This window comes from Magallana gigas, chromosome 7 (genome assembly GCF_963853765.1).
Source record: "Magallana gigas chromosome 7, xbMagGiga1.1, whole genome shotgun sequence".
In the NCBI taxonomy this organism is placed as follows: Eukaryota; Metazoa; Mollusca; class Bivalvia; order Ostreida; family Ostreidae; genus Magallana; species Magallana gigas.
The window spans coordinates 1714819-1991337 of NC_088859.1; the positions used below are offsets into that span (position 1 = coordinate 1714819).

Genomic DNA, 276519 nt, shown 5'->3' on the forward strand with positions numbered 1-276519 from the left:
AAATTTTGAATCTATCAAAATAGTTTTTAAAAAAGTGAATAAAATTAATTTTTAAAACGGGTGAGTTACCAGATCAGATCCGAATAGATATAGAGGAGTAACCTTAATTAGTTGTTTTGCAAAAAGCTCTTAATGCAAGATACACTGTAGTTATGATGGAACAAGAGATATAATATCATCATTGCTGCTCAGTTTGGTTTTAATTCAGGTGTAAGTGGATGCGGTGTCGGTACTTCACAAAAAATGGAGAATATTTAAAAAAAAGATTGTACTCTTCCTTTGAGGTTTATATTTAGGCAATTGACTTTTCTTATGGGACAAACTACAAGTGGAGGGTTCACAAGGAGAAATTAAAGAATTATTTAGTTTCTATAAAAATGTTTAGCCTGTCCAAATTACCAGTGAATATCTACAGATATATTTAATATTTCAGTAGGTATCCTGCAAAGTGAAATATTGCCTCCATGTGCCTGAATGATTTTGAAAGACATTTTATGAAAAGCACTCCATGCTATTTCAGTGGAGTTTTTAAATGTATGCAGAAACAAAACCCCACACATTAACGTTTCCCTGGGAGTTTAGCTCTTTTCTCGATGAAGCGACAGTTTCGTTTTTTTTATATAAATATTTGGTTTAAAACTTTCATCAATAAAATACATGGATGGTCCCAGGAGGCCATTAAGATTGATAATTAATGTTTACTGAAGATTTTTTCTCGATTATTAATAAAAGGAAAGTTAGAGTCTTAGGTCTCCGAAGTTTTACGTTCATGACTTGTTGTAGCTTATTGTAAAGCCAATGATTTATAACTGATTGCAAAGTCAAAATAGGATAGTAGTGTATTCCTTGGGAAAGATAAAATAAAGTTTGAATATAGCATTCTGTCCAATTCTTTGTAAAGCATAGAATTATGAATTTGAAATTTATTTGAAGAACAAAGCTATCGCTCTTTTAAAAAATCGAAAGATATAATACTAGATCTAAATTTTTTCATCCACAAATTACAATTCCAATATCTAAAAGAAGAAAAAATGGCTTCTTGAATACCGATATTCAAGCCAAGAATGCAAATAAATATTCACAGCAAATCCCTAATATATGCTTTCAATCTTCATGGTTTTAGTCCAAATCACATGTACAATTTCAATGTTACGTACATTTATTGCCATTGATCCGGTCGGTTTCTTATTATAGATATTGCGCTTCAATGAACATTTAATTCCGTGTATCAACATTACACTAAAATCCATAAAAATTGGCAATTTAAAACATTTGACTCATAAAATTGAGTTCTAAATCCTTTTATTTGTCTCAACTACTATTTTATTTATTTGATAAATATGAAAGATATTTTTCCCTTTATCACAAAGCTTAATGAAAAAACACTAAATGGTTATTACAGAATGTTGCAAAAATCCTCTGCAGATGTTTATGATATTTTGAATAGATACTTAACATGTGTTATGAATGCAGATAAATTATTAAATTTTACTTTCGAAGATACTATACAAGTCATATTGTAATAACAAAGCATGTTATCAACCAGCAGGCATGTTCACGAAACTTTCTTAAGTTATGATTTAAGTGTGTTCCTAAGATATGACTTAGAAAAAAGTTAGGAACATCCTTACATTAACTTAAGACACGTCTGAAGATATAGCTCGACGTAACTACATGTAAGGAATATCTTAAGTCAGGATGTCCTAACCTTCTGCAGCCATTCTTACTTTTCACATTTATTCGTACAGATCGAATGTTAGATACTTTTGTAGTGATTAATCATTCAACATTTTGCCAGAGAAAAATGTACACAATAGGCCTACAACCAGTAATTTTAATGTTGTCATTTTAAACAAAAATTACATTTACCTAAATAATAGAACCCCCCCCCCCCCAACAAAAAAAACCAAAAAAAAAAACAAACAAACTCCCTCCCCCAGATATCCAAATGACTACTATTTTTTAAAAGAAAATTTTTATCAGGACAGAATCGGCTTACAAGCGAATAATTATTTAAATAACACGTGTGCATTCTTTGAGTGTAAACTAAACATTTGATAATCTTGTCTTTCAAGCACCTGTTAACGTTACATGTAGAAACACACACACGTACAAACACAACAATTAATTTCCCTTTAATCTGCAACATATTGAATACACGAACATGTTTAAAAATAAGAAATAAGTTGTAACATATTTCGAAAATACATAAATACAGTGAATTAAACATTAAGAATTTTTTACAGATTATTTTTTTTGGAATTAAGTAATAGAAATTAAGAATAATCACGCATGACTTATATAAACCGATGTAAATTTACTTTTTAGCCAAGGACATTTGAATAATTTCCTAAAATAATCAAAACAATGAAATTCAATGTAACCCACTTAGTGTAAAATGTGGATATAAATCAAAGTACTGAAGAACTGACGGGAGTTGATTTTGTCGATGTTTATTTATTTTAAAATCAATGATACGTTATTTTGCATGACAAGTACATGTGGTTTCTAATTTGTATTTGAATTACGCACTTTTTTATGATATGAATTTTTGGACTTTTTCGACAAGAATGTCGAGAAACCCCCATATGAATCATGTTAAATAATATTTAAAGATAAAATTAATTCAATCAAACTATGTTTCAGTAATAGAAATATTTCCAAACGCTCGGCTGACACCGTTAATCTCCGACAAGCAAGAGAGACTCTCTGCTTGTCGGATATTTACGAATACAGCCGAGCGTCGAGTTGAACGAGACAATATTGAACACTGGCGTAGGAATACATACGACTACAAAAATATCTAAATTGTTCGTACCATTTAAAATCTGACTATTTTCAAGGTATTAATAAATAAGTTTCCTTGAAAAACAATGCGTTAGCATACATTACATCGAATTTATCAATTATTTTCAAGAACTAAGTCTTGTCAGCAGCGATGATTTGTGCTGAGGTCCAAACACCGTTTCACTTTCGGTTTCTCTAAGTAACTGCATAGGAGAGTTGATTAAAATCAACTCCCAAAAATAAGAGAATTATTTTCATTCGCTAATCAGAGACAGTGTTTGCGGAAAAAATTGCTTAATTTTTCAGCTTCCAGACCGGCTTGTATTAACGGAGAAGCTAGTGAAAGTTCGGGGTCCATCTTCAAATTATTTTATTAATGATAGAATAAATGACTATGCCCCCCCCCCCCTCCCTCGGATTTTGTTGGAAATGTTAGAACTGTAAAAAATATTGCTTAATTCTACCGGTCTTAAGAAAAACCTTCACAGCATTCCCAATATCCCCAAAAACGTGATTTTACAGCCTAAGGATGGTCTTAGGACAAGGTAAGCGATGTTCTAAAGTAAGGAAAAAGTTATGGCGGTTCCTAAATTTTAGGAGAGCTTTGAGAAACACACTTAAGACTAAGACGTATCCTAAGGTGTACTTAGGACACACCATAGTCCTAGATAGCTTCGTGAACATGCCTGCAGACATGTTACAAAATACATGCCTTTTTAACCAATTTACTAGTTCACATTCTTATTCCCTTCTCTCTCTCTCTCTCTCTCTCTCTCTCTCTCTCTCTCTCTCTCTCTCTCTCTCTCTCTCTCCTGCAGGCATGTTCACGAAAGTTTCCTAAGATATGACCTAAGTGTGTTCCTAAGATATGACTTAGGAAAAAAGTTAGGAACATCCTAAGATCAAATTGGGACACGTCTTAAGATTTAGCTCGACGGTAGCTTACTAGGAACATCTTAAGTTAGGATATCCTAACCTTCTACAACCATTCTTATTTTTCACATTTATTCATAAAATCGAATGTGAGAGACTTGTGCAGTGATAAATCATCAAACATGTTGCCAGAGAAAATTGTACGTGGCGGTAGTTACATGATGTAGCACAAAAGGCCTAAAACTAGTAATTTTAACGTTTACATTTACTTAAATATATATCAGTGAACAATAACAACTTATAAATAGTTTAAATTACCAAAAAACAAAAACAAAAACAAACAAACAAACAATCCAAAAAGAAAATAAAACAAAAACAAAAAAATAAAAAAAATAAAAAAATTAAACAGCACCCCCAGAAATCCAAATTACTGCTTTTTTCGATGAAAATATGTAGCAAGACAGAATTGACTTAAAAGCAAATAATTAATTAAATAACACGTGTCCATTCTTTGAGTGTAAATTAACATTTGATAATATTGCCATTCAAGTATATGTTATAAATAAACATGCGCTTTTCATAGAATTTAACGTTACATGTAGAAACACAACCAATTTCCCTTTAATATGCTATATATAGAATACACGATGGTCAATAAAAAATAAGTTGTAATATATCAAGAAAATTCATAAATACAGTTTATTTAACATTTCGATTTTTTCAGAATGAAGTGAGAAAAATTCGAACGATCACGCATGGCTTATATAATCCGATGTTTTACTTTTTAGCCAAGGATATTTGAATAATCTTATCCAGAAGTAATCAAAACAATGAATGTAACTTACTTAGTGTACATTGTATATATATCAAAAATAAGTTAATAATAAGGATGTAGCAACGGGGAAGTTGGGGGGGGGGGTTCAGGGTCCCTCTCCAATTTATATTGATAAAATGAACGTACATGATAGAATAAATGACTATGCCCCCCCCCCCCCCCGGGATTAGGAATTAGATGTGTGTTGGAAATACTTGAACTGTAGAAAATATTGCTTTATTCTATTGGTCTTAGGAAAAAGCTTCACAACAGCCCCAGTATCCCCCAAAACGTTATTATACAGCCTAAGGATGGTCTTAGGACAAGGTAAGCGATGTCCTAAAGTTAGGAAAAAGTTATGGCGTTCCCTAAATTTAGGAGAGCTTCGAGAAACAGACTGAAGACTAAGACGTATCCTAAGATGTACTTAGGACGCACCTTGGTCCTAAGATAGCTTCGTGAACATGTCTGCTGTTTTCTTTTAAACTTTGTTGGCATTACCCCAATCACCCCCCTCTGGATCCGCCCCTAACATAATACTTAAAGAATGGTTCTTTATTCTGTAAATATCAACATTGTTAATCCGATTTATTTCAGAAAACTATATGATTACATGTGATTCGAAAAACTAACAATTTGAAATGCAATACTAATGCATTTTAAGCAATGAAATAGTAAAAATAAAATTTGACCAAGTTCTTGACCCTTTAAAACCGGACGTATTCTATATTATCACCTGTTGTTCGGAATGATAAACAATTTATTCCATGAACGTTAACACTCGGATTGATTTATGAATATTTATTCCCTCAGAAAAACTGCTTTCCAAAAGGCGCTGCCTCGGAAAATATGATTTTTTTTAAAAATCTTTATATCTCTCTCACTATCATGCAATAAATGCTTACAATCTTTGAAGAAATTATCATTGTGCACTTTTAAATCCTAAGATCTAAATAGATATATGTTAATATTTTAAGGCCGGAAGTTTTGTCGTATTATGGCGAGCTTGAGATTTTATCGCATTTGTGACATTACTTTTTGGTCAACTCTCGTATTTTATCTTTATTTATTTTTCATGAATAAGAAATATGGCATTTCAAAAGCATTAAATAGATATTTGTATAGGATAGATGGATCTAAAAATATTTTATGAAGAAGAAAATATGACATTTTAAAAGCAATAAAGTAGGATTTGTATAGCTAGCTGAACATATTTTGTAATGCACAAAACGTAATTGGATTGGACAGCGAACGTTGCCCTCCCAAAACGGGTAATGTAAATAAGTAAGTAATTATAGTAACTAAATAGTTTATCATAGTGACATGCATATATCACCAGGGATCAATTCTCTTCCTTTCGCTTATATTTCATCATGACATCCGGCATGACGTACTCATAAGTTACTTTTAAACTATTAAGTAATAAATGAAGTATGCACGTGTTAAAAGTTACACAGCTTTTTCAAGTATTTTTGTCTCTTATTGTAAGATTCATTAATAAAATAGCCAATAATGCACTTTGGCATGGTTAATTACATTAAATAATATACACATAACAGCAATGAATAGAGAACTTAATTAAGTTTACTTTGACTTAAGGTTGAAATATGTCCAATTTTGTGAAATGAAGAATTTCTATTAAAGAATGGACAATGTGATTAAAATACTTTCCAGTTTCAATTTCAATCAAGTCACATAATTACCGTATTCCGTCATTGTAATGTGAACGGAAATGCAACTTTTAAACTAGCATATGTTTTGATAATTCCAAATTTAATACATAATTCATGTAGTATTATATATTAAAGATACCAGAAGGATTAAACTTGCATTTTTTAAAAAGAATTTTAATTACCTTGGATTTATAATGAACTCTCATGATGTCTGCTTTCTGTTTATGTCATTAGACATATAGTACTGGACAAGTCAAGTATGGTGCTTTTTTTTAAGCACTATGATCTTTTTTTAATATATTCAGTATAGTTTTTTAAATGGATGTGATCTTCAAAAGACCTTCATCTACAGTACATTTTTTTTTGTTCCAAGTTTTGTTTAACTCCTTAAGCTGTAAGGAAAATACCTTGTAACCCAATAAGTGACCGTCCAAATCAAATCAGAAAAATGCATCATTTTACAAAACGTAATTAAATGATTTAAATCCTTTCAATGATTATTTTTTAGAAGGTAGATTTAGTTTCAATAAACTACAAGCGCTTATTGGAATAAAAGGATGGACACAAAAGCAGTGAGCAGTGTTTTGGTATCTTTCCAAATTATGACAACTGTCGGAGAAACAATACGTTCACTAGATGGCGTATATACAATCTACATATGTAGAGCGGGAACAATATCTCTTGTTAAAGTTTGTGTTCCTATCTCTAGCACCAAGCTTCAAAATTAAGTTATGGTTGGGTGAGATGTAGTATTACAATGGATTTGGCATAAAAAAAAAATTAAAATAAAATGCTGGGTTTTTTTTCTAATTACCAACTGCAATAATAGAAGCCTATCAATCAGTGCTTGTATTTCATAAGTTCGTGCAGTTGACAATTGTCAAAATTTTCTCAAATATTTTTACAATTCTAGACATTTCTCTGCTTTCAATCAGAAATATGATTCTTCAAATGAAGTCCACGAAAGCATTCTCAGATAGTTCTTTCAAGAATCTTTAAGCTTAAGGGGGTTGGGTGGTCAACCATTAATTACCCATCAGATCTACCTTAAATTTGTCGATGTGATTTGTTTAGCTATAAGCAGTCATTTAGTAAAGAAAATACCAAAATATTTTACCTTTTAAATTGAGTACTTTTCTTGAATTCTATATGGAGGTCTTCTTTTAAAAGATATCAATACAGTCTAAAGATGACCATGACTATCGAACCGTCTAAAATTCTATAAAGATTTGATGGTTAATTTGTTGACCATCCAGCGTCCTAATCGTACCTCTCAACGACCAATTTATGAATTAATTCTTTTTATTGTGAACCCACCAATGAATTAAATCGTTTAAATATCACAATAGTACGCAAACTAATTTATAATCAAAGTACCGAATAACTGACGGGAGTTGATTTTATCGATGTTTATTTATTTTAAACTCAATGATATGTTATTTTGCATGACAAGTACAGGTAGTTTCTAATCTGTATTTGAATTACGCACATTTTTATAATATGAATTTTCGGACTTTTTCGACACAAGAATGTTGATAAAACCCCATATGAATTTTAAGATAGAATAAATTCAATCAAACTATGTATAAGTGATAGAAATTAATCTGGAAATTTATGGATCCAAGCAATATTGAACCCTCGTCTCGTTCAACAAAACGCTCGGCTGTCGCCGTTAATCTCCGACAAGCAAGAGAGACTCTCTGCTTGTCGAAGATTTACGGAGACAGCCGAGCGTCGAGTTGAATGAGACTATGTTGAACACATAGTAAGAATACATACACTACAAAATTATCTAAATTGTTCGTACCATTTAAAATCTGACTGTTTTCAAGGTATTTATAAATAAGTTTCCTTGAAAAACATTGCTTTAGCATACATTATTTCGAATTTATCAATTATTCTTCAGAATTTTTAACGAAGTCTTGTCAGCGGCGATGATTTGTACTTTGGTCCAAACACTGTTTCACTTTCGGTTTGTCAGAGTAACTGCATAGGAGAGTTGATTAAAATCAACTCCCAAAAATGATTTACATCTCATTCATTTATTATTGTATGCATTGAACATAATTATAGTGCTTATGTTAAATCAATCTATATACTTTAATTTTTAATAAAACTATCACCATGATTACAGGCACAGACATTTTCAGTCAGTTTATATTTCTCCTGTGAAGTTCTTCATCTGTTTATTCCTTTGGCGGAATTTTTATGACTCCATCAGCCAGGGAGGCATGCGTGCGCATCTATTTTCGTCTTCCTGTTCTCTATTTTTCTCCTTGATGACTTGGCCAACAAGTGACAGCTGAATCAAAGTTTTAACGACTCAAAAATTTACATATTTAAAGGAATTATGTCATAATTGTTTACAACCAAATAAAATCCTTGTTTCTTCAATACTGACAGAAGAAGTAGCAATAACAACAAGATACACGTGGTATTATACAATATTCATTCCGAGCCATTCCAGTGTCTGCAGAAATGAAATCCCAAATAATAGTTAGGGTTTTTTCATGAAGCGATCACTTTTAAAATCATTTAGATATGGTTTAAGGAGGTGTGAAAAGTAGAAAAGTAAAAAAAAAAAAACTTTAAAACGTTTTCTATGAAAACAATTTAGCTAAGTAATTTGTAATCAGAAGAGAAATAATTATTGTTTGTCACACAAAGTTTTATCTTATTATTAAAAACTACATACACTGGTTTTGTCACACAATTCATTGCGCATCTCATAGGCACTGTATTTAAAAAAGAACAATGACACATCAAACAATTTAAATTGATTTTCAATTTTTTATTGATTTTCTTTGAATAGTTTTAAAAAGATATAAATGCTCAAAACAATATTCATATTTTAAAATGATCGCAAAGTAAAAAAAAAAATGCATATAAATTACATGTGCTGTATCAAACACGAAAAAAGTAGCTATTTATGAAATGTAGGTAATATAACATTAAGGGGTTCTTCGTATTTGACAGGATTACCGGTATAATTGAAGATTTAAATGAGGATTTAGCGTTAGTACCTGTTGTCTAAATGCCCGATGCAAGTATGTATTTCTATCATTTGTCATGTAAATGAATTGATCAACTCAAAGTCTGGTATTCATGAACTGTTTAACACCAGAAGGATTATTCATGCCATAGTGGTACATTGCGTAAGCTAAAACTCTTTGAAGAGTTCTGTTCAATTTAAAAGATTTCTCATCAAATCAGTTTTATGAGACGATTAAATGGAAGTAAAAAGCATATTTCGTATTTTAGATTTCTTGTGCAGAATTTCTTAAAATGGATTATGTTTACTTGTATTTATGATTGTCTTACAACAGAGTTTATGATTACTTATATTACAATTTAATAAAATATATAATTCCTGAAATCGGCGTGTCTGAAATACCGGTATATCTTACCAAACAGGAAGAAGAAAAGCGAGAAATACTGTATTCTTGGTTTCATTAATAAAATATGAGAAAATTATAATCAGTTCGATACATTGATTTTATAATCTGTACCATTATATGGTATGATTTATAGAATATTTGAGTCTCTGTTTGCAATATTACGTTATTATAGATACTTCACCGAGCTAACTTTTTTGAAATGTGATCAACAATATGAGGAAAGAAATCCATCTCAGATGCACAAGTTTTTTCTTAATGAATCGTGTTTGTTTATATACCAGAGAACAAAATTAGTTTTTGTTAGAATTAAACGAAGCATGTAATAGACGTACGATTAATTTACAGTTTGAATTTTATTACGTAAGACAATATGCCGATAAGATAATGATTTAATAAACATTGTAACATACTTAATTGAAAATTATAACTTTATTTTAATTTGCTTATTTTGTATATTACATGTACATACAAATGTCATTCGTGATTTTCAATTTGATTAAAATTTAAAAAAAAATAACTCTTTCATTTTTTAAGTGTTTTAAAAGTTATTAAATTTTTGCATATTTCAAATTCACTGAACGCAGACTGTAATTAATACATTGAATATTAAAAATGTATAAATTAATCAATTATTATTGCATAAAATATATTGCTGGTTCAAACTTGCTCTTTGTCCCATCGGTAAAGAAAACTGAAAATTCGTATTACTATATTAACATTTGAAGTCATAATATTTCCAGTGAGATGATAAATAGAGACGAACATATGAAAAAAAAGTATTTCATGCCGTTTTCTACCAGATATAAACTATTCTTATGTACTTGAGTCACTTTTTTACGCGATTTATTTAAAGTAACAATCAAAACTATATAAACATGTAAAGTCACCTCACGTAATTATTCTTTTACTTCATACTTTTAATTGTCATAGTGTATATTTCTAGTTTGTGTGCGATTATCATGACAAATACATTTTGAATTACATTATTTCATCCCTCAAAAGCATAGTTATTTGAGGAAAATGTTTTAATCATGCAAACAGGCTGCCATACATTATATTTTTTGTTTCACATTAATAAATACAACTTACAAAAAGCAAAAAATTTTATGAAAATGTTTAAAATTAATTTTGGTCATATTTCAGTCATTGATCTTTGACCTTAAATTTTTTCAAATCAAATTTTTTATGGTATTGTCACTCCTCTATACAGAGTTAATTGGTCGCAGCGTGCAGCGACTAGCCTTACCTCAGGTTCTACATAATATGCTATCTTCAGAGGATATTATCATTTTGCATCAAAATTAATATTATTATGTAAATATTTAAAAGTGTTGTCGTATTCCGGTTATCTTTCCTGATCCTACAGCATATATGACACTACTTTTGGGTCAACCCCCCTAATTTATCTACATGTAATTTGAAAATGGATCATAAATTATATTTTAAAAGCAATAAAGATATAGATAGTAAGTTAGTTCTATATAATTATATTTTCCATATTTTATCATACACAAAACGTAATTGGCTTAGACAGTGGAGGTTGCCCTCCCAAAACCTGTAATGTAAATAAGTAAGTAACTACCAATTAGACATATATGTATAGTTTAATGTCATAGTGACATGTGTTTAAATACAATTAAAATTCCTTTAATAAAATATTGCAACACCCAGTCCAACGGACGTGTAAGTCACCTTAAAACTATTGCAGAGTAAATGAAGTTTGCATGTTTTAGATGTCGATTATTTGCCATGTGTTTTTTCTCTAATTCTAAAAATCAATGAATATAATAGTATTATTATATTATATAACTCGATACAAGGTTAAAATATATCATATTTTGTGTAATAAATGATATATTTGCTCATTAAAGAATGGACTACAAACTCATGTAGTTTAAATTTCATTCAAGTCACTTAAGTTACATAGTCCGTCCTTGTAATGTAATTAGAAATGCAACTATGAAATATAATGTTATTCCTAAATCATGGCTGTATGTGGGTATGTTAAGGCTTCCCCAATAAACAATCCCAAATAAATTTCGTATGTAGTATCAGGGACCAGGCAAAATTTACCCAATTTGGGACCGGTACAAACAGGCATGGGATAATTACTTTTTTCATAAAACAAAAGCATGGGACAAGTTTTTTTTTAAATGAGTTACAGTTCTCAACTCAAGAGAAACATTTATCATCTTTAAACATATTTTATTTTTTAAATACAAAAAATCCTTTTGAAAATTCATTGAAGAGGGAGTTACTCCCCTTTTTATCCGAAACTGTCCCTTTAACTTTTACCTTTAACAAGTCCACTAACATTCTATGAAAAGATATGTTGTCTTAAAAGAACTGTGAACGCTAACGCCCGTTTCCCGCCTACATTTTACATCCAAATATTTCGGAATTTCTGTCAGATATTCAAAAACAAGTTTATCTACTAAGTATGATCAAATCCTAATTGATTTATATCAAAATAAATTTTGTAGTCAAATTATTAATTTTTAAACAAAAGTTTTGCCTACAGGGGGGGGGGGGGGGGGTTCTAAAAAAAAAATTAATTGAAATCGGTCTCTATAAGTGAGGAAAATAATATTTAGCGCCCAATATATGCATAAAAACTTAATTATAACAAGTTTACGGTGGATGTTAAAGAAAAACTTCATTTAAATTAATATATGTTAATTATTTTTCGAAAATTTAAAAAGCAAAATTCTTTTTGGGAATGTATTTCGTTCTGTAGACATATGCCCCCCCCCCCCCCCCCCCAACAATATATAAAACCCCTCAAAAGGAATTTTTGATTCATGGGGCGGGGGGGGGGGGGGTGATGTTTAAAAAACATATCCGTTTTCCGTTATTTTCTATTATGAAATGAGCTACTTTAACCCAAAATACAACGTTGATTTGATTTGAACATATTTTTATTGTACAAAAATACAATTGGGATTGGGCACAAGTTCCATAACTTAGACCGCCCTCTCCCAATACAAAGATATAATACAATATATGTGTACAAAACATAAATAAAGGTCAGTGGATAGAATGGACGTATACATATATGCAATTGACATGTATATAATTAACAACGGTGTACTAGTAGTTATAAGATCAGTTAAGTCTTTCAGTATTTTATATAAAATTATAAACTAATTTAAATAAAAGCTTGTTTTCATTGTCACTTATTGAACTGTACAACGTTATCCCTCTTCGTGTGACCAAATCATTGATATTTTATGAAAATCTACATAAATATTTACAATATTATAAAAAATAACTTTAATAGGACAATATTCAAAAAATGCCTTTTAGTTAGGCGGCTAGACAATGCTATCGTTCGCAGTCCTCAAAAAGATTATGCAATTCTGAGAAAAGGTATGCCTTGTTTGCCGAATAGAGTCAGGTTTAAAAAAAATATGGTCACTTTAGAAAACGCACCATTTTCATTTTCATCTATTTAGCACAGATGTGACTCTCCGTCAGTTAAATATATTAACTTAATCTTTAAGAGGTCAATTGTTATCTTACCTCCTTTAATAAGAAACCTTATTCAATACAACATGCATCTACATGATATTATCATGATATAAAAATACCCTTACATGTACATAATTTATATACCCTCCCCCTATCTTTTGATTTTCATTAAAAAAAAATTAGCTTGAAATATTTTACCAAATATTATGAAACTTATGGCATTTTCTCGAGTTATTTCTCTGTTTCTCTTTTATATCACTTTTGGACAGGAATTTGAAGGAGCATAAATTTGGGGTTTTCTAGAGATTTTGAATACTGTGTAAACTGCATTTGTCTCACGTTCTGCCTTAAGTGCTATCTTCAAAAGTAATTATCATTTTGCATTGAAATTAATATTATTATGTAAATATTTCAAAGTTTAGTCGTATTCCAGTTATCTTTCATGATTTATTACATCTGTGACATTACTTTTGGGTCAACCCTCGTAATTTGTCAAATTTAAAAATGAATTAGAAAATAAGCTATTTTAAAAGCAATGAAGATGGATTTTACATTTTAGATCGGAATGTCTTTTATCTTTTATAATGCACAAAACGTAATTGGTTAAGACATCGGACGTTGCTTTCCGAAAACATATAATGCAAATAAGTAAATAATTAACAATTAGATATAGTTTAAATATAAAGTGACATGTGTATTAAAGATTCACATGTACAATTAAAATTCCTTTAATGAAATATTCGATCATCACACCTAGTCTAACGGACTTGTAAGTTACTTTAAAATTATTACATAATAAATACAAATTGCATGTTTTTGTCTCCAATTCTACGATTCATTGATAGAATAAGCAATTTGGAGGAAGATAGTAGTTACCCATAAGATCAATGAAAAGATTACTTTCAAATTGATAACCATACATTATTATCTCAGAAGAACCAAATTTGCAATTTTTTAAAAGAATTTTTTCTTAATATAATAACCTTTGAACTCTTATGATGATCCCTTCCTGACCCATCGAGAAAATATCTGCACATTTAAACAAGCTTGATAAAACTGTTAATGACATCTGACATATGCTTATGGACAAGTCAAATTTAGTAGGTTCTTATGCACTACCTATTATTTATTGTTAAGTGATCTTCGACAGTTTTAACATTGCATTTGTAAGCCCCTTGAAGAATGGGGAAATACTTAAATATTGTTTAATCGAGAGTAATTTAATAAATTAGAGAACTGCCAGAGAAAATGTGTATTACATTAAGTAAATAATTACAATTTACAGTTTATATTTTTCCCTTGAAGTTTGTCATTTGTTTATTCTTTGGCGGAATAAGGATGACTTCGTCTGCCAGGGATGCATGCGTGCGCATCTATTTTCGTCTTCCTATTCTCTATCTTTCTCATTGGAAAAGTACATCGAAGTCTTGACCAGCACGTGCCAGATGAATTAAAGTTTCAAAAACTTATTAATTTGATGAAGAACACAAAGGCTGTATGTGCGAAAAGAGGTGCAATACATCTTTCTTTTGACTGTAAACTCTCTAGATAAGGTATTGAAATTGATATAAAATTGACAAGAAATTTAGCATAATGAAGAGGGTGTTCTTAAGATGTTTCCAATGTTTGTTAAAACATAGTTCTCGCTTATGAATGAAGTAGATATTCGAAAGACAGACAGTCAGAAGGAAAGTTAAAGCTAGCGTCTCACGACATCAACAATGCTGAAAGTTTACGCTCATGACTTTTTGTACCTTATTGTGAAGCCGTTGATTAAAATGATCGTAAGGTTAAATAAATTGCCAATAAATAACATGTACTTTATCAAACACGAAAAGAGTAGTAATTTATTCAATGGAGAAAAAAAAAACAATTAAGTGTGAACCCCGGCCAGTTTTTTGTATATGACAGTATTATGATTTTAAAACAATAAGTCAAGAATATAGATTTAGGTCGCAGGCGTGCGGCGACTAGCCTTATCTCACGTTTTACATAATATACTATCTTCCAAAGTTTTTATCATTTTGCATTGAAATAAATATTATGTAAATATTTTAAAAGTTTTGTCGTATTCCGTATCTTTTATAACTTTATTGCATCTATGACACTACTTTTTGGTCAACCCTTGAATCTGTGACATTACTTTTGGGTCAACCCTTGTAATTTATCTTATTTGAAAATGGATAAAAAATAACATGTTAAAAGGTATCAAGATGGATATTGATGGTTAGTAAGGTCTCAATATATTTCTTTTTTTATGCACTAAACCTAATTGGCTTAGACAGGGACGTTGTCCTCCCAAAACCTGTAATGTAAATACATGTACGTAACTACCAATTAGATATATTTTAATAACTGAAAATTAACTCGAAACGAACATTTCAAAATTTCAAAGATCTTTTATTGCAGAATTTAGATTTAGAAGAAAGAAATTACTGAATATTATAGTGACATGGGTATTACAGATTAACAAGTACAATCAAAATTCCTTTAATGAAATATTAAATCATCACACTCGGTCCAACAGACGTGTAAGTAAATTTAGAACTATTGCATAATAAGTAAAGTTTGCATGTGTTAGAAATCGGATGGTTTTGTCTTATGTTTTGTCTCTAATTCTACAATTCATTGATCAAAAAAGCAATATGGGGAAGGGGGTAGTCACCCATAAAATCAATGAATAGAGTACTATTATTATATGATAACTTGACATAAGGTTAAAATATGTCTATTTTGTATAATAAATGATATATTTGCTTAATAAAGAATGGACTATATGTAGTTTCAATTTCATCCAAGTCACTTAAGTTGCATAGTCTGTCCTTGTAATATAAATAGAAGTGCGAATTTGAAATCTAGTATTATTTCTAAAACATGGCTGTATATGGGTATGTTAAGGCTTCCCCAATAAATAATTCCAAATAAAGAACATATGTAGTCTCGGAAGGACCAAATTTTTAAAAGATTTTTTTCTCATTTATAATGAACTTTGAACTATCATGATGATCCCTCTCTGATCCACCGGGAAAATATCTGCACATTCAAAAAAGTTTAATGAAACTGTTGATGACATTAGACTGGAAAAATCAATTTTAGTAAGTTTATAAGCACTGCCGGGGTTTTCCCCTTAAGTTGGGCGTGACCTTCGAAAGTTCTAACAGTACATTTGTTTGTTCCAGGTTTTTAATTAAAAAGCCTCTTAAGCAATGTAAAAATACCTTGTTACCCATGAAGTATCCGATCAAATCAAATCAGGAAAAATACTTTATTTAATCCAGTGTATTTTAATAATTTAAATCCTTACAGGAGTTTTTTTTTAAGTTTCGTAGAATAAGTTTCACTTTACCTTTGTTAAGTATATTGCAAATGCTAATTTGAATAAAAGGAGAGATACAAAGGCAATGTAATGTTTTGTTATTTTTCCAAATTAAATCGACAGCCAGAAAAACAATACTTTGTCTAGAGGACGCATGCATATACAATGCATACACACACTGTAATAGAGCGCAGCGGAAATAACCCAGGGTCAATCTCGTATTTACATACCTGTTACTGCGCAATAGAACCAAGCTTCAAAATTATCTAGGGATATTAAACAATTTAGGCACGTACATGTAGCATCGTTTTTAAAGTGAGGGAGGGGGTAAACTTATCCTATATCTTGTCAAGCTAACTGGGGGGGGGGGGGGTAGCGAAGAGCGATAACGCGTCAATTTTAAGATTAATTTCTTTAATTTCATTTGCAGGTAAAGGGGAGTAACTCCTCAAAAAATCAAAAATTCAATTTTCTATATGAACTGTTTGTTGAGAGGAACAGTGCATGTGTGGGTGGGATGGGGGGGGGGGGGGCCTCTATACTCCGATGCTACGCACCATTTATTTAAAATTTATATCAAAAGATTTTCTCTCTAACTACATATTTCAATAACGATATCATCAGTAATAGTATGTCACAAGTTCATGCACGTAGCATTTTAAAAATTTCAAAATTTTCTCGAATATTTTCGGGATCCTAATTATCAGAAATATACTCTTAAAAGAAGTCCAGGCGAGTATTTTTTCAAGTTTTTCAAGATATTTTTCTGTTTTGGACCCTGTCAAGAACGTGGGCCTCTACCAGTATCCTTGTCCCTACACAAATCATTGTCTTGTGGTCTCAATGTTTTACGTATACCTCAACGGCCAATGCTTGAATCAGTTCTTTCCATTGTGAATCCACAATGAAGTAAAGCTCTGAATACTTTCTCAAAATAAACTTATTGTAATGTAACAAAAACAGAACGCCAGTTATGTTATACATTTTATTTCTCTTTTCTTCGTATTCTTACGCATTGAACATACAGTGCATATCTAAAATTAATCTATATACATTAATATTCATTAACCTATCGCCATGATTTCATTCACAGACATTTACAGTCAGTTTATATTTCTCCTGTGAAGTTTGTCGTTTGTTTATTCCTTTGGTGGAATCTTTACGACTTCATCAGCCAGGGAGGCCTGCGTGCGCATCTTTTTTCGTCTTCCTGTCCTCTATTTTCTCCTTGGAGCAGAACATGAAGTCTGGGGCAGCACGTGCCAATTTAAGTTTTATTATGATTTGAGGCAAACTGAAAATGAAGAATGCATACATTATTTTAAAAAATGTCGACTGTATGCATATGTCAGTTTTGTTGTCTTGCAAGATAAAAGACAGGTTTTCTTGGAAATGTAGACCAATAGTGACCTATAATACACTTACATGCACTTAAAAGTTTAATGAAGACAAGTTATATATCATCCGGGTAATTCAATCACGTGCCAATGTGGCACACCATGCATGAGCATCTTCTTGAAGAAGTCATCAATCATCTTCCATTCTTTCTCTGCGTCAGGAGAATCGCTGGCTTCAACTTTTGGAAACTGTAAGGAAAAAACCATAATACATGAAATTCAATTTCAAAAACCAATAGAGTTCTTTTCATACGTATTTCACAATTCATGGGTTTATAAATCAGTTTTATAAGAATTGTGTATAGGTTTGTTACCCGTATATTGTGTACTATAGACATGTCTAAGACTACTTACCAAGACGAGCACACAGGAGAAGTCTGAGTTCAGAGAGTGGTTTGTGGGCTGTGTGTTGTCTAAGACTAACATCTCCAGCTTCTTACAGCAGTCCACCTGTAAAAATAAATCAAAACCAACTGTCATTAATCCCTGTATCTATCAAAAGTCTGTGTCTCTTTTCTTTTTTCTTTTTTTTTTTGCAAAATAATTTCAAATTTGTAAGAAGTAACTTTGACAATGTGTACCTTCAGGACCCGAATGCCGTTCTCCCAGCAATGGGCTTTGATCAGAGTTTGTTCTATGTTTATTGTGACGTCAGCATCCTCTGATGGTTGTGGCAAGATACAAAGCATCACCGCATCAGGATCACTGAAAAATAAACAATATCAATTATAGACATTATACCATGAATATGGTTAACAGTTTTGAGATTTTTGACTATTTCAATTTTTTTAAGACTTCGGCAATGTAATAAGGGATGTTTTTTTTAATATGACGCATTCCTAAGAAAAGTATGATTGAGAATATAAAAAAGTAAAATCAGTTTAAAATTAATCTAGTAAACAAATCAAACCACGTGTACTGAATAAGATACTCCTGTATAAGTTTACACTTACTTTTCTAGAATGGCCGCACATTTGTGGACCCCGTTCACAACCCGTTCTTGCTTGGATGCGTTTTGTAAGACCTTCAGTACGCCGGGGCAAGCCTTTATACTGCTTCTGCAAGATCAGGAAAAATTTAATAATTAAAAATCCATTCACAAATATAATTAAACTGTAATCCACAATACAAATTATCCGTACCCATTTAATAAGTACATCAGTTGCAATGTTTCACTTATGTCAAGCATCTTAATAAGTCGTTTGTTTACTATGGACTGAGAAGAAAGTGAATGACTTTCGATTTTATTAGAAGGTTCGCAGGTTCTCCTTTTATTAGTGGCTGCCAATCATATTGTGTGATTGACGAGGAAGATAAATTATTCAGCTGTAAACACTTATCAACAATTCACATAGGAAGCCACTTTTAATTGGGTCAAGATCATAATCATGTTTCCTGAAAACATTGCAAAAAAATTTTTACTTTTACTTTGACTGCTAGGATTAAAATTCCATAATTAGACTCGATGATTTTTTAAAGTATAAAATTAGATGCATTAATTTTCCTGCTATTTTAAGTCTGTTTCGGTTTGCCCTACTTTAAAAAAAAGCGCAACAATTCATTCCAAATAAGGAAACACAAGTTAAATTTCTTCGAGCTATATCGTGTTAACCACTGCCAGTTCGTCATGCCAATACTATAAATAGATATGATAGGCGATCTCCGCGCGCTTTTACCCGGGTTTGTTTATCGATGTTTACAAGACTGGCAATTGGCCCATTTGTAGCACGCAATATCATGCAGGTGATTTCAACATGAATTCAGAGAAAACAAACACGAATTTTGCCCCAAAATGGCTGTCAAAAATAAAATTTGAACCAAACCTTGTATAAATGAAAATATGATTAGTTCAATTTCAATATGACCATGATGCAATATATGGAGCTATAAAAATTTGCGGCATGCTGCAATGCCTATCGGAAAATAATCGAACTAAATTTCAAATGAAGTAGTCTAAACTAAAGTCTGAACTAAAATTATTATACAATACAATCAACTTTGTGCATGCATGGTGTTATGAAACTACGTATTTCACATAACAGCTGATTTCTATATAAAAATTAATTTAAGATAAGTAAATGTACTCACTCTTCGCTGCATTGTTCCACTGTTATCTCCTTATGGTCTGTGAGAGTCATCTTCGGGACAGTTTCTGTCAGTCTCATTCAATTGACGTTCTGCAAAATAGTTCACCTTAAGACGAACGTTGCTCCAACGTGGAATCTAGTCCGCTCTGTTGGTGTGTCGTAATCCCGATTAGTCATGTGGATATCCCTGACCCAGGTTCAAGCGTTTTGATTGGTCGTTCTCTCAGGATATGTTCTTACTTTTGAACTGACGATCCAGATTTTTCTTTCGAATGTTTGAATTGCGTCTATAATTGATGCAATTTTGGATCAATACGCATTTTTTCAAACGATTTTATTTATTGAATGTTTTTTTAATTAAAAATGCACCATGATTCAGCAGCAGATCGGGGTTTCGATATTGAGTTAAAAATAGAAGAAGGCCTGTACATGACTAAGGATCTATTTATAGATTTCTATAGATATATAACGCAGGGTGTTTCCTCTGTCAAGATCACATGCCAGCTGACTTACTAACTGAACTCCACTACTGGGTAAGGCGGTGACTCGATCATGTTTTAGGACTTTAAATTTAGTTGAATATGTAGAACACTGGGGACGCCTCACTGGATAGACTATGTGCATTGATATCAAAATAGTCGCATAAACCATAATAGAACAGTAGAATGCAATGGGATTGTAAGCAAAGGGAATCGCATTCTCTATATTTTTTTCGGTTGAAAATGTAGAACACTATTTTAAGAGACCGAGACGCTGGATAAACTACGCCATATGTAGACTGATATCAAAATAGTTGCTTAAACAATACATATATATACTACATTTGGTATTTTATAAATAAGGGGCACGGTCGGGGGGGGGGGGGGTATAAATAGCGCTGGGTTCGAATTTTTCAATTGAATCGTCGGAGATTCATGGCCATTACGGTCATAGTTATTAAGGCATAGTTTTAGTGAAGTGAAAAATCATTGCATGCAGTTAAGTGCACGGACACTTTCTTGTGTAATGAAGTTTACACGTACTTCATAGTATATAGTGCTTATAGTAGAAATAAGTTTTGGGATCTTAACCTTTCGCTCAAAACATTTTTGCACTTCATAAATTGTTTTGCTAGCGACAAAATTAGCCTTTTCAGAAGAAAAAAAATGCATTATAAAATAGGATTTTCTCATGCATTTAAGAATATTTCATATTCCAACCTCCCTCATTAAAGTATGTATAGATGTACCACTGGTGGCCGATTAAATTTGCATATATGTGTGGCCTCACATGGACTTCACGTGAACTTTAGTTTTACACGTGGAATCACGTGGACCGAACACTCACATAAACACAGCATCACACAGAATCACGCGGATTCACGAGAAGTTTTGTGATTTAACAATTTCCGACCCCCAGCAACTTTTCAATATCCGGAAATTAATTGTTTAACTTTTTTGTTATAGCTTGCTTAAATGAAATGTGTGATAATTCTATAGTCTTTATATAACACTATTGATCATCAATCATTTCAGCTGGTGTTACAGAGTATATATACATGTATCTTTGCTGTTTGAAGACTTTGATTTGCCGGCCGAACGATAGTTTAAACACAAATCCACTTTCCATTACAATTATGTTAATCAATTAACTAACCATGCTGTATCTTTGTAAAAAAAAAAAAGGGGGGGGAATCCATGATTTGATTTTTTTAAAAGTTTCAATTTGATAAATATAACGTATTGAAAACTTATGGATGGTTACATTACTTTAATCTGAAGGTCAGGGGTCCTTAAACTGTAAATATAAAATAGCACACAAAAATGGGCGTGAAACTTGTTGAATATTTTATGTGAATGCTTTTTCACGTGAAATTCATGTGCATGCAGCTAGTTTAGCTGTATGCATTGTTCCACATAGTTAAAGTAAGAAATGCATTTATCTTTCTGCGTTCCTGAGAGGCACCTGACGTTCATATACATATTTGTTTCTTAATAACAAAAATATACACCCTACCTATAAATACAGTACATCATGAACGTTACCGGTATATTTAATATAGCAGGTTCATTGTGTAAATGTTGAATTAACCTATCGTAAAACTGCATATACCTGTGTCATGGCCTGTATGTCAAGTTCTTAGGTAAAGTACATGCAATCAAAGTTATATGCTACATGTACTATGATGCATATTCAGTATTGACTAATGAATATTGTGGCTATATAAATTATGTGCGATATACACATACTTGTACATTCGTATATGACTAATATTTTCACTATCAAGCCTTTTAATTTATCATATGCATTTCAGCAATCTATCGATACACGTATATAATTATGTTTCTATATGAGAATGGAATTACCTAAAGGGAGGGGATCATTTCCTGTAGGACTTCACACCACTGTAAAACTAATCAGAATTTTTACACATTAACATAACAAAAATAACACAGGTTTTATATTACACTGTTTTATTTATGTACATAAAATTACACTTAAAATCAAAATTCCACAAGTGAAAATAAAATATAAACAGTCAAATTGTGGATTTTTTGGTATTTTTCTTCTCGCCACTTTCTAGTCCTCCTCTTCTCACCTCACCTACTCTCTCTTCACTGTGTCTCATTTTTGTCATTTTTTTAATGCTTTTTCCAATATGCATGTCAACTACACACTTCAGAAAAAATCAAAGTTTGAATGGGAGTGGTTTATATTAGTTACATCTGTCGTTCCATCGCCACAGTGGTGCATTGTGGGGTCATGATATGGGCCATGAGTTTGAGGATGGAGGGGAGGGGGCACCTGTTACACCTCCCTCCCCTGTGCTGTTCCCCCAATGTCTGGATGCGTAGCTCTTTACAGCTGGGTACACTAAGGCAGATGGACAACATCAGTAACAAACCACCCCCGGGCCAGCCCTCAGGGTCAGGAACTGCTTCCTTTACTCTCAATGTTCTGAAACAACACAAAAGGACATGCTTACACTCACTATAATTCATTCAAATAATCTTTACAATTTAAATTAACTTTGGCATGCAAAACAGAATTCCATAATCTAATTTTATCTTTAATTTTTTTTTCTAACAAATTGAAAATTCTCCATGAAGAGCTTGCTTACTTTTGTATTGCATGTCCGTGGGGTTGCGGTCATCGGGGAAATCAGGCCGGGATCTGGATGACCAGATCGTCAGGGTGCTTCAAGCACCTGTTCAGGAACTTCCTCTCCAGCTGGGTTTTCCCTTCTTTGGCAATCTACAAAAGGACAGAGTCAAAAGTACTAAGTACTTGAGAATACTCTAATATTTTTAGATTTAAGCATGCTTATTTAAAAGAATTACAGTTATGCATTGCAATTGATAATATTTATAAAGGATTTTTCAGCATTGTCAATTAGTTTATCATGTAATATTTCATCACTCCAATTGTTCCATCACACACTTTGTTGAATAGGGTTTCTGAATGACCTTGACCTACCTGCACGATGACACAGCTGAGGTCATTGTCTTTGGGTTTCCTCTGGGCACTTACTGGGAGTAACAACAGTTGCTCTAGCTTCAGTGTACAATCAACCTACACACAAAAAAGGTCAAAATATTAACTTCCCACTTAAAACAAGGCTTATTGGCTAATAGTATTTTTTCTTATGAAACTCACGATGGTTACTTATCACCTTAACATATATTATTTGTTTGTATTTGTTGGTAAAATCATGCTTACTTTAACAAGTGTTATCCTGTGTTCCCTGCAGTGAGCCTCAATCAACACGTGCTGCATGTGAACCAAGTCATCATGCTCGGTCTCTACTGGCATCACACACATCATCACCCCCTCAGGTGCCCTGAAAGACAGACACAAAATTATAAATTGTCCATGCACTAACACTTTTAAGTCCAAGAAATAATAGCTTCAGAACACTGTGCCCAATACAAGTTTACTCAACAGGAATCATCCTCTCTCTCTCTCCCTCTCTCTCTCTCTCTCTCTCTCTCTCTCTCTCCTCACACACATTGTCTACATGTACAGGTGTTATTACTTACATCTGTAGCACCCTGGCACAGGTGTACAGCCCTGCAGTCACTCTCCCTTTGTCAGCCGCTTGCAGCATCACTTCTCTAAAAGTCTTGTGTATGTCCATGCTGCAACAAAGCACATTTAAAATGGATCAGAACGTAGTATATACTTGCTACATAAATAACTTTGGTTTTAATACGAATGGTTTGGTTTCTCCAAATTCATTGCCTTTAATTGTTCATCAAATTTTTATGCATGCTATTTATAATCCTAATGGCAATGAAATTTTGTGATATTTGAGTATACGAACAATATACGAATAGAACAGGCAAGGCGGATCTTCCATTTCCCGTTTGCGTCAAAATGTGTAAAACTTTTACAACCCTAGCTGTTGTATACCTTAATTGAATATCAGCAGTGTTTTATATATATTAGCACCGATGCCGCATACTTCCAACATGAAAATTAAGAAGAATTCTTTACCTGTCGTCTTCAGGAAAAGTCATAGTATCCAAGGAGATATTTTGTAGACCACACAATCTCTGTCTCTGCCGACACATCCGTTTCGTTCTCTCTCTACGCAACGTGTATCTTGTGTCAGCACATTCTTTGCAATTGTACTTTGACCTACACTCAGGCGGGGCTAACACAGATTCTCGTTCATTGATTGGCCATATCACGGGTTAAAAGGCCAACTTCCTCATTATCATGGCTACCAATGATGTCATTGTAAACAAATGTAAATAAAAACACGTGGAAATCTCACTGTTGGCCGGTTAAATCGATTAAATATTTTTATTAAAGTTGTTAATCCATGTCTTTGAAGTTTATTATACTTAGTTTTTGCTGTATTTTAAAAGATCGGGTTAAGATATGAACGTCTACAGAGTATTGCACCATCGCCGGATGTAACAGAATTCTGGATTTTTTAAGACGGGGATTTCCCCGATTGGATTTCGTCATTCATAAACTGAAGGGACTGGCTGGCCCTTCATAAATCAGATGATGGCAATAAAAAATTTGTAAAAATTCTCTTGCAATATCTTATAATAGTTGCAGTTACATTTATATGCATAATTTTGCGCACTTTTTTTTTTTTAGTTTACTTTTTAGGGGTGGGGTAGACTTTAAAAATACCGATGTTTTCCCCCTCTACATCGGATTTGGGAATATGTTTTGATTGATGAAAGATAGTTTGTATTTGATCATCTCCGCTAGCCATGGTTTTCTGATACCGCCTCTCACGAGGAGCGGTGCGGATCAGAAACCTTTGGCTAGCGATCGAAGATGGAAGTTGAGTTGATTTTATTATCTTTAAACTGACTAATTATAAGTTGATTTATTGCACGGAAAATATTATAAATAAACTGACTTTTTCATAAGTCATCGCAGGTAATACACATATGCAGTATATAGGTAGTTTAATTGCCTTTACCACCTCGGCCCCCACCCCCACCCCCACCCCCTGGCCTTACTAACCTCACTGATAGATAGACAAGTTTGTCATATACGCCTATTGTTAAAGGAAATACATTTTATACATCGTAAGACTTATATGTAACTAAAGCACTCTTACCATATGATGTTTCTGTTTAAAAAAAATCATTGCATTGTGGTTTGCGGCTGCAGTAAATACTGAATGGAGATCACAAGCATTTACTATTTCAACTATTTATTTTTACAACAATCAGCATGCAGAACAAACCCAACTAGATGGGAGTTTACGTTTATTTATATCAATGCCTTTTTCACATCTTTCTGTGATCATAAATTAAGCTTTACTCTTCTCTGAAGCATGCAAATTAAAACTAAAAACCAATCACATTAATCTTGAAAATGTTTAAAAATTTTAATCTTATACAGGAGTTCCGCAAATTAAAATAAGAAATATATTTTGTTCTTTAGTAAAAAAAAAAATGTAAAATACCATTTTTGAAAAAAAAAATGAGGAACGACTATTTATACGGATAGAGTGGAAATACATTTTTTCTACAAAATTTTATAATCTACTTCCCCGTGTCATTGATGATAATCCTTCAACCCTTGGAATGTTTCATAAATCATTTCAAATAACTGAGTGGAGAAAACGATGGGAATTCATAAGGATGTTTATACTTTACAAATATAAAACCTTACTACCTGGTTGTATCAGGTATTGAACTCTTTTAAGCGTTCACCTGTCATTGATCATCATTACTGGGATTTCACGTTGTTAGTTAACAGTGACAATAATTTCCAGATAATAATTTTAGGAATATATAAAAAGGCAATGTCTGAACGATGTCACACATGCAGCCCCGATAAGACGGACTTCGGCTCGGACGTCGTGCCAAAAAACCACTCAAACGTTAGACTTATTAGATTAAATTCCTATATTGTATTACGCTTTGCACAATCGAAATTGGCCTTGGAGTGGTTTTAAATGGTTACATTGTTTATCTGTGTATTGTCGAACTCGCATTAGTAGAGAGCTAAAACCTGTGCTTCAATGGCGACATAATTTGAATACCTGAACACTCTGCTAGTTCTGATACCCAGGACGTATTCTGGATTTTGGGATTGGGGGGGGGGGGAGGGGGGGGGTGAGGTTCCTTATAATCAGTAAGCCTGGTCATTATGTCATCCCTCTTTACCCTGACATGAAATAGTAAATTCGTTATAGTTTTCCGCCCTTGCACAATAAAACTAGATAACACAATTCTGACTGCATTCATATTCAATTTTATGGTGAATATGCATAATAATGAATAACATACATCTACAGGAATTACTTAATTTATAAGAATGTATTCAAAACAAGAAGAATTTGACGGTACAGGGACAAATATAAGGTTTCTTTTAATACATTTTTTAAAAATTGATTTAAAACAGTATTAACACGTTCAATGAAAATCGCCTTTCAATAGCAGTTATAATGTAGGTGTACGAGACTGCATTGTATATAGTAATAGTCATGACTTTCACAAATGATATCCCCATCTGACATTGTGTCATCTGTAATTGGATGATACAGCTAGTGTGACGGAACACTAACTATACAACTGTGTGATGACTACTAGAACATTTGGCAAGAAATCTAGCGTCCGTCATCTCCCACGCCATTCACATCCGGTTCACGGAATCCCTTGGGGTTCGTCACGGAATCCCTCGGGGTTCTACCTGCGTTTCCGTGCTTCGGCTGCCCGTTGCTCATCTTCTTCTTTCCGTTTCTTAGTGATTTCTTTCATTTTTAAAACTAATTCACTGTCAAATAATAAAACAAACGTTTTGTTGAAACACATTACAAGAAACTAAAAAGGAGAAATTATTTTCCATTTTGAGGAAGTTACTTACCTGAAATCTATATCTCCGTCACCGTCCATGTCAATGAAGTTGATCAGCGCGTCCACTTGACTCGATGACAGTGGAATCTTTGCTTGCTGAAATTAAAAAATATCATTAAGGAGATTAAATACTCAACAAATTAACCATCATAATTGTTTTAAACTTTAAACATACGATATTTTTTGCGGTAAAATAATGTATAATAAAGAAAAAAAAATATTTAAGCTTAAACATTTGATAATTATCCTATTAATATCTTTATACAGAGTGAGCTCTTCTTTTAAAGTAAAAAAAATAGTCTAAAAATGGCCCCGACTATTGAGCCCACTTTAAAAATATCAATTAGATAAATTATATTTTTTAAGAGTCGTCTACCGTTTACCACACAGTACACTTTCAAATTTTAAATCGCAACTTCTCGGGCCTTTCCGGCAGATTCGGACCACAGTGTTATTCTGAGCCTGACGGAAAGGCCCGCGAGGATGCAATAGAGTACCCGAGAAAGAACATCCAGTGACAAAAAACGATAAATAACAATTGATATTTTAACCACATATAGATTTTAAAAACCTTGCAATTTCCGACACACAAAAGCAAGTGACACTTTTGGACCGAAAAATCGGATTTTATAACACCTTCTGCGGAAACCTTAGGTACATGGTACACCACCCGTCGGATGGTTTCACATTGTTTACTCGTACCTTGATTCCCTGTCTGAATTCGTTAACTCGTACCTTGATTCCCTGTCTGAATTCATCGTAATCCACACTGTTACTTCCGTCCTCATCAAACTCCGCGAACAGCTTGGCCACGGTTAGATCCTTCTCTTCAATGAACTCCTTAATAATCCAGAGAGCTTCCTCGCCCAAATCAGCGAAGCCGGCCATCTTTCTTTTCCCGTAGGAGTCCGTGTATCCGTGAACAACTTCTAAGTTAGGGTGAACCTCCTCCAGGCTCTCCAGTTCCTTGACGACGGAAGCACCTAACATTACGTCCTGGAAAATCAGACGGGCAAGTCATAAATACCTTTAAGTTAATGATTGGTTAAGACGTGAACCATGATGCGAGAAAAAAACCAAAAAAGATTTAACATTGATACATATTTTTAAGCACTTCAAAAAATCCAGTTTAACTTAACGTTGTAATGATATTATAAATGGACCTTTTTTAGGGGTTAAAAAAAATCAATTAATTAATATGACAAGGTCTTTGAATTTTTTTTAACAGCTATAAAATGACACGTGGGAATACTTACTGATAAATCTAAAAGTACTAGTTTTAATGTGGTAATTTCTTTAAGTAGATCTATTGACAACTTCACAGTTTCCTCTTTGATGTTGTTCTTGCCAATCTAGAATTAGAGAAAATGTTTATCAACGTCACTGAAATGTAACTGCACTTAAAAATATGTGCCAAAACCTCAGATTTAAAAATACATGAAAATTTTAATTTAAGCATAGATTGCAAATATCGTAACATTTTCATGCACTATTTTTTAGCATTCTGTCTCATTGATTTGAACATATTTTTATTGTACAAAATTACAACTGGGGTTGGGCACAAGTACTAAAACTTAGACCGCCCTCTCCTGATACAAGTACGAGTAAATAATGTATATACAACATGTAAGGTCAACAGATCATATGACAGTATTAATATATAAATTTTCAATGGTGTACAAAAATCAACTAGATCTTTTTGTGTCTATGAAATACCGGTAAACTAAAGAAAATAAATGTTTGTTTTCGCTGACACTGTTTGCGTTGTCGCATTTCATTCAGCAGAACATTTCTGGCCACTTTGTATATGTTACAAGTATCTCATTATTTTTAAACTTTTCTTTTCAGTTCAAGCGGTTATTATAGAAGTTGTCTCTGGGTACCTGCTATTGTATTGTTTTGGGACCTCTTTACATAAATTAAAAAAAAACCAACTAGAGTGGGCTACTATGAGCAGTTACATGTACGGTAGACAGGAACAAAAAACCTTCTACCCACCCGTAGGACCTCAAGGTCCTCGTTCTTTTTGAAGGCCCTCATGACTTGTGCGTAACCTTTGTCCCCGATGCGCGAGCAGGAGATATCTAGTTCCGTTAGGACGGCGTTGTTACTCAGACAGTCGGAGAACGCCAGCGCCCCCTCGTCGTCGATTCCATTCCAAGAGGCGTTCACTAGCTTCAGTTTCATGTTGTCCTACAATCGAAATGATATTTTAAAACAGAAACTGCACTGTATAATGAAAATCATATTTTGTTCGCGACGACTTCATTTCGCGATTAATTAAGATGATAATCCGTTTCAGCCATTTATTTTTCCGACTGAACTTTTTTCATCGAAAGAAAAACACAGCAAAAGATATTCATAGATCAATGCATTTGGCGGAAAATTTTCGCGTTGATGAGATTCTCGCAAAAATTTTTCAAAAGCGAATAAATTTTACAAAATTATAAATCATAGATTTAACTTATGTGACGAAAAGGTAGTAATGCAACTTTCATTTATAAACGGTAATACAATATTACTTTAATATCGATTTACTTCATATTAATTAAATACTACATGTATATATATATATATATGTTTACCTTTAACCCTCTCGCCAAACATTTCGCCCCCGGTACTCTGAATTGGTTCCAGCTTATGTTAAGCTCCGTCATATTGTTGTTTTCAGCTGAAAAAAAACCCAACACATATACATGTAGAACAAATCCATCATTCATTGATTGATGTTTTACGTCCTTGTTAGCACATTTAATCATCATATTTACATGTTCAAGCGTCTTCGCCTGAGATAACACTACGAATCGATTTTGTAATATATAGTCCAATACAGTTCATCAATGATTATTTCAACAATTAATCGTACAATTGTTTACAATTATATATAAGTAATGAGGAATCATTCTTTGAATTTTATAAGGCTATCAAATACTGTCGGGTGTGATCAAATCTATCGGGCTTTGTTGGAATTGATCACTCCCAACCGTATTTGATCACCTCATAATACTCAAAAAATGATTCCTTGTTCCTTGAATGAAAAAGATTATTTAATTGTCAAGTGTATTGCCCGGTCTTGACACAAAATATTATAATACATGTATCAATGGATTTTCAAACGATTCATACAAGAATGCCCTTTTTCATGAGATTTTCTAGACGTTTTTCTTTTCGTAAACGACTTGTTTAATGTCAAAATTCAAAATAAATTTCTTTATAAATGCATGGGTATGTATCTCTTAGTAAAAAATAACTATACAAAGAAGGTTGTATTCAAATACACAGCGAAAAGCATTATTTGCATTGAATATAATCAATATGTTTATGTAAGAATAGTCTTTGTGAATTCAAGAGGGCTTAATGGCCGTGGCCAGTTTTAGAGTGTTATGATTTTCATTAGAAGATGAGTTCTATTTTTTTTATAGGAAATGCAATTATTCAAAAGGTAAGACATAAGGGGTTTTTCTTTACTAAATAACTGTTTATAGATTTGACCATCCAGCCTCCTTACTCCGAACATGTATATCTATTGATTGACCGCGCAGACTTTTTAATGCATACAGTTGTGATTCTAAAAAAAATGTACTACCGAGGTTTGCACTTTATCATGTATTCAAAATATTTGTTAATTTGTCTTCAGTGTACATGAAAATCACTGGCTTTGGAAACTCCATAATACAAAAGGTAACTTACATATCATTTTTTCAAAGAACGGTGCAGCTATATCTCCGAAGCCATTCCGACTGATGTCTAGGTAGTCCAATGTAGGATGGATCTGTTTGATACGAGTAAGCAATAATTAACATGCTATTAACTTAACGAAAACTTTTCTTTCTTCTGTATTTCATTCATACTTACTTCTATTTCTTTTGTTAGAAATGTTGCGTCGAGATCGGTAAATTCGTTTCCTACAAACATATTTCAATATCTATATTAGAAAAATAATTGATATAGACTGTAAAGAGAAACTGAGTGCTGTTTCCATGGATGTCTACTGTTGGTTTTTACGATACATATTTGATAGGCTAACTTTATTCTGGTCCTGTTAACCAAAAATATTTCGTTGAACGGTCACCTCTTAAAGCTTTTTGTCCCAGAGTAATTAAATATAGCCTTCTTGGGACTAGGATACATTTACACAAGAAATATAATGAATCCTTTTCTTATCAATAGAGCATTGATATTATTTATTTTCATAAGAATATGCTTTATAATATCTAGCGAGTAAATTATACATATCTGTAAGAATATTTTAACGAATTGATATAAAACGAAGACGATTTTTATCATTTTCATTTACTCTCTAGTGATTTTATGCATTCTTAACACTTTTCAAATGTCATTCCTTTAAATGGGTTTACTTTAAAATGAAGTTCACCTTCAGAATGTTTGCACATTAAACCCACTTGTACAAATTGACCTAAAGTTACTTAGTCTCCCAATTCTCATTCAAAATATTTACTCTCCCGAACTTACAATTACATATACTGACATTTAAACATGGACGGATTGAGAGAGAAAAGTCCCTTTATCCGAATCAAGCCTAATCCTACAATGCATTAGATCAAGAGTGATATATCCTATCAAAAGAAAATCACCGGCAATGCTGAGTCTTCTGATTCCTTTGTTGTCTTGAAGCATCATTCCAATTGCCTTGGCCCCGAAAGTTTTTAAATGATTGTCGGAAACATCCTAATAAAAGAATTAAAGAAACATGACATTAATCTCCTGTAAAAATCACTGACAGTTCAGGTGTACTATATGTGATTCAATACTCTTATTAACAGCTGCAGTATATATTGTTCATTTTGTATTGTTAGCAGTGTGGAATCTTTTCTAGCCCTGGCCTTGAATGCTAGGCGTGGCTTCAAATCCCGGCAGAAACAGGACATACTAGATCTAAGATTGCAATGCTCTTTATCTAGTGTTGACTAACTAGATCTACGATTGTAATGTTCTCTATCTAGTGTTGACTTACTAGATCTACGATTGTAATGCTCTCTATCTAGTGTTGACTTTCTAGATCTACGATTGTAATGTTCTCTATCTAGTGTTGACTTACTAGATCTACGATTGTAATGTTCTCTATCTAGTGTTGACTTACTAGATCTACGATTGTAATGCTCTCTATCTAGTGTTGACTTACTAGATCTACGATTGTAATGTTCTCTATCTAGTGTTGACTTACTAGATCTACGATTGTAATGTTCTCTATCTAGTGTCGACTTACTAGATCTACGATTGTAATGTTCTCTATCTAGTGTCGACTTACTAGATCTACGATTGTAATGTTCTCTATCTAGTGTTGACTTACTAGATCTATGATTGCAATGTTCTCTATCTAGTGTTGACCTACTAGATCTATGATTGTTATGCTCTCTATCCAGTGTTGACTTACTAGATCTATGATTGTAATGTTCTCTATCTAGTGTTGACTTACTAGATCTATGATTGTAATGTTCCATCTAGTATTGACTTACTAGATCTATGATTGTAATGTTCTCTATCTAGTGTTGACTTACTAGATCTATGATTGTAATATTCTCTATCTAGTGTCGACTTACTAGATCTATGATTGTAATATTCTCTATCTAGTGTTGACTTACTAGATCTATGATTGTAATGTTCTATATCGAGTGTTGACTTACTAGATCTATGATTTTAATGTTCTCTATCCAGTGTTGACTTACTAGATCTATGATTGTAATATTCTCTATCAAGTGTCGACTTACTAGATCTATGATTGCAATGTTCTCTATCTAGTGTCGACTTACTAGATCTACGATTGTAATGTTCTCTATCTAGTGTTGACTTACTAGATCTACGATTGTAATGTTCTCTATCTAGTGTTGACTTACTAGATCTATGATTGTAATGTTCTCTATCTAGTGTTGACTTACTAGATCTGTGATTGTAATATTCTCTATCTAGTGTCGACTTACTAGATCTGTGATTGTAATATTCTCTATCTAGTGTCGACTTACTAGATCTATGATTGTAATATTCTCTATCTAGTGTCGACTTACTAGATCTATGATTGTAATATTCTCTATCTAGTGTTGACTTACTAGATCTATGATTGTAATATTCTCTATCTAGTGTTGACTTACTAGATCTGTGATTGTAATTATATCTATCCAGTGTTGACTTACTAGATCTATGATTGTAATGTTCTCTATCTAGTGTTGACTTACTAGATCTATGATTGCAATGTTCTCTATCTAGTGTTGACTTACTAGATCTGTGATTGTAATATTCTCTATCTAGTGTCGACTTACTAGATCTGTGATTGTAATATTCTCTATCTAGTGTCGACTTACTAGATCTATGATTGTAATATTCTCTATCTAGTGTTGACTTACTAGATCTATGATTGTAATATTCTCTATCTAGTGTTGACTTACTAGATCTATGATTGCAATGTTCTCTATCTAGTGTTGACCTACTAGATCTATGATTGTTATGCTCTCTATCCAGTGTTGACTTACTAGATCTATGATTGTAATGTTCTCTATCTAGTGTTGACTTACTAGATCTATGATTGTAATGTTCCATCTAGTATTGACTTACTAGATCTATGATTGTAATGTTCTCTATCTAGTGTTGACTTACTAGATCTATGATTGTAATATTCTCTATCTAGTGTCGACTTACTAGATCTATGATTGTAATATTCTCTATCTAGTGTTGACTTACTAGATCTATGATTGTAATGTTCTATATCGAGTGTTGACTTACTAGATCTATGATTTTAATGTTCTCTATCCAGTGTTGACTTACTAGATCTATGATTGTAATATTCTCTATCAAGTGTCGACTTACTAGATCTATGATTGCAATGTTCTCTATCTAGTGTCGACTTACTAGATCTACGATTGTAATGTTCTCTATCTAGTGTTGACTTACTAGATCTATGATTGTAATTATATCTATCCAGTGTTGACTTACTAGATCTATGATTGTAATGTTCTCTATCTAGTGTTGACTTACTAGATCTATGATTGCAATGTTCTCTATCTAGTGTTGACTTACTAGATCTGTGATTGTAATATTCTCTATCTAGTGTCGACTTACTAGATCTATGATTGTAATATTCTCTATCTAGTGTCGACTTACTAGATCTATGATTGCAATGTTCTCTATCTAGTGTCGACTTACTAGATCTACGATTGTAATGTTCTCTATCTAGTGTCGACTTACTAGATCTGTGATTGTAATATTCTCTATCTAGTGTTGACTTACTAGATCTATGATTGTAATATTCTCTATCTAGTGTTGACTTACTAGATCTATGATTGTAATTATATCTATCCAGTGTTGACTTACTAGATCTATGATTGTAATGTTCTCTATCTAGTGTTGACTTACTAGATCTATGATTGCAATGTTCTCTATCTAGTGTTGACTTACTAGATCTGTGATTGTAATATTCTCTATCTAGTGTCGACTTACTAGATCTATGATTGTAATATTCTCTATCTAGTGTGGACTTACTAGATCTATGATTGTAATGTTTTATATCGAGTGTTGACTTACTAGATCTGTGATCGTGATGTTTTCCTCCATCATCCTCTGTATATACAAGATCCCTGTTTTGTCGATATTATTGCCGCTGATATTAAGTGTGGTTACTGTTGAGTTAATCTGTGAATAAAGTGTAAGTCGTCATTACTGGTAACAGAATATTTGACTGACCTGTGCGAGGTCATTTATGTTCAAAGCTTAAAAGTTAAATCTTAATGTGTTCATTGTCGACAGTCATTCAAAGCGGTTGTGTTGAGTTCAATGTAATAAAATAACAAAATATATTAAAATGCATACTTTTTTTACTTTCCATATCAGTGTCACACACTTAAAACGTATTTTTTAATATTGTTTATTCATATATATCCGTACGTAGCAATTGTCAGGTCTATTCGAAAATCAAATTAAAACAAGTTCAATGTCTCACACCTTTTTAAATATTCACATTACTTTTCAAGTATATGTTATGTGAAAATAATCAAAATATTTTATTATTTCCTAAACTATTGCTACCCGGTAATTGAAATTTAATACTTTATCAAGGGCACGGATACATAATAGATATCATGTTATGTAACAACAGGTGGGATGGATTTTACGGTTGGAAGACGATTTTGTTTTGTCACCTGTTAGCTTTTTGTACTCTTTCTCTTCTTATATGTATTGTTTTAAACAACATAATAATTATATATTAAGCAGTGTCCAGTTTATTAAGTTACATGTTTATTCATATTAATTATGACTTATTTTTACATTAACTGTTAACTGTTGTGTTTTCTTTTATACTGTTTAAGTTGACTATGAGTGGACGGATTATTTTATAATCGATCAAACGCTGGACTTTTTTGTCATTGTAGACAGTACTTACATTTATTTAGTATTACTGCAAAATAATCACATAACCGGCGAGTTGGTTTTATTTAATGAATGCATACAATGTTCCAAATGAACTACCAAAGAAAGAATTTCAATTTATTATTGAATACTACTGATATTCAGTTCAGACTCCGAAGAACACCGCAAGTGGATGAGCGTGTACTTACTACTAGGGCCACGGACACTGCCATGGTTCCTTTGGGGCCCAGTCCGTAGTGTCTGATGTCGATGCTGGGGGACTCCGCCAACTTCCGCAAGATCTTGGAGGAGGGAACCACGTCCAGTTTCTGGCAGATTTTCTCATACGTTCTTCTCCCCGTGTCATCGTAAGGAACGTGGGGAGCTGTTGGAAACGTATTCTGGCGATTTACCTTATTTGTACATGCATATGAATACAAGTTGCAATATACATTTGTATATTCCTACAAGTAATAACTGTATATTTGTTAACTTATCGATCTTATTAAATTTCCTTTTCTTGTTCACGATAGACGTACCACTTAATAAGAAATTAAAAGCAGTGTAGCAAACTTTTCAAATTAGTTATGGTTTATTTGTTCATTATGTTATTTACGCATCTTCTTTTTATTCACCTATTCGCTTTTGCATGTAAGCTTAGATTTACCTGTTATATCTAAAACCGTTTCCTGGTCATCCTCAATGTCAGCTTTACCTTTTACCGGTGTAGCACGGGCTGAATCTCTGGTGAACACCTATAATAAGAAGATTGATTAAAAAATAAGGTAAAAACCGTCTAATCCGAGAGACAGGTGCAAACACAGGTGCGACAGGGGCCGGGACTGGGCGTCTACCTCACACTTGCTGAGGGGTAGGGACAGTAGGGAGTCCCTGGTACTGGAGCGGACATTTACAAAGGACAAGAAGCGGGTCAGGAGATAATCGTCCGTGTAGTCGATGGCATCCATGTCAGCTCTGACCCGCTAATCCAGTCCGACTTCCTCTAGTTATTAATCTGTTTCTGAGGGCCCTCCAATGATGCCCTTTATTAAGTCATAATTGTATCTGCGGTGTCAGAGTTTTCACTCTTTCTGATAAATAAGAATACAAACTCCTTGCTAAAGCTTGGGGGACAATGATGTAAACTCTGCTAGAGGAGTTATTTAATTCACAGAATGGATACTGACAAAAGCAAAGAATCGTCATCTTGTAATGGAAGGGGAGGGGAAGTGTTTATTAATCAAACACTTGTATTTTCTTAAGCTCTGCTTTGGAACTTTGGTACATGCATTAATGTTATGTTGGGAATTAGTCGATATTTTTGGGACTGAATTTAAATACACAAACTTTGACCTTTGTTGATACGAACATTAAATTTTCATTTGAATTGTGTTTAAATCGTTTCTGTTACGGTATTGCGAGTAAACGGAAATATGGAGATTAAGGATATCTGGTCAATAACGTTTTATACCGATAAGGACGTTACATGATTTTTTCTTCAGGTTAAATTACCCATTGTTAAAATGGCGTTATCAAGAGTCAGTTTATGGCACTAAGCTGGTGGGAACATGGAATTCTCGGCCATTACATGATGATAATCGGATTTGTTATATAGTGGATGACTTTAGGTGACGTTATGTGGCTTGACAGACGCCACGACATAACGGTCCGAGTCTGTGTTGATTCAGAAATAGAGACCCACATTCTGTCTCCGTCCCCTTTGAGCCAAGGACACAGCCACACCCCCCCCCCCCCCACCCACCCACCTAACCTCTCTCCCCAACTTTGTAGTAATACAAAAACCCACCCTAACCTCTCTGCGTCCCTTCTGGTCCATGAATTTGGACCCCCCCCCCACATCTCTCCGTACTATAGACTGACACCCCCCCCCCCCTCCATTGTAATCTACACAGAGATCCAAACGTACCATTCCCCTGTCCGTACTTATCCTCAAATAGACCCACTAGTTAGACTCCCACCATCTGAACTGATCCAAACAGACGTCGGTTATAGTGCAGTAAGCTCCATTTGTTTCCTATGAAAAAAGGATAAAGTCTCATCTGCCTTGATTTTGTCATGTGTTTCCAAACTACATGTATACCACTATTTGGGGCAACTGTTGTACATGTATACACATAAGTATATCTGTGTAGTTCTGTAGTGCTGTGTTTGTGGTCAAGATTTAATTATGGTTTTTCTGGGGTCTTGCTACCTGGTTTTTAGTTTATGTCAATGTATATGGTTTTGTGCATGGTTTACATAATACCGGTATTTAGCTAGGATTTGGGTACAGTCTTTTATAATCAATGAATTGTGCTCACAAGTTATCATTGTTGTGTACGTCATGTGAGGCCATAAATACAAACGAACTGAGATTTACACATTTTTTAAAAATACCTTAGCTAAATGATTACCAAATTAATTTGGTTTTGGTTCTTTTTTTCTTTTCTTTGCGATGAATTATGCATGCGAATAAGTAATCAAATTACATATACTTTTTAAACTAACAAGACACAGTGAAAAGTAATGTGGATTTGGATTCTAAATTGAGATTTTCTCAGTATTACTTTTGTTGATACGTTTTGAAACTGCCTCACATACCTTTGAGATCGCCTTTTTATCTGGGGTAAAACGGGCAGTAGTTGTTCCGATATATTCCGCTTTTACGCTGGCCATTTTGATTTACGGAATATTTGTTTCCATAATACTCCTGACAAAGTGAATGGTGGGCGAACAAATATTACACTAGCACTCTCTCCTCCCTCATTAGTTACATGTCAATTTGCCTGATTTCCGGGTAAATATTATCATAATATTCCACAAAGAAAGTTTTAGACATTTCCCTGGCCAGGAATCGGGCGCCGGAACAAACTGAACGCTCCGGTAAATTATACTGTGATTTATAGTGTATTGAGATATGGGATTAACGGAAAGTACTTTCAATCAGATTGGTCTTTAATTTCAGATTAAGCCTTACCTCTTCCATTGTTTCGTTAATCCACTCCTCACCTTTGACCCACTTCATAAGAAAAACAATATTCCTCCGACTCCTGTCCCTCTCATCAAAATTGTTGCAACTCCATTTTTATTAACTTATTTGCCTTGCAATTATGCGGATATCTCTAGCGTAATTCATTTAATGAGGGTACGTAAGGGTATTTGTTAAAAATATTCAATAAATACATATTTTTCAGAAGGAACATTGCGCGCATATTTCAGTTAAAATTAATTTGGTTACGTAACGTATTCAAAGTTGTTCTTGTGTGGTGTTATAGGAACTGAAAGCGTGGCAAATGTTAAGTAAAAAAATATCTTCAAACTTTATTTTTAAAATCACCCACTGGGGGCCATCTGCATTTGAATTTGACTGAAGTTTAAATTAATGATTGTTTTGGATGCGGAGCGGACAGATCGGCAGATAGTAACAAAGGAGCATTTTAAACCAATGCTTTGTGCTTAGGAACAATCTTGTCTTAACAAATGCGGTAGCAGACTCTGTGAGAAAAAAAATAAGCACGGCTTTTAAATTAGGAAAAAGACTTGTATGTGTATTACTATTTAAAACTGTAATTAGCATAACATCATTATCAGATATACGGATGTATTTTGAGACGGTTATAAATATTCGGGAGTAAAAATTGTTGCTTTTCAAATCATCATTCATTGCAGGTTGTTCTAAGCAATGCTGAGTGTTGAGTTTAATGAATTAAGATATGGGCTTATTGTTTTGTTTTTTTTGTGGGGAGGGGTTTTTTTTTCGGGGGGGGGGGGGGGGGGGGGGGGGTTGCGCATGCTGTTATCGTTTTGCTCAATTCTCTCTTTGTAAATATAATCGTATACGATTCCTATATATACATGTATGAAGACACGTCTTTTTGAAATCAAGCCGTTAATTAGTAAGTGCTTCTCTCGAAATGATCAACTTACAATCAAGGGAAACAAATTCGGAAAGTTATATAGTAAAAATGTCTCGGCTTTCTTTGCTTACATCCGTAATTCCCTTATCATTTCGTACTGAAACAATTGTTCTTTTGAAACACTACATTCAACCATATGCTAAGGAACAATCATAGCACGGCAAACTGTCTTTTCCAAAATCAAAAAAAAAGATGAAACGCATGCTTCTCGGATTATAATATTATTACTTAAATATTCTATGATAAAATTTACCAATCAAATATCTGTGAATAAACTAAAGGGAGAATGAAATATGTTTATGTATTTATTTGATAAAAGTACAAGTCTTGCCTCTGATTTAGAACTTATATTACATTTATAAAACTATTGAGAAAGTAAATTAAAATGTCAAGTTTGAATCCACGACCCTTTAACAGACTCAGCTGTATTCCAATGGAATGCGAAATATCATACATGCAAGACATACTAATTTCGAAAGAAAATGCACCACCAAACAGATTAACGGAGATATTCCAATATTGTGTTGTCAGCTTGTGAAGGTCACGATGTGCAACAATTTTATGGTTTTTTTTCTGAATTTAAATTATAGACCATCTTGGGCACGTTCGATGTTTGATAATATTACACATGTTTCTGTAATTCATGTATCATTTGACTCATGGTACATTTTTTTTGTGAATACTAGTTATAAAGATTGGTTGGATTCAAGTTTAATTAATATCATTCAATTATTCAATTGAGCAATGACAAAAATGACCTATAACCTATTTTGTTTCACCAAGCAGTAACCCTCAATGTCTTTTAAAAAGGTTTTTTCTTTTCTTTTTCTTTTTTATTTCGCCCTTATTCATAATTTCATGATTCTGTTCAAATAGCCAGTAACAACGCTGAATCATTTTCATGTTTTGAAAAAAAACCACGGACACAAAAACTATGAAAATTCAATGAATCATTTTCTTTAAAAATATGAACAATACAACATGTGGACTAGAACAATTGTCTTTACACATTTAACATGTTATGCATCCATATCATGACAGAAAATCACAGTAAATTGTATGTAATATCAATAAAACATAACATTCCTTAATACCTTAAATGAGATACAATACATTAACCATAAAGAGGACATACTTAAAATCAGAATAAATGATTAAAATGCTATAAATTACTTTAGTATATCAACATATTTTCCTCTTTTAAACAATTCAAACAGTTCTGTGGAACCATTATAGTTTGTAGGGGGTTTATTTTCTTGGATTTTATGGGTTTATCCCTTACATATGAATTTAAGTCAAAAAATAAAATGTTAACATGGTTTATGCTCACTTTTTCTATGAAATCTATAAAATAACCTCCCCATGAAATTGTAAAAATTAACAATCAATCCAACAATATCAAAAGATTCCACAGTGTTTCATTTGATTAAGAAATATCAACACAATACATGTTTCTGAATGAGGTAAAGGACATTCCTGGGGCATGTATAAGTTATATTTTTTTTTAATGATAATGAGAAAAATGAGATAAATAACTATATTTAAAACACATTTTAAGACGAAAATTAAAAAAATAAAAATGAAATGAAACTAAGCATTCATGGAACACAATGTTATCACAGCATATGAGGTAAACCAATACAAAGTCTCTTTATAATCCAAACTATTTAAAACACAGTCAAACTACATGTACATGCGTATCAAGTTTGTTTTGTGGTTTTTTTTTGTGTAATGTTATAAAACTGTAACAAAACTGAACATAAAATAATTTGTAAATATCCATGGCTAAATAAAACTGTTAGTGCTATAAAAGACCAAGTTCAAGTTTGAGGAACATTTTGAGTGATGGGTTATCGATCTTATCTATTTCTCTTTTGGCACGTTCATTACCGTCTTTTTCATAATACTTTTTCAGTTCGTTTGCATACATGATCCATACACAGTTTGCACATCCACTCATGCAGCAATCGACCGGCGGCTCAGGTGGCATACCTTTACCTGGAATGACTTCTTTTGAACAACCAGATAGGGATTCTCCATTATCTTCATGGATGTAAGTGCTAAGTCCAGGGTCATCATTTGAAACAGTATCAGTCTTATTGAGGTTACTTCTGCAAGTACTATCAATTGTATTAGAAATATTGCGGTCTAAATATTTATCTTTTTCATCAAGGTCAATTAGAGGTTGTGTGATTTTTTTTTCAGTGGTCGGTCTCCCAGTGCTTTTCCCTCTAATATGTTCATTGATCCATATCTTTTGCCAAACATATTGAGATGTGCAGGTTGAAGAAAACTGATACTCGAGATGCCTCAATATGAAGTTGGTAAAACCAATTTGAAATCTCATTTCTGAAAAATATAAATTGTACATGTACTTTTGCAAAACAGTTGGAATAAATTAACTCTATTAATTAACAACATGCACTGATCTAGAGGGTGTTTGGGGTTTCCTTACACCCCCCCCCCCACCCTTACAGAAATTATTTTATGGAGCAATGCATGTTCAAGAGTGAAAGGAAAAAAAATACTTATTTAACTAATATATATTTATTTATTTATTTATTTATTCACCAATCAAGGGCCCTCAGGGGGCATATACATTTTAAAAAAAAAAAATAATAATATCATGATTATAACAAATAATGAATGAAATACTGCTCACAATGTCCAGGCAACAATATGCAAAATGTTTCATTAATACAATGAAATATATGTATGGGATTTACACATCAGTGAATACAACAGCTATACAGAAACAAAGTGGCCTGAAAACAGAGAGTACCAAGGGACGGTGCCTGCACAGTTGATTAGACTGGTCTTCTTGTACTCAAAGTGTTCAAGCCAATATGCTTATACATAACATAACCCCCCCCCCCAACCAAAGTAAATACACTGCATAATATATCTGTATATATAACTATAACCATTATATTCCACCTTTAAGAATCATTTCACTGAGTTGTACAAGTACTTGTAAATCTTCAGTTGTCATAAGCCAGTAAAATTTCTGATTATTGTCCATATATTGAAAATTTTTACGAGAGTCATTAGCTAATTTGTACAGAGTATCTCTTAATGCCTTATTATGATCACATGAGAATAAACTATGTTTTTCATCATCCACTGATTTGACATTACATCTATTACAGTATCTTTCTTGTCGTGGAATGCCTTGATATCGTCCTCTTTCAATATTAAGTCTATGAGCGAAAACGAGTTAAAATTCTCCTCTGCTCAAAATTTTTAAGTAATCTTAGGTAGTTCTCTTGGCCAAAATTTTGCTTAAAATTGCTGTAGCAACTTAGTTTTTTGTCAGCATGTATAGTGAATTTAGAAATCCATTCTTTAATATAATATTTAAAGAGATAGTCTCTAAGTGCTCTTTTGAATTTTTGTATTGTTACCGACAGTAAATTGTTTGTGCCATCAATGCTGTTAGTTAAAAATTGAATTGAGCCATACTAAGAGGGGGTATTTTGTTGAAACAACTGTTTTGATTCACAATAAGCATTATACAAAAGTGGAAATGATTGACTTTGATTCTCAAGTCTGTACCAATAACTTAACATAGATCTTATGATATCAAAATGTAAGGGAAATCTTCCCAATTCAGATAGAACAGCAAAGTTTGTTGCAGATTTATGTACACCAAGTATATGTAAGCAATCTTAATTCCTTTACAACATTACTGTGACGGTCAGACCGGTTTGAATACCGGCGCCAGATAGCTCAGTTGGTAGAGCACCTGACTAAAGATTCTGGGGGCCCGGGTTCGAAACCCAGTCTGGTCCGTCATTATTTCTCCCATCCCGTTACATAACAAATGGTCAGATGGTCTGGTCAATCAAAGGCAAAAGAAAAAGTGACCAGAGTTTAAATCCTGGTGTGGTTCGTCATCATTTCCCAAAACCTGTTTCATTTGATCAGTTGATACCGTGCCAAACTCCTGGAACTGATTGACAGGTTCACGTATGTTACAAATGCTTGTGAAGAAAAAAAAATGAACCTCCGAGGTACAATGTACTTACTTTTTCAAAGGGGTCGGTCCTTTTTTCTACTCAAGCTCCTGTGCTCTTGTCAGGGGAGAGAACTTAGGATGGTAATCATCTCTATGGGCAAAAATCGTTTAATATAAGCATGTCAAGAGGGCGGAATGTGTCAGGCAAACTAAATCATTGATAGAGTGCCTAAGAGGTCAAACTGTATAAACACAATTACAACGCGATTACCTATATCTATTGAGATAAATTGGCTTAAAATCTGATATTAATTGTTAAAATAAAGAAAACGCAATAGAAATGTTTTAACAGAACAGCCATACCAAAGTTTTAAGTTAAAATCTGTACGAAGATGTTTGAAGTCGCCTGGTTTGAAACCGGAAGTGTGAAGTACGTCATCAATATTTGTAGTGTTCCGTGTAAACATTGCAGCGTGGTATTTTTATTTGGGTACCGTTTTTATTTACTCACTTCCAGAAATGGGGAAGCTTGGCAAATTACAGAAAAGCAGAAAAAATAAAAAACTTAAGAATGTTGACGCTGAATACTCCAATGAACCTAGAGGATCTAAAAAGTGAGTAAAAATACTCTTGATAAGAAGACATCCGTTCATAGATAAATAAAATGCGAATTTTCTCGACATGCAGTTATTTACGGGACTGTATAATGACCTGATATGTATAATGTCCTGATGACCTGATGGCGTGTATTTTGTAAAATACTGATTTGTGCAATGATATAAGAACAATATTTTTACATATTTATACAGATAATACTATTTTCTCTCAGAAAAACACAAGAAATAATTTATAACTTCTTTCAAATAAATTTTTCAGAGCATATAATTTTTTCAGTGGTATAATGTCCTGATTTTTTGTATAATGACCTGATGACCTGATGGCATTTATTTTGTAAAATACTGATTTGTACAATGAAATAAGAACAACATTTTATTTCGTTGTATAGATCATACTGTTTCCTACAAAAAAACACAAAAGATATTTTGAAAATTCCTTTAAATTATTTTTTATTGAGCAGTTAAAAAAAACAAGGGTTATAATGACCTGATTTTTAATTGGTAATGACCTGGTGACCTGATAAATTTCAACAGTTTACCAAACACCATTTTTCAGCTTTATATCTGAAAAATTTTGTAAAAGATGGATCTTTATAAACTTTTGAATAATAATTTTGTAGGATAAACTCTTTATTAATCAAGATCTGTTCATGTTTCTTTGATCATATAAATGAAATTAGGGACAATATTAAAGTTATTCGGGATAAACCCACATATTGCTATCTCAAATATATTTTTTTATGTTCTTTATTTTGTTATGAATTTTTTTTTTAATATATATAAATGTTTCAATATATTATTTGTTCTGGTATTATATGTGTCAGATTATATATGATGCGTATAGTGTTTGACAGATTGTACCCCTCTGTATATATTCAGTAGCCTCTATAAATGTATGGTTTACTGGGGTGTTATTCACACTTTTTTACCACAAGAACCATAATTGGGTTCCTTTGTATTGATAGCAATTAACAGTTTACACTGCATGTACACTGTTTAAAACTTAAGTGGTCCTCTCCTTGTTACATACCTTATTTTTTTATGTTTACATTGCCATACAGTGTATAATAAACATTATAACAATTGTGTTACAAAAACAGAAATTATTGTGTATTAAAGTAGAAGTTGAATAAGAATTAAAATAATGCAAAATTAATACGATTACATATAATTCATCTAGTACTGGTAAATCAGTCTCCACACTTTTGGATGAGGAATGTATGAATTCCTCAATATTTTTACAAACTAAGATTTATCATCTCAAAGTATTACATGTGAGTGTATATGAATTATATTTTTTTAAATCAACAATAAAAGATTGATTCTCTCCATTAAAGATCAAGGTATTTACTGATATTTCTTATTGTGTGTATTTTTCAGTTTTACATATAAATTTTTCTAAGTTTAGTAACTTACAGAGAAAACATATACAATGTATTTAGGCTTACATTTCAATCTAAAATCAAAAAGATATACTATACTGACTTTAATTTTGAATATATATAGCCTATAATACCTACGTTCAACTTACCCCCCCCCCCCCCCCCCAAAAAAAAAAGAAGAAGGAAAATGAGAAGTAGACAAATCACATTTCATATAATCTTCACACTCATTTAATTCTATATTAAGAAAATGTGGTATTTAAGAATTTTCAAAAATGAATAAACACTGAAACCCTAACAAAATTCAGCTGTTTCAGAGAGAGAGAGAGAGAGGGAGAGAGAGAGAGAACAGTCTTAATAACCAAGAATTTAAAAAAAATCTTAATAAGATTATTTGTATGTATCATTGAAATGTTTTCTTCGTTCTTAAATTGTCAGAATTATAGGATCCGGTTCATTATCTACTTGATCAGGTCAATCAGGCCATTCTGAAATCAGGACATTATACCCCGTGTTTTAGATCAAAGTGATTTTTGGAAAAAGTATCCATTTATATTTGTTCAAACTTCAGAATTTTCATTTAGATGATCATATCAAACGATGTCAATATAAATAATGAGGCCTAAAGCTTAAAATTTATAGCTATGGCCTTTTAAAAATCATCAGGTCATTATACAAAAAAATCAGGACATTATACCCCTAAAAAAAATTATTTGCTCTGTAAAAATAATTTGAAAGAAGTTATAATTTATTTTTTGTGTTTTTCTGAGAGAAAATAGTATGATCTATACAATTAGGTAAAAAATATTGTTCTTATTTCACTGTTCAAATCAATATTTTACAAAATACACGCCATCAGGTCATCAGGACATTATACATATCAGGTCATTATACAGTTCCGTTATTTACATGTATTGTATAATTTTATTCTAGGAAAAGACCTGCCAACTTGGCACCGAAAAATGATGAGCAGGATATGCCTAAGAAAGTACAGAATATTATGAAATATAAAAAGAAAACGCCAAAACAATTTCAGAACGAGCATACAAGAAAAAAAGGTTTGTGTCATTTTACATGTAGATATGTCTAATTATAAGCATGGTTGAAGTTTAAATTAGGAAGGGTAAATATCATATTGGTTTGGTTTCGTTTGTAACTGGGTTACAGAATTGCCACACTGAGAAACTGTACTGTATTCTTGCCATATATGTTTGCATGCAGGAACCACATTTCTTTATAACTTGTATATTACAAGTTATATTATGTATATTACATCACATCTCCTAATCAAACTGAATAATTATGATGTAATGCAGTGTCATTAAAGTTTTACCTTGATACTGACAAGGTCAAACTTGAACTAAAAAATAAGGGCCTTATACCAATTCTTTAATTACATAATTACTGACATAACTGAACAAAATAAGTAATACATTTTTTTTTATAAAAAATAATTCCATTCATCCCTGATAGACCCCGGGTCAGCTTTCATGGTAACTGCGGTACTGCTCTTTTGCAGGGCAAAGGGACATAGTTAGGTGAAATATGACGTATCATCAATTGTTTCATTTACGTCATTGAATTTAGATATCTACCTACTTAACTTCGACAAAGTTTATCAATTTGCCCTGTAAGAGAGCAATACCACGGTTGATGGGGTGTATTCAATGTTTTCTTAGAATTTAAGATCAACATTGTAATGATTTTTTTCAGGAAAGAAGCCTGTTTACATGGAACGGGGAATGACAAGACCTATGGCAGCATCTCCAAAATTCATTCAAGGGAAACGAGAGAAGAGCAAGGATTTCATGAAGAGAGTTGAAGTAGAGACAAGAAAAGTTCTCCATCGACACCAACTGTCCCAGAAATTTAAGGTTCTTAGCTTTATTTGTGCAGAGTTTCAATGTGAACACACCCCTACCCATTGTTCCATTGCTTCACTAAGTTCATTCTAATTCATTCAATATACATATATAAAAGTAAGGAAGAACACAATGAAGTACATGTATAGGCTATTTAAACAATAAAATGCTTTATTTGTTAGTTTTTAACCAGCAGATGCAGGCATTGCAGAAAAAATACATGTGTTGAGAGGAGTTGACAAATTTTATCAGCAGTCATCAAAACCATTTAATTCCTATTGAAACAAATAAAGTTTCTGTATCTTTCTTAAAGTCATTGATCTAACAAAGTGCTGTTTTTATGTTGCATATACATGTAGACTGAAGAGCCAGTTCACACCTGACATCTGACACAAAATCTAGTCATCTCATGCAGTTCACTTGTTTATCTGACTTGTTTTGTCCAATTTAACCAGATCCATCTTGTAAAACTGTTTACACTCCTTATCATTAACAAAATTTATTTTATCTAATGATAGATCAGTGAGTGTAAAAGAGTAAGAAAAAATAATAGCTGTGCAGAATGCTTAAATACATATGGAATCTCACGAGAATAGCAGTATTGTACTTCAAATAAAACCAGTATAAACAGAAAATTTGTAATCATGATATTATTACACAGATATCATAAATAAGCCATTAAAGAAAAGGGAATGAGAATTAATTTGTGTACTTCAGAATTTGTCATATTACTTGTTATAATTGAAATATTATGTTCTTTCAGATGGATTTAGATGCAATGGAAGCAGGAGAAATTAAAAAACATAAGAAAAAGATGAACGAAAAACAAAAAGAGTAATTGTACTTTACATATATAGCTGTTTTTGGAGTGTTTTCATTGAATATATTTACAACTTAAAGCTGCTTGGTCTGATTTTATATCAAAATTTGGGTACGCTTTTAAATGATGGTTATGCTAAGTATGTGTATAATAATAGACTTTGCAGTAATTTTCCCCGATCAACAAAGCCAAGTTTCACTGAAAAAATTGTGTACAAAATTTGTTGACAAAACAAGTGACAAAAAAGGGAATCGCATTATTTCGCCTCACTTTAAATTCCGCCCATGGCGTAGAGACCGGTATGGTTGTATTACAACTTCGAGTCGCTATAAATATAGGTCATTTATGTTCAGGTAACTATTTAAAAAATGTGTATATTTTGATGGTAATATTTCTGAAGTTTGCTTTGTTTACAGTCGATGCATAACATGGGGGTTGAATAAACCCAATCATCCGGGGAACAAAACCAAATGGTTCCCTTTTCTAAACATTCCCATGATGCATTTTTGGTTTGTTTTTTCGTTTGCCCAAAAAGAAATTATTTTATTTACTTTAAATATTTCTAACTTTGAAAGGAGACAAAAAATTGGATCAAGCAGCTTTAAAAATATTAAGCAATTGAACTACTGGTACACGTGAAAAATATTTGTGTACAACATGAAGTATAAAAAGATTTTCTAAGAGCATGTTAAGGAAGTTTATTACTTACATAAAGAAGTACATAAAGGGAAAAAGGCATTTTTTAAAAATTTTAGTTGAAATACCTTATATAATCAGTAAATCTAATCTATGCAAGATATTCTTTGTTTTAAAATGAAGTTTGAATTTTTTTAAGGAGATTACTTCTGAAAAAGCATAAAAAATCAGAAAAGAAGGGCAGAGATGTGGATGAATTTAAGGATTATGAAGGTACATTGATTTTAATTTGATAATAGAACACATGCTTCTTGTTAAAAAGAATTAAGCTTTATCAAATGGTGTAAAATTATGAAATTAATTAATATTAAGGTGATTACTTTAGATGGTTTAAATTCTCATCCAAGACTGGGACCTTAATTGTATTCTCTTGTATTCTCTTCAGTTATTTTCTCATAATTTGAAAAGTAAAATCATATTGAATATTTTTTATTGAAGTTTTCATTTACTTGATCAAATGTTAAACTTATTAGCTCTTTTTAATTTTAAAAGTTAGAAAGATGTCTTGAAAGAGTGAGAAACTTTCCTCTTTTATAGTACCGGTATTTGATAAGTGATGTGTCTTGAGAGGGTTGGAGCCTTTTTCTGTTTTATTGCATTTGTAAACACTTGTTTTTACCACATGATAGATAAGGTGAAGTTTGGAGAGGTGGTTTATGAGCCTCCGTCCCTCACAGCTCTACCCAGGAAAGCTGTCAAAGAGGAATCGGTACCCAGGGTAGGTTAATCCTTTGTGTTGTTTTAATATGTTTTGTATTTTACAGGTAATACTTGGGGAAGAAAGTTCTTAATTTTATTTTAAGGGGGTGCTTTAATTTGGATCAAGACTTGTATGAATGCAAGAATTACAATATACATGTACTTTTAAAATGATAAGTGACTTTTGTGAAATTGTTAACCGTATGATTTTATAAATTAAATCGTAATTTTATAAATGTTGTATATGAATCATTACAAATGTATCAGGAATGTGATTTTTCAGCAGATCTGCTGATTTCAGTGGATTTGGAAATCGAAATGTTTTCTTTAGAAATTAATACAGACCAATGATTGAATGATTTTCTCCTTTTTCTTCTTCTTTCATTTACATCCCTGCATAATGAATTTTGAAACAGTTTCAAGAGAAATTTGTAACCTTCCAAAAGAAACCCAAGTTGTGTAATTATAATGTTTGCTGGATTCCTAACTGTATCTTTCTGTTGCAGCCTGGCAAGAAATCTCTGCTTCTGAAGGAGATCATTGCAGACAATGCCTCCATCACCCCAGCCAGTGTAGGATCTTCATCGAAGCGTGAAATTGGACAGTCAGTCAAGCGTAAACATATGTCAATGGCACAGCAAAGTAGAATGGACAGAGAGAGAGAGAATGCAATATTACTGTATAGACAACAGAAACAAAGAAAATTAAACCCGTCCTGACGGATCTTCATATTTCCTCTTTTTAATCACTTTTTGTATGAATCTAACCAAGCTTATTCTGTGCATATTCTTAAGGTGTCAGTTTTACAATATTCTTAAAAGGTTCATGTTTAATTCATATACTAGAATATACATTAGGTGAGAAATATCAGGGCAGGCACACATGACTATGGTTACAGTAAGGTTTGTTTAATGTACCTGATAAGTATACATATGTTCTTGAGCATTATAGCTATCGGGTACAAAATGGAAAACAGTTCAATAAAAAGAAGACGCTATCTTCATCACTCTTGTAAAATTAGTTGATGACAAGAAATTTGAAATGGGAGTTGGTAGTGTATTTTGAAATACAAGTTTATTGATAACCACGTGTTTTGAGAAGTACTAGGGGTCAACTGAGTCGTGGCAGTGTTGTATTCGTTGCCAGGCCTTTCCTTGGTAACTTAACACTAATTTGTGAATTTAATAAGTTAGATCCGTGCATGCCTAAGAAAAACAGCTTGAATATTAGATTTTTTTCTCACAAAGCCACATAAAGATATAGTTGAAAGTTGTTGCGTCGTATGTCTAAAAAGAATACATGTAGCTTGGTTATAATTTATCCGTTGTTCATTCTATTTGTATTGCATTGATAATCGATGTAATCAATACATGTTGGTCTCAAAATTATCTTTAAACTGAAAATCTGAAGATCGACAAAAGTCACGAAAATATGATATCAAAACTCGTTGTGTGTGTGATTCACGACCTCTGAAACCCACTCTTCTAGGTTCCGTTCATCATCGAAAGTAAGACTTTTGTCTTGCCTATATGGTCGAGTGGTTAGCGCGGTGGCGGCTTACTGCAAGAGTGGGTTCCAGAGGTCGTGAGTTCAAGCTTCAATATTCAAATGAATATCTATCTATCTATCTCTTTATATCCGCATGCATATATGTTCAATATTTCCTTACAATAATTGACATCAGTGTTCAAAAATTAATGAATTTTACAGTAATTTTTGAAATTGTATGTATATCACTATTTAGATAAGAATGTAAAATGTATCTCTTTTTTTGTCCAAGTTATTGGCAATATATTTTCAGTTATATTATACAAATTGCTACAAAAAATTGTTTCTTAATTGAGAATACAAGGCTTAGCATTGAAACAGATCTCCATCAAAGTTTGTTTTGGCTTTATTTTGCCATGCAAGATATCGTAATAAATATATGTGCATTTAAGGATGGAGTCTTCTCGTTATCAAACATACTTCTTATAATTAGAAATTCATGAAATTTTGACACAGTCAAACGGATCATATTACCAAATGATTCTATCAGTTTAATCAAATTTGACCTTTTTGTTTTCGCAAAAAGGTCAGGTCAAGGTCACTACCTTTTTCCTCAACGTAAAGGGTGATAAAAATAAGTGTAGCTCTTTGTAGCTCTGTAGACATTTGTTTAAGATTTGAAGAATCTATTCTTCAATGAAATGATAGAATATCAGAATGTCTATCAGCTCATACAACTAAATTGGAATAAATATTTATACTAAAATTGATATTGCTTAGCCCGCATTTCCTCTAATTTTCTTAAATTTTGAAGAAATTTTGATTATTTTTTTATGCTTCCAATAATAAAATATTTCTGATTTTTATGTATTATGAAGACTTTATATAAAGATATAAATTGACAGAAAAGCTCATATATTGACCATTAAATAAGAGAGAAAAACTGATTTTAGTGATTTTTTCACAAAAATCAATGTATAGAATGGGCGCTTTAAAAAGCTTATAAAAATGTAATTTGATAGGCAAATCATATTATAAAAATATATTCTGAAACCCAAGTATCATATCAATAGTTCACATTAGTAAAAAAAAATCCAACTTTAATGTTATTGTTTTTAAAATGCTAAAACAGACTTATTAATCTGCAGCAATTCTGAATTGCGAAATATGTGATATTTTCCTACGCCAATATTACGCCAAAAATAAAGTCCTTGTTAGATTCTAAACATTGATTACTTTTTCACTGCCAAGTTGTATGATAGTAAATAAGAAAGAAAAATATACTATTTTAATTTCCTTTCATCTTGACTTAATGAACAATTAATCAAATTTACGTTTGACAAGTCGAAAACCAGAAAAGACTCCTTCCTTAAATTCTAGTTTATTTTTAACCGGGTTTTCCGAAGGAAAAATCCGGTTATTAAAATGGTGAAAATGGCGGGCGGGCTGGCGGCTGCCAAATGGGTACCCTCATTGTACGGATAACTCCTCCTACAGTTTTCAAGATAGGAAGTTGTTCTTTTGCAGATTAATTGTACATATATCAGAGGTGTGCATATTGCTAGGATTTTGATTTCTGATAATTTATGAAAAAAATACCAGCTTTTGAATTTGGTCATTTTTTGGCAAAATATTGCATATAGGGTACCCTCACTTGTACGGATAACTCCTCCTACAATTTTCAAGATAGGAAGTTGTTCTTTTGCAGATCAATTGTACATATATCAGAGGTGTGCATATTGCTAGGATTTTAATTTCCGATAATTTAAAAAAAAATACCAGCTTTTGAACTTAGTCATTTTTTGGCAAAATATTGCATATAGGGTACACCATTTCACTGGATATGGGTTGACATGGATTATCGATACTGTGCACATAAAAGAAAACCCGGTTTGCTGTCACATTGACAGCTTTTCACTTGTTTCTTATTGATACAGCGGAGTGTTGTTGCGATGTAGGCCTAAATTTTACACAGTGTGACAGGTGCATTGTCGATTTGCCGCTCTTTGATTTCAAAGCATTCGTAGTGTTGATGTTTGTGAATTAAATGCTTCCACAACAGATTAAAATTGAATACAAAGTAATATATTTCACATAAGTTACATAATATATGAGTCAAGATTAGAAAAATATTAGGTGAAAAGAAGAAAGAGTTATAGATATAATAATTTCGGATACGTTAGAAGGCGGTGGTAGAAAGAACGGTCATTGATATGGATCGTAAGAAAAGGGCGTTCGCGATTTCTTGGGCAATTGCTACTGTATTACAAAGATTACTTTTTAATATGAGCTATGAAATGGACACCAACTGTGAAATAGAAAACCTGGAAAACCAAAGAACATATTGAAAAGGGGGACAATAATGAAAAAAAAAACCACGAGATATCATGAAACAGCAACTGTTAAAGAGGGGACTTTTTGGATGTCTTGTTGCAATTCACGAAGGGGATCAAATGAGCGGTTCATTTGTGTCAAGCAAATGTAATTTGTATGTATACATGTAGTTACATTTACAATATTATATTCCATGACCTTTGGTCCTTAGAATAAAAATGGTTATGCTTCCATCTCATGCTTTATTCTCTTAGTATTCAAAATTTAATGTCATCAAACTACATGTTCTCGTGATACAATGATCCTTTAGTGATCTCTGAACTAAAAATCCTTGAATGAAGGTTGACAGCAGACACGAAAATTTCTCAAGAAACTATATTGTAGTTTAGCAAAAAAAAGCATGGCCTATACCAATCCAGCTGATCGACATACAAAAGGATACAACTCTTCATCATCTAAGTGGGTATAAAACGGGAGTAATGTACGTAAATTGATACCATGACAAGCATTGTGTGGATCTCTTTGATTTCTTTTTATTTGTGTTTATACCAACGGTCACACCTTCCTCTTTGAAGAAATCGAAGAAGAGGTCATATTGCTTAGATAATGTTAGTCGAAAAGTTGTGCTGAGGTCAAAATCAGACTCGCCAGTGGTATTGTCCTTTCTGATGTAATTTATTTTAACAAATAAACTATACAACATGGCTATTTTTAATATCAGAAAGGACACTATCTTTAAGAGTCCTATACTAATACTTATTCTTATAACAATAATGCAGGTTGATCATGATAAAAATATGTACTTGAACATTTCAAAGGGTCAAAATTTATCCGTCACTAGATATATCGGTAACCGAAAGTCCAAATTATTAGAAAAATTCTTAAGGACCGTTTGCTTAACGACAGTCTGCAATATTCATACATGTAGCTTGCCAAAGTAAGAAAATAACATAATCAATATTCAGGTAAAAATGTCAAAGATTATTTGATTTATTAAAAGATCATCTTCAATGTTACCAATACAAATAGATTACTTCCAAGGTTACCTACATATACATTTCAACTCACCACTGTTGTTGTCCGTTAGTTACTGTTGAATGATAAAGATGGTGGTCATTTCTATCTAAGTTCGACGATCAAAGTTTTCAATTTAAAGGGACTTGGACACGATTTGAATTAAAATTGTCTAAGTTTATTTTTCCATTTTCAATGTTTATACTGATAAATATAGAAGTTTATAATGCTATGTCAAAATTTGAAACTTAAATATCAAGTTATAAGCAGGATACAGAGTTTATATTTTTGTTTTGTAAACAAAGCTCGAATATTGTCATTTTTTACATATTCGTTGTATTGGTATAAATTTCAATCAAATGTAACTTTCCTTTGTTGATTATAGTTTTAAAGAAGATATTGAATTAGTTTATATTGTTTTTTACCGTCATTTTGTCCAAGAAACGGTAGTTCTCTACATTACATTTTTTGTAAAAAAAAAAAAACTATAAGACTCGAGCTTTGTCTACATACATGTAACAATCAATTTTTACCTCTGTACAGTGTATCTCGCTTGTAACTTGACTTTAACATTTAATATTTCGGTCAATCATTTAAAATGCACAATAAACAATTTGATACATAAAAAATAAAAATAAAATCTTTGATCTCAAATCGTGTCCAAGAGACACAGACGGACAAGGAAATTAAAATGATCACCAGATCCTTGAAATAGTACGCGCATTCAATTTAATTATGATATTCATGTTAAGTCAAGCATCACAAAAACATACATGCATGCGATACAGATCAAGACTTCACCCTTACAAATTAAAACAGGTAACATCCTGTCTTTTTCCTTTTAGTATATACATCATTAAGATATTTATACCCATAGGTTGTTCCTAACTAAAGGGGTAAATTAAAACGGGCTCAGTTTAACAAGTATCTACCGGTAGGCGGGTAATACATGACGTAGGTTCATTGCTACCTCTTAAAACTTGCACAAATCAATGATAATGAATTGAGATCAAATATTTATGAATTGCCAATCTACAATAAAAATTAAATAGATGTAAAAATAATTTTTCTTCATTGCTTTAACAAATAACTGTACATATCCTAAGTTTCTTTGATGATTTTTTCCTTGATGTCCCTTTTCCTGATTGCCTGTCGATGGAATTTCTCCCTGAATCCCGTCTCATTAAATTTATACGATGGCTCTTCGAGATAAAACACACTCGTATTCTTTTTCGAAGCCAATTTCAAATCCAAGTGTTTCTCTGTTACACCCTTATCCAAGTCGGAGAGATCCTGGGCCTCACTGTGTTCTACAGGGGACTGTGGAATCGGGTCCTTCCTGCTGGAATCTTCAATCTTGCGTTTATAAGACAAACTTTTGCAGAAACACGAAAATTTCTTCAATTTCCTGAATTTGTCGAGTTCCTCGCGCAAACCTTTGAATTTAGGCAGTAGTGAATCTGCCAACACATTGATGGCTTCTTCATTCTTGATGTGGGGCCTAAGTTGTTCCCATCCCTTTTTGGGGTCACCACATTGGTTTATGTCCCGCATGACCTTGGTAGGAATGACCTTCTGGGTGTAACATTTGTCGATGACCTCACGAGGTGGAACGTTTTCAATAATTTTACAGACGATGCACTTCAAGCGTCCATGTTTCTTTTCTTTATACATTATACTGAGCGATCGTTTCAGTGTTGTGTGGATGTGCCTGTAGTCTGGTTCCAACGCTTCCATAAAGCTCACAAAAGAACCGTGTCCGCGCTGTTCCAACATCAGCAGAAGGCTTCTTGCCTTTTCCCTTCTCCCTCCTCCTCTCCTTATATCCTCAGCATCACTAGCTGTAATGGCCTCCTCAGATATCAGCCGGTCCAAGATATCTGTGTCACTCAGGTCAATGTCTTTCAAAATGGTTTCATGTTCCTGAATCAGAACGTCTTTGTAAAGGCTGGCACATGCATCTGGAAGATCTAAAACGAGAATATGTCAAAAAAAAAAATTTGAACTTGGATAAACCGTTTGAAATCTAGCATGCAGGGAAATGCACTAACGAAGAAAAATATTCGAAGAACTGATGTACCATCTAATTTTATACTCCATGTGAATGACTCGTCACTAGTACTGTTACTACTGGTATCGCTCAGATACACCGCAGGGTGGCGTTTGATCTTTGGTCTGATGCGCCATGGTAACACGTTGTTCGGACCCTTGTCTGTGAACAGCAACTTATTGTCCCTTGGTGTCGCATTCCCAGCATCCTCCCCATACAACTTATTGTCCCTTGGTGTCGCATTCCCAGCATCCTCCCCATACAACTTATTGTCCCTTGGTGTCGCATTCCCAGCATCCTCCCCATACAGCTTTATCTCGATTCGCGACACCCGCTCTGTGAGAAAATCTAGTTTCACATTGGTAGCTCTCAGCTCATTTAACAACGTGTTCTGGAGTTCGGCAAACATAGACTGTAAATGCATGTATACACGAGTAGGATTAGAGGGTTAGAACAAACCATCGGCGGGTACATTCACACGTCGCTTAACAGAACTGACTTTGTCATTATGACTTACAGGTATTTTGTTGGGAGTTACCTTATTTTTTTTTCCGCATAATCAAATTTTATGCACTATCTAAACTGTGTTTGCCTAAAATTATGTTAAGCTATACCGCTTTCATCCTTTGTAATTCAAATAAATATGCTGGTAATACCTGCAAAGGTACGGTGTGTTTACAAAGTGGGTGTGTTACTAAGAAATTATTTTGGGCTTACTCAATTCACAAATTGCACATTTTTCATGCTTCTGCTTCGTAGAACTTGCATTTTATTCACTTTGTTAATGCAAATAAAGAGTGGGGAAAATCACTACAGAACTTTACTTCCTGAATTTATTTATTTAATCAGCCAAATTTTTGTGTTGACTGTTTACCTTTCACTTTTACATTTTTTTATTGCATAATTTAATTATTATTTAATATGTCTGTATTAAACTTTTTGAATTTCGACTTAAAGTTTATACATGTTTTTTATTTGTGTATTATACCATGACATGAATATTTCCTTAACAACGCGAATAGAAAATCGCACCGATACATTTTTTACTAAGGGATGCAAAGACCGCATGAAAATTGAAGATGGAGCATTGCAATGTAACATGCCATATACGTATCACTTTTTTCAATACAAAACCGTCTTAGTCTATTTAAGAGAACACATGTATATGTTTCCTAAAACCTGTTAAATTTTTTCTCGAAGCATAAGAAAAAATATTTCCAAAATTAACATATTACAGATTCTGCCTTAGAACAGTACAATACTGTTTTCAAATTTCAAATTTTTACGCCTGGTAAATAACAGTTTTATGATTGGATAATCTTAAAAAGATCTGAGTCTTTTGATTTGTAACGATATTCAGGAAACAGCACAGAAGGAAACACATTGGAACTTGTTCGACTATTTTACGATAAGATAGAAAACTTCATAAGGACAAACATCCCCGGTTCCTGCTGTTACGAATAGGCACATTGGCTGATATTTATTTGATAAAAGACTTACCTTCAAGTGTCCAGTGAAGTCTCCACACTCCTCGGCATACCTAAGTATTAAGTGTCATAAGAATTAGGTCGGACATCGTGGTACATAGTAAATATTAAGTCGTACATACGAGATACTTAGTCGTATATACGATATGCTAAGTCGTACATATACAAACTACTAAGTCGTACATACGACTAAGTCGTATATACGAGCTACTAGGTCGTACATACGAGCTACTAAATCGTACATAAGATGTACTAAGTCGTACATACGAGATGCTACGTCGTTCATACGAGTTGCTAAGTCTTACATACGAGATGATAAGTTGTACGCACAAGATACTAAGTCGTGCATACGAAATAATATGTCGTACATACGAGATGCAATAAGTCCTACATAAGAGACGTATGTACAGGATACTATGTCCTACGTTCAAGATATCACATCATGATAACGAACCATTTTGTCTTTATTACGAGAAACTATCTCGTTATAACGAGACACTATCCCATACATGTACGTATGACTTGGCATCTCGTATGTATGACTAAGTAAAAATTTTATTCAATTGGCATCAATAGGTTAGCTATATTTCGAACATGGTGCGCCAAAAAGTTGAGGAAGAATTCATTTTATATTACACATAAAAACAAAATTACTCAAATTAAAAAATGCCTTTATGTGAACTTTGAGAAGTGATAAAATGATATGAGCCTTTGTATATACTATATAGCCAAACAATGGCGGTTAGGAAACCAATTCTTTTGAAATAATAAATTAAACTAAGTGATAAAACGTAACTACATATTGTACTAGTATATTATCCACATTTAATTACTATTTGATTTTTATGTTCACCTCCACGCTCAGTCTAGCTGTATTTTTAAGTGACTATGCCTACATATCTGTGCATAAGTGGGTGTATTGTATAAAAATCTTGATAGTGAATACGGATGCATATACCTGTATCTACACTGATAAGATGTTTTAACGTTTGTTTAGTAATCTTCTCTTCTCTGAGTTATTCTGTTTACAAAGCCCCGTCAGATTTTACGCATTGTTTTTTTTTAATTTTTTTTAAATATGCACTAAATAGATATATTGCAGGAGGTTTCATGAATTTGCTGATTGGTTGCGATAGAAGGTAAACTTCCTAATTTCACATATTTTCTTAATCACACAAATTGTGTAAGTATCTGAGAGAATATAACAAAAACATCTTATATGTTCAAATCAAAGTAAAAAATGGCTGTATAGTTTATATAATTTTAAGAATTGGACTCATCTACAATTTAATATGTGGAAAATGCCAAACACCCTTGCTTGAAATGTAGCCAATAAACTATTTTTGGTTCCCTCATTTTACTTTACCTATATTATATCCAAGTGATGCATCACTTTAAAAAATTTAAGTTAAAACTATCTAGTTAAAACAATATCAGCGAACTTGAAATAATAAATAAAACATGTAAAAAGTGGCAAAGTATACATAGCTGCCGTGACAAAAGCATCCATCATGATGACAGTCTCAGGCCTGTTTGTATTAAAGGAAGACATACTAACTTCAAATATGTAATAACCTACCCTGAATCTTCTTTCTGCAACGAAGCCATCTCCGTGCCTAGACGTGATCAAATCATCGCTAGTCACTAACTCCATGCATTGTTTCACGATCAATAAGGTGCTGCTATAACCCTGTTTATTTTCGAATAGATAAATTTAAAAAAAAATGAAAATACCTGTGTAGAATCGTTTAAGGGTTGAACATTCTTGATTCATTGTCAGTTGCTTAAGTTTATCTGAAGGGGAAGTCTTTAGGAAAGTCTGATGAGACTTTACCCGATGACCTCTAAATCAGATACTAGTTTCTAAGAGATTTGTTTTCAACAACCAGTTCTTTCCATACCACAACAGAAAAAATGTTGTAAAAACCGAAAATGATAATTTGATGCAATAATGGAACAATTCAGAAAATTTGCCATATTGAAATCCCTGACAAAATGGTTATCCAAATTTCCGTAGGCAAAGTCCGGTTATTGCAATGGTAATAGAAAATCGTACATACGAAATATTACTTCGTACATACGAGATTCTTAGTCGTACATATGAGATGCTATGTCGTACATACGAGATACTAGATCGTACATACAAAATGCTAAGTCGTGCATACGAGATACTCAGTCGTACTATATACGAGATATACTATATACTACATAAGAGACGTATGTACAAGATACTATGTCCTACTTTCAAGATATCACATCATGATAACGAAACATTTTGTCGTTATTACGGGAAACTATCACGTTATAACGAGACACTATCCGAATACATGTACATGTACGATTTGGAATCTCGTATATATGTCTATATTAAATAAAAATTATTTTGATTCGGCGGCAATAGGTTATCTTGGATAAGCTATATTTCGATTACAATGCGCCAAAAAGCTGAGGATGATCTTCATTTTGTATTACACATAAAAATAAGTAAAATATGCCTATGCATGTACCTTGAGAAGAGATAATTTGGTATCAATGAGCCTTTGTATAAACTATATTATAATAGTCAAACGATGACGGTTAGGGAAACCAACCAATAATACAAGTACAAAGTTTTAATAGTTTTTCATCATCCACATAAAAATACGACTTGATTTTTTGATGTGCACCTCCGCGCTCTATCTAGCTGTATTTTAAGTGACTATGCCTACGCGTCTGTGCGTAAGTGGGTGTAATGTATTCAATGCGGATATATGGGACATTATCTGCGTCATTCGGAAGTTAAACATGGACAAAGTAACCTCTCCCGATCTGTCCTTTGAATATGCATTGCTTCACGGTCAATAAAGTGCAAACTGTCGTAACAAGGTTTATCTTCGTGTAGATAAATAAAAAAGTGAAACTACCTGACGGGTGTAGAATCTTTTAACCAAAGGCTGAACATTCTTGATTCTTTTTCAGTTGCTAAAGTTTATCTGAAGGGGAAGTCTTCGGGAAAGTCTCACAAGATTTTACCCGATTTTTTTAGCCTGTTGCTCCATAAGCAAATAAAGAACGTATATAGCGAACAAGATTATCTGATGCGTGTGTCTTACGATTTACTCCAACATATAAATGTGTATTTTTTGTATATATAACTTGTAATGTAAAAACAACTGATTTTTGTAGCGGATTCATTAATCAAATAGTGCAATTTAAGGTTCAAATGGAGGAGTTGATTTAAAAATCAACTTAAAAAACCCAAATGCATTAAAAATAGAAATAACGCTAAAAAGGGATCTTACCCTCTCTGCTGTCCTTCTGCTCCATAAGTTATATTGAAAAATTATCGCCTTAGTGGTATAAAATATATTTTATAGTATAAGCCAAAGAACCTTTCTCTATAATAAAATTTAAAGCGGTCAAACAATGTTTTTCAATATATTAAAAAAAATCGACACAAATGTTGCTTGGGGATGGCGCTGTGCTGCTGTCTTTAATTAAAGATTACCTCCAATATTAGCTGAAATGTTTTTAAAAAGTATTGTGAAGAAAAGAAAACACAATCGATCTAATGTATCATTTTTTGTACAAAAGCAAAGACTAAAATCGAAAAGACTTCTAAATCAGATACTAGTAACTATTAGTTTGGGGTTTTTTCTATACAACAAAAAACAATTTTTGTAAAAAAAAAAAAAAAAAACAAACGAAAAGCTATTTCTAGTAAAAAATGCAATGATTGAACAATTCAGAAATTTTGTCATCTTCAAATGTTTGACAAAATGGTTATCCAAATTTAATTCACTGGTAAAATTGGCAGACGGGAGGCTGCCAAAAGGGTACCCAAAACTCTTCCTACAGTTTGCATGATAGGACGTTTTTTGCTTTGCAGATCAATTGTACAAATATTAGAGATGTACATATTACTTGGATTTTTATTATTGTTAATTTTGGCGAAAAATACTAGCGGTTGAACTTTTCTTGCATTTTTTGGGCATATTACTAGGATTTTGGTTTTTGATGCCCCAAAAAAGAATACCAGCTGTTGAACTTGATTATTATTTTTTTAATTGCAAATAGGGTAACCTTATTTTCCGGATAACTCCTCTGACCTTTTTCATGATTGGAGATTTTGTTTTACGGACCAATTGTACACACACTAGTACATCAGAGGTGTGGGTATTGCTTAGATTTTGATAATTTATGCAAAAAAAAACCATCTGTTGAACTATTGACATATAATGTTATAGATCTATGGTATTCCAAACATTTACATTCATTGAAAACTTTCCTTGATACATTTGAAACTTAGACACGTGGGACTTTCCTTCTAGATTTTCAATGAGCGTAAATGTAAATATTGAACAGTTTTATTTCAGTTCACATTACATGTAACAATTCCAAATGGATTGAATTTATGTATAAATAATTTTAGAAAGGTGTTTTTGAATTACATCGTGATAATGGAGAAACGACTTTGAAATATTGTTAAACAAACCTGAAACTTGGAATGATACTGGAATTATAGGAACCTTGAATTATTCCAGCTTCAGCAGAGAAAAAGATTTCATATAACAGTACACCTAATTTACAAATATGTAGGATTACATAATTCCTCTGTTATTGCCAGTGTTTTTGGTTTTTTTATTTAGCAAAACACGATGAGTTTAAACAGGTGTTTTGAACATAAAATCTATCATGTCGTGTCATTATCAGCACTTGTCACATTACTGTTTGCAAGAAATGATGCCTGCAATGTTTGTTTTGTCCATTGAAGACTGGTATATATTTCTTACGTTTCTGGGATTGCTCTTTCCTTCATGTCCTTTTTTCTGATTGCCTGTCGATTAAACTTGTCTCTGAATCCTGTTTCTTTGAATCTACACACTGGCTCCATCGCTGGCACAACGGAGTTTGTGTTCTCCTCCGACGTCACTTCCATATCCATATCATTATCTATTACACCCTTATCCAAGTCGGAGAGATCCTGAGCCTCGCTGTGTTCTATAGGGGACTGTGGAATCGGGTCCTGCCTTTTGGATTCTTCAATCTTGCGTTTAATTGACAACCTCTTGCAAAAACACGAAAATTTCTTCAATTCACTAAATTTGTCGAATTCCTCGCGCAAACCTTTGAATTTTGGTAGTAGTGAATCTGCCAACACATTGATGGCTTCTTCATTCTTGATGTGGGGCCTAAGTTGTTCCCATCCCTTTTTGGGGTCACCACATTGGTTTATGTCCCGCATGACCTTGGTAGGAATGACCTTCTGGGTGTAACATTTGTCGATGACCTCACGAGGTGGAACGTTTTCAATAATTTTACAGACGATGCACTTCAAGCGTCCATGTTTCTTTTCTTTATACATTATACTGAGCGATCGTTTCAGTGTTGTGTGGATGTGCCTGTAGTCTGGTTCCAACGCTTCCATAAAGCTAACAAAAGAACCGTGTCCGCGCTGTTCCAACATCAGCAGAAGGCTTCTTGCCTTTTCCCTTCTCCCTCCTCCTCTCCTTATATCCTCAGCATCACTAGCTGTAATGGCCTCCTCAGATATCAGCCGGTCCAAGATATCTGTGTCACTCAGGTCAATGTCTTTCAAAATGGTTTCATGTTCTTGAATTAGAACGTCTTTGTAAAGGCTGGCACATGCATCTGGAAGATCTACAACGACAATTTCGAAAGTGGTATATATATTTTTTATAGAGAAAAAAATGATATGAAAGATCAGAAAGTCGTGAAGCGCTGATTTACCGTTAACATCCAGTTTCATACGGAACGACCCATCACTGCTACTTGTATCAATATCGTCGCTCAGATCCACAGCAGGGAGGCGTTTGATCTTTGGTCTGGTTCGCCCTGATAGCATGTTGACTGGACCCCTGCCCCGCAGCAGTGTCCTGTCGACACCTGGTGTCAGAGTTTGGTTATCCTCTCCATACAGCTTCATCTCGATTCGAGACACCCGCTCTGTGAGATCATCTAGTTTGTCGTTTGTGGCTTTTATCTCAGTTAAGAATGTGTTTTGGAAATTGGTAAGCATAGACTACAATGTTTAAAAATACACAATTAAATGCTGTTTCCCAAAATACCTTATTATTTTGCTTAACATGGGTGACTAACTCTTTGATTATTAAATAAATTTGTTTCGGTTTTTTATCAACGTCTGTTTTCTATATTCAAAGTACATTCCTTTATAAGGTTATATTTACAAATCTTTATGTAACCTTAACACACTTTTCATGAAATGGAAAAACTTCAGATACTCTGGTATCACATGTACACGTGAATTTACAAGGTGGGCGTTTTAGGTACCTGATTTTTGGGTTTATCCATGCACATATTACATATTTTCGTGCCTTTACATGTAACCTTTTTCCTCCGTGATATCACATTTCTCAACTGATACACTAAAAATGTCTAGCTGTATAAACGCATACGATCACTACACTAAACTAAAGACTCGTGGTCCACATCTCTAACCTATACACAATGGACAACTGTAAATCAAATTGCTAACTAACTGTGCAATAATATCAAATACAACACAATTAAAAATTTTATATAAGCATTATACTTTTATCAGTATTTAACACTCTTAACCAAATATCTCCATTAATGTACAAGTAATTTGTAAAGTCCTTTATACAAATCTTTTTTACCCCCCCCCCCCCCCCCCCCCCAAAAAAAAGAAGAAATTGATTGTGTTCTCTCCTTCGTATTGTATCCCATTTTGTCCCGCTTTTTTCAGTATTTTTTATCGATGGACTATTGCTTGCCACCATGAGTCAACTGAGGGTTTTTTCTATGCAGAAGCAAATTGAAATCAAGAAACAGTAGTAGTCTGTTTCTGAATATCTTTTGAAAAAAAAGAGCGAATCTTTAAAGGGACTTGGACACGATTTCAGCTCAAAATCTTCAAATTTTGTTTTTCCATTATGTTTTTCCATTATGTTTTTCCATTATGTGTAGAATGGATAATATCGGTATTGTTAATGATTCCTCTAAATTTGAAAATCAAATATCGAGTAACAAGAAGGATTAAGAGTATGAAGTTCTTTGTTTCGTAAACAAAGATCATGTCTTGTTATTGTTTGCATATGTGTTGTATTGGTATAAGTTTCAATTAAATGGTACTGTCTATTTTTTTTTTTATAATATCATTTATGCACACAGAATCAGTTTATCTTGTTTGCAACGAGTCATTTTGTCAAAGAAATGGTAAATTCCTTACTTTACGTTTTTTGTAAACAAATATAAGACTCGAGTTTTATTAACATGACAATGATTTCTTACTTCTGTATCTCGCTCGTAACTTCACGTCTAACATTCAAATTTTTGTCAATCATTCAAAATGCACATGTAAACCATTTTATCCATTGGTTTACATGCATTAAAAAATAAAATGTTGATCTTAAATTGTGTCTAAGTCCCTTTAATGAGTACAAAATATTTTTAGAAAAGGACCACTCTTGATAAATAAAAACAGAGAGATCCTTTCTGCTTTTGGTGATAATTAAGCAACGATAGTTTGATCGATTCGTTGTTTGAAATATTTGAGGAAGGTGGGCTTCATATATGATATTAATGCTAGAAGAAATAAAAACAAAAAATCCTATTTTTGCTTTTTGTAATGGTTAACTTCAGGTGCTTTCATGGTTTTAACTTCAACTGCTTTGACATTCTTCTGTCGTTGCATTTCTTCTTATGTGAGTCTTAATCCTTACAAGATGTGCATGGTGGACATTTTTACTCATTTTTTGCCATCTTTGTGTAGGTGTAGAAAATTATAGAAATTTATAGATATTGCAGTGCTTTTGTCCATTTTGAATTGTATTTATTTCATTGTTGATAACTATGAATTATCTTGAAATATTAACTAAGAATGGTCAAGTCATATAACATCGATAAGCAAGTTGTTTCAAATTGTGAGATGACATAAATTAGTTGTAGATTGATATCCTCGCAACCAAGTATCTCGGGTAGACAATGTTTACATTATTTGAGAATTAATCACTTGAGAAATATTTTTAAAAAAAATCAGTAGTTTAATCCAAACAAAAAATTAATTTAAAAACATGGTATAACCTAGTATGTAACTGAATACGCAATGATTCATTTATGTGCATATCATAATGTGGTAAGTTACATGTAGGTTATTCTCACAAAAAGGATTTAAATGACCCGACCTAAATATGAAATTAATGTTCCACACCCCTGGTCATAGGACAACAAAACAAAGTTAAGGTTTTGCACGGAGAGAACATAAGCATGGTGTCTGCTGTCCATATAATTGTTTAAGATGAATAGAATAATTGTTGAACTAATCAGACTAAGGTCCGAATGTAATGGGCTATCGTACAGTAGATTTAAAAAAAATGTAATTTGTCTTGTTTAAACCATAAATTTAAATTATCAACTTAAGGTTGATACGCTCGGTTCTGAATGAAAACTTTGAGACCGTGTAAATCTGGTAACGTCTTTGAGGTCAAAGGGATAGTGTAAATATAGTACGAAAGATTATAAGGAGATCTAAAAACAAACAGAATTTGTGCCGACGCCCTTGCAGTGTTATGGATGACACCAATAAATCACTTACCTTAAGGTCTCCTAGTAAGTCCCCGAACTCTTCAGCATACCTATGGACCAAAATAATAACGTCGGGAAAATTAGTACGTAACATTGTCCGCGACGTTCTGATGCTTCATATAAGTTTTTCTTTCCTTTTATTCAGTTATTATTTAATAAAATATTATTTATTAAAATATTGTACATTCAATACTCAATATTTCTTAGTTATTGACATTTTAACAGGAAAAAAACCCAAAGCAAACATTGAAAATGAAGATAATAAGATAAATGTATACATGTACATTACAGTGATATCTGATACATTTGTAAAAGTGCACATTTTCATTTCTGTTGTAACATGTCTTAATAAATAAAGTAAAGTAATAAATAAATAAAATGTTTTCTCTATTTTAAGACGCCTTGCATGTGGTATTTTATCGCTGTCCAATGCTATTATGTCAAATAATATTATGTCAAATGCTAATCTAATCTTATTTTCTATTAATGGTTAATGTTTACATAAACATCGAATTACTGAGCTTGTTTGGTCATACACTGCATATGATTGCATCTGATGAGAGAAATCCTGAAGATATGTTTGATATAAATCCCTCTATAAAGTTACAAAACAAAACAAACTGTGGACCAAACGTACACTGTCCTTTTCATTACATCAATACATAATGTAAGCATTTGTGTTCTTCTATTTTGATAGATGGCGCAAATAACGAGAAATTGATGTACGTGTCGGCAAACTATTAAATGGGCTAAGATTGCGATGTAGATGCAAAGCCTACAGAAATAAAGCTCAAATTAATTTTTTTTTAATGATAAAAAGCAACTTGTGAACTTTCCACCTTAGTTGCTCTTCAATGTGATCTACTGATAGATACATCGGACTTTCGAAAATCTACTGACTTCTCACTGCAAAGTCTATGGTGCACTTCGTGAGAAAATTACGTTAATACTTAGTTTTAAAAGTACTCTATGCACGGGTAGAAAACATAGATCTGTCCCAATCTGAATGTATTTACAGAGCCTACTGAAATCTAGATCAGCATACTTCCAATTATAGTTAAGTTTTTAAGTACCTACCCTGAATCTGCTTTCTGTAAGGTAGCCATCTTAATATTTGTGTTTACACACATACATTGTAATATGTCAACGCATGCTCGCCTACGTATTTTAAAGGAATTTAAACATGGGCGAAACCAAATTATTTTATTCTTTTAGAAACAAGACTAGATAACTATTGGACCGCGACTCTATTTAAATGGAGCGGTCTGACCGGGTTCAATTTTTATTCAATGAATAATGCTATGCCCCCTACATGCAAGATAAATTATGTCAACATGCAATAAAATTGTAAACATGCAAGATAATTATGTCTACATGCAAAATAATTATGTTAACATGCAAATTACAAATCGTTTTGGAGAATCTTATTTTCATTTGGGTAAAATGACTCACTAATGCCAGACTCTGACATCATAGAGGCAAGTTGCATCTAGTGTATAATAATTATTAATATGCATTGCAGCAGATTTCTTTTGTTGAAGGGAGACAAATTTCGCTGGTGTAAAAAGGTGAAAGTATATAACTTTCTAAGATAATTGGTTTGTATAAAAAAAAAACAATAATTATTTGTTACTGTTAAAGCCAAAAAAACCGCACCAAGCAGCTTAAATATTCTAAACTGAAGCTCTTAAAATAAACAAGCGAGGTACGTGCATCAACTGTTTTACGTTTCAAGAGACTCTTGTTTCGCTTCAGTATTTATATTATGGGAAATCACGCTATTTTCGATTCAGCTGTCCCGTGATCTTTAGTAAGCACTAGTTATGGATGAGGTAAGTATTTTACAATTTTTGACCACATTATTGTATTTTTTTTCTCTGAAAAACATGTTGTCGTTACGTATATATAACTAACCAATGGATAACGATTCATTTGTGCAACTTTTACAAATAGTGTCAATGCTGCATGGGCTAAAACAGTCTTCATATGTTTGTATCTTAATGATCAAAAAACAAAAACAAGAGTAGTTCCTGTTATAATTGTGCGTAGCTGTGTTAATGCTGTAAGTTTACAAGTGTCCTCGATTGAAATAAAAGCGAGCTGCAAATAAAAGCACTGTCACATTGTGTCCAAAACGCATTTAAAACTGATTATAATTCTATAAGTTAACACAACATTTCAGGACACTGACGAGGTACAGACTGGGGCCCATAACCTTCAACAGATCCAGCGACAGATCCACGAGCTGGTGGATGTACTGGACAGTAACGTACAGTTGTTGATGAATCGCCACGGCAATGTAGAGGAACTGGAGAAACTGGCAGAGCAGCTGAAGGAGAAGGTATCTCTCTCTCTCTCTCTCTCTCTCTCTCTCTCTCTCTCTCTCTCTCTCTCTCTCTCAGATATACCAAAGAACTGCGAACGATAGCATTGTCTAGCCGCCTATAACTAAAAGTCATTTTTGATAATTGTCTAATCAAATTTTTTTCAAAACAATGGAAAAATTTATGAATATTTTCATTAAATATAAATGATTTGGTCAAACAAAGAGAGATAGCTTTATATTTTGGGTTAAAATATCTCATTTCATAATAGAAACTAACGGAAAACGGATGTTATTTTTAATCAACATTTTACCGAAACTTTTGCATATTAATAGCACAGATAAACGACACGATGAGGAGCGACATAGACGCCTTCACCATTTTGTATGGTTTCATTTTCAGGCCGGTGAATTTCAAGTTATCACAAGGAGAATGAAATACAAGCAAGTGGTCCGGAACAATAGGTGGGCCCTGAGTATTGGGCTGGTGGTGCTGGTGGTGGTGCTCATATTGGCCGGTGTCATCATCTCGGTGGTGTATAACGATCGTAATTAAGGTCGTGCCCAATTTTAAAGTACATGTTTATTGATCTCCTTTAGAAGAAGAGTTCTGTAAAAAAGTTACAGGAAAATACTCAAATGCTCAAATACTCAGAGGATTTAAAAGCTTAAATATATATTTCTTTACTTAATGATAGTTTATAGCTAGCATATTGTAATTTGTACATAATGTATATAAGTATTTTCACTACATTGTAAATTCAGTTGTGAGAATAAAGTTCATTGTCATTGCATACTGTGTATGTGTAAGAGAGAATTTATGTTTGTGTTTTGTTGTATTTTTAACCATTTAACGGTACATTTATGTAGATGAGATGATCATGTCTACACTTTGTAACTCAAAAGGATTACAGAGGTGCAACTGATTATATTTACAAATGTACATATTCTGATTTAATTCCATTGTCATTTTTCGATTTTTGTTAATACTATATTGGGCATTAATGTTTAGAGGATGCGTTGTATTTTTTTTAATGTAAATACCTCCAGTTTATGTCATGATTTGAATCTCACCAAAAGTATATTAACTTTGTTCGTATCAATGAAATACAGATATTACTCTATTTAAATGTACATGCACCTGTGTAGCTTACTTGTTTTAATTTATGCATGTAATAAAATAAATTCTTATATCATTTTCTTGCTTTGTTTTGTTTCACTGAGTGATCAAATAAAGATAACGCGATAATTTGGTTGATATAAATTGAAGGTATTCGTTTTAAACAATTAAGAGAGAGAGAGAGAGAGAGAGAGAGCAATTCGAACTCCCTCTAAATTCTCGTTAGGCTCCTAGTGTGTAGTAACTACCGTCGTGTTTTAAAACTTTAACTATGTAATAAAAGTGGGCACGTTCAGTGATTATAGTCCAGTGGGTAGAAGAGAGATGGAAACAGCACATAGTCATTTGTATATAAATAGATATTTAACAATGGGACGATGTCAATTATACATGTAAGCATGAGTGAATCAACCATGTGCAGTACTAGTATATCTGCTGTATAGTAATGTAAAAAAGACGGGGTTTTGTGTTGGTCGTCTTAAAGGTGGATTGAATATTGTATTCGCTGGTGTAATTTCAATCCAATGTTTTCGCAGACGTCCGCGCTTGTCATATATAAACAAGAACACGCGATATTTTTATTATTCGAACTGCGTTACAAGAAGAAAATGGCGTCACCAACTAAATCTCCATCCAAAAAACCCGCCGTCAAGAAAGCACCCAGACTTCACCCCTCCTTCCTGGATATGGCCGTGGAAGCCATCACTGCCAGCACAGACTCTAAGGGCGCATCCGTACCCTCCATACGAAACTACATCACAGAGAAATACAAAACCGTGGACCCCACGACAGTTAAATTTCGATTGAAGCAGGCGCTGACTTCGGCGCTCGAGAAAAACGTGATCGTTAAGTCCAAGCAGTCGGACGACAGACCCCTAATGTCCAGTCGGTATAGGATCAACAAAGCGAAGCAGGCAGCAGAGAAGAAAAAGAAAGCTAAGGCCGAGGAGAAGGAGGGGACAATGGAGAAACCGGTAAAGGAAAAGAAAAAGAAGGAACCCGCGGCAAAGAAATCTCCCGCCGCAAAGAAATCGCCCGCGCCCAAGGCCAAGAAACCGGCCAAAGAGAAAGTCAAGAAATCGCCAGCCAAAAAGAAAGCTACATTGACGAAGAAAAAGACCCCAGTCAAAGTGGCAAAGCCAAAGGTACGTAAACATGTTTTGTACGCACTTTTCTTTCAATGCAATATTTTAAAAGTAGTTGATGTACTCATGTTTTAAAGGAAGGTAGGGTAGTTAATTTTGATGAAAATATGAACTAAAAACAGTTTTATTTCTTTTTCAGACGCCGAAAAGACCTCAGAGTGCAAAGAAAATCAAAACATCGAAGTGAACAGCGATCACATAAATGTACATACCTGAGTGCGCGTAACGTGTGGTTCTATAAACATGCATGTGTGTAACTGGACGGTGAAGGTGCTCTAATTTATTAATAGTGCGGAAGATTGACTGCGATATGGTTTTATTTTATTTGTTTTTAATCTACTGATTGCAAATGGCTGCATTATAAACTTAGTATTTGAATATTTTTAAATAAACCTGTAATTTTTATACAAAATGGAATATCTTGTGTATCTATATGACTACAAATAAGAAGTCGATGATTTTGATATCACTGTCCACTTGCCAGCTTGCATTGAGTCATTTCAAACAACGAGAATATTTCCTACTGTATTAAAGATTGACTTAAATGCATAGTACTAAAAATCTAAATGAGTTGTTTCCCTTGGACCAAAAAGTTGTTACGTTTACCAGATGCCATTGTTAAAATCCTTGTGCAGTGTGACTCCCCATCCCCCCGATATGTTTCAGTTAGGCTCAAACTTTACATACATAAGAATGAAGACGAAACTGTTTATATAGCGCTATTCTAAAGATCTTTATTTCAAAATGGTTCATGGGTACGATGACCTTGAGTCAGTCTTTTAGATGAAGTGACAGGTGGCCTTTCCCACTTCTCACAGCAAACATTTTTTTATTTGCTTAAAAGTAAATTAAGATGGAGTTGTCCCCACCTTTTTGGAGCATGCTAAAATTGAATTGAAAGGAGGGAATAGGATTTGGGGAAGTTTTTATTAAAATTCTTTGGATGAGTATGCCCCCCCCCCCCAATTTTAAAAAAAACCGCTGCCTGGTTAAAGTTTTTGGAGCAGGCCCTGTATCTAAGTTATTGTCCTACCTTCACCAAACTTGCATGGATTGTGCATCTGGACCTACGTATTGACTTGAAAGAATTGGATGCTGAATCTGAGCTATAGATTTTGGATGATGGAGGTTTAAGTTTTAGGAGCAGGTGCCCTTATATGGACATAGGTAAGTAATTTCTGCTGGTTCTAACTTCACCAAACTTGCATAGATGGTGCACCTTATGATACTTATGCACTTGACATGTTTAGATGCCAAATCTGAGCAATAGGTTTTGGATGTTGGGGGTGGTTAAGGTTTTTGGAGCTGATTAAAGTTTTTGAAGCAGGAGCCCTCTGATGATTATATCTTAGTTATTGCTAGTCCTAACTTCACCAAACTTGCATGGATGGTGCGTCTTGTGATACTGATGAACCTGACATGCTTGGATGCTGAATCTGAGCCCTAGGTTTCAGATTTTGGATGAGGTTAAGGTGTTTGGAGCAGGTGCCCTTGATTCAAGTTTGTTCAAATCATGGTCTCGGGGGTAGAGTGGGTCCACATTGGGGATGAATTTTTAGCTCACTGAGACGAAGTCAGGGGGAGCTTATGCTATACCCTTGGCGTCGGCGTCCGGACCTGGTTAAAGTTTTTGTTGCAGGTCCTGTATCTAAGCTATTACTTGTCCTATCTTCACCAAACTTGCATGGATGATGCATCTGGACCTACTTATGGACTTGAAAGACTTGGATGCTGAATCTGAGTCCTAAATTTCAGATGCTGGAGGGGGTTAAGGTTGTTGGACCAGGTTAAAGTTTTTGTTGCAGGTGCCCTTTGATAGCAATATCTAAGTTACTGCAGGTCCATACTTCACCACACTTGCATGGATGGTGTGTCTTATGATACTGATGCACCAGACAGGCTTGAGTGCTGAATCTGAGCTATAGGTTTCGGATGCTGGAGGAGGTTAAGGTTTTTGGAGCTGGTTAAAGTTTTTGTTGCAGGTGCCCTTTGATAGCAATATCTAAGTTACTGCTGGTCCGTACTTCACCAAACTTGCATGGATGGTGTGTCTTATGATACTGATGCACCAGGCAGGCTTGGGTGCTGAATCTGAGCTATAGGTTTCGGATGCTGGAGGAGGTTAAGGTTTTTAGAGCTGGTTAAAGTTTTTGTTGCAGGTGCCCTCTGATGATTGTATCTTAGTTACTACTTGTCCTAACTTCACCAGACTTACATGGATGGTGTGTCTTATGATACTGATGCACCAGATAGGCTTGAATGCTGAATCTGAGCCATACGTTTCGGATGCTGAAGGAGGTTAAGGTTTTTAGAGCTGGTTAAAGTTTTTGAAACAGGTGCCCTTTGATGATTATATCTTAGTTATTACTTGTCCTAACTTCACCAGACTTCCATGGATGCTGCATCTTATGATACTGATGCACCTGACAGGTTTGAATGCTGAGTCTGAGCCATAGGTTTCAGATGCTGGATATGGTAAAGTTTTTTTGGAACAGGTCACATGTTTAATAGATAATAGTACTTTTTCAAACTTGCTTAGTAGTATGAATGAATCACAGAGGAAGCTTCAGATGCAGATCTTGATCTCCATTATCAAGGATGCTAAAAAATATATCTTAGTTATTACAGGTCCTAACTTCACCAAACTTGAATGGATGGTGTGTCTTATGATACAGATGCACCTGACAGGCATGGATGTTGAATCTGAGCCATAGGTTGCGGATGCTGGAGCAGGTTAAGGTTTTAATTGCTATTGCCCTCTGATGATGATATCTTAGTTATTACTGGTCTGAACTTCACCAAACTTGCATGGAGATGCGTTTTATGTATACTGATGCACCTGACAGGCTTGAATGCTGAATCTGAGCCATATGTTTCGGATGCTGGATGAGGTTTAGTTTTTTTGGAACAGGTCACATGTTTTATAGATAATAGCTTGCATAGTTGATTTAACTATATTATAAATGAAACGCAGAGGCACCGTTGCTTCAGATGCAGAGCCTGATCTCCATTATCAAGGATGCTAAAGAAATCTCCTACCTCACTCAAACCTGCTATATAGATAGATGTGTTTGTTGATAAATGATATAACATGATTCCTATGATATAGTATTGTATGCTATGAAACAATATTGTTTAATATGATACAATATAATATCATATGTAATATTATAAAAAGTTATATGATACGATATGATATTGTATAAATTTTTTTGATATTTTATGTTATGATATTGTATCATGATATCGTTATGTATAGTATTGTATATTATGATACACTATTGTATAATATTATATTGTATTATTAATTTATTATTTAATCACATGATACTATTGCATAAGATATTGCAAAATATAATATTGTATCCTATGATACTATATTGTATATTCTATTATATTGTATTATACAATTTTGTATAATATGATATTAGTTTCTGTATTATAGAATTATATCACATGAAATTGTATTATATGATACTGCTATATTATATAATATCGTATCATACGATATTGTATAATATGATATTGGTTTTTAATATGATATATTATCAGATCACATGAAATTGTATTGTATGATATTGTAAAATATTTTATTGTATCATATGATACAATATGTATAATGTAATATTGTATTATATAATATTTTATTTTATCAAATAATATTGTATCATTTGATATGATACAATGTTGTATCAAATAATATTGTATCATATGGAACAATATCATATTATGTATCAAAAATGATACAGTATCATACTATATTATACAATATAATATCATATGTTTCAATGTTATGATGTATTATGTATTATGATACTGTAATATAATACTATATTTATATAATAGTGTTGTGTTGTGCATGTACTATGCCTAAATAGTAGTCAGGGTTTGATACATGGTTCACAAGCCGGAGGCGAGTGCACTATGTATCAAACCCTGACTACTATTTAGGCATAGTACATGCACAACACAACACTATTGTTATTATTATGCCGACTGTTAAATATACTGACGTGCTTTACTCTGACGTTCGGTGTTGACAAGTCCCTTAAAATAATCACCGGAAAAGCAAGCGTTTGTTGTTGTTTTTCAAATTACGTGTAATCAATTGATTTGATTGTTTATTTAATCAACAAGTTGTTGTACAATAAAAAGTCAACAAAGGTTTATGTTCTTTTCAAGAAATAGAGAGACGTTTGGCCTTACCGAGAAAACTCGAAATGTTTAGCAGACGAAATCTCAGTGAATTTTTTTTCTTGAACATTCTTTATCAAGCGTCATTGAAAAAAGCGTTTTTGTGATTCTCATGTAGAATTTCTTTGAAAAATGTTCAATCAATTTGTTCAAAAGTTTATAGGAAACTTTAACTTTAAAATTACCGTCAATAATGAAGTTTTTTTTGGAAAAATGAATAATTTTAATTGCTTGATGTCAGTCGTATATATCCACGTTTTATATACCTAAATACCGATGTTCATACTAACGGCTAATTTAGCGTAGCGGTAACGTGTTGGGCTTCATGCTAGAATCAATGATTTTAGCGTCTTGAGTTCGAATCCCGCTGTCGGCGCTTGAAAGATTTTCGTTGAAAATATTCGCCGTGCTCTATTTCGGCATAGTATGCTTACGCTATATAAATCCTTTGATACTATGTGAAAATAGATGAGTATTGAATATATAGTAACAAACTGACAGAAGGCATAATAATGTTTTATATATTATGTTGTTATATTCAGTAGTATATTCTCAATATATAACTCTATAGAGACAAATAGTCAATAACTGTTATATTAGCTCGTCCGAAAAATATTGACCGGTCAATATATTTTTGATATTGACCGGCTTGGAATAATATCTAGAGAACATTCCCTCTACTTCAAATAATCGCCTCTGATTTGTTGATTCGAAAATGATGACGTAAATAACTCTTCGCGACTCCAAAACAAGGTGACGTCATAATAGACAGTCAGTCAAGGCAAGTAAACAACGGACGCGCAATGCGACGGTTTGCTATCATAACGGATATAATGATTTGCGAATTACTGTGAAATGAAATCAGGTAGAACGTCTGTATGTTAATTCTTACGGTCGGCGGAATATCACCAGTGACCGTTTGATGCTGAGGATATTTTGAAAATGAACTTTGCACAAAATTGAATTCGTGAATTCTTTGTTGAGCTGAGAAAATTACGGCGATCTGTTTTCAATTACTTTCTTAAATTTTGGATTGTTTCTTCTTATAACAAAACAAATGTTGACTGTGTTTTCGGGCAACATTGATTATATTAGCCCCCTTGGGACGAAAATATTGCCCTCCGCTTCGCGTCGGGCAATATTTTGTCCCTCGGGGGCTAATATAATCAATGTTGCCCTCAAAACCAGTCAATATTTGTATAATATTGTATTATTTGATCAAATACAATAGCGTATAACACAATACAATGTCATATCATACTTTACAATATCATATCTCATCATTGTTTATTATGGTATTTTATTGTATTATATGATAAATGTTGTAAATATGATAGGATGCAATATTTAATTTTATATTATTGTATTGATTAACATATGAACATATGATTATCATATAATTTTTTAACAGAATGATATACGATATTGTGTCAAAACAGAATCCATGAATATCCAAGATCATAAAGTATGATTTTCATTTAATATGATAAAGGTGGTCTCATAAAGGTGAAGTCTCATAAGGGTGATGTCTCGTCTCGGTGAGCTTTGTAATCTGTGATTACCTATGTTTACATACATGTAGGAATATATGGAGAAAATCTTTAAAAATGTTCTCAAAAATTATTTGGCCAGAAAAAGTCAAATTAATGTGGAAGCATGAGTCAAATTAATGTGGAAGCATCATCAGGTAGTGTGGATTCCAATTTGTTCAAATCATGACCCCCGGGGGGTAGGAGGGAGGGGGGTGCAAGTTTTAACATATAGAGAAAAACTTTTGGACCAGGAAAGCTTGAACTTGTGTGGAGGCATTTTAATAAAGATCGTTGACTAGGATTTTTCATATACGGTGTATAGTATAGTATAGTATAGTATAGTTCATTAACTCAAAAACCACATGGTTTATAGGCATTGTATAAATGCATGTAAATGCATAATCAATGTGAACACATTTTTTTTGCAGTACAGACACATATGCCATTATGAGTTAATACCACAAATGCATGTTCAATTCAATTCAATTCTTTATTCGCTCAAGACCAGTTCACTGGTATTTGAGGTTCAAAATCAGTATATACAAATGTACACGAATACAGTCAAGGATCACATGTACAGTAGAAGTAATAATGACCAAAAAAAAGTTAAAATCACAATACAATAGGTTGTTAAAGTTGGTTTCTGGAAGAACAGAATTTGAAAATTTTCTTAATAAATATTGACAAGTTTTTTAGTTTTTCTACATTAAAAGTATTCATGAGCTCGTTAAATTTTATAATATTTGGGTGTTCATAATATCTCTTGGGTAAAAACATTTTTCTGTCGTTTACAAAATATGTACATTCTAAAATATAATGAAATTCATCCCCAATACTATTAGAATCACACATTGTACATTTTCTTAAATGTTTTTCAATATTATGCCATCTACCTGTTTCAATGGGGAATCGATGATTACATGTTCGTAATTTTGTAAACGTGATCCGTAGGTCTGTAGGTAAAATCAACAAGTACTTTTCTAAATTGAGATTTGTTTTAAAAATTCTATAATTAATACATTTTGGTGAGTTATCTACAATACTTCTCCAATCTTGTACAAATTGATTTTGTAATATTTCTTTAACTGTTGACTTAAGCCAGTTATAACTACATATTGTTTGATTTTCCCATATATATGACAACCCGCACGAGTTGAGTATATCATGTATACATTTTATCCATGGATGTATAAAAGATCCATTTTTGTAACATCTATAAAAATAACAATAGATTACATTAGTGAGTTTACAATCGTGGGCTGTCAAAACTTTTGCCCAGTACATTATCATTTTAATTTTAACAAAGAGTGACAATGGATACCTTCCAGTTTCTCCATACACCATACAATTTGGAGTACTAGATTTAAGATTAAGAATAAATTTCAAAAATTTTAAATGTACCTTTTCAATAATATCTAAATTTTCGTAACCCCACACTTCGCACGAGTAAAGTAAAATTGGGTTAATGACCTTGTCAAATAGGTCTAACTGACAATTAATTGGTAGGCTAAAATAACGTATTTTACGTAAAACACCATACAATGCCTTTGACGCTTGTTCTACTAAATGTTTTTTTGCATTATTAAATTTTCCACTTCTTGATAAAACAATACCCAAATAGCAAAATGATTTTACGTTTTCAATAGTTACTCCTTTATACAAAAATTTACGCTTTGACATTGCACCTTTTGAAAAAATGAGGATTTTTGTTTTGGCTATATTAACATTAAGTTTCCATATATCACAATAATTTGCAAACACATCTAAAGCCTTTTGTAAATCAGGCGCAGATTCAGATATTAAGACAGTGTCATCGGCATAAAAAAGTAGACAGAGTTTCAACATAGCAAATAAATCATCCTGTATTTGAAGAGAAGGACAAGTAAAACCCTCTATCTGGTTTCTTAATAAATAATCTTCCAAATCGTTAATAAAAAGAGAAAATAAAAATGGTGACAAATTTTCTCCTTGTCTTACACCTATGTTACACATAAAAAAATCTGATAAATGTTGGCCAATTTTTACCTTTGATTTAATACCCTTGTACATGTTAATAATAAATCTCAAACATTTTCCATCTATCCCACTTTTAAGAACTTTCGTCCATAGTCCGTCTCGCCAAACTGTATCAAAAGCTTGTTTAAAATCAATGAAGGCACAGAATAGTTTCCTCTTATTGTTTAGTGCATATTTACAAAGAAAATCAATAACAAATATATTATCTGATGTACAATAACCCTTTCTAAAACCTGTTTGCGCTTCATTGATTAAGTGTGTTTCGTCAGCAAAGGTGTTTAAACGGTCACATATTATACTAGTAAAAAGTTTTCCTAAACAACTGAGTAATGTAATAGGTCTATAATTTTCAGGCTGACTCCTGTCGCCCTTGCCTTTGTAAATTGGCTTAATTATTCCTAATAGCCAATCGTCTGGGACTAGGCCACTATCAAAAACCAAATTGAAAAAGTTTACATATAAGGGTAAGAAGGTTTCCATTGTTGTCTTAATATATTCGTTGATAACATGGTCACCGCCAGGCGCTTTATTGTTTTTTAATTTTTTTACAGCATTCCTAATTTCTTCACAAGTTATAGACTGATTAAGAAGTGTATCATTATCTAAATTTATGTTTATATCTATCTCTTGGTCTTCAATTGTGCCTTCGTTTGTTTTTTTCATAAACTCAAACATTAAATCAATATTTACACCAGTTTTGTCTTTCTTATTGGTACTATTTAAAATATCCCAGTATGTACAGTGTAATAATTACATTAAAAAAAATAGACAAGAAAAATGTACATATATATATATGTATTTTTTAAAACTGAAATTATCACATTATGACGATAATACGCATATTAATTAATGCAAATTATTTCTATACTCTGGCTTTCTTTAGAAAAATACATTGTTTGTTTAATTGTTTCTTATTTCTCGAACTCGGCAACTGAACAAGCTTAAAAAGCTGACATGAATTCATAAATACGCATTATTTCCCTTTTATCTCCGACTACCGCCATATTAGTTGTCGATTTCTATTGTTCTGCTCATCGCTACACACCCCCTATATAAGGCCGAGAGCACTATTCATGCTTCACCGCATTCAGGTATTTCATTCACCCGAACACGTTAACTTGGACGAAAAGACGTGTAGAAACACGTTTGAAACAAAAATAATATGACAACCACTTCACTGGCAAGGCATATCCAATGAATGACGAAACTGAAATTCAGCCACAAATACTTCAAAAATCATCGATAAATGTAGACCGTTTTCCTGTGTATAATATCATCGCACATGCGCAAACTACACACTGGCAGATCGAGCAATGTCAATGATCGCATGGATTTTTATAAACGGAGCGTTTTTGTTGGAACGGATGGAAACGATGTTACGTTGTTACTTTCTTGGATTGACAATCATTTAACTACTGTGTTGGATGAACTGCCGCCGGGGTTTTAAAAATGATGCAGACGTTATGCATTCTGTATGAACGACACACGTGTTCGATGTGCATGCGAAGTAAAGCAGCGCTATCTGTGCAAAATATTACGGATACCATGGAAATTCTTTCAAAGAATAAATATATTTTGTATTTTATTGATTTTTGTTTCCTTCATTATTTATCACAAACATTTTACTATATTCTGTAGTTCATACATTCAGAAGTCCGTGCAACCTGAATGCCTCGATCAGAAAGCAACCGACCGTAACTTTCTCAACCGGTATATATACCCCAGTGACATTAGAGGAGCGATCAAAACTGATATGGCGACCAAATGCTTTTATGAATTCATGTCAGCTTTAATGCAAGAAGGCTTTGACCAGTAATAATTTTTGATATTAATACACCGTAAATGACTGTACTTTGGACATTCTAGAATGAAGTGATATTCATCTTCAATCCTATTAAGAGTACAAAATCTACAAATGCGACGCGAGCGTACAGTTTGATTATACCGACCTTGTTCTATTGCTAGTCTATGTGCAGACAATCTATATTTTGTCAAATAGTGAACAATATTTTCTGATATACATTTTTTAATATAATACTGGAGACCAATTGGATCGTACAAATATTTGTATACGTAACATTTAGAGGAACGTCTCTTTCCTGGATAAAGACATCACAAAGTCTGAAAACGGTAATCTGATACAGGTGATCTCATAAAGGTGATGCCTCATCTCATGAGCTCTGTAATCTTTGATTACCTGTGTTTACCGGTGTATTAAAGTATATTTGGTAGATACATGTAGTTTTTCCCGTACTATAAGGGTACAAGTGTATTCCACGGCGACAACTACACATATTAAAATAATTTATGGAGAGAAAAAACAAAATCATTTAAAACTCGTTGTAAAGAATTGGACGATTTTGTTATCAAATGTTACCAATTCATACCAACAAAAGTTATGATGAAACTAACATAAATTTGAGATAAATTACCCATATTCATGTTCCATTGAAAACATATACAAAAAAAGACAACAGGAAAATCTACACATGTTACTGATAAAATTTTCACACCACTATTGTGCGCCCAGATTCCTGCCTAATCCACGACTTATGTGCCCACTTTTAGCATGTTGTACATTCTTGATATTCAGGGTCAATGACTGGCTGAAGGTATTCTCTGTTGTTGTTTTTTTTCTTTTTCTTTTTTCCCTTTTTCTTTTCTATTTTTATGGGGGGGGGGGGGGGTAAGTTAGGTAACTCTACTTTTCCAATCGTGAAATCAATCATTGAGTTGTGTTTCTTGGTTTCCAATTTTATAGTCCAAACTTTTTTTTAAGACGAAGAGACCTATGAAGATTTTTAAAACATTTGGATTTTTCTATGTTGAATATAAGTTAATGGTGAAAACAAATATCATATTAAAATTCAGGCATCAGGCACGTATCAGTGTGTGTGTGTGTGTGTGTGTGTGTGTGTGTGTGTGTGTGTGTGTGTGTGTTTGTGTGGGGTGGGGGGGCCTTTCTCTCTCAGCAAACATTTGAATTATGGAGCAGCCCCCCCCCCCCCCCCCCCCCCGACTATTTTGGGAGCATGTAAGAAATTGAAGTGAAACTAAGAAAATGAACGCTGACATATTTTTTTTAGAATGAGCCTACCCCCTCTCCCCCCCCCCCCCCCCCCCCAACTTTTAGTTCTAAATGATGCTACATTCCTGAAATTTCAAGGCTTATCTGAATGGATAATTTGCTGTCCACCCAGCCTTCTTAGGTTGATATAATTCGGATGTAAATCATTTTTACACATGAATATATACTTTCATTTGATGACGATTGAAAAATTGATGAGGGAGAGTGTCCATCTTTATGGGGAGATTGTGGTGGATATTGACATTTTCATGATTTGTTATAAATCTAAAATGCAAAAAACACGAACGCCTTTTACCCGAGAGCTATGCTACTGCGCGAAACAGATTGTTAAAATTAATGGAATCCGGGGCGTTCACAAGATCAGTTTTCATTATTATTCTTTTTTGGTCTTTTTCTTGTGCTAGATTAAATTTTGACATAATAAATCGTCATATTTCATGACAACAAGTTTTACGAATGACTGGTGACTTAGTTTTATGATAATTTTTCTTCAATTCAAAAACAAAGCGCTAACTGGCACACCGGTAGTTTTTCATTTGAAAATTTTCTTCACTCAAAAGAAATTCATCAACTCTTAATCACGTTTTATGAAATTTATAATCCTTGGTCACTACAAGGCCCACCCTATCGCAGAGAGAACTATTTACATGTCGAATACGGATTTCCTTTTTTTTTTATCAGAAAGAGTACACATAGTAAAACACCATTTTATATTTTTGCGGTTAAATAAAGAATACTTTGTCCAAATATATGGATTATGTAAAGGTGACATTTCACCCTTTTTTTGCGTAAATGATAAATCACTCTTTTGAGCATGGTATTACATATAAGGATGCTATGATAGGGTTTGATACGATAAACTGCTTCCTGTAGGGTAAATACATGTTATTCGTCAAAACGTTGACAAAATTCAGATCGATGACAAATGGACTGATTGAAAATTTAAATTTATGATTGATTGATTCGTTGGAAGTGTTTTGTAAAGATGATTGATTGAGAATGCGTATATCTACATACATGTATTTAATCGGGGCATCGATAATTTATGTAACAACAGGGCTGTAGGTGTATTTTGACTATTTTTGCCACCTGAATTCCAATGTAAGCAGTGATTAATTTTGTGTGTTTGGTTTTGTTGAACAATCAAAGCCTTGGCATGGAACAACTCTGAGCTTATATCATTTTTCATGCTAGAGAATAGTGTTAATAAAAGCAAGATATGTATTTCAAAGTTGAGTTCAATATTTTTTTTTCTCTTAGACAAAAAAGTACCCCAACAACAGAATTTGTGACCTGAATTAGGTGACAAAAAAATTGGTTAATGTTATTTGTCAAATACAATTTTCAGTGAGGGTACGTTAGGGAAGCCAATTATACAATTTATGATCATCGTGTCTTTATATGTATAACAATATGGAATTACAATACTTATAACACACACATTAGTGCCAATATGTAGATTAACAATATCCGTGCATTACTGTCGTACGACTCCCCTCTTAAAGTAAGAAATGTTGCATTTATAAATACATGTATGTCATTTTTGTGAATATGGTTGTTGCATTTGTTGTGTTTATTGCATGTTAATTTCGTTTTAATTAGATGATGTTATGTAACATAAACAAGAAGAAACACCTTTGTGGTCGAAAACTGTGCAGTCTAATTAAGTTTCCTACAAATAATAATTTGATTGCTCATGATTCGGGCACTACGAATAAAGGTGCAAGTAGCGCAGAGAGAGAGAGAGAGAGAGAGAGAGAGAGAGAGGAGAGAGAGAGAGAGAGAATAAAGAGAGGGGGGGGTAGGTACAGGATTAGGAAAGAAGATGTTCAATATGTATTGCATAAATGTACTAGCTAACTACCGCCAAAGCACCTATGCATGCAGTGCAGGCATCCAATAAATTAGAGATAAATAAATAAACAAATATAAAATTCCTGATATTTTGTAGTCTTCACAATGACGACTTTTAACGACAGTTATTAATTGCTTGTCAAAGAGAGCGTGACTTCATCAATCAAGCAGTTTCTTAGTATAATAATAAATAATTGGCAGTTAACAACGTAGGAATTCCTTATGAAACTCTCCGAACTGTTCAAAATTTTCTAATTCAATTTTTTATTTTCAATGTTTAATTCTACTTAATTTTTTTTTTTTTGGGGGGGGGGGGGGGGGGAGGAGTGTAATCTTTATTTACTGTCGTTGTTTATGAAAAAAAAATGTCAGTGCGTTATGTGCGAGTAACTTCAAGTGAATAAAGAATTGATCATTTTTCAGTCATATGATAATGACAATAGCGAAAACAAATAAATAATTTTTAGCGTTTTTTTTTTCAATTTCGGTGGGTTTTAAAAAGATTAATTCAACATTTTATATCGACACACCGCTTTGAAATTTTTTTAACGAAATACTTGTGGTCTTAGATACATCAAATCAGAGGTGTGTGAATACAACCATATTAATTGTCAACCTCTGTTTAATAAAACGCAGTATAGAGCTAAGAATGGCCAGGGAAAATTTATTCCGCTCACGTCGCAATACACCTGTATATATAGATATATATAGTAGGTATTCCCTCTTAAAAGCGTTTCTCGATCTGAACAAGTCTATGCAGAAGAATACATCATTATTCTAAAATCTTCTAGTTCTGATTAAGAAATTTCCCCGAAATAAAGGAAAAATGAAAATGCGATGTGTACTGTTAATAAACACGTAAAATTAAGTTTAACAATAATTATAACCTATAATGCGCATATTATCTTTAGTTTCCTTATAAGACGCTTATACCACTTTTCTTTTGACGACACACATATGTCCTGAAAGAAAGAAATGAAGAAAGAAAGAAGGAATGGAAGAAAAAATAAACAACACTCCTCGTTAGTCTACATTTCTAGTTAATAAAGAGCTATAAATAAACCCTTCCCCCAATATACCACAATATACTAGTCTAAAGACCCGCTTGTTTTAATAATTGGATTCAATGTATTTGAACTCACTGATACTAGTAAAGAGAGCATCACTCGTTCTCCCTATCGATCGTCAATAGCCGATCAGGCTATCATCTTTACCTCGGGGTCAATAGGTGTTTTATCATCGAAAAATAAATACTCTGTGTAACCCGCAACGCCCTTCCATCATAAATTGATATCATAAACAAAGCTCAACGATCTAGGCTTTAGAGAGGAGAAAATATGCATATAAATCCTTGTTTGAAAAGTCTGCGTGGCCCCCTCGATCGATTCAGTGTGAATCAATTATTGAATTATATAACGGCGTCGAAATGAGGGAGGGTGCCCCTGGAATTCCATGGATTGGGCAGTACCTAGTGCCCGTATGGTCAACAATCATTGACATTTCTGTAGAAGAGACCCTAGAGAACCGAATGACAGGTGTCCGAACCCATAAATGATGCAAATTACCCCGAAATAAGCAACCACACCCATCGCATACAACAGCTGATATTGTTTGGTTTTAGGTCAACCATAGTCTGTTTCAGGGATTCCCCGCTTTCGAGTGCTTTATTCTCGCTCTTTGTTCTAGGCGCTAAATCTCAGTTTTTGTCAACAGAACTTGATAAATACAACCCTGCGCTAGAATTCTGACTGAATATTCTGTATATTTCGCATTTTATTCCACCAAAACGCTCATCATGGGTGGGTATGAATGAACATTTATGTGACTTCCCATTGGGCGCTGTTATAGTCTTAACGCAATATAAGCAGTTATACTACAAATGAGGTCATCTAAGGATAACTGGTGAATTATGAGTGAGAGAAAAAAGTCCAGATAAATGTTGATCTCGTTTTTACCATGTTTTAAGCCCTATGTTTTGTGAGATTTGTCACGCCCCCTGGTTTCTGTGAGCGTTGATATAGGTTCACTGAGCTGGATCGATTAGTTGATATGCGGATGTATATTACTAATGTGTATTCCCCCGTCGGCGGCCCCTTGATCTCGTATTACGATAGAGCGACACGGTATTATTATCATACCACGCCGGTATTATGACAAAGTTAGGTTGAAATTATTATATATCGATGATTGTGAAAATGGATTACATGAATTCTGTGATTCTGACCATTCCCTCGTGATTGGGGTAAAACAGTGAATGGAATTTACTGTCTGTCGCGGTGCTACGCTGTATACTGTGTGTCGTGGCCTATACTTAGATGCTGGGAAGAAGTCTCCCGTCATGTTTTTGTGTGCTGTGGATTAAATGAGTGAACTGACTGCACATACTACACATCAACTTATTGGTTCTGTGTGGCAGTCTTGTCCCCCCTCCTTCCCGATGCCCTCCCCGGTACAGGAGTGTCGACTTTACCCCCGTTCTAAATGCTCCGGTCGCATCGGCTGATGTCCACACCAAATCCAATTCTTACCTACATTGTTCTCTGGTCCGTGGTCAGCGCTGTCTGTGTCCTCTCCCAGGTGAGTTAATTAAGTCATCAGGGACACATTTCATTACTGATGACCTACTTATTGATGTATATTACGCGCACACGTCCACTTATTACTAATTTTTTTTTGTATCCTAACAAAGTGGGAAGTGCAAGGGATTTGAAAAGTTAGAATCCTTTAGATGGCTCTGAAATCTTGAATTTTTGATTAGGGACAGTCAGTAATTTATGGAAATACTATTCCTCCAGCTTTTAATGATATAAAGAAAAGCCTAATTTAAATGTACGTAATATATGTTTATTAATCACGGAACAAGCGTTTTATTTTCAACAAATGAAGTTTCTTTCTTTCTTCACCCTGCGTGTGAAAAACCATTGTTCTACTGGCTGATTTTGAAGTACTTGATTTTAAAAATCACATGAGCACAAGAAAATCATTAATTAAAATAAAGTTGAAATTTATTATCTAGATTAGGTATCTGAGTTCCCCTTAACCCCCATGTTTTTATTCTTTCTGCGCCATTGCAAAAAATCAGAATTCTGGCCATATATTATGAAATAAAATTTCTGAGTCATTGGCGTTAACGTCAATATTTGATCACAGTTTAATTAATCAATAATTTATCATCTAGTTCATTGAATGTCAAAAAGACAATAAAGAACTATATCATAATTAGAACGGGTCGTGACTTTATTTTGTTTCTCATTAATTTTGATTTTCCAATTTTACCCTAGATACATCGTTAGTTTTTAATAGCGTGACACATTCAATGTAAAGAATTCAAAGTGATCTATCAGTCTCTCGCTTATAAGACCAGTCAATCGTTCTTTTAATAAAGAGAAAATAAAAACTAAAAAAAAATTCCCGTTTTATCTTCATGCAGATGTTAATAATTGCAAAAGCAGATGACATCTTACTTTTTACAAGTCATGAATTTCACCTAATATAAAAATATGTATTACCCTATTAGAATACATTAACAGGGCGGTATTTAATTTTCAATTCATATTTCACACAATTATGAAACCCATTCAATATTAGCGTCCATTCAAAGCTGCGGATTACAATTTTTTATTTTATCATTATGCATAATAAGTGTTTAGAAAAGCGCAAACATGTGCGTGTTAATTTAGAACGATTTATCCCACTGAACCAGTAAGCTGGGAGTCTTACATGCGTGTAATGTCATCTGGTTGTTGAATATTGACAAGATGCACAGTGGGTGGACGTGTTAATACCCCTAGAAGTTGAAAGCGGAAATTCTCGGAATCGGGGTTCCTCTTCTACTGCAGGCTCCATATGCTTTGTATTAGTCCGCCAGAACACTGATTCTTTGTCTTTCTGAGATTAAAATAAAACCGCCAAATTTTCCATGCAATTCAGCGTGTCATAAATCGTCGTATTTTTTATTCTTTGCGACGTATTACCACCCCCATCTGGAAGGTTATAATTCTGACGATCAATTTTTTTGGAAAGAGAATTATTTATAATCGTGCGTGCACGTTAATTCAAAACATTGCTAATGGTCATATTGTCAACAAAGTAACATACTCCTTAAACTGGAGGAATGCACGTGATTTACGTCATGGAAACTGAAAACATTTGCCATTGCGTCAGCTGTATGAGCACAGTGCACGGCTTGAACCACCAAACATGTAAGGGAGATAAGTCCCATTGTTGCATGCTGCACAAGTCTGTTATCAGCAACCGGCAGAGAACAATCCAGATAAATATGCTTATGCAAACAGTTGCACTTGAAAACTGAAAGGCTCAGAGAGAGAGAGAGAGAGAGAGAGAGAGAGAGAGAGAGAGAGAGAATTTTTTCTTATAAATTACGCTTTTAATATTAGAAACATTTTATTCATAATAAACTTTATCAAATAATAATATTATTTAGGTATTTCCATATACACTCGTAGTATTTTAATTACTCTCCTTAGTGAATAAAACAAAAAGAAAGCCCAAAAATATACGGGTGATCAAACTGACGTGGATCACGTGACACTTTACAGATGCATTCTGTTTCAGCGCTGCACCTTGCACTCAGAGAAATGTCGATGGTTGTTCACGTTAATTTGCTTGTAAGCTTAAGTGTCTAGCATTTTTGTCTACATGTACAATCTACTCGCGAATTTCATTCCATGTGGTTCATTTAGTCAAAATTGACGAAATACAAATGAAATGCGCTCCCTCTCGTCAGTCGCGCGATATGGCGATACATATGAACAGAATTGGATAAGCAAAATTAAAATGGTTTGCCTCGGAATTTAGCGTCAAGGCTGTGTGAAGTACATCACACGTGTTAAATAAATGTACACCATGCATGTAGGTATTGCATCAGTCGATAACCAGTGATAACTCGGCCATTTATACAGGAATATTGTGCAGTCGACATCATCTCGAATGATAAGCCAAAATATAAAAAAAGAAAGTAAAAATTTAAGGAAATGAAAAAAAGGTAAAAGAAAATCAGCAAAATACGTGGGAAGACAAACATCGTCTTTGATGCAATATTCATATATAAGATATTTGTGAAGTTTCCTTTTTTAATTGTCTCACAAGAAAATGACTGAATCTGTATCCATGTCAAAATAGATCTCGTCGGATCTCTGGTACGCTGTAGTCCATGGTTAGTGTAAACCATAGTTTATTATGAATACAACGTACACCATATATGTATACAATGATACATAATTAGGCAAGGATTCGGAAACAAGTAAACACTTATATTAATCCGTTTCCTTAAATATAATTTACAAATTATAAATCATTGAAGTGCCCAGGTTGGAATGTCTTTGTACATGGTTGAAATGATTATATAACGCAGGACGGCCAATATCGCACTTTTCCCCGTTTTTCAACTTATTTCATTCAATTTATAAATCAATTATATTTCTTTCCCGGTAAACATAGGTAATTTTTTAAAATCTAGATTGGAATTGATTTTAAGGAAAAATTGGCTAGCGGTGTACTTTTAGTTAGCTAATGATAAAAACTATAGCTAAATTTAGCCCTGTGAAAGGATATGAAGGCAAAATCAGAAAATGAGGAAAATGGTGGGTTGTATGTGAACGGTAGGAAACGGAAAAAAACATGCAACCTGCAATAGCAAATGTACTGCTGTCTACTGATCATTTTTTTTTTAAATCTATGTGTATACAATTCGAAACTGAATACTTAGTCATACACACATTTTATTGTCTGCATTTAATCTTTTATGGTTAATGATTTTTAATGCATATTTCTGATAATAGAAAACATAAAGAAATCAAACGGTTTTATTGAATTCTATTTAATATTTTATTTTCAATGCCGTGTATTTTAGTACTTAGGGTTTGTAACAAAATATGTACGTCTGCATCCCAACAGGGGCGCGGGAATTCCTACTGAGGGCGGGAATCGTTCGCGGTCATGTAGATGTTATTACCTAGAAATTGCACACATTTAGTCTCTTCCTGCTTTATTACAACTTTCGCGTCATGAAAAGATGCGTTTCCGAATATCACAAATAACAAACGTCTAACAACTTTGAAGCAACTCCTTGTTTTTCCATTCATCAGCAAGGGCGATGAATTTCACTTTCTTTTGTAAGCACTTATTCAGAGGTGCCAATTTTCCCGCAAAACGAAAGATGCTCTTCTGATATCTTTTTGCCTCTCTGCAATAAATTCCAGACGATGTAGAAATCTTTGTAACTAATGGGTGGACCCTTTTTTCGTCGACTTCGTGCGATAGAATATGAATATATACATTGCCACAAATCTTGTTCATCTGTCAGATACATCGCCCCACCCAAAAATGGCGGTGCCTTGTTCCTCATCTATCGCCAATAGCGTTTGATCTGATCTAAATCAGCACTTTACATGCTCGTCCCACAGAGAATGAAAATAATTCAGTGGTTTTAAAAGGAAATCAAATTATTAAGCATCGAAGTTTATAATTTGTAATAACATATTCCACTTAGCATCTTTATGTAACGCTCAGAGTCTTATAGTGTATTGAGGTTTTTATTTTATACATGCAAGTATACATGTAATGTAAAGTAGGCTAGTAATTGACCTATTGTAACAAGTGTCCCAGATTGGTATACTAGGGCGTTAGATTGGTTTGTAGAACACTGGGCCAACTCGGCTGTATTATACACTCATATGTTCGGAAACACCTCGGGTTTATCTTTCCTGAGTAGTAGGGCGTGTCGCATCCCGTTTAGTACGAGTCGCTTCCTTTACATTCATCAGTTGGAACATTCAAAATCACGACAGAATGAGATTGCTATCTATGTGCTGCAGTGCAGTGTCAAATGTTAACAAGACTTTACACTAATTGGAACATAATGCAATGACATGTTTTAATTTGCATTTGTTCAGTTTTAGATTATGATGAGCACTTGGTTTTTTTTCCTTATGAACTTCAAAACGGTGTTATCATTTCACTGACGTCGGAAGCAAATTGAAAATGGGGGTGGGGCGGGGGGGGGGGGGGGGCTAGACTAATCCTCAGAAATATTGTGGAAACAAAAAAATAATTCCCAAAATTATCGAAATCCCAATCCGTGGGGGGGGGGGGGGGGTTCAGTATAACTATACTTCCAACCCCACCCCCCCCCAATCATGAAATTCCTAATCCGGGGCGGGGGGGGGGGGCTAGCTATATAGTATGCCTATGACTCCTTAGAAACAATTATCTGGGGGGGGGGGGGGGGCTGAACCCTCTATGGTGCTATGTCCCTAATGGTTAGGTCTAACTTTGCAAAAAAGTGGGGGCTAAGCTACCCCCTTCCCCCGGTTCCGACGCCTATGCATTTCATTGCGAACTGTATGCTATATTTTAATTTCTAATCTCAGATTGGATGTTTAATATGTAAGTTTTGAACTGGTCAATTGTCTTTTCCTATCAATTAATTAACAATGATCATTTAGCATTGTCGAGTGCCCGAGACATCCGAGTAGTTCCGAGTGATGAGCATCCTTTCCATTTTTGTCCGATTATGTAACTTTGGTCTAGGCCTAATTGTTGCGTTTGTGGATTCTGGCTGCGGTGCGAGGACAGCACATATGACAAATGTATATTATATGTACTATTGACACACAGCTATATGTACAATTGTGCTTTATAGTAATATGACTTGATAAAGTATAATAGAATATACAAGATTATTTATCAGCCTGCGTATTTACAGGGAAGACTTAAATTTAATCTGACTAACCGTAACTGCAGTAGAGTGCGTAAAAATTGATTAACTTAATATGAAAATGCATATTTAATATTTCTATACTTTCAGGTTTTAAGCAAAGATTTTGGTATCCAGTTATATGAGAAAAACTTGACATGGTTAGCGTGTCCTGAAGGTAAGCTCTCTCTCTCTCTCTCTCTCTCTCTCTCTCTCTCTCTCTCTCTCTCTCTCTCTCCTAACTGAATTATACTGAAATAAGGATGTGCCACTGGTATTTCTGTCGTAATTCCGTAAGTTAATTAATTCAGATACATATTGTGCTATTGTTCCTAGAAAAATGTCGGTAAATGTTTGGTAATGAACCACTTACTCTGGGCAACATGCTTCATGAACACATGAAGTCATTACATTTTTATATGACAGTATGCAACAGTTAATTATGTCTGTTCTCTTTTGCCTGTCAAACTTTCATTGATAATTGGATACATTTAAGTGCTTGTGTTTTACAGGGTGGAGTAAAATTGGAAGCACATGTGCCCTAGTTTTGGCAGAATTAGCAACATTTACTCAAGCAGAATCATTATGTCAAAGGTAATAAAAAGATGAGCAAGATAAGTGTTTTTGATAGAAACTAATTTAAGAAAGGATTTGCTGATTTCTATGAACCACATTAATTAGTAATTGAATTGATTATATATAATCTTGTCTCGGACTGTATTTTTCAACACAGGATATTCTGTTCTGAGTAAAATATGCACCACATATAATCAAATTGTTCTATGCACAACATAGATGCAGTGAGAATAATTCCAGATCCTTTTTTTTTTTTAAAAACAAATGACACATATAATCAACAATTACAAGTCTCCTTATTTAGTTAAGGAAACAATAATCACCAAAGTGAAAGTCCTCTACACAGTCCATAATACATGTATCACAGTAGAAATCAGCGCCACTCAACTCAACACTAATGAATAATTTCAGCTTCTTATGTTTTGGAAGAGACATAACATAGTATAAACATGTTTTAAATCATTTAAGATAATTATAATGAAAGTAATTAAATATGCAAACTACTGGTATGTCACACTGATGCAGACCCCAAGAAAACATGAAATACTATATGTACACCTTAAAGAAAATTTCATTATTAAAACATGTCATACAAGTGAATATGTACATGTACCATGCATGGACGTGCCATCATGATTATGTCACGCAAATGAATATGACACCTTTGTCATGAATATGTCACCATAATATTACTTACGGTTAATGAAAAAAACTGTTAACAATATTATTTGTTGCAATTTTTTTTTATTATTATTATTAGCCACTATTAGAATGGTTCAATTGATAGAATTATTCACAATTACAATATTATTTCTAAATTTTGTTACATGCAAAAAAAGAGTTGGTTATAACTAGTTATTGATGCTGAGTTTGTTATTACTAACTTCCCAGAATGTTCACAGCAATGAGGTAAAAGTTGTGTATTCTGGAAGTTCTGACCCTATAAGTATCTATGAACTTTTGGAATTCCAAGTCAGTTGTTTTTCCCGTCCTGATGAACAGCAATCTGTCAATTCGAAATTTTCAGTTAATTTTAGACATTAAAAGTGCACATCTTAAAGTGTGACAATGTGCTGGAATGAACAAACAGATCAATTTATAAAGAAAAAAGATCAATAATTAGTAGATTAAAAGTCAGTTCACGTTGGACATCAATGTTATTTTGCTTTGGAGCTGTAAGTCTTCAATCCTCTGTAGCCCACCCAGGTCTGCTGGCTCCAGTGGTGGCTGCTAATGATTTGGAACCTTTCAGACTGGAATGAAAAATGAAATCAACACATGGTGGTCATGGCTTGTCTGTAGTATTGACTTTATGATAGGACCTCTGTAATTAATGCTAGTAGGAGTTCTGCAGCATTTCTATGATATTTTGCATTTAAATCTCTGTCCAGGTGTCATATGCATATATATATTTTCTGTAATACTTAGAGATAATGATCCAACTAACCCGTTCTCTCAAACAACAATTTTGTAACTTGCTTTCAGTAAAAAGAATTTTAAACATTAATCCTCCTCCCCCCCCCCCCCCCCCCCCAAAAAAAAAAAAAAAATTAGAAAAAATTCTGATTTACATGATTTTGATGCATTTTAATTTATTATTATTTTGATTTAATATAATTTAAAAATGGTAGTTACCTCAGCACTATGATAAATTGATAAAATTTCTGTATCTACAAGTCCTGTAATTGGTACAGGTACAGTACTTGGTTTAGTTGATGGAATGTTTGTAAATGAACTACTTTGGACTGTTTTTAATCTCCGCATAATACGTTGATTAATGTATTCATGTCAGGCATACCATCAGAGATTGATTACTTTATAACAGGATATCTTCACTCTGTATGAAGTGAACACGTTGTTTTGGGCGTTATCTGTTAAATTTAATTGTTTCAATGACTTCTGTTAAGTCTCTAATGCATTCCAGGATTTCAGTGTCTGATTTAACAGACACTTAGTGGAAAGTGTGAAGTATCTCATTAATTTATGCATTTAGAAGACAGCCTTTTGAAGCATCTCACTTATATGCTATTTAACGTCATCATTAGAAGTGCATTTATAGTGTTATGTTTAAAAGCTGCAAGTAGTATTGATCTCTATTTTTTTTATATATTCTTTCAGTCACTTTTTTATTTTGGAATTTCCTTTCAATAGGAGGAAATCTCTTCGACATATATTTTATACAATTCATGCATTATTACAGCTGAACTACATTTCCTGTGGATTTGCATGATTTTGATGTTGACCTATTTTAAAACATGCATTATATATGATTTTCTTGATATATGTTTACATGTACAATTAGAATTTGACGGTGTGTGCATAAACTCTGATATTGTTTGTAATTGACATTTACTCTGCTCTATAACAGTTATGGAGGCTGGTTGCTGAAAGTCGAGGGATTTAACCAGAATCAGCAGGTTGGAACTTTGATAGAAAATGTGCAATATCAACAGAGACAGGAGGGGTGGGACAATGACTCTTTCTGGATCGGTAAGGGACACAGGCACAACTCTGACGACCCTATAGTTACCTGATGAAAAAATTCCAATTCCTCCACCCACTTTTTAGTTACCTGAAGTTGATCAGGTTTTTTTTATACATGTGTATTTTACATAATCCTGATAATAAAAGTAAATTTTTTTTGTACCATTCCTCCACTAATCTTTTAGTTACCTGATCAGGGTTATGTTTTATTATGATTGTGTAAGTCAGGAAACATCACTGCAGGATTATCTCGAGTTCTGCTGTATGGATGAACAAAAACAACTAGGCATGGAGTTTAACCCTCTTCTGTGCACTAATTGTTAAAAAATATTATGTAAAAAATTTTCTGTTTTTGCTTTTTTTTGCTTGCAGATGTTTTAGAGTTTTCCTATTTCTATCTGAATTGATAACTCAAAGTAACCAATTCATAAGGGTTTTTTTCTTTAATCATTTTTTTGTTAAGGAATGATGAAAAATTCATTGATATATTTTTTACTTTTCTAAAGAGAAACAGATATTTAAAATTGACACTTCTAAAAAAAACATAAATAGAGTTTGGGGAAGGAGATTAAATAAAGATTGAGTCAAGTTCAATCCCATTGGCAGTACTATCTTTACTTAATCATACAAATAGACTTGTGATTTTAGCTTATTGTCAATAACAAGGGATTTCCAGAAAGTACAAAAGGTCATTAAATGTCATTTGTTTTACATGAGCCCTTGGAGAAGGAAACATCTATCATTAAATTGTCACTAAAGGGGTGATTTCTCTTTGTATTAGATTATAAGATAGATTTGTAGGGATGACATTTCCAAAAATCATCTTAGCATATATTTTATATTAGTAGTGTCATTTTGGGAATGAATAATGTTATTTGCAAAATATAGAAAAAAAATATTTTAATTTTCAGTTTTTTTTTTTAAACAAAATGATTTATATTTATACCGTATTACTTTACTTGGCAATTTATGTTTGTTGGTTTGGTACATCATTGCTGGATTTTCCTGAAGGATGCTATTTTTTTGTGAAATTTTGCAGTCTCATTTCCATTGCCAAAAAAAGTGTTATTACTCTAATCATGCAAATTGTCATCAATTCAAAAATACATGTATTCAATCTATAAATGCACTTATTTAATGAAAACACATAAATAAGCACCTACAGAAAAAAAATACCCAGTTACATAGTGCATGTGTGCTGATTTTGGTTGACTCTGACTTTTTCCATTGACAGGCCTGTACAGAGATGGCGACGGCTTATACCACTGGCAGGACGGCCAGGTAACACATGTAGAACAGGGTTTCTGGACCCTGGACCAACCGTTGGGCTTTCAGCAAGGTAAAACCAAGCTCACTCTATGTAGACTTTTTGACTGCATGGGCCGGGTTACATTTGTTGTCATGTGACATGTGTGTCCATCAGTCCATCTCTGTCCTTTTTTCCATCTTTTTATTCACATCTTTTAGCCAAAATTATACTTACATATATACTGTATTTTCATTAATATTTGGAGGTATCAGTTTTCAATGATTGTGTAAAAAACAGTCTCAAGAATATGTTAAAAGTTGTCAATGATCTTTTCAGTGCAAAGTGTTATTAGATATTGGACTTCAATGAACATTTAAATTCATGGATCATCTCACAATGAAATCCATGAAAATTATTTTTAAGGAAAAATTATTTGAAACTAGAGTAGACCTTGAGAAACAACTAAAGTGTAATTTTTTTCTTGGAAATAAAAATACCCAGAATAGTTGGATTATCTTGGGTATTAAAATTTAAAGAAAAAAATCATAGTGTAAAGGGTGATGATGAGGAATACGTTATAATATATGTACTTGTGTTATAATTATAAATTAGAATTTAAAACTCCAGTACAGTAGATGTGCCATTTGATTGGTCCAATGGCTCCTTGTGTAGATAGTTGTGTGTTCAAGTCCTCAGATAATAAGACACTGATGATAAGCAATGGGCTGGGCATTAAGAGGAACATTGAGTATCCTTATCTGTTGATTAATATAGAAGTTCTGTGTTATAAAAGGTGTTGGCTTGACTGAGGACCCTTGTTGTGTTGACATAGTCTTAATTTATGGCCCTTCATTAAAAGTCGGTGATATTTCCCATGGAATCTTCCCTTAAAATGTTAAACTTAGTACAGTGACACTTTGTTCAGAAGCGATTGAAGATTGAAGGGAGACTTCAGTGATAATTATTATCAATTTTTTTAAAAAAAATGGGAGAAAAAAGATTTTTCTATCTGGAGCTTGCAGTGAGATAACACAGGCAAGGAAATGCATCAGTGTCTTAAATATATGACAAGAAAATGTGGGATTGATTTATTACTTGCATAAAAATTGTTAATTAAAAAAGAAATCCCCCCAAAAACATAAAAAAAATTCATTCATAGAGCCAATGAATGTTATAAATGAAACTGAAGTACAATTCTTCGCACTGAAAGTAATACAGATGTACTCGTGTAAATCTGATGAGGTCTTGAATAGAAATTGGAATCTTTTTCTTTAACATCTTTGCTGTTAATACATGTAGTATTTTTTTTATTTTGAATATAAATATATATATATATTTACAATATGTACTAGATATATTAGACTAAATAGTCTTTGCTTGGTTTGTAGGTCTCAAGCAGTGCGCTAGTATTGGTGTGCGTACTGTGACAGACTTTGGTAAATATCGCTGGTCTTTGAGACCGTGTGAAGACAAACTGCCAAGTGTGTGCCAAACTCGGACATGTGCAGAGCAGCAGTATCGCTGTCAAGATGGAAGCAAGTGCATCAGTTCTGATTGGTTGTGTGATGGAATTGCCGACTGTCTGGACCAATCAGATGAACAAAATTGTTCAGGTTGGATTTGAATTTTATCTGGTGTCGATTGTTGCATATTATTTGATGTTGATTGAACAAAAACAGAAAAAAGCATTTAGATAATGAATGTTGCCAATGTAGCTTGCAGTTACTGGAAGCTGGTACTAAATATCGGTAGATGCACTTTAAATCTTAACAGGAACCAATCTTGGACAATCACCAGTAGCTTGGTTCATCACCCGGTTGTGCACTTTACACTCATAGCATTGCTTTATACAAAATCAATGTTAATTTTCATGCAGTATTTTGAATATAAAAATATTCTTATTGCACGTATTTGATTTTTGAATAGTTCAGGAAGTTGTAAAAAATGAAAAGCTTTTGATTTTGGATAAAAGTCTGTATTTTTTTTTTATTTATGGAATATAAACCGGTACTGGTACCAATTAAAGTTTAAAGTGATCAAGGTTTTCTCATCATGTGAAATAAATAGAATACAAAAAGATTGTTATTGATACTGGATTTAAGAGTGGATTGCATTAAAAGGAGATAATTTGACGTATGAATGATCTATAGTAGAGTGGAGTCTTTTAATTTCATAAGAGTTCAATAAAATGATTGCAGTAAAATGGGGAATAATTTTTCAATGTATAACATAATCAGCGCTGAAAAGGCCGTCTTTTTGTGAATCCTCTACGGTTATGTAATTTTATCATCACCATTGTTACCATTTTACGTGTGACAGACATAATATTACGGTGCCATTTAATTCCTCTGTAAATTAGAGACCAGGATGTGTGTGGATCTGTTTGTATTTTTCAATTAAATAGGAGAAAGAAATCCTATACGCCGTCCCTTTAAGGCCCTATCAGTAGTATCTATATCTTGTGAAAGGTAAACATGCCAAATTTGAGGTTCGTCAATGGCCTTTGTTTGGGGCACAGTCAGAAGATGGGCGTTGGCTGAAACTTGCCCTTTGTGCTGAAACTATTTTGTCTATGTTTTATTATTGGTATTATACTCAAAATTGGCATAACTGAGGGAAAAAAAATATGATTTATAATTTTAATGCATGTGGTTAGAAATTTGTTTGCTATGTATATTTCTATGAGGATTTGATTGAATAAAAGAACAATTTTGACATTAGTGTGTAAGGAGAAAGATTTAACAAATGAAGAAAAATAGAATTTTACTTGACAGTAGCAGAAAGTAAATTATTTAACAGTCATGGAGATTAAAATATTTTCCATTCTGAACAATTACAGAAACATCTCTATGTCACCATGCAAGTATAAGCCATAGTGTCCAAGACTTTGTGCTACCATAACAGATCGTGTTGATATAGTTAGGTTGGAAAAGTTATTCTGGCAGATAAATTAATGGTTAAGAGTAAAACTTGTTTACATAATCCAGTGCATATAAATATTTTTGGAACTCCCAAGTGAAATTAAACAGGGCACCTCAAGGTGAAAATTTAATAATAGACCTTGATGAATTTGCCGACTTCTTGAAAGGCATTTTTGCAATGCTGGTTTTCAAGGAACGATTCTAGGGTATTCAACTTCCCGAATTCTGATACAGATTTCAATTTCCGATACTTTAAGAAATTTATTTTAATCACAACTTTAAAGAATTTTTTTTATTCACAATTTTGCAATTACTCATTACTCTCAAAATTTGATAGGATATGTGTACACAAATTAGCATAAAATTTACACTTATAGTGTTTAAATATTAATGTGAAGTATGTCTGTTAAATTTAGTTTTGTACTTGTGCATGTACTGGTAAATATCAGGCTGACTTGCTGACTCATCTTGGTGCGTTAACCAATAGGGAAGCCATCAGAAGACCTGGGCGTCGCCTTTTGCCTGATAAATTCAATCGACCTAGAGAACGCCGTGACACTGTTTATACAATATAGATTTTTAGGGGGTGAAATTGAATTACAGCATTTCCTTTGTAAACACTAGGCACTGACAATGAGGAAAGCTGAATCAGAATGATTTTACAGATATGAAGAAACAAGAATTCGATTGGTATGATATTTTGTAAGGAGAAAATAAACAGGTCTTCTGGTTGTGAAAGTTGTACATACAGTGCCATGACCAAGGAGGATTGCCCTGTCATCTGATGCACTGCTTGTGCTGTCACAGATATGCTGACTGATATAGAAATGATTAAACTCATACATTCTAGAACAGGGCAATCAGTCGTAGATATTATCAAATTACTGCATGTTCAGTGCACAGGAAATGATGTGCTAGTTAAATGTGAAAGAGCTTGCACTCTTATGATTTCTTTGTGATAGTTGACAGCGATGATGCAGCTATATAAAAAGTGATATTATATAAACACAATGATAAATAGGCTCTACCAATAATTTCTATAAGTAATAAAATTAAAAAATGCAGCATAAACTAATTTAAGGGTCCGTAATGATGTCACTATAAGTATTGATAAAAGGGAAAGGGAAACACCCTCAAACCCCATCTGGACAAACACTGGTACAAATGCATCTGTAAAACAAAATAGATGTAACTATATGACTATGTTTTGAGCCTTACATTTTCCTTTTGAAGGTTACTGTGGCAATACTTATCAGGGAAAAAATGGAACATTCCAATCACCGTATTATCCTCATCATTACCCCCCCTTCTCATCCTGTCAATGGATCATCCTTACCCCTCTTGGAAGAAGAGTCTATATACAAGTAAGAATTCAGAGACCGTTCTGTTACCTTTTTTCATTTTAATTGCAGAAATTTCAATTTTTACGTAATCAATCTGCTGAATCATTAAAAGTCTTTAAGCTTGTTTGACCCTTTTCTCTGTTTTCAGTTTGAAGATTTTAACCTAGAAAATGGATATGACACCGTTAGCATATATGATGGACGCTCCACGTTAGATCCGCTGGCCGGAATCTACAGTGGAAGCAGCCACAACATTTCCTTCCTCTCCTCGTCTAACAGTCTCTTAGTCCAGTTCCACTCGGACCAGGACAATCAAACTACAGGCTTCAGGGCATCCTGGTTTGAAGGTTAGCTGAGTCTAGCACTAATTTTACCATTTCACTACCTCCTAAATGCAGCTTCTATTATTTCAAACACCATATTCTTTTGATACTGTTATAAAACACCCTTTCCCCACTTTAAAGAAAAAAGAACTACTGGCCGTTTGTTATACAAAACCTATGCACAGATCTAGATGGGGAAAATTTAAATTTTCCTAAATTTATATACATGTATTAAAATTACCGAAAATAGGCCTCGGCCCCCTGGCAGATATATATAACCTTTGCATGAAATCAAAGTTATTAAGATATCAATGATCAATCCATGCAGCACTAAATTGAATTTTTTCATACAACAGGTAATCAAGTAAAATCTGAAAAAATGTATTTTGATAAACCTGTAAGCACTGTGGAATCTAGTGGCTTATGCAGGGTTTAATGTGGTGAAAGGATCACCGCTGTAGTACATAGCATGTACATAATCACTTGCACTAGGTTAGTAAATAGTGGGGGCGCCGTTAACCACAACTACAGTACGAGACCAAGTTGTGATGTGTTTTAAAAGAAAGTGTTAGGAGTATAGTATGAAATGTTTATGATTTCCTCATCTGCATAAAAATGCAGTAAATCATTTCTCACTTGACTTTTTGAGGACAGTCTTTTACAAGTAATTATGATCTTGCTTCATAATTGCCTTTTTTATATTCTGAATGATGTGTACACAATTGAAATGATTTTTGATTTTACAAAAGAGGATTAATTTGATCATGAAATTTTGAGAGCTATCTTTACTCACAGTACATGTAAATAGTTACCGGTACGTACATGTATGTCAGTTTTTTTCTTGATCCTTCATTGACACCATTTGATATCATCAATCATTTGTTCGAGTTTCAAGGGTGCCTTTCAATCATTAAAGAAACTATCAATTGATTTTTTTTCAAACACCTATATGATAAATGATTTTTTGTGAATTTCAAAAACTTCCTGAAGAATGTATAATTACTTTTATATTGATGTTTATGTGTAAAATATTCTCCAAATAGTAATGAGGAAAACCACAAGATGTAAATCCAAGAAATGAAGAATACGTAGTTATTGTCCTCAGTGTTACACAAATGATGCTCACATAACCATTTCTATAAGAAGTTACAATAGTTTCCATTGGTCTCGTTGTTTGTATAGTGCAGATAGCAAGGGATAAATCAGCCTGTTTTGACTGTAGAAGGTACAGCTGTACCTTCTCCCTACGAAAAAAAAGTAAAAATCTTCGATGCTTATACTATGTCAGAGGAAGACAATTTAAATGTTTTGTTAAATTGTTTGTATCGTCTTAGCTCAATGGGTAAAGCATCGGTCTTGAGTTCAAATCTGCCAGGGGCTTTTGTTCATATTTACTGAATCGAATTTTTGAATATCATAATTTTTCATCCAAAAATATTTTTTCACTCTTTTGACTTTAAAAATATATATTTCTTATGCATCACGCTATCTGTCATAATCAAGTAATTTTCTGCTTTTCAAGATGTAGTGAGCCACCTTAACCTTCTTTTCTTTCAGCTCTCAAATAAAAAAATCTTTACAACTGAGGCTTTGTTTTCATATCTATTAATATGAGATTTTGGATTCTTAATGTCGAGAGAATCCTGTTGTCTTTTAGGATAACCACCTGAAGTAAAGCGCACTTAAAGCACAGTACATGGAAATTGATTGATGTTTCTAAAATAAAAACCAAACTTCATAAACCTATTGCATGAGTCTTTCAGCTGATGCTGAGTTTGGCTGCGGTTTTTGTAGGGTGATTTATTACATGTATATCAGCGTGATGAAACGCCCTTTAGTGAATTCTCCGATAGCTCTATAAACAAAAGAATCCTGTAATTAGGAGGAGGGATTTTTTTCCCATCATCTCTTGAGGGATATTTATTTGCAGGGAATCTGAAGTGCTCTTGATTTGAAGATTCCAATGCATTAGATATCTCTTGGTATCAATAAAACAAGGGTGTGTCTGTTATACAATTTCGGATCAAGTGAAATGACAAAGGAACCGTCTGCTAGAGAACTTGGTGATCTTAATTTAATTTATGTAGAAATGTTCCTATTAATTGTCTTCTTTGATTCTCACTAGAGGGTTTGTTTGAAGTTTCTTCTAAAAAAGATACATGTATCATAAAATATTCCTTTTAATTTCCGTTTCAGTCAAGAAGATATAAGAGGTAAAATAATTTACAATTAAATGCCTGATTTAAGGATCAATGTCTCAGGTCTATGGAGGTACTTGACTCTAAGTACCATGTTTGGTCCCCAATCACAATGATATAGCTTATATTGCTGACTATAGATAGAGCAGCATTAGATTCCGCAGTGAGAGTTTACGCAAAGCAGCTGTCTTTCTGTCAGACCAGCACTTGTTGCTGAGTGCAGAGATGTTTGGAGAAACACCTAGAATTCTACTACCTACTTCAAACTTATTAACCATTCCCTATGTTGTAGTAGATAACAACTCTCTTTTTTTATGAAGTTGAAGAAAGGAATGGTTTATTTCTGCCGGTAATTAATGCTTTATTTACGTTACGAAGGGAAACTCTTTAAAGGGACCCGCCCATTCTCAAGGTTACTGTTTGTCCTACATTGTGTATGCAAGGGCCGGGATATCCTTATTGGCATCAACCAATAGTAAATAAAGTCAGTGTCTGAAAAGGCAAATTTTATGGATTCTAAGATATTTCTGAATTTCTGTTTACATTTGAATTTCATTAATTATTTTAAAATGATTATTGTAACATCGGCTGTTTGTTATTTCAAATGGATTGATAAACACCTTCCAGTCTTTTTATGGTAGTTGAAAACTCAACAATATGTCTCAGGTATAATTAAATGATTATTGATTTATTATTTATGGGGGGTGGGGGGGGGGGGATGACCCATCCATCTCTCCAGCACAACTCTCTTTTGAAAAAAAAATATAGATGCAAGTGGAGATGAGATAGTTATAAATAGCAGAATATCGGGTATAAATGCCTCTCTGGTGTATTAGAAAGAGCCCAGCCCAGTTCATCAAGGATAGAGTGATTCGTTTATTTGAATTATTTATCACCTTCCCTGAACTGATACAGAATCAGCCGAAGTATCTACAGTGTTGTTAATCAGTCGCTTGAAAAACTAAGAAATGTATTTCATAATATATAAAATGATTCTTATGCATGGTAATGCTTTTCTTTGGGTTTTCAGTTCCAGGTTAGCTGCAGGTCTGCAGCTCCCAGGCTGAAAAAATTCAGAGGTCGTCCATCCAAATTTTTTCAGACTTTATTAAAGCTACAGACCTGCAGCTAGTTCCAGGTCTGGTTAAGTGGGCAGTTGGGGGCTGCGGGTTGGATTTAGTAGTGAACTCGATAGAGTTTGATGCTTGGGAACAAGGTCAAATTTTGAGGTGCAGCTGCTTATTCATTATGAGGCTAGAATTAGTTTTCAGTGTTGTGAAAGGCATTTCCTGGATTGTCTTGGCATTTACCATGGTAACCTGTTGTGCATTAGCTGTCCCGCCCTATCATATTTGTAAACAAAGGAATTTCTGCTAAGTTTGTTGTAATTGTAAAAATTACAGCCAATCCTCAGATTGAGTGTTTAAGAGTTATAGGGAAATTATGGGGCATTTTTTTTTAAAAGATAGTCACATGTGTTGGGTGTGAGAAATTTACCAAGTATATAATAATGTCAGGAAATGAAAAAATTGACTTTGCCTGATTTCCCACGTCACGCTGAACTTGTACCTAGGGTCCCTTAAGTATTTATTGCCTTTATCAATACAATTTGCTGCTAGCAAGCAGTAACAAATGACATTTTTCTGACTTTTCTCCAATGATCTGGCAGCCTTCCGGATTCCTTATCTTGTCCAAGACCCCACTAATGTCAGCCCTGACACAAGTATTCCTAACTTTGGTATACCCATGGTGCAAACTGCCTGGGGGTGATGGTAGAAAGAGAAACCCCCAAGAGATAGGACTCTTCGGTAGGTTACTGAGAGGTTATCAGTACATAATGGGGCACTAGATGATCTCCCCTTGCTTTAGTGATTTACACTGAGCCAATGACAAGGGATAAAATTAAGCCCAACTCGGAGAGTTCTGGAAATGTAGGAACATTTATCATGCAGAGCTGATTTTTAATTCAAAATGCAACAAAGGAGAAGTATTTGACTGCGATACCTATAAATAATTTTTTTCCCACACGTGAGTTGTAGAGGGGGTAATTTATACTAAAATTTGCGTCACCACAGGGGAGCCCAGTGTCATTGATTGCTGCTAACAAAGACCTGTGTTATTGTTGTTTAATGATCGATCACCAATGCATGCAAGAAAAAAGCAGCTCCACCCAAAAAGATCACAAACCAATGTGGTAATATCCTTTAGTACATCCAGGCTGTTGTGCAGAGAAAGGGTAAACAGAAGCCGGGAGTATGTGAAGGAATTGTTTAATTGACCAATTAAAAGACAAAATGCAAAAATATTTTTAAAGGATGTTTTATTTAATGCTGTCATAAATTTGAATGCATCATAAAAATGGGTTGTTGCAAATACCGGTACTAATGAGAACATAAATGATCTTGTTGAATAGAAAAAAAATAGGGGGTTTTAGATGCTGTTAAGTATTTTTTTTGAAATGCAGATGACATGCTGTAGAATCTCAATACAAGCTTTGACATTCGAAACCTTTATCAGGAAGTATAAGATTGATATCAAATTTAAAGCTTTATCAATTTCTCGATTTTCGGTCCACCCAAAACAAGATAGATAAGATGAAAAAACAGTTTGACTGTTATTAATCTGTTAAAATAACAGGCAGGTTTTTTCTTGGAGAGGGAGAGGGAGGTGTTTGTGGAGAAGTGAAACTAGGATTTGTTGGGTTTAGTTACATCACCACAACTTTTGACAGTTAGTGTTTCCTTGTTGGTGAAAACCTGAGGTTTATGAATTATAAACAGAAATGTCTTTGTTTGAAGGTCGTGTTCACTTACTCCAGTTTGTTTTTCTCAAAGATTCAGAAAATACATGCTCCTGATTTTTTTTTTGTATGAACAGGAAAAGGTGCACATCAAGATGATAATACTGTGGTTAAATTAATGGAATTTTTACATGGTGGGAATTTTGTCAGTAAAATTGTGAAAATTTGAAAGGTGGTTCTGTAGAAACCTCTACAAAGAATACACATCACTCAGTAGCATATATAATATGGCATTTATTGCTGGTAATTTCATAATTTTCAACTTGCAATTAAAAATGAAAAATTTAAAGAAAAGGAATGAAATGTGCTGCTGAATTTTTGTTGTGTATGTACTATGTAAGTTGTCTTTGAATTATTTGCAGTATGCAACACCTGCCTGCGATATGACAGGCTTGTGGTAGATTTCACAGGACCTTGGGGGAGGTTTATGTTTATTAAAGTGTATTTATATTTCTTACCCATTCCATCAGGTGTAAATGCTTTTTTAAGAATGTATAAGAAGGTGTTTCCTTCGCACAGGTCAAATTACTGCTTCGATTCTGAACCCATCAAGATAATCCTTTCAAGAAGACGGTAGAACAATTATATGTTAGGGCGTAGACATTAATTTGATGCTCTCTAAGAGCGCTGATATTTAAGATTGCTTTTGAACTTAAATTGTTAGAGCGAGAATTGGTTTTGTTAATCCATGCTGCCACGATTCCCCAGCATCTGGAGGTTGGGAGTGTCACAACAAACAGCATGTGTTTATTCTGACAGAAAGAGCGCCCTGCCATCTTGTTCCATCACTGCAGCTAAATGCTCAAATTGAACAGCCATGAACAAGCATAAACACTCAACACTCGTGCCATCTACCAGTTCCACCAATGAATTAAGTGAAATATTTAATTCATAAAATTAATAATAGATATAATACTGCATACTTGTAATATGAACAAAGTTATGATACAAAATAAAGGCCATAATACATACAGCAGGCTTGTTTTTACAATGTTTTGAAGACTGTTGGATTGAGAACTTAGTTCACTCTGATAGCGTTGAATAGTTCCAGTTACAAGTTGCATTGCTCTGTCTGATTAATGGCCATGTCTTTACACGGACCTCTGTCGCAGCGACAGCTCCTTGGCTGACACACCTTCTGTTAACGGCTTGTTACCGACCATGTTCTGCTGTTGTTACTGATGTTCTTGATGCTCTTACAAGGATTTCTGTACAGGCTCTACAACCTGTCTCATTGTCTCAGAAAGGTCTCCTGTATGCTGTAATTATTGCAAGCAATAATTAGTGATGTAAAGTTTCTGGTGCAGATTTGTTTCTCATAAGCAAAGCAAATTGCAGTGCCTCCCACCCATTTATCTGTCTGCCCATCTGTCTGTCTGTGTCTCTATTGCATCTATATATAAGTACCAGCCCTAACTTCTACTTATACATGTAGTGTATTGGTAAATTATTGATATATTTTTACATGTTCTCTTTCAGTCGTTATTGAGGACTGTGGGGGCTCATTGAATGCCACATCACAGTATCAGTGGGTGACCTCCCCTGGCACTAACCCGTATGCCAAAAACTTGATCTGTGACTGGATCATCACTGCTTCACAGAATCTGATCTCCTTACAGGTAGGTGTGGCCCCCAACTCACGTCTTACACCGCCATTTCACAGGCTGTTAATTATGTCAAACGCTGGATTTAACGCAATGTAGATCATTTCTACTCCATGTAATCTTATATCATAAATAGCATAAAAAGTACACCTACAAGTTCAGCTGGTATGAAAGAGTGATTTTTTTTTAAAGTGGAAAATTGCTTTGGGAGATTAACACTAAAGTGCTGGAGTTTGCATTAATTTACAGATTTAATTTACCTTTAAAGAGATGGTGCAAAATGTGTTTTTAAATGTAAGCTCTATGTTTGAACAATGCAATGTATGCAAGAAAAAATGTGAAAAGGAAAAATAAAAAGATAGACAAGGTTACCTAAGTGCAGGGCGGAAAACATACTTATCAGATCAAAAATAGGTTTTTAGGGTATTTTCTTACTTCTCTGAATGTTTACAGGTACAGTCATTATTGTACTAAACATACACTAATTTAGAAACTAACACCTAAATATCTTCACGACAGGTGTAAAATTAGTTTACCTTTGTGTTCAAAATAAAACCAAGGAAATATGAAAATGACTCATAGTTCTGAATATATTAAAGAAAACCAAATTTGTCAAGACATATGAGATCTAAATTAATCTAATATATGACCCATATCAAGAACACTTAAATACGCACTATCATATTGCATAACCTTGGTTATCAACCCTATAAGTCCATTATTTTTTGAAAATCTATTTTCTATTTATTGCATTAATTTTGATATTGCAAGCAAACAAAAAAGCCCCAAACATATGCATTAGTTAACAGAGGTCTGTTTTTGTGTTTTATAGGAAGTTCTAAAATTTAAAAAAAATTAAAATGAAAAAAATTACAGTAATATTTTATTCATTTTTGCAAAATTTGCAACAGGCAATAAATTTATAAAAAGAAACCACATTTTATTTGGTGACATGTTTCAGTTACATGTTGCAGAAAAGTTTGAACCATTCTAAGTTGTGTTTGTGTCTTGGTTGTAGTTTGAGGACCTGTCCCTGGGTGCTGGGGACTGGATTGAGGTGCGGGACGGGGACTCTGAGGATGGGGCCTTGTTTGGGAGGTACAGTGGGGAGGCCCTGCCCCCGGTCATCATCTCCACAGGTCACAAATTGTTTGTCAGGTTCATGTCAGACAAGGAGAATCCTGGGAGAGGTTTCAACATCTCGTACAAAGCAGGTAAAATTTACATGCATCCATGCCGGTCATAGAATATTCTTCAATACCGGTAACCATTTCTGAAGATTGATTTAAGAGAGTCCACTGAAGCTGAAATTAGCAATATTTATAAAGAGTCAGAATAAAGCAAAAATGTACTAGTTTGCACAATTTTAATGTTCCAAACTTTTTATGAGGAAGGCCTGGTCAAAATATTCTAGCTAGCATAAATCTTCTACAGAATTGTTATGTTTACAAGAACTTCCATTAAAGATTTACTTTCATTTACCCAGGGTGCAATGATATCATGATAAACAAGGAGGCTGCCATCATCTCATCCCCGGGCTACAGACTGGGCTCCTCCTTCACTTACCCACCAAACCTACAGTGTTCCTGGCTCATCAACAACCCTGCCGACAAAGAACTGACCATTGTATTCGACGACAACTTCGATACTGAAGTGGACTTTGACATTTTGACCGTGAGTATTAATTTCCATAGCAAGAATCTTTTAACATCTTCCATGCAACATCTACCGTAATAAATAAACTTAATGAATCTTCCTTACACATCAATATCATTTATTTGAGAAAAAAATTTAATGACTCTAACAAAGAACTTAGGATGAGAAATGTTTTATATGACTACAATTTAGTCACATGACAAAGTCATTTGACTTTCCCATTCATGTGTAGAGGTAGATCATTTTTATTGACTTTGAAGACCTTTACTCTTCTGTTTTGCCCAGATCATCAATGGGTCATCAATGATGGAGGCTGGAGCGGTGAAGCAGAGTTTTTCTGGGACCAATGGGCCCTCTGTCATACGTTCATTGAGAGGCCATTTCTACATAAGTTTTACCTCTGATGACCTTGTATCAAGGCCGGGCTGGGGGGCTACCATATCATATGGTAAAAGTATACTGTACAATCCAATTTCATCCAACTAAGATTTGAAAAATACGAGTCAACTAATTTTTTCCATTTCCTAAATTTTACAAATTCTTTGCTGATCAATTTTTTTTTCATTATTTATTAAACATAAAGATAATATGCACATGCTCCTATAAAATATGTAAATTCCTGTAGTACATGTTTGTGTGTAATGAGTCAAAGAACTTGGTCACATCTTATTTTTTTTATTGTAGATTGTCCAGTGTTGGATAAACTGTCAGACAGCATACATATAAGTAGTGGGAGACTGGAGTTCGGAACAAGTGTGACCTTTACCTGTGATACTGGCTACCTGTTGGAAGGGGCCAGAACTCTGATCTGTGATATCAATGGCACCTGGTCCGATCCCCCGCCAGTCTGTAAAAGTCAGTAACCAGTTACACCCAACCACTCTCTTCAGTTTTGTCTCAATTTTTATCTTTTACTTGATGAAGTTAAACAGGGTTTTGTGGTTGACATTTTTTGCATCTTTCAGAAATCAATTGTGGATCGCCAGTTGTTCCAGAGAACGGAGGTATAGTGAGTTCCAACAGCTCGTACTTCACCGGACTGGTACACTACAGGTGTAATGTGGGGTATTTTTCACAAGATGAGTTGACCTCCAGGTGTCAGAAAAATGGTCAGTGGAGTTCAGTCCCAAACTGCCAAAGTGAGTATGCTCTGATGCAAAAAAACATAAAAGGCTGTGTTTGTTAGAATTCAAAATAGCAGCTCAGGTGAATAGTTCAAACAAAACCAAATTTTCAGACCATTATGTTGGCAATATTAACCTTAATTTTTTCTACTCTGTACAGAAATTAGTTGTCCAAAGGTAGGCAATTTACCGAATGGATATATTGTCCACAACTTCGAACACGCATATGGCCAGAAAGTCTTCTTTCAGTGTCGTGAGAACTTTCGCCTCATTAATGCCTCAGAAATCATTTGTGGAGAAAATGGGCAGTGGTCATCCCTGCAGCCCCACTGTGCTCGTAAGTACCGGTACATATACCGTCAGTATCTTGATATACCGTCGATGCAGAACTGTTTGTTGAGGATTTAATTTCATTATTTTCGTTATACATTATATGTGCTTCTACAGTACAACAATAAAAATATGCTCTAGCTATCATTACTATAACACAATAAAGTTAATTTGATTGTTAGTTTGAACATGCTGAGTAATTTTATTGCTTTGTCATTAGACAGATAAATCTGTAGACTTCTAGTGATGTTTATACATTCTTTATCCTCAGATCCCCTATGTCCGTTCTTGTCAATATCAAACGGATATATTAGTGTCGTACAACCTGAAGGGGGTACAGAGGTACAGGTCCACTGTAACCCAGGCTATCGACTGTACGGCTCTCCAAATGTCACCTGTAATTGGACTGGCACATACCTGTCCAGTCCCCCCTCTTGCATAGGTAAACCAATTAACAATGAATATTGCATACACACACAGTGTTGATTTTTCTTTGTTAAAATTTTGTGTGAAAAAATTCATTTCCATTAAATGATTGCCTATTCCAGAGGTAATTTTATATAAATTCTTTTTCAGAATGTTTGAAGTACATAACATTGAGGGTATTCATAGATTTGTGTTCTTTATTAACTCAATGATTTGTATTATAGATATCAATGAGTGTGAGGATAAGGATCTATGTCACCCACACATGTGTCAGAATGTGATGGGCAGCTACCAGTGCAGGTGTTCTCATGGTTACAGGAAACTGAGCGAGACCTCCAACACATGCTATGGTAAGAAACAGTGTGTCAGGGGAGGCAACTCAATTAACAGTCACCCAACTAACATTTGCATTTACAAGTACCTCTTTTTTTATAAAATCTAAGTTGCACAATCTTTAAATTTTTAAAAAAGAAAAATGATTTATATTATTATAAAGATATCATTACAAAACAAAATAATAAATAACCAATAATATGAGTATCCACTTAAAAAAATTTTTAAGTGAAGTACACATATAGATGATGTGATTTGCTGGTGATGTGAATACATTGATGTAAGCTGGTGACTTTTCAGATATTGATGAATGTGAGAGAGCAGACACCTGTGACCATCACTGTATAAACACCAATGGGAGCTATATGTGTGAGTGTAACGACGGCTTCAAACTGTTCCAGGACCCCAAGGTCATTGTGCTGGAACAGAGAGTTATCATCCCAAACAAAACCTGTATAGGTAAGATGCTCTAAATGTTGCTTTAACCAGTCCTCCACTGTAACAGTCAAACAAATACTGGAGAAGAAAAAAATGACCTGATTTGTCAAACTTGAAATAGATGACCAATTTAATATTTTGGATTTGTTCATTGAACAGTGACTTGTCCTGCATTCAATGTGTCCAATGGAGGGAGGGTGTATGCTAACACGACCCGGCTGTCGGACAATACCTACGTCTACCCCACCTCTCTCTTCATCTACTGTCCGTACGGAACCCTGCCTCTGTGGAACGCTACAACGGTTTATTGTCAGGTCAACGGAACATGGTCTCACAATATAGATCACTGCACAGGTATGTACTTCATCATATTAATCAATTACAATTTGAAGAAATTCTTATCTGTATTCTGAAATGAAATATTTTATGTGGTAAAATTGTTGGTTTTGTCATTTGTAGCATGAATAGCAGTCAGTTTTCAATAAATTTTAATCCTGTCATAGCACTTTAAGTGAAAAGATATACAATTTTTTTTTAATCCTGTTCTCTTTTCTTCTTTTGATTGAAAAATAAATAGATTTTCCTATATTATTGCAAAGTTGTATAATTTTTGTTTATGATTTTGATCCCTGAATGTTTTTTCCCTTGAACAGATCAAGTGTGTGAGGCACTGGTCCCCCCACAGAACGGCTCGGTGTACTATGACAGTGAGGTGTACGGACTAGGTACCATCGCCACCTACAACTGTTCGGACGGCTACTTCCTGGCCGGGACCCCCAAGAAGCAGTGTATGTCTGACGGAAGGTCACTGTTCTGGAGTCATGGTGTCTCAAATGTCACTTACTGCCTACGTAAGTGCTTATTTCTGTACTTTGATAAAAACAGTCATGTCTTGAGGAAAATTTTTCATAAAAAAAAATTTGTTCATTTCCTTTAAAGTAGAAGGGTAAAATAATGCTGTTTAAAAAAATATGACTGGTATATTCTCATTTGGTTGATTTACTTTGTAGAGTGATATTGATTTCTGTGTATATATATAGATGTTTTTTGGTTTACAGCAAGGATGTGTGTGAGACCACCCGAGCCAATGAATGGATATGTCAACTACACTGGTCTCTTTCTGGGATCCACTGCCACGTATAGTTGCAAGTGTGGATACAAGTTGATAGGGTCAAAGGTTAGACACTGTCAAGGCAACGGAATCTGGAGTGGTAATGGGACCATTTGTGTGGGTAAGTCAAGAGGGTCAAGGTCAGATGTATTCATCAAGAGATTAAGCGAGCTTGTACAGACTTGATATATTCATCTATTTAAAGACTTTTGCATCACATAATGATTTTTCATTGCTTTTACATGTCAAACTTTGTAACATTTTTGAGTTTTTCCATGATTAAAAGTTTTGTGTGACCTTTTTGTTAAGAATAGTCTTGATACAGTTTAACACCACATGTGATTGTCCTAACTTGACAGACATGGACTGTTCCAATCCAACACCCCCCTCCAACGGAGCAGTGTACAGTAGCACCAGGATGAGTTACTTTGGTAGTCGGGTCTCATACACCTGCCAGAAAGGCTACTCACGCATAGGTAACTTGGAGATCAACAATTTCGTGACTGATTTCAATATTCATATAAATTATCGCATTACATCATTCAACTCTAGAGTTGAAGAATTACAAATTTTACAAGTTAAATTATATTTGTTGCCCAGAAAAAATCCATGATTAGAAACTGTCTATATTTCAAAGTTTCATTGATTATTTACCCTAGGTTCATCTTACTCCACATGCTCCCTGCCTGAGCAGTCCAGCCTGCCAGATTTTTTGCTGCTGTTGAGAGTCAGATTCAGGGCAGATAACAACATAAGTCCGGAGTGCGCTTCGCTGTACCGTGCAGAGCTGGCTGCCAAGTTTAACGCAAGCATTCGCTCCCTGCCTCGCTGCTCCTTGCTTGACATGTTTGTGTTGGACTCCAGCACTGACTCCACTTCAGGCACCGAGGTAAATCAGGTAGTTACCATTGATTAAATTCAGGTGTATTAGAGCTTATGTACAATAATTAAATAAAAATTTCTAAATTCTTTAGTATTTTACAAATGTCCCAGATGGTAAAGATTACACATACATGTATATTTCAAGTACATGTATCAAGTTGGTTGTTTTTTGTAAATGTGATTTTCTAATGCTCCATTTGTCGGAGATTATAAGTATATCTTTGGTGGTCAAATAACATGGCTCTGTTGTGGAATCTTTAGCATTATCATTGGGTTACTTTGGTGTTCACAGATTGTGCTGGGAACATCCATTACATTGAGTGGTCCAGCCACAGCAGTGTGCAACTGTTCCTCAGACATTTTACAGTACAGCCCAGGAAACATTCACTGGACTATCATGGTACCCTCCTGTCCAACTCTAGCCAACAAAGAAAGCAAGAAGATTCTAGACAGCGTGGAGCACTGGAAGTGCCCTGCTGACTTCACCCTGCAGGGTGGGGACAGTGGTTGTTCCTACTCCGAGGCCCCCACTTGTCGTAGGCTTACCGGTAAGCTTCTACAGGCCATGCTACATACTTTGTGTATATGTGTTCTTATTCCAGCATATAAAGATTTTAGCGCAACTGTAAGCAAAACATGATCTTTCACAAGCATTGATATATGTTGTTGGCTTAGCATTCAGTCCCCTGGACTTGGTCATTATACATATGTATGCAAAGAAATATACATACAGGTAAAAAAGGCGCTAAAATAAAAACGCTGTTGATTAGAATACACATACTGTCTGTTATTAAACCGGACCTTCTCCTTTAACAAAACATTTAATACTAATTCATTATTTCTGATACTAATTTGCTCGATTTGGAATGAGAAACTTTATGTATTTGCATCCTTCTTTCTCTTTGGCTGTGGTAATTATTTTCTTTGATTAATCCCTGTGTAGAATTTTAATCAGTTATTTACATATATATTTTGATAGGGTGCTAGAGGACATTATTTGCATGTTGTTATACAATTATCTTTTGAAGACTGTTTAGGTTCAGAGGATCCCACTGAAATAAGTTCTACCATTACCACTTCAAAACTACCTCCTCCATCTCAAGCTACCTCAACCATTTCATCCACATCATCAGAGGACCATCAAAGGACAGAGAAAACTAGCACTGTGCCAACAGATGTGGTTACATATGTGCAGACAACACCAAAAAACAACAACATTCTCTCTACAGTCAGTACAACAACACAGACAACTGCCACAGACTCAGTCACAGGCACTACAGGGTTTTCTGGGCACTCTGTCGATACATCTACTCTTTCTCCCAAGTTCACATTAACCACAGACAATGTAGTCACACAAACAACATCAGCACCCATATCAACAGAAAAATCAACACCTCTAACACATTCAGTAACAAGTACAACTCAGTCTCCAACAATGTCTGTTACTGAGGTTCAATCAACATCTGAAGCTTCAACTTCATCAGAATCAACTTTCTCTGCCGAAACAAGTACAGACCCATCAACAACTGAAGGAACATTAACAACTACAACTAAAGTTATAGCAACTTTATCAACTACAACAAGTGATACCCAAACATCACTCAATGTTGATACAAAAACAACAATGGAAACTGGTATTACTACTGGAGCACAGACAGTGGCTTCAACAACTACTAAATCTACTACAACTGAGGATTCCACAACTAGCAAGGCACCAGTGATAACCGACAATCCCAGTACTAAACATACAACAGTTGGAACCACTACCAGCCAAGGATCAACAACAGCATTTGAAACTAGCACCACAAGTCAAGTACCCTCATCTGAAACACCACTAAGCACAGGAGTGCAAACATCACTGCAGACAACTACAACCAAGGCTACAGCATCAACAGAGACTGTGAACCCAACAACAGGGGGACTAACAAGTCAAGATACAACCACAACAGAAATAACAACTATAAGTGATACACAAACAATAAAAAGTTCTACAACAACAAATATCAACACAGACTCCATGGCTTCAACACCTGTAGCATCATCTAATACAGCCCAAACAACAGAATCTTCTCCAACTGTAAGTAAAGATTACAGAAACACACAGTCTGAGGCTTCCACAACAACTACGCCATCCATTTTAGATACGGCTTCTTCTTCTGATGCTGCAACTTCTACCCTGGATTCTACCACAACATCTGTGAAAACTGAAACTATAAAAACAACTGAATCAGAAACTACAACGAAAGAAGTATCTCGGCCTACATCTCCATCAGTATTTACAACTGAAACAGACACTGTAACTTCAGCAGTTAGATCAACTATGACTGATTTACCAAACACAAAAGAGCCTTCAACATCCACTACAACCAAAGATAATCTTCTAACTACATCAATTTCAACAGTAGCAAACTCTACAGAGACAAGTACAAACACAATTTCAGATGTACCACTATCTACCACTTCAACACCACAAAGCACAAGCTCCACAACAGTTGCTTCTACTGCACAATCTTCAACTACACTGCAAAGTACTATCACAGCCCAACCTCAAATTACCACTACACCATCACAAACTTCCAGCATTGAACCCCAAACCTCGATCAAACAATCACAAACTACAACCACACAACCATTTACCACAACACCACAAACTACCATGGCACCTCAAACTACCACAAACACTCCTCTATCTACACAAACAACTATCCCAACTACATCAAAACCAAGTACAACACAATATGGTACCAGCACTACTCCTCAATCTTCTTCCAAAATATCCCAAACTAGTACTACTCAATCTCAAATGACTACCTTAACCTCTGAGGCCAATACAGGTCACCAGAGCACCACCACAACTATTCAAACAACTACTACAACACCTCAAATAACATCAACTTCAATTTATTCAACCTCAACAATACCAGAAACTACTTCCTCATTTGATCAAACTACCACAACCACCCAGATTACTACCACAACACCCCAGATTACAAGTACATCACCTCAAACTACCACTACAACACCTCAGACAACCACAACATCACCTCAAACTACCACTATAACACCTCAGAATACCACTACTTCACCTCAAACTACCACTACAACACCTAAGACTACCACTACATCACCTCTAACTATCACTACAACACCTCAAACTACAACATCACCTTTAACAACAACAACACCTCAAACTACCACTACAAAGCCTCTAACTACCACTACAACACCTCAAACTACAACAACAGCACCTATTACAACCACTACAACACCTACAACCACCACCACCACAACACCTCTAACAACCACTACGACGCCTGAAACTACCACAACTACAACACCTCTAACAACCACCACAACACCTCAAACTACCACAACAACACCTCTAACAACTACAACAACACCTGAAACAACCACCACCACAACACCTTTAACAACATCTACGATGCCTGAAATTACCACCACCACAGTGCCTTTAACAACCACTACAACACCTGAAACCATCACCACACCTCTAACAACCACCACCACAACACTTCAAACTACCACTACAACACCTCAAACTACCACAACAACATCTATAACAACCACTAAGACACCTGAAACTACCACCACCACAACACCTTTAACAACCACTACAACACCTGAAACTACCACCACTACAACACTTCAAACTACCACAACAACATCTCTAACAACCACTAAGACGCCTGAAACTATCACCACCCCAACACCTTTAACAACCACTACAACACCTGAAACTACCACCACCACAACACCTTTAACAACCACTACAACACCTGAAACTACCACCTCAACACCTGAAACTACCACTACAACACCTCTAACAACCACTACGACGCCTGAAACTACCACCACCACAACACCTCAAACTACTACCACAACACCTCTAACAACCACTACAACACCTGAAACTACCACCTCAACACCTCAAACTACCACAACAACATCTCTAACAACCACTACGATGCCTGAAACTACCACCACTACAACACCTCAAACAACCACTACAACACCTCAAATTACCACCACTACAACACCTCAAACTACCACAACAACATCTCTAACAACCACTACAATGCCTGAAACTACTACCACAACACCTCTAACAACCACTACAACACCTCAAACTACCACAACAACATCTCTAACAACCACTACGATGCCTGAAACTACCACCACTACAACACCTCAAACAACCACTACAACACCTCAAACTACCACCACTACAACACCTCAAACTACCACAACAACATCTCTAACAACCACTACAATGCCTGAAACTACCACCACTACAACACCTATAACAACCACTACAACACCTGAAACTACCACCACCCCAACACCTTTAACAACCACTACAACACCTGAAACTACCACTACTACAACACCTCAAACTACCACTACAACAACTCAGACTACCACAACAACACCTCTAACAACCACTACAACACCCCAAACTATCACAACTACATCTCTAACAACCACTACGATGCCTGAAACTACCACCACAACAACACCTCTAACTACCACCACAACACCTCAGGCTACCATTACAACACCTCAAACTACTACTACAACACCTCTGACCACCACCACAACAAGTCAAACTACCACAACAACTCAAACCACCACCACAACACCTCAAACAACCACTACAACACCTCAGGCTACCACTACAACACCTCAGACTACCACCACCACCTCAACTCTGACCACCACCACCACTACACCTCAAACTACCACTACCATTCCATCTACTGCACAAACTACAACCACTGTGGCACCGGTTCCTGAAACTACCACTCCTGGAACAACGTTGCCGTACTGTAAGCTTTTATGATTTTTGGCAAGATTTGTTGAGGAAAGGCTAGGTATCATTTGTAAAACAGGCATCCATTTAGGATGGATATCCCCTACTTTATCAATGATATGTTGCATGTATGGGACATTCCAAATTGATATAAGTAGATGTTCTGCAGACTATATAATATTATAAAATATTGTCAGGTGTAAAAAGTAGTCAATATTTTATGTTTTCCCATAGTAGCATGCATACAATATTTTCAAAAAATGTTCAGCATGATTCTGATATTAATTTACCAAGTATGATGGATATAGAATGATTAACATATAATAATGCTTAGGTGGTATGAGAATATTCTGGAAAACTATTCCATTTGTGTCGTTATCATTTAGCATGCCATTGGGTAAAGAATGTTAAGCATCAAAATATGAATGGCATGGCTAGCTCACGCCACAAGTGTAGATCAACCGAGATCAGGCTTTCCTTTGCAATCATCAATATTAATCACAAACATGTGACATCTAAGTTCATGTCTTTTAAACAATCATTTACATTTTTTTAGAGGTCGGTATAATTATTGTGATTCTTAATGAGAGAATAAGATGTTTATCCATGACAGACCATATTGTGCATGTATTTTTAGCAATACCTCCCCTACATTTTGGGACGTACTGGACATATAGATACCCAGCATCAGCCGATGAGGAGCCAGGCTGTCAGGAGTACATTAGTGGAGAATATATAAATGCCTTTACTTCAAGCAAAAGAGCTCTTGAAAGTGCAACAAAACCTAAAACTTGCAAATCAATTACTATGTCCATCATAAGGGAAGAACCTTCCTCCCTCAACAAAGAGGTAAACAGTTATAAAACTAATAATCTATTTTGATTATAATTATTTTATACTATCTAATGTTTGATCAGTCAATAAAAGGGGTTTTGTATTTAGCAAACATGGGTTGTAAAGCTCAAACTTGTAGGAAGATGAAGAGCTTGATCTTTTTTCCTAGAAGATTAATCTTTTTGTTATTGTCAAAAGTTGAAAAAGATAAAAAGCTGTGGGTTTTTTTAATTTGTACTCATGTAGGCTATCTATCATGTCATTACATTATTTCAATTCTGTGTAAATTAGGGATTAGGGGGTCAATTTAGATTGCAAATTTTTATACTTTTGTTGGTAATATATACATGTTGAAAAAAAAAGTATTAAAAAAAAATCAACAAAAATTGCTAATGATTAAATGTATTTTTGTTTACTCTATTTTTCAGTTTATTTTTATTCTGAAAATTGGATTTTCTGGAAGTGTAAAAGATTCTGTAGAATCTTGTGCCCGTGATTTCAATAGCACAATAAACAACAAAGTTACTGCCATCTTTGATGAAATGCTGAACACTATTGACCAGTGCCAGAGTGTCTACCCCCGCACTGACCTTACTCTGACCAAGCGCAGTGAGTGGATGTGCTCCAGTGAGAACTACAGATATGACTCCATTCAGCATCTCTGTATCCTGGACACCACCAGGGCCGCTGCGGCTTTTGTAGCCACATCTCTGACAGACACTGAGCCAGACGTGGTAACTCAGATGATACCACAGTTACGGCCTGCCACAAGTACTCAGCCAGTTGTTTATACCACCACAACTCACATGCCAAGTTCTACAAGCATTGTGTCTACCATCTCTACAACACAGACCCCTGGTTAGCTAACCTTGAGCTGTTATGTTCTGTATATGTCGTCTTTATTTGTTGTAATTATGTGTTACTATTCCATAAAGAATTATTTTATCCTTTGTTTATCTATTACATGTATCATTTTTATCTAGATATTAATGTTATTGAAAGTGAAGTGTCAGTCTTTCAAAGAAAAAAATAATGTGTCTCCAAACACGACCAATGTCGTTTTCATTAAGCCTTTCTGGTTTTTTGGGACATGTGCATGGTTTTGTTCTTTAATTTTGAATAGTGGCATTCCCTTTAGATATGCATGTTGCATGTTCTTTTTCATCAGAACTGAGTAATCCTTTCATACTGAGGTTCTCTTTGTTCGTGTCTGAGTGCTGCATTCTTCTGCGATCCTTATGTTCCACTCAACTATTGACAGATAGCCAACTCAAGATTCAACCTTATTTTCTAAATAAAACTGTTTTTTTCTTGTTTCAGTGACACCTGATCAGACCCCATTCTTTGTTAATGAAGTATACTTCAAGTTCCAAACCTTTAACCCGACAAAGGACTGTGAAAAAGAACTGAAGGAGAGAATTGAACGGTCCGTGGGTGAAGCCAGTCGAGCCATCATACAGCTTCTCCCCGAACTCCCTCTGTGTCGCGACATTACTGATGCCGAGCTGATCAAAACCAAATCAATGCTGTCTTTTGATCCAATGTTGCCCTATAACCAGGTTTGTCCCATCATTCAAGCATTTGTTCTTGCTGCAGACAAATTATAGAAATACATGTGTCAGAAGATACTAATTGGGTCTTATTACTAAAGCATGCTAAACTGAGATTTATGTTTAAATTAGGAAATAGAAAAATACGAAAGGCTGAGGATAAGGAAACCTTTGTTCCCAGTAGTGTTCAGATTAGGTGCATGTCTTGTGTTTATATCATCTTAGAACTGAAATGTGCTCATATGTTATTTGTTCATTCGTGAAGAAAGCTGTCCTTCTCACAAGATCACGATTTTTAACTTCAACTTTCCTTGATTTTCATCATGTAATCTTGCATTCTGTTGATAAGTGGAATCAGAATGGTTTTCAAAATTGTCTTTGATGTAAATTCAAAGAGTTTTGAAAATCTTGAAATTGTAAAGAATATTTTGTCTGTAAATCTTGTTCTCTTATGTAGTGACAATATTGATCGGGATTAAGTGTTTGCATGGGGCATGCTAACATTAACAGCTATGGCAGAGTGCTGTACACTTGGTTACTTTTAAAGAAACAGAAAATTTTGTCCTTTCAAGTCGTCTAAATTTGAAAAATAATCAGACAATCAGCATTTTTGCTATTCTTTTCATCCTATTACTAAAGTACTGTAAACCAACCTTTATTTGCGACAACTTTATTTTGTGATTAACTGGAGAAACTTGTTAACGATGACTAATTATCATATACAAGATGTACATTGTCTAAAAAAAACAATATACCAGAAAAATTTGAGAACTGGTTAGCGGTGAGAAATGTTTCCAACGATAAAGCTATAGTGAACCTCATGAAAATTTCTTGATGGTGAATATAAGGTTGGTTTACTGTAATAAAAGAAGTCAAAGATGTAAATTTACTTAAAAATGTGGAAGATTTTTGAGAAACAAGCGTACAGCACAGTGGACGAATGTAATACATGACATCTGAATGGATCCATTACTTTTCAGTCTGACCAGTTTGATCTTAGGTTCTTGGCGAACGAGACGGTAAGGAGCTGTATACTCAGGCTAGATAGACTTCATTTGCTTGTAGATATTTTCTGTAGACAATGTCATTTATTTTCATGGAAGCCCTTTCCTTTATTTTTTAAAATTGTTTAATCTTTATTTTTAAATTGTTTGATTAAATATCATCCAGGATGCTTCATCAATGTTTTCTGATTCCATTATTCCTGAATCAGATAGACTTTGTTTTATTCCCCAGAAGAGTGATCACTTAATCTGTTCACAGCATGCTTTTCATGTAGTTATGGGCTTGCTTTTTCCACAGTTTTATTTCTTAATATAAATCTTGATAGCATTTTATGCTGCTGAATTACATAAATCACCAGTAATATATACACATGTATATGCAAACAAAACCAGAAATTTTATATTTAAGATATTTTTTTTTATGTTTTGCAATGATTTTGTGTAAAGCAGAATATTCAACTTTGCTTCATATCTGACCATTGTTTATGTAAATAGACTGTTCAACATGACAACATATGTATTTCAACCATTTTGTACCGGTAAACATACAGTCTATTCAATGGCTTCCTCTCTGCATGGTAAATGGATAGGTTGTTGATATGGAGGTGTACCCCTATACTGATAGTCTTTCTCACTGCTTCTCTTGTAGACGGCTCCCACACCCAATGAGGTACAGCTGGTGTGCATGGCATGCCTCTGTTTGTCAATATCAAATTAAACTATAATTCAAATTGATCTCTGACCAATATAATATATAATGGAGTGTATTTTCTGTATTCTTTGTGCATGGAACTCATCAAAATTTCTTAAGCTACATGTATTAAGAAGGGGAATACATATTTCTCTAAATATAAAGAAACATACAGTAAATTCAATTAACTGATTCATTGACAAATTTCTTCTTTAAATATGAAATAACTGAAATTCATATTGCAATTTAAAATGGCCGGGTTCTTTCAAGTGGCATGATTTAAGATATAGAATACATAATAAAGTATATGATTCATTTGTTTTGCAACTTCATCAAAAAGCTTCTTTAAGCTACTGATTTTGCATGAAGTTTATATTCTAAAATAAAATCAACATGATTGATGATATAAAACTGACACCATTGAACTCATCCTAAAGGCATTGGTTTTCATGGACCAGTTTGTACTAGACTGCAGTGTGCACTTTGTACCATCACTTTGCCATACTCTCACACCTAGACTAGACCTGATACTCTGTAAGGCTCGGGACTGTCTGTCCACTCAGTAGCCTAGAGTTGTCACCCCCCACCAGTCACTGTATTACAATGTGTTACGGGGTGCTACATAACACTTGATATTTCCAATTTGTTCTAATATTCTTTCTTAAAATACTAAGAAAAAATTAAAATGTTTAAGTTTCTTTTTGCGTATTTTTTTTCTTACAAGTAATTAAAATTCAAATAATGCGTAATCTGAGAACTTTTACCTCAAAGTACTAAACTTATGATTTTGTTTATTTTCTACAGATATTATTGACTGTTCCATTTGTTTTACGAACCCGAAATTTCTCTTTGGACAAATTGGAGAACTGCATTAATCAGAGTATAAGAACTCTCCTAGAAGTCGGCTTTCAGATCAATGTATCCAACCAGATCAATTCAATCCCACAGAAAATCTGTAACAGGATCAATCGGACCGACCTCAGGTACACGATGGACATCCGGTGTCCTAGCCCCTTCCAATTTAGTCACCAAGCCAGGCGCTGCTATACTGTATCTCTAGCCTATATGCCCATTAGAGTGTTCATCATACAAGTAACATTTTCCCTGACTAAATCGTATTCCAACAACTGCCATTCATCTTATCAAAGGTCGATCAGAAAGCAACTGGTGACACAAAATGTGAATATGCTGAAGAATCACTTGCATGACATGTGTCTTAGTTACAATGTGGTATTCAGAATTGACACAGCTAGTGTTAGTAATTTAAGTTTTGATGGCAGTGATGAACTGGTTGGTAATGTAAGTGTCGTTCTGATGGCCACCTCAGAGGACCCCAATTACAATGGCTGTGTGGGGTCAGAGTTACATAAATATATATTCACCAAGACGGTGGTCCCTGGGGCCCTGGTTATACCTACAGACAGTCCAGGGGAGTGTGGCAACCTCACATGGGAGAAGAATGAAGTGAAGGGCTTTGTACCAAGCACCTGTCTGGGGAACTACAACTTCAATAAAACACTGCAGAGATGTATTGAGAGTAAGTCTAGAGTTGTTGTCTTGTTTTATTGAGATATTATTGGCATGAATTTAAAAGCTACAGTATTTAAATATAAAGATATTGAATTATATCATTTGAACATGATTGTAAAGACAATTTTTTTGTTTCCACTATCAGAGAGAACAGCAAATTTAATGTTACAGTACAACACCAGTATTGAGTGGAGCAGCCCTCCCTCCTTAGAGTGTCTGAATAATGTGGCGAACCAGATGAAGGGATACATGAACATGGCTTTCAGCAATACAAGCAACTCTGTTGATTGCTCTCAGATGTATAGAAGGATTGATGTGGCGGTCTTGGGGGACCAGATTTCACTGAATATAAGCCTCGTTCCATTCGAATGGAACCGAAGAATACGTGCAGAGAATTGCCTAAGGCAACTTTGGCTATTCAACTCAAAGCTTTTTAATGATCGATTCATTCAAGATCTCAGCAGCACTTGTCAAGTACGTTCGTTCCAAAATTTAACTGTGAGTCTCACTTATATCTGCAATCATCCTGACTACGAATGGAATGAAAGCACTAAAAGCTGTGTTCTAGGTATACTATGTATTTAAGGACTACTTTTCTATTCCTGAACTAAAATATTTTGATTTATAAGTGAAATTGAACTTGATTTTTGGTATAATGTACAGGAGATACTTTGAACTCAATATTTGGACAAAATTTCAGTAAAGTTAAACACAGCAATCTCCATAAACTAAAAGCTCATCTCTCATTGTTTTGTTCCATATACAGCGAACCCTTCAAATTATGTCAAAATTGTTTTCTGAATATTTATTTCCCCAATTTAACCAAAAATGTTGGCAATTTTCCTATCTTAAGGGACCTGGACACTGTACATGTACCAAAGAAATCAATCAATGACTGTTACCAGTTTAAAATGATGAAAAGATATGTTGCATATTCATAAACAATGCTTTGACAGACATAATTTTTTGCTTTTAGGAAAAAGTAGAAAGAAAAGAAGCAGACCATATCCAAAAAGTGTGGTAATGTGGGGACAATCAGAGGGGGAGAAATGGACATTGAGTGGAGGAAGACATCGACAGAAACGAAGCGCAAGTCTGAATACGTCCGCAGAGGAAATTGTGGCTAGGTGGCTTCCAGAAGCTCCATCATGTCAAGGTTTATTAATATTTTGTCTATCAAATGTGATTCTTTGAAAAATTACTGGTATACAGTCAATTGTTATTAATCCAGACATTTTGCAGACTATTGATTTGTTCAAATTCTGAGCTTGTTTTCACTCTCCATTATCACTTCTCTTATAGTAAGATAAAAACCCTATTTCTTCAACTTACGCTTTCAGACCAACATCCTCCAGTGTTCTCTCACTGTCAAGGAATCCTCAACATAACAATGGGCAAGAATGGGCCTGTGCCCTTCAATTATTCCCTGCCCCATGCCACCGATAACTCGGGGGTGCCTCCTATCATGTCCTACCACCCGGCTGATATCTTCAGACAGCCTTACCTACTGCAGAATCAGGTACGTGTTATTAACAGAGCCCCAGCTTTAGGGATCTTAACATTCTCTACTTTTGATATCAAAATCAGGGACTTATTGGTATTGTGGATGTTTGTGGAGGCTTAAATTTCATGGGTACCCATTATTCAAGAACTATCATCCTCTGAAACTCAAGACTTTTTTAAGGTGGTATGGGACACTTCCATGTTTGACGTATTGTTTATCGAAATAAACAATAAAAATAAAGTGTAACTATATAAGAAGTTTCTTACCTGATATTGTCACCTGACGGCGTAGCGCAATGGGTAAGAGGGTTTACTACAAATCTGTAAGTCATGAGTTTGAATCCTGCAAGGGCTTTTACATTTTTTACATCTCCAAATATTTTTAAAAGCTATTTTTTGGTAAATATATAATTGTAAAATTATAAAATTATAAACCGACGAAAGTATTTTAATTATCATGTACTTTAATCCACATAAATATCAACAGATGTCCCATACCACCTTAAATAACAAATAAAAGCAAAGCCATGTAATGACAATCCAATGAGCCTCTAAAGGACAAGGACAATTGGCCTCAGCAAATTTTAACAATTCTACAGTGTATGAATAGATGTATTTGAATATATGGCACACTGTTTTTTCAGACACATATCAACATCACTGCAAAGGATCAGAGTAACAATAGCAGGCTGTGCTCAATCTTCTTGGAACAAGGTAGGAGATTGCTCCCTCTGTCAAATGGCATTTGTCTTTTATTCTTAATGTAATGCACAGATATGCTGAACAATAGCAAACTTGCATACTGTTAGTACAAATATCTAAAATTTTGGTTCAGTAAAGGAGAATTTATTTAGAATGGAATACGCCAGTTTTTCAGTTGCTGAACTGCGTGATGTTGATAATTATTTTTTCAGTGGACGACATACCTCCAGACGTAACCTGCCCTGATGAGGTGGTAGTGGAGAAATACAACACGATATCTGACCGGGCCAACATCTCTGTCATTCAGAGAGCCACCGCCTGGGACTACAGTGGTACCGGTCCCATCTCTTACCATTATGAGGGCAGGCACTCGGAGCTTCCCCTGAGACATTTCATCAATGTCACAGCCTCGGCCTCTGATAGCAAAGGCAATACAGGAACTTGTCATTTTCTGTATGAGGGCAAGAGTAAGTTGTTTCTTGAATTTGTCTTCCATAAATGAACAGTGAATTGTTCTTTTTTGTTGCTTTTTGGTTAACAAATATTGCAGTAAAATAGTAGATGACATGTTTAAAATGCCTTAGTACCACTACATTTATTTTAAGAATACTTTTTGGTCAGAGACGAATTTTGAGCTCGGAAAATTTGAAGTTGTGACTTGTGACTATGTGATTTATAATTAGATTTCTTTAATGCTTGTTGTAGGAGGTGATGTGAATGCAAATGGAATGGTAGCCTTGAACTTTTCCTACTCTTTGGATATTCCGAGTGATTCATGTAGGAAAAATGTATCCATGTTGATCTACAATGATGTTCTGAGAATTGCCAACAACACTTGCATCAAGAATGCCGAGCTGTATCTAGGTTATGAAATTCAGGCCAATGTAACGCAGGTAAGAGATTGGGCTAAGCAGGGGATTGATTGTTTTTGTACGGGTGGAATGGTTTTCATAAAATTGCAATAATTAAATAATTTTAACATTAACTAGAACTTTTTTTGTCTTCAACAAAAAGTAAGGGCTTTTCGACAGCCCCGTTTTCCCTGTTTTATATGAAATGTCAAAAAAATTCATCTCCAACCTATTTCCAAAATTCTGAACGCCTTGGTATAACCAGTTGCATAGATAGGAACTTATGAGTAGTGCAGTGTCAAAAGAAAGATAAATTCAAAAATTAACAAGTAGCTACACTTCTAATTTCCAGAAGAATATTTTCAAAAAATCATTTTAAAGTAAGTATTCATTCCTCATACACACAACTTGGTATGCCTACAGTATTTTTATGCTCTACATTAATTCTTAGAGCAAAGCGTTATAACTCTTTCAAAATAAAAATTGAATTTTAAAAAAGTTGTGATCTTCAGGCCTTTTAAAACCCTATAGGGAGTCAAAAAGTGACCCCTTGGACCATAATTTTTAAATTGCACTCTTTATTCTTAACAATAAACTGAAAGCCCTAATAGAATCCAGGAATGAAGATTTAGATAATAAGATATGCCCACCTTTTATTGATTTCACATAGAATTGGTATTGGTACAATTAACTTGTTTTTTTTGTGTATGTATTGCTTTCAGAAATATTTGTCAAAAGTGAACTAGTTTCCCCTTTAATAGCACTAACCCAATGAATCTGTTCATTTGGGAGGGGACATTTTGGTTTTGATTTTATTTTGGTTTTTCCATTGTGGCCTTTGGCATATTACGTTTGATAACTAGCTTCTTTTTATATGTTGTGAGTTTTAACATGCTGTACTAAAATCACACCATTAATAACTTAATAATCACTAAAATGATAGCGGTTGGTCAGGACTGCTTTGATTATCAAGTAAATAAATCAGCAATGTGTAAGAATGGTCTTATGATCTTCTGATCTATGTTCAAAACATAGATGCAAACCGAATACATGTATCAACTTTTAATTGATTCTATTATGGGCATCACATAAAACTGATGATGCATTTATCACTATTATATTTATTTTTTTAATGCATAGATGGACAATGTAAGTAGCAAATTCACGGCATGTTTTTGATTTCTGTTGTTTTAAGGGTGACCAATCATTCCTCTATACTCTTCACGTTACTGAAAAACGTACAAACAAGGGAAAAGTTATCAAGGAGGTATATATATATATGAGCACTGAATCGTAGTAACCTGCCTTAATAACAAACAATGCTTATAACACACTCACTGTCCAACAGTCAGACACCTTGTCACCACAGACCCTGAGTCAGCGGTGGTCTACACCAGGGGCGGGATCTACACACTCTCTGATAACTATAGGTTACTGGCTGGTAGAGGGTGCGTAGCAGCCTTGATCAATGATTATTATTATGTTTTATTCATTTCAGCACAGTTGTCATGAATATAGGGCTTTGTTTGTATTAGTTCTTTTTTAACAGATCCAGGTTTTGATGATCTAATACTTACATTTGAGTTAAAAAAAACACACAGAAGATATTTCTTCTTATTCATAAATATGAAAAGTGGGTTGTTACTGAAAAAAATGATTTTTTAAAGTTTAAAAAAAATGTTTATATAGTGAAAAAACAAGGCTTAGAACTATACAGGCAGACAGATTTTAGTGGGTCCTTGACTGTATTTAATTGAATTGACTGATGTTGATGCAGATCAAATATCATATATTAAATATGGACACTTTGTAGATTGCATAATACAACTGTATGAAGTGTCATAGACACTAGATATCTGCAATATTGCAAAGCCATGGGAACGAAAGTATAACAATATTCCTTGATAACCTACAAGTATTATTCCTACATGTATTTGAATAATATATGTTTTATCTAATAGATTGGTATTCTAACAAAGTATCATGTGAATGTTTATTGAATTACTCAGGTCTCTGGGGTTTTTTGTTTATTTTTAATGGTATTTTGTTTCTTTAATTTTCATTCTCGGAAAAACTCTCAAGAGTATCTGCTTACTAAAAATGTTTGGTAATATCAAGAAATGATATGGAGAGCATGCAATTCAAGTAAACCAGAGAGATTTGAGTAACTGTAAGTCTGTGTTATATAGAGTCTTTGTTACATAGAGTCAATGTTATATAGAGGTATGCTTTCTGGCCATTGTATCATATTTTGGTAAAACAGACACAGTGTACATCTTAGTTGATGGATAGGTGGGAACATCATTCTCTGGAAATGTTTAAGTCTGATCTGAGGACTGGACAGCATACCTCTGTAGACATTCTGTAGACATTCTGTAGACATTCTATAGACATTCTGTAGACATTCTGTAGTCTGTTGGATGAGTAGCCTGTTCGTTGTGTATTTGCCATGATACTGTCTTCTGTACTAAGTGACTTGGGTGCTTTGTAACCATTTTCTTTCAGCATTTGCATATTGTCTGTAACATTCATCTCTTGTCATATTCAATGTAAATTCCTGAAAAGGAATGTAAGAGGCAGAATTCACAAAAAAAACCCTGCCTTCATTGATATTGATATCACGATATATAGTACGACAGTTATGTCATGGAAAAGAACTGACAACAATTGTATGTTTATTTGATGCTTTATGATGAAATACATGTGCCTGATAGGATTGGGCAACAAGTGTTTGATATTGTAAAGTATCTAATCTTCTGGTCTTTATAAACCCACCTTACTGTCCAACAATGCATTCTCATTTGTTGAAAAGTGGCACGTCCTCCCTCAATAATTCCCACAAACATTTAAAAACTAATCAAACTAATGGATAAAGAAACAAGACAAAAACACCAAATACTCAATCAATATTGAAAACTTGGTGAATTAAAAGTTGTCATAAGAGTTTTAATGAATTATCCATATGATAATTCCATACCTACTTCTCAGGAATACAGTCCTTTGGTCCTTATTAAATTCCTATTTTATACTGTAGATAGTTATACAGTAAGACTTTGTTATTGTTCTTGGCTTAGATTAAAATGTTGATTAACTGGTATTAGTTGTTGATACTTTGGATTGGAAGTAAATGTACCATAAGTTTTATAATAACTGTAGATACGTTAGGGACACCTAGGGTTGTTTTCCATTGTCTTTGGCATTAATTTGGATGTTGCCAAATATTCTGAAAGATGATTGGTTGTTACAGGACTCCCTCGTGATACAAGTTCTCGTGATCCAGTTAAATGTCCACCGACAGATATTTTTCCAGTGCATGGACAACTTTACCCAACAGCTGGTGCAGAAATACCAGACTGGTTCCTACCCCCAGTACCCAGACTGTGGGGGGGCGAACATCACCCTGACCGCTTCACGACAAGCCATTGAATGCCCCATAGACAGTGTGCTCAACAAGACCGACCCAATTTGTAGTAAGTGTGCAACTTCAGTTTTATTTTATAAAGCTCATGCAACGTTTCTATCCTTGCCTGATAATCTAACATTATTGTGCAGAAGATATAGAGTCAGCATCTGGTTAATATATTTTTTGTGCATGCCAGACAAAATTAATGGTGATTTTTTTTCTGCAGATCAATGTGATCTTGGTTATTATGCCAACCAGAGCAGCCAATCGTGTGAGCGTTGTCCGAGCCTGGAGAGTGGGATCTTAATCCCATGGGACTGTAAGCTGTGTGACTCAGACCCAAACACCACTTCATGTCTCAGTAAGTTCAGCCATTCCCAGAGATAACTGTACAGTAAACGTCTTATACCCAACCTCAGAGATAACTGTACTGGGTACATCTTATACCCAGCCTCAGAGATATCCGTACTGTGTACATCTTATACCCAGCTTCAGAGATAACTGTACTGTGTACATCTTATACCCAGTCTCAGAGATAACTGTACTGTGTACATCTTATACCCAGCCTCAGAGATAACTGTACTGTGTACATCTTATACCCAGCCTCAGAGATAACTGTACTGTGTACATCTTATACCCAGTCTCAGAGATAAATGTACTGTGTACGTCTTATACCCAGCCTCAGAGATAACTGTACTGTGTACATCTGATACCCAGCCTCAGTGATAACTGTACAGCGATTGTCTTATACCCAGCCTTAGAGATAACTGTACTGTGTACATCTTATACCCAACCTCAGAGATAACTGTACAGTGTACATCTTATACCCAGCCTCAGTGATAACTGTACAGCAATTGTCTTATACCCAGCCTCAAAGATAACTGTACTGTGTACATCTTATACCCAACCTCAGAGATAACTGTACTGTGTACATCTTATACCCAGTCTCAGAGATAAATGTACTGTGTACGTCTTATACCCAGCCTCAGTGATAACTGTACAGCGATTGTCTTATACCCAGCCTCAGAGATAACTGTACTGTGTACATCTTATACCCAACCTCAGAGATAACTGTACAGTGTACATCTTATACCCAGCCTCAGAGATAACTGTACTGTTTATCCATCCTTAGCTAGAACCTATCAGTTATTTGTATTTACATGTATATGTGTTAAAATGTTAGATGGATCTCAAAGTTTTTTGCAGACAGTATCAGGTGTATGTACTTTACATATGTATAGATGTTAGATCAATGAAAGCTTTGATTCCAACTTTCAGAGCCCTGCCAGCCAGGAGAATACTCAGAGAACGGACTACAGCCCTGTATTAGGTGTCCTCAGGGTGAATACACCAACCAGCAACGGGCCAGGTCCTGTGTTGCATGTAGTAATTGGATGTCCACTGAGAAATCCGGGGCTGTCAGCTCAGCACAGTGCAAGAGTAAGTAATCTGGTGGATCTCAAGTCTCACCCAGAACTTAGTTAACCATCAAAAAGGATTTAAATACATGTATACCCAATGTATTTTTCAATACTGCATATATATTAATTTTGCTTATTTTCTTTAAACCAGGTTTGGCACATCTACATGTATTATATGTGTGAAATCTACTGTTTATATATGAGTAACTTTGTTTTAAAAGGTACAAATACTTTTAGTGTAAAGCAATATTTGTGTTTTAGCGAAGTGTCCGGCGGGACAGTACAGTGACACAGGGCTGGAACCTTGCTTGAACTGTCCGTGGAACCACTTCTCCAGCTCAGAGATGTCCACCAATTGCACCCGCTGTCCTCAGGGCCAGGTGACAGACGGTGTGGGAAAATCCAGCTCATCAGATTGTCAAGGTAACCACTTAAGTGAAGGCCATATCCTGATTCAGTACTTCACATGTGTAGTTTGTACATAACATATTTGTCTATACTTAAAATGAGACTTAGTCATAACTTTCGAGCCAAGCAAAAATGATACTTCCAGGTTGAAATAAAAGCTACCGGTATTAGGAGTGTGATTGAGTAAATGATGGTTGCATTCACCACTGCTGGAAATCTGAAGTTTATTAATGATGTAAAATTGATTAATCATTTCAGTGGTTGATTTCTGTGACAAGAATCCCTCACCTTGTCAGAATGGAGGGATGTGTCAGTCAGACCTGCAGAACAATTGGTACAGCTGTGTTTGTTCTCAGGGGTACCACGGTAAGACTCCGTTACAATCTTAGATGACTCTGATATGTGTAAGTTATTAAAAGTTTTTCGATCATCTCTCATATATGTATTTCTGTGTGTTTCAGGCTATCACTGTGAGGATAGCTACAATGTGTGTGACAGAGAGCCTTGTCTTAATGGAGGGACATGTAGTGTCCAGAACAACAGCCCTGTCTGCCTGTGCCCAACAGGTCAGTTACTACACCCCACCCACCCATCACCAAGTGTAATACCATGATCAGTTACTTCACCCCCACTCACCCATCACCAAGTGTAATACCATGATCAGTTACTTCACCCCCACCCACCCATCACCAAGTGTAATACCATGATCAGTTACTTCACCCCCACCCAACCATCACAAAGTGTAATACCATGATCAGTTACTTCACCCCCACCCACCCATCACCAAGTGTAATAGCATGAAAGATAGATCATTGCATTAATTTAATCAGGTATTTGGCTGTAGAGATGACTTATATGAAATGGTTTTTTTGTTGTTGAAGGTTACACCGGTGACTTCTGCGAGGCCCCCCTGTCCCATTGCTCCTGTGTCCATGGAACTTGTAGACTGAGTGAGGGGGAATATCAATGTAACTGTTACGAAGGATTCACAGGACCAAGGTAAATAAACTACAGGCAACAGCTAGAAACCATTTTAAAAATCCTGACTGTTGTCAAAATGTTTCATTGATATATTTTTGTGTTACAGTTGCTCCATTGACGTTGATGAGTGCTCATCCAATCCGTGTCTCCATGGTGGTAGATGCATTGATTTGATTGGTCAATACCAGTGTGATTGTTCGGTAAGATTTCCCAGTTCTAGTTATCAACTATATCATGATGACAAGCTTTCTAATTTTTGTATTGGGTTTTATGAAGGACGTTCACTCTCTTCACAGGAGACTGGCTATTCAGGAATCAACTGTACGTCCAAAGAGTCGGACACAGTCAGTACCTGCTTCAATAACGGGGTCAAGCACCCGGTCAGCGGCAAGTGTTCCTGTCTCCCAGGTAACTACCTTTCACCTGTATGCAGGTGTTCTTTGTCTTACTATCATGGGATCTTTAATAGTTTTTTTTTTTGTGGCTTGATTTGGATGTTCCTTAGAAGTTACGATTTCCATATATATTTCATATAATATTATGCATATTAAATATTTGAGATTTTACATCTCTGTATTTCTTTATCTGTGAGTTAAATGTTGGGTTCTTTGAAGGATATACTGGGTCAGAGTGTGAGGCCCTAGTGGATGAATGTCAGCACAGTTTCTGTGGAGAGAATGGACACTGTATTGATGGCATCGACAACTTCACCTGTGTCTGCATGGTAAGAAAATCCATTCAGTGGTTAAATTTATTTGTCAAATAAATAAGAATAATCAAGAACATTTTGCCTATGTATCAGTACACATATTTTGCAAATACAAACTTGTTTGTCAAAGCCTTGCTGTGAAATGATTATATTTAATGGCTTTAAGACCAATTATTCTCAAATACTCTTGTGAAATGTGAATATAATGTACATGCAAAGTTCTTTAAAATGTCACTCTTTACCGTGATCTAGCTATAGAATGTTATTACATTTTGCAGCCTGGGTTCACTGGGAAGTACTGCAACAACAACTTGGATGAGTGTTCAGCCAACCCCTGCATGAACAACGCTAGCTGTATCCCAGGGAACAATGACTTCAGATGTGCATGCCCCCCAGGTAGGTCTCTTACTGAACATGCTCAGATGTAGATGTTCATGTTCAATTATTTGTTCTGCCTTTCATGAGAGCGACCAACATTATCTATTGTGATTAACTTAATACAGAAGTTACATGAAGATTGTATATATCATGTACCGTGTCAACGTTAAAACCATACCTGGCATCTTAGGCAATAAAGCATTTATGTTAGATTTTTGTCTTGTTTGGAAACCTTCCTCTAATAGTCTAGTAGTGACTGGGTATTAGACGATAGCATATCAGATAATGGTACATTATACTAAACATGTGATTGTACTTCAAGAGGTCAACTAAATTTTATGCAACATTCATTTTCAACCCATTCTCTTCTGATCAATGTACCAAATATTTGTAATACTGTATTCAAAAAATATTTGCCCTTGATTCATTTTTGCCCCTTTTTCCCATGTTGTTAGCAAGTGAATTAAAGGCCAGACAAATTCAAAACTATCTTTTAAAAACTATGTCAACTTTATGATAAAGAGAATCTGTTTCTAACTGTCTCTGGACAAATTCAGACAGGAGCAAAACCGTTTGCAAGTGCAGAAGTGCAAAAATAGCCCAGGGCAAAAATGACCCTCTATACAGTATAGAATTATTCCCTTTCAGTTATTCTTTATTCCTTTGTGCTTTTGATTATTGTTTAATGCTCTAACTGTTGCAGGGTTTGAGGGAAAGAGGTGTGAAATCAATAAAGATGAATGCTCCCCATTTCCTTGTAACTTGACCACCGCCGTGGACTGTATTGATGGGAACAATGACTACAGCTGTGTCTGTAGGGAAGGATGGACAGGTAAGAATGTACTTACTGTGGGGAGTGGGTAGTCGTGTATCAGAGGTTTTCCTGGCTTATCCTAGGTCCATTTAAAGAACCCATATCCAATTCAGGGCTTCCTAATTCATTATTTACTTACTTTGGGGTGGGTAGGCATAAATTTTATGGGTGGCTTGGTAAATGAGCATTTAAAAAAAACAGATAATCAACCTGTAAAGAGGGTAAATGGACATTAATAAGGGCATTGACTCACATCTATTTAATAAGAGAATGGATAAACATGCATTTAACAAGGGGATACTCTGTACCTAAACTGACTTTGTGTCCAAATGAATATTTACTACATCTAGCATACACTGTATGTATTGAGTTATACTGAGCTTGTTTTTCCTGTTGTAGGAAAATGGTGTCAGACAAGAATCCACAGCTGTCCCCAGCCATGTCAGAACGGAGGTACCTGTAACACTGAAGCAGAGAGGTGTGACTGTGTGGCAGGATTCACCGGGCCCTACTGTCAGGTAAAGAAAACACAATACACGTATGATTCACTGGACCCTACTGTCAGATAAGGAAAACACTGTACAGGTATGATTAACTGGGCCCTACTGTCAGGTAAGGAAAACACTGTACACGTATAATTCACTTGGCCCTACTGTCAGGTAAGGAAAACACTGTACATATATGATTCACTAATATGATTATCCTTTGATACAGGTGGAGATAGATGAGTGTGACAGCCAGCCCTGTCTAAATGGAGGGGTCTGTGTAGACCAGGTGAATGGGTTTACCTGTACCTGTCCCCAGGGCTACACCAACAAGACCTGTGATGTCAATGTCAATGACTGCCACCCTAATCCATGCATAAATGGGGGCACCTGTCTAGATCTTCTCAATGGATTTGCCTGCAGGTTGGTAGTTCCTATTTGGTTTTGATGTGACAATCATTATTTCATGAGTGTTTGATACAAAAAAAATACTTTCTCGATTTTGTTTTTGTGCTCAAGAAATATGCTTGCATTATGCATTATTTCATTTAGATATTGAAGTTTTTTACAGTAAAACTCGTTTAGTACGAACACGGATATAGCGAATTCTCAGATATCGCGATTTCTTATCAAATATTTGCAAAATTTTAGGGTTATAACGAATTCGGATATAATGAATTTACGGATATAGCGAACAGATTTTGAGTTCCGTAGAGGTGAATAATAACGAAATTTAACACTTTTATAACGAAGTTCCTTACAGTTTAAAAAGTTTGCTCTACCATTTAACATAATAGTTTGAATGAATTTATTTTCATGTAAATTTTTCAGTTCTTAATCTGATTATTGAAGGTATCAAAGGAATGTAATTTTATTTTAAGCATCAATAAGCAAAAATTGTAGTCTTGCAAAAGAAAACTTGTATGCTGTGAATTCGCTATAGTTATTATTACAAATTCGTTATACGAATATAACAAATTACGGATATAACGAAGTAAATCCATTGGACCCTCGCACTTCGCTATAACCAAGTTTTACTGTACTTTCAAGATTAGAGATAACAGCGTTTTCTTGAAGAATACTTTTCATAGTTGATGTTTGTTTAATGTTGACCTTTTTCCTGTCTTTAGCTGCCCGCCGGGATTCACAGGCAGTGACTGTACGGAACAACTTAAACACTGTAGTTCTCTCCCTTGCCAAAATGGAGGGACGTGCATGGAATCGGGCCTTCATGGCTACCTCTGTATCTGTGATACTGGTGAGTAGCTTTGCCCTTGAAACAGACAGAGTTCAAGATTTTCTGTACATGTATGAGTATCAACAAGATTGGAATACAATTTTTAATTAAAGTTCCTTAAAGATGGTGGGGCCACAAATGGGGGGATTTTTAGATAGGAATAGAGAAAAATCTTCTCACAAATACTGAAACCACAAAAGGGGCTTAGATTTTAACATATAAATATGTGGATAAACATAGGAAGATTTTTTAACTTTTTGTGCAAGATCTACTCTACTAAATTGTCAAGATATTTTGAATTAGATACTATAATGCTGATTTAATCAGAGTTATGGCTATTGTTGCTCAGGTGAGCAATGGGCCCCTGGGACTCTTGTTTTAAATGCTCTTCACATATTAATTTAATATGAATGGATATAGTTGTTCCAAATGCCTTTGCTCAATTTATTGTAAAATTGTAGGTTATACTGGCCACAACTGTTCAGAAGACATCATCACGTGTGAGTCGGGTCCCTGTCAGAATGGTGGCTCCTGTACGGACGGTGAGAAAGGGTTCAACTGTAGCTGTACCACGGGGTTCACAGGGAGGAGGTGTGACGTCCAGTCAGATCCCTGCCTTCATCAGAACATCTGTCAAAATGGTGCAACCTGTAGAAACGGAACCTGTCTCTGCACACAACAATATACTGGATTTGATTGTGGAAAAGGTAAACAAAGGAAGATTTGAAATTTGTTGTTAAATAATAAATATAAACTTCATAAACTATGCATTTTGTTTGAAGTCCACCTATGTGTAGTACATAACTCCACTGCCAGTGAAATTTGACTTTTGTTTTGCACAGTATTTGATTTAAGGACTTAATATAATACATTCTGTTTGAGGAAACCATAAGGTTTTAAATTATGAACGATTATCAGGTTTTTAAATTTTTTGTTGCTTTCAGTGAAATCGTCTGATTTTGACCTGTTTTTCCACGGCTTGAACAGATCATCTAGTTCTGCCTGGATCTCTGTGGAGAATGAGATGTCTGTCTGCTTGTGGGTGCGGTCCTTCAAAGCCGGCCAAAATAAAAACATTCTCACCCTAGCAGTGTAAGGAAGTTCAAAGATCAATTTGCCATTTTCATTTTGAGTGAAATAAATGCAAAACCATGGAATTTTTAGTGATTTGTTGGAAAAAATTTTTATCAGTCAATAGCATGACTTGCAGATATAGATATATTGATTAAACTGATTGAAGTACTTTTTTGTTCAGAAATGACACACATGAAATTTTGGAGATTCAAGAGAAGAACTATTCAGTGACCTATAACACCAAGACTTGGTTTGGACCCTCTAGCCTAAACAATGGCCACTGGAACCATGTGTGCTTTACTTGGAGCAAGAAAAATTCCAACTCATGGTCGCTCTATTTTAATGGCTCCAAGATAAAAAGTGACAACCAGATGAGCTTGCCTAGTCGGTTAGTAAAGTGCCGCCAGAATCCAGCAACCATCATTCTCTTTGATGTTTACTTTATATAATCCAAAAATTTAATGTGACATTATTTATAAGTAAATATACAGCAAAACACAGTTACCGTACAATGAATACGCTTTTAATGATTTGATGCTTACAGGGAAATAATTTTCATTCGCTTTTACTTTATTTCATGTTGTAAACTTGATGGCTATTATGAACTATGCTTATAATGAGGCAAAATTGCCCCTTCCCTTGCACTTCATTAGAACCGTGTTTTACTGTATGAGCTTCTGACTCAGTGTGATTGTTTCCCCCAGGGTGAGGATATTACTTGGCCAGCCATTACACCAGGAGCCTGGTCAGGTCCAGTTTTATGGAGAGGTCAGCCAACTACTGGTGTTCCCAGAACAAATAGGGGAGACCTACATCTCAAGTTTGTCCAAGACCTGTCTCCCCGGGACAGGCTTCACACACACCTGGCTGGAGCTGCTAGCCAACATGGGGGGGGACCTTGAGGTGATCGAACCCTCGGCCTGTGGGGGAGAGCGCTGTCCACCGGGCTATAAAGGACATGACTGCAGCATCAGAGTGGACAAGAATCCCCCCACAGTCCATAGCTGCCCCGGGGATTTCCGTGTGGTCAGTCAGAGCAGACTGAGCCAAGTCAACTGGACGGAGCCAATTTTCTCGGATGATGTTGGAGTAATCAATGTGTTCCAAACTCACCGACCAGGTAAATGAACATTGACCTTTTTACAGTAAATTAGATTTGTCATAATTTTTTTTAAACTTTTAAGATAATCTCTTTATATTCCACTATGAGTACAAAACTTAATGTTATTACATTTGCACATTTCTTTTGTTTTAGGTGAAGTCCTGGCCTATGGGGAATATGCCATCACTTATGTTGCCTTTGATGCTGCCAACAACACTGCTAACTGTAGCTTCCACGTTGCTGTCACTCGTAAGAACTGCTTGAATCACCTCTGATTTTACTGTAGCTGCAGTGAATTTCTCAGTTACATTAGTTAACATTAATGGGATTTCACTGTATTCAGAGTACATCAACTAGGAAGCCTTGCAAATGCAGTTTTAATAAAAATCCTATCATGAGGTGCCATCATTCATACTTTAATGCAATCCTGAATTCAATTTTTATTTTATGTTCGCTTTGTTTTTTGTAGCCTTTGATTGTGAAATACCAGAGGTCCCAGAAGGGGTAAATCACAGCTGCTGGAGTTCTGGGAGTCGTAGGTACTGCTGGCTGTCCTGTGAGGACCCCCACACCCACACCTTTAGTGAACCTGTCCCCCAGTCCTATCAGTGTGGCCTTTCCGGACTGTGGGACCCACCCAGAGGAGACAACTTCACCTTCCCTGCCTGCGCTGGTAAGTCAGGGGTCAAGCTGTGTGATGACCTTACAGCAATCATAGAAGTATCACCCACAAACTAGTTGATTTGTTGCAGATTCATTGTGGATGATTTAGAGAGCTTATTTACTTACAAGGTTTCTTATAAAAACTGTCAGAGTTTTAGATCTTGACATGAAAATTCTACTGTTATATTATTATTCAGTCCCTCATGCTGTTTCTATTTTTAGCGTTCTCCCCACCTGCTGCGGGAGTGACGGGGACCATTAGTTTTGACGGCCCTGAATGTACAGATGATCTGACAGAGAGACTAAAGCAGATCTTCAGCCAAACCATGGCCAAGTGGAACCGTGAGTTTGGACTGTGTCCGGGTCAAGGCTGTAACATGATCGTCAAGATCCACTGCTCCGGCGACATCAGTTCCCGCAGGAAGCGTAGACAGGTTCCAGACAACTCATACCTCGTCCGATTCAATTTCCCTGTAAACAAGTGAGTTTATAGAGATGACTTGTGTTGGCAATGCCTGCTGCTATATCATTTATGCCATAATGAAATATTTGTTGAAAATACATAGGTATAGATGCAGTGATAAACCAGAAAAAATTTGGACAATGCTTTGTGTTAATGGATTTCTCTAAGCATGTTTTTTTAAGTTTTATCTAAGATTAACTTTTGTATTAGGACGTCTTTGGAGACAACAAGTCTGCAGCCATTGGACAGTATTAAGACCTACGTGAAGAAAGGCGAGTTTAACACTGATGGTTTTGTTGCCAAGAATGACTCTGTGATCGTCACCACGCAGTGTAACTGTATGGAAGGGCAGATGCTGAAACGCATGGACAGCACGGAATACTGTGGTAACTACTGCTTCTATACAAAGGCCCAGTATATGTTTAAACAGAGGAGGTGTTAATTATAATGCATGTTATATAACGAGTAAGTAAAAAGGAGGATGTAAAAATGTCACTTAACAAAGAGAATTGTTGCACCTTTGTTTACATCCTTTTTTGTGAATAATTATGGATAGAAACCTTCTTAACTGAATACATGTACATGGAAACTAACAAAAGCTTCTGAAATAAAATGAAAAGAAGTTCCTCATATTGTACTTAAGGTTTTCATATATTTTTTTCATTTATTTTCAGTGAATTGTGCCATGGGAAGCTTCCACAACCAAACATCTAGTACATGTGAGTTGTGTCCAATCGGCTTTTATAACGACCAAGAACGTCAGACTAACTGCATCCCGTGTCCTTTGGGTCAAACGACTCAAGACCCAGGGGCAAAATACATCTCACAATGCTACAGTAAGTATCAAGGACTCCCTGTGAAATCAACTTTTTAATTGATTTAATTTAGTATGTTTGGTTCTAGCCATGACAAGTGCTATGTAATTGCAATATCAAAATTCCTAAACCAAGCAGTCCTGTATTTTGCTGGCGATTATTCTATAATAAATATCATTGCATTAATTAAAATCAATATACATGTATGCATTCATTTTTTCAATAGCTGTGTGCCCAGCTGGACAGTATGCGGAGGATGTGACCAATGTGTGTAGGAAGTGTCCCCGGGGGTACTACCAGGAAGCCTCGGGGCGGAGGATGTGTCGGTCGTGTCCCAGCGGTCAGATGACCGCCCAGGAGGGAGCCACCTCAGCAGACCAGTGTACATGTAGGGAGCTGATTCATGCTGATACTTCCTAGATTTTTCTATTTCTTCCTTATTTTCATGGCTGCAATGATTTAGTTACAGAGTCGATGTACATCAATGCTAGTTTGTAGCTGATACAATGAAAAGTTGAAATCTCACTTGATTACATTTCTGCCTTAATTGCATAACTGTCATACATGTAATTCAGTAACAGTATATTTAGAAGGTTGATGTATGTAGCTGGTGCCATGCATTACCTTATTTCTAAAATTATAATTTTGAATTATCTAGATGATTTCATTCAGTTACAATAAGATAATTAAGATAACTGCAGAATTAATTTATGAAAGATAACATTAATTTTACTTCATAGCTTTGTATTGTTGAATTTACAGCTGGATGCCTCGCGGGGCAGGAGCTGTCTGTCAGTGGGGTGTGTGTACTGTGTAGACATGGCTTCTACAAGGCTCAGTCGAACCAGGCCTCCTGTCAGTCCTGTCCCTACGGCACCACCACACCAGACACGGGTGCCACCTCAGTCAACCATTGTAACATCAGTAAGCTCAACACATCATGTCTACTCTGTTCAGTTTTTATAACTTTCATTATAAGTCTCTAAAATTGTTATATTGAATAAAAATAAGTAATGATTACATTTTTAAGATAATTTATTCTGAAAAACTCAGATAAAGGACAATTTTTTCCTTATTTAAATAAGTCGTTAAAGAATGTAAAATGTAATTATGGACAAGTAATCAATAGTATTATATGCAAACTTTTTATGTATGACTTTAATTAATAGGATACATACTATATATACCTCTTGCTGTTGTAGCCGTGTGTCCTGCTGGGTCGTTCTCCTCCAAGAACCAGTGCACCCTGTGTCCTCTAGGTCAGTACCAGCCCGCCCGTGGTCAGTCACGGTGTCTGAGGTGTCCGACCGGTCGGACCACTCTACTGGAGGGAAGTCGTCGCCCCTCTGAATGTGTGGTTGGAAACGTCAACGAATGTCAGACCTCTGTAGCAGAGTGTGGCCCGAATGAAGTGTGTCGGGATACCTCGGAGTACTACAGGTGTGATTGTAAGGAAGGATTCACACGTCAAGAGGGTGGGAACTGTACAGGTATAGGGCCAGACAACTGTCATTTCCACAGCTTTATCACTTCATACAGTATTTTGTAACACTGATGAAAAGTACTTTTTTTGTATTGAATGAAATATTCTTTTACTTGTAGAGAATAACAGAAAAGTCAATATACAAGCAGGTAGGAATGAACATTTTTATTTCCTTGCTTATACAACCAACTTTAATTTTCAAATGTATTGACAGTCATACCATTGCCTACAGTAGTTTTTGAAAACATTATTCTTCTTGAATAGTACTTTAAAAAAACAAAATTGATTGGCAAATTAAAATCCTTTTCTTGACATCCTCCTGTACAAAAACATCTACTCATGTATCTATACTTTGATTTTCAGATGACAACACTGGTCTGATTGTGGGGTCCACAGTGGGGGCTGGAGCGTTCATTCTGATCATTGTAGCAGTAGTTCTCATCATATTCTGCAGGTTTGTCTCCTCTTATTGCAGTCTCAAAGATATCTCGCATTAATTTTGCAATGATATTGAGGACATCTACACTTAAAGGGTCTTGGACACGATTTTTATAAAAAAAATATTTTTCCATTTTTTTTTATATAAAATGGTTAACTTGCGCATTTTGAATGATTGACCAAAATTAGAATGTTAGAAATCAAGTTATAAGAGAGATACAGAGGTCAGAAATCATTGTTATGTAAACAAAACTCGAGTCTTATATTTGTATGTATGGAATTACCATTTCTTTGACAAAATGACGTGTGGCAAACTAGGTAAAGTGATTCAATGTGTTTGTAAATAATATTATCAATAGAAGAAAGCAACATTTGATTGAAACATAAACCAGTACAACACATATGTAAACAATAACAAGATTTGGGCTTTGAATACAAAATAAAGAATTTCAAACTCTGTATCTTGCTTATAACTTAATCTTTGACTTTCAAATTTTGACAAAGCATTAAAAATACCTATTATAACCATTCTAAACATTAAAAATTGACAAATAAAATTTTAAAGTTTGAGCTCAAATCGTGTCTAATTGTTTCTAAATCGTGTTAAATTAATTATTCAATAATATGTTTTGATTAAGTCAATATCTAAATTCTACTTGAATTTCTTAATGTTTGCTTACTACTGTATGTAATAAGTAGCTTGATGATGATTGAAATAGCCAGAAGTCCATTTTACTGCTGAATAGTAATTAAGGTAATAGGTTTTTAACATTTGCATGTATATTTTTTGTCACATTGAATAGGAAAAATGAGAAGGAGTGTTTACGACATGAGGCTAACCCATACCGCCAGAACCCTGTGGTGGTGATGCCGGTGCACCCCGCTCCAGTGTTTACAAACCGGACTTTCGCCTCCAGCCGCTCCAGCAGTCTGTCACTTGCTGGCTCCGACATGGAACTGAGTCCGGTAATGTCTCCATTTCGCTGGCATCAGAGTTCTTACCCCGAGGTAGTATCATTGTTAAGTTGTATTTGCACCGCCGCTTCTATCAGTGTAGGCTTGGGATCCACTCCTTTAACCTGTGATGCACTCAGGCTGTGTATTTAGTTTTAATACTATAGATTTATATTATTCATTTTTAAATTAATGTAACTCACTTCATTATATTCCAAGATGTAAATGTATTACCCAAAAATGCATTAATTGCATATATATAATAGATATAAGTTTATATTCTCTAATTTTCTAACAATTAGTATTTTAAACACATTTTTTTAAAGTAACATGTATTTGCAACATAGTGAACATGCTTTGATCACCTTTATTGATAAAAAAAAACTATTGCTTTTAATTTGTCAATTTCTAGAGGGAGGATTTTTGCTTTGGTCAATGTTGTAGTATTTTATTATTTTGTACAGTTTTTGCAATATGATTTAGCTTTTAAAGTTTTTTTCATGACACTATTTTCACTACATTCATCCCTTTTGTTTGATGATTTTCATGTAATAGTCCCCTCACTTTTAATGAAGACATTTGATAAACTATCTATTATAATGACTCGGGAGAGGAAAAGAATTACTGTAAATAAGTATTATAAGTGTGTCGTTAATTCTGCAATGTCCAATTGAAAGCTATAAATCAGAAACATTTGATTTTGAAAATTAAATGGGCATTTCATTTCCCTTAACAAACAGAAGAGAACAACAGGTTTAGGATGATAAATTTAAACAGAGATTGCTTGTCTTAGACATATACGCAGGCATACATGTATAATACTAGGTTTACAGTAATTAACTAATACATTGATTTCTTTGGTCATTTTTAATACTGAAAACATGCTGTTTGTGTATTAAAATGTCTATTCCTTTAAAATTTATACTCTGTTTGGAGGTTACATTGATTTCATTCTCTTCAGACTGAAACAGACCTATTACCATCCTTCTGGCCTGACGAGCCACTGAACATCTCCGACTCCTCAGAAAATGGATCCACTGAAGGTGGGCGGAGCTCCAGTAGTGGATTCGATGTCAACTCAGATTCCTACTTCTGAAGTTTATCTCGTAGTACCATAATTCCGTGTTACAGACAGTATCTCAGAGTACTTGTCTTCAGAAAAACCAAAAAATGGTGGTGAAAAGCCCAGCACTGCGCAAACTTGAAACAGTGCACCTAGCGGACCAAGACCTAGTTGACCAAGCTTAGAGGAGGATCCATCAATAAATGGGATACCAAGAAACTGGATGGGATACCAAGAAACTGGATGGGATACCAAGAAACGGATAGGATACCAAGAAACTGGATACCAAGAAACGGGATAGGATTATTGGATACCAAGAAACTTAATACCAAAAAATGCCACAATTACCAAAATATTTGAATAAAGATGAGCATTATTGGATTACCAAACTATTTTACCACCCACTGTTTTGTGATGTTGATATTTAGGAATATTTACACATTAATGATTCAAGCCTCATCAGAACAATTGGGCAGGGATCTAGTGTGCCATTAAAAGTCTCGATACCAGTGAAGTGATGAACTAGTCAAAGAGGGAACTAGTCACACATCAATGTCTTCAATTTTAAAAGATGTTAAAATATTTCATACAAACATGTATATTTATTGCGTGTGTTAACTATGTGATAGAGAGGGGAGACTAGAAATGTCCCAGAGTTATTCATTTCATACATCATTTCTTTGATTCTTCACAAACTGTTATGATAAGTAGATTTTTGTGTCCAAGTTTTTCATTCTCCACATTTCACCATCATTTCAGACACATTCCTTTTATTTCAAGGTTGAGTTTTAAGGAATGTGCCATCTTATTTATAGTGTTATTGACTTGAAACATGCGGACACCATATAATGTATTATTGGTGGGTGTCTTGTGAAAGTGTTCACTTGGCAAGAAAAGACTTCAGAGGAGACCGTAGACCAGAGAAATGGAGGGAGACAACGCATATGAAATTGTTCATCACCCCATCTTTGTACTACAGAGAATGGGCAAACTGTTGTGTTCAGAAAGGAATCGGGACCTTTCCATTAAAGCTATTAGTCTTTATAACCGCTGCACTTGTATGCATACAAATGGTGCAATAATCAAGAATTTGTTCAACAAAATGCAATTTTTAGTTGATCAGTGACTTGTCCTGATTGTGAGGTGTATATAGAACCTGTAAGTGTTAATTAATTTATCAGTTGTTCCGAGTGTGATTGGTGTATATCGGTGTATATTTATACAGTTTGTATATATCATTTTATCTATTTTGATTGAGAGAGAGAGAGAGAGCATACTAGTATATTATTTCAAATGGCAGGTCCAAGTAATAGTGTGCTGAACGCTCAATGATTTATGTATATATGATAGTTTGAAATGTTTAACTTATACTTTTACCATATTAATGGTTTATGATATAGACACATTTTGCTGCATGAAAGCCAATCTGGTCAGACTGGGAAAGGCTTAATCAAAATGTTTATTTGTTTTTCTCATCTTTTCTTTGTCATTTTATTAAGATTATTATATTGTTTTAATCATGTTTTTAATATACAAATGCATGTAATTGTACCATTGAGTTTTTTTAAACAGAACCCTATTATGTTCATTTTCACTGCTGATTATAAACAATTCAAAGCATTGTAATTTTACAAGTGTGCCTTAGAATATGAGAATTTTATTTGTGTGTCATTTGACAGACATTGAGTGAAGGTTAATATTTATTAGATGCCCACTTCAGTAGGTGCTAATGTTCATTGACACAGATATAGTGCTCCAGCAACATTCCAGGTGATCATCAAACACAGCAATTTTTGTCACATACCTAGAATACGCCGCTATACCCATCGCCTTGGTTCAAACCAAACATTTGTGAAGCTAATTAAATGACTAGTGTTGATTAAAGTTCTCCCAACTACAACAGTTAATGGAGAAACAATTGTTATATACTGATGGATAATTTAAAATGTGCCAAAGTTCATAAAATTTAAGGTGTTTTATTTCCTTGTTTCAATGAGTGTTGTATCTAAGCAATCAGTCTAGTCTGTAGGCCCTATAACCCTCATCTCCTACTCCGAGTGATTTTATTGTAATAAGGTAACTTAATGCATACCAAAAAAAAAGCCTTATCGCCCAAATTTTCAGAAAAAGTTTCATTTAACATGTTATATACAAGTGAATGTCTGCAAAAGGACTGCTTCATGAACCACAAATATTAGGACTATTCTGAAGACACCTCCGTTTTTTGCTGTATCCTGTTTATATCATTATTTTGTAGCCTTGTTTGCAATGGTTTACGTCATTGGTGTTCATCACTACAATCAGAACCTCACTCACACAATCAAAATGGTGGACGAATCGCGTCCATTTTGTATCACCTCTTTGTAGAACCAATTGTGATAAGTTTGAACTTGTGCCATAATGAAAAGTGAATAAATCTTAATACCAGAGTGCCTTCTTTTATCTTTGATTGCAGTTACACACTTTTGGTAGATTAAGTGTATGCTAAGCAAAACATCGAACAGTTCACGTACTTTCAATGGTTATGTCGCACGACTGAGTTTTTGCCTGGCGAACCCGGCTGCGTTCAAGTTCTTAGCTTACGTAGGGCTACGTAGTTGAACTGTGAGCTAACCTAACCACTGCGTAGATATTCGTAGCCTAAATATTTTATGCTAAGCATCAAATTCAAGATTTCCACCTTAGTTACCACTTTGCAACATACATGAAATCTAGTTATTTAGTGATATTTTATTTATCCTTTAAGTTATAATGAATTTAAACATGTATATTTCCTCTTGAAATTAACAAATTATGTCGCGTGTAATTCGACTTCGTTGAATATGTCCAACTTCAAATCTGAGACCTAGCGGTTCGTTCAATAGACCTAGATATCAACGACCTAGCACTAGGCTAGCTGCTACGATCTTGAACGCAGTTCTGTTGAACAATTCACGTACTTTCAATGGTTGTACATTTAAGACTTAATCCAATCCAGGTCATGTGAATGTGAGGAGGGAGCGAGTTCTGCAAAATTGTGCCGATATACGGATATGCCGATTTAAGATGATACTTTTCGTTTATAAGACACAGAATGCAACTAAAAGCGCACACAGCGTCAAGTTGGAATTATTTTGCTGTGATAACACGAAAAGGCCAAACAAAAAACATATGTACCATTATGACAGTCATGGTTTGTTTGCTTTTAGAAAAAAAATCTTTACAAAAAAATACAGTTTAAAGTTTAAAATATGTCGAACTTTAAAAGAGACATCCTTGATTAATTAATATTTTTTTCACTTTTGTTTAAAAAGGCAATGTGTATAATGCCTTGCCGTGACTGAATGAACAACATTCCCAGCTTCTTGGCCTGACATCGGCCATGTTGTGTTTCTACATGTATATATTTCATTATCTACCATAAGTATACACTGCTATGCAAAAGATAATTGTGATCGGCTTGGCCATATGAGGCACCCATCGAATTTTACTAATGACGCACGCATTGCGCCTTGCACTACTTTATTCATTATGCAATGACAGCCTTATGTAAACCTTTAACTACATGTAAATTACTAAAAACGTTATTCTAATGCGTTTGCCTTGAGAGTAAAATATTTAAACAGTTACATACGTAATGATTCAAATCACGACGATTTAGACATTCTTGCTTTGCTATTTCGGAAATCAACACAACGGTGCGATAAATATTTTTGTATCATATTTATCATAATTGCATGTACCGTAAATTAAACGCTTTCGCACTTCATAAACATAGTTGACAAACAGTATTACACGCCTATCATACCGTTTAAAGGCATAGGTATTTACTTGTCTAGATAGTCTACGGCTCCTTGAAAAAGATAACGACTGTGATTCATTCACGTTATCTATTTAGTCTCACTGGTATCATCCGCTGTCGGTCAAAATTCACATGCACGTTTTTTTAAATAATTACACTTTATTATATTCACCTTTAATTAACAGAAAACAACGCAATATTATATAAAGTTGATTCACAAAACTAATAAAATATGAAAAATGGCAATTCAATGGTATTGCTTCATTTGTATTCAACACACAGTTTTTGGCTAATGCTACTTTAACTATCAGAACAATAAGATGGTCTTTCAATTTAGGTCTCCCTTTGTTGTCAAAACTTATAAACGTGAACTGTTTTGCTTCTTTCATCAAAGACTTTAAGGTTTTCACAAACAACAATGGTTCCGGATCTGACATCACAGCTCATTGGTCCAGAATTTTCCCCGTTGAATTTTTTTTCCATCTCCCAAGTCTTTCCAGAACCCATTAGGTGAATGACTGTCTTATTGGCTCGGAGAAGCTTATATTTCCTGTGACACGCTATCAGTGTACTTCCTGATAAAATCAACGTAGACATTTTATTATTTTTAATATCAAGAAGGCCGAGGTGTTCCAAACATGATGGCCCGGTCATTTGAAACTGTTTTGCTTTCCCATTAGATGCTAAAAACAATATTTGATCTCTGTATGGACAATAGCTAAAATATCCATCCCTCATATCAAATGAATTTCCATGCTTGTCTTTTTCAATAACTTGCGTAAGTTCGCCGTCTTTATCAAACACACAAAACCGCCAGTTGCGAAAACCAAACAGTGCACCGACCCCTGATGTTTGACAAGAAACCACCAGCTTTCCTCCTCCATATTCAACACCAAAACATTTTCCGTTTTTCATGTTTATTCTCGTTGATTTATCATCCATTACGGAAGCAAGATCGGTATAAAAACGAATTTGCGACAACTGAGGAAAAGACACACATATGCCTAACTCTGTACGTGCTATGTCGAATGGAGGACTGTCTGTCTTTATTTCATTTTGGAAGGAACCACTCTCTGAAAAAAGTTTGATTGAAGAATTTGCACTGTCAATCAAAACAATGGTGCCTGTATACAACACGGTGCATCCGGTTATTGCTGGCGTTTTCTCAGAGATGTTTACTTTTGTTTCTAAGGTTTGGATAAATCGAATACCTGACTTTGTGCTCATCACTTGTGGAAAAATGCTCTCGACTAACGTGCTTTTTAAAATTGCCTGTCGAAGGGTCGCAATATTCTCTGGATCTAAAAGACATGCGATTATCAAACTAACGCGGTATTTCATATCGCACCTTTCTAGATTTTTTAGTTTGGTGTCTGCTTCATCTTTATAATCCTTAGCCAGTTTTTCAATTCGGGCTACATCTACTGTGTCCTCATAAAGCTCTTTCATAAGCTTTCCGATATCTGTCAAAACCGTACCGGATGTAGCCTGAAATTCAGTGCAATTGTTGAGACACATTTCTTTTGTCTCATGAACACTATTTGTCGCGTCTTCCTGTAGCAATTTCATTCTATCTCCCAAAGTCCTAAAAATCAAATCTAAATTTTCCAGTACTTTTCTCGGATCATTTTTCGAGAACGAAGAAGTTTCGTTTTTCACTTTGAGGGCAGTTGTATAGATATCCCTGCATTTTTGGTGCAGATTCATTTTATCGAATTCAGTAATTGGAAATTCTGTCTTCGCTGGAATGGTGTCTTTCGGACACTGGCTATGACGATCGTCAAACTTACACTTGACACACATTAGTTCTATGTGGTACAGGCACCAGGATTCTGCCTGGTCACCATGGAGTGTACACTTACGTTCTTCAGACATATTGGAGACCGTCCCAAAACCTGTGTATCGTATACAGCACTTTCGAGGTAACAACTTGAATGTATCAATTATCAATGTCGATCTTGATAAGATCTAAATAATTTATTTAGCATACCTATTTATATAATACCTGTAAAAACAAAAATAAAATTTGGTTTTTCCTAGTTAAAAATAACTTCTCATATGTGTATATATATATAAATCAGTAAAGTCCACTTTATATTTTTTATTAAAAATTATCTACATTGTACACGTCAACAATTGTAGATAAAGCGTTTTATCAAAGCTACGTTGCATTGATGCAAATACTTTGATTGGTGTTTAACATCACATTGATCACACTCAGAATATGGTTGTCTATGGTAAAAGGTTGCGACTGGCACCGATGTTTTGGATGATTGTTTCATTGAGATGTGCTATAGTAAAGTACAGTACGAATCACAACAATATATTGTCACTCGCTGATCACAAAAATTGCAATATCTCTCAAGTTAACGTATAACTTCATATAGTGATAAAATTTGATGTTCCAAGTAGTTTAAAATAATTCACATATAGGCGCCTGCCCCACGTTCCGGATCAAAATTATGACCTGCATTACCCACTCTCGATCATAGCAGTGAAATTAATCGTATTCTTAAGTGTCACTTGTAATATAGTCTATTTTACCATCAATTATATATCTATTTGTTAATTGATTGCATACTGGTCTTCAAGTGCACCTGTCATAAGGGATCACTTAGTTTCAAACACAATGATTTGTGCAACACAATAATATTTCTATATGATTTTAAATTGTGATAAAAATACATGTTTAGAGAAGGCAATTCTTGGATTTTCGGTACAAATAATCTAAAGAAAGATATGATGATTGGGAAGATTACTTTGATAAAGATGTGCACTTGTATAAATCAATCTTGAAATAAAAATCTGACAAAAATTAAAGATAGAATTTAGGATACAAGACCCATTAGAATCAATTACACACAATTAAATATTAAAACACCTTTAAATCTTATCGTATGCGGAAACCATTTTATGTCTTTATTCATGTATTGAACTCATAATCGAACTTTAAGAGCGAGTTTTTATTTTATATTTACACCTCTTTGTATCCAAGGACACTTATCTTTCCTCGGTATCAAAGTCTAACTTTTTATATAACTATATGTTAATTCTTCTTATCAGCTCTAAGGTTGTTTAATTCGTATATTGGATTTTCCTATGTCTTAAATTAACATTTTGTGTACATACCTATATAAAAATAGAGTTTCTTTGATAAATAAAATACTGTTTGATGAGTTTATATTTTTACAATTTTTCTTTGTTAACAAAACTTTGAGGAAGTTTGAAGGCAGAATAAAATAATCCTAAAAATGTATCATATGAAACCCTTTATTGTTTAAACTCCAAGGCCAAAATATGTCGATCGTTCATCTCTCCCTCTCTCTCTCTCTCTCTCTCTCTCTCTCTCTCTCTCTCTCTCTCTCTCTCTTCTCTCTCTCTCTCTCTCTCTCTCTCACGTAGGTCTTCCTGCTAAATTGTGCCAGAGTTCATAGATCCAAAGCCATGTGAATATGAGGAGGGAGCGAGTTCTGCAGAATTGTACCAGTATCTGGATATGCCATAATGATACTTTTCGTTTATGTGATACAGAGTGCTACTGAAAAGCTCACACAACGTCAAGTTAGAAAAGGCCTAACAATAATCAACGTACCATTTTGACAATTATGTTTTGTTTTAAGAAAAAAAACCCTTTACAAACAAATTAAAGGACAATGTTTTTAGATGGATAAAAGGTACATTTTGAAATTCAAAGATGTCTTAAAATGATAAATCCACAATCCAATTCACATACAAATGTCCCAACATCGTACATATAAAGTAAGAGAATTGCTATCATGTAATAAGAAAATAAAGGACTATATATGATAAGGGCCTAAAATGGCCCCCTAAAATGAACATCATCATTTTACTATCATTCTTTGTTTTCTTAGTACAGATATGTATGTGATGTGTTTACATAATATTCATTTTGGTTCAAGTGCCCACAATTTAGAAATATGACATTGTAAAGACAACCTTTTCCCGCCATTTTTGCATTTTTAGCGTAAAACAGCTTGTTTTCAAGCAGTTTTTCCTTCCGAAAACATAGAGCGCATTCTTGAACAAGTAAAATATTTTAATTGGAGATGTATCTAGCCATGACTAATAAGTGACAAAAAAATTTTCCTTGTTCAAGCATGCGCTCTATATTTCCCATTCGTAAATAGATAAGAAAAATGTCAATTTTTGGCTGATTTTGATTGAATTATAGAAATGGCGTCACTTCTGACGTCATATACTGCCAGTGAGTGCAAAGAAATCAAATAAATAGATGAAAAATATATTTTATATCAACTCTTCGAAAAAATTAGTTAACATATTATTGTACCCGAAACACTTAAAAAATGGCGAATTATGGGGGCCAAATTAAACTCTTATCACATATAGTTCTTTAAAAAAAATAAAGGTGATTTTGATGTATCATCCTTTTTTGATTTTAGCAATTTGATTTTGATTTAAGCAATATTTGCTTCGTTATTGTGTTTTTGTGTTTTATTATCCATGAAAACTGCCCCAAATCGATTTAAATGAAGCATTGGCTCAATTGTATCTAAACTAAACGTAGAATGTTTTTAGTAAACTAGAAGGGTTTGCTTTGTCAATCAAAGCAATAGTTCCTTATTTAACACGGTACATCCAGTTATCACAGGTGTTTTCTCGGAGGAGGTGACAAATCGAACACATGAGCTTCTGCTAGTCACTAGGGGGAATAAGTTCTCGACCAACGTGTTTTCCAAAATTGCTCGTCGAAGGGTAGCAATATTATCTGGATCTAAAAGACAGGCGGTTTTTAAAGCGATATGATATATGATATGTCACACTTGTTTATATCCTTAAGTTTGGCGTTTTTTAATTTCATCTCCATATTCTTTAGTCAACTTTCAAATCGCGCTAAATCTAATGTGTTCTTACAAAGCTCATTCATAAGCTTTCCGATCTCTGTCAAAATCGTACCAGTTGTTGCCTGAAATTCAGTACAATAAATTATTGTTGAAACACATTTCTTTGACACTATTTGTGGCGTCTTCCTGCAGCGATTTTACTGTTTTTCCAAGATACCTAAAACTTGAGTCCAAATTTTCCAGTCTTTTTCTCGAATATTTTTTTTTTGTACATGAGAATAAAAAAGTTTTGTTACTCACTCTTAGCGGAGTTCTCAGCATTTTTGGTGCAGATTTTTTAAAAATCAATGTCAGTTATTGGAAATTCTGTCTTTCTTTTGGACAGTGTTTATGACGATCGTCAATCTTACACTGGACACACATTAGTTCTATGTGGTACAGGCACAATGAAGTGTACAATTACGTTCTTCAGACATAATGGAGACCGTCCAAAAAGAAAATATTCATCTGTGTAGCCCGATATAACAGTTTCTATGTAACTTCTTGAATGAATCAATTATCAATATCGATCTTTATATGATCTAAACGATTGATACCACATATATATTTATATTAAGCTTGTAAAAAACAAAAATAAATTTGTTTTTTTCTTGCTAAAAATATCTTTTTATATGCAAATATATCTACTCCCTTCTCTCGCCTCTTATGGAATTTACTGACCAAGTATAAACCATATTAGGTCAACTTCAAACCATGTACTACTTTAGATATTTGTTTGAAAATAACCTACACGTCCCTAGTTGTAGATATATTAGATAAAACGTTTTATCAGTGCTACGTTGCATTGATGAAAATACTAAATTCTATTTTCCATTGGCTATATGTTTAGTTTGATAATTCTTTGCATAACTGGTCTTCAAGTGTATCTATCGTAAGGGGTCAGTTACATGTATAGAGAAGGCAGTTTAAATTTGTCGATACAAATTATGAAAAGAAAGAAATCAAGTAATGATGATTGGAAAGATTACTTTGATAATGATGTGTATCTGTATAAATCAATATTGAAATTTAAAAAACTGACAAAATTTAAGGATAAAATTTAAGATAGAAGACTCATTAATTAATTAATTAAGAATTTATTTAATACAAATTAACACCTTTAAATATTTCGGCATGCATAAACCACTTTGTATCTATATTTATACGTTTAAGTATAATATTGAACTCATAACCGAACCTCAAATCCCTAATTTATGATAGCGAGGTTTTAAAATGTTATGTAATATTGAAACATCTTTATATCCAAGGACACATATCTATTCTTAGAAGTTTTTAATGGGAATTTTCGGTACAGTTTCTAGGATCTTGAATAGATAAACAGTGTGTTGCTCGGAACCAAAGTCTACCTTTTGATAAACGTATGCGTGTATGTTAATTCTTCTTATCAGCTCTAAGGTAGTTTTATTTGTATAGATATTGGATTTTCCTATGTCTTTAGATAACATTTTGTGTACATACCAGGTCCTATAAAAAGATAGAGTTTCTTTTAAAAATGAAACACTATTTGATTGCTCATGTTTTTACAATTTTATGTTAAAAACGTTGAGGAAGTGTGAAGGCAGAGATGTTTCAAAATATATTATATGAAATCTTTTAATGTTTAAACTCCAAGGCTAAAAATTAGAATCTCTCTAATTTCCTGCCATAGTTCGTGCAATCTGCCAATCTCTCAGGAATAATAAAGTTGTCATAGAAACGTTCCTTTACTGAATAACTTTTTTTCTAACGAGAAATATTGACATTTAGAATCGTATTTATGGGAAAAAAATCTGAACTTCAAGTCAAAGCTTTTTTGAAGACACTTCAGTTTTTGCTGTATCCTGATTATATCATGAGTTTGTAGCCTTGTTTGCAGTGGTTTACGTCATTGGTGATCATCACTTCAATCAAAACCTCACTCACAATCAAAATGGTGGGACGAATCGAGTTTATTAAGTATCATCTCTTTGTACATGCAACCAATCGTGATAAGTTGCAAACTGCGTTCTAGAACGCAGTTCACTTTTCAATTGCAAATAAGCCCGAATCTCAAAAAGAAGAAATAAGCCCAAATCTTAAAAAGTACTTTTTGAGATTCAGGCTTATTTGCAATTGAAAAGTGAACTGCGTTCTAAAACGCAGTTCGCAATTCAAAATTTAGAATTCAAATTTTAGGCCTGAAATTTTCATGGTCATCTACTAGTGGTATACCATTACCAACTTGAAAATACACATAGAGACATGGTTGGTTGCAATGTACACTGTATTTCCGTAATATCAGATTAAATTTTGACACAACTTTGAACGCCAGGCTTCATGTTTAATTCAATTCGACATATCTACACATTTGATGAATCTATAAAACATTTTGAATTTTTAATAAATATGATTTTTTAAAATTGCGATTTTTTCCATTTAAACCACTTTATAGGATTGAATTAAAACTGATTGTATACAAACCAATTTCAAACTTGAAACTTAATAAAACGTTTCCAACGAAAAATTAATATGCATTAAGAGATCAATTAATTTAACAATTGTACAGCAAGGCAACCTAGATTCACTCGGGAACGGTTTGAATTTAGGAATTTGCAGCCAGAAAGAGCCTATGTTGATATTGCAGTATATGTTATGATCCTTGATCAACTTCAGTCATCAATATAGACTGGGCTCAATGGTAACTAAACTAGCAACTCTTGATCAGAATGGTTTTGAAATAATCTAAGGTGTTCGACTGGGCGAAAATTATCTATATCTTTTCTAAACATTTTGGCTACATTTAATTTATGTGTTTCCTTTCTCTTTACCACTTAATATATTTCTTCTCATTTAATTATATTTAAAGAGGTGATATGACAGAATGCCTTGCCGTAAATAAATATGAAGCATTTCAAGCTCATCCACCGTGCACGTTTTCTTTATAGTATATATTTAAGTATCTACCATAAGTATGCTCCGTGGTGACAAAGATAGTCAAATTTTTATCTTTTTTACGACGCCCTGTAAAACGATTGTCCGTAAAGCATGATAATATACATTATCTCTTTATTTACATTGGTATCAACCGTGGGGATCTAAATTCAAGTGCACATTATTACAACTGGATATTTTTATATTTTTAACCTTTCATAATATAAACAGGAAACAACACAAACTATGCAAAGTTTATTCACAAAACACAGAAGAAATCATAAAATAATTGTTAACATAATGCCATTTATGCCTCCTCATTCTCCTACCAACACATCAAACAAACTCACAAACGTGCTGAAAATTTTATTGATCAGAATATGATTATATCCTTATCAAAACATATAAATATTGATGTACATCATATCTAGTACATACCAATAATTCAAGTAGAACAAAAATTAAAATATTGTAACTGTAAAAACATATGTTAAAACCAACTGCAACATATGTAATATGTAGAATATTATACAAGGTAAACTATGCATTCAAACACATAAGTAAATTATTTATAATACAAACTGATGGCAGAAGGTGGAACATAATGCTATTTAAAGCTTTGAAAAATCCCATCCTCACATAAACGAGTTATATCCTAGTTCTTAATCTATAAGTTGTCCTCTGTATTTTATTGTCTTTGTTACTTTTAATTTGTCAGTAGCAAATTTTGATAACCGTTTAAACAGTCGGCAGACTTGAACAATGTCAATACATAGGACACCATATTTCTTTATTTTGTACAGTATGATAATGTATGTTTTGAAGAGCTCTCTCTCTCTCTCTCTCTCTCTCTCTCTCTCTCTCTCTCTCTCTCGCCCCCAAACAAACATCAAAGAAACAAATAGATAAATAAAAACAAAAAACAAAACAAAACAAACCCCCCCCCAAAAAAAAACAAACAACTTAAACATACATGTATATATCAATTTTTGTTATTGCTTGATAGGTTTTTATATTAAATTTTGGGCTACTCTACCAATCAGAACAATGAAATAAACTCAGTTATTGTATTTTGATTTAAATCCCATATTATTGTCAAAACTTATAAACGTAAACTGTTTTACCTCTGTCGGTAAAAATGCTCGGTTGTTCGCATACAATAATGGTTCTGGATCTGACATCACAGCACATTGGACCAGGATTTTCCCCGTGGAATATGACACTCGTCTTCCTGGACTTTCCGGAACCTATAAGGTGAATGACTGTCTTGTAGGTACATGTAAGTGACAATTTATATTTCTTGTGACAAGTAATTATTGCACCTCCCGATGACACCAACGTTGACATTTTGTAACGTTGACTTTTCTTAAAATCGAGAAGGCTGAGGTGTTGCAAACTTGACGGCCCGGTCATTTGAAACTGTTTTGCTTTCCCACTTGCTGACAAAAACAATATTTGATCTCTGTAAGGACAAAAGTTGAAATATCCATCACTCATGTAAAAAGATTTCCCAAGCTTGTCTTTTTCAACGATTTGCAAGAGTGTGCCATCTTTGCCAAACACACAAAACCGCCAACGTGGAGAACCAAATATTTTACACCATGATATTTTACAGGACACCACAAGCTTTTCTCCTCCATATTCAACACCAAAACATTTTCCATTTTTTACATCAATTTTCATTGATGTATCCTTAAATCTGGAACCAACATCGAGGTAAAAACGAACGTGCGATACTAATAATCGTGGAAAAGACACCCAAATACCCAGCTCTGCGCATGCGATGTCATATGGACGACTGTCTGTTTTTATATCGTTTTGGAACACACCGTTCTCTGAAAAAAATTTGATCGAAGAGTTTGCTTTGTCAATCAAGACAATAGTACCTGTATATAACACGGTACAACCAGATATCACAGGTGTTTTCTCCGAGGTATAGGGATTTGCGGCGTCAAAGTTTCTGATAAATTGAATACCTGAGTTCGTGATCGTCACGGGAAATAAGCTCTCGACCAAAGTGCTCTCCAAAATTGCTCGTCGAAGGGTTTGGATGTTCTCTGGATCTAAAAGACGGGCGATTTTCAAACCGATTCGATATTCAATGTCGCACTTGTCTAAACCTTTTAGTTTGGTGTTGGCGACATTCTTGTAACCATTTACTTGTTCTTCTGTTCTTCCAACATCTAATGTATCCTCGCAAAGGTCTTTCATGATCTCTCCAATCCCGTTTAAAAGCTTATTTGCGATACTTTTAAATTCATTGCAATTTCTGATACACTCTGATTCTGTCTCACTGACGCAATTAACTGTCTCGTCCTGCAGTGATTTTAATTGATCCCTAAAATTCCTGAAAATAGCCTCCAAACTTTCGTTAACTAGTCTCGGCTTTTTTTCAGTAAAAATTGAAATGTTCTTTTCCATTTCAAGGACAGGTGTATAAATTTTCTTGCATTCTTCGTACAAGTCTCTCCTGGAGTCAGTTATTGGAAAATTTACCATTGTTGATACAGTTTTTTTTAGGACAAGCTTTATGAGTATTTTCAAACTTACACGTGACACACAAGGGTGTTTCATGGTACAGACACCAGGATTCTGCTCGAGCACATTGGCATGTACAGTTCAGTTCTTCAGACATAATGACGATTCGTGTGCTACTGCATCAATGTAACAACTAAGTCTGTAGTGATAATAAAAATCGAGCGTTTTATAAAGCATTTAAAGTGTGGTTTACCGAAAATAAATGTGATTTTCCCAGGTATAAAAATAACTTATCATTTGCTTACATCTGATAAGTCTACTTTCTATATTTGACTAATAATAACAAACACACAAACACGTCAGCTTTATTTCATAGATATATTTGTATTCATCAATGCTTCGTTGCATTAAAGGAACGATATTGCTGATACATGTTTTACAATCTTATCTATTTTATACAATTCTTTCGATTTGTTTTCCAAAAATAATATTTTTGATATTGAATGTATCAAAACATTATCTTTGTTAAAAATTGATTCTTATTCAATATGTATCACTGCTCAGCACAAGACTCGTGCGAAACAAGGCTCGCGCCATGTTTTTGTTTACATTGGTTCAATATACTAAAAGTTTTGGGGGTTTTTTCAGACCAATTTTTCTATCTGTTTAAATCATAAATAAACAGTTCCTAGCATTTGTAAGAATCATTTCACTTTGAAGTTCTAAACCTAGAAAATTCAAAGTGTAAATAAAATATGCCCCTAGTTTTGTTTACGTTACTAAAAATTGGAGGCTCTGTATCTCACTTATAACTCGACTTCTGGCTCTCAAATTTTGGTTGACTATTAGAAACGCCTTACTAAAGAATTGTAAACATTGAAAAAACGGAAAATTAAATTTTGACCAAATTCATGATATGCCCCTTTAAAGCCTCAATTTCATGAGAACGACTGTTGTGAGAAATGTGTACGTATGGTGTTTTTTTTTCAAATTCTTTATATTATTTCCTTATGGATATTTCTCTATTCTTCTAGTTTATTGTTCAGTTCAACATTTTCCTGTTCAGTATCAAAGTCTATCCTCTGATATGTGAAGATGAATTTATCATAGTTATAAATAGAGGATAAATTTATTTTACCTGTATAGATGGGACTTTCCGTAGTCTTAAAATATCAATATATGTACCCACCTATATGAATAGAGAACACATATATTACTTGATTCTTACAATAACATAGTCAATGTTCATATTTTTTATGTGAATCCTATTGCTTATTATAAGAACCATATTGCTCAGAAGTTTAAAGCATCTATAAGAAAAGTATGTATAAAGTAGTAACTGGAAATTTAAGAAAGACTAGTTTTTTTCAATAGTATAAATAATATACATGTACATGAACTTGAAGTGTGAATAAGGAAAAATAATAATTGATGTAGAAATGATGCTCAAGAGAATATTCACTAATTAAAAACACAAAATATATATATATTTGTTTTTCATCATGAACGTTAATTAAAACACACTTTACTAATGGTAATAGTCCAAGTAAACAGCTACAAGTGTTCTTTCATTAAAAAAAAATATTGACAAAACAGAGAGGTTCTTTATATGACTTTTTTTTGTAAATAAATCATTCCTGTTTCACTTCAAGAATGGCATTTAACGGCGTGAAACAAGTTAGTGTGTCTGGATAGTTTTATTTTTCTTTTAACGATTTAATCATCATCTAAATATTAAGTTTTTCAATCATTGTTCGATCTATTGATAATAAATGAAAATAGAGACAAACAGCGACCCATTATTACAATGGTGTAGGAGTCAAACCTTCCAGTAGTTACTGTAATTTCAATTACAGGCGGCTTCGGACGTGAAACGTTTTCCCGTACAATAATGATAGGAAGTTTTGAAGTACACAACTTTAGGCGCCTTTAATTGTAATTATAGCAAGGATTTTGGAATCGGTAAGAAAAAAAATGATGTTGCTTAACCGCTGTTGGTTTCATGCAAATATTGCTAAAATGAAACACTACTAGCAAGCCATCCCTCCATGAGATATTGACCAATTCTAAGGTTGACCATATTAGGTTTATACCAAAAACAAAACAAAAACCCAAACAACGGTGAAGAACAATGTACACAACAGTTTGTTTCATCAATAAGTAAATTGGTATGTGTATGCAAAAATACGTTTTAAAAGTTTTTATTTTACATTATATTTCTCAGATTCGAAATCTTTAATATGATATATGTTCTGTACTTGGACATAGAGAAAAAATAAGTAGCTTCCAAAAATAATAAGGTACTAGAATTATTCATTTCAAAAACCAATTTGTCCCTATGACATTACATTTGTTATCTTAAATTTCTAATCATGATAGTCCTGTTATTTTAATTGATAAATGTTGTTGCTTTTTTTGAAATTCAGAAGAAGAATAATGTGGGGTATTCCCCATTATCTACTAGAATCCAAATTGATTTTATAAGTTTTCCTTCAAGTTCATGTACATTATGTAATGTAACTATGATGAAGATATATGATGTATATTACATTAAATTTCTAGGGTTTACTAAATTCTTTAAATTTCTGATTTTGTTAATTTCAGTGAATCCAGTAGACGTTTATTCTACTATTCAAGGCAGAGGGGGATCCGAGGATAGTTTTGTTTGTCCTGTGGGGGATCTCCAAAGTGTTTTCATGCAATTAAGCAAGTTGAATTTTCAAGAGGGACGACTATTATAAATAGGCACGTGACTGTCATATTTTTATGATATGCTAAAGATAAACTCATAAAACAAAAATCAAACCATCGAAGTACGTTTCTGCCCATTGACTTACTAGTATCATTATGACCGAAATTTGCTAATGTTTAGAGCAATCGTACAAGTTGATTATGTATATATACTCACATATAAGATTATCAAAGTAAAACGGAAAAAATATTCAAACTCATCTAAAACACAAAGAATCGCAAGAGGAAGTCGGTTGAAGTGCCGCAAAAATTGAATCTGCTGAGAATACGTTACTCCAGCTTTTACATGGGTAATTGGGAGGTGATTTTAATCAACTCTCCTATGCAGTTACTCTGACAAACCGAAAATGAAACAGTGTTTGGACCAAAGCACAAATCATCGCCGCTTACAAGAATTAGTTCTTGAGAATAATTGATAAATCCTAAATAATGTATGCTAAAGAATTGTTTTTCAAGGAAACATATTTATAAATGCCTTGAAAATAGTCAGATTTTAAATGGTACAAACAATTTAGATATTTTTATGTAGTTGCATGTATTCTTACGCCAGAGTTCAATATAGTCTCGTTCAACTCGACGTTCGGCTGTCTCCGTAAATCTCCAACAGCAGAGAGTCTTTCTTGCTTGTCGAAGCGTTTGGTTGAACGAGACGAGAGTTCAATATTGCTTTTTCCATAAATTTTCCAGAAATATTTCTATTACTGATACATAGTTTGATTGAATTTATTCTATCTTTAAATATTACTTAACATGATTCATATGGGGTTTTATTAACATTCTTGTCTCGAAAAAGTCCGAAAATTCATGTTATAAAAATGTGCGTAATTCAAATACAGATTAGAAACTACCTGTACTTGTCATGCAAAATAACTTATCATTGATTTTAAAATAAATAACCATCGATAAAATCAACTCCCGTCAGTTCTTCGGTACATGTACTTTGATTTTTCTCTAATTCTGAAAATCAGTCTTAGCTGACATTATAGAGAAACTTATCATAATGAATTATGAAGAATAAAGAGGAAGTGCATATACGTGTGTTGTTTACCCCTACTTTTATCTTGAATATATTGATATTGAAAACTGTATGCGGTAAAGCATGGGCAATTTGGGTTTTTTGTTTTGTGATCCAAATGTGTGAGAAGGAAAGCTTCAGTTCTCAAGGTATAACTTATTTTCATTTCTATGTGTAACTGATGTCTAGAATAAAAAGTCAGCTAATTTGGAATTATTTACAGTAAATGTAGACATGTAAAATTTTGGAAAACCATCGACATTTGTCAAAAAAATCGTTACACATTAATTGATAAAAATAACTATTCTAAAACATTCAAATAAAATAATGATCGATACAGGAATTATGATAACGATTTTTTTCACTCATACGGAATTAATTGGTATTTTTGGCTTGGCTGATTTATAATGCATTACATTACTATTTGGTCGGGAACATCAACCCAAAAAAGCTTACAGTTGGTGGGATCCAGCATCATTCAATTGATTCAAATAAATCTAAACCATTTTTTTGCTGCTTAAAACAACGTTCAAGCATTGTTTATTGATCGGTACAAAATCTGAATAGCATTTTCCTTTGTCGCTATCAGTAGTTTTCTGTATTTGTTTGGTCAGATTCAATTACATCTAGATAATTTTCTACTTGATCAGGTTCGGAAGCAATGACATCCAGATAGTTTTTTCTTTGATTACAACTCGTCTCGGCAGCGCCTAAATAGTTCTCTTTTTCTCTTAGGTCAGGTTCAACATCCAGATACCTATCTCCTTGATATTGGTCGGGTTCGTGTAGTTTTCCTTCCATTTCTAAGTAAGATTCATTTTTTTCCTCGGACATTTGGGAGACGTTTGCTGTGTTAGATTTAAAAGACTCCATAACCACGGCGACCTTAGGTGGACATGCTACAGCTGCTGACGGAACCCTCCTTGGATCATTTGATTCATAAATCCCACCCTGTCCCTTTCCTTTTTGTTTATTACACACAAGATGTTGCCTTGTAGATGATATAGGCTCCAGGTAGTTTTCCTGCTGGGCTCTATTCATGTTTTCTATTAAAGCGCCATCTTTAAGATCGTTTCCCTTCATAGCTTCATAAGAATGTAATTGAACCTCTTCAAATTTGATATGCGTTTCCATGTATCCAGAAGGTTTCTTGCTAATTTAAGATATAAAGAAATACTATCAGAACACAATTCAGTCAAACAGAAACTGATATTTTTAAATTCATTTGAAATTATTGGACTGTATAGTACAAAATTGATACGTAATGTTATCCCAGCCAAAGACACTGAAACATGTAAATATTAATTTTTAAATAAATCAGTTGATTTACTGTGACGCACAGTGATGGTTGTTGTCGATACGAGTGGACCGTAACGGAAACCAAAGCCACAAAAAGTAAACCAATCACCACGCCCTGTGCTATCACTGCAGCTGGTAAAGAAATAAAAAACGGCAAAAAATACGGATAAGATAAGCATTTTGCTGTTACATTTATTACTTTGTAATAGTGTATTTCCTCGACCATTACTTGCAATGCATTTATTTTGATATTTAATAATTTAATAACCTTAATCTTTTTTATAATTGTTTTCACTTTTTATTTACCTTCCAAAGACTTGCATGAATTGGAATAAAGAGAAATCATTTCATCTGATTCTTCATCTCCTGCAATAAAATATCAAAAGCGTTCAATAAAAAATAATCCATCACTTTAGGGTATTGTAAAGACATATCAACTTTTTAGTACATGTATATATGGCTCAAATAGTACTGTAATATTCATGATGTTTAAATGTTAGTATAATAACCATCGAGAATATCATTCTTTACCCCCCCCCCCCCCAAAAAAAAGAATCCAAATATGTACATTGCTTTCTATTGTTGCACACAATTTTAATGTTAATGATTTCAATTTTTGTTAACACTGTGCTAGTATTGATAACAAATGTTTGTTTGTATAGATCAATGGAAGACTCTGTAATGATGGGCAATTCAGGAAGGAAAGGACAAAAAAAGGTCATGCCTGCTGTCCGATCCAGTTTCATTGTGAAATAAAATATTGTTTAAACTAAATGTCATGAATTAACTATGTAAGATAGATATGGTCTGATCAGGCTGTACAATACTCACCACGTGATCTGTTCCTTCCAATATGAACACATCCAAACGCTTTACTACACCGCTGGGTTGGCGGACAGTCACAAGGCTTCACGCAAAACTGGCCGTAGAAACCATCCGGGCATCTTCTGGTGCAGTTCAAGCCCATTGTACCGGGTTGGCAGGCTATTGTAGAAAAAGAAATATTTGAAGTATAGTGTATTTATTTAATGTACAGACACACGTTTTAACATCTCCATACTTGAATAAATTACACAATGAAGTTGTTGCATGTCAATAAAATATTCAAATTGAAAACAACGGATATACTCTGTGATAGTGCTTGCTAAAGAACTTTTATTTTTTGATCATATAGAAGATATATAATAATTGTGTTTCTCAAAAAGACTTTTATCTTCGATACGCTCGATAAGTTTAGGAATATCATAAATTATATGCTTATTCTTTAATTGAAATCCTATAAGTGTTTTTTCAAAGATTTGACTTAAGTAGGGTCATAATTAGGACTTAGGCCTAATCTTAGCACCTGCATAAGTCCTACTTAATTAAGTATTTTTATACCGTAACATAATGTGATAGTTTGACTTAGTTTTATTTTTAGCATTAACCAGTTATTCATTCATTCACTTTTTCCATCTTTCACTCTTTGCGTTGCACTAATACTAACAGTGTAACAAGTGTGTGTAAACTAAAACACTCCTATTTTAAATAATGGTATAGCCCGTTTAGGTTATTTATTTCGATGGTTTGGATTATTCCATTTAAAGAGTATTTTTATAATTACGGTTTGTGAATGGTCAGTATTGGTCACTACTGATAGAGTTTGGGAGAGATATTCTTTTGTATTCTGGTTTTGTAATTCTTTAATTGCAACCTATACTTCTAACCAGACAGGTGTGTTGTTGAAATTCAGACTGAGACAAAGCATACCGACTCAGACCTGGAAGTTATTCTTTTAAAATATAATTGTTTTAATTAATACAATTCTAAACTTTTATGGGTTAAAAATTAAAATTAATAAATAAAGTTAATTTATAAGTATGAGTGTGTAGAGTGAATGTTTTGAATACAGTACAATGTGATTACCGTTGAGAAGTATATGTCTTATTTATTTATTTGTGCAAACAAGATCTTAAATATTGTATAAATTGCAAATAGGTAAAGTTGTCATAATGAGCCTGATCCGCTGATTGATACATATATGCAGTGTCGTGCACTCGGTTCCTTAAATTGGTAACTTTCTGTTGAAATTCATTATTGCCAATAGTTTTATATAATCTAAATATTAGAGTAATGTTTCTAATAGTTGGAAATGTTATTTAACATAAAATTCAGATTTATCGTGTATTGCGATTAAATGTAAAGAGATATAATTGACCTATAAGTAATTGTATGTTATACATGTTGTGATGTCTATAATGTTTGTATTGTTATAGTGGTGTGCTTATATGTTTTATGTATTGTTTTAGGGCAACGGTCAGAATATATAATTTAGAACCCTACAATCGTCTTGGTGTTTTATTTTATTCGTCCAAGAACGGTTACAAACTTAGCTATGTCTTAGCTAAGTCATGCTTAAAAAATATCCGTTAAATGCGAGGTGGATATTAAAACAATTTGATGAAATGTTTTTGAAAGTGGTGATATCGAGATACCAAATATATACATGCAATATAACAAGTTCGAGGGTCTTTTTCATAGTTTGTAGAATAAATGAATTGAAATAAATTTGGAAGTTTCACAAACGAATGAAATAATTGCAAATGTTTGGTATGTGTTTGAATTATTGAACAGAACTACCACACAAGCTTTAATAAAATGGTTGAATTCAATAAACACACATTTAATTAATTTGCTATGAAATTCGGTTTACTCGTTATACTATTTTATGAATGAATACTTGTGGCTCATGACATAAAGCATGCTAAGATTTTGACTTCAGTAAGGTCATAAATAGGGCTAGGGCGGAATCTTAGGACCTGCATAAGTCATACTTAAGTACATGTATGTCTTATACCGTAACATAAAGCAAACTTAGCAATGTCTTAGCTAAGGCATGCATATGTTGATAAGTAAAAATGAATCAGTAATTCATTTCCTAATCGAATTTGAATTTATTGGTAACAAATCATTATCCTAGGTTAACATCTTAATAATAACTTGAATCTAGTCAGTTTGCACATCGATATGTATATATAAGCAGGGCGGTCTAGTGATACTTTTTGCACATGAGTAAAAGATCCCCAAGGATAATTAAGTTTATTGAACTTAAGAATATATACATGTACTTCTTACCGATACATTCTCCTCCTATGTCGATGTAGTTCAGACAACAAGTTAGAATCGAAGCATTTCTGAAAAGTTGTGAATGATATTCATTATTTTACGCAATTCTAACATGTATGTGATACAATTACTAAACAAATTTTTTACGTTTAGTTCAATAAATTTAACTAATGTTGGGGCGCAAGCGGGGTTTGCATAATTATAAGATATGCAAATAACCTAAAATCGTAAAAATGCCAACATTTTTATAATTAATTGAATTATTTAATTGCTTAAATTTTAATTGAACAATATGCTGAAAACTATATATAAACATCAGTAATAACAAATCGTTCCTTGTATTAGAATACCGCCGGATACGATAAAATCCAATCAAGTTCTTCGAGCTTTATTGGAATCGATCACGCCTCGACCGTTTTAGATCATCTCATAATACTCAAAGAATGATTCATTGACAAGTCAGATTTCTAGTATTGACTTCGGTTTTAACTATAGTATGATTGAACATTAACTGAATTAAGTCGAATATCATAATTAACGCACGAAGTATCTCACACATTTTTCCTTGAACTTTTTGTCATGCGGTTGCGAAAATGATAGTTTTTAGCTTTTTTGAGAACAAATTTTAAATAATCGGTAAAGTTTGAGCAAAAACGTTGGAAATTTGATCTTATCTTTGGCAACAGATACTCTTTGTTAGTTAATTATGCCGCCTTATTATGCATTAATATACGTGTATTTTAAAAAAATCATGCAAAATCAGACAGCTTTATATTTTTTCTTTCTTCCATTTCCTTTTCTCTATCTATTTTTTTTTAAACAGAAAATTAATATCAATAGTCGAGAGTTCGGAAATTGGTTGAGGAAGTTGTTTGGAAATAGTCAGTAATAGAGGGGAAAACGGAAACACAACAAATCAACATGACCTCATATTTCTATTGTTCAACATTGATGTATAAATTAAAATCAATGCGTTGTTGGTTTTTTTTTCAGGGGGGATCAGTGACTAAGATTGCAAATTAAAGCTGTGTAATCAAAATATTTACAAGCGACAAGGAATGGCATGAACAAGGATTTTTTGAGAGCAATTAAAATCTCTGATTAATAAGTACTTAAAAACAATTTTTTGACAAGACTTATATAAATTGAAATAAAGTTCCAGAGTTGCACACTTACCCAGGGCTTGGGCATTGTCCATCTTGTATCTGTGCAGTGATACCATGTACGTAAATGTTTGCAAAAAATATCACATACAAAGAGATTCTTTTTTCGTGCATCTCCTGTTCTGATAGGTATAAACCAAACTTGTCATATCATCTCCTTAAACTGCATATGGCTTTATTTCCTTCTCTATGGAGCGCCAAATTAACTTAAACTCAAATAATTGATTATCTCCTCAATTTAATTTAATTCATTATTGGTATGTAAATAACTCTTAACTAAAATGTGTGTGTATGTTAACAGAGAATGTGGTCTGATAGAGAGCAAATTTAAGCCTAAAGCCTCAGTCACAACTGGTCGTACGTGTTTGGTGATCGTGTGTGTGCCAAGAGTTTTGTCACTTGTGGCTCCCGTGGCTGATCGTACCGTAAAAAAAACCGTTTGAAGTAATTGAGAGTGCAGCGTTAAACAAACGGACGTTTGACTGCCAGTCGTAGGTGTCACGTACAATTTTGTTTAAAGACGGGTTTGCCACTCGCAACGTGCGATGCCTGTAGGAAACGTGCTTCAATCTAACGATTATCGTGCACCAGACGTACGTTTGCGTTGTGAACGGTAGTAATAACATTCGCGTCGTAGGTTACCTGCACGTCAATCGTACCGACGTCTTTCTGTGCCCAGCGACAGCTGCATAGACAATTTAGTTTTCACTAGAATCTTTGATTTGATATTGATGAATGGTAAAAGTGTCTTTTTTTCATATTGATATTTTATAAAAATCATGATTCGCACGCACCACGAGCAATTGGTGTACGCATGACGTTTACAAGTGTGACGTACGTTTACTGTGGTTCAATTTATATGTATATGGTGAGCACATGCGACTTGTAGTCAACGAACATGTAACGCAAGGGACAAGTGTGATCTCTATGTCATTCGTACAATTCAAATCGTACGGTCATCTTACGGGTTCCTTGAGTGAAGCGCAAGTGCAGCGTACGTTTTCAGATCTCGCAAGGAAACCGTGGTGATTGTTGTGCATGTCCATGCGTGCTTACGGGAAGCATACGTCCTTCCAAAATCGTAAGTTGCACTTGCGTGTCCCGCAAGATTTTTACTAAAATTCGCCCGTAGACCAACCGTAGAAGCTATACTAGTTGTGACCAAGCCTAAATGTTAATTGCATAATAAATCTACACAGTAGATTTGAATGATTACTAAGAAAATCGTTCTAGAATCCGTATATAGCTATCTACATATGGAAGAGGATCGTTCATTATGATATTGGATGTGCTTATTGCGCAATGTTCAAACCTTTATTTACTATGTTAAAGTTATTTAACTGTTTAAATACCTTTAACTTTGGTGAAGTTTACCGTTTAAAAACGGTCAATACACGATAGATATCACAATCCTAAATATATCAACAAAAGGGTGTTCACTTTACAAGACTAATGTAATGTCACCCAAAAATGTGCAAGTATATTATTTAACGGCCTTTTACTTCTTTTGAAAATATATTAATAAATAAATACATATCACAACATCAAACATAAAAAAAACCACAAGGTAAATCAGTATGGAGTTTTTATCAATGAAAAAATTTGTTTTTCAATATAAAAAAGAACTTCTATACATGTACTCTAGAAAGTGAGTCAAACCAGGTCATGTGATCGTGTAACCGGTATAGAGTGGTTCCTTGTAAATACTGATTAAAGAAACTGTTGACCCCCAATTTAAAACGACCGCGTGTGCGAAAGAAATATTTAATCTAGAACATTAAAAGGAACGTCGAACACCAATATTGCATTTTAAATAGGAACATTGCGTTACGAATTGGGGATGAAAGATCGAAGAGGTCATTCGGGGGTATAAAAGCCGGTGCAATCCCCACTAGATCTCGATCATTAGTTTATACATACAACCGACATGGCCAGCGAAAAATACATGAGACTGGACCCAGCCTACAGAAAGCTGCAGAAACTGAGGGACCTGGTGAGAGAACAGAAGGTCCCGTCTAAGATCAGCGAGGAGATAGATGAAGTCCTGGATCTGATGAAGGTCAGTGGAAAGTTGTACAGCTTTGTTGGTCACTTTGACGGAGAGAGTCGTGGATTTAAAATCTTTCAAAACTACATAAATTCGAACTTTTAAAGATAACTTGCAAGAATTCAGTTTGCGTTGACAATACTTGAGACAGTTTTTTTTTTCATTATCATAATTGTGTTTTAACATGATTATAATTGTGACTTGGTGCTTATTGCCCTGGGTTTCCGTAAACAACAAAACGCTGTCTTTGGTGATTCATGTGGGGTATGAAAGTGGCGACATTGCAGAAAAAAATACATAACACGCTAACGCGGGTTATGTAATTTTTTCTGCAGTAATCGCTGCCGTCATAACCCATATGAATCATCAAAGAAAACATTTTATTTTCTGTATTCATATCTTTCTGTTAACAAATTAATAAATTGATAGTAAAAAGTAAGTTAAATTCACTAAATTACTGTTAGTGTACATCAGTACGTTAGATAAAAGAAACAACCAAATCGTTCACTATGGGAATTTGAATCTGACATCATCATTATTATTTCGTGCAGTCTGGGACTTTTCTTAGGTCGCTGTAAGTTTCAACCAATCGATAAACGGGAAGTGTAGATTTCAGTCCTTTCAATTTTTGCAGTTTCAGTCGTTGTGGGTTTCGACCAATCGATTTAAGGTGGCTCACTACACTTGAAATATTTTCTCAAATCAGCAGAAAATTACTTGATTATAATAGATATCATAATGGATAAGAAGTATTAAAGTCCAATAGGCAAATAAATGTGCAATTTTGGATGAAAAATTACATTTTCAAAAATTGTATGAGTTAACATGAATAAAGGCTCAAGGCGGATTCGAACTCATGATCAGCGTTTCAGAAGCCCAGTACTTTATCCACTGAGCTTCGACGATATGAAACATATTTGAACGATATAAACAGTTCAACAAAACATTTAAATCGCCATCTTGTGACGTAGTGTCTTAAAAAGTATAAGTGTAGGTGTAGTGAGGTACCTAAAACGAGGCGTGTAGATATCGGCCCTGTTAGTTTCTACAGAGCTATGAATTAACTTGAGTTTCCGTAAGAAATAAAGGGAATCATACTCGGTAGATGTAAATGTAGAACAAAAAAGTTAAGCATGGAGGGGAAAAAATTAATATTTTTATGTTGTTATATATTTGTGCAAAATATACGTAAAATCTTATTTTGAATAAAGAAAAGAAATTGTAACACATTTGTTCTTTTTTATAAGTGTGTATGGTTTATTACATGGTAAATAATTTTCTCCATCCCACAGAGTCGCACGGACTATTGCGAGGGAATCTCGACACGTCCCAGCAAGGACCTTCAACAACTCATGCACTCCACGCTAAATCACCAATGGCAGACAGCTGTTGACCAGGGAAAGTTGACCGAGATCCCCAGTACATTGATGATGTCTGGGAATCTGGAAGGTGAGCTATATATTAATTCCGCCGTGCACGCAAAGTTTATTAAAAATCCATCCCTCAATAAATTGTACTTATTCAATGTCATAAATTCGTTATATCATTTTAACGTTTACAAAGGAAAATCATATTTAAAAAGAAAATGTGTCCTTTCTTTTGGGTAGATGATAGAATATCGAATTAGAAAAAAAAACGCGCTTCATGTTTACAAAAGAAAATTTTATAAAAAAGAAATATACGTCCGTTCTTTTGGGTAGATGATTTAATATTGCATCAGAAAAACAGATTAAACTTCCTTTAATTTTGAAGATTGACTAACATATTTATAGAAAGCTTAAACCATATCAATTCAAAACCAAAATTCATATTTTTTCCAGTCCAGTTTTTGCGATCCCTGGCAAGCCTTGGTAACGTAAAGCGTGTCCTAGAACTAGGTATGTTCACTGGGTGCACGGCGCTGGCGTTCGCAGAGAGCATTCCAGCAGACGGCCGGGTCGTGACCTGCGAACTTGACCCCTATATCGCTGACACTGCAAGGTCATTTTTGGACAAGTCGGGATGTGGGGAAAAAGTTGAAATCATGAAAGGTAAAGTAAGATAGCTTTTAAATTAAAACTTGTTATTGAAACTAGCACTCTAATCGTGAATTTGAACGATGCTGCTTTTATTGCATTAGGTCCCGCCAAGTCATCGATGGAGGTTCTCGCTCAAAAGAAACAGCAGTTTGATCTAATCTTCCTAGACGCCGACAAACCAAGCTATACCACCTACTACAAGGTACAGACATGTCTACCACATAAACTATTTTACCAAAGGCAATATAATTATTAAAGACCATTTTATTTTAAATTTATGAATATTTATTACCGTGTAACCGCAATCGGAATATCTCAAATTCTTCCTATATAAACCAATATTGTTTGTTTATCTAATAACCCAAAATATAACCAGTTTCATTCCTGTCGCTTGTGTGTTATTCAAGCAATTGTAAAATCTTGTGACCATGTTGCAGATGATATGGGATTTAGGACTTCTCGCGCCAAATGGAACCATAGTGGTGGACAATGTCCTGTTCTTTGGGGATCCGTACACAAAGGAGGGGTTTATGGGTAAACTAGGAGAAGGCGTTACCAAATTCAACGAAATGGTCAGACAGGACGAAAGTGTCCACAAGGTACTTGCCTGTATTCTGTTATCCAAAGATATAAAATGTGTAGGGACATAGGTGTATATATAAGGCTAGTATATATGACATTATTAAGAACCTTCATATAGGTCATACATATATGAGGCACAATATTTTTTCTTACGGCCAAATTACTGAATACTTAAGCTTAGTCTAATAATTCAAGTTACTTCAATATTAGAAACTAATTATAGACTCAATCAATCAATCAATCAATCATACTTTATTTCCTCTGTTAAGAGATATGACAACATACAACTAGCATATGATTATATACAATTTATATATGCACACACACACACGCTCACACACACCCACACACACATTACATGTACACATACATGAAAATGAAAGCAAGAGAAAAAGTTATTTACAGTGTCCCATAGGGGTAATAGCCTTGAAGTGGATCAGGTAGTAGCGGAAGTGGCAACTGTTATGGATCGGAAGTATGCTGCCGCTGTCGCCCGAACAAGATTGAAGTTCAGAATGTGGAATGATTTATTGTCCGATTCATGATTTGTACGACGCCCGAGAAGTACATGAAATATGTCGTTTTCAGAAAGACCACATAATTCCGCGCATAATTCTATGTTAAAACAGTTTGTTATTATGTTCCACCAATTTTCACGTATTACCACAGTAGCTGGGCAGACACAAGAAGAATGTTGAAACACGTCGACAAAGGATTTACCGCACAGAATACATGAATAGGGATTACCATTGAAACTTACACTTGTGCAGAGTTTACAGATGAACTTGCAGAGTTTGATTTCCGAATAGTTTTCAGGTATATTCCAAATCGAGGAGGGTTTTGACTCTCTGAAAATTTCTGTGAAAACTAGGAAGTCAGGGTCATGAGACATCCGCGCTTTTCGTTGAGAAAGGTGTGAATTAGTAACATTGTTGCGGACAATTTTCTTCCAGCAAGGTTTCTCGGGAAAGGTTCCGTCTTTTAGAAAATCCCACAAGTAAACTGTAAGGTTGTAAGATTGGAGAACCTTTATAATATCAGGAATAAAGCCAAACTGATTTACGGAAAGATCGTGTAAGTAAGAAAATAATCTCGTTAGAAATATCCTTTTTGTTAACGTTTTTGGGTCTAAACGACAAAGTCTCCCAAAGAATAAAAGCTTCCGAACGTCAATCTCTGCGTTGATAGGTAATACATCAAAAAAGGATTCGCACATGTCTGATCTGCACAGTTTTGGTAAATCCAGCGAGTTCTTACAGACAAAGTGTTGAAATGCGTTTAGTTTGTTTTTGTCTGTTAGAGACAAGTTGCACCAAAGTTCGCATCCATAAAGCACTGATGGGAGTACAATTTTTTTGTATAGATGGGATAACGTATTAGGGTTAAGAAATGGTGTGCCAAGATCGGATAATGCAAAGTAGGATTTTCGTCCTTTGTTGCATGCTTCGTTTATTCTATCCGAAAGTTTACACTTGTGGTTGATTACGATTCCTAGATGGTTGTAAGATTGTTCACAAGACACTTTTGCAGGACCTAGATGCCAGTTTGTGTTATCTAGTTTAGCTTTTTTAGCGCGAAACTGTAGAACACATGATTTAGACGCATTAAATGTAAATCGCCACTTGCAGGAATAGTTGTATGCAATATTTAACAGTGTTTGTAGCGCAAGCGGAGAAATACCAATTAGAGCCAAGTCATCTGCTAAGGAAGTGCAGCTGCTAGGTATATTGAGCATACCTGTGTTTGGACTACCGGACTGTATGGCATGGATGAGATCATTTATGTAGACAAGATAAAGGAACGTTGATAGTACGCCACCCTGTCGAACACCTTGTTGTACGGGAAACCACTCTGAACGAGTTTGATTTACGACAATTGAGCTTAGGGTGTTTTGGTGGCATTTGTTAATGAGAGACCATAATTTGCCCTTAATACCAAGTTCATATAGTTTAAACATTAGTCCAGGCCTCCACACCGTGTCAAATGCCTTGCTGGTGTCAAGAAAACATACGAATACATTGCTTCCTTGTTCTAAATTATGTATTATTGTCTCTTGGAGATTAAATGATGCTGTCAGACAACCTAGTTCCTTCTGAAAACCCTGTTGTTGAGAATGTGGAAAATCTTTAGTTTGTAAAAGTTGTTGATTGATTCGATTGTACACAACCTTTTCAAAAAGTTTAAAGAGGCATGGTAATAAGGCTATTGGTCTGTAGTTGTTGCAGGAATCTTTAGACTTGTTTCCTCCTTTATGTAATGGAACTATAAGACCACGTTTCCAACAGCGAGGGATATAGTTATATTGCACAATAGCATTAAACAGCTTCAAAATACAAGCGATAAGTGATGCACCACCATGAATTATGTGTTCATTGGTTACAGAGTCGTCACCGGGTGCTTTACGTAATTTGAGTGTATTTATGGCTGACGTTATTTCTGCTGTTGTAAGTTGACCCCCTGGTATATACCCCGGATCCTCTTCACATTCAGTCGTAAGATGTTGGTACTTATCACTAATCGTGTTTCTGAATGCGTGATCGAAACTATCGTCCTCCAACGGAGTATATAGTTTCCTATAGAACGAAGCGAACGTTTCCGTAACACCTTGTGGGTCTGTATGAGTAACTCCTTCTTCGTCGCGGATTTCTGGGTAGATTCGGGATCTCCTTGGCTTTCTGCGTTTGGTTAATTTCCAAAACAGGCGGACGTCAATTTCTGCGGCTTTGTCAATGTCACTGTATACTTTTCGCATATATTTTTCGTGTTCCTCATTAAGAGCATTTCGAAATTGTCGCTTTGCCCGCTTGTACTCTCGGTATGGCTTAAATTCCATCCCACGGGGTCTTCCCTCGGACACCCATACCCTACGTTTGTTCCGTTCAATTGTATGTAGATTTTTGACAGATTTAGTCCATTCTGGTCTAGTGTAAGGGTTGTATTTAGAAAAGGGGACCGAGTTTTGAGCGCAAGTAATTAATATTTCCGTTACATCACTGACGAATTTATCAATGTCTTTATCCACCCTGATTTCGCTTAGTAGTAACTTGTGTATGTTGCGTTCCACTTGGTTTCTATATGTTACAATGGATTCAGGTGTTGCCTTGTGCCATGCGGGTAATATGGTGTTAGAGTTCATTAGAGAGTGCCTTTGAATTTTAAGGTCAAAATATGCTAAAACCGGTAGATGATCAGATGTGATGGAAAATGCACCCTCTTCAATAATCTTATACCGTTTCAACCCATTGAGGACATGTTTGTCAAAAAGAATATAGTCTAGTGTTGTACTCTTCTGGGTAAACGTGAACTGCTCCCCCTCAACGACAAAATCCTTGTTTTGGATACACAATTGATACTTGGAGACAAAATTAGATAATAATTCCGCCTTAATCAGGTTTGTATCACTTGTGTCAACTAAACTTCCGTTGAAGTCACCTGCAATAATAACTTTACCATAACATGAGTAATATGTGTATAGATTTTCGAGTATGCTAAGTTCTTGCGTGTAAGCATCAATATTGCTATCAGCTGGCAAATAAACACCGATTATGTAGTATGTGTTACCAGAATGATCATCGAGTTTAATTCCTATAATTCGTCTGGTATTATAACAACTGACTTCTTTTACAGAAAACATTAGGGATTTCTTATACATGATAGCGACGCCCCCTTTACCGGTGAACGCCGAATTACCGTGCATTATATTTTCATCGTCAAGTTTGACAAAACAAGCATATTCATTGTGAATAGAGTCAAGATAATTGTGTGTACTTTCTTTAAGTTTATGCTCTGTTATGACCAAAATATCACACTTTTCTTTTTCTAAAGTATATAATACCCAATATATTACGACTTTGTTTTTGATTCTTTTGTAAAAACTTGTTTAACCAATTCTCTTTGAAACAAATATTAAATGTTATGACTCTTGAGAGAACCCTCTTATCTTAGTATTTTACTTAAAGGGACCTGGACACGATTTCAGATATATTTTTTTTTACAAATATACTGTAAAGTAAAGAAATTGCCATTTCTTTATCAAAATAACTTGTGGAAACAAGATAGACTGATTCAATGGATTCATAAATAATTTCATCACAATAAACAACAACATTAGATTGAAACTTTTACCAATACAACAAATATGTAAACATTAACAGGACTCGAGCTTTGTTTACAAAACAACAAATTCTGACCTCTGTAACTCGCTTGTAACTCGATATTTGACATGCAAATTTTGTCAAAGCATTGAAAACATCTACATGTATATTAACAATTCTAGACATAAGATTGAAAAAAAAAAAATTTGAAAATTTTGAGCTCAAATCGTGTCCAAGTCCCTTTAAAATTTTGGAGCACAGAGAAAGGGACGTGGACTCATTCATTGTAAATAGTGCAATTCTATAAAAATTATCCTCGCCGAGGAAACTTGCATTTTTTTTTAATCTGGAAAAAATATTTATTTTAAATTGAAAAAAGGTGTATCTCTCTAATTATGATACTTACATTTTGTAATTAACATGACTGTGTATCCTAAATTGGGTATACAAATATAAATGATATACGTGTTATTATATCAATATAGGAATTACTGTACTTGATTTTTATCGTTAATTAAAGATAATGGTGCCAATAAGAGACGGTATGTTCATTATACGGAGGAAGACGGACGTGGACGGCCGGAAGTAGGAGGAAGCACTCTACTGACCTGTTTTAATTCATTTTTATTTCGTACAACAGCAGATATTATATGTCTTAAGAACATTTTATCATGAAAGCCACGTGCTCATGTTATTACAAATGTATGTGACAATAACTAATAAAACGATTTATATTTCTTATAAAGTATCTTTGCTGTTTCGTGGATAAAAAACATAATAAAACAAAACCTCTGATTTCAATGCATTTTAAGTCGTCGTGTAATGATTTTGCATTACAAAATAAATATTAACGCACATGAATGCGTGCGTATCATTTCAATAACTCATTTTATAAGTAGAAGTTAGTATGTTGCTGTGCAGTCGCAACTTGCGGAAACTGAACCTGTACGTTTAACATTTCTCCTGGAACTTCGAGAGAATGGTAAATATGTACAAAGCATTATTCAGGCATTGTTAAAAGTCACACTAATAAACTTATGAGAATTTATAAACGTTATTTGAATTTTTACTACATTAGTACAATGGATCTTTCCAATCATTTACAAAATATAAAATTTACAATCATTGCTTGAGAAAAACACGATACACTGATTCATTGATACAAGTATATATAGCATATCTATGGGCACCATATAATAAAAGCATTTTTAGTCAATATAAAGCGTGATATGAATCAAATAGATTAAGTCAATGTGATGGCAATACACCACATATTTGCAAATAACAATGTTATCTGTAAATCAAAGAGGTACTTGTATATTTAAATAGTAGAAACTTAAAATAAAGTTATAGGGTAAAAAAATGTTTGGGAATTGCTCAGTTGAAATTTGACAAACCGTGCACTTGTCGGTTCATTTCACACAACAGGAACAACCAGGGCATCTACTCCGGGACCATCAAACTCCCCACAGAGGACCGGAAATGAACCTTACTTCATCAGATAAACGGAGATAGCACGAAGGCGGTCACCTTGATAATGAGGAAAAAACAGGATGGATGTAATTGATACGGTGTCTTGTCACCAATCTATGTTAAATTCTGTAACCATCGGTTCAACAAAAAAATACTGTGTGTCTTGTAAATTCTTCACAATATTAAAATGTTCATAAACTGATAAAGTGAATTTATCTTTATTTTTTTTGGATTTGATATATTTTAGCATGAACGTATTCAATATACAATAAACAGTCTCTCTAAAAATATAAAACATCTCGATTTATCAGATCAACCCTTGTATGCAACTTTATCAGTTAAATATAGTGGAATTTTAGCGAATAATCGCTGTATTTCGTGATATCTATATTACTTTTTAAAAAATGGTGTCTTTGGTAAAAATATTTTTTTATTGGATTACAATGCTTACACGAAATGTATACATGTACTATTTAATCCAGAAATACATTTTTCGTATATTTGCTGAAGGGGTGTAAATAACAAAATTAGGCCTATAATGCATAATATTGTCAATTTTGTATTTACACTTATATTTTATTTATACCCACGTCACCCCGTAAACTTCACCATATAACAATAGGCTAACAGTATTGAATTCGCTAAAGAGAAAGGTATTACGGTAATCATTCTTTGAAGTTCATTTTCCTAAAATTTTAATACATGTGACTTTCAGAAACGTTAACGGTTTGAGACATACTGCATGCATGTACATTTTCATGCATACTCATTCCTGTACAATTCTATAGTAATGTAATTTTCTACATATATTTAAACAGTAAAATGCTTTTTTTTTATTCATGCGGGATATGAAGGTGGCGACATTGCAGCAAAATACATACATAATTTTCTGGCCAGAATTTAGGACTAATGTTCAGTGTGCTGTTGCGTTTAATGTGAAGATTTAGGGATGATGAGCTGTTAATCGCTGTTATAGACCAACAAATTCTATCCCAGTCCTGTTTCTCTTTTTTATCGCTATGATATCTTGAATATTGTTCAGGTCGATCCGTATGATCTTATATATTTTCTATTTTATTTGTGCAGCCCTCTTATCTATGATAGTACCTGCAATATGTATGCGGCATAATGCCTCTCGAAATGTACATGTAACCGATCGTAACGTTTTTTATTTAAATTGACGAGAAACTATAAGTCTACCACACGCATTAGCGATTGAAGAACAATTTAAAAAGATCATTTGAGACCGAATAATTCAAAATCAGCATAGATACAAGCAGGGTGTTTTTTAAAATGATCAACAGCAATTTTCTGCTAATATTTCAGAGTTAATCGACATTTCTGGACGTAGAAAGAAGTTTATAAATATCTGAAAGTGTCGCTATAGGCATGGGTTCATCTTCAATAGCTTTCATATTGCTTTAATATTTTGTGAATTTTTATTATTATTCCTGGTGCCAAAACGGGAGGATATAGTCATTTTAGTTATCATTATTTCAATGCCCAATAATACTCCCAGAAATTTCTTTTTGTTTTGTTTTGAAGAGTTGTGAAATAAATAAGTAAATGAGATCGTGCAGCAGTGAAATGTTTAATGCACTGAGATATGATACCTTTTAATTGCAGTCAGCATTGCACTTTGACATTTTTTATGCAATATTCTTGTATTTGCGTATACATGTAATTGATATAATTGAGAACTATGTATGTTTTGTTGTTGTTTTTGTCACTTCTTAGTCTACCACTACCATATTACTGGCATAATCATCACCGTGACGCATTACAATGCATTAGTCTGGATATTGTTAGAGGCTCTGCAGCTCGATATTTTTGGGATCGGGCTCGGGAAACATTTCACTTAGACTTCCTTTCGAGCTGGATGTCTTGACCGGTCGACTGGTCGAGATACTACGCCACAAATAACAACATGGCTTTGAATTTAAGCAGATCAGCTCTCAGGCGTTTGAGGGTAAGAATTATTCTGAGATTTTTATCCATGAATAATGAAAAAGAAATGCATCATTTAGATCCTAACTGCATTGTTGCCATCAGTTACTGCCCTTTGCGACCTTCACTGTTTTATAATGTTTTCTTTTAGAATCTTAAAAAGATAAGACACATTTAAGTATTTTACAATTAGAGAGTTGAAAAAAAATGTACGTTCTTTTTAATGGAAACCATTTTATCGCAAATTCTTTGATGTAAAATCATTGCGAATTTCCTCTGTAGGTTTTCAATTAACCAGTTATTTAAGTCTCTGAATTAACATACAGCCCATTAACATATAAACTATTTACTATCCATTTTAGGTATATTTGATTTTGGAATTTTAGAACTTATTTTCGCTAATATGAATAATTTAAAATCACATACTTTCCTCTTTACAGGGTTATTTCTTTTTTGATTGTTGAACAGGTTGGACACAGTTATAATACCCTATATAAGGAATGATTATGCTAAACAGGAACTATTTTTGTTTTCAGTAACCAAAAAAAAACAACTACCGCAAATGTTGAATATTCATGATGTATGCCAAATAAATAAAAAATCCCACTTAAATAAAAATAATCACATGAAAACTGCAATTTTGTGCAAAGTACTTTACACAACTGACCTTCATGGCACAAAACTTCAGTCCTCCAATGCTGCAAAAAAATATAAGATGATTTTGAACTGGTGAAAAATCATGAGTAATCTTGTATTAATCTAGAATTTTTCCATTGATAATTTGCCTTTTCTGCTTAAAATTACACCCAAAAATTTCAGAGTTTGTGTACATTGAGTTGACGCAAATTGATCATGCAAGAGAAAGTTTAAAATAAATGCAGAAATTGTTGTTTATTTTAGGTTTGATATTTTGATCTCGGGATACAATGAAAACTACGAAAGCTTGTACATGTACCAGTAATATATAACATATCATTAACTATCATTTAAGAAAAAGTTATATAAAACTATGTTTATTAAGAAAAAACTTCAATGCAAATTCAAACATTGTTTAGAAGACATTATTGTACCATATTTCAGTAAGAAATGAATAAAATACTGAACAAATAATTATATGTACAACTTAACGCGTACAAAATAACTACATTATTATCCATAGAAGCTAACGTAAGAAATCTGCTGAATAGATTTAATTTGTTGATGGATTTCACTGAAACGCAGCAGTGAATGTCTAAGTTCAAAGTATACAGATAGTGATTCCTTGTTGTTAATAAAATATAAACTATTCTTGTGCTTATTTTTCACATGAAGTGAATGGAAAAACATGTCAAACTCCTGCATTTGTGGGAAAGTTTTTATTACTGAAAAGAGGAATAGTTCCCATTTACTAATTTACCGTAATCATTCCTCAATAGGGTAATTGTGCCCAATCTGTTGAAAGACAATATCATCATCATCATCATCATCTTTATAATACAGACACAGTTGTTGGGCAATTAACCCTTATTGAAATATTAAATGTATGTACATTTCAGGGAAGGCATTATGGAACATTGGCACCTGTCACTCGCACTGAAGATATGAAAGTATGTTTTATACCGAAATATATTTGTCCACTTTAAGTATAAATTGAATATTATACATGTGTACACAGGTTGTTTTAAAAAGATTGTTTAATGATAACTAACAATAAAGTAATTTTAGGTCTGAATTTTTTCCCCTTTCTGGTGGCTTTCTCCTTGCAAATATTACAGACTTTTTTTCCCAATTAAAGGTGTACTTTTCCCTGAAATTTTTTGTTGTTGTTCAATTGAAGTTGCTATTCTGTGTCCCGTCCCAACTTCCCAAGTTTCTGCTTCCACCACTATTTGCTTAATATTTTGATAGTCATAGATACATGTACCTTTGTGCCCAAACTACGTTTTTTCACTAGAACGAAAAAAATCCAGATTATCTGCTTTAAAATGTCCCTTCTACCGCTTCAGGTTTTAATACACAACCAAACATAGAGAGTCTATGGGGATTTTGCATTGCAGCATACATGAAAACACCGGCATGATAACGTTAAAAAATTGTGCGACTCACACAATTTTTTAACTGAGGTGTTCCGAGTGATTCTGAATGGATAAAAGTTACAAACATTTCCCATTTTAAATCTCTAAGCAATTCGTTTTCGTTCATGTTGATTTCTGCAGGTAAAAATAGATGAAGTTTGTATCAATGAAGAAATATTGGATTTTCTCTTTAAATTGATTTCAATTGTACTTCTTGACAGGTATGGGTATTTTTTTTTTAAGATTTGTAAAAAATTGAGGGAAGCAGTAGCCTGGGACATACTATAGTCAAGTTTATAGTACATGTAGTAAGATCATGAGGCATGTAGTAGTATGGTATGCTGTATTTTGCAGGTGTTGACCTTAGGAAATAAGGTCAAGGTGGTCGCACTTGACAACATTAATACAAGCTCATCCATCGGACAGGTGTCCTTCTATATAAAAGCTGGATCTAGATATGAGACCCCCTACCAACAAGGGGTCACCCACTATCTCAGGGCTACAGCCCTCAATGTAAGTAACAAAGCAACTTTAAATACTGTCAAATGCACCAAGTCTAGCACAGTTTATATACAGCTGAACTTTGATATCTCGAAACACTGATATCTCGAATACAATGGATATGTCAAAGTGATTTGTAGGTCCCAACTACTAATTTTTGAAGAATTTTACCCTCGAAATCTCAAACACTTGGATATCTTGAAGTTTTTAAACAGTCCCATCTAGTTTAAGATATCGAAGTTTGACTGTGTATATAAAGTATAGTTGCCTTCTTAAGTTTGAACTGTACTAATTATAACTTTTAAGTTAATATAACAGAATATCTCTAATGCACTTATGAAATTGATGTTCTTTTGTCATTGTGATTGAAAGTTTACTCTACAGTTGTTTTTTGTTAAAATTCAGGGTCTGTTTTTAATCAGGTAAAAGGAGAGAAATCCCACCCTTGGATATCATTTTCTTTGTGTGTGTGGTTTTTTGAGGCCTTGAGTGTATGAAATATATACACATTTTAATGATATCCCGTTAATATGTTTGATGTGTTATGTGATGATGATATATTCCATCTGATATTGTGTATTTTCTCTCTATCAGCATGCAGGTCCTTTCTCTGGTTTCAAACTCACCAAAAGCATTGATCTAGCTGGAGGAAATTTAAGGTATGGCTTAGTATTTATTAATACATTGTATAGTCTATAAAGTAGAAGTTAAGTATTTATTTTAGTAGAAATTTAAGTTATGAGAAAAGTTTAAAATGAAGAGGAGATGGGTTTAATGAAGTTAAGATGAAGATATTTATGTAACTTCTTGATAATGGAAAGAGAATATAGAGTCGACATCTGAGCTGTGTTCAAGATCATAGCAGCTACCCTAGCTGCTAGTTTAAGTCTTATTAAAAGCAAGGAATGTATTATTGCCTAGCAGATCGTTGTGGCATGAGAGCTCAGTAGCTGCTACGATCTTGAACACAACCCTGGTTGGTTGGTCACATGGCAACTACTGTTGTATAACATTTCTGTTGGTGTGCGTGTTACCAGGAAACTCTTGATTCCAGTATTTCCAGGGAATTTTGGCTCTTTTGAATTTATCTGGTAGAAGGTTTGTTTTGAAAGACAAAAGTGTAGAATTACATATTTGCCAGAAGTTTTGATGTGATTATTTGTTGGGAATTATGCCTTTTAATTGAATTCCATGTATTTTTTGTACATTGTATTTGATGCCCTGCCATTTATTATATGTAGCATTGTCAAGTAATAAAGCCTCTATTACTGTACAGTACTCTATTGTAATGGAGTATGTGAGTTTGCTCACTTTTTTCTTTCATTAAATACATGCTGCATATCATGGAATATACATTATTAAGATACAAGAAACTGTATATTCTTGCCGTCCTATGAAAGTGGGAACAAAGTGTGAGCTTATTTACATGTTTATTATTATCAGTGTGCAGACCACAAGGGAACACACAATCTACACCGTAGAGGGACCAGTCTATGAAATGTAAGTCTACCTCATTCTGGGGAATTCAGTACCCAGTAAACATGAGTTGAATTGCACTCCTTCAAATAAGTACACAACTCAAACATTCTCTGTAATGTTTCTGAATACATGTTCTAAAGTATAGGTACATTGTAAACAAATTGCAATCATGCAGCTAAGAATTTTCAAGGTTTATTTTATAATTTTTGACAGATAAACATGTTGAAACAAGATATATTATATGTACATTAGTACTGTCATTATGAGGACATGAAGTATAATTGTTCAATATCCGAGAATTTAGAGTATAAAGATAGAAAAATAACAAAGTGGAAAATTCCGTAACATGGTTGTTGTGGTATTTACAGGGCTGACTTTACAAAATACTTGGGAGCCATCCTGACAAAGCCCAAATATGACACTTGGTACCGCGAGTCTTGTGAATGGCGAGTAATCGAAGACCTGGCAAAGTACAAAGTCAACAACGACCAAGGTAGGTGGTTGACCATTTTTTTGTATGTTCATGTACTCTGGAATCATCATAGCATAAAGTCGCATGTATTACACACACCTTTTTTCAGCCATAATTTGATCAAAATTGGGTGGTGCGTATTGTACTTAGGACTTAAATTTTCCCCCATTTTTTCAAGCCGTGATTCTTTATACCACGAGAGTAGTGACTGCCGATATAACGTGTTATGCAAGTTGTTTTTGAGTGTTTACTAAATTTACTGTGTCAGAAATACCTTATTCTTAGTTTTATTTCTATGTTTTGAAATGTTTATCCTGTCTCAACACTATTCCTTGCATCAAACATGTTTTAAATATTGCCAGTGTATTTGCCATTATGTCAACAGCCACCTGTTGACTTGGCGCATGGTCAATGTTTGTTAAACAATTTCCGGTGTCAGAGGCATGCACCTGTCTTGTGTCGGACTTCACAGGGTGTTTTTAAGTGCTTGACGATTAGCAATTATTACGATTTTATTAAACTTGATTACTTTGTGTCCAGTCATGCAGTTAAACGTTATTGCTTTACAGAGACACTGCTAAAAACACATCGATCATTTCTACTACTTGACAATGACGATATACATGTACATACGTTTCTTCACAATGTTTTTTTTAACAACAATCAAAGAGTTTGGCTATAATTAATCAATTAAATAATTTTTCTTGATGTTGTTTTGGTTTATATCTGCAGACATTATTACTTTTAAGCACTAAGCTTGGTAGTCGCTTTTCTCTACATATGATGATCCTCAACTTCTCCGTTGTTGTATAAGAAACTCTTTCGTTACGAAGTGTCAAATGATATTTGATACCGCCCATATAAATCATACCATCCTTTTTAAGTAAAATTGTAAGAAATTTAACTTTAATATCACTACAATAATATTGTATATTCATAACTTTTGTAACCATTTAGATATAACAGTAACTTATCCTTTAGATGGACACAATGATCACCCTGTGTTCGGATTGATCTTGTATAATGGGTTTTGTCCCTGTTTCAGTTGCCTTTGAAGAACTGCACCGTGCTGCCTATAGATACAACTTGGGGAATTCGGTGTACTGCCCGGAATCCATGGTTGGAAGTGTGAACAGTGCAATGGCAAGTCAAACACAATGCATCAGTCCAAATAAAGAGTTTGCTAGCTTAAAGTGACATACTGAAGCAAAAAGATATTTTACTTTTTAAAGGGCATGGTCACGATTTTGGTCAAATTTTTTTTTCTACTTCAGTGCTTACAATGCTTTAGTAAGGCATTTCTTATAGTTTGAGTGTCAGTCATCGAGTTATAAGCAAGATACAGAGCCCACAATTCTTTGCTATGTTAACAAAGTTCAGGTCTTGTTTTTATTTACATGTTGAAAAGAAACCTCCAGTTTTAGACCTAAAATGAATGTGACAAATCTTAGGATCTTTTTATATTCAAAACAAATTAGCAGATAGAAAAACCAGCATGAAAAAAAAATTTGACTTATATATTTAACCCATGTAAACAAAAACATGGCTTACATTACAAAGAGTTGTGAGCTTTGTATCTTGCTTATAACTCTACAACTGACACTCAAATTTTGGTTGATCATTACAAATGTATTACTAAAGGATTGTAAACAATATCAATAAAAAACCAATTTGACAAAAATCGTGACCATGCCCCTTTAATTACAACAACAGAATTAAAAAGAAATATTAGAAATTTGCTTTTTCGGAAGGCATCACACATTCTAAGCCATCACCTATCAGTTAACAAGTGCTGAAAATTCATCCAGAACACACGTAGGCAAACTGGTCAAGTTTTGTTTGACCTTAATTTGATTGTCATGTGATTGCAATTGCTTTCTAAAAATAGCTATTGTGGAATTGACACAGTAAAGAATAGAAATTTGAAGTTTTTTTTATGTCTGTAGATAGAGATATGCATTCATGAAGAGTGCATCTTAATACATATACAAACAAATATTAGACATCAGCATTCACTGAATGGCTGTCTGCTCATGCTATATTCTGAGCAACAGTATTTACATTCACCTGCGATTGTGTGACTATTAAGTGGAAGAATATGTGTAGGGTTAATGAAAAATTCTATTTTTTCCTCCTTAATTGAATTTATTTACTTTTAAACACAGTAAATTTTCAAAAGTTCATCTTTCATATGACATATCTGAAAACCATGTAAAATTTGATGTGTGGTAAATCAGAGGTTTGTGCCACACCATGTCTCTATGTCTCTATATTTGGCATTCTGTAATTTACAGTTAACTTATTTCCTTGTTGACCACTTCCGGGGTGAGGACATTACTGTTGTGGGGTCAGGCATTGAGCAGGGGGAGCTGGAGAAATTTGTGGAGCCCCTGGAGACTTTGGACGAGGTGTATGAAGAAATAATGGACCTACTGGAGGACCCCAGGGGACGAACATCATTTGATTACTCCGGATCAGAATACGCCATTACTGTGCCGGAAAGGGACGAGGTAGATATAGTGGATATGGAGGACATCTTTAAGATTCCACACCTGCCTGCTAAATACTATGGAGGTAATTAAAAAAGAATAATTTAGTCTTCCAGTGAAATGCCAGGTCAAAAATATCTTTATCAGTACTCATGATGTTTTGAATTTTTAAGGTGAATTGAGAATAAAGAATACGTCGCCAGATGCTACATTCATCTTTGCAAAACAAGGAGTTAGGTGAGTAAAAAGGAAAGACTGCCGCATAGCTCTGGTTTTTGCCTCGTAATGATAGACCATGTCATTAGGGAGAGGACAGTGTAAAGTTTGTTGTTTCCATTCCAGTTGTGTATCTGTACAATAAAATATGCTCTTATCTTACCTTGAAATTTTCAAGCAATACAACACAAATACTTTAAACAAACTTAATGATCTTTTAGGAAAAGAATTTGTCAGATTTTGACTTAAGAATAGAGAAAAAGTCAAGTCAAATTTTTCTCAAAAACTGAAACAACAAAAAGGTTTGCTGTTTAACTTAAGAATATATGCAGAACATTTGAAAGATCTTTAAAAACAAAATGTTCTGAACTTAATTGCAAAAGATTTTTTGTTTGAATACCAAGAAGTTGATGTGATAGATATATGGCTTTGTTGCTCAAGTGAGCTATGTGATCCCTGGCCCTCTTGGGTAAATAAATTATATCCTTACCTTACTTGAATTTATTTTCTGATTTGTAGCTACAATAATGAGAGGGATCTTCTGGCATCTGGAATACTCCAGATGATACTGGGAACAGGGATCAGTATGAAGTACGGATCAGGGGGAGGCAGCCACAAGCTCTCCTCAGCAGTTTGTCAGGCTACGGACAGGAAGTGCTCAGTAAGTCGGGCAACACCTAACTCACTGTCAGGAAAACAATGAAGAAATAACAAAATGTGTCATCAATTGTTTATCGCGCTTCTTAATTTTGGAACTGATTTCATAGCAATAAATTTTCAAACCAAAAGCTGTTACAAAAATATCCTCATCTTATATACTTCCCTGTTGACGGTTTTTGATTTTTTTGTTTAAATTCTACTCAGTTACTGAAGTTTTAATGGCAACCGAGTGCTCACCATTGGCATTAAATGTGAATAATTGAAAAAGAGCTTAGACAATTTGCAATCTCTTATTAGTGTCCATTGTGAATGAGTAATAAATCTGTTGACTTGCAGGCTACAGGTATCAACATTAACTACAGTGACTCCGGTTTGTTTGGGTATGCGGTCAGAGGGACTGGGTATGAAATGCGAGCAGTAAGTATTACAGTCTGCTCCCCAGCAGTCAGACAGTTACTAGAAGGCATTTGGCTTATTGGAATAAATATTAAGCATGAAATCACAACTTCTCTGAATATTATCAATTAGGGTATTAAGTAATGTTATTACAGAAATTTGATAATTGTTTCTTTTTTTACAGGCAGTGGAGGCAGCTAACAAAGTGTTTAAGGAGACGTTGTCAAACATTAAATCATCAGATGTAGAGGCTGCTAAGTAGGATATAGCAATCACATTTATTGTATAGAGATGATTAAATCAAATTTTAAAAAAAAACCAACTTCTCACATATAAATATATGTCTAAAAAGAGTACAAGTCATGTGCAGCTCCGTAATATTCAGCAGCTCATAAATGTGTGTTTCGTTCAATTTTCAGAAATAAACTGAAATCAGCTTATGGTTATTATTCTGAGAATGACGCTAACCTGATGTATGAAATAGGAACAAAGGGAAGAGCCCTGGATCTTAATGCTCTGTTCCAATCAATTGACCAGATCAGTCAGCAAGACGTAGCTAAGGTAACATACCACCATAACAAATCTAACAAGATTCAGCGTCCCTATGCTTCTTGTTTCATGATTCATGGGGAATAATGCAGAATCCCCCCCCCCCCCCAAAAAAAAAATTTAAAAAAATTGCTGAATTCAATTTTTGTAACAGTAATAATTTTTGCACAGGTATTTATTTGTAATCTTCTTTGCAGTTTGCAGATAAAGTTAAGGCATCACCCTCCACAGCCTCATCCGCTGGTAATATCATGAACACCCCTGTGTTACAGGAGCTGGAGTAATGTGTGTCACAACGGAACTCTTACTGTAGACTATTGGACAATTTATGAGTCGCTCCGAGAAGTGAATGGAATTGCTATTGTTTTCTTCTGTGGTCATTTATTGAAAATAAATTATTTTTAAGAAAATGACAAACTTGTTTTTATGTATTTTGGACCTAATAAATTTTGTAAGTTCAGAATTGGGCTATATTCAACCAACTATGTATCAATAAACTATGTTAAACTGCCAAACTGTTGTTAAAAAATAAATGGTCAACGGTTGATTAATTTAATGATTGAACGATGTGATCAATCCAAAATTAGGAAACAGCCTCACACTTACAACCTGAAGACTTGAGATTGATAAGATTATTATAGTTCATGTACATACATGATACCGGTAGTTACATTATATTAGAGATCTACATCATAGTTACATGTACATACATAATACCGGTAGTTACATTACATTAGAGATCTACATCATAGTTACATGTACAAACATTATACCAGTAGTTACATTACATTAGAGATCTACATCATAGTTACATGTACATCATACTGTATACCGGGTTATTTTCGCCCCGTGTTATTTTCGCCCTTTTACAATTGCAAACGGTTTTGCCCCGTCTTGAATTTGCCCAGATGCAGTTGTGTTAACAAAGATATTATTTGCAATATAGAATTCACCAAGTCTTAAATTCGCCCTCTGACATTGAGGGCGAAAGGGGCGAAAATAAAATGGGATGGGGGTGTTATTTCCCAGTATACAGTATTTCTACATTATAATTACATTTACATCACAGATCTATATCATAGTTACATAACACAATAGATTTTCATCAAAATAACATTTCACAACAGATCTATATCATAGTTACATTTTACAACAGATCTACATTATACTTACATTTCACCACAGATCTTCATACATATAAAATAGTTGCAATACACAATTTATGTACATTCAAGTAACAATACACCATAGATCATTATCATAGTTACATGTACATCAGATACCTACATCATAGTTACATGTACACCATAGATCAACATTATAGTTACCTGTACATCATATTTCTACATCATAGTTACATTAAACCTATAGATCTACATCATAGTTACATGTACACCATAGATCTACATCATGTACACCATAGATCTACATCATAGTAAAATATACACCATAGATCTACATCATGTACACCATATATTTCATGTACATTACACCACAGATCTACATATAGTTACATTATACCATAGATCTACATCATAGTTTCATGTACACCATAGATCTGCATCAAAGTTACATGTACACCATAGATCTACATCATAGTTACATGTACACCATACATCTACATCATATACATCATAGTTACATGTACACCATAGATCTACATCATAGTTACATGTACACCATACATCTACATCATATACATCATAGTTACATGTACACCATAGATCAACATAATTGTTACCTGTACATCATTTTTCTACATTATAGTTGCATTAAACTTATAGATCTACATCACAGTTACATGTACACCATAGATCTACATCATAGTTACATGTACACCATAGATCTACATCATGTACACCATATATCTACATCATAGTTACATGTACACCATATATCTACATCATAGTTACATGTACACCATATATCAACATCATTATTACATGTACACCATAGATCTACATCATAGTTACATGTACATCATTTTCTACATCATAGTTACATTACACAACAGATCTACATCATAGTTTCATTTTACAACAAGTCTACATTAAAGTTACATTTCACCACAGATCTTCATACATATGTGATATATACAATATACAATATATCTACATCATAGTTACATGTACACTGCAGATCAATATCATAGTTACATGTACATCATATATCCACATCATTGTTACATGTACACCATAGATCAACATTATAGTTACATGTACATCATATTTCTACATCAAAGTTACATAGCTACATCATTGTTATAGAACATTACACCACAGATATTCATAGTTACATTACACAACAAATCTACACAATGGTTACATTACACCACAGATCTACAAACATATGTAATAGTTATTATAAACAATATATTTACATCATAGGTACATGTACACCATAGATCTACATCATAGTTACATGTAAATCATAATTTTATATCATAGTTACATTTTACACCATAGATCTACATCATAGTTACATTAAACCACAGATCTACAAACTTGTGTAATAGTTGCTATGCATGATAGATCTACATCATAGTTACATGTAAATTATATATCTACATCATAGTTACATTACATCATATATATCTACATCATAGTTAGATTACATCATTAATCTACATCATAGTTACATTAAATCATAAATCTACATTAAAGTATACATCATACTACATCATAGTTACATTAAATCATATATCTACATCATAGTTACATTACATCATATATCTACATCATAGTTACAATACATCATATATCTACATCATAGTTACATTACATCATATATCTGCTACATAGTTACATTACATCATATATCTACATCATAGTTACATTACATCATATATCTGCTACATAGTTACATTACATCATATATCTACATCATAGTTACATTACATCATATATCTACATCATAGTTACATAACATCATATATCTACATCATAGTTAGATTACATCATTAATCTACATCATAGTTACATTAAATCATATATCTACATTAAAGTATACATCATACTACATCATAGTTACATTAAATCATATATCTACATCATAGTTACATTACATCATATATCTACATCATAGTTACATTACATCATATATCTACATCATAGTTACATTACATCATATATCTACATCATAGTTACATTACATCATATATATCTACATCATAGTTAGATTACATCATTAATCTACATCATAGTTACATTAAATCATATATCTACATTAAAGTATACATCATACTACATCATAGTTACATTAAATCATATATCTACATCATAGTTACATTACATCATATATCTACATCATAGTTACATTACATCATATATCTACATCATAGTTACATTACATCATATATCTGCTACATAGTTACATTACATCATATATCTACATCATAGTTACATTACATCATATATCTGCTACATAGTTACATTACATCATATATCTACATCATAGTTACATTACATCATATATCTACATCATAGTTACATTACATCATATATCTACATCATAGTTACATTACATCATATATCTACATCATAGTTACATTACATCATATATCTACATCATAGTTACATTACATCATATATCTACATCATAGTTACATTACGTCATTTATCTACATCATAGTTACATTACGTCATATATCTACATCATAGTTACATTACGTCATATATCTACATCATAGTTACATTACATCATATATCTACATCATAGTTACATTACGTCATATATCTACATCATAGTTACATTACATCATATATCTACTACATAGTTACAGATACACCGTAGATTTATAGATGTACGTTTGTACTAAATTGTTTGTAGAACTTGCAAGAATATGTACTTGCTGGGGTCCTTTCATGACTTTTATATGGTGTATTCCCAGGACTTGCTGGGGTCAGTCCTGGACCTGTATACAAGGAATGTAAGTTCCTGGTGAAATCCGATAGAGGGATGATAAGCCTTCATTGTCATTTTGTCTGCAAATCACAAAGCTGACTGAAACTTATTAGGCACAAAGACAAGACTACTGGCTGTAAAGACATATTCTGGACAACATGCAGTAAATTTAACACATACAACGGCATCACTGTATGGAAAGTGCTAATCGAAAATGTGGTTGATTTGGATCACCGGCTATATACTCTTGTCGGGCCTCTCGAATTTAATGTTTGCACATTTATACAAAAATGTAATATCAAGAACATTAATTCAATTTAAGATAAAACTGCATCAAATTATTTGGACAGTACTAATGTTATTTTCAAAGTTTATTATATTCTCTTTTGTTTTTGTTTTCAATCACTTACATGTATGGCATGCGTTTATCATCAGTCTGATTGTTAATCAATGGTTGACTATTTATCAATTCAAGTAAACTTTGGATGTTGCTTAGGAAAGATGTTTATATTAGATTTGTGATACTTTAAAACATAAATAGCGACACATGATACTTTATGTTCATTTTTAAATGAAACAAGTCTTGCCCTTAATTAAAATAAGTATTATAATATAAACAGCGATGCTGAGGTAGAAGTGTTGCAATAGGTACGTTTGGAAATATTCCTTACATTGTTTGAGATTTAAGTAAGTATAAAATAACAACAACTGTTATTATACTTTCATGTTAAATACTGAAATCTGATTGGTTTAGACGCAGTTGATAATCTGTTCTATTACCCTCAGCGTTAGCAACACACTTGGCAACGGGTAACACAACGAATTGTTACATGCGCGTAAATTATGCGCGTACGGTTCGCCGTAGAATTCACGTCATTTCTTTACAATAGCAGTAAACATTTCTCTAAAATTTAAAAGAATTCAGTATAATAAAATAAATAGTGCCTGTTTGGGAGGATAACAGTTGAAATTGACAACCCTCGAAAATCATTGTCGACCTCCGCTTCGCGTCTATGGCATGTCAAACGTTGCAATATTCGATCTTTTCCATTTGTATTATATAAATATTCATTTGTATTGTATAATTTTCTATTTGTATTGTAAAATTTTCCATTTGTATTAAATAATTTTTCATTTGTATTGTATAAATTTCATTTGTATTCTATAATTTTCTATTTATATTGTATAATTTTCCTTTTGTTTTGTATAAATTTCATTTGTATTCTATAATTTTTTATTTGTATTGTATAATTTCAATTTGTATTGTATAATTTTCAATTTGTATTCTATAATTTTCCATTTGTATTGTATAATTTTCCATTTGTATTGTATAATTTTCAATTTGTATTGTATAATTTTCAATTTGTATTGTATAATTTTCAATTTGTATTGTATCCGAGGGATTGTTTAATTTGTTTTTTTACGAAGATTATCATCGGTTGAAAGTTTTATACTTTATTGTGGGAAAACGAGCGAGATGTTCCTGATGCTGAACGTAAACTTGTCCCTTTAACATGACTTGTTTAAACACGTCATAGGCGTCGGCATAGCCCCCCCCCCCCCCCACTTTTATTGCAAAGTTAGACCTAACCATTAGGCACATAGCATCATAGAGGGTTCATCCCCCCCCCCCCCCCCCCCCCCCCACTTTTTCCCGCAGCAAACATAATTGAACTGAAATTTACCTTGAAAAGATTGAAATATTGAGAAGTTGGAGTTATAGGTATACTAGCCCCCCCCCCCCCCCCATATATACAAAATACAATACAAATAAAAAATTATACAATGCAAATTGAAAATTATACAATACAAATGGAAGATTATACAAAACAAATGTAATTTATGCAATACAAATAGAAAATTATAGAATACAAATGGAAAATTATGCAATACAAATGGAAAATTATACAATACAAATGAATATCTATATAATACAAATAGAAAAGATCGAATATTGCAACGTTTGACATGCCATATACACTGATTTAACACTTATCTCGCTATTGATTATATATTATCATATTATTTATAGTATGAATAATCATAATTTCATCAAAAATAAATGAAACTTCATTTGTTTATTTGTTTTTTGATTTTTTTTTTCGTTTTGTTTTTTTTTGGGGGGTTTTGGGGTTTTTTTTGTTTTTTTTTGTTTTTGTTGTTCTTGTTTTTTGGACGGAGGGGTAAAAAAATGAATAGCAATCGCTAAATTTGTTCCAAACAAATTATAGCACTTTTTCTTATAACAACACTGTTCATTAATTTTGGTTTTGTTTCTTGGGGAAAATTGAGTAACTAAATTTAATACAATAACCCATAACTTACTTTTCTGAAATATTTAGCCTTAATTCTTAATCCCCTTTAAAGTTCTGCATTTTCAAACATACATAAAAAGAACCCAGGTCAATATAGCTAGTGATCCACCACATTTTTGATAAGCACTTTCCATACACGGTGTATCAGAAATCATAATGGATTAAATGGATGATTTAATTTGGATTAATTTTGGATACTTAATTTTAGGGGGATTATTTTATAGGGAATGTTGATTTCTAACCATTCTATTTCCAATACACCCTTTGCACTTAATAAAGAGTTTTAATAGCTTCATTTTGCAAAAAATGTGAACACTGCATATTCATCTTAATTTGTGCTGATTTATTGGTGTTGAAAGCTTCATTCCTACTTTATTTTTATGCACCTTATCAGCATATACAATAACATTTTTAAACACAGTAAAGTAAAGAATTCCTTGTTTAAAATCTTCACATTGTGGAGATAGGAAAAAAAAGAAAAAAAATGGAAGATAGGTCGCGTCTGACCTTAATATGTTTTTTTTAGAACATCATGAATATATCTTAATACACAAACTATCTAAAAATTAGGAAGCTAAAGTAACAGTACTCTTAAACTAGTGAGTTATGAAAATTGTTCATTTTCTTTTTGAAAACCTTCCGCCACAAAATATAGTCCCTTACTAAACTCTGTAAAAATGTAATTTTTTAAAAACCATTTTATTCAATAAAGTTTATTTGGCATTGTAAAATATAAATATACCAGTAGAATTAATATGTGGTGCAGAATTTTCAGACTAGAGGTGACCCAAAATGACTACCCAAAACCTAAGGAGTGAACGGGTTAGGGCCCCTACTGAGAGTATGTTTCATGTAAAAAGTATAATTCACTGCCTGCATGGCACAAAGAAAATGTAAACAAACTACAAACTGTCGATAATTTCTTGAGAATTTATTGTCTGGAAAATTTTCCTTCAAAAGGAGCTAAAATACTATATATTATGTTGAACCTATAATTAGGTAACTTTTGCACTGAACTGAACCTAAGTTCCGTTCGTCATCGAAAGCAAGATTTTTGTCTTGCCTAGTGGGTAGCGCGGTGGTCGCTCACTGCTAGGAGTATGGGTTCCAGGGGTCGTGAGTTCAAGCCTCGGTCGGGGCGGAGGTGGAGCTCCAACAAAAGTGAATATATATATATATATATATATATATATATATATATATTTATATATAATTGTACTTCATTAGGTTATTTTGTTCTAAAATGTTTACTTCTACATGTTTCGTTGTACTTTCGTTGTGAAATCTCCAATGGCAGGATACTAGTATGAAGAAAAATTGAAGGAATGAAAGGAAATAAGCGCTAACATGAGCAATGAATAGAAATGAACTCAGATCTATAGCAATTTAATTTAGAAGCAATCAAACTTTGTGTAATCGTACTTTTATATATTGACTAATTTCGCAAAATGCAAATTTTGCATAAAGAAAGTAAATGATGATGGCTTTTTTCTGCTAATGAAAGCTAGCACCTTTATTGAGAGTTGATAGCTTCATTTTGCAAAAAAAGCAAACAATGCATAATTATCGTAATCGGTGTTCATTTATTGGGTTTAAAAGCTTGCACTCTTATCACAAACTTTATGGAAGTTTATGACCAAAGAGAGAAATTAAGGTAGGTGAATATTTTACTTTTACTGATATTATATGGTTTTCTTATCTCGTCAACTTTTATATTGAAATTAGCTTAAACTATTTTTTTTATATTTATGCTTTGTTTACTTACATTACATGTTTGCGAGTGGGGGGGGGGGGGGGGGGCTGTAATGGATTTGATTTGTGATATATCAAATTCATTGAATGTCAGTTTATGCGAACGAATTTATTCGGACTTGTTGGTAATAGTTATGAAGAAGGGTGTCGTTCTTTATTAGTACAGCCCGGTACCTTTAATAGTGGTATTCAATAAGACATAAAAGTCCAATAATTTCGATTTGCCAGGTAAATCATCATAAGAATTTAAGAAATGAAAGTTGGATTTAGTATATACAAGATTACTACTATACTTATTTAGCATACTTCAAATTTGCTGAAATTAAACCATTTATCCACATCACTTTTTATTCTGAGCAGGATACAGTTTTATATCTACATTGAAATATTAATCATCTAAAAGGCAAACAAAGTAGTAAAGACACGGGCGAAAGGTAGATACTAGTATACTATCAAATGGCATGATCATTACATAAATATTGTGATTTCTAGAGATAAGATTTAATTGGTATTCTGACATAAAGAATTATAAACAGTGATTATGCTGTAACAAAACATATTTTCAAAACCTGAAAAAATTAAAAGGATTGTAATATTTCAGTTTTGATGTACATGTATATAAACAGGCACATAACCTCAAGAAGATAATGTAATAAAAGGACATGTATAATGAAGTACAATAGTACTACAACAACAATTTTAGAATTCATTTAAAAAATATTGTTTATTAATAGGACTTCTGTAAAAAAAAAAAATCTTATTCATGAATATCTGTCTTTTTCTAACCCGTTTTACATTCCTTAAAAATACGGTAAAGATTCTAATACTTTTTGAAAAATTTTACTCCACGGAGTAAGCTTTGTCTTCATTTTTGCCAAAAACTATATATGTATTAATGAAGTCCGGGACGTATATCATATTTACTGGTTTGTCGATATTTAATAATCTATTCGGTCTTCAGAGAATTCAAGAACATGTATTTTAACTAGTTTTAAATATTTCGTATTTTAATGACATAAAACATTGTAGTTAGATTAATATCAGTTCTTTAATTTTGCAAAGAGTGTAGAAGTAGTTTCTAGAAGTCTGCGATGAAATTTGTTTCCTGGCTATTTTTGCCAGTGTGTAAACATTGTGTGTAAACAACGAAATACGTTGTTTAAAATCATTTTTATGAAATTGAAATGATAACAGCTCTCCCTGTTCTGTCTCTATTTTTTAGTTTAAGGTTTTTCTTTGATTCAATTTAAAATACGATAGATTAAAATTTGCTTTTGATACCGTCAATAAAAGAAAAACTCTAATAACACAATTTGTATTTCTTTAAATTTTCTAATTTAAAATTCAAGTAGTTGATTTTTTGCCTTAAGCTTCCTAAAAAAATCACAGTTGATATTTTTTTGCATGCCATTAACCTTATATTTTACATTTTCATTTCAGACCAATAAATACAAAAGATGAGACTAATAGTGTTTTTTGCATATCTTTTTACCAATATGGAACTTGTGAATCCATGGTCCTTAAATTTTACAAATCTTCTTATAAATCACCTGACGATGTGTGGACCAGGAAATGTTTGCAACATCACTCAATTCAGTTATATGAATCTAGAATTTAATATTTCAAAAAGCCATAAACTGTGTCCTGATTGTTTTTGTGACAATATGTGCTTTGGGAGAGGAGATTGCTGTCCTGACAAATACTTTGCTCTCAGTGGCTTAGTCTGTGATAATGTGACATCTGTTAATGCTACATATGATGAAAGTCGAGATCAGAAAGCATCGTATCTCATGGTTAAAGAATGTCCTTATGGAACCGATCAACTCATCAAAGAGAAGTGTGAGAAGGATTATGACAGTGTTGATAAACTAAAGTATCCACCAGTGACCAGCATTTTAACCAATCTAACATACGCTAATAGATTCTGTGCACAATGCAATGATGATCCATCCTATCAGTTCTGGAATCTGGACATTTATTGCCGAGTGTTTCTAGATATCAACTTTTTATCGTCATTCAAAGAAGTTGTTGATAATGGCATAGAACATAAATGTATCTTGCAGTTTGTACCACATAATAACAAGCCTGTTTTTAACTGTTTCCAACTACAGGAGATTCATTTTAATTCATGCAACAAGACCGGATTCTGGAAAACAAGAGATGATGATGTAGTGTATGCATGCGAATCAGATTATGTCAATAATGACGCCTTTTTCAAAAATCCGTTTTGCAGAATGTGCAATCCATCTTTCTACGAAGGAGAAATAATAACACAGTGCAATGCTACGGGACTGTGGGACTTCTTTGATGAAAGTATCGAGAGGGCCTGCTCGCGTTTCGAATTAAACGAGGGGATTTTACCATTCAAAAACATATTTTGCCGAATTTGCAATGCACCTAAAATCATGAGAGACAGATTTTTAGATGTATCTGCAGAAATAATCCCAAATGTTGTTTTAACCATGAATAAAATCAAGTTATACTATTTATTTATAAAAATGAATAAGTTTCTCAAAGATTATTTTAATTTTGTCACAAACAATTTCTCTGAATCAGAACACAGTGTAAAGCAAAGAACTTCGGGTATTGTCTTTCATAATAATCAGACACTCAATGTGTCAAAATTGATATATAAATCGTTTTCACTCCAAAAATATGTCAAGGTATGCAACAATTATAGTTTTCCAAGCAATCTTTCAAGTTTTATTCTATCCTGTAGCTGTGAACCTTCGTGCTTTCGGCATAACAGTTGCTGTGAGGATTTTGCATTACAATACCCAACAAAATGTATACACTCAAAACAGCTAGCTGGAAGTCGTTTCAAAAGAAGTTGGCCTGATATTGAGTACCTTGTAACAAATGGATGTCACATGCAATTTCGGAATGCATTATATGTGGAGGAATTATGCAAAAATGGTGATCGAGGAAATATTTTTTCTGACATATTTTCTTCCCATCCAGTACGTGACGAACGTTCGGGACTTTCATATCTAAATATGTATTGCTATCTATGCAACCAATCACCGGATAGACCAGAATTTGATTTTGGCAAACCATGGGATATTGAATTTCACTGTGAAAAATTCATTGAGCATAAAAACTTTATAATGATGAACCGCTTACTCAAGACGATCATGGAAGCTAAGTGCGATGTGACATATTTTCCTGATATTAGAACAACGGAAACTTTAATCCCTCAATGCAGTAATATGGGGAGAACAAGATATAGAGGAACCTGCAATTCAACTGAAAAATGGCTTTTTGGGGATCTTGATATAAAATATGCTTGTGAAAAAGTTTCGTCCGGTGCATTAAATCAATTTTATCCAGAGTCATATAAGTGTGAGTTCCCTTTTAAAAATGTATTTTGTGCATTATGCAATCCTGAAGTCGTAGAGAATGTAAGTATATCCGAGTGTAGTGTCAGCGGAAATGATTCTTTTTACAGTGAACTTGATGACTTCGGTTGCCAGTTTTTTCCCGAAATTAACTTTTATTCGCCTTTCAAGAATTTATTTTGTAAACATTGTAGTAATAGAAGAGAGGTTCCGCAGTTCTGTTTGTCTCCAAACTTTCTGTCTAAACGTCAAAAGTTTATGTATAAACGTTTCTCTAGATTTTCAATTTACAGGAATTTATTTATGTATATTACTACGGATGGTGAACTCTCCGAAGATGAATCACCTAAATGTAAATCATCAGAAACATATATTTCCGAAATGGTGAGTTTTTGTGAATTTCAAGGTTAAACTTTAGGTTAAATTTTAGGTCGTTGTGTAAGAAAACTTAAAACACATACTATTAGTCTTTCATATCTTTCATATTTTGAATTTTCTTTCGGTGAAAAATGTCATGATAGACCATTGCCTACAGAGTATATAACTCTATATTTAGAGATCTCAATTGACGGGTGAGAGTCTAGTTTTTACCTTCAGAAATTATAATCTCATAGGAAAATGAAAATTCCTACGGGAGAAATCAATTTACTTGTGCCTATAGGATATTTTTAAAACCCTGTAGGATTTTCTAAATCTCCTATAGGAATTTTATTTCCTATGAAATAATAGTATTTCCTAATCTAGTTTAACTCTGACAGGTAATGTTTCGAAAGGTAATTTCATTTTTGGGCTGGAATTCACTATTTTATAGGAATATCAGTCAAATACTTTCGGAGTTGAAATTACTGTAGGAAATCCTTTTTTAGAAAGGAATTTTTTTTTCACCCTAAAGGGAAAATGTCTCTCCTTAAAAAATTAACAATTTATGATTTGTTTTAGAACCAGTGCAGAAACTTGACCTGTTCTCCAGGGAAGTATCTACGTAATGGAACATGTCATGCACTCTTCACAGTTACGAAAAACTTGGGATATTTTCTGACATCAGACTTCCAGGGAAACGTGTCTTCTCTCTTACCAGTTTACGATTTACTGCTCGTCCTTTCCAGGGAAATCAAACAAGCAATACTATCCAAGCTTCAGATGGGTTCAGATTCGATAGAATATCTGTTTGTTCAAATAGACCAACCTTGCTTTAAGAGGAGTCAAATCTTATCTTCTCAACTGTTTTCAGGGAGCATTGCTGTTGGAATATTTATCAAACGGGTTGTAGATCGAGTTGACATTGAAAATCGGCTAATTGCTATAGCTACCAAGATGACGATATCTCAAAATGAAACTTTTGACCTTCACTTGTCTTTCACTATGCGTACAAACCAGCTTCCTTATAACCCATATAAGATATATCTAGCCGAATACTTCTCGCGATGTACGTTACCAGAATTAGTGAAATATCAAGCAGTAGCAGATCGACAAAATTATAGAATTGTTCGAATATCCAAACTGTTGACTTGCGTTCAGGTTCTACTTGAATTTGACGAATATAGTATCGATAAGCCATCGAGAAAGTTAAAAGTATTGGGAATGAGCAAGGTTTATGATTATGGCTCTTTTGAAAATCTTCCTGATGGGTCAGCAAGGATCTGCGCTGAAGACTTCAACATTGGAACAAACAAAGAAACATTTTTTTTGGATGCAAAGCACCGAAAATCTGAATTCCTTCTTTCTAAAATTACGCTTATCCTGAATGTCATTTCAATTCTGTGTTTAATGGTTTCATTTCTAATTTATGTTTTTAAGAAAAATTTAAGAACAATGCCTGGAAAAATCAATATGATCCTTATATTCTCGCTTGGTCTAACACTTACAGTTTTTCAATTAGGTAAGTTCGGAATATCTCAAAAAGAGGCATGTATTGGGTTTGGAGTAGCTATTCATTATTTTTGGTTGATGTCATTTTCATCAATGACAGTGAGTTCCTTTCATATGTACAGAATCTTCCAATTTTCCAACATGAATACCAGCAATGGTTTTAATAATATTCTTAGAGTATACATAGCTTTTATCACTCTTTTACCATGCGTGGTAGTTGTTCTAAACATTATTATATCGTGGCAGGTTTCTGACACTGGTATTATTGGGTACGGAAATAGTATGTGCTTCATCGACAATACTTATTCACGATTAGCCTCATTCATTATACCTGTTGGTATTATGTGCCTATCTAGTCTATTTTTCTTTATTAGAACCATTATTTCCATAAAACGTGTTCCAAAAGTTCCGGAAAACCAATCTTTAAGGAACGAATTTGTAATATTTTGTCGCTTATTCACAATAACTGGGATAACATGGTCTCTTCAGATTATCGACGGTTTCCTCCCTTTTACAACGTTCTCCTATATCTCCTCAATAATCAACAGTCTGCAAGGAACGGCGATATTTATAGCGTTTTTCGTTAACAAACGAGTCCTGGGTTGTAAATGCTCAGTCCGGAAGGACCCTCGCAGTGAGACTCCAGCTACTAGAGAGTCAGCGGAGGAAACAAATACAGATGTTACTAGACTATAACATCAGCTTCTTATTTTTGCTTTCTTGTGTAGGCACAGTAAATACGTCTCATGTACCGTATGAATCAATTATTTTACATATTTTTCGATAGTAGTATGTGTATGTTAGTATAGACCAGTCTGTAACGGTAGTTGTCTATTTAGTTAAACGATGTAATCAAACTCCGATTCACCGGTATTTTTTTATTTATTTATTTACTAATTCATTAAATAATAAAAATTTACAAGTAATTATTTTCAAAATGTTAAGCAAATGAAGTCATAAACAAAAATATTTCAGAGACATCTCTAATTAAAATTAATGTGAGCCTGGCGTATTCCCTTGCTCTATGTCTATTTTAAAGATATGTGTAAGTTCGGCAAATACATTTACTATAGTATGAAATTAAGAAACGATGTATAATATATATAATTAACTTTAGATGTTGTTCTTTTGATTCTTTGCGTCTTTACTTATGTCAATTTTTAATATTTATATATGTACAATATGTAATGGGTCTCCTGTAAAATACCCACTTCTGTACTTTACCATGTTTACTTTGTATAATCTGATGAGCTGCAAAGCTTAAAGAAATAAAGAATGAATGAATGTTTATTTGATATGTCACATCAAAGGTTGTATGTAATTAACAAGTACGCTGTCCGTAGTGAGATTTGGTAAAACGACAATCAACTATTAACTCTTAGAATTAAGTATTCCTAGAATTGTATTCAGTCTGAATAAAGATATGAACCAAAGCGAATGACTTGGTGTCTGTTGTGTACAGTGATCCCGATAGAAATGTGCAAATCCTGGAGAAACGAAGATCACACATTCTTACTAGTATTTTGACCCACCACTTGTTTTAAACAAGTTGACACATGCACGAGTAACTGACTCTTTCTTGGCGTAATTAGTGTTGACCTTGTTTTATTTAGAATGATATTATTGATATTAATATAATAGTTTAAAAATTCCACGACCACTAGCCCCCCCCCCCCCCCTCCCAACTATTGTCATGAAAAAGCAGGAATTTTAAATTGGTGCATCAATGATCATATCTAAAGGTCAGTAAATTTATTCGTTGCATGTTCTTTTTCCTTTTTAATAAGTGTAAAGAATTGCGGAGAAGTCCTAAAGGAGCTTCCAAAGAAACAATGCTTTTATTTCGGCAATGATCGCTACCTTCATAGCCCGCATGGATCGTTTTAAAAAGAAAGCATTAACTGTTTGTATTACTATCTTTCTTTTAACAATAATTAATGAATTTATCCTAAAAAGTAAATAAAAGTAACTAAATTATTGTTAATTTTCATCAGTACATTAGATTAAAGAAATCGGCAAGTGGTCTTATATAGGTAGGAATTGAATCTGTCATCATTTTAAAATTATTGCCATAATCGTGCTGTCCGTGATTGTTTTAAGATTGCTGAAGGTTTCGACCGATCGATAAAATGGTTCAGTAAAATCATGTCAATGCTTGTAAGTATAGAGCTATGAATTACAATCAATTTCCGTACGAAATTGATGTATTCATAATGGATGTAAATATAAATTTTATTCAAACTTTGCTATCTCATTATCATTCTTTTCTATCGTTTGCCAATATAAGGAATTGCTATATGAGTCGAAGAACAATCATCATTTATTTACAGAATTTTAGGTTGTAGTATAATGTTGCAAATAGGCACGAGACTTCCAAATATGTGACCTAAGATAGACTTCCGGTTCTAGCGATAGAGTGATGACATAGCAACGGATTCATATCATCCGGAAGTACCCTTTTAAATGCTGGCAAACATTTGCTGCGAACGTATGTAAACACTTCATGCACCAGTTCTGAAAAATGATATGAGTACTCATCTCAATCTTCATTTTGTAGTCTGAGTTCGTTAAATACATATTTATCATTCGAATGTCTTACTGAAATTGAATAGGAAAATATCTTAACGAATGTTTTAACTAATGTCTGTTGGTTTTTGTAGATGACTAACATACTGTTACACGCTGCAGCGACACATGTCCGCCGTGGAACGAAGATTTATTTATCTAACTTTCTGTTGTATATATCTGTATTCGGACCCCACATTGCCTTCAGGGCGCTTGAGAAGATATGCCAAACATTGTTGTTCCCGTGGCGGAAGACAAAGGACTCCGACGATTGGACTGGATGGAGGAAGAAGACCAGGGCCTGAGGCAGGCCTTCCGTCCACTGTTGTGGGTGTTGAAGTCCACAGGGCTCCTGTATGGAGTGAATATCCAACAGAAACCTGGCGGTTATCAGGGTGAAAACGACGAACAACCGACGACAAGTGGCAAAGAAAGGAAGTGTTCATTTTGGCTGTTTTACGACATTGTCGTGTTCCTGATACTTTTAGGAAATTTTGTTAATTCCCTTACTACGTTTAAAAGTGCTACCAGCTTTGATGGGAATGTTTGTAATGAAATTATTACAGCAACTTGGTTTCTGCAGGCAGCATGCTACGCATTGAACAATATAATCGGCTGTAGGAATTGGAATTTGTTCTTTGAAAAATGGGATGAGTTATCAAAAAGCATCGGTTTTAGGCATATCAAGACTCCGAGAAAAATTTCAATTGCCACGTGCATTCTGTATTGTTTTTGGTTGGTAGCGTCTTTTGGGTTTATGGGGATTGGAATTTATTTCATCACAAGCTCTGGTCCTTCGCCATCCTATGACGCAGTGTCTATAATCGTTAGAATCGTTCAACTTACCATCTACTTCTACTTTGTGTCAGCGTGGTTCTTGTTGACGGCCATGTTTGTCGTCACTTGTTACGTCATCTACATCGCCTTCCGTCATTTCAAGAAAAAGTTTACAGGCGCCATTAGCGGTGACGGAAAGTTTCACGGTGACATGGAGAGGTATCGTCTGCTACACGTGAAGTTGGTAGAGCTCCTCCGCATTGCAGACGACATATTTTCGATGTATGTTCTGGTGACCATATCGACCATTATACCGCTCATTATTTTCACGCTGTACTTCGTCCTCTTTGAGACCGTGGACACGTTTTCGTACGCCGCCACCTGGTGGTCTGTAGGGCTGAGCGTCATACAGATTGTCTTCGTCTTCATGGCGGGAGGCGTCGTCAACCACGAGGTCAGTATATATACTCCTACTCCACATGTGCTTGTTACATTTAGCATTCAGTTAATATATGTACTTATGTAGTATTGTAAATTAGTACCGAATTTATACTGAATTAAACAAACGCCTGGGATGCACTCCTCAAGATGGCGTTTTAGATCAGTAGTAAACAAGGCGCCACAATAAACACATTACAATAATTGTAAAGTTGTTTTTGTAATGATAATATACCAACTACTACCAGCGTTAATGTCAGAATTTAAGGAATTCAAAGTATCAGTCAATTTTCAAATAATTGATTATGATCGTCCGTTAAGATCTTATAGGATTGGTAAAGTTCATGGTTTGGGATTATTGGACGGCGTAACTTTACATGTAGACTAAGTATTGTATGATTTCAATCCAATAAACACCAATTAATTTATACAGTAGTTGAACAAATATAAAAAGTAATGGGACATTGACTCATACTAATCTCAGAGTAAGAAATAAAGCGCTATATAGTAAGGATAGCAAATGTGTACTTGATTTCTTGAGAAGTTTACCGAGTTCTCTCGCAATAAACACTGGTGTTTCCTATTATACTCAACCTGTTAGGTTATTTAGACGTCTTGTAACTTAATTCATTTCTAAAGTACACCATAGAATAAATATTTTGGCATTTTTCAAATCATTAAATGAAGCGCAGACCATGTCCGTGGTTTATAGTCTGGTATAAACAACCTTCCCTTCTTTCTGTTTAGCCACGTGTTCTGATCTATAACTTACCCACCATATCAATAAATACACGTGTCCTAATCGAATACTTCTTCGGTCATTGCAATAAATACACGTGTCTGGTACCCTGTTGATAATAAATGCATTCACTAACAAGTATCACGATCTAGCTTAAAGGTTTTACTCTTAAAACTGTACTTTTCAAGTTTGATTCCTGTTACTTTTCCCAAAGGTATCAATACACATGTATCATTTTAAATATTCATTTTACTTTTTATTGCCGCAAATCAAATGCATTCCGTATATTAATTTATTCAAAATAGACATGAATCAACATAATCTTATAATATGATCAATTACGGGATTTTAGAAAGAACAATCTACATGATTCCCGTTGGCATACAATTTGAAATGACGTGACTTTCATTTTTTCTGTATGCTGTAGGCCCACGCCGTGCTGACCAGCATCTATTCTATAGACTTGCGCTGTCTGACCGCCCAGGAGAGTCTGCAGGTGCGCGTTGACCACATCGTATGCTTGCAGATGTTTCTCAATATGTTCGATTTAAATTAGCATTTTATTTTGTTCCATTTACACATCTAGAACTTTAAAAAAAACAACAACATAGAATTGAAATTTAAATGGATTAGAATTGATTCTGGAAAAGTTTCTTTGTCTTTGACACAAATGTTGCAATGACTAGACGTGTTATTTCCTATGTAGATGACCACCTTTCTGACCCAGCTGAGCAGCGCCCCCATTGGATTCACGGCCTTTGGTCTCTTCACGGTAGATAAACCAACCATCATAACGGTACGCAAAAACTATTTTCATTTCTTGTTTTTTTTTCTAAATTTAGATTTCAGTTTATACAGTCCTTATTAATTGAACATGTAATAAGACTTGAAAATTGAAACAAAGACTTTAAAATTAGCATTTTCTATTGTTTCTGCTATGTAGTTTGCCGGAAGCATTGTGACGTATGCTGTGGTGGTTGTTCAGTTCAAACCGTCCGAAACCACCCTGGACCAGATACAGCAGGTCATCAACTGTACCACGCCCTAATGATGGTACAGCAGACCATCAACTGGATTCATCAACCGTACCACGCACTGATATAGAAACCAGGATATATCAAGATGTTTTATGCATCAACAGTCATTATGCAATAATCTATTTCTATCTATCTCTCTCTAATTGTCTCTTATATATACTGTAGAAATGCCTACATTAATTAATATCAATAATTAGATTAATTCTATAAGAACACACGTAATAATAAGAAATATTTTTATTAATATTTAATAATTTACAAAAATTCATATACTAATAACATAAATCACACGGTTATTTTTTAAATGAAAATGATGTACTGAAATCTGACTCGAATTTTGATTTGTTAAACTTGTAATTTGCTGTCTTAAAGATGATAGTGAATTCCTTCACAATTAGTTATATTTTCATGATTTTATCATGATAATGTGTCGCCATTAATGAGTCTGCCGTTAATTGTTTCTGTGTTTTATATACTTAAAAACAATAAACGTAAACAATGATACTCCTGCGGCGACGAAAACAATACGTTTAAACAGGGCTCCAGAAGACTGCTGGCAAGTGGGCGGCGTCCCCGGAAACCTGGTCACAAAGACGGACTGCTGGTCTATCTCTGGGGCATGGTCCGGGCCATTAGGCTGTCCGTCATTAAAGTCATACTGTGTGTAGCCCCACAGAAGTTTCGCCTGTTCCGATCTAGCAATCGGTGGCAGTTCTGTTGGGAAGGTTATTGTGTCGTCATCAAATGATGGGGGAGCAGAAGATGTATAAAAACGAACTCCCTGTGAAGGCCAATGTGTTGTCATGCTTCCAGATTCAAAAGCCAGTTTCCTGTCTATATAATCGTCCTTTGTAGCCCATATTGCAGGCGTCATGCAGCAGAAGATTGTATAGCGCCACCTACCGGGGTTACGTCGGTTTCTCATAGGTTTTGCGTTTGCGTGTATTAGTCGCGAGTCCCATAATACCATTCCACCTTTTGGCACCGGAAGTCGAACAGTTTTGCAGCCTTTGTTTTTGAACCATTCGTAATCATCATCTCGCAAGTAGTAATATTCATTTACCGTACCTTTAAACGCCCTTTTGGGGTTTAGTTCGTAAAATTCACCGAGGTATTTGTGAGAACCTTCCATCAAATGAAATGTCCAATCGTCTTCATCGGTTGTTTCTAAATACACCCCACCCTGATAGGCATGTAGTCCTTTCCTTCTTGCTGATTGGTCAGTATGCAGCCAGTGTTGCCCCGGTGATTCAAACTCTTCCTCACCGTCTTCAGGTGGCCGTCCTATCGCGATGGCGTCCACGCTGGTCAAAAGTTTTTCTGTTCCCCAAACCTGGGCAAAAACGGATTTCGTTTTTAGTCGAATTTCCCACGTTGTTTCGAAGTTCCCGATATTGTATCTGCTAATGAGAGAGGCCTTACTGGGCGGCCAGTTGCCGTCCTTGAATTGCGATAACCACTTCCGGTAATTGGCGATATGACGGTCACACTCGGGCTCTGTCAGCACCCCCGGGATCACGGTGAACCCCCTCTCCTCCAGCTCCGCTCTGTTGGCGTCGGTCAACATCTACACAGAGACAGGAACTTTAGTGATGAGTTTACGATTGAATGAAACTGAGATGCTTACAAACATTTATAACCATTAGCGCTGTTTTTGTTGGTTTTTTCTTTTCTTTTCTTTTTTTCATAACCTACCCCAATTCTTTGTAGAACTGGATCGGTCTTAATTTCTGTTTTATATTCATATGAGTAAAGTAAACATTAATTATATTGAAAAATAGTGAATGCAGATGCAATTCGCTGTGTTATACTCTTAATACCTCTGTTTTACTAGTATAATAGATTCAGATCAATTATTATATGAAGTTCTTACTTCGTGTACATTCCTTTGAAGGGAAGGAGGAGAGGGCCAAAGTGGCACGTAACCCCCCCCCCCCCCCCACCCCCACCCCCCCCCCCCCCCCCCCCCGATCATTAATACATGATGACACTGTTTTGGTTAGTAATACTTAACTTCAACCATAAAATGTTTTCTTAATTCATGCGGGATATGAAGGTAGCGACATTGCAGACAAAATATATAATCTGCATTAGCGTATTATATTCCGTGCAATTAACGCTACCTCATAAGCCGCATGAAACATCAAAGAAAACATTTTATTGTTTAAATATTTACAAGTTTCTTTTTTAAAACAAATTATTGAGTTAATCTTAAAAGTAGGTAAAATTAACTAAGTATATTATTGCTATCGCACTTAAGTAAGTTAGTTTAAAAAAAGTCGTCATTGTCTTATATGGGAATTTGAGTCCGAAATATTTATGATAATATCTTGAAAAAATATCCGTGATTTTACTAAGGTTGCTGAAGGTTTTGATCGATCTAAAAACTGGTTAGAACTGGATCGTGTAGAATTCAGCTAGCCCTGTCCGTATCAACAGCGCCATGAATTACAATCGGTTTTCTTAGGAAATAGAGGTGGAATACTATATATCAATAAAACAATAAAATGCTTTTTTGTGATTCATGTGGGATGTGTTGGTGGCGATATTGCAGAAAAAATACACAACCCGCGTTTGCTGGTTATATAATTTTTTCTGCAATTATCGCAAATTAATAAATTGATTGTAAAAAAAAAAAAAAAAAAGTAAAATTCATTGAACTACTGTTCATGTACATCCGTTTGTTAGCTAAAAAAAACCCAGCCATTGAAGTTGTCTCCTATGAGAACTTGAGTCTGACACCATGATTATATGGTGCAGTCGATCGTGATTTTTCTCATGTAGACCAATCGATAAAAGGGGCGTGTAGATTTCAGTCTGGCTGTTTCTTTAGAGCTATGAATTAACTATAAGTTTCCGTAAGAAATAGAGAGAATCAGACTCGCTAACGTTAGATGTAAATAATTAAATGTAAGTGCATTGATTTAGACTATACACGTGATGTTATACATCTTTATCAGTATAGACAATCGTGTGATGTTGATTGTACATGTAACGTTACCCCGGTAAGAATTCTTATCAATGTACATGTATATTTACATGCAGGAGACTTTATGTATGTGCATGTCCCTGATCATATTTTAGCCAACTAATTATCCAACTAAAATAATGTTAATATATATAAATCTACACAATATCATAGGTCATTCAATAACTTTACCTACCTTTAGTTGAATCCCAGTGGTGTTTCTATGCCCTGTTACATGTAATATGAATGTCTATACATGATGTAGGCTATATATATCGGGTTTATTTATAAACAGTAAATGTCAAGTTTATTTATAGAACTGTACAGAAACGTGGAAGTGAACACGTCCTAATGTACAGTTTTGCCTAAAGTGTGCTGTTAATTTAACACAATTTCAGCACGCCAACTTTCAATGCGTCAAAGTGAGAATAACAAACTTCAATTTGTCAAGGAACAGCCAAATAAAACGCTCTATAGCTAAACAGCGTCATTTAGAAGCATGCGCGAAAGTTTGAAAAATACACATTGCGACAGCGGAAGATCGCACCCGACTTAAACGCGTTAAACGTGTTACAATGCGATTCGCCTTCGGATTATAATCATGAAAGAGATTAAACTTATTCGAGTGTATACTTTAACATAGTACTGTCTGATCAATAACAGACACACGGGGTACTTAGAATGTCCGCAACAAAGTTCCGTCCAGTGAGCCTTATCTATTTTACCGCGATAGTTTCCGTTTTATTTCTCGGATACACAGAAGCCGAGGACGATATCAAGTTAACTCGACACAACAATGGAGACGACCCTGAAGATCTAGAGGAAAGGGAGGGAATGATTCGTCTGTCACCCCCTACACTTGACGACGAGGAACAAAACAGCCCGCATATCCCAAAGGCTCTACGCTGTGACGGATGCCGCGCAGTGGCTTACCAGGTAAAAGTACACCCGGGGGGGGGGGGGGTGGGGGGGGTGCGGGCTGTTACACATTATTTTATGTGCATATGTAGGCCTAGTTATAATCCATTTTCCAACATCTCATTTCTGCTCAGGCCCCCTGTGCTCAGGCTTGGTTGTGGTCGCTCAATTAGCTCTTGGAAACAATTTAAGTCAATGTTTTTTGCAAAGAGTGGATACATGTATATGACTATAGCCATTAGGAGTATGTATGCTGAATTACATGTATAATATCAAAGTCTGAAGATCTGTAAGTTTTATTTATAATGAAAATGGTATATCTGGGTTCAACAAGCGAGGAAACAGATGTAATTTTTGCAGCGTTGGCCTGTTTCTGCATTTTGCATCCATGTTTTAAAGTCTCTATTGAAAGAAATTTGAAGGAAACTGATATTATCATTTGATGCTGTGTGACTAACAGTATTTTATCCTTCCAGCTTTCTTCAGAGTTTCAAAGAAGACACAAGAACTTACCAAAAAAGAAAAAGAAATTGTCTGAGTCAGATGTGATTGAAGTAGTGGAGACAGTCTGCGGTAGTGGATTTGAGAAGTCAGTCATGTATATTAACTTATTTATCTTTTACTAAAAAAATCCATGACAGTGACTGTATCTATAATTGTACCGATTGTACTTTGTGATAGTTATGGGCTGAAGGCAGTCGATGGAGTTAACAGAGTATCAGGACCAGGTCTGGAATCAGAGAAATCCCCAGGGATGATGCAGGGGGGAGGGAGATGGCCACTCAGGTGTGTATGATGTGTAACCACTCTCTAGTTGTTACATTTTGAAAACAATTTTCTATGTCCCATTGATTATAATTTCATGATTATCTGGTTATTTTATACTTAAAATTTGATGTCGATTGTAAATTTTCAATATAATATATGCTCCATTCTTTTTTACCCTACACCACACAATTACCTGTACCAGTACACATTTCTACATGTAAAGTCTTGCATATAGGCCTATATAACTATTTATCCTGCAACTACCCCTTGCATTAACTGAATAAAGGTATCCCAATAAACCAAACCTATATTCAGTCAATGTCTAATATAGCGTTTTGCATTTATCTGACATTCATATGCAATGTTATCCTTCTTACTTTGTTTACACCATGTCATCATGATTTCAACTGCAGATATCAGCTAAACTTGTTCAAAATGGCTCGTTTGCGGCATAAAATGTGATATTGTATTGCAGGATAAACAAAATACTTGATAACTGTCTTGAAATTGGCTTGGGTCAAAAACATGAAGAGGGCTTTGCAAGCTTTGCCCTCTGTCACGTTTTCTCAACCTCGCCCATATATAGCTTATATTTCAAGACATTAACCATGTATTTTATATATGACTAGCAGTATTTGATAAGAGATAAAATTCTAGACATTATAACTTCAAGAATTCCATACAGAATGTAATGTTTATATGATGACAATGCTGACATTCTATAATTTTTTAGAAATTCAAATCTGCCTCTACTCTAATTCCATTTTTGTTGTTCAGATTTCAGAACATGTGCAATGCTTACGTTGGAGAACTTGACGAGATGGGGGTTTACGAGGGTTTCCTGGAAGACAACACACTTGAAGACTTCCTGTGTCGCAGAGACGGCCTGTTCTCTTACTGCAAAAACACCCCAGCCCCAAACAAACAGGAACTCTGATAGGCACCTTCTCATCCTAAAAATATTTTGTTGTAAATCCTTTCTCACAATTCTCATTTCCTGCCAGTACCAACTTTATGTTCATTGTGTTCAACTGGTTTCAGTTTTAGCGAGATTGTGGTTTTTTTTCCCCCCCGTGTCAGTTTTTCACATTCCCATAACACAGTGTGTATCTTTATAATCATTACATATTAAACTTGGCATCATTTTAATACATGTTTGTATGATATTCATTTGAATACTCGCTACATATATTTATGATGTTTGTTAGTGCAAGCGTACAAGTGCCTCATGTTCTAACACACATTTCTACTTTGAAGAAGCAATATTCATTTCTTTGTAACTTTTTATTAATGAACAAATGAGAGATATCTTACTTTAAAGATAGGTATACCGGTACATACAAGTTTCAACATACTTGTTACAAGTATGTTATATCCAGTTTTGGAGTCTGTGAATCTTTTTTAACGAAAGATGTTCTGTTGTTGTGTTTCCTTAACTATTTCAAATAAAAAATATTCTCTTTTTTTAATAGTTATTATTATTTTTTTTTAAATTAATATTTGGTTTGTTTCAAACATACTGTACAGTAGGACGTGTAGCAGACTGAAATAGAATCTAAGAGAAATAAAAAACAATTTTGGTAAATCTTTAGGCATTTTTATTAAATTAACACACCATTATTTTCTTTTCACACCTTTAAGCATCATGCATCATTAGCTCTTGTGCATCAATAACAAAGATTGTATCTAATGAATATGAACAACTTTATGATCATAATTAAAAATAAGTAACAAATATTTCTATAAAATGAACCATCTTTATCTCAGTCTACACTCAAAGACGGGAAAATAAATCTGCAGCTTGAAATAATCTAGTGCAAGGACACACGAGATGTTCCTTGGTTCGATATAATTTTCCTTGATATACTGTGGTTTCATTAATTTTCGTGGGTATCAATTTTCGTGGATTTTCTGAAAACCACAATTTCAAGGATACATAATTTCGTGGCCAATGATCCTATCTATACAAAATGTTAGTTGAAATTGAACTTCAATGAACATTTAATTTCGTGGATCAGCTTAATAACGAAATCCACGAAAATTGGTATTCAACGAATATTGATGAAACCACAGTATTATTCCTTGTTTATTGACATTTAAACCTGTTTATTCCAAAAAATTCGGGTACCAGGCTATTTTTGGAGCTAGAATATTTAGAATTTTCCTAGCATGCATTTGAATTCTTATAAATAAAGTCAAAGTATATATTTTCAATTGAACACTATATCTATTAAGAAGAAAAAAGTACCATACAACATGAAATATAATTATCAAATTACTTTGTGGAAATCTTCACATTGTGGAGATAGTAAAAACTCTTCCTGAGAAAATCATCAGCCTTAAAATATTGGCTATATACTGTGGTTTCATTAATATTCAAGGGTATCAATTTTCGTGGATGAAGTGTAAATCACAGTTTCCAGGATACGTAAATTCATGGCCAATGACCCAATCAATACAAATTGTTAGTAGCAATTGCATTTCAATGAACATTAAATTTTATGAATAAACTTAAAGTGGTATGGGACACTTCCATGTTGTGACGTATTGTTTATCGAAATAAACAATAAAATAAAGAGTAATTATATAAGTAGTTTCTTTCCAAAAATGGTCACATAACTCCATAACGCAGTGGGTTATAGGGTTTACTATGAACCTGTAAGTCATGAGTTCGAATCTCGCTGGGGGTTTTACAATTTTTACCTTTTCAAATATTTTTAAAAGCTATTTTTTGGTTAAATATTGTAAAATTTGAAAATTATAAACCTGTGAAAGTTTTTCAATTATATAGTACTTTAATCCATATTAATATACAGATGTCCCATACCACCTTAACAACAAAATCCACGAAAATTGGTCTTCAACAAATATTGATGAAACCACAGTAGTTGCAACCAAAATATTTGAAAAAGCAACATTAGCCACAAACAGCAACAAAAACTCACAGCAACCTAAACATTGGTCACATGGATCCACCAAATAAGGAATGTTCAAGGGAATAGATTTGAAGACAATGATTCATGCTTGATTTCGAATAATTAATCTCTGGTAGTACATGTAACAAGATTCCCAATTTGCTAGAAATATGTATGACCTATAACACATCAACATCACAATACATCTTGGGGCTATGAACTGATTAATTGAGTTTCAGCAGCTTAAGACAGAATATGAAATTATAAAAAACAAATTTAATATCTACTCAAAATTCATTCATATATCCGTGAATGGAACAGTTAATATCTTCTCTTTTTTCAAATGTCAAAGCAGTTTACGAGAAATAAAATGTTCAAATTTACATTACCATTATGTATACGCGTATATCTCCGGTAATCAATATTAATGCCAATCCAGTTCGTAGGATTACTACAAAATATTAGTTAGACATAATAGAAAAATTCCTTAAAATAAAATTCTTAAATTTCTGGTATAAATATCTGTTCATCAGCATACACATAATGATTGTTGTTGAAATATTTCTGTGTCAGGTCCCAGCATCACATCTGAATGAATAAGTAATGTACATGTACTAGTATAAACAGTGCAGAGATATCAGAATCAACTGACTTTTAAACCCCCTCTATTTAAGTCCAGTGTAAAACAAAATCTGAAAACTAAAAAAAAATATCACATACAATTGGGGGGAAAAAAATCACAAGAAGTTGATATGTTATTCAGTGGAAATTTCTTATACTTGTACCAGTCAATGAAATAAATACTGTACATAATCATTCAGTTCTGATTAATTTTCTTAATAAAGCCTTGCATGTGTACTGATGTATTGTTTCAAAATAGTCTATATCACTTTGTTGTTGAAAAAAAAAAACCAATGTATACAAGGAAAATATTCGCCCATTTTATATTTGCCCCTTTTGACCTCATCAGCTGGCCAATTTTAAACTAGCCAAATTCGAAACAATTTTTTAACTATTGTGTCAATTAAAAAGAAAATCTTTCAAACAACAGTGTCTGGGCAAATTCAAGACAGGGCAAAACCATTAACTAGTGTAGAAGGGCAAAAAGAAATGGGTAAAAATAACCCTGTATACATTAGTCATTCATATTCTAATAATAAAATGACCTTTCAAAATCAAACCAGTCATCATTAGACAATAAATTTTTCTAGCTGATAAACACATACAAAAAAATACACTCTATCAATTGGTAAACCTCAGTCTAAATATTAGACTTCGTAGAATGGACTTTTAACAGAGCTTCCTTTGTTGAGATAGCTGATTGGATGCAACCATCCATCGTAGAATGACTGAACGCGTCACCAGCCAATAGGATCAATGGATTCTCATTCAGTACCACACAGCCAGGACTGTCTTCATACGCTTTGTGCACCTGTATAAAAACAAAATGAGATTGGCTCTGAAATTTTCTTTAAATTCAAGCAATTCTAAAATGTCCAATTCATTGCCCACCTTATGTGGTAGAGTCAAGTATATGGCATTCCTACTAGCTCTGGCTAGTAGGTTAACCCTTTAGCTCGATCGGTAGAGTGCTGGACTAGCGTGCCAGAGGACCCGGGGTCAAACCCCAGCAGAGGCATAAAGTGTCTCTGTTACACTTATTTGAAATTGATTCAGTGGAATGAAGAATCACTAAAAGAGACAACAAATTTGAAATATTAGTATCTTTCAGATTATGTTTTACTCCTATCATGATATTACCGGTAGTAATTATAAAAAAACATCATGATTATAAAATAAATAAATCTAGCCATATTATTTGTCTTCACCATAGTTGGTGCAACTAAAAGGACCTGTTTCCAATTTTCCAGTTTTAAATTTATGAATTTTCTGACATTCCCCAAAATATAAAAATTTTCAGATTTAAATGGTCAAGGTCCTACTAAAAAAATGTGGTGCCAGAGCCCTGCATGGACATGAACTTGTAGGAGGATTAGCTGAATGATATAAGTTCAGTCATACCTGTGAAAATCTCCATTTATGGCCTTTGATCTCATCGGGCTCAGGAAGCTCGGGAAGCACATCTCGAAGATGCTGAAGGATTGTGGGAACCATGACATTTTTGTCCTGTTCCAAGTGTTCCATCCCAAAGGGTACATTCGTGTGTACAACCACAGAGGGGCCAAGCTTTGGATTGTCTGAAATAGATGTGATTAAAATTATGGCTGTCATGTTGAAGAATTATCATAAATTAAAATGCATACACTGTAGATGATTTCAAGATGCAAACTCTGTTAAATCACTTTGTTTTGTGCAGGCTAATGTTGCTGGGAGTCTACAAATTTCTTGTTTGTGGTGATGTAATTTAGTGGGTAATTGTATGAAAGCAAATTCCTTTGTACACAATCTGTCAAACAACTTTCATGACAATTTTAATTGGTCTATTGATTATTGTCAGAGTGATTGTTGTATGACTAATTTTCATCATAGAGCATGTTAAAAATCAGATCAAAAATATGATAGGAAACACAAGACTGGTTCATGTACTTACAATGAAGAAACCCCATGAAAATTCACATGAAATTCTTAAATGAAATTGTTTTAATGAGATTTTTGGTAATATTTCTAAAACTGAGAATCATAAATACTTCTTGTTTATCAACACTAACAGTAACAGATCACTGTTACAAAATACAACACAGTCTATGGAACTTACTTATATTTCGTTTGATGTTTTCAATTGCCACAAATCTAATACAGGAGTCTTCTGGGATATACTTCCCTCCCCAGGTGTAGCCAATCTTTGTGCCTGGGTTATAAAACAGCCCCACAGCGAATCGAGAGGAGTATGAAACCATTTCTAGTTTCTTCTTGACATCTGGCTTGGAATCTAAAACCAATCAGCTTTGTTTCAAACAACTCAATAGTGTCCAGAGACCCAAAATAAATTTATCAATTTGGACACAGTTTACTAAATAGTTGAATACAGATGTATTGTGAAAATTACAATTGAAAAAAATCTTTGTTTCATTAACCAATAATGTCTGCTACTGCTTGGATAACTTTTATTTTATAACATGTATGATCACTGAACCTATATTGTGTGCTATTGTTGGGTTACCCATTGGAAAGCTTAAATACGAAGTCTGCTATTGTTTGAATAGCTTACATATGATGATGTTATTGTTTGTTTATGCCACAGAAAAGCTCACCTATAATGTCCGCTATTGTTCCCTTAAGTTGGAGAATCTGGGGGACAGGCATGGTCAGAACCAGAGAGCCACACTGGAAGGTGTTCCCTCCCTCACTGACCACCTCTACTGTGTTTCCTGTCACATTGACCTGTGTAACCTGCTCACAGGTGTGCAGTTCTGCTTCTAAAAATCAACGAAGAACACATAACTAACAGTCATAAGTAGAGGCTGTATTCTACAGTTTGACACAAGGTAGGACACTTGCAAGTTGTCTTGCTTATTTGTATACAAATAACAACACCAATACAATGGTCTGATCTATATTTAGATTCAATCCTCTTTGTTTTCTTACTTACACTTTACAGATATTTTGGTTTCTTATATCCTGATTGTCAATCTTTGACATCAAGTGAGTAGATACAGTAAAACAAGGTTATAGCGAACACGCTTATAATGAATTGACGCTTACAGCGAAGTGAATTTCATTCCCCAAGTCTCTATTTCATGTTGTAAACTTGACGAATATAACGAATTACGCTTATAACGAAGTTAAATTGGCCGTCCCTGGGACTTTTCTATAAGCGTGTTTTACTGTAAATGTTCTTTTCTGGCTTATGAAAGCATACCAAAAGCTAGTTTTTTGTGAATCTTTTTTTAACCAGGGAATAATCTAGGTTTTGGGAAAACTACCATTTCTGGAGAAATTCGGAAAATCAGGTGGGGCTCATAGCCCTGCAGGGAGATGAAACCCCGACCCCTTTCCAAAATTGAATTTTAAGTTTATTATTTATGAATTAAGTGTGCATAAAATGCCTACACAATTCAAATGCTAAAATAATTTACAAATTTAACTCCCTTAAGGGTAGCTATATAAACATTCAAAGAAAAATAAATTGAGCTGTTTGTCATTGTAAGGTGAATTTTTTACTCATCTAAAGATGAAAAAGAGGATCTTCGGGGGAAATTTACTCTTAGGGGAAAATAATGATAGTAAATTGGTCCTAGATTTATCCCTGTTAACAGCAAACTTTAAAAAAAAATTACACAAAGTAATGATAAAATAGATGTAGAATTCATATAAAAGTAAACTAAGAAAAAAAACTAAGTCAATATACAGTTATACTTTGTTAAAAATCTTTTCTGGAGTCGTTATTGAACTGGGTTGGTGATATCAGGAGAAACAAAGGTTCCTACAATGTATTTTAACTTTGGTCTAGATGGTAAAAGTTTTTTTGGGATAATAAATTACACCTGTACCTGACTGATTCAGGAAGTGTTTGACAATGGAGCTGACTCCCTGGGGTGCCACATGGTGAGAAACGGATGGATCTCGACTCCTATTGCCCTCAATTTCACTCCTTAAAGGAGTCAGAATTCCTGCTGAAATTAATTCCTCATGAAATCTACAAAGAAAATAATCAATTATATTCAACCATAACCTACAATTAGGTCAATTGCTTAATCAGCTATAGCTATCCCAGTCTTTAGAAATTAAAATACATGTAGTAAATCACAAGTCAACATTAGAAGAAAAGTAAATCAGCTTAATTTTTACATTGTAAATCAGGTTGATTTGCACTAATTTAACCTGCGATGTTTTTCTTTGTATGTTTCTGTGATTGATATGTACTGGGCTCCTAAGTCCACTGGGAAACTGTTTGCTTTAACACTGCGACTTGTTGACATCCGTCCTCCTGAAAAGTGAATAGCAAGTACAGTATTACATACAATAAGTCATTATAAAGTTTGATGATTTCTGGATCATTACGTTTCCCGGTGGTCCTATATAAAATAGGTCATCGTGGTACCTCTCTAACACAGAAGCATACAAATTATGAAAGATAAACTGATAACTTTTAGTCGTTAACTTAAAAGTGGATCATAAAAAATATAAATTCCATGTTGCAACAACACAAAAAGTAAACAATCTGCACAGGGAGGAGCGGAGCGGATCGTTAACAATAAAACCTTGGCTAGAAAATGACACAGCTGCAGGAAATGAAGCATATGGAATCTGTATAAAAAAATTATTCCAATATTTTTACCGACACCCCTGCCTTTATCCAGGACCACCAACTTGCTGTCGGCACACTCCGATCTCAGTAATGACGCCACTGTAGCCCCCGTCATCCCGGCTCCCACGATTCCTACCCTCTCCATCGCTGTCTTCATCATTATGAAATCCTTCCACGACACTCACGTGTCAATGAGCATGACAACAAGCAAATTTGTTTGAAGCGTCCCGGGAACTCTCTCAAAGTGCGGCCATTTTGATCGTGAGTAAACACAGACTTGTTGAGGTCAACTTAATTTGATCCGGATGAGACGCGGGGGGGGGGGGGGGGGGGGGTGTGCAGAAACATTCATTTTTCATTCCAAAAATTCATTTTAAAAATTCTTATTTGCAGTATAAAGATGTGTATCCATAACCAAAAAAAATCTAAATTTAATTTTGATAAATTTTTCCTGAATGTCATTACATTGGAACACAGGGGCATCGTATCCCCTCTACTTTCTATAACATACAGTATATATAAATAATACATTTATAATGTGTATTATTTACGCGGGGGTGTTAAGGAAGCATATGGCCAATATGCCGTCTTATTTTGACTGTTGTATTCAAAATCGTGAAATTAAATAATTATTTTGAATAAGATCAAAAACTTAGTATTATCCTTTAAAATAGATGTAAGTGCAATAAAATCGGGTAGTACATCACTGCCACATTAGTGCATTATCACGTGACAACTATAAATAGCTTACGTATATTCCTTAACATAAAATGTGATAGAACAACACTACCCCGCGGTTTCCAAAATAAAATAAACATACGAAGTGAAGGCAAAATATCTCAGTTTAATCAAAACCGCTGCTAGAATCCTATGTTTTTCCTTATTAAAAAGTTATTCATCCGGTTCTCGTAAAACCTTCCCAACTTTTTTAACGTTTGCACGGAAAACGGCAAATTGCATTAAAACAACATTATTTTAAAAGCGCGTTTATAAAGTACATCACTACATGTATCTTGCATTGAAATAATAAACAACGTCATGATTGGTGCATGCCAACCAGCAAAAATTATTATCTCCATTTCTTAAATGACAATAAATTTCTATTGGAATTTTACCAAACTTTTTAAAAAATGACGAAGTAAAATTGAGCAAAGAATTAACGCAACAAGAATGACCGAAAAAGGACCCAAAATACAGCGATCAGTGCAGTCATCCTTTTCTGATCTTTTTTTAATTGTAACCTATTACTACTTTTATTAAATTTGAGAATACTGTTGATATTAGTATTAAGCCTCACATGCATTAATGATCTTTTATAATTATGTATCAAACAAATGATGCTTCTGCTTCTGGGCAACAGCAATAAATCCAAGGATACAGTCATGAAATCTGGGATAATTAGTGGAAAAGACAAGTAAAACATTACGGCATTGTAATCCGCACTTCGAAATAGAACGCGCACTTGTTATATTCCTTGAACTTTGAGAAAATCCCGCGTAAAAACGTCAAAAACTTATGACGTCGTTTTTAATGTCGCAGTGACGTAAAGTTTTCTGTTCAATAACGTCGCAGCCAGAGGCCTTTCATATACATACATGTACTTTTAGAAAATCTTAGATAGGGAAACTTCGAGTACGGCATTAAAGAGTCCATATTTCTGAAAACGATCTAATGACTTGCAAATACCGCTAGTCAACATGGAAAACCATACTCTGCATTTTGTTTCATAGCAGAGGAATAACACTTTCATATCACTTATATTAAAACAAAAAATTGAGAATCATGGTGTGCATTTAGCTTGGTTCCCGAGGCCTTCCGATTGTGCAAGGCCTCTGGAACCAGGCTAGGTGTGTATTCCGATATCGGTAATTAGTGTATAATAAAATTATAATGTACTCTTACAATTTACGAGAAACTGCATGCATTAATTATCGGAAATGTATAGGTATGATATACTTTAAACTTTCTTATTTTCGTGCGACTCAGTTTCACAAGAATCGCAAGAAGCGCAAAGTCGCAGATATATATCAGCTCAAACCAGTCTTTTATTTTTATTTCACATTAGTCTGATATAATCCACATTGAAGGCTGATGGATTCTCGGAGATGATAACCGCAATAAAGTTAAAGCAATATGAGCTGTATTTTTTAGAATCTTATTTTGCTGTAAAAAAAGCTGCTAGTATGATAAGTTTGCATATTACTTAAACTTTAATGATAAATAAGGTTTGAAAAAAAATATTAATTTTTGTCAGAGGAAATATTTCTCCTCTAAGGAATATATAGCAAATTAATTTTTGTACAGGAAGACAATAATTCAATTATGCTCCAAATAAGGCTTCTTAACGGCCTTTTCACACAAAAATATGGCTAAAAGATATTTTAAAAACCATGATATTTTGTTGTTATTTTAGTAGAAAATAACATTCTCGTAATAAAAAATTTGAACATGAAAATAGCAGCTCATATTGCTATAACACTCATTACATACGACATCAAGTCGTCGCGAGTTACTGTATCTTTTGCGTATTTTAAAAAATTTTGCCAAAAAGATCAATAATTTTTATTAACTGTAACAAAAGGTTGATGTTTCTAAAAATTAAAATCAATCTATATAGTAAAAATCGAGTAAAAATGACATGAAAATAATTGAAAATGAAAGGGAGAAGTGACTTTACGTTTATGACGTCGTGAAGGACATATATGTCCCTCTCGCAGCCAGCGGTAAAAGGACATATATGTCCCTGCCGCAGTCAGAGGGTTAACACCCCCGCGTATATAAATTTCAAAGACAGAAGAGCGGATACGATGCCCATGTGATTGGAACAAGTGGCCAAAAGTTTTATTACATTGAACGAATTTTCCGTTGGCCATGAATTTATAAAAACTTTAACAGCAACAACGTTTTGCTGGTTGGCATGCACCAATCATGACGTTGTTTATTATTTCAATGCAAGATACATGTAGTGATGTACTTTATAAACGCGCTTTTAAAATAATCATACTGCATTCTTTTTATAGTCAAACTGTTTCTATGGATCGACATAAATTGACATAATTATGAAACATATGAACTGCAGTGATACATAAATAGGTATGATAGCACTTGAACATGCACGTAGCATCGGGGGGAGGGAGGGGGCTCCCCTCCACACTTTTTGGCGCAGCAATGATTTATCCATCGTCGCATATAAGCCAAGGGTTTTGTGTCCATTCTGCTTCCATAGAATGGACAGTCACACAAAACCCATGCATGGCTTGAGACGATGTGAAAACGCATATTTTTGCATACCTTTATGTTGTGAATTACATCGCTGAATTTGATCGTGTTACAAAGACAAAGTAATTATTTCCTTTTATTAATATAATGCATTTATATTTTTTTTCCCAGGAAAGTAATGCCTCTTTTTGAGTATTAATCTGTCAAGTGACACCAGGGACGTACAATGTTAAATATCTTTATACAGGTATACATACAAATTAAAAAGATATTCCGCAGGTTAATTTTTTTAATGTTCTACCTCTGAATTTTATGTCATATGATATTTATATGTCATTTTAAAATCAGTACCAAGGTTAGATTTCCCATTCTGTATGTGTACTAAATTTTAGAATTTGAACTAAGCGGTCGGCGAAAAAAAAATAATGCTATATACTTCTTTATTAACATCGAATATCTTTAATTTATATATTTATTGAATTTTAATAAAAATCAATTTGATTTACATCCAGGGATAAAAAGAAATTCACCAATTTCATATAATTCATATATCAATATATATAAATCAACGGAAAAAATATTATATCTTGATTGTGCTTGAAACTAAAACGCCAGCGCATGAAATTCGTTTTTCCTAAGACCTTCATTGTTCTTGACAGTAGTTCCTGATTGAAATAACAATTTTTATGTTAAAATTTCAAGTTAGTTTACGAAAGATACGCGTTATGCATGATTGCGTTTATTCGCGGAAAAAAATCCTATAAACATGAGCTCAGTGGGCTTTCGTATCTACAAGACCATTTTCGCAAAACGTTTCTTCCTCGAATACAAATCGAAAGTTATTTTCAATGGTTACCCAGAGTAATATTTTTTAGTTACCAAACACCACATTACTAATAAGTAATGAGCTGATATCACGGTTAAAAGGGGATTTTCATGTAGGATCTTTCGTCTAAGGTTTGTGTGCTATTATCAGATATGTAAATAATTTTTATAATCACTGATAGATTTACTGTCGTTTGACTATTTAAATCATATTTTAGAAAAAATCATTTTTACATCGTTTATTAAATTGGTATGACTAGGATTACCTTCATAATATTTCACGCGGGGATCCAAAAAAAATAAATTCCCGGGTCCGAGGAATATTTGTTTGTTTGACGGGGGTGGGGTCCGAGGTCTTATTTTCGGTATCTGTTCTATATATGAATTTATAAAGTTTGAATTCAATAGTGGATTCCGCCCACTCCCTACCCCCCCCCCCCCCCCCCAGCCGCAGCCGGCCCTCTAGATTTCCGCATGGTTTTTCATTTGGTAACTGACTTTACCACGCTCCCTATTTCCCGCGCCCGTGTCATGTGCGTGCTCTTCATGCTGAGTAAAGCCTAAAGTAAAGGTTGGGATGTATTGGCAAGCATGGAGGATGAGCATGTTGTCATATCATTTAAATGGTCGGTATTTCGATTTCATATTTTTTCATGAAGAAGAAGAAGCCTATAATTAAATTTTGATGTTGTTTGTACATGTATGGGATAGTTCGTGCAACTTGCATCAAATATTTTCAGTATATACATGCATGTATATAAATGAGGGCAATGGAATGAGTTTTCGAAAAAAGCATTAAGAGATAAGACGCTTTTTTGTTGTTTTCAATGCAATGACATGTGTGTTGTAATATTTTAATCACGGTTTGTAAATTTTTTCTAAAGTACTTCAGTTCTATAAATTATTACATTATCACTGTTCATTCTAAGATATTCTGATTGGATGAAAGTGAAAGTAGTATAAACAAATATAGGAAATGTAAATGCAGACGGAGTTTGATGACTAGGATAATTGGCAATAACTATGGAAGATGATTATTTTACGTACTATTCTTTCACATTTACATCACTTTCAAATTGATTAAACAGGTCTAGGCAACCTCCGTTTTTGGAGGATAGCTCAATTTCAAGATGGCTGCTGATTTTTACCATAGTATATGGAAAGTCACTTTGCATTGTGGGTGAAATTATCCTCCATTTTTGGAGGATAGCATGGGTATATTTCAAAGGCTTCGTGCATATCTTTAATGAGAAAATGCAAGCACCAGACCATATGGGAATTAAAGTTAAGGAAATAAACTAATGATTGTATGCGGCGATTTGAAATTCTATGTATAGTATTTTCACAATATGCTTTGAAAGTGTGTACTTCCTGTGTTCAGTTTTACAAATGACATAGACTATTTACATCTGTTTCATTTAATAAAAATCACAAAATAGTGATGTTTATTCCTCATTAAAACATTAATGAGTTCATTCACGTTTAGAGACACATAATTATAGATATCTTGATCTGCTATATTGTACATGTACAAAGTAAATGTTTGCATATACCTTAGGAACTTTGTAGCTCTTATTCTGATTAATTCACAGGTTATTAAGTATCGTTTAAATTTAATCCCTTCACACAAAAAGACATTGTTAAATTTTATTAATCAAAATGATACCATTAAAGATATCAATTATCCTGAATATTGAAAAAAATGTGAGAGTCTTCACATAAGATATTTTTCTTTAAAATCAGCCCTGCAATTATTTAAACTAAAATATCTATTAAATATTATCAATAAATATAATTATTGATAGCTAAATAAGGTGATATTTTTATTGTATAATAATTATATATTTTATTCATAGTTAACTCCCTTTGTAAAAACAGAGTTAATTGCCCTTCATCTGAAAAGATCCACCAGGGGGCGCAAACATCTATCCTCCAATTTTGGAGGATAAAATCTATCCTCCAAAAACGGAGGTTGCCTAGACCTGTTAAATGCTCAGCAATATTTTACTTTTTTTATTCCTTGCATTAGTGTAGAACTCTTTGGATCATAGCCATATTTCATACTGATGACAATGCATTTTAAAATGAATCGATTGCAAAACGGGTTTAAGATCAATCTTTTGAAAAAAAAAAAACCCTGATTAGATCTATAGCAACATCATTTAAAAAACTGTCAAGTTAGTATAAAATTCAATTGAACTAATGTTGTGAATAGTAATCTATGATCGTGTTTTGTTTGAGCTTAATTATGTACTACTGAAATGCAATTTTAGGTGAATATGAATTAATGACAATGTCCTCAGTCAGGAACAATTAACTCGCTGTAGATTTCAATAACTGACAAGACTAAGGTCCACCTATATTCATAAAAGTTTTATATACTTGTTCATATATAATGCATAGTAATTAATTAAGACCCCCTGTTGACAGTATGACGTATACAGTTTATTACTGCATACAGAAATTTGTCAGGTTGGGAATGTCCTTAAAAGGCTTGACTTGCCTTTCTAACAAGCCAACAATATTCCTTAGACAGACTGTAAGGTTTTTGTGTTGTAGAGGACCAAATCCTAAATATGTTTATTAATGATTTAAATGTATATTAAAGCATGAAATGCAATAAAAAATGTTAAAAAGTCACTTTTATCTGCTCTGTTGCTATTTGAATATTGTCACTTGCTGTCGGCAAACACATGACGCTCCATAGTTAGTGACAGTGTCATTTTAGGCAGATGCAACATGTAAAATTTGTAATATTTTTATGATTTTCATTCTTTGCAAAACTATATGGGAAATAAATATTATTAGTAACTTTATAAAAAATACTGAAAAAACACAATTTTAGGATATTTTCATCATCCAAATTTAGCTAACCTGAACTGAATCTACCTGTGAATTAATTAGTGTTAATACTAGTTATTTGTTTGTCCAGTGTAAATTTCTTCTCTAGAGCCATAATCTATTTCAATTAATTTGGCATATTGTGTCTGTCACAGTACTGCACGTTTCATTATAAATGAAGACTAAGGCCATCTTCCAAAGGAGAACCCATAAAATTTATATAAGGAAAAAGGAATCATTCTTTGAGTATTATGAGGTGATAATTTCAGCGGGGCATGCATATTCAAAGAATGATTCATGACTAATTATTACTGTATATTATTTCCAATTTCTACACTTTAAAACAACATTTTAAAACCACAATTTTATGCGATGCAGCCAATACCCTTTTTCAGCTATGCTATAAGACATGCCTATTTATACTCTCTTTTGAGAAGTGGACAGGCATAGCCTTCATCCACTTCTCTTTGCAAGCCCTCATATTTTGATTCTGGAAAACATGTATATGTCGGAACCAAAGACGGTTTATGCTTCGACCCATTTTTCGACTCCAGTTTCCCTTAATTTTCATAACAGAACTATTATTTCTATGTTTAAACATTATTGCATCCGTATGTCACAAAAAAATCAACACTAACCTGCTGTCAAATCATTTTCGCAACTTCTACATCCCCACTTTAAATTTTGTGTACTGTAAATTCCTAATTAAAAGCAAGGAATTAATATGCTCATAAAATCGCGAGAAGCATCCTTCGCGGATTTTAAAATCTCGCCATTATTTTCTGAGAGTTGAAAACTATAAGATATAAGGAGAAAAGTTCAACCTTTGTGATTTTATATTCTAGCAAATTGATACAAACCAGCGGGATCGCAGAATTAAGTACTCGCGTAATATAAGGAATTTACAGTATCACATTGTTTATCTAGGTCAGCACAGATTAAATATTTGTGTTTTGGATAAAATTGGACACCTATTTAAGACAATAATGTCGAAAATGTTACTGAATCAACTTAATCTTACAATGTACAAACAAATACTGAGTCACAAAATTACAAAGTGGTTATTTCCTTCCTTTTTAACTATGTCTGATGATGACAAATTTTGCTCTATGTTAAACTTTGTTTTTAAACATTAAAACGAACATTGATTAATATAGCATACAAGAAAGATTAAAAATAGGGTTTTTATTGTTTTATGTGAGGCAATTACTTATTTAATCGTATGCATTTTGTAAATGTGTATTAAACGGTAAAACCATTCTTTACATCTCAGATCTTTAAATTATAAGAAAAATACCTTTAATCTAAAGTCTACGATCAGAACAATATTTTCCGTTTTTTCCGACTCTAAGTTTTCTACTTTTTGAACCACCTATAGTGAGTGATCTCATAAGTTAAACCCGGAATATAGAACTTGAGAAAATGTTTTGACAGCGGGTTAGTGTTATAAGATCTCTCCATTCCTCCTGGGTCTAGAAACCTCCAGGTAACAATTCTAAACTACCATATTTTTAAGGATGGCCTAGTAGGAATGCCATATACTAAATACCATGGTGACAATTTTTCTAGTGTATAACTTTGATCAAAAGTTTGGATTTGAAGTGAATGAAAAATATGTCAGTGGTTATTATAGCATTGAATCATAATTTTTTGAAAGATACAGTCTCATAACTGCAGTGATGTACGTGTGCGTACAAATTTTCATAACACACATTAGCGTGTTATGAAAATTTGTATGCACACATTGCTGCAGTTATGAGACTGTATCTTTAAAAAAAGAAGATTAAATGCTTATATATTTACATTTTTTAAAACTTCTTGCCTTGTCAGCAAATGTGATTTATACCTTATAATTCCCATCTTATCCTAAGGGTAAGTTCACATTAATGAAAGAGCCACAGTAACCGCCACAAGCGTGAACTTTGATTTCTGCTTGTGACATTGCAGTTTACAGCGTTCAGCATTTGTGAAGTCATAATAAAACTCGTCATTTTAACCTTTGAGTACTCTGTGTGCATTACAGTGTTAAACTGCTGTAGCTTTGAACACGCTTTACAAGCCAAAAATATGTAGAATGTAAATATGATACTGTAAAAATGGTTATTTACGCTGCTGATTAAGTGTGTGTTTTCTAATTGGTCAAGTATGAAATACTCAAGGGGTATTTAATTGACCCAAAGTGCAAAGTAAACTTAAAACATCTTGTGTTTCATGAAAAAAATTAAATACATGTATTTAGTTGATTAACCAATTTAAGGCTAAGCATCAAGCAATTGTTGAAAGGAAAAGTATAAATTTTGAAATTAACGTTCCCTACTCCATGCACCTCATGATTAAGACGACCTCGGCGAGGCCAACATTCCGATCGGCCAAACAAGGCTGCTTCTTTACAGTCTGAAACAGACCTTTCCGCGAGGCCAAGCGGCGTCAGGGAATAACGCTAACCACTGTAACCAGGACCCGCAAACGAACGTGGACCCTGAGCCAAACATTCAAAATATTGGGGACGACGACGTATTCATAAGGAACGTTCTGGGCCAATTGAACGGGGCACAAACCCAACAGCAACCCTCCCAGACAGGACCAAGTGGCAATATGAACGGTATGTACTCATGGCAGGACCCCCAAATTTACTTAAAGTCTTTAAATACAAGCTCTAGCAAAGATCATTATGACATTGCAGATTTTGTAAATTCTTGCTCCTTGCACACGGAAAGGGTGATTTCTGATAACGACGATGGGCAATTAATTTTTAAATCAGGCCCTTCTAAACCCAAATTAGAATCCCTTTCAGTTTCACAATGGTCTGTGGCTAATCTAGCCATCCTGCAAAAGTTGCTCCAGGAAAATTGTTTGGGTCAAGACCAAATTTTAGACTACCTGTCCTATACTACACGCATTTATCAGTTATTCTCCACCCATGACATAAAATCAGTATACTTCTATGATAGGGAATACAGGAAGTTGCAACATGGGCACAGGTTCAGATGGGGCACTGATGTACCCCACATTCAGACTGTTTTCTTAAAACCAAAGCCCATGACCATGCAAACTGCATCTAACTGGTCTCATCAAACTAACAAAGGGGGGGTACGTCAACCTTTAAATTCTCTCCCACCACGGGCATCTCATACACCCCAAGGTCTAGAAATTTGCAAACGCTTCAACTCTAGGAGGGGATGTATAGTGAGGTTATGCAAATTCTCCCATGTGTGCTCTATTCCTGGCTGTGCAGGGAAACACCCCACATTTGAACATTCTGCTACAAAAAACGGCCAGTAAAACCTGCTGGCCTCATTCTTCCTGCCTGGGAGGAAGAACTGCAACATGACCAAGATAAGGAATTCATCTTGAATGGTATTCAAAATGGCTTTCATATTATAGACCCTAGTCTTTCACCCAAGCGTGTAGAAATTGACAACCACCCCTCATCATCAAAAAATGCTAATCTTTTTGATAAAGCAACTAATCAAATTCTAGCAGAAATATCAGAAGGCAATTATGTCCTTGCACCTTCCCCACCTATTATAGTAAGCCCTATAGGTATCATTCCAAAGTCTGACGGAGGCATTCGCATCATTCATGACTGCAGCCGACCTAAAGGTTTGGCTGTTAACGATTATGTCTCAAATACTTTCAAGTTTAAGTACCAGTCATTGGACGATGCTAAAAAATTAGTCAATCCTAACTGTTACATGGCTAAAGTTGATCTTAAATCAGCTTATCGATCTGTCCCCATTAGCAAGCAAAGCCAAAGAGTCACAGGTTTAAAGTGGTTTATTAACAACCAGGTAACTTATCTCTATGACACTAAATTGCCCTTTGGCTCTAAGGAAGCCCCAGGCATCTTTCATCGTCTCTCCCAGGCAGTTCGAAGGATGATGGCCCGCAGGGGTTTCACCATTGTAGCATATCTTGATGATTTTTTCATCTGTGAAGATTCTAAATCCAAGTGTGCTGAGGCTTTGGCTACACTTTTACAGTTACTTAGGAAACTGGGTTTTTATATCAACTGGAAAAAAGTTGAAGACCCTACACAGCAAATAGTGTTTTTAGGCATAGAAATCTGTAGTACTAAGATGCAATTGAGCTTGCCTCAGGGCAAACTTGATGAGCTCAGATCTGAGCTTGAGGCATTCATGCAACGTAAGCGCGCTTCTAAACAGCAGCTTCAATCCCTTGCAGGGAAGTTAAACTGGGCAGCCTCAGTGGTCTATGGCGGAAGAGTATTCCTGCGCCATATTATTAATGCATTTTGCAAGTTACAGCACAAAACGCACAAGATACGCTTGTCGCATGAAACCCACCAAGACATTGCTTGGTGGCACAGGTTCTTAGAAACCTTCAATGGCAAATCCCTTCTACTGCATAAAAACCCCATCACCCCAGTATACACCGATGCCTGTACATCAGGGGCGGGGGGCCTTTGGGAAGGGGATTGGTTCCACTGCTGTTGGGATACAGATCTTCCCTCAGCATCCCAGTGCCACATTAATGAGAAAGAAATTCTCGCAGTTGTGATAGCGGCCCATCGCTGGGCACCCTATTGGGCTAATCATACAGTCTCCTTCTTTGCTGACAACTCCGCGACAGTTGCTAGCATAAACAAGTGCTCGTCACGAAACAGTACCCTTCTGAAATGCCTCAGAAGTCTTTTCTGGTTGTCTGCCATCTATAACTTTAGATTTGTAGCACACCATGTGCCAGGTATAGAGAACAAAGAGGCTGATTTTCTATCAAGACTCGATGACAAGGCAAATTTTGCACGCCTCTTACAACATTACCATTTTAGAGGTACACCCTCGGATAGACTACAGTCACATTTTTCTTACAAAACCCTTTCGTCTTTACTCCGCAGGCACCAATCCTCCCTGCACAGCTGTATTAGACACCAGGGTGAATTTGCTCCGCAGTAGTGTTCTGGCTGATTCCACAAAGAAAACTTACTCTTCGTATCTCCAGCCTTACCTGCACTTCTGTAATTCAAAGGGAATTCCACTTGTGCCTATCACCCCTGTAAATTTAGCTCGTTTTATTGCCTTATTATCTTATAAGCTTTCTTTCAACTCTATTAGGAACTACTTGTCAGTAGTTCGCCTCCTGCATTTGGAGGCTGGGTTTGCAAACCCATTAGATTCATATTATATCAGTAGCTTACTTAAGGGCACAAAGCGTGTCCTGGGAGCTCAGACAGTTAGGAAGTTGCCCATTACCCCTAACATCCTCTACAGGATATTTAACATCTTAAATTTTAGCAACCCCAAGCATTTGTGTTTTTGGGCAGCTTGTTTGGTTGGCTTCTTCTCCTTTTTCAGGAAGTCTAACCTCTTAGCACCATCCTGGGAACAATTTGACCCCAGTAAGCATATGTCTAGGAATAATGTACGTTTTTCAAAAACAGGGGCAGTTATAGTAGTTACATGGTCTAAAACCATTCAATATATGCAAAGGTCTCTCTTAGTTCCTTTGCCGCATATTCCTAAGTCCCCATTCTGCCCTAGTTGCATACTCCGTTTGGTTTTCATGCTAAATCCCACCAATCTCCCTAGTTGTCCAGCCTTTATGTACATACTAGATTCAAAAAATCACATTTTGAGCTACGCAACATTCCTACAAATGCTTAAATCATGTTTGTCTCAAATTGGTTTAGACCCATCCAAGTATTCGGGACACAGCTTTCGAAGGGGGGGAGCCTCCTTTGCCCTTGAATGTGGCCTCCCACCAGACCTTATAAAATCTCAGGGCGATTGGAAGTCAGATGCTTATCAGTCGTATCTAGATCCTTCCCTCTCTTTCCGTGTGCAAGTAGCAGAGCGATTAGGGTCAGAAATGTTACGTCGTTTCCCCACCCCCACATAATCTTGCCATGGGTCCATACCTGTCTCCATTTAATTTATATTGTTTTGTTATATGTATTATTTGTATCATGTGCTGTTCCATGTTTATGTGTGTACCAAAAACATTTTAATGTGAGGGTTGCTGAGGAGATCCAGACACTACCGCTATACCATTACTTCCGTCCAGACAGAACATCCTAATTCTACCGAGTCTGCTCCGACTTGTCCCACTAGCCAGCCAAGCTAAAGACTTCAACTACCCTGGCAATGGAGGAACAATATGTGTTGTTGCTAACATTGGTGTCGATATGTGCTCCGTGAACCAACCAGAACAGGGATTTACCCTGACAGTGACTAAACATTCGACCCATTCAGCGTGCGTCTATTCCCATGATGCTGGTGTTTTGTATGCAGTTAGCCGTGTGTTCTTATTCCGCCTCCCTAGCTTTCCTTTATGTGGTACCACACCGTAAGGTATAATCATTCGTCTCCGTGCCATCAGTTTGGGACTATCAGTCCCTGGAGTTACAGTTTTCAGTGTGCATGTATTGTTAATAATGTGTTGTGTACATATGTTTCTACCCCTACTACCAGTTTGGGCATTGGAGATTTACCATGATTGTAATGCTTGTCTTCATTACCATATCTAATAAATCATGGTATTTGCCCAAACTGGTCTTTTATTGTTTTTACTGCTATAGTATCCAGATAGATAAGAAATTAATGTGTGATTAAACTTTGTTTAATATTTATTAATTTCTGTGAATGATAGGACCAGCGCCATCTTGGATTTATTGTGGCCCCTCATCTCCTATTTGGGTTTTGTTTTGTGGCCCCGTATCTGGCATAAGTTATTTAATAATTCTTAGTATTTGACCAATCAAATTAGCCCATTGTTTGGACCTTCGACCAGCAATAGGGATATCCCCCTAGGCCCCTATTGCTAACGCCACCTAGCGGGGGTATCCCTCAGCCAATCAAAATTTGCTAATTTATAATTTTAAATAATAACAAGTTCAATTATCCAATCATTTCTCTTATTATAAAACAACAACTTTTATCAGCCAATCAAATTTATCAGGGCCCCCTTTTACCTTCTTGTATCCTTGTTGAGCGTCACTTTCAAAAATTTACGCTAAAGGCAAAGCCACGCCAATTTAATCCACTGCTTCCAAGGATTTTAATTAAGTTTGCCATTGTTATTGTGATTTGTGACGATTATAATTTTTTTTTTTTTTTTTGTGTACTTTTGTTTGTCTAATGTCATTGTAGTTAGAAATGAGATTTACCATGATTGTAATGCTTGTCTTCATTACCATATCTAATAAATCATGGTATTTGCCCAAACTGGTCTTTTATTGTTTTTACTGCTATAGTATCCAGATAGATAAGAAATTAATTAGTTGATTAACCAATTTAAGGCTAAGCATCAAGCAATTGTTGAAAGGAAAAGTATAAATTTTGAAATTAACGTTCCCTACTCCATGCACCTCATGATTTGGATGAAAACACCAAACACCACAAATTAAATCCAGGCAATATTCTGTGGGAATTCTACTGAAACTATTGAGCAGATTTTTATTAGTTGTTCTAATTCATTATACCTATAGCTCTGTGGAATCAGTTTAGTATACTCAATGACATGCACATCTATAATACCACATTTGGTACTTCAGAAGGAAATTGGTTTCAATATATCAAATGTTGTTTTTGGAGATTGTCCTCTTCTAGACACAAACATGGTGCGTCTTATGATACTGATGCACCTGACAAGCTTGAATGCTGAATCTGAGCCATAGGTTTTGGATGCTGGAGGAGGTTAAGGTTTTTAGAGCTGGTTAAAGTTTTTTGAGCAGGTGCCCTCTAATGATTATATCTTAGCTACTCCTGGGCCTAACTTCATCAAACTTGCATGGATGGTTCGTCTTATGATACTGATGCACATGACAAGCTTGAATGCTGAATCTGAGCCATAGGTTTTGGATGCTGGAGGAGGTAAAGGTTTTAAGAGCTGGTTAAATACAGTTTTTGAAACAGGTGCCCTCTGATGATGATATCTTTGTTGTTACCCCCTTGTCCTTACTTCACCAGACTTCCATGGATGGTGCGTCTTATGATACTGATGCACCTGACAGGCTTGAATGCTGAGTCTGAGCCATAGGTTTCGGATGCTGCAGGAAGTTAAGTTTTTTGGAACAGGTCACATGTTTAATAGATGATTGTACTCTTTCATACTTGCATAGTTAATTTAAGTGTAATATGAATGAATCGCAGGGGTAGCTTCAGATGCAGAGCTTGATCTCCATTATCAAGGATGCTAAAAAATAAATCTTAGTTATTACAGGCCCTAACTTCACCAAACTTGAATGTGGTGTGTATTATGATACAGATGCACCTGACATGCATGGATGCTGAATCTGAGCCATAGGTTGCGGATGCTGCAGGAAGTTAAGGTTTTAATTGCTATTGCCCACTGATGATGATATCTTAGTTATTACTGGTCCAAACTTCACCAAACTTGCATGGATGATGCGTCTTATGATACCACCTGACGGGCTTGAAAACTGAATCTGAGCCATAGGTTTCGGATGCTGGATGAGGTTTAGTTTTTTGGAACAGGTCACATGTTTTATAGATGTGATGCTTGCATAGTTGATTTAACTTTATTATAAATTAAACGCAGAGGTTGCTTCAGATGCAGAGCCTGATCTCCGTTATCAAGGATGCTAAAGAAATCTCCTACCTCACTCAAACCTGCACTATAGATGGATGTTTTATGTTTTATTATAAAAAGTTATACGATACGATATGATATTGTATTAATTTTTTTGATATTATATTATACAATTATTTAATGCTTGAGCAGTCTATAGACCAGAATATTTTCCCGAGGTGCAGGGAACAGCTCAGTATGATCTATTGCCCGAGGCCGAGGGCAATAGATCATACTGAGCTGTTCCCTGCACCTCGGGAAAAAATTCTGGTCTATTGACTGTTCAAGCATTAAATAATTGTTTTATTACCTAATTCCTTTTTAAGTTTTCCGGGTTTACAATTGGCATATTGCAGATGGTTTTCTTGCCATTATGCAATATACTAAGATTTTTTTTTATCTTTTACATGCAACAAACTTGTTGCATGCATTACAACATCTCAATTTAATATTAGTTTACACAAAGAAGGAGGAGTCTTCAACCCATTAGATTTTAAATAGTCTTTTACCTTATATGAGGCTTTAAAACTGTTGAATATTTGATACTCCATTTTAGCCCAGCATTTTTTTATTTTTAGGTTTACAAACAACAAAATGATAAAGTTCCGTAGGAGGAGGAAATAAAAAAAAAATAAAAATCTCTTTTGACCTACAGTATTTTTATTTTTAGGTTTACGAACCAAAAAAATTGTAAAGTTCTGTAGGAGAAAAAAAAAACTTTTATGACATCATCTTTATTCTAATAATATAATGAATGACTTCATGATACTAGTGGTGTGGTAACTGCATCAAGTGTAGCATGTTAAAAGTATATATGTCATCTGTGTAACATATCACTGAAATAGTATAATAGAATATTAGACATACAGCTTTGATATTACATGTACATGTACATATAGCAATGTCAGGGGTGTACAATTACAAAATTTGGCCACAAAGTTACCAGCCCAAGATTCAAAGCTACTAGTCAGACTATTGTCGGACATGTCAACATTTCATTTTATAAAAAAAAAAACTAAATTTTTTGTACATAAAGTCATAATGTTTTCTCCTGTATGACACTAGTATATAATTATTAATATACAAAATATTTATTACTTTCATGTTTTCTGCAGTATACTAGTTAAAAGATATTAAACTTCACTGATCTCTGTTTATATGTGAGAAAACTCAAACATAACATTGTGAATGTGAACAGACTCTATAAAATCACTGCAGCTGTATGTGTGCATGTATTTTATCCGGTTGAATTTCCATGTACAAAGTACAACTATGCAATGAATTATGTAATGGTAAATCTTAATTGAAAATAACGGAAAATGCACAAACAGTAATATGCAAAATATGATTTTTTTTTAATTCACTAGGCAGGTCACTTTAAAATGTGTTCATGAGAATAGTTACTGCAGAAATTAATAATATCTCTAATACATCTCTCTCTCTCTCTCTCTCTCTCTCTCTCTCTTTCTCTCTCTCTCTCTCTAAAATAAATTTTTTAAAAAGCCAATGAATAAACACAAAAAGAAAGGGAATCATTTTACAGTGATGTACTTGAAAACAGCTGCACAGGTAACTATCGAAGCCATGTTCAGTGAGGTGTGACTATCTCTTCTAGCCACTGGTCAACACTGTCGGTAAAACTTCAAAGTATGAAACTTACAGCAGAGTGTTTGTAGAAGCTTCTCTGAAGGATGTAGCACGAGAAAAAGATGCGTAAGGAATTTTTAGGCTATCATGACACAAAAAGAGCAGATTTTATGCCTCTGTGATAACAATGACGATACACTTTTCCTACTAAGAAAAATTTGCTGTCGGGGAGAAAAAAAAATCTTTTTTTGTAAATTTATTTTTTTTCTAAAAATTCAGAAAACCGAGCGGTGGGTTTGTAAACCTAAAAATAAAAAAATGCTGGCCTTAATAACATTGAATTTGGTTTCACTAAGTACTAAGAAAAAGCGTTTAAGTAAAGGAATATACATTCCCTGAGAAAGGATGTAACATTATAACATACATGTACACGTTGCCGGTCCAATAGATCACAGTCTATTGACCAGCGGTCCAATAGATCGCAGTCTATTGACCGGCGGTCTAATAGATTCAGTTCAAAATAGACGCAAATATTTAATTTGTAATAAAACAGCAAAATCCCCTTGATTAGGTAATAATATATGATATTGCATCATGATATTGTTATACAGTGTATAGTTTTATATAAATAGTGCCTGTTTGGGAGGGTAACAGTTGAAATTGACACCCCGAGAAAACCATTGTCAACCGACGCGAAGCGGAGGTTGACAATGGTTTTCGAGGGGTGTCAATTTCAACTGTTATCCTCCCAAACAGGCACTATTTATTTTGTTATACTGAATGTCTTTTTTAAAAATTTTAAGAAAATTTTACTGCTTTTATATAGGAATAACGTGAATTCTACAGCGAACCGTACGCGCATAACTCTCGCGCATGTAACATTTTTTAATATTACCCGTTGCCAAGTGCGTTGCTAACGCTGAGGGTAATAGTAAATATTATTAACTGCGTCTTAACCAATCAGATTTCAGTATTTAACATGAAAGTATAACAATATATAAATAGTGCCTGTTTGGGAGGGTAACAGTTGAAATTGACACCCCGAGAAAATTATTGTCAACCGACGCGAAGCGGAGGTTGACAATGGTTTTCGAGGGGTGTCAATTTCAACTGTTATCCTCCCAAACAGGCACTATTTATTTTGTTATACTGATTGTCTTTTTTAAAAAATTTAAGAAAATTTTACTGCTTTTATATAGGAAAAACGTGAATTCTACAGCGAACCGTACGCGCATAATTTTCGCGCATGTAACATTTTTTAATGTTACCCGTTGCCAAGTGCGTTGCTAACGCTGAGGGTAATAGTAAATATTATTAACTGCGTCTTAACCAATCAGATTTCAGTATTTAACATGAAAGTATAACAATGTATATTATGATACAAAAACAATAATATTATATTGTTTTTTAAATCTATTATTTTATCACATGATACTATTACACAAGATATTGCAAAATATAATATTGTATCAATATTGTATATTCTATAATTATATTGTATCATACAATATTGTATAATATGATATTGATTTCTGTAATATAGAATTATATCACATGAAATTGTATTATATGATATTGTAATATTATATTATACATTATACGATATTGTTTGATATGATATTAATTAATATGATATATTATCATATCACATGAAATTTTATTATATGATATCGTAATATATATTATTGTATCATATGATACAATATGTATAATGTAATAATGTATTTTATAATATTTTACTTTATCACATAATATTGTATCATTTGTGTATTGTATTATATGATACATATCATATTATGTATCAAATATGTTTCAGTATCATACAGTACAATATCATACTATATTATACAATATTATATCATGTTTCAATGTTATGATGTGTTATGTAATATGATATTGTAATATAATACTATATTGTATTATATTTTATGATATTGTATCATGTGATCAAATACAATTAGGTATAACACAATACAATGTCATATCATACGTTACAATATCATATCTCATCATTGTTTATTACAGTATTTTATTGTATTATATGATATATATTATGAATATGACATGATGCAATATTTAATTTTATATCATTTGTATTAATTAACATATGAACATATGATTATCATAAAAAAAATTTATCAGATGATATATGATATTTTGTCAAAACAGAATCCATGAATATCCAAGATCATAAAGTATGATTTTCATATAAAATGATAAAGGTGGTCTTATGAAGGTGATGTCTCATAAGGGTGATGCTCCGTCTCGGTGAGCTTAGTAATCTATGATTACCTATGTTTAAAGAGTGAATTTGTATATTTCTTTTTCTGCAAGCTGGTTGAATCAACTATATTCCTCAAACTATTCTTATGTATATTTCTGCTGAGATTGTGCGAATTTATGTGCCTATGAATGTCTAAGTGAAAATTTATAAATTGCAAATAACATCAACCCCCCCCCCCCCCCCCCCAAAAAAAAAAAAAAGAAACCCCCAAAAACCCAGGCATGTTTGTTTCAAAAATCTTTATGTACACTTGTGTCACTGTGCATACTTGTTATATTGTTGCCCAGGTACAAACTAAAAACGTGGTGATCGACAGCATGGATGTTTAATATGGTAGCCACAGCCAAGCATGTTGACGAATTCATGTAAATTTTTAGAATTCTTCGCTGGAAATAATTACCTCAAAGGAGATTAAGATCAGGCACTGGGTGAAAGTTTAGGAGTAGATATTTTCTGGGACACAGCCAAAGTTTCCTCCATTTATACATCATATGAAAGAATCTGACATGTAAATTAAAGCCCATTTTTTCTGTTAAAATGGCTGAATCATATTCGGGTGAATATTGAGGCCCATGGGCCTCTTGTTTCATTTTTATCCCATTAAAGGCATCAATCTTTTTGTGTACCTCGATCAATAATTTAAATACTCAAACCAAAACATCCAGAAGAGATTGTGCTGGTTGTTGCACTTAATATTGATTATAATTAATACAGATTTTCTGTAAAAAAGAATTTCTACTAGATCAATATATTCATTCTGTTATTTCATTAAAGGCCTGGAGATATTGACAGTTTTAACTTTGTTCTTTAACAAACACGTTTATGTTACAGTTACTGATATAGCTGTTGCTGAAGACACACAAATATGTCTGATCCAAAGCACACCGAACCATTGAAATCTTCAGCATCCAAAGGAAAAGGTAAAAACTTTTCATATTTTATACATGTATGAGGAATTTGGATGTTAAAAAAAAGATATTTTAATTGACTTGTTTTTAATAGTATGATTTCGTTATAATGTTGTGATGCTTGTAGAACTTCTGTTGTTTTCTTTTTAAACATTAATCATATTAGCATCATATAGCAAGTGTGATTCTGTAGATTTATAATTATCGTAATTTGTGGTGGTAGAATTTTTTTTAGACAAAATTAAAATGAAAATTCAGATAACCCCTGTCTTTTTGGGGGCGTTTTCCTTATTTCTGAACATTTAACAGCATATCCTTCAATTTAAATTATGAAGATTTATAATTGATTGAACTTTTAATTCAATAAATAAGTTAAACACAACAAAATCATGCATTTCTTACTGAGGTCAGAAGCTTACAAACATATATCACATATTAATTATATTAGCCAATTAAATTTTATGTTTGACTATAATTCATTAAAATAATATTGCTCTTAATTCGATCTTCATAAGAGAAGAGATGAAAAGTGTGAAAGATGTTGACAGTAAGAATTGAATATCTAGGCATGAAGATAGAGGATAAGAAATGAATTGACATGAATTCAATGCCGTTTGATAACAATGTGGATATTTTCATTTAGTTAAAGTAAAAATGAAAAAACACCAAAAGAATTCAGGGTCATCAGATACTCTGCCCAAACGACGGAAACTAGATACCGACGATGGGAGGCCAGCTGGGTCATCAACTGCTGAAGTAGAAACTGAAGCTCAACCTTCCTATCAGTCAGAAAATACAGGTAGCAATGAGCAATCTAGGGACTAAAATTTGGATAATATAATGTCCTGAAAAGCTGCTAGCCTCCTAAAATGAACATCATAATATACTTTCACTTTTATTAGCCATTGTTGGAAACCCATGCATGAGTCTTGCGTATGCTTATTTAGCTCTTCTTATTATCATAGATATTTATTTTAAATTCACCAATGAGAAACAGAACTCTTTTGTTTTTCATTGAATGAAAATGACTCTCATGTTATATGAAAACTTATTTTTCTTCACAGAAGTGTGAAGGATCCAATCGGAGTAGAACATGAATTATTTATTGATGTAAATGAGAAAATTTTGATGAGTTGGCCCATGGTCATGCAGTCTCCCCAATTCTGCAAATGCTTGCCAATTCAGCAGCTGTCAACAATATCTAAGGCATTAGTAAGCATATGCAAGACTGACCATTTCATGTATATTAGCCGGAATGGTAAATAATCAACTACAGATGGCCGATTAATTATTCCAAATAGTCATACATTCTATATAGAATTGGCTGATATGAGCTAATTAGATATGAAAAATATTGAGGTTTGGTGTAATGTATCAATTAAGACTTCCTTTTGTGAACCACATAATATCTCTGAGAATAATCATTTATTTATCAAAATATTCAAAATATGTTGAAATGTATATAGACACGTGCATTTGCTTTTACTTCCCGGGCTTTTTCTCAGTTGTGTAATATATCTTGTAAATAAGAAATATTAAAAGAAGATTATTTCAGTATTTTACCTTGGCCATAGAAGCTTAATTCAGCCCACTTTTGATGAAAAATTGATATATTCGAGAGTATGATCTCCTGATAATCACTGCATTGGACAATGTAATATAATTAGCTCACCGAGACGAAGTCGGGGGGAGCTTATGCTATACACTCGGCGTCGGCGTCCGGACTTGGTAAAAGTTTTTGTTGCAGGTCCTGTATCTAAGCTATTACTTGTCCTATCTTCACCAAACTTGCATGGATGATGCATCTGGACCTACTTGTGGACTTGAAAGACTTGGATGCTGAATCTGGGTCCTAAATTTCAGATGCTGAAGGAGGTTAAGGTTTTTGGAGCAGGTTAAAGTTTTTGTTGCAGGTGCCCTCTGATGATAATATCTTTTTACGACTGGTCCTTACTTCACCAAACTTGTATGGTTGGTGCGTCTTATGATACTGATGCACCTGACAGGCTTGAATGCTGAATCTGAGCCATAGGTTTCGGATGCTGGAGGAGGTTAAGTTTATTGGAGCAGGTTAAAGTTTTTGTTGCAGGTGCCCTCTGATGATAATATCTTTTTACGACTGGTCCTTACTTCACCAAACTTGTATGGTTGGTGCGTCTTATGATACTGATGCACCTGACAGGCTTGAATGCTGAATCTGAGCCATAGGTTTCGGATGCTGGAGGAGGTTAAGTTTATTGGAGCTTGTTAAAGATTTTTGAGCAGGTGCCCTCTTATTATTATATCTTAGCTACTCCTGGTCCAAACTTCATCAAACTTGTGTGGATGGTGCGTCTTATTATACTGATGCACCTGAACGGCTTGAATGCTGAATCTGAGCCATAGGTTTCGGATGCTGGAGGAGGTTAAGGTTTTAAGAGCTGGTTGAAGTTTTTGAAACAGGTGCCCTCTGATGATGATATCTTAGGTATTACTTGTCCTAACTTCACCAGATGGTGCGTTTTATGATATTGATGCACCTGACAGGCTTGAATGCTGAGTCTAAGCCATAGGTTTCGGATGCTGGATAAGGTTAAGTTTTTTTTAACAGGTCACATGTTACATAGATAATAGTACTATTTCAAACTTGCATAGTTGATTAAACTTTAATATGAATGAATCACAGAAGAAGCTTCAGATGCAGAGCTTGATCACCATTATCAAGGATGCTAAAAAATATATCTTAGTTATTACAGATCCTAACTTCACTTAACTTGAATGAATGGTGTGTCTTATGATACAGATGCACATAATAGGCATGGATGCTGAATCTGAGCCATAGGTTGCGGATGCTGGAGGTGGTTAAGGTTTTAATTGATGGTGCCTCTGATGATGATATCTTAGTTATTACTTGTCCTTACTTCACCAGACTTCCATGGATGGTGTGTCTTATGATACTGATGCACCTGACAGGCTTGAATGCTGAGCCATAGGTTACGAATGCTGGATGAGGTTGAGTTTTTTGGAACAGGTCACATGTTTTATAGATGATAGCTTGCAAAGTTGATTTAACTATATTATAAATGAAACGCAGAGGTTGCTTCATATGCAGAGCCTGATCTCCATTATCAAGGATGCTAAAGAAATCTCCTACCTCACTTAAACCTGCTTGATAGAAATATGTGGTTGTTGTTTAATGATATAACATGATTCCTATGATAAAGTATTGTATGATATGAAGCACTATTGTTTAATATGATACAATATAATATCATAAGTTATATTGTAAAAAGTTATATGAGATGATATGATATTGTATCAATTTTTATGATATTTTATATGATATTGTATCAAGATATTGTTCTGTATAGTATTGTATATAATGATACGATATTATATAATATTATATTGTATCATATGATATTATATAAATAGTGCCTGTTTGGGAGGGTAACAGTTGAAATTGACACCCCGAGAAAACCATTGTCAACCGACGCGAAGCGGAGGTTGACAATAGTTTTCGAGGGGTGTCAATTTCAACTGTTATTATCCTCCCAAACAGGCACTATTTATTTTGTTATACTGAATGTCTTTTTAAAAAATTTTAAGAAAATTTTACTGCTTTTATATGGGAATAACGTGAATTCTACAGCGAACCGTACGCGCATAATTTTCGCGCATGTAACATTTTTTAATGTTACCCGTTGCCAAGTGCGTTGCTAACACTGAGGGTAATAGTAAATATTATTAACTGCGTCTTAACCAATCAGATTTCAGTATTTAACATGAAAGTATAACAAAATAAAATATGATATTTGTTTCTGTAATATACAATTATATCACATGAAATTGTATTATATGACATTGTAATATTATGTACTTTCGTATCATACGATATTGTATAATATGATATACAAATATAGCCCTTTCATGAGGTCGATCCATAGATATATCGACTTCACAGAAAAGCATATCGACCGAGCACGAAGTGCGAGGTCTATATGCTTTTCTGTGAAGTCGATATATCTATGGATTGACTGAGCGAAAGGGCTACATTCGTTATATTATTTTTGAAGTCTCTTTATACATATTTCTATCCTTTGTTCTAGCATCCATGTAAAATTTAGCTAGCAAGTCGTTTTTACGAAGTCTCTGCTCTCGCCTTTGACTCGAGATATTCCCGAAATAGCTTAACGGCTGTTGCAGTTACCCTGTTTTAGTGTTCCTTGCACCAACATTTTCCATTATAACTTTCATTTCCGCATCATTAATTGTCGCAAAATGACCCTTCACTTTAACGTTTGCAACTTCGATCTTTGTTGTTTGTTTACGCGGAGATAATTTTGATTGGTTGGGGTGAATCACGCCAGCCAATCAAATTCATTTTAACATAAGAGCAAAATTACCCTTATCTATATTTAGAAAGTACAGGTCAATCCGAGTTTTTAAAGCTTATTTTTAGAAAGTACAGGTCAATTCGCATTTTTATACTTCGACACATGACATCAAAATAACCAATGATAGAATTTGTTATAATGCATGAAAATAATATTGGTTTATATGATATATTATTGTATCTTATGATACAATATGTATAATATAATGTATTATATGATATTTTATTTTATCACATGATATTGTATCATTTGATATGATACAATGTTGTATCAAATTATATTGTATCATATGATACAATATCATATTATGTATCAAATATTATACAATATCATACAATACAATATCATACTATATTATACAATATAATATAATATGTTTCAATGTTATGATGTATTATGTAATATGATATTGTATCATATAATACAATATTGTATTATATATAATGTTGTTGTATTATGTGATCAAGACAACAAGGTTTAACACAATACAATGTCATTCATATTTACAATATCATCTTTGTTTATTACAGTATTTTATTGTATTATATGATATATATTGTAAGTATGATAGGATGCAATATTTAATTTCATATTATTATATTGACTAACATATGAAGATATGATTATCATATAATTTTTTAACAGATGATATATGATTTTGTGTCAAAACAGAATCCATACATATCCAAGATCATAAAGTATGATTTTCATATAATATGATAAAGGTGGTCTCATAAAGGTGATGTCTCATAAAGGTGATGCCTCGTCTCGGTGAGCTTTGTAATCTGTGATTACCTATGTTTTCATTTTAGGGAAAACAAATAAGCGCAATCTTGAGAAGGGAAATGTTGAGTCTGTGAATAAAGTTCCCAGGTTAGACGACGATTCTGAGAATTCTGGTAAGAATGTATAGACAATCTTTCTGATTTAACATAGACAATTTGTATCTAAACTTGATAAATGAACATACCTCTACTTATTTTTCACTTTATAAGAATAACTCGATATATTTAGCTGATTCCTTGAAAAGCGCCATAAACAGACTCATTATCTGCAAAACAGACTGGTTCCTTGCAAAGAGGTGCGTCAGTTCGATGAACTGATATTGACCTATTCAGAACACTCCATGATTTCTGTTAACTATTGAACAGTTTCAAATTTCGATCAATTCCAAATAAAATCATAATTATTCATCACCATATAGTTTAATTCTAGAAATTGTGTTGTCCTTTTAATTGGCTAGACTTATTCATCTTAATCATATAAAAGAACTTGCCTACATCACAATACCATGCCCATGCAATTTAAATTTTTTTTATTTTAATGTTATAACTTGAGTCAGCAAGATTCACCTCGGGAAATAGTCTTGCACTTGCAAACTAAAATCTTGCTGTCTCCCTCAATGGTATAGTTACTTTAATTGTATACTATATTGTACATACTTTAGACCAATTTGTGCAGTGATTGCAAAACCATACTAAAATATTTGAAGGGAAGGGGACCAAGTTCACATCTTGAAGTGGTTGAAGATGAGCATGCCCAATTGAGATTTCAATTTCTACTTAATGAGAAAACTTAATTTTTATAAACATTAAAATGCTTTGTTTTAAAATTGTGGTTCATGCAGGTATGAAAGTAGCTAGCATTGCAGAAAAAAAAATATTGCCTGTGTATGTCAACTGTTGGAAAAATCCACCTAAAACTGAGCTCCAATGATTGTTTTAGATAATGACTATCAAGGCCTGGATGAACCTCCCATTCGACAGAAGCTAATAAACATTCTAAGGCAATATCCAGATGGACCTCAGATTATCAGGGTAATGCCATTTTAAGTTCAACAGGTTCTCAATATACGTTTTATTCAAAGCATGTTCTGGTTTTTCAATCTCCCCCAAAATATATATACTTTCTCCTTGTTTCTTGTTGGCTCCCATACCAAATCATTCTCACAATTTGCTCATGAGCAGCTCACGTGAGGACTAACAAGATTTCCTCACGTGAGTTGCTCATGTGAGTCTTATGTGCAATTTAACATGCAAATTAGGTAAAATGCTCACGTGAGAAAAATTCTGCACACGAGCATTTTTTGCTTACGTGAGGAATAGATCTGCTCACCAAGAGTTTTGCTCACATGAGGCTCATGAGGCTTATGAGACTCATGAGGCTCATGTGCAACAGTTGCTCACTTCAAAGACAATGGACAAAAATTGAAATTAAAATCATCAATATATATTTACATCAGTCATTTTAAAAATACAATTTCATACATTGTTTAACATTACATTTACATAAATCTTTAGAAAGATTACCAATAATAAATGCTGGCATGTTGAAACTTGTATTGCAGTTTGATCACACAAAGCAGTGTAACACACAGACGGACTTGGAAAAAAAATCACAGTTCACAGTAGGCAAAGTTCAATTTAACCATACAAAGTAGTTCATAAGTGCTGCATGAACACTTGCTGCATTACAATCGATCGAGGCATTCGTCTCCAACATTCCAAATGTCCTTTCTTTGACAGTCTCGTGTCTCACATGCTCTCTGATTTCACACATAAACTGTAAACCACACAAACAGCTGACTACCAGAACATCACAATAATATCCAAATGGACACAACCAGACTTCAGCATGTATAACTTCTCCATTACTTAAATTACGTCTTCAATTTTTTTGTTGCATCATTCATAAAATCAGCGAGCTTTTCATGGTTTTCTTCAGGTCTGTGCAACTCAGGGCAGGCCTATTGGAAAGATAAATAAATTTGATATCAGTGAAATTGTTAAAAGTTTTCATATTTCAAGCAGTTTTTAAGAAAATCATTATATAATACTGCAACTATTAATATTATCAGATTCTACACAAGAAAAACATAAACTCTTTTCTTCGTGTCATAAAATCGTTAATCAGTGTTAATAATAATAAAAAATGTAGTTAGAATTATTTGTTCAAAAATTATTGTCAGATAAAATGTCAAAGAAAAAATAACTTGTGTGTTTTACATTCGAGACACCGGTATTTGCCCGATGGTCAGTTGGAAATTGTTCAACCCCGTTTTAAAGGTAGATGCTAAGATCACAGTATTTCGTTTCATATTCATTCTAATTACAAACACGTTTAACTGCCATTCAAGTGATTCAAAGAATATATTTGAACAAGTTAATGCTCAACTTACTTGAAGTGCTCATACAGAAGATGCAGGGGGTGTCGACACTCGATTCATTCATTCAGATTCTTCCTCTGTTCAGCCGTGGATTTTTCACACTAAAACACTCCATAGAAGAATACCCCATTGACAAGGTAGTTTTTAACTTTATCAACCGGTAGTACCGTACAGAATCAGATAATTCCCTTTTTAATTCATTTCACCGTCATCTGTGATGGTAGACAACTTGGCGGAATCGAATATGAAAATTGGCGGCTGGCATTTAAGCGACCAATGAGCGCGCGCTTAGCTTAGACTGGTTCCCCCGCCACTGCGTTATTTACTTCGTTTTGGGCGGGAGCGAGAACCAGACTAGCGGGTAACTTTACATTAAAACAAAAGTAAAAGTAGAAACAAACAGCTTACGAAAATTCACAATATCAAGCGGTTTTGTCAAATTCTCATATCTAAATAGTAAGTTGAGTGATAATTGAATTTAGGAAAAAAAGAATATAACGTTACCAAAAAAAAACCAAAAAACCTGACAGTTTGGTGTTCACGAGAAAAATGGGGTGGGGGAGGGGGTGTCAAAATGTACCTGTTAACAAAATTTTGCAATTGCTTACGTGAGGAAAAACTTAAAGGAAGAAAAAAAAATTTTCATTTTGATTTAACTTTGATACTGCATATACTGACTAAGTCCAATTTCCTAACCTCTTGCTCACGTGAGAAAGTTGAACTTAGAAAAAAAATCTACCGTCAATGTATCTGTATAGCCTGTTGCTTACGTGAGCAATTCGAATAGAATTTTGCTCATGAGCAATCAGGTGAGCAAATTTTTGCACATGTGCAATTTGGTTAGTATTTTCCTCCCTAACAGAGACTAACAATCTGCACATGAGCAAAATGAATTCCTACCTAATTTGCATACATTTCTTACTAGATTCTCATGTGCTTCTCATGAGCTGCTCATGAGCATTTGTTAGAATGTTTGGTACGGGCTGTATAACAGATGTAGGGATTGCCGAAGAATCGTTGTTATAATCAGTCTGTGTATTCAACATGTTTTACTAACTTGGTATAGATTTGGTTTATCACATTCTGAAAATACCTGTGAACATTCATTTAAACAATGAAGTTCCTTAATTGGTGATTCATGCGGGATATGAATTAGGGTGGAGACGTATATTTGCTGACAAAATACATAATTTGCATTGACGCGGCTGACGCTACCTTCATAGTCCACATGAATCATCAAAGATCATAGCATTTTATTGTTATGTCCCCCTTTGAAGAAGGAAGGCATATTGTTTGCTGCTGTCCATCTGTCGGTCAGTCTACCAATAGTTTCCGTTCATTTTTTTGCAGAGGTTGCACATATTAAAATGAAATTTAGTATTCAAATTTATCATAATTTCTAAATCAAGTTTGATTTTGGGAATGATCAAGCAATTTTCAACAGAGAGTTATGCCCCTCAAACATAAAAAAATTCTAATTATTTGCAGTTTTGCTTATTTTCGCCGCAGAGGTTGCATTTACTGAAATGAAATTTGGTGTACAGATATATCATAATACTGTAGACGTATTTTTGTCCATGTGGTATTAATTTACGCTATGAATGCGGGCACAAATTTTCCGTGGAATATTTTCCCAGTGTAAGTGCATTTTGGAATGAAATTTTGAAATTGCATTACATGAATAAGGATAATCGGAAGTTACTACATTATATAACACTTGCATATACGTGTACCTAATGTATATCGTTTTTATCTATCAAACAAATTTGAATTGAGAATTCTCATAATAAATAATTTAATCTCCTAAAGATTTGAATTTTCTGTAAATTTACTTGCATGAAATTTAAACTTCTCCCAGCTTGAGATAACAGCACGTGTCAGATGACAAATAGCCCCAAGCGGGTCTGTCTTTCAATGACCCAATTAACTACATGCTAAGACCCGTGTTTTTACTGCAATTTTTAGATCCCTTTGTGCTCTGACTTTTTTAAATTGATAAAATTGATCAACTCATAATTTAAACGACATGTGAACCCATAAATTGACAATTCACAAGACGATTGTAGCTAGCGTCGTAACATCTTGACGGCTTACTAATGACTACCGACCAGTGCACAACCGATAATTACTTTTCACTGTAAACAGTTCTTACAATTTAAGTCCAAAGTTGGACAAATTCTAGGTAATGGAAATCGCTCAGAACTAAATTTAATAATAATTATTCAAATGATTTTTAAGGCGTCGAGCTAATGCTCGGCAGCCTTCTAGCGATCGTCTGGATTGGCAATAGTCCAAAAATTCATGCACTGCACCGCCTTTTAAATGCGCACAAAAAAATAAGTTCCTTAAAGTATTAAACGTATTACAAGAATTTTATTCCATTTATTCAACTACATTGTGTACAAAAAATCCAACCTTGCCTTCCTGGTTATTGATAACTCTTTGCATAAGTATAAATTTGCCTATTCAAGAATGGCGGATGAATACAAAAGGTGTTAACATTACTAAATATTATTTTAGTTTATCGATTACATTTTAACTGGAGACCGGTGTGCCCGATAGAAATAAAATTTGATATGTAAATTTATTTGTTATCGGGCACAGCCTCCAAAATGAATGTAAGCGATAAACGTATCTAGTGATTTTGTTGCAATAAATAAACACGATAATGCAGTCGGTTTGATCGAGCAAAAAATAGCACGTGTTGTGGATTTGTTCGTAAAGAACCATACCATAGGTAATCTTGTTTCAAACGGGAATTGGAATAAATAAAAGTATGTTTTATTATTATAATTAGAGACACACTGTAATCAATGTATTCACCTTGAAAATTGTTCAAAGACTGTTTAAAGCAGAAAGAAAATATAATTTTTTTTTAACTTTGAAATTTCTTTGATTTTTGTAACTATGATGAGTTATTGTATTATAAACGCATCACAACCTATTATATATGGAAATATAGTGATTTTTGTTTATAAAGAACGCAAAATTTAATTCATTTACTTTTTTTATTCTAATATGTATTATTTGATATACGACTATTAGTACAAAAATTCTAATTATTGATATCATTTTATCAATCTATATAAAAGAAAATGTCAGCTTGACGCCTTTGTGGCCGTTCCGGCCTTTGATTTTTTCATTCAAAGAATCCGCATAAATTTTTACCCGCAGATTAAATTGATATTGTGATTCCGCGGAATTATGACCCCGTGGAAAAAAATACGTCTACAGTATAATTATGTCTATCTTATCTAGGTCAAGTTTAAATCTGGGTATGATCAAGCAATTTTTGACATCTTTCTTGTAATGAATTATTGAATTAATGATAAATTGTAAAAGTAGGTTAATTATTGTTGATATACATCATTACGTGGGATAAAAGAAATAGCCAAGTGCTCATACATGGGAATTTGAATCTGACATATCATGATTATTTCTAGCTGCAGGTCTGTAGCTCCCAGTCTGAAAAAAATCGGATGGACGACCTGGGAGCTACAGTGTTTCCCATAGTATTTTTTTTTTCAAAAGTTAAGATTTTGCACACACAAAAAAATTGTGATATATATTCTGCTAATAATTTCTTTTGTGTCCTAAAATGCTCTTAATATATTTCTGCAGGAATTGGTACAAAATGCAGAAGACGCTGATGCAAGTGAATTTAAGGTCATGTTGTATACAGAAGACAATGTGGGTGAACGTGGATATAACCTGAAGTACCAAAAAATGTTTATGGTAAATGTTTCAAATTTAAACTTTGAAATATAAGATATTCTTTGAAATCTGCTGTAGTTTGATAAGCCGTAATGTATCGATTATGTATAATACACACTCGTGTATAATACGCACCCCCAAAGTTGACCAAAAATTGACAAAAAACAGCAGGTCCTATGTATAATACGCATCCAACAATGGCAAAATCATCAGCTGCCATTTCCCTGAAACTATCGATGTTTTAAGATAATTTTATAATCCATGTGCAGTATCTTTAATTTTGCGATCGGAACATACCACAGGCGATAAAAAACGACGGCTGCCATTTTTCCAAAATACTATTGATGTTTAATGATACTTTTATAACCCAAACGTAATTACTGTAATTTCGTGATTGGAACATGGCCAAAGTTAGAGTCAAAGTTCTTACAGTTTTACTTAAAAAGGATGGCATGATTTACATGTTGGTATCCAATATCATTTGACACTTTGTAAAGAGTTTGTTATAAAACAGCAAAGAAGTTGAAGATCATCAAATGTAGATAAATTAGCTTAGTGCTTAAAAAGAAATAATGTTTGTAGATATAAACCAAAGCAACATAAAAAAAAAATGATTTAATTGATTAATTATAATGAAACTCTTTGATTGCTGTAAACATTGTGAAGAAACATATGTATGTCGTATATCGTCATTATTAAGTCGTACAAATGATCAATGCATTTTTAGCAGTGTCTGTGTAAAGCAATAACGTTTAACTGCATATTAAAGTGGACACAAAGTAATCAAGTTTAATAAAATCAGAATAATTGCTTATTTACATGCACTTAAAAACACCCTATGAAGTCCGACACAAGACAGGAGCATACTTTTTACACCGAAAATTGTTAAACATTGACCACGAGCCAAGTCAACAGGTGGCTGCTTTTGTAATGGCGAATACACTGGCGATATTTAAACTTATTTGATACAAGAAATCATGTTGAGAGAGGAAAAATATTTCAATACATGGAAATAAAACTAAGAATAAGGTATTTCTGATACAGTAAATTGAGTATACACTCATACAACTTGCATATCGGCAGTCACTACTCCCCTCAGGGCCTCAGTCACTTTGTTCACCCACGGAGTGCCTTTCGCCAAAGGGTGTGCAGTGACCTTGAATAATGTTTGTAGGTTAAGGATTAAGGTCACATGACTACACAAAAAATGTGGGGTTTTTTTTCAGAGCATATACTAGTTTACTCTCCAATTAGCTGTATTTGGCTCATACATTTAAAGTCATATCAGACCACACACAAATTCTTTTTTCAGAGCACATATACTTTCCACTTAATCCCTCTTTGGTTCACACTTGATGATAGCAGATTTCTTTATAATCTACCTTAAGATAATGAATTACTTCCATTTGCTTATTATTGCTCAGATTAAATAAAATTAAAAGTTCAATGCCAACTGGAAATTTTTAAGTTATTGGTCAAGGTCAAAGCAAAATTCTCTGAAATTCTTTTTAGCTCACCTGAACCGATGGTTCAAGTGAGCTTTTCTGATCACCCATTGTCTGTCCGTCCGTCTGTAAACTTTTCACATTTTCGACTTCTTCTCAAAAACCGCCGGGCCAAATTTAACCAAATTTGGTACAAAGCATCCTGATGGAAAGGGGATTATAAATTGTTAAAATAAAGGGCACAGCCCTTTTTTAAAAGGGAGATAATTGTGAAACAGTGAGTATAGGGTGCGTGTCTTTAAAAATCTTCTTCTCAAGAACCACTGCACCAGAAATGCCAATTTTTACACAAAAGCTTGTATATATAGGGAAGATTCTAAATTGTAAAATCGTGACCCTCGGACCAAAAGTGGGGCCCCAGGAGGGGTTCAAAGTTTAACATAGAAATACATAGGAAAAATGTTTTCATGACTTTTGTTCCATTTATTCAACTAAATTGTGCACCAAAAAAAACCACACTGTGTATCCCTGATTATTGACAACTCATTGATTAAGTATATAATGTGGTTTAATCAAGAAATGACGGATGAATACAATAAGGTGTAAAAATTCACTAAATATTATTTTTGTTTATCGCTTACATTTAATTTGGATACCGTGCCCGATAAAAATAAAAATTAATATGTAAATTGATTTGTTATCGGGCACGGTCTCCAAAATAAATGTAAGCGATAAATTTATCTTGTGATTTTGTTGCAATATTGCAGCTAGTTTGGTTGAGCATTATAGATACGGCAGATCAACGCACGTGGTGTGGATTTATTTATAAACAACCATACCATAAAATTTTGATGCAATTTCAGACATTTTCTTACGATGTTTTCAAGAAATACATTTTATTTCCCTTTTGTTTAAAACTGTGAAATAAGATTAAAGGCTACTATATGATAACGTTATTGGTTTCAACCATTTATTCATTAGAACTAGCGGTAATTTTTCGCCAATTCTCCGAAGTCGACCTATTTATACTTTTTTTTATTTTTTGGCTAAAAACGGCCTCCTTTGCCTAATAAACCGTATCGACCTAATTTTCGAAAAATACGGTATACACATTGTCCAGAGAGTTTGTATTATGACTCTGTTTAGTTGATTTTATCATACCTCTTGTTCCTCAGGTGAGTGATGTGGCCCATGGGCCTATTGATTTTCTTTAACACAAATGAAATATCTACCTCACTTCTAACACCTGTCTCTATTTTATGTACATACGTCATAAGTCAAAGTTGGTCACATTTGTCATAATAAATACAGCTAACCTATACCAGGTCCATATTTGTGTCATATATATTTCTATGCATTTTTCAGGGTCCAGCATTGTGTGCCTTTAATGATAGTGTATTTAAGGAGCAAGATTGGAAAGGCATCAAAAGCATCTACACAAGTGTCAAAGAAACCGATGCTTTGAAAATAGGAAGATTTGGGTTGGGATTCAAGTCTGTTTTTCATTTGACAGGTACTATTTTGTAAACACAGAGAATTGATTAAACAGTTCATTATACAGTCAAACTTGTATTAAGCAGTCACCTTTGGGAGGCACCCAAAGTAACCTCTTAACAGAGGTGACCTTTGAATAGAGACTTACGAATTCGCCATCATCAAATACCTTATTTAAACACTAATTACTGGAGTTATTAGATACTTGAAATTTAACATAATTTATCAAAATAGTAGTCTTTGATTTGGGTTTTAAAAGCATTCATCCTATGTACAAATGACAGTGAATTGTGCATGAAATTATTCATTACTTTGTTTATTTTTTTTAAGTCATTTAGGAATAAAACCTGCCTTGTCTCTGACATTTTCCCAATAATAACATCAACTACATGTATTTTCATGAGTTTATATAGAAAACAAACACTGCTAATACAATTCAACAATTTATTTCTTAACCGACTGTATCTGAACTTAAAATTAAATTATATTTTTTTGCCTCAGCAGAGACATTTTTACACCTACATTTTATAAAGATATATATAAAACAAACACTGTAAATATATGTTTAATTTTTACTTTTTTTCTGAATTGCCAATGATATAATTACATGTATCGATGTGGCTTCTTTTGGTGTATAATTATTGTGTACATTAGTTACCTAACTTTTGGGACCATGTTAAAAATCCCAGGTTGTAAATCATGTGACCAACCGAATTGGCCACCTAATGTATGCTGACAGTACAGTTTCGGATCAAAATACGATGACCGCTGACCACTATAGACAGGTGATCGCTCTTGAGAGGGCAATCTATAGGATTTTGATCCGGAGGAAATAAAATTGACTGCATAAGAAAGGTTACTGCATAGTAGGGTTGACCGCTTTGGCAGTTTAGACTGTATATCTAAATGGGATTCAAATGAGTTCACACTGGATAACTCTCTGTAATACTAGCTAATATTCTACAGCCAATCAATATGTGAGGGTATTAAATAAGTGGATGCACTGATTTACCACTCTTAAGTTTTGATTTTTTAACGTTTTTTTACGTGGGTATTTATGTGGTTTTAAGCATACCTTGTAATTTGTTTGAATTTTCCCCATAAATATCTAGTTTTACAGTATATAAATATTTTGCATAACATAATATGCTGTTAGTAGGTGATGTACAACTCCTTGGGAAGGGGAGGGTAGCAGTTCAGGTGCATTAAAGGCAGTAAAGATGCTTACATAAATAGCAAATTATCTTCGCTTTCAGGGGATATTCACTGACCATATATAAAGCATATTAGGTCAACTACAAACCCTGTTATTACTTATCCTACTTCTTATGGGCTATTGTATTGTAACATGTCATATGAGACCATATGATGTGTATTATTGTGTATTTCTTAGTTCATGATAATCTTGCTCATATGGATGATACCTTGTCAAATTGAGCTTTATAATCTTTGATAACCTATGATTTACTTTCTATTGTAATTTACAGACACGCCTCTGATATTGAGTGGAGACAAGTTGTTGATAATCAACCCTACAGAGGAATCTCACCGAGTTTGCCACAATGTGACCTTGACACAACTGACCTCCAAATATGAGAAAACACTTTGGCCAGTGTTGAAACAGGTCTTTAAAATGGATGGGAAAGGCACTTTTGGATTTGATAGGTCCTCAGTAGAGAAGAAATATTATAAGGGTATGTGACAAACACATGAACCTAAGGATCTTCTCAGTCTTGTTTACATCTAATTCTTAGATGGCCTTGACCAAAATTTAAAATTTCCCAGCAGCCAGGATAAGAGTTTCTGATTCTAAGGCAGGGCATAATTGGTCATCTAATGCATGAATTATTTCTGAGATTTTCTTCTTTATTACTGGAAAACTTGACAAATACTGTTACAGTGAAATTATTGAAGTTCAAAGTGGTTATTTTTCATGGATTGCCAGTTTTATGCAGTTTTGTTGGCATTACTTTCATTTAATTTTATGAAATCAGCAAATGATATAAATGAAGTAACTGTTATAATATAAGATGTTAAGGTATCCCACTCCTCAATGTTGTTGTATCAAGATTTTCTTGAGAAGTATATCATTGAAATCTGTAGACAAAACAAACTTAAGAAATACAAAGATAATGGGGGATCAGTATCCATCCCTCTGAGTTATGGCCCATTTAATTTGACCTTTTTGCACCTAAAATCCAATTTCATCCTGATTAGGATTTGTTGTCAGTATTTCTGATTAGGCAAACTTATTTCTTCAAATATTGTTTTTAATTATGCACAATGGTCACACTGAATAGAGGGATTACGAAAAAAAATTTGTACAAAGCTGCATAAATTTTTTTGTGACCTTTTTGCACTTAAAATAGACAATTTCTATAATAGTTACAATTTGATTTGAAATAAAAACTTTTTGAATATCAAGAATTTTATAAGATTAATCCAGTTTGCCTAAATATGTATTCAGTATCATTTTGACATAATATAATATGGGGGTCAGTGATGTCAAATTTTAGATATAGGGCTTCAAAGGTAAAATTCTTGCAAAATTTGGCTTAAAAAAATTCAGACGTTCTATATATATGCATGATTTTATGCTAAACGGCTATCACATTCTCAAGATTTGACTTTGTACATGTCACACAGAACCTATAAAATATGTTACAAACCTATCAAATGTTAAAAATGTGAATAATGAATAAAGTATAATAAAAAGAAAAGTATATTGAAAATTCATAAAGTTGCTTGTTTCTGTCATTTTCGTCTAAAAAACCTTCCGCACGAAAAAATAGTCCCCCAAAAAACTTGTTTGTTTCTTGAATTCAAATGGATTTTCTTTATAAATGTTGTGTAATTATGAAATAATAATCTATCTGTGATGATTAAATAAATAAAATCATATTCATTTTAAATATAATGATCATCTGCGCAATGAAATCAAAACATTGCTGTACTGTTAAGTAATGATTAAAAAGCTAATGAATATAATTATATTTAAGGTTAAGTACCTTTGTCTTATACAGTGTTTTTAACTCGTCAGAAAACTACACTCAGGGCTGACAGCTTAAGTACACTACTGGCTCTAAAAAGTACTGAAAGTGCCATTTTTTACTGATAATTTCTGATATTTACGGATATTGTACTGTTAGTGCTGAGAATTGCTGATATTTACTGATAATTTTACTGCTGTTACTGATAATTGCTGTTGGTTCTGATATTTACTGATATTTACTGATGCTTTTGCTGTGAGCTCTGATAATTACTGATGTTTACTGAGATTTACTGTTGGTACTGAGAATTGCTGATAATTACTGAGAATTACAGGCAGGGGATTTTTAAGAGATTAACTTTAATTACTGTAACATGCAAATTATATTTATTTAAAATTATCGGTAAACAAATACCGGGCATTTTTTAAAAAGAAATATGTAAGATCTAACTAAAGTTTTATCAACATTAACTTCTTTTTTACAACAACAAAAATTAGATTTGATTATTCTTCTTATAGTCTGCTTATTTATTTCAATGCATATTTTTTCTGTTTGTTCTTGTTTTAAGTTTTATTTTAGCTGATTAACACAATTCAGCACATAAATAAATTAATGTAGAAATTGCAGAATTGCTATATATCCCATCCCCGTGCGCCAATCCACTCGATACTACAGTGTTACATTGTATATATAGAGCAATCCATAGTAAAAAAAAAAAATTATGAAGATTTTAACCACTTTATGTAATTGATAAACATCTATTTAATGATTCTAAATTTGAGCGATCAACTCTTTAATTGAACCGTGTTAAATATTTATAATTATAAACTAAAGATGTTTTTATCCCAGCCATAATCACTAATTTTGTTTTCAAAATAAAATCAAACACTTTTGTTTCACATTGTATTTCCCGGCCATTTATATTTGTTTATTCTGAGGCTGCCAGACATATACACAGGTGGTCAATTTTCACACCTTGCCGCGGTCACTCTGTCGTGTATATATTCTGAGCGCCGTCTGTTAGTTCTGAGGGTTTTCTTGATCCCAGACATACAAAAGAATCTTTTCAGCGACTGCCAGACATATACACAGGTGGTCAATTTTCACACCTTGCCGTGGTCACCCTGTCGTGTGTATAGTCTGAGTGCTCTCTGTTAGTTCTGAGGTTTTTCTTAATCCCAGACATACAAAACATTTTGTTTCTGCTTGCTTTTAGACGTGGAGATTAAATATCTAAGCGTTCACAGATTAAGGAAAATCAGTTAAATTGTGTGTCTTATTTTCAAAATTATATAGCCGCTGGTCATATAACCGCATACAAGTGCATGAATAAAGTATTAATGAGAGAGAGAGAGAGAGAGAGACAGAGAGAGACAGAGAGAGAGAGAATTAAAGCAAGATAAGCCGTAACACTTTTTCACTATATTAAGCTGGTGTTCTTTGTAGTCTAAGAAAAGTTTACACTCGAAATCTGTGTTTGAAATGGCGGCTGTGATGCTGAAATAGAACTTTATCGTGCTAATGCCGTTATGCCATTTTGACTTGGAAACTCAAATTTTAGGACTAGATAATATATGAGAGAGAGAGAGAGAGAGAGAGAGAGAGAGAGAGAGAGAGAGAGAGAGAGAGATGGAGAGAGAGATGGAGAGAAAGAGCAGGGTGGGCAGATTTACAATAATAGAACTAGATCATGACAACATTACTTAGCCGTGCAACAGAAGATATATTACATATGTATTAAAAAAGAAAGAGTGAAAGGTCGGGCAATAAAAATTATTCTTCGCCGATTGTTACCTATTTTGATTTCAGCAAATGGTAGGAGAGAGAGAGAGAGATAGAGGGTATTTATCCAACTTTTTTTAATCAATTGAATGCGGAACAAATAAGATGATGAATATGAAAAACATTCTAATACGTTATTTATATTGTTGTCATTAAAAATAATACTTTTCTCTTTGAATAAATATTCTCAAGATCATGACTCCTGTATACAGATATTACGTAATACCATACACAAGATGGCAGTCTGACAATTTACAAGGTTGAATTGCGACATTCAAACCTCTTGATCTGCTGAAAGTATGTAACTATACTATACACAGATACTGCCTCGCTAATCTTTCTGTGAAGTAAAACCTCAAAGACATTATAAAGTCCTGACCGGGTATCTCTCTATTTTGAAAAGAAAAATAATCATGTTAAGAAATATGGGGTTTTTCATTGTTGAAAAAAAATGTCCACCGCATTTAGAAATTAAAATTTTTGTGAAGAGTTTAAGTTTAAGTTTAAGTACCAATTTTTGACCGGCTTTCTAATATTGTCTAAAATGTGATCTGTGAGTTTCCGAAGTTCAAAAGAGGCTAAATATCAAATAAATAAAACTTAAGAATATATAATTAAATAAATTGTGTTAAATCTGAAATAATAATAATATAAAGACAATGTTTTGGGCCTTAAAATATTCTCAGTAATTATTAGCATTTCTCAGTACCAACAGTAAATCTCAGTAAATATCAGTAATTATCAGAGCTCACAGCAAAAGCATCAGTAAATATCAGTAAATATCAGAACCAACAGCAATTATCAGTAACAGCAGTAAAATTATCAGTAAATATCAACAATTCTCAGCACTAACAGTACAATATCAGTAAATATCAGAAATTATCAGTAAAAAATGGCACTTTCAGTACTTTTTAGAGCCAGTAGTGGTATAAGTTGTCAGCCCTGTCAAAATTCGATCAGCCCGGAGAAAAGAGTTGACGTTTGTTCATTTGCATGTAAAACAGACAAGTATTATTTTTGCCTGGAAAATATTGGAAAAATCTGTTCTTCGTTTTTGTTTCTTCATAAACTTTGTTTTTTTCTTTAGTGGTTTTGTAATTGTCGACCTTTCTGTTTAGGACTAGTAGCCCTAAATCTAAATTATTCCGTAGCATGTCTGTGCACTCTACCTTGACATGCTCACAAGTCGCTTCAAAGCATAGTCTACTTCAATTATACGCTTGTCTTGACTGTTGTTAAATGACCATACAAGGAAAGCAAAAGTGTGACTAGGATTAAATCAGTTTATAACCCTTAAAACCCAGATCCCGATATTATGATTATGCACCTCGCTTAAAAAAATAACCATGTCCAGTCATGCACTCATATAAACAAATTTGTTCCCCTGTGCCATAGTTATGCATCTCAGGCCTTTGGGAAGACAATTATTTCAAACACTGGTCACATATTGAAAACATATCTTGCTTTTATTTGACAGGTACTTTGTTTTGGTTCCCATTGAGGCGAGCTCCATCGTCACTTCTGGACAAAGTCTATTCACCACAGAGAATGAAAGAACTCATGGTTTCTTTTAGGAAGGAGGCAGACACTATTCTCTTGTTTCTGCAAAATATTGACACTATTACCATCATAGAGAATCAAAGTCAGGTTTTGTATGAGGTGACTGTCAAGAACTATGGCACAACTCAACAAGAATTTTTAAAATGCAGAAAGCAGATAAATGATCGATTAAAAAAACTAGGGACTAAATTCCCAGAAGAATCCATAAGTGTCACTTATAATGCTCAGCTGGTCACCCACAATGTCAAAGAAAAGCAGAAAAAATCCACTACATACAAAATTGTAAATTATCACCAAGGAAAAAAAGAAATGTTGTCCACTCTGTGGGATCTATCTAAAGATGGAGAAAATGTTCCACGAGTTGGCGTTGCATATCCTATGCAGCTTGACAAGACATTTGTTGCTCATGTGTTTTGTTTCCTGCCTTTACCCTTGACCTCTACCAGTCTTACCAATTTACCTGTGCATGTGAATGGATTTTTCAACCTTGACCCTTCAAGAGACCATGTAATGCAGGCCACAGAAGGTCAAGTTGGAGAAAAAGACAAAAACATACAATGGAATGAACTACTGATCCAGGAAGTGATACCGAAAGCTTATGTAAAGTTGATTGAGGATTTACTTACAAAAGGAACGAACGCCGAAATAATATATAGGTGTTTACCTGATATAGAAAAGGTTCAAAGTGATTTATGGAAGCGTCTGCTGCCACCTGTACTCAGAATGGCTCTCCAAATGAATATCTTTCAAACAGAGAAGGCCCAAAAGACATGGGTTAATATAGAGAATGCTGTATTCAATGTGTTTGTTGAAGAAGAAAGAATGGCTGACCAGGAAATAAAGAACACAGTGATTGGTCTAATAAAAGATTACAATAAAAACTTAGTTATGCTACCAGAACATCTGAAAACACTAGTAATGTCATGGCCCAAATACAACATCATTTCAAGTGTTTGTCCAACACTCATCAACAGTGAATATATAGCCAGTCTAATGAACAATGATTCACTGTACAGAAAGATGTGCAGAAAAAACAAAATACAGATTTTAGATTATTTTCTGACATATGCAGAGCTTGAATCTTACAAGAAATTGAAATTGATACCAACAAATGATGAAAGCTTTTTTCTGTCTTTAACATCTGATGATCCAATTTACTTGTGCTCGGAGGAAGAGGCGTTTTTATTTCCAAACCTAGAGAGACAACTGCTTTGTGATTTATCAGATGAAATGAAGAGAAGACTGCTAGAACTTCGTTGCGGTGAGTATTGAACATCATAAAATGTTTAATAAAATTATTTTAAAGCAATTTATTAATATAAATTAAGATGATGTTTTAATATGCAACATATGTTGTAGCATCTTTTTTAGCTTTTCTGATCAATCAAACTTGGCACAAAGCATTATTTGATAAAAGGGGATTCCAATTTATTATCCCCCTTTCTATGGGAGATACTTGAAAATAAATGAAAGAACTTTTTAAAAACCATTGGTCAGAAAACTGCAACTTGCGTGGAAACATCGTCACTTGTCAGATGGTGTAGATCTAAGCATTACTGTTTAAATTATGATTCCCAGGGTAGGAGGGCGCCTGCTGCAATGTCACAAAAGGTGCTCATTTTTTAACATAAGAATATCAGGAGAAAAAATTGAAAAACTTTAAATACAGGCTCTATTCTACTACATTATCCAGATATTTTGTATATTCCCATAAGCTGGTTAGATTATGGTTATTGTTGCTCAAGTGATAGATGTCATAAGATGTTGCCCATATGCCTCTTCATTAATGATGAATTATTATTATGCCCCCCTTCGAAGAAGGGAGGGCATATTGATTTGCTGCTGTCGGTCGGTCGGTCCACCAACAGTTTTCGTTCATTTTCTTTGCAGAGGATGAACATGTTGAAATGAAATTTAGTATGCAGGTTAATCATGATAATATCTAGGTCAAGTTTGATACTGGGTACCATCGAGCAATTTTCGACAGAGTTATGGCCCTTGGACGAAGAAAAATTCCAGTTATTTGCAGTTTCCGCTCATTTTCTTCGCAGAGGATTAACATATTTAAATGAAATTTGGTATACAGGTTTATCATGATAATATCTAAGTCAAGTTTGATACTGGGTATGATCGAGCAATTTTCGACTGAGTTATGGCCCTTGGACATAGAAAATTTCCAGTTATTTGCCATTTTTGATTTTTGCTCATTTTCTTTGCATAGGATGAACATATTGAAATGAAATTTGGTATACAGGTTTATCATGATAATATCTAGGTCAGGTTTGAATTTGGGTACAATCGAGCAATTTTTGACAGAGTTATGGCCCTTGGACGTAGAAAAATTCCAGTTATTTGTAGTTTACGTTCATTTTCTTTGTGGATGTTTCCAAGGGAGGGGGGCATTAGTGTTTTACAAACATCTCTTGTTAAATTATAATTGGTTTTTCGTATATGATATTAAACTGTTAAGAAATATATGAAAGGATTGAAGTATTTTCAATAGTTAAGTTTTTAAAAGCCTAATGTTTTTCTTGCTCTCAGATTAATGTGTAGATTTACATACAAATATTTCACATTTATTTTAGTTAATGAATAAATCTTTGTTTTAAAATTGCTTGATACAGTAAAACACGCTTACAACGAAGTGCCAGAGACAGGCATTTTTACTTCATTATAAACGTAATTCTTTGTATCCATCAATTTTACAGCATGTTATAAAGTCATGGGGAATGAAAATCACATTGCTGTATTGCGTTAATTTATCATAAGCATGTTCGCTATAACCGTGTTTAACTGTACATGTAAACAAACAAATAATTGTCTGTATGTTTTGATATATGTCAAGCTATTCAAAGTTTAACATTTTTATTGACTGTTTTATATCTTGCAGGGAATACAAAGAATTGGTCCCCTGAACATTTTGTACCACTACTGAGGCAATCTACTGATGTTGAAAAATCTTCAAAGCTGGATCTAGAGGCAAAGAAAAAATGGATTAAAAAAGTATGGACCTTTTTATCAGAGACAGAAAATAAACATTTGATTGAACAAATTGAATCGTGTCCAGTTTTATTAGCAAAAGAGGATATAAAAACCAGTCCCAGCCTCCATGTCTTAAAGAAAAACCACATCCTTACCAAGACAAGTCATAAGCAGCAGAGTCTAACAGGAGAGGTGAAAGAGGTGTTGAAATGTTGTGGGGTAAAGCTGCTAGAGAAAACATTTTTCCTTCCCGATTTTGTGATGGCAAAGTATGTCGCACAGCCAACAGTGAAAGATGTTTGCATGGTTCTGGAGAAGACTCTCCAAGAAAACCCATCGAACATAATCAAGCTCAATAATCTTCCAGCAAGCGTAAGAAAGGAGTTTGCTATTTTTATTGGAGAATATAGATCTCACTATGATAAAATGTCAGAGGACTTTAAAAAATGGCTGAGGAAATTAAAATTGTTCCCACTGTCCAATGCATATGTTTCTTCAAGCCTTTATGCAGTTGAAAACGTTGCTGGTATTGCACCACGTCATATGAAAGAGTTCCCAGTCAGATATAATGTTCTGTTGCTTGATAGGGATTTTAAAGGCATTTCTCTTGCACGTGAGTTGGGATGTCAAGAATTTCTGAAACAAATATTGATCAAAGAAACACTTCAAAGGGTGAGAGACAACAAGTACGAATCTAATGAGGTGACTTTGTTTATGAAATATTTCATGGACAATCTAAATGATGGCACTCCTGCAGAACAGATTGAAATAGCTTCTAAAGTTCCTTTTATTGAGAATGGAGTTGGAAAATTGAAAGCCCCATCAGACCTGTTTGATCGCTCTAAAGGTAAACTAAAGGACCTTTTTTGGGGAGAGGAAGGGTCATATTTTCCAAAGGATTGGAGCAATTCAACCTTGATGGGAAAGTTGCAGAAGTTGAAAATCAAATCTGATAAATGCATAACCTTCCAGGATTTGATTAACACGGTGCATTTCATTGAAAACACAAGTGAAAATTTGAATGATTTATATCTTAAAAAAAAGGTGAGAGCCATTTTCAGGTATTTTAAAGATTTATCACAGAGTGCAAAATCCAAGTTTGTCGAGAAAGTAAAAGGAAAACGATGGATACCAGTGATGAAAGAGAAAGCTAAATCGTATCCGAAGTTAATGAAATGGAAGGGAAAAGATGCAAGGGTTTGTAAACCTTTTGAAGCATGTTTACAAAAGGATCACTTACTTGTAGGGTCTGTATGTTATGTGTCCAATTGTGTTGACCAAGACAATCTCGACGAATATCTTGAGGAACTGCTTAATCAACCAAATACACACTTTGTGCTGGAACAGCTGAAGCATTTGGTCAAAAAGTACAAAAATTCAAATAAATCATTGGAATATGATTTGATGCTTAAGGAAATATATGAATTTCTGACAGAACAAGAATTGACTAAGGACGATTTTGCAATATTAGAACAAGAAGACATTGTCCAAACAAAGTCATCCTTCACAAACAGTTCCAAAGTTTATATAGATTTTATGCCACATGTTCCTCAAACATTACTAGAACCCCACAAGTATCAGATAAATGAGAAATGGGTTCAACAAAGTAAAATGAGAAATTTCTTTGTCAATATTGGATGTAAAGAGACATTGACGTCTGTAGATCTCATATCTGTGCTAGAGAACATCAAAGATTTTCATACTTTACAAACAAGATCAGAAATTAAGGAGATTAAGAGAGATTTAAAATATGTAACTGATATTTTGGGCATTCTTAAAGACATGAAAGAAAAAATATCTAGTGAAGAGCTGTCACGAATTTTGTTTCCTGTTCAGACAAAAACCAAACAATTGGTCTTGATGCCTGCGTTGCAATGTACTTACACAGATGAAAAATGCAGTGAATTTTATGAAGACATGGACACTGAAGAAGAAGAAGCTGTTAAACTTCACTTTGTACATGAAAATATCAGAGTTGATATTGCAGAGTGTTTTGGTGTCCCTTCTTTAACTCGAAGAGAAATGGAAAATGGGGGAATTGAGGATCTGGAGTATGAACAGTGGGGACAACAAGAATCACTCACTACCAGAATCAAGAATATTTTGAAGGATTACTCAGATGGACCTCTATTCAAGGAAATGCTCCAAAATGCCGACGATGCTGGTGCAACCTGCATGAAAATACTGTTTGATGAGAGAAAAAATGAAGATGCAAGAACTGGTTTGATTGACAAAGGAATGGAAGAGTGTCAGGGACCAGCTCTTTGGTTTTACAATGATGCTAAATTCAAAGAGAAAGACTTTAAGAATATCATTAAACTTGGTGGTGGGACAAAGGGAACCGAGCATACAAAGATTGGCAAGTTCGGACTTGGATTCTGCTCCGTTTATAGTGTAACTGATGTACCCAGTATCGTGAGTGGAAAATACATTGTTTTTTTTGATCCACGAACTATACATTTAGGGAAAGCTATCAAAGACAAATCTAAGCCTGGTCTACGGATCCCCATATCAAAAATAGTGAAAAAGTTTAGAAAGCAGTTTAAGCCTTATGATAAAATATTCCACTGTGATTTTACAGAAGAGGATGAATATGAAGGAACTCTTTTTCGACTACCTTTGCGCACAGCCAATCAAGCGTCAGCGGATCCAAATGGGATATCAACAAAACAGTATAACAGAGAAGAAGTAATATCCGTAGTGAAGAAGTTTATGGACTCGGCAGGCAACCTATTGCTGTTTACTCAAAACGTCAAAAAAATTGAACTTCATTTTCTTAATCAAACTGATGAACCAGATCAGAACAAGATACTGTACTCGGTTGAAAAAAGCCAGTGTGAAAATATATTTGACCAGATGAAAGCAGCTGCTTTTAAAGGAGAGGAAGAATTCAGTCTGACATTTCAGTTTGATGTAAAAATACAACTGAATCCAAATCTCCCTATAATATTGGATTCGAAATTTAAAAACTTGACTGGATCTTCTTCTAGGTGGATTGTGTCATGGGCTGCCTTACAAATGCCTAAAGATCTTCAGGGACCTCTTCTTGTAGCCAGTACTGCAATGCCACTGAATTTTTCACTTGGAACAAGTGAACAGCAGAATGTGCGTTATGGATTCTTTAACACAGGGCATGTGTTTTGCTTTCTGCCCCTTCCACAGGAAAGCCAAATGAAAGTTCATCTAAATGGAAGTTTTGCAGTAGAGCAAAGCAGAAAAAGCATTGTAGCACCTACCTTGTCAGAAAATAAAGAGACAGCACAACATAATTATTCATTGATTTCAAACGTACTGTCTAAAGCTTACCTCAGTATGTTGGAAAATGTCAAGCTTTCTTCATCAGCAAAATACCACACACTTTGGCCAATCTCCCGGGAAGGAAATGTTTTTAATCCTTTAGTATCAAAGTTTTATGCAGATATTTGTAAAAAAAGAATAAAAGTGTTTTTCCGCAAGGGGAATTCGGAGCAGAAGTTTTCTTTGGAAGAGTGCAAATTTTTGGACAGTTCTCTGCAAAACAATGATGTATTAGGCAAAACAGCATATAAAGTTCTTGTCTTGTTTAATCCGTTCCCTGAAAATATAATGTATATGCCATTTGAAATCCAGGAGGAATTTATGAAGCCCAATTGTAAACCACATTTTCGGAAACAACTATGCAGTGAAGAAAGTTTTTTCTTGAATGTATTTCTGAAAAATCTTAAAAAGAAATTCTGGGAATCTGATGAAAAGAAAAACATTCGGAGATTGCTCTTAAAGCGTATCTTTGGCAGTGGAAATAAAAATGTTTTATCAAATATGACAGACATCGAGTGTATTCCCACTAAACCAAATGGACGTCTTCGAAAGCCCACGGAATTGATTAATGAACATTCTCATTTACTGCATGGCATGTTCTCTGATTTGGATGAAAGGTTTCCAGAAGATGAACTGCTTGATGTCAAGAAAACACTGATAGGCCTTGGGATGAACAATGATAGTATATCAGATGAAATGCTTATTGAAAGAGTTAACACCATAAAAGACTTGGAACAGTCAAATTTTGAACTAGCTAAACAAAGATGCAATGCTTTAGTTATGTACCTCATGCAAAACTCTGATTGTATAAAACAAACAACGTTCGACAAACTGAAAGATATTCCATTTCTCCCTGTTATGTCAAAGCCTAGTGGCTGGCCTTGTAGTTTGTTTTTAACGGATGTGGAAAAATTTGCAGCTCCCTCTATGTTATACAGGAATAATTGCAAATTTTTGATAGGAAGTGTTAAGGAAATTCTTGATGAATCTGGTTTTAGCTGTTCACAGGACGACTTATTCTGTAAACTTGCCATTAAGAGATGGGAAGATGTTAGCAAAATATTTGTTATAGAGCAACTAAAGAAGATAGCAGATATAGGAGAGGAAATGCTGATTAAAAATGAAGAGGCAGACATTATGAAGAAAATATGCAAAAATGTCTACTGTTTTTTGGACAATTATTGTGTGACAAAAGAACTGGAGATGTTCCAGAGATCCCCTTGTATATTCATCTCAGTAGATGCCATGACTTCCAAGCTGGTGAAACCATACTTCACATCATTCAACCCAAAGGATGACGTTCCTCCATATATTCATAAAATTGATGATAACTGGTCTAGTTACCACAACTTCCTCAAATGTGTTGGTGTTCAAGACAGAATAGAACAGGGATTTATCATTGAAATTTTAAATGGTATCAAGATGGTTATGGGGAAGGAAGTGGACAATCTTGAATCTGTCATCAAATTGTACAACTTGATAATAAACTCTGGAGATCTTAGGCTGGATGGAAGGCTTTTACCTGACCTTCATGGTGTAATGCGGAAACCTGAGGAAATGTGCTTTGAGGATGGGAATGACAAGATATCAACAGCAGATCATTTGCTTTTTACACACTCGGACATTAAAATTCCAGTATGTAAACTCTTTAAAGTGGCCTCGAAAAGTGCAAAATTTATCAAGAAATTCTCCTCGGGGGTCTCATTTGGACAAAAAGAGGAACTTTCCACAAGATTGAAAAATATCCTTGAAGAGTATCCTTGTGACATTTCTATTTTAAATGAACTTGTTCAGAATGCAGATGATGCAAAGGCGACTGAAATTCATTTTGTTTATGACAAGCGGAGCCATTCAGAAAAAGAATTATTTGATGACTCAATGAAATGTCTCCAAGGACCAGCTCTTGTTGTTTATAACAATTCCTGTTTCTCGTCGGAGGATATCTGTGGTATATCTAAACTAGGTGAAGGAAGCAAATCTTTTGATCCAAATCAAACGGGTCAGTTTGGAATAGGATTCAATGCTGTTTATCACATCACAGATGTCCCATCATTTTTGACTAAAGGAACTAAAACTCCAAATGGTGGATCCCTTATAATGTTTGACCCACATTGTACATATGTGCCAGATGCCACACCAGAGGACCCTGGATTGAGAGTTGATGACCTTAAATTGATCAAAGAAAAATATTCCGGGGTTTACAACACTTACTTACAGAAAGAGCTTCCGGCAGCCTCAGGAACATGGTTTCGATTTCCTTTGCGTACAAAAGAAATGGCCAATGCATCCAAAATCAGTGAACAGGGAGAAATTGAGGACAGCCATATGTTTAAAATATTAAAATCATTTCAGAAAGAAATGTCAAAATCTCTGCTGTTTTTAAGAAACCTAAAATGCATAAAATTATCAGAAATAGATGAAAGTGGTGATATGTTAACTATTGGTGAAGTTGTAGCATTTGTTCAAGAAGGAGACTCGTATAGAATTGAAGAATTTCATTTAAAATGTAAGGATGCACTTCACTTAATGCGGGAAGGCAATCTTGATTTAGGTGCGAATCCAGGTTTCTCTTGTGATTATTGTATGGAACTAAGGGGAAAGGCCGGAGAAAAGCAATGGCACGAGGATTGGGCTATATCAAATGTGTTTGGGACAATGAAAGAAACTGTTGTGAAAGATGTATTAAAAAAGGGCTACGAAAAAAGAAGAATTAACCTTCTGCCAAGAGCAGGTATAGCAGCATGCTTGCGACAAACAACAAATGAAGAAGACCCAATATCTGGAGAATCTGAAAATCCTGATAAAAATTTGAATGAAACAATGCGGGCATTTTGCTTTTTGCCTTTGCCACATTCAACTGGTCTTCCTGTTCATATTAATGGTCACTTTGCTCTTGATTCTAATCGAACAAATATCTGGACAAAGGATCAGGCGTCCGTAAAGGGCTCTTGGAACGAATTGATATTAAATGAGGTCTTACCCTTTGCATACATTTCTGCCATACAATTCCTAAAGCAATTGTTATTCTCTGAACAATTCTTGCATAGTGATTGTGTTAGGCAATATAACAGTTTTTTCCCAGTCATGAGACATATCAAAGATGACATATGGAAAAAGACGGTTGGAATGTTTTACGTGAAAGTGTTGGCAAGTGAAATCAATCTTTTTCCTATGTTGTTTGATAAAGAGACTTTTGAATCGATGAGAAACACAGATTGTATTTCGGCCAACGGAGCACTTATGGATAGAGAAAATTCAGCTGTTGTGTTTGTCCCATTAATATCAAAACAGCAACATTTTCCAGCATATTTTGATAAATTAAATGACGAATCTGAAAACGAAGAAGAAAGTCCTAATGTTCAAGACCACACAAATAAAAGTGACTGTAATTATGAAAGTTTATTGAAAATATCTCTCAGTCGTCAGAATACCAAACAACTCTCGCAAATCCTGAAAGTGTTAGGCCTGAAACTTTTGAGTTCTTCGTCAGATATACTGGAGAGTATTCAAACGTCACTGATGTATAAGAAACAGGATAGTCCTACTTTGCAAAATTTTTCACCAAAAGCAGTGGAAATTGGGGATATTCTTGAATTTCTCAAGTCATGGAATAGCAAATATGTCGACAAATGTAGAATAGACGAACTTCCAATGGACATTCGGAATACTGTGTTTAAAGACGAGTCGAAAGTAAAGTTGCTTCTAGCATTCTGTATCGGGAGTAGAGAAAATATAAATGAGTTGGAAGGGATTCCATTGTGTTTGTTAGAGAATGGGTTATTGACTTGTTTTTTAAAATCCTCTCCAAAGATAGCGTCAAAGTTTTGTCATCTACTTGAACATTCAAAGGACAAATTTGTTTGCAAAAGCTTTGTACCAATCTTAGAAAAGAAAGTTTATCCTGAAGTCATTCGATTAACCATAAAACATTTTGCTGAACTTTTGCGCAATAACATATCCAGCCTCTTCTGTAGTAATGAGCCAATAGAATGGAAAGGGGATATTAGCAGTCAATGGCTAAATGATTTTTGGGAGTTTCTATCCACATATCATTATAAGAAAGCTGTGGAAGATTGCAGACGGTATTTGTCTGACTGGTGTCTTATTCCAACAGAGAACAGGAGAGGGGAAAAGTATCTATATCCCTTTCAGTTGGCCTATGCTGTTGTGACAAGTGATTTGAATTGGGAAGAAAAAAATATATTGGGACTGATATTAAGACTTGGATTTCCTAAACTTAAAATTCAAACGCAGTTCGCAGTTCAAAAACTTTCAGCTTATTTATGTGCCTCAGAGTCGGCACCAAAACATATCTTGGCTATGTTTTGTCATCATAAAGATCTGTACTGTGAAAGTATTGGCATTTCAGAAGCTCATCAAGTGCTGTCATCTTTACTAGCCAAATTGCACAATGACGTTAAAAGTCGAGATCCAATGATTCTGAACAAGTTTCGTCATACATGCTTGTTTGAAACCCTTGATGAACATGTGACTGATATTACAATGAAAAAGGTGATTACTCTTCAGGATGAAGACAGTTTTCCTAAAACCGGCCTTAATACTTTGTGTGAAGAACTGGGAATTATTATTCTGAAAAAGAAAGATTTTCTTGAGGATTTTGAAATAAGATGTATGTCTCAAAAAGACTTTTATGCAGATATCTTCTTAAACAAGGCAAGTAAGCTTGACCCATCTACAGTTAAAGAGCACATGGAGCACATAATGAATGCAAAATTATACCTTGGATATAGACAACAGGAAATGAAAGAATGGATATCCGATATAGCTTGGATTAAAAATGAACTTACTGGTAATTATCAAAAAGCCAGAGAATTTTATTCACCTCATGTGGAAGTCTGCAGACTTCTGTGTTCATCAGAAGATTTGTTACCAGAAAAAATGCACGAAATGAAATGGAAAAAATTCTTAGAGTTTTTGGGATTAAAGACGGAAGTTCCTTTTTCCCTCCTTTTAGAGTTTGGAAAAGAGATTGCGAGTTACTCTACTGCTTCAAAGTTAGATGCCACAACTAAATATAAGTCGGAGGTTCTAGTGGCATATATTTCACAACAGAAATTGAAATGCATGGGATTTGAAACGTTCATGCGTCAGTTTAGAAAAATCAAATGCATACTTCCATTCAATGTACCTGAGAAGTTATTAAGCATTATACCTCAGTCTAACAATTGTTCACTTATTTGTTTTGAAGGCTCGGTATTGTCATCAATGTGGGATATATCGTGGTCTTGCTGCAGCATTGTTCCAATGTCGACAGTAAACGGTATATACATCGATATTCTAGGAGTAAAGTCTAAACCAGATGTAGTTGATGTGATAAGCCATATCCACAAACTTTGCTCTCACTTGCAGACCTCATTGTATTCTGAAAAATTTCAACTAATGAAAAATGTGTATGAAAACTTAGAAACATACCTTGAACTTTCTAGCAAACCTTTGATAGAAGAGCTGAAGCAAGGACTGTCAGAAACACCATTCGTATATGATGTATCTGCAAACAAATTTCGTCGACCCTACGAAGTTGCTTTACTCATAGATACTGGGAAATGTGTTGATGATTATCTCTGCAAAGGTCCTGAGAAGTATGGCAATTTCAACGATTTGTTCAGGAAAATTGGTGTTTATGATCAACCAAACTTTTATCATTACTTGCGTATATTTTTTTCCCTACATCAAAAAATATCTTCAAACAGAATGGTACCAAGAGAATTGGAAACTGCTAGAAAAGCTTTCACTGGATTACTGGAGTCTCTTTGTCTTGAAAACTGTGATCATTCTCAACTTCCACAATTAGTAGATTTGTATCTGCCTTCAGAAAATGACGAACTCATTCTTTCAACAGATATTGTACTTTGTGATCGTCCCTCTTTTAAAGAGAGAATAATGAGAACTTGTATGATGAAGTTTTTGCGAACAAAAACTTTCCGTGAAATTAGAATTTTAGAAAATTTACCTGCACGCTTCAAGCCAAAGTTGTTGTCGGAGCTGTTCACTGAGCAAGTCAAAAAAGGTCCAGATTGTGAGAATGATAAGATAATATCAAGGATTAGCAAAGTGTTCCATTCAGATGCGTTTTTCAATGGAATTTGGAGGTATGTGCAAAAGAAAGCATCTCTCCCTTTAAAAGACAAAAGGAAACAGAGAATGAGACAGGCGTTTCAGAGTACACGAATTAAAAAAGTGGCATGGATTATTACGAACCTAATGGATAGCAGTGGCCAAGTTGTTTCAACATCACAAGAGAAATCTGTTTATTATGAAAGATCAGAGGGGAGAATAATACTGTACGTAAAATCAAAGCCGATCAATTCATTTGATAAATGTTTCGAAGAATGGAAAGAGAAACTGTGTCAAATTGTATGTTGGTGTGCAGAAGGCCTGCTTTCAAAGGATCAGTTTAAGTTCATCGAGGAACTATTGCAGTGCGAGTCGGAAAATGAAATAATGGAAATGTGTAAGAAACATGAAATTGAATTAGATGCAGATAACTGGCAACCATCTCCAGGGACTAGTATACCTGTTGGCCTGCATGACACACTTGACAATTCATTTTGCGAATTTTCTGATGGAGATATTGCTGCATATGAAAGAATTGACCCCTTGGCAGACAATGACAGCAATGAAGATATAAGAGTGTTTGAATCAGAGTTTATATATGTTCGCATTATCGAAAAAGTAGAATCCACATCTGAGACGTTTCCCACATATATTGTGTTCGATGGAGAAAATGATGTCAAAGTATGTTCAGTGCGATTGTTTATATTTGTTCGCAAAACTGAAAAACAATCCAAAGAACTTGAGCAATTTAGTGCTGACAGAAGTCAGTTTTCAGATACTAGTTTGGATGCAATAAAAGCTGATATAAAACGAAGATTGGTTGCTGCCTGGAAATTGTCCAGAGCTGAAAGAAGGGCAGTAATCAAAAGATTATTACTTCAGTGGCATCCTGACAAAAACCCAACAAACAAAGATCAGGCAACGGAAGTGACTCAGTTCATCCTTGATGTGATAGGGAAGTTAGAGCGTGGAGAAATAGGAGTGGAGAGCACTTCTGCCGGTTACAGTGCCAGCTCCTCTTATCATTATGGTGCTTCAAATTATTGGACTTTCTTTCAAAACAACGTCAACAGATGTAACAACACAAGAAAAGAGAGACACTTTGATTATACAAATCGGGCCTCTGATGGTAGCTATACACAGAATCAACAGCTGCCAAATCCCCAACCAGCTGTTGGTCTGCAGTGGATCAAACAAGCCAAATACGACATCATTGCAGCAAAACAGCAGCTTATGTTCTGTTCGAGCCCAGGGAACCAAAATGGTGCACAGACTAGTTCACGGAATGAGGACGCTGTGACTTCATGGAATTGGATTTGTTACAAAGCTCACCAGGTTGGTATTTTATTTATTCATTAAGCTTTGTTTTATAAGGCCTTATTCATTAAGCTTTGTTTTATAAGGCCTATCTAGAAATTGCATGTACACTTCACACAAGTTTTGTTGTTGATTTGAAACGTGAACCTTTGTATTTATAAACTGTCTTTAGTGTAAAATGTTTAAAAATGATAATTAAGAAGTGCCTGATGTAGTTGGTACATTCATACTAAGTCCTACATTCATATAAAGTCCCATCATGTTGGTTATTGGTTGACTTGTATTAGTCATGATAATTACAAACAGATAATCTCTTAATGTTAAAACAAAGTTCTATAATTTAGAATGAGAATAATTGTAATCCAACTGCAAGAATTTATTTGCATATATAAGATAAACGAGAGAGAGAGAGAGAGAGAGAGAGAGAGAGAGTCAATGGATTAAATTACCAAGGCTCATACTTGTTTATTAATTTCGGATATTGAAACTAAATGACCAGTCAATACCATGAAAAACACTCATTTTATTGATTGTACATGTATTTATTATGTGTACAAAATGCAATTAAAATTACTGTTTTACCAATATAAACTTGTATAAGCAAAATACATTTCAAATGTTTCCGATGAAACAAAGAGCGGAGAATAATGACTCTTGAGTGTAATTCATAATTAAGCCTTTAATCTTTGTATTTTTTTCGGCTCACTCTCGACTAATTCACTGAACACACAAAAGAACTCTTGTTTGGTTTAATTTACTTGATGCCAAAATTACTAGAAAGTGGGGTATAAAGGTTTTGTTCAACTAAATTAAACCATGAACATTTCTATTCATTTCAAGAATTTTTAACGTGTTTCTATTTCAGTCATGTGAGAAAGCACTGAAAGCTGCCTTGTACAACACGGATGCTAACGTTGCCTTAGACTACAAGACTTCTCACGACCTGTCATCCCTGTCGTCTGCTCTATCATCATTATCAGGAACATCGTTGTCTGCCCTAGCCACAAGGTTCTCCACCGATATCACCGGACAACACACCGCGATGAGGTACCCAACAGGTGGACGTTTACCTGGGGATTCCTTTACACGTGAACAGGCGGAGAAAGCCGTTGACATCGCTCAGCAGGTATTGGATGAATGCGAAAACTGTGTTTCTTAATAGGGTAAATATCCAAGTTATAGACTGAGTGGTAATGACCTTGTTAATAGTGTGAATATTTGTATACATAATTTCTTTTCAAAATTCACGGATGTTGAAAAGCGTTTCATCAATGATAATCCAATGTTGGTTTTTGAGGCAAGTCTGTTTTTCTTGTTACTTAGTTGAATAAATAAAATGATCTTGATATGAATATTGTTTATTTAACTTGTTATCGGATGTAAAAATCTTTTTAAAAAAAACAATTTATCAATGGTGATGGTGTGTTGGATTTGGGAGGAAAATTGTGTTTCTTGTTAGGATATATATATTTGTGTTAATACTGTGAAATACATGTTTATGATATTTGTATGAATACCGTGTTTATATAAGTATCATTTATGAAAGATGAATTTGTGTTGATTATATTTAGTTATGTGAAGACATTTTGTCAGTTTTATAATAAGGTATTGCTTTGTTATAGAGTGTAGATGGAAAAAAATATATATATATATATATATATATATATATATATATATATATATATATATATATATATATATATAT

The 276519-nt window shown here is 34.1% G+C and overlaps 18 protein-coding genes across 35 annotated transcripts; 10 read left to right on the top strand and 8 right to left on the bottom strand.

The window, feature by feature from the left end:
- Positions 1 to 17303: 17303 nt before the first annotated feature.
- LOC105327454 (growth arrest and DNA damage-inducible protein GADD45 beta) lies at positions 17304 to 19989 on the bottom strand. 2 transcript variants are annotated; one of them, XM_011427943.4, is made up of 6 exons: positions 19818 to 19989; positions 18683 to 18787; positions 18311 to 18434; positions 18084 to 18179; positions 17758 to 17918; positions 17304 to 17626 (listed from the first exon to the last, which is right to left on the bottom strand). In XM_011427943.4, exons 1-5 carry the CDS (start codon positions 19892 to 19894, stop codon positions 17793 to 17795), a joined length of 528 nt encoding a protein of 175 aa, XP_011426245.3. In that variant the 5' UTR covers positions 19895 to 19989; the 3' UTR covers positions 17304 to 17626; positions 17758 to 17792. The 2 variants fall into 2 exon arrangements, with proteins under 2 accessions (XP_011426245.3, XP_011426246.3); XM_011427944.4 differs by lacking the exon at positions 19818 to 19989 and adding an exon at positions 18872 to 19439.
- Positions 19990 to 22252: 2263 nt separating this feature from the next.
- Positions 22253 to 24655, bottom strand: LOC105327450 (growth arrest and DNA damage-inducible protein GADD45 beta). Its single transcript, XM_011427939.4, has 6 exons — positions 24293 to 24655; positions 23836 to 23934; positions 23516 to 23636; positions 23273 to 23368; positions 22917 to 23050; positions 22253 to 22753 (listed from the first exon to the last, which is right to left on the bottom strand). Exons 1-5 carry the CDS (start codon positions 24367 to 24369, stop codon positions 22958 to 22960), a joined length of 486 nt encoding a protein of 161 aa, XP_011426241.2. The 5' UTR covers positions 24370 to 24655; the 3' UTR covers positions 22253 to 22753; positions 22917 to 22957.
- Positions 24656 to 26573: 1918 nt separating this feature from the next.
- Positions 26574 to 38620, bottom strand: LOC105327452 (leucine-rich repeat-containing protein 74A). 4 transcript variants are annotated; one of them, XM_066065822.1, is made up of 14 exons: positions 38089 to 38369; positions 37415 to 37522; positions 36155 to 36242; positions 35697 to 35872; positions 34666 to 34773; positions 31728 to 31821; positions 30988 to 31037; positions 30823 to 30904; positions 29718 to 29803; positions 29131 to 29325; positions 28389 to 28484; positions 27868 to 28128; positions 27143 to 27228; positions 26574 to 27052 (listed from the first exon to the last, which is right to left on the bottom strand). In XM_066065822.1, the coding sequence occupies exons 2-14, from the start codon at positions 37415 to 37417 to the stop codon at positions 26965 to 26967; spliced, it is 1413 nt and encodes a 470-aa protein (XP_065921894.1). In that variant the 5' UTR covers positions 37418 to 37522; positions 38089 to 38369; the 3' UTR covers positions 26574 to 26964. The 4 variants fall into 4 exon arrangements, with proteins under 4 accessions (XP_065921894.1, XP_034311597.1, XP_034311596.1 ...); XM_034455706.2 differs by lacking the exons at positions 37415 to 37522; positions 38089 to 38369 and adding an exon at positions 38465 to 38620; XM_034455705.2 differs by lacking the exon at positions 37415 to 37522.
- A 5177-nt stretch (positions 38621 to 43797) lies between these two features.
- Positions 43798 to 50171, top strand: LOC105327449 (coiled-coil domain-containing protein 137). Its single transcript, XM_011427938.4, has 7 exons — positions 43798 to 43976; positions 46295 to 46419; positions 47075 to 47235; positions 47987 to 48057; positions 48879 to 48952; positions 49369 to 49457; positions 49945 to 50171. The coding sequence occupies exons 1-7, from the start codon at positions 43882 to 43884 to the stop codon at positions 50155 to 50157; spliced, it is 828 nt and encodes a 275-aa protein (XP_011426240.3). The 5' UTR covers positions 43798 to 43881; the 3' UTR covers positions 50158 to 50171.
- A 3678-nt stretch (positions 50172 to 53849) lies between these two features.
- On the bottom strand, positions 53850 to 59502 carry LOC105327448 (uncharacterized). The gene is made up of 4 exons (XM_011427937.4): positions 59391 to 59502; positions 57825 to 57864; positions 56355 to 56736; positions 53850 to 56244 (listed from the first exon to the last, which is right to left on the bottom strand). The coding sequence occupies exons 1-4, from the start codon at positions 59417 to 59419 to the stop codon at positions 55376 to 55378; spliced, it is 1320 nt and encodes a 439-aa protein (XP_011426239.3). The 5' UTR covers positions 59420 to 59502; the 3' UTR covers positions 53850 to 55375.
- Positions 59503 to 62418: 2916 nt separating this feature from the next.
- Positions 62419 to 67571, bottom strand: LOC105327447 (uncharacterized). Its single transcript, XM_011427936.4, has 4 exons — positions 67454 to 67571; positions 66387 to 66426; positions 63542 to 63833; positions 62419 to 63451 (listed from the first exon to the last, which is right to left on the bottom strand). The coding sequence occupies exons 1-4, from the start codon at positions 67504 to 67506 to the stop codon at positions 62580 to 62582; spliced, it is 1257 nt and encodes a 418-aa protein (XP_011426238.3). The 5' UTR covers positions 67507 to 67571; the 3' UTR covers positions 62419 to 62579.
- A 486-nt stretch (positions 67572 to 68057) lies between these two features.
- Positions 68058 to 69407, top strand: LOC117684281 (vesicle-associated membrane protein 3). Its single transcript, XM_034455703.2, has 3 exons — positions 68058 to 68208; positions 68559 to 68717; positions 69103 to 69407. Exons 1-3 carry the CDS (start codon positions 68200 to 68202, stop codon positions 69253 to 69255), a joined length of 321 nt encoding a protein of 106 aa, XP_034311594.2. The 5' UTR covers positions 68058 to 68199; the 3' UTR covers positions 69256 to 69407.
- A 980-nt stretch (positions 69408 to 70387) lies between these two features.
- LOC105327445 (sperm-specific protein PHI-2B/PHI-3) lies at positions 70388 to 71376 on the top strand. The gene is made up of 2 exons (XM_011427934.4): positions 70388 to 70964; positions 71104 to 71376. Exons 1-2 carry the CDS (start codon positions 70428 to 70430, stop codon positions 71149 to 71151), a joined length of 585 nt encoding a protein of 194 aa, XP_011426236.2. The 5' UTR covers positions 70388 to 70427; the 3' UTR covers positions 71152 to 71376.
- A 14244-nt stretch (positions 71377 to 85620) lies between these two features.
- Positions 85621 to 146979, top strand: LOC105327443 (uncharacterized). Of its 10 annotated transcripts, none has more exons than XM_020066890.3 (69): positions 85621 to 86225; positions 91477 to 91543; positions 91878 to 91959; positions 94310 to 94431; positions 95660 to 95764; positions 97063 to 97287; positions 99829 to 99959; positions 100087 to 100285; positions 106739 to 106878; positions 107882 to 108077; positions 108350 to 108537; positions 108805 to 108967; positions 109204 to 109374; positions 109485 to 109658; positions 109804 to 109980; positions 110245 to 110415; positions 110624 to 110749; positions 111033 to 111191; positions 111330 to 111524; positions 111824 to 112021; positions 112229 to 112402; positions 112641 to 112757; positions 112941 to 113179; positions 113456 to 113711; positions 114192 to 118010; positions 118632 to 118843; positions 119257 to 119686; positions 120149 to 120387; positions 121359 to 121397; positions 122032 to 122052; positions 122878 to 123610; positions 123749 to 124171; positions 124580 to 124759; positions 124944 to 125122; positions 125751 to 125820; positions 126021 to 126275; positions 126514 to 126701; positions 127855 to 127926; positions 129907 to 130129; positions 130289 to 130423; positions 131341 to 131502; positions 131745 to 131906; positions 132150 to 132257; positions 132353 to 132457; positions 132773 to 132890; positions 132979 to 133072; positions 133169 to 133280; positions 133487 to 133596; positions 133860 to 133977; positions 134663 to 134791; positions 135173 to 135291; positions 135488 to 135681; positions 136389 to 136516; positions 136957 to 137202; positions 137440 to 137587; positions 137751 to 137957; positions 138274 to 138689; positions 138825 to 138920; positions 139141 to 139344; positions 139557 to 139815; positions 140008 to 140183; positions 140472 to 140633; positions 140839 to 141000; positions 141375 to 141536; positions 141815 to 142102; positions 142215 to 142244; positions 142459 to 142549; positions 143337 to 143541; positions 144449 to 146979. In XM_020066890.3, exons 1-69 carry the CDS (start codon positions 86130 to 86132, stop codon positions 144581 to 144583), a joined length of 15735 nt encoding a protein of 5244 aa, XP_019922449.3. In that variant the 5' UTR covers positions 85621 to 86129; the 3' UTR covers positions 144584 to 146979. The 10 variants fall into 10 exon arrangements, with proteins under 10 accessions (XP_019922449.3, XP_019922451.3, XP_019922450.3 ...); XM_020066892.3 differs by having other exon boundaries at positions 114201 to 118010; XM_020066891.3 differs by having other exon boundaries at positions 112941 to 113170.
- A 15858-nt stretch (positions 146980 to 162837) lies between these two features.
- Positions 162838 to 168098, bottom strand: LOC105327442 (uncharacterized). The gene is made up of 6 exons (XM_066067511.1): positions 167928 to 168098; positions 166761 to 166819; positions 164478 to 164630; positions 163953 to 164012; positions 163688 to 163778; positions 162838 to 163500 (listed from the first exon to the last, which is right to left on the bottom strand). Exons 1-6 carry the CDS (start codon positions 168026 to 168028, stop codon positions 162933 to 162935), a joined length of 1032 nt encoding a protein of 343 aa, XP_065923583.1. The 5' UTR covers positions 168029 to 168098; the 3' UTR covers positions 162838 to 162932.
- Positions 168099 to 169764: 1666 nt separating this feature from the next.
- LOC105341975 (O-methyltransferase MdmC) lies at positions 169765 to 177397 on the top strand. The gene is made up of 6 exons (XM_011448742.4): positions 169765 to 169973; positions 171254 to 171410; positions 171782 to 171991; positions 172081 to 172181; positions 172417 to 172578; positions 177176 to 177397. The coding sequence occupies exons 1-6, from the start codon at positions 169842 to 169844 to the stop codon at positions 177242 to 177244; spliced, it is 831 nt and encodes a 276-aa protein (XP_011447044.3). The 5' UTR covers positions 169765 to 169841; the 3' UTR covers positions 177245 to 177397.
- Positions 177398 to 179949: 2552 nt separating this feature from the next.
- LOC105332665 (cytochrome b-c1 complex subunit 2, mitochondrial) lies at positions 179950 to 189308 on the top strand. Its single transcript, XM_011435336.4, has 14 exons — positions 179950 to 180097; positions 181611 to 181661; positions 182484 to 182642; positions 183225 to 183289; positions 184074 to 184130; positions 184478 to 184602; positions 185627 to 185724; positions 186876 to 187155; positions 187244 to 187307; positions 187806 to 187947; positions 188283 to 188363; positions 188527 to 188600; positions 188762 to 188903; positions 189089 to 189308. The coding sequence occupies exons 1-14, from the start codon at positions 180056 to 180058 to the stop codon at positions 189173 to 189175; spliced, it is 1467 nt and encodes a 488-aa protein (XP_011433638.3). The 5' UTR covers positions 179950 to 180055; the 3' UTR covers positions 189176 to 189308.
- Positions 189309 to 198326: 9018 nt separating this feature from the next.
- Positions 198327 to 200651, top strand: LOC136270358 (uncharacterized). The gene has a single exon (XM_066067817.1). It carries the CDS (start codon positions 198358 to 198360, stop codon positions 200608 to 200610), a length of 2253 nt encoding a protein of 750 aa, XP_065923889.1. The 5' UTR covers positions 198327 to 198357; the 3' UTR covers positions 200611 to 200651.
- Positions 200652 to 204856: 4205 nt separating this feature from the next.
- On the top strand, positions 204857 to 207802 carry LOC105341976 (uncharacterized). 2 transcript variants are annotated; one of them, XM_034455693.2, is made up of 4 exons: positions 204857 to 205864; positions 207015 to 207101; positions 207294 to 207383; positions 207531 to 207802. In XM_034455693.2, exons 1-4 carry the CDS (start codon positions 204857 to 204859, stop codon positions 207633 to 207635), a joined length of 1290 nt encoding a protein of 429 aa, XP_034311584.2. In that variant the 3' UTR covers positions 207636 to 207802. The 2 variants fall into 2 exon arrangements, with proteins under 2 accessions (XP_034311584.2, XP_034311585.2); XM_034455694.2 differs by having other exon boundaries at positions 207015 to 207083; positions 207531 to 207785.
- A 44-nt stretch (positions 207803 to 207846) lies between these two features.
- Positions 207847 to 210941, bottom strand: LOC105341978 (uncharacterized). The gene is made up of 2 exons (XM_011448745.4): positions 210789 to 210941; positions 207847 to 209191 (listed from the first exon to the last, which is right to left on the bottom strand). The coding sequence occupies exon 2, from the start codon at positions 209189 to 209191 to the stop codon at positions 208076 to 208078; it is 1116 nt and encodes a 371-aa protein (XP_011447047.3). The 5' UTR covers positions 210789 to 210941; the 3' UTR covers positions 207847 to 208075.
- A 171-nt stretch (positions 210942 to 211112) lies between these two features.
- LOC105341977 (marginal zone B- and B1-cell-specific protein) lies at positions 211113 to 213742 on the top strand. Its single transcript, XM_011448744.4, has 4 exons — positions 211113 to 211528; positions 211987 to 212099; positions 212192 to 212296; positions 213056 to 213742. The coding sequence occupies exons 1-4, from the start codon at positions 211274 to 211276 to the stop codon at positions 213213 to 213215; spliced, it is 633 nt and encodes a 210-aa protein (XP_011447046.3). The 5' UTR covers positions 211113 to 211273; the 3' UTR covers positions 213216 to 213742.
- A 2267-nt stretch (positions 213743 to 216009) lies between these two features.
- LOC105341980 (renalase) lies at positions 216010 to 220687 on the bottom strand. The gene is made up of 7 exons (XM_011448747.4): positions 220433 to 220687; positions 219976 to 220081; positions 219645 to 219790; positions 218406 to 218570; positions 217910 to 218083; positions 217216 to 217391; positions 216010 to 216625 (listed from the first exon to the last, which is right to left on the bottom strand). The coding sequence occupies exons 1-7, from the start codon at positions 220560 to 220562 to the stop codon at positions 216455 to 216457; spliced, it is 1068 nt and encodes a 355-aa protein (XP_011447049.3). The 5' UTR covers positions 220563 to 220687; the 3' UTR covers positions 216010 to 216454.
- Positions 220688 to 224382: 3695 nt separating this feature from the next.
- On the top strand, positions 224383 to 276057 carry LOC109618139 (sacsin). Of its 4 annotated transcripts, none has more exons than XM_034455687.2 (11): positions 224383 to 224578; positions 240540 to 240628; positions 241260 to 241415; positions 245805 to 245891; positions 246718 to 246809; positions 251780 to 251893; positions 254683 to 254830; positions 256299 to 256505; positions 261061 to 262404; positions 264034 to 274832; positions 275680 to 276057. In XM_034455687.2, exons 2-11 carry the CDS (start codon positions 240574 to 240576, stop codon positions 275971 to 275973), a joined length of 13296 nt encoding a protein of 4431 aa, XP_034311578.2. In that variant the 5' UTR covers positions 224383 to 224578; positions 240540 to 240573; the 3' UTR covers positions 275974 to 276057. The 4 variants fall into 4 exon arrangements, with proteins under 4 accessions (XP_034311578.2, XP_034311580.2, XP_034311579.2 ...); XM_034455688.2 differs by lacking the exon at positions 224383 to 224578 and adding an exon at positions 224975 to 225072; XM_066065245.1 differs by lacking the exon at positions 224383 to 224578 and adding an exon at positions 228679 to 228773.
- The last annotated feature ends 462 nt before the right edge of the window (positions 276058 to 276519 follow it).

Excerpts from the sequence above, each read along its gene's own strand:
- LOC117684281 (XM_034455703.2), top strand. Across the intron at positions 68,718-69,102 it reads CAGAGCAGCTGAAGGAGAAG|GCCGGTGAATTTCAAGTTAT; the intron begins GTATCTCTCTCT and ends TTTCATTTTCAG.
- LOC105332665 (XM_011435336.4), top strand. The coding sequence starts at position 180,056 with ATGGCTTTGAATTTAAGCAGATCAGCTCTCAGGCGTTTGAGG. Across the intron at positions 180,098-181,610 it reads CAGCTCTCAGGCGTTTGAGG|GGAAGGCATTATGGAACATT; the intron begins GTAAGAATTATT and ends TGTACATTTCAG. Across the intron at positions 187,308-187,805 it reads TTTGCAAAACAAGGAGTTAG|CTACAATAATGAGAGGGATC; the intron begins GTGAGTAAAAAG and ends TCTGATTTGTAG.
- LOC105327452 (XM_011427940.4), bottom strand. The coding sequence starts at position 36,455 with ATGGATGCCATCGACTACACGGACGATTATCTCCTGACCCGCTTCTTG. Across the intron at positions 31,038-31,727 it reads CAGAAGACTCAGCATTGCCG|GAAACGAATTTACCGATCTC; the intron begins GTGATTTTCTTT and ends ATATGTTTGTAG. Across the intron at positions 27,053-27,142 it reads GACGGAGATATAGATTTCAG|TGAATTAGTTTTAAAAATGA; the intron begins GTAAGTAACTTC and ends ATTATTTGACAG.
- LOC105327448 (XM_011427937.4), bottom strand. The coding sequence starts at position 59,419 with ATGGCTTCGTTGCAGAAAGAAGATTCAGG. Across the intron at positions 57,865-59,390 it reads TTGCAGAAAGAAGATTCAGG|GTATGCCGAGGAGTGTGGAG; the intron begins GTAGGTTATTAC and ends CTTAATACTTAG. Across the intron at positions 56,737-57,824 it reads ACTTCACTGGACACTTGAAG|TCTATGTTTGCCGAACTCCA; the intron begins GTAAGTCTTTTA and ends ATGCATTTACAG.
- LOC136270358 (XM_066067817.1), top strand. The coding sequence starts at position 198,358 with ATGGAACTTGTGAATCCATGGTCCTTAAATTTTACAAATCTTCTTATA.
- LOC105327447 (XM_011427936.4), bottom strand. The coding sequence starts at position 67,506 with ATGTGTGTAAACACAAATATTAAGATGGCTACCTTACAGAAAGCAGAT. Across the intron at positions 66,427-67,453 it reads TTACAGAAAGCAGATTCAGG|GTATGCTGAAGAGTTCGGGG; the intron begins GTAGGTACTTAA and ends TTTGGTCCATAG. Across the intron at positions 63,834-66,386 it reads ACTTACTAGGAGACCTTAAG|TCTATGCTTACCAATTTCCA; the intron begins GTAAGTGATTTA and ends TAAACATTGTAG.
- LOC105327454 (XM_011427943.4), bottom strand. The coding sequence starts at position 19,894 with ATGAGACTGACAGAAACTGTCCCGAAGATGACTCTCACAGACCATAAG. Across the intron at positions 18,180-18,310 it reads ACGGCATTCGGGTCCTGAAG|GTGGACTGCTGTAAGAAGCT; the intron begins GTACACATTGTC and ends TTATTTTTACAG. Across the intron at positions 17,919-18,083 it reads TCTCCTGTGTGCTCGTCTTG|TTTCCAAAAGTTGAAGCCAG; the intron begins GTAAGTAGTCTT and ends TTTTCCTTACAG.
- LOC105327443 (XM_020066890.3), top strand. The coding sequence starts at position 86,130 with ATGCTCCGGTCGCATCGGCTGATGTCCACACCAAATCCAATTCTTACC. Across the intron at positions 99,960-100,086 it reads GAAGAAGAGTCTATATACAA|TTTGAAGATTTTAACCTAGA; the intron begins GTAAGAATTCAG and ends CTCTGTTTTCAG. Across the intron at positions 142,245-142,458 it reads AAAAGTCAATATACAAGCAG|ATGACAACACTGGTCTGATT; the intron begins GTAGGAATGAAC and ends TTTGATTTTCAG.
- LOC105327445 (XM_011427934.4), top strand. The coding sequence starts at position 70,428 with ATGGCGTCACCAACTAAATCTCCATCCAAAAAACCCGCCGTCAAGAAA. Across the intron at positions 70,965-71,103 it reads TCAAAGTGGCAAAGCCAAAG|ACGCCGAAAAGACCTCAGAG; the intron begins GTACGTAAACAT and ends TTTCTTTTTCAG.
- LOC105341980 (XM_011448747.4), bottom strand. The coding sequence starts at position 220,562 with ATGATGAAGACAGCGATGGAGAGGGTAGGAATCGTGGGAGCCGGGATG. Across the intron at positions 220,082-220,432 it reads GGATAAAGGCAGGGGTGTCG|GAGGACGGATGTCAACAAGT; the intron begins GTAAAAATATTG and ends TTCACTTTTCAG. Across the intron at positions 219,791-219,975 it reads TACAAAGAAAAACATCGCAG|ATTTCATGAGGAATTAATTT; the intron begins GTTAAATTAGTG and ends TTTTCTTTGTAG.
- LOC105327442 (XM_066067511.1), bottom strand. The coding sequence starts at position 168,028 with ATGCACGAAAAAAGAATCTCTTTGTATGTGATATTTTTTGCAAACATT. Across the intron at positions 166,820-167,927 it reads GGACAATGCCCAAGCCCTGG|AAATGCTTCGATTCTAACTT; the intron begins GTAAGTGTGCAA and ends ACAACTTTTCAG. Across the intron at positions 163,501-163,687 it reads TATCGACAACAACCATCACT|CAAGAAACCTTCTGGATACA; the intron begins GTGCGTCACAGT and ends ATCTTAAATTAG.
- LOC105341977 (XM_011448744.4), top strand. The coding sequence starts at position 211,274 with ATGTCCGCAACAAAGTTCCGTCCAGTGAGCCTTATCTATTTTACCGCG. Across the intron at positions 211,529-211,986 it reads GCCGCGCAGTGGCTTACCAG|CTTTCTTCAGAGTTTCAAAG; the intron begins GTAAAAGTACAC and ends TTATCCTTCCAG. Across the intron at positions 212,100-212,191 it reads TGCGGTAGTGGATTTGAGAA|TTATGGGCTGAAGGCAGTCG; the intron begins GTCAGTCATGTA and ends ACTTTGTGATAG.
- LOC105327449 (XM_011427938.4), top strand. The coding sequence starts at position 43,882 with ATGGGGAAGCTTGGCAAATTACAGAAAAGCAGAAAAAATAAAAAACTT. Across the intron at positions 47,236-47,986 it reads AACTGTCCCAGAAATTTAAG|ATGGATTTAGATGCAATGGA; the intron begins GTTCTTAGCTTT and ends ATGTTCTTTCAG. Across the intron at positions 49,458-49,944 it reads AAGAGGAATCGGTACCCAGG|CCTGGCAAGAAATCTCTGCT; the intron begins GTAGGTTAATCC and ends TTTCTGTTGCAG.
- LOC105327450 (XM_011427939.4), bottom strand. The coding sequence starts at position 24,369 with ATGTGTCGGCAGAGACAGAGATTGTGTGGTCTACAAAATATCTCCTTG. Across the intron at positions 23,935-24,292 it reads ACTTTTCCTGAAGACGACAG|CATGGACATACACAAGACTT; the intron begins GTAAAGAATTCT and ends GCTTTGTTGCAG. Across the intron at positions 23,369-23,515 it reads ACAGGATAACACTTGTTAAA|GTTGATTGTACACTGAAGCT; the intron begins GTAAGCATGATT and ends TTTTGTGTGTAG.
- LOC109618139 (XM_034455687.2), top strand. The coding sequence starts at position 240,574 with ATGTCTGATCCAAAGCACACCGAACCATTGAAATCTTCAGCATCCAAA. Across the intron at positions 245,892-246,717 it reads CGACGATTCTGAGAATTCTG|ATAATGACTATCAAGGCCTG; the intron begins GTAAGAATGTAT and ends TGATTGTTTTAG. Across the intron at positions 254,831-256,298 it reads GTCTGTTTTTCATTTGACAG|ACACGCCTCTGATATTGAGT; the intron begins GTACTATTTTGT and ends TGTAATTTACAG.
- LOC105341976 (XM_034455693.2), top strand. The coding sequence starts at position 204,857 with ATGCCAAACATTGTTGTTCCCGTGGCGGAAGACAAAGGACTCCGACGA. Across the intron at positions 207,102-207,293 it reads AGGTGCGCGTTGACCACATC|ATGACCACCTTTCTGACCCA; the intron begins GTATGCTTGCAG and ends TTTCCTATGTAG. Across the intron at positions 207,384-207,530 it reads ATAAACCAACCATCATAACG|TTTGCCGGAAGCATTGTGAC; the intron begins GTACGCAAAAAC and ends TCTGCTATGTAG.
- LOC105341978 (XM_011448745.4), bottom strand. The coding sequence starts at position 209,191 with ATGTTGACCGACGCCAACAGAGCGGAGCTGGAGGAGAGGGGGTTCACC.
- LOC105341975 (XM_011448742.4), top strand. The coding sequence starts at position 169,842 with ATGGCCAGCGAAAAATACATGAGACTGGACCCAGCCTACAGAAAGCTG. Across the intron at positions 171,992-172,080 it reads AAAAGTTGAAATCATGAAAG|GTCCCGCCAAGTCATCGATG; the intron begins GTAAAGTAAGAT and ends TTATTGCATTAG. Across the intron at positions 172,579-177,175 it reads AGGACGAAAGTGTCCACAAG|ATAATGGTGCCAATAAGAGA; the intron begins GTACTTGCCTGT and ends CGTTAATTAAAG.